General features: G+C 40.8%; 21 protein-coding genes across 53 annotated transcripts in view; 9 read left to right on the forward strand and 12 right to left on the reverse strand.

The window, feature by feature from the left end:
- Positions 1-10,493: 10,493 nt before the first annotated feature.
- Positions 10,494-47,340, reverse strand: LOC147798644 (uncharacterized). Its single transcript, XM_087139487.1, has 5 exons — positions 46,714-47,340; positions 35,502-35,553; positions 18,818-18,918; positions 13,786-13,931; positions 10,494-10,733 (listed from the first exon to the last, which is right to left on the reverse strand). Exons 1-5 carry the CDS (start codon positions 46,802-46,804, stop codon positions 10,509-10,511), a joined length of 615 nt encoding a protein of 204 aa, XP_086995613.1. The 5' UTR covers positions 46,805-47,340; the 3' UTR covers positions 10,494-10,508.
- Positions 47,341-49,316: 1,976 nt separating this feature from the next.
- On the reverse strand, positions 49,317-53,589 carry cybc1 (cytochrome b-245 chaperone 1). Its single transcript, XM_022239805.2, has 5 exons — positions 53,410-53,589; positions 52,320-52,435; positions 51,426-51,519; positions 50,697-50,841; positions 49,317-50,262 (listed from the first exon to the last, which is right to left on the reverse strand). The coding sequence occupies exons 1-5, from the start codon at positions 53,495-53,497 to the stop codon at positions 50,106-50,108; spliced, it is 600 nt and encodes a 199-aa protein (XP_022095497.2). The 5' UTR covers positions 53,498-53,589; the 3' UTR covers positions 49,317-50,105.
- A 1,944-nt stretch (positions 53,590-55,533) lies between these two features.
- On the forward strand, positions 55,534-66,496 carry LOC147798645 (40-kDa huntingtin-associated protein-like). The gene is made up of 12 exons (XM_087139145.1): positions 55,534-55,622; positions 56,306-56,352; positions 56,542-56,614; positions 58,477-58,636; positions 60,290-60,358; positions 61,077-61,139; positions 61,695-61,752; positions 62,134-62,288; positions 62,741-62,822; positions 63,399-63,448; positions 63,749-63,804; positions 65,397-66,496. The coding sequence occupies exons 1-12, from the start codon at positions 55,564-55,566 to the stop codon at positions 65,482-65,484; spliced, it is 960 nt and encodes a 319-aa protein (XP_086995271.1). The 5' UTR covers positions 55,534-55,563; the 3' UTR covers positions 65,485-66,496.
- A 3,086-nt stretch (positions 66,497-69,582) lies between these two features.
- Positions 69,583-97,529, reverse strand: LOC110981786 (delphilin-like). Of its 6 annotated transcripts, none has more exons than XM_022239676.2 (25): positions 97,422-97,529; positions 94,193-94,922; positions 88,875-89,029; positions 87,931-88,005; positions 87,055-87,305; positions 86,103-86,290; positions 85,079-85,149; positions 84,504-84,655; positions 83,067-83,240; positions 82,608-82,679; positions 81,974-82,060; positions 81,111-81,635; positions 78,537-78,596; positions 77,590-77,835; positions 76,393-76,895; positions 75,735-75,819; positions 75,338-75,400; positions 74,809-74,936; positions 74,608-74,676; positions 73,904-74,059; positions 73,419-73,505; positions 72,810-72,992; positions 72,379-72,459; positions 72,072-72,236; positions 69,583-71,290 (listed from the first exon to the last, which is right to left on the reverse strand). In XM_022239676.2, the coding sequence occupies exons 2-25, from the start codon at positions 94,898-94,900 to the stop codon at positions 71,249-71,251; spliced, it is 4,326 nt and encodes a 1,441-aa protein (XP_022095368.2). In that variant the 5' UTR covers positions 94,901-94,922; positions 97,422-97,529; the 3' UTR covers positions 69,583-71,248. The 6 variants fall into 6 exon arrangements, with proteins under 6 accessions (XP_022095368.2, XP_022095366.2, XP_022095367.2 ...); XM_022239674.2 differs by lacking the exon at positions 97,422-97,529 and adding an exon at positions 95,021-95,517; XM_022239675.2 differs by lacking the exon at positions 97,422-97,529 and adding an exon at positions 95,021-95,504 and having other exon boundaries at positions 86,103-86,287.
- Positions 97,530-99,652: 2,123 nt separating this feature from the next.
- Positions 99,653-107,172, forward strand: get4 (guided entry of tail-anchored proteins factor 4). The gene is made up of 8 exons (XM_022239865.2): positions 99,653-99,776; positions 101,138-101,216; positions 101,704-101,785; positions 101,948-102,103; positions 102,410-102,548; positions 103,113-103,253; positions 103,657-103,808; positions 104,176-107,172. The coding sequence occupies exons 1-8, from the start codon at positions 99,667-99,669 to the stop codon at positions 104,262-104,264; spliced, it is 948 nt and encodes a 315-aa protein (XP_022095557.1). The 5' UTR covers positions 99,653-99,666; the 3' UTR covers positions 104,265-107,172.
- A 1,179-nt stretch (positions 107,173-108,351) lies between these two features.
- On the forward strand, positions 108,352-111,331 carry LOC110981779 (monocarboxylate transporter 13-like). Its single transcript, XM_022239668.2, has 4 exons — positions 108,352-108,612; positions 109,450-109,593; positions 109,946-110,767; positions 111,076-111,331. The coding sequence occupies exons 1-4, from the start codon at positions 108,423-108,425 to the stop codon at positions 111,201-111,203; spliced, it is 1,284 nt and encodes a 427-aa protein (XP_022095360.1). The 5' UTR covers positions 108,352-108,422; the 3' UTR covers positions 111,204-111,331.
- Positions 111,332-111,473: 142 nt separating this feature from the next.
- pold2 (DNA polymerase delta 2, accessory subunit) lies at positions 111,474-118,809 on the reverse strand. 2 transcript variants are annotated; one of them, XM_022239889.2, is made up of 11 exons: positions 118,682-118,809; positions 117,502-117,821; positions 116,875-116,996; positions 115,955-116,078; positions 115,184-115,298; positions 114,801-114,996; positions 114,341-114,421; positions 113,646-113,803; positions 113,159-113,286; positions 112,537-112,638; positions 111,474-112,380 (listed from the first exon to the last, which is right to left on the reverse strand). In XM_022239889.2, exons 2-11 carry the CDS (start codon positions 117,677-117,679, stop codon positions 112,241-112,243), a joined length of 1,344 nt encoding a protein of 447 aa, XP_022095581.2. In that variant the 5' UTR covers positions 117,680-117,821; positions 118,682-118,809; the 3' UTR covers positions 111,474-112,240. The 2 variants fall into 2 exon arrangements, with proteins under 2 accessions (XP_022095581.2, XP_022095582.2); XM_022239890.2 differs by lacking the exon at positions 118,682-118,809 and adding an exon at positions 118,493-118,675.
- A 219-nt stretch (positions 118,810-119,028) lies between these two features.
- LOC110981871 (uncharacterized) lies at positions 119,029-124,481 on the forward strand. The gene is made up of 6 exons (XM_022239858.2): positions 119,029-119,368; positions 119,657-119,894; positions 119,991-120,377; positions 120,628-120,726; positions 120,861-120,982; positions 121,627-124,481. Exons 2-6 carry the CDS (start codon positions 119,669-119,671, stop codon positions 121,792-121,794), a joined length of 1,002 nt encoding a protein of 333 aa, XP_022095550.1. The 5' UTR covers positions 119,029-119,368; positions 119,657-119,668; the 3' UTR covers positions 121,795-124,481.
- Positions 124,482-124,736: 255 nt separating this feature from the next.
- On the forward strand, positions 124,737-130,098 carry iqck (IQ motif containing K). The gene is made up of 7 exons (XM_022239857.2): positions 124,737-125,167; positions 126,125-126,382; positions 126,812-126,909; positions 127,156-127,208; positions 127,614-127,691; positions 128,124-128,208; positions 129,013-130,098. Exons 1-7 carry the CDS (start codon positions 125,113-125,115, stop codon positions 129,232-129,234), a joined length of 849 nt encoding a protein of 282 aa, XP_022095549.1. The 5' UTR covers positions 124,737-125,112; the 3' UTR covers positions 129,235-130,098.
- tmem104 (transmembrane protein 104) lies at positions 130,099-138,750 on the reverse strand. Of its 3 annotated transcripts, none has more exons than XM_022239854.2 (9): positions 138,588-138,750; positions 137,140-137,261; positions 136,557-136,641; positions 135,624-135,726; positions 134,887-134,973; positions 134,476-134,575; positions 132,514-132,607; positions 131,654-131,747; positions 130,099-131,552 (listed from the first exon to the last, which is right to left on the reverse strand). In XM_022239854.2, the coding sequence occupies exons 1-9, from the start codon at positions 138,633-138,635 to the stop codon at positions 130,780-130,782; spliced, it is 1,506 nt and encodes a 501-aa protein (XP_022095546.1). In that variant the 5' UTR covers positions 138,636-138,750; the 3' UTR covers positions 130,099-130,779. The 3 variants fall into 3 exon arrangements, with proteins under 3 accessions (XP_022095546.1, XP_022095545.1, XP_022095547.1); XM_022239853.2 differs by having other exon boundaries at positions 135,618-135,726; XM_022239855.2 differs by having other exon boundaries at positions 135,618-135,726; positions 137,140-137,227; positions 138,588-138,743.
- Positions 138,751-139,653: 903 nt separating this feature from the next.
- On the reverse strand, positions 139,654-143,929 carry LOC110981898 (coiled-coil domain-containing protein 137-like). Its single transcript, XM_022239910.2, has 6 exons — positions 143,709-143,929; positions 142,648-142,760; positions 141,841-142,018; positions 141,537-141,619; positions 141,275-141,357; positions 139,654-140,670 (listed from the first exon to the last, which is right to left on the reverse strand). The coding sequence occupies exons 1-6, from the start codon at positions 143,783-143,785 to the stop codon at positions 140,413-140,415; spliced, it is 792 nt and encodes a 263-aa protein (XP_022095602.1). The 5' UTR covers positions 143,786-143,929; the 3' UTR covers positions 139,654-140,412.
- A 445-nt stretch (positions 143,930-144,374) lies between these two features.
- Positions 144,375-151,626, reverse strand: LOC110981841 (uncharacterized). Of its 9 annotated transcripts, none has more exons than XM_022239807.2 (5): positions 151,536-151,608; positions 150,465-150,588; positions 148,072-149,624; positions 147,336-147,516; positions 144,375-146,666 (listed from the first exon to the last, which is right to left on the reverse strand). In XM_022239807.2, the coding sequence occupies exons 3-5, from the start codon at positions 149,242-149,244 to the stop codon at positions 146,473-146,475; spliced, it is 1,548 nt and encodes a 515-aa protein (XP_022095499.2). In that variant the 5' UTR covers positions 149,245-149,624; positions 150,465-150,588; positions 151,536-151,608; the 3' UTR covers positions 144,375-146,472. The 9 variants fall into 9 exon arrangements, with proteins under 9 accessions (XP_022095499.2, XP_086995463.1, XP_086995464.1 ...); XM_087139337.1 differs by having other exon boundaries at positions 150,330-150,588; XM_087139338.1 differs by having other exon boundaries at positions 150,330-150,547; positions 151,536-151,605.
- Positions 151,627-151,691: 65 nt separating this feature from the next.
- On the forward strand, positions 151,692-157,165 carry LOC110981844 (L-xylulose reductase-like). Its single transcript, XM_022239814.2, has 8 exons — positions 151,692-151,846; positions 152,407-152,504; positions 153,316-153,470; positions 153,937-153,979; positions 154,348-154,447; positions 154,727-154,791; positions 155,344-155,461; positions 155,859-157,165. The coding sequence occupies exons 1-8, from the start codon at positions 151,795-151,797 to the stop codon at positions 155,966-155,968; spliced, it is 741 nt and encodes a 246-aa protein (XP_022095506.1). The 5' UTR covers positions 151,692-151,794; the 3' UTR covers positions 155,969-157,165.
- On the reverse strand, positions 156,582-159,741 carry LOC110981843 (uncharacterized). Its single transcript, XM_022239813.2, has 3 exons — positions 159,633-159,741; positions 159,227-159,353; positions 156,582-158,665 (listed from the first exon to the last, which is right to left on the reverse strand). The coding sequence occupies exons 2-3, from the start codon at positions 159,318-159,320 to the stop codon at positions 157,884-157,886; spliced, it is 876 nt and encodes a 291-aa protein (XP_022095505.1). The 5' UTR covers positions 159,321-159,353; positions 159,633-159,741; the 3' UTR covers positions 156,582-157,883.
- Positions 159,742-167,855: 8,114 nt separating this feature from the next.
- Positions 167,856-200,309, forward strand: LOC110981817 (uncharacterized). Its single transcript, XM_022239760.2, has 19 exons — positions 167,856-167,995; positions 179,259-179,362; positions 180,927-181,107; positions 183,171-183,278; positions 184,697-184,792; positions 185,353-185,457; positions 188,985-189,080; positions 189,731-189,832; positions 190,636-190,740; positions 191,471-191,566; positions 192,023-192,121; positions 192,835-192,933; positions 193,146-193,241; positions 194,779-194,874; positions 196,015-196,110; positions 196,273-196,368; positions 197,125-197,223; positions 197,773-197,868; positions 198,795-200,309. Exons 1-19 carry the CDS (start codon positions 167,951-167,953, stop codon positions 198,957-198,959), a joined length of 1,980 nt encoding a protein of 659 aa, XP_022095452.2. The 5' UTR covers positions 167,856-167,950; the 3' UTR covers positions 198,960-200,309.
- Positions 168,058-175,683, forward strand: LOC147798646 (uncharacterized). 3 transcript variants are annotated; one of them, XR_015425904.1, is made up of 4 exons: positions 168,058-168,267; positions 169,462-169,567; positions 171,409-171,542; positions 171,967-175,683. XR_015425904.1 is itself a non-coding variant. In XM_087139005.1 (3 exons), exons 1-3 carry the CDS (start codon positions 170,705-170,707, stop codon positions 172,367-172,369), a joined length of 549 nt encoding a protein of 182 aa, XP_086995131.1. In that variant the 5' UTR covers positions 170,214-170,704; the 3' UTR covers positions 172,370-175,683. The 3 variants fall into 3 exon arrangements, 1 of the variants encoding a protein (XP_086995131.1); XR_015425903.1 differs by having other exon boundaries at positions 168,064-168,826; XM_087139005.1 differs by lacking the exons at positions 168,058-168,267; positions 169,462-169,567 and adding an exon at positions 170,214-170,716.
- On the reverse strand, positions 199,738-235,067 carry LOC110981857 (sodium/calcium exchanger 3-like). Of its 3 annotated transcripts, XR_015425902.1 has the most exons (10): positions 234,855-235,067; positions 228,712-229,454; positions 220,514-220,746; positions 213,666-213,847; positions 210,873-211,102; positions 210,054-210,392; positions 208,964-209,142; positions 207,169-207,504; positions 204,715-206,417; positions 199,738-204,632 (listed from the first exon to the last, which is right to left on the reverse strand). XR_015425902.1 is itself a non-coding variant. In XM_022239839.2 (9 exons), exons 2-9 carry the CDS (start codon positions 229,382-229,384, stop codon positions 206,172-206,174), a joined length of 2,418 nt encoding a protein of 805 aa, XP_022095531.1. In that variant the 5' UTR covers positions 229,385-229,454; positions 234,855-235,067; the 3' UTR covers positions 199,738-206,171. The 3 variants fall into 3 exon arrangements, 2 of the variants coding, with proteins under 2 accessions (XP_022095531.1, XP_022095532.1); XM_022239839.2 differs by having other exon boundaries at positions 199,738-206,417; XM_022239840.2 differs by lacking the exon at positions 234,855-235,067 and adding an exon at positions 231,967-232,235 and having other exon boundaries at positions 199,738-206,417.
- Positions 235,068-236,311: 1,244 nt separating this feature from the next.
- On the reverse strand, positions 236,312-243,725 carry LOC110981887 (NHP2-like protein 1). Its single transcript, XM_022239888.2, has 4 exons — positions 243,573-243,725; positions 240,282-240,408; positions 238,438-238,575; positions 236,312-237,163 (listed from the first exon to the last, which is right to left on the reverse strand). Exons 1-4 carry the CDS (start codon positions 243,573-243,575, stop codon positions 237,039-237,041), a joined length of 393 nt encoding a protein of 130 aa, XP_022095580.1. The 5' UTR covers positions 243,576-243,725; the 3' UTR covers positions 236,312-237,038.
- Positions 243,726-243,820: 95 nt separating this feature from the next.
- dmc1 (DNA meiotic recombinase 1) lies at positions 243,821-253,779 on the forward strand. The gene is made up of 13 exons (XM_022239881.2): positions 243,821-244,396; positions 245,378-245,422; positions 245,677-245,727; positions 246,316-246,411; positions 246,850-246,932; positions 247,355-247,407; positions 247,641-247,755; positions 248,104-248,195; positions 248,552-248,625; positions 248,747-248,861; positions 249,549-249,609; positions 250,081-250,197; positions 250,995-253,779. Exons 1-13 carry the CDS (start codon positions 244,343-244,345, stop codon positions 251,062-251,064), a joined length of 1,026 nt encoding a protein of 341 aa, XP_022095573.1. The 5' UTR covers positions 243,821-244,342; the 3' UTR covers positions 251,065-253,779.
- LOC110981858 (uncharacterized) lies at positions 251,652-280,883 on the reverse strand. Of its 3 annotated transcripts, none has more exons than XM_022239842.2 (18): positions 280,770-280,883; positions 270,779-270,838; positions 269,060-269,089; positions 268,182-268,379; positions 267,150-267,421; positions 266,659-266,691; positions 266,123-266,389; positions 265,412-265,511; positions 264,864-265,039; positions 264,143-264,207; positions 263,656-263,886; positions 260,690-262,830; positions 260,260-260,377; positions 259,973-260,062; positions 258,726-258,926; positions 258,242-258,409; positions 257,708-257,800; positions 251,652-257,115 (listed from the first exon to the last, which is right to left on the reverse strand). In XM_022239842.2, the coding sequence occupies exons 4-18, from the start codon at positions 268,331-268,333 to the stop codon at positions 256,999-257,001; spliced, it is 4,224 nt and encodes a 1,407-aa protein (XP_022095534.2). In that variant the 5' UTR covers positions 268,334-268,379; positions 269,060-269,089; positions 270,779-270,838; positions 280,770-280,883; the 3' UTR covers positions 251,652-256,998. The 3 variants fall into 3 exon arrangements, with proteins under 3 accessions (XP_022095534.2, XP_022095533.2, XP_022095535.2); XM_022239841.2 differs by lacking the exon at positions 280,770-280,883 and adding an exon at positions 277,979-278,375; XM_022239843.2 differs by lacking the exon at positions 280,770-280,883 and adding an exon at positions 272,096-277,968.
- Positions 280,884-281,499: 616 nt separating this feature from the next.
- LOC110981780 (uncharacterized) overlaps positions 281,500-286,192 on the reverse strand; it is a 42,410-nt gene continuing 37,717 nt past the window's right edge. For 9 of the 11 annotated variants that reach the window (XM_087139004.1, XM_087139002.1, XM_087139003.1 and 6 more), the window contains 2 exons: positions 286,082-286,177; positions 281,500-283,990 (listed from right to left, as the gene is read on the reverse strand). In XM_087139004.1, coding sequence (XP_086995130.1) covers positions 283,835-283,990; positions 286,082-286,177 — 252 coding nt within the window. In that variant the 3' untranslated portion in view covers positions 281,500-283,834. The remainder of the gene's footprint in view (positions 283,991-286,081; positions 286,178-286,192) is intronic. The other 2 variants (XM_087139000.1, XM_087138999.1) reach the window with 2 other exon arrangements.

Below are 286,192 nucleotides of genomic sequence, written 5' to 3' on the forward strand. Positions count from 1 at the left end.
AAATTATATTGGAATTTGTTTTCATCATTTTCTTCGAATCACAGCGACAAATCCTGGTTTACTCCATGCCATTTCCAATGCAAGTCTCACTGCATTGGTATAAAGATGTAAAACTACAGTACTTGCTGCTTGCACATGTGTTATGTACGCATCAAAAGTTCAGACACAAAAGCAGTTAAAAGTCCATTTTTACAAAAATGGAGAAAACACATCAACCTACTGTGATTTACACCATTTCTTTCAGAACAATTGAAATTCTTTCGAAATTTAAAGTTTCAAACCTTCTGAAGATATGATGAGCAGTCCACATTTACAACTATGCACAAAATAATGGGTCCCATGTCATTCAAAAGCTGATTTTCTCAAAAGGTAAGAAACTGGACGGATCTGTTGTTTCATCTATGAACTCTTCACATGTACAAATGTACATGTATCATGTATCTAAACACTGCAGTCCCTTGCCTTTGATTTGTGCTGGTTTTGTGTACACATACTCGTATGTGACCCGGTACATTGTAATAAGGAATAAGTCACTGAGGCCGTGTTATTTAACGGCCAAGTAAAGTGGGGATGTGGGGAAATGTTGGAAAAATCGATGTGGCAGTTTTTTTATGTATTTGGAAGTGTTTGTATGAAAGGTTACCATCAACACACTTGTAATAGGTACCATTTGAAAGCTTATGAAATTCTCTTTCTGACCATGTACATATCTCAAAAAGTCAATTCGAGACTTACTCCTGATTTTGATGTGCTGGGTCATATATATATACCAATACACATGTACACAGCTCGCATAAACAATACACCCCACAAATGTATCAACACATGACCATTTTCGTTAGTTATTACACGTTCCCACAGATCAGATTCCCATCCAAACACCTTCAGGAATTTGTTTTGTAAATTGCATTACTTTCTGTGTTGGGAGAGTGCAAACCCACACATTCTTACAAGCTGTCTGTTTCTGTCAACGCCGACCCATTTACAAAAATCTCATTTAAGCCCAAACACCACGTGTACTGGTACTTCGAAGATATTTCTGAAATTTTCGGTTTAGTCAGTAAAGGAAGTACAGAGAAATGTTTCCATGTACACGAAGGCCTCCACCCTAGTTCTGTACTAGACCGGTGTACAAATTCTACAGTAGTAATGAACTGCTGCGGGCTGGTAAAATGCATTCGTTCACATGCCCAGTGGGCAGGTAAAGAAATACATATTTTTTAAACTGTCGTTTGTTATGAATGAAACACAAGTTACAAAGGTTGTAAATAATGACATACACTATGTTGTTGAATTTACAAAATCTAACAGTTCTGAATCCTCTACTTTTTAAGTGTTAAAGTTGACAGCATGACTCTGCAGTAACAGTTAAAAAAATAAAGTGGAACAAAAGTCAGTCAGCGTTAGTTTTGCTAAAAACAAAGTCCAGTGGGCTGGAGAAAATGCCTCCTGGCCAATGAAAAACGTAACTGGCCCGACGAGCTACATGTAATTAAAAAATAAACCTGTTCCAGTCCTATTGGATACGATGTCTCCATACACTTTATCTGTTGAGGTGCGCAAACACTGCTACATCTATTAGCATCACTGCACTACACTGCAATTGATGATCCACAATACATGTAATTCTCATTGCCAATTATACTAAGAACTTTTCTCTATCCCTTTAAAATCCTCCTCCGTATGGGAAGTAAAGTGCTCAATGGATCCTCTTGCTTCACTTTCAAAATGAATCAAGCCTGATGCATGCAATGCCAGAGTGACTGGGTTCTGCATGTGTCTTCCTTATCTATGCAATCCCCCACCTGTTGAGCTCAAGCTCTATTATGCAAATTTCTCACAACACTTCTCATCCATTACTGTGTCACTAATTTAGAGTTCTGTCACTTTCTGGAGCTTCTCGTTCCGAGGTAAGATTTCTGTGCCCGACTTTGGAGATTCCCCACTCGGTATTGGCCCAACTGTACAGGAACGCCAAAGTGCGTGATGTGAGGCAAAATGTTGGCAATCTTCCCCACTGGGCTGAATACTAGAAGGTCACAAATGACACAAAAGGCAGTCCCAAGCAAACCCAGCTTTAAGAAAAGGGGCCTTGGAGTTGCATATGCTTCTGCTTTGAGCGAAAGAGGGCAGCAGGCATGTTTAACAACCAGCACATGCACATGCATAAGACCCCTTCATGAAAAGCACCAAAGTGGTGCAAGCATGGGTCAGAAACTGTTGTCAAACATGCAAGACGGTGTACGTGTGACATGATGCCTGCAGGGAGGCCATCCAGAGCCATTTACTCAGCACACGACCAGGGCTGTTTATTTGTGGAGTTTCCTGAGGAAGCCCAACCCCCCTTATTAGTTTAGGTTTAGCGAGGACCCTCCAGAGAGCAATCGGCAGTCATGTTCCAAGAAGAAACAACAACATCCCGGGAACATGTGTGCAGAAGAGGTTCCATCCTGATAAGGGTCCCTTAAAGGGGACTGCTTCCAAAGTGGCCCTAAAAACAAATTCAGCTGCAAGAGTGGGGATTTGGGTTAAAGTGAAGTGACGCTTTCCTAATCTTCCACTTCTGGGATCCAGGTTCAAATCTCACCCAGGCGGGTGGTTTGGATTCAATACCTGTCTGACTCTGCAGGTTTCCACTGAACGCTAATCTTGGGTTTTCCTCCAACCGTGAATACTGAACATTTTCTTCACCGATTCCCCTCCAAGGTCCATGGACATTGTACATGTACACGTACTGTTAGTGTTCATAGCTTCCCCTTTAAATTTTAGTTTCATTACCATGAATAATTTTTCACAAAACAGTATAATTTTGTCTGGAAATTAAAGTCAGGTTGCACACAGGGTTGACCAGCAAGCAGGAGTATGTCCCTGTGCATGGCAGTCTTCAAAGAGGATAGCCTAAGGCAATTTCACAGGATCGATCCAAATGCTATAGAAGGTCCTTAGGCTGTCAAGCCCAGATTGTGAATTTCACCAGAATTGGTCTGAAAGGGAAAAAAATGGGGAGAATGTTGTAACATCCCCCGGGACCACTAAAACCAATCAGTAGAAATAACTTTCATTTTAAAAATGAATGCTGCAACTTTATCCAAGTTCCCACTAGACTGAAGTGGAAGGTATGCATTTTTCAAAAGCCCTACAACGACCTAATAAATTCAAATTCCAACCAAGAACGAAAAAGAAAAAAAAAATGGTTTATTGGTACAGCCAGGACCAATTGTTCGGGTCAGGCCTGCAGTAAATCTGCAATCAAAATATGCCCTTGGTCAACTGTAAAATTGATGAATACTCGGCCAGTTGCGAGTTCATGGGGTGAGTCTGAGGCTGACAATTAGCCCAAATGCACAGCAGGGCACGGTAAATTATGGTTTGGAATTTTTTTCACCGATTGAGTGGTCCTATATACATATGCACTTGGAAATGAACCGCATTTGTGCCTGTGCTTCATTGGGCACATGATTTATGACATGCATTGTACTTTTGCAGATGGAGATTTCAACTTTATTAAAGGTGACGGCAGGGTAACAGTGTCTTTGATGGAAGAAGTTGAGCACCTCTGGCAATCCAAATTTGTTATGGGTAACCCCCAAAGTCTACACAGTGAGGAAAGTCCCAACTCTCCTGTAGTGGTGTCTCTCTCAATTTCTGTTACACTGGACTGAATTTGAATGTCACTGTTCCATTCAAATTCTGTCAGTCTATATCTGTCAGTGAGATGTTTCGCACTTGACATTTGAACTCACAGAACTAGTATGCTACAAATCAATTTTGCTCAGTTATTTAGTCTATGTTTGAAAAGGGCTCTTTTTGTCCTTGACTGTGGATATTCACCTTGGCACAACAACTGGCCAAAACTACATGTACACAGTGGTGGCCACAAACCCCCTTCTTTAGACACAGATGTACAGCCTGTTAAAGGCTAGTTGGCTAGACTTAGTGGAGAAAGACGGAAGAACTGATGCAAATGGGTGGGTCAAGCAGGACATGCCCGGATGACACCATGGACAGTTTGGACAATCAAACTCTTCAATTCAAATCTTTGAAATCCACATGCGACACTTGGACCTTGTGCGCGAGAATCCACCTCAGCAGTGAAAAATGGCAGATGCCTGGATGCCATGTCAGCTGTGCGTCCAGAGCCCCCAAAACAGACCAGGCAGACTGTGCACATTGAAACCAAATTTAATCTTGCACACCATATTAAGGGCTACATGTAGGGGGGCCTATATGCATGTGGCCAACCCATGCGATTTATGACCACACGTGTAGCGAGTGTGCTCCCTCACCATCTGCTAATGGTGCACAGAATCTACTTACAAAATGCTCTTAAATGACCGAAAAGCACTTCACATGAAACATGAGGTGTTTTCACGAGATCATGGCTTACAACTGATCCACTTATGTATAATTTGCATGTGTCTCCGTTTTATGTTCCACACACATCAGACAACTTCCCATCAAACTGAAATTAACTCCCACAGTCTCCATCCTTACTAGCGTCGCCGCCTGATGGTACTGGTATAACGGGAGAGGCGATGTCAAGAGCTTGTGATGTTTAATGGGAAGATATGTCCCAGCACGGGGAGCCAAACTACATACTGAAACACAATCGATTCCCTTGATCTTAAAGGGAAAGCACAGCTTATGCTGATCTAAGCCCAGTCACCGCTCAACCATAAGAAAACTTGTCATAATTTGACCCGCACTGATATGACCTGACAAGATCTGTCCTGTCCTGACCTGACCTGACCTGGCCTGCTTCTTGGCATGACTGCCATTTCTTGAGTCAGTGCTCCACCACAGAGATAACTTCCTGGAAACTATTTCTTCTCTCCCCAATTTTAGCACTACACTTGGAGATGTGCAAATGCTGGATTAAGAGCTTGCCAAGAACATCCATGCCCTACATAATAATAGGAAGATAGCCTTTTCCCTATTTACACAGGGTCTCCTGATCCAGTGTGAAACAAAACTTTGCACATGGGCCATTCTATAAATTTGGGGTCCAATTTTTTTCTCACCCCTGTTACGTCTGGCATGTGATTTTTTAACGCTTAGAATCCATTCCTTAATTTCCAAGACTGAATAAGTACTGCAAATTACCTGCAAAACAAATTAATATAGTTTGAAATCAGTTTCAGTGATACATCCCTAGTCAAACATGTCAGATGGCATATATGTCACAGGTAACAGGGATGGAAAAATGTCACACTCTGGACCCCAAATTTATACATGTAGAATGACCCACAAATATCCATGTACAGATGCACATAAACACCAATACACTCCTCTGATTTCCTAAAGAAACCATCAGTGAGCATAAAAAAGATGCCGACAGTGCATGTGTGCGGAAAGCTGTTTCCTTCAGAGGAGACAATGAAGAAACAGTGTCGCCAAGGTCAACCGCTGCTTCCTCCCCCTCTCAATCACAACCACTGAACTAGCACACCATCTTGTACTGATAACACAAGCAAAACTAAGGCATGAGAGCCACTATAAACATGATGATGTTCATTCAATATGACAGTGGTCGGTGCCTTTATCACAGTGCACTTTTCTGCACTCAAGCATTGAAATTACTGCTTGACAGCATTATCAATTTGGACTGTAACAATGCCCTTCAGGAGAGCCCAGGGTACCATGTAGTATCCTCAAAGAGATGCCCTGGGCCTTTAACACGGTCGTCATAGTTTCTCATCAGGGAGAGCGAGAGCAGAAGCACTAATGATGCCAGCTCCACGGAGAGGCAGGAAAGATCAGAATGGCAGTTACGAATGGTTTGTTGTCATCTTTTATGGGGGATGTCTCAGCCGCAGAGATGAGTAAGCCAGGGACAGTGGTGTTGAGCGGTATGTACCAGGTACATCCCACACTGAGGAGCTAGGCCTAGCAGCCGATAGCAGGAAGAAACAGGATTGAGGAGATCTCATCGAGATTCCAAATGATCAGGGAGAGATGGAAGGTAAACCAATCCACATACCATACAGTAGAGTGATTCAAGTCCTAAGATTCCCTCTCTGGAATATCCAAGGTGGAAAACACTGGACCCTGGATCTTTTGAAACCTTCCAACTGCTGTGAAAATAATCTTTTTTTTTCAACACTGGTGAATGTTAAAGATGTTCACAGCCCTGCCTGCTACCGACAATAGTAGAATGAACATCCCTGTATATGATCTGTCTTATGTACCCCTAAAATACTGTACACATATGTAGCAACATTAGGGCACCTGCACATCAGACGCACACTAACATCTGAATGTTGTCCGTGACTCAACAATAAACCAAGAAGTTTCACATTGTTTTTCTGGTGCTCAATATGAAACACAAGAATTTCAGCTAAGCAAAACAGTTAAAACAGTTTGTTTTCCCTTCAAGTAGCAAAGAAAAAAAGCACTGTGTTCATGAGCATGCACTTTATAGGAGCAGGAAGGAACACACCATCCTATAAGACACTGTATGAAGCCCAAATTCTCAAGTAGCTTTATACACAAAACTGTCATATGGTGCCCTTAAATGCAAAAGGCAGCATAAATATACACCTGCAGTTTTGTCCACCGAGATCAGTGCAAGCAGAAAAGAACTCACTAATGTTCAGTCCTCGCTGCTGTGTGTGTATGTGGGAAGGGGTGGGGAACAAATGCTGTGGCCCACCCCATTGAGCTGCCACAATATTTATCCTGCACAGTGCACTCCTAGGGGTGAACAAGGAGCCTGAGGAGGTCAAAGTTCAACTATGGCTGTCAGTTTAGGTGAACCTGGACAAATACATCAAAAAAAAGAGGCTACCTACATATGTACATGTACCCTGGTGACTGACCTGGAAAAAAATCCCCCAATGGTATGTACCGGTACATGTATATACATGTACCCTGTACATATATGTTCGTGAACATGTAGGTTTACTATAGCAACATCCAACTACTGGTAAAGGTTACATGTACACGTATCTTAAAACTGGTATTTCTGACTTCCATCCATCTGTTGCCACTCAAAATTAAACTTCACTTTCAGTGTTTCCTGTACAAACTTGATTTTCTGACTCCATTACTTCGTATCTTTCTAACTATGAGATTTCTGTAGTTAAACCTCTGAGTTTTTCCAGTGGAAAAGCTCACAATGCCAAGACAGCAATCATCAAGATAAAGAACAGCTTGTACTTCCACTGACTACCGAAATTCCTGATAGGGCAAGTGCAAACCACAACAACTCCGAAAACCATTTTTAGGACAGACATAATCTCAAACAGTCTGTATTAATGTTTCTTAACGGTAGCAACCCATGTACTGTTTCCAAAATAACGACAAGTTTTATCTCTCACGGTCCACAGCATGGGGTAAGTCTCTGTTAAATGTTTTTCAGCCTCTGATAGCATTTGACATTTCAGGAGAGCAGTGGGTTGTAAAATGTTTGGCTCATTTTGTAAAGCAACTTTTAGGATTCTTCATGTCATTGAAAACTGTTTGATTTCGAAAAAAGTACAACAAGAATCATGATGTACACAATGCGATAAATGCATTAAATTTGTCCTTGGAACAACAGTACTCCAGACACAATTTTAGCCCTCGCCAAGCCAAGTGAAGTGAATATTTGACATCAACAATGACTGTTGTCAAGAATTTGTGGCATACAAATGCAAACCGATATTTACACATGTCCTCCTAAAAATCGAAAGACAACAAAGTCCGGCTTTTGATAAATCATTTCACCATCTCCAAATAGACGGCTTTGGAACATGCAAGTTAATGAGTAACTCTTCAACCTGTAGGCACACTTGTCAAATGAGTGAAATGCTATACAGGCGCAAAAACGCAGGCAGATGTACAAGTATTGCTTCTAAAAAAAAACACTGCATTAATATATGCAACCAAACATGAAAAGCAAATATTAACTCCAACTGCCTATTCAGCCTTAGACAAATATTAAGTACCGTGAATAATCTGTTTTTATGTGGGTCATTAAAAAAATTACATGAAATTTATGGCTACAACTGAAAATGGCTAGTCTGGTGCTACTGCTCCGGTTTGGTTTTGCTTCAGTTTTCACTCTCGGCCTACACTGTATTACACTTTCGCAATATTTTTATTTTCCGGCCTGATCATGAAAGGGAAAGCTGCCACTGAAGATGAAGGGTGTCATTAAAGCTTGAGTCAGAGTGCATGTGTACCGACCAGTGCATAGGGGTCTGAAGTTGGGATAACTCCAAAGTGCCTTGCCATCTGTGGGTTGTACATGTATGTTGTACATACTGGATTGAGATGTACACGTATTTTTGTCTAAGAATAATGAATTCCGACAACCCAAATGCATTGTTAAACTTTTTCCAATGCGGGCAACCAAGGTGCTTTCTACATCTTGGGTGCATGTTTCCCAAAGACGTCAGACTAAGACAATGATCAAGTTCACTGGCTGTGGCCGGTGGTACATGTACATGTACATGTACTACAGCACTATGTGTGTGTAATACATGCATCTATCAGAAGTGACCGTGTAGAGCCCCTAGCAACTGCCTTTCATGGTAATATCTGACTCAAAACCAAGGAAGAAGTTTTCCCTAGCCCATTGGTCAGTTTCTGATGGTAGAGTCTACATGAAGGAAACTGAGATAGTATATGGCCATGCATATCCCATAAATTGGGTCAAAAAATGCCTCCTCCTTATGGAAGGCTGTTTTTAAACAAGAGCCACTTAGCCTACATGTACATAGATATCTGTAATCCAAGATTTCCGTTCTCTTCCCTTTTTACCTCCTTTTCTGTACTCACATTAGGCCAAAAGGTTATTACACAGGTTCAAAGAAATCAACCCAGAAAACATTTCACTACCATATAATATCACTAGTTACATTCAACTCTTCCCTCCCTCCCCCTCAACCTATCACTTCTCCACTTTCGACCACTCTCACCTGGCTGGTGGCAGGCAACATCCGTTTCTGCACGCAAACAAGTTGCATCATCCTTGCAAAGTCCACTTCACAAAGCTAACATCCACTCCGGTCAACATCATGTGCAAATGTCACTCTAAAATTAGCCCCTTGTTTTGTTGTGTGTTTTTCATTCCTCTTTCTGTCTTTACCAGATTCTCTGCTTTTAGACAAGTGGTATCGATAACACAGCCCTGGGTATGTGGGCAGAACATGTGCTCGCCTCTCTCACCGACCATATTGATTTGAGATAAAATGTGACGCAAATTCAAAAAGGTTAGAGGCTGCAAGTGCATACTGAGTACCTAGTGCATTCAAGTGAAAACAATAAATTATCACTGGAGGTTTTTTTTGAACAAAATTGTAAAAAAATTTAACCAAAGGAACCTAATCCCTTAAACTTTTTATCTTTTAAAAGATAAGACTTTGTCCCACGATGCACCTACAGTGTAGTTACCTGGACACACAGAGTTTCCATGGAAGCCAAAGGTTTTTGAATGGCCAAAACTTCCACTGTATCCTCCACTTTCTCAAAACAATGGAGTAATGATATCGCACTAAAAATCTGCACATTTCTGCAAAAATGATGTTGGCATTTAAACAATACTTTCACCAGACAATCAAAGTACTGATATCATTACCCCTGATCAATAAGCTTAGACATATCCACTTCAGGAGCCGATCCGACAGGACAACATGCCCAACCACATTCAGCAGCCTACATGTAGGGTGCTCCAAACTGTAAACTGATCATGCATCCAAACACTACATGTACTTTCAATGATTGTTATGATCTACCTGGCTGGACAGAACCAACTAAGGTAAAGTATCTTGCCCTGGGACACTAGAACTGTGCCTCAACGTCTGAAGAATCAAATCCATTCATCAATCCAGAAAGAACCACAAGCATGTGATGTGTACTGGTCAGTCTCCCTAAACTAGAGCACATGATGGGTTAAATATTCAAAGAATGCTTTTTAAATGAACAATACCATAACATACATGTAAACCAATAGACAAAGTTTCGCCGTTTTTAGTGACAGGCACTATAAACATTTTAACCACTTTTGATGACGTGAATCTTTTCCCTCTCAGTTTCAGCCTGTTTTTTATTTCAGCACAAATACATGTACTAGGGCAAATGACGTGCCTTGGAGGCCTTTAATGAGGTTCGTGTAGGAAAGGAAAATTTTAAATGCAATGTAGGGGCTCATCTCTCTGAAGCCTCACGTTTCAAAAAAAAAAGTTTCATACCATAAATGAAATCACTACCCTCACAACAACAATATGGTGTCCATCATCTTGTCACATCAAATACCATGGTAAGACAGCAATTTTCACAAACTTTCATTTTTCATTTTTACCGTATCATAGCCTTCCACAAAAAAAACCAGGGATACCAAAACCATTTGTTGTCATGCTACCTAGAGGCATACATGTACTACTGATAAGTTAGAAAAACTAGGATATTGTTCCACAAGATACAGAGCATGGAGTTTTTCAATGAACAGTGACCAACTTTGGAAGAAAATGTACACAACAAGATGAAATCAGCCGATTGGAGGTACCAGCAAAGTGGCATGCCTCTCACCTGATGACATCGCTGTGCCCATTCTTGGCAGCCAGGTGCAACGGCGTGTGCATGCTGACCCGCGTCCTGGAGGGGATGTCCAGCAGCGCTGTGGACTGGTTGCTGTTCATCAGCAGCTGCACCACCTTCAGCCGGCCAAACTCGGCCGCCAGGTCCAGCGCTGTCTTGCCCGCCTTGTTCTTGAGGGTCGGGTCAGCCTGGTGCCGAAGGAGGGTGTCAACCTGAAGGAGGGCGAAGAAGGCAAGGGGCGGTTGATACTGGAAGGGAGGACTGAGGAATCTCACATGTAAGACCAGCCACGAGGTCAATGTTCAGCTGTCAGTGTTACTGCACTGGTCAAAAACAGGTCACGATAAACATATCAATGTACACGTATATGCGTACGTGTATATCTGTTAAAAACTTTGAAACAGGTTTTGTGCCAGGGAAACATGACGAATGCAAACAAAACAAGTCGGCCATGGTGTAAATCTCTTTCTTTTATTCTTCTTAATAAAGCTTGTTGATCAAACGTCTTCTGAGGTAATGGCTGAATTAAAACTCAACATTTTAGAACTGTCTTCATGAGCTTTGGCTTAGGCATATTGTGTGAATTTTGACTGTGGTTTTTAAGCTGGGCACCTTATCTGTAAACTGGGCTGTAACAAACTCATAAATTTTTTACACTAAGTGCACTGTGGGTCAGACTAGAGAATATGAAGCCACTTTTGTTCCCCTTTTGTCATGGCTGTCGCTGGCAGCAATAAATTTGAAAAGAATGTTTATGACAAACTACACACACAGTGTGTTATGTCAGAAGAGCAAGTAAACAGGGTGTGTTTGGAAACAATGCTCACAGGTAAATGTACATGTATCTGAAATTAATAAAATGTGGCTTGAAATGTGCATACATGTACAGTACATGTTCATGCGCATGTATCAAAAAGTACCGTATCATACCAGTAGATGCTTGGCTCGGTGAATTTAAATATGCGTGTACCAATAGTGTCTGGTTTGTTTACTGAAAGATATTTCATAGTCATTTTTCATTTAGGTGACTGTCAACATATATACATGTACACGTACCAGATGTGATCGAATCAACTTACAAAATACATATGTACATTACGTATATATGTGTTATAAAGTCATTTTCCACCAACAAACCCTACACCGTACACGAACGTGTAAGCAACTGTTTTTACAAGCATGATACATTAACAACAATATGCTTGCCCCTCGGTCTAATGAAAATAAACATTTTTGGAAGTGAAAAGTTTCACTTCCTATAGAGATCTTCCAAGCAAAACATTTGAACTTGAAAGTACAATGTACCTTCTTACACCGTTTAAGCGCACTCTTGTACATGAACAAGTACGGTAGGCCTCAATGTAGCTCTGGTGAACATTTTTGGTGGTTGGAGTCAAACTGGTCGTGTGTTGTAAGGTAATCATACTTTTTTTTGCAAAAATCAGGAAACAAACTTGTAGGGCCTACACCTATGTAAATGTCACTTTCAAGGAAATACAAATCTCTGTGGTCAGATATCCCTCTATGGATCACTTCCATTGACATAAAATCCTGGTTTTCTCAGAATTGCTACCAGTGCCACTCTACACCTTCCACTACAATTCTTAGTAGATGGACGTGTATCTTGGGAACTTGTTAACTTTTGAGGGGAAAAAAAAAGACTGGTAATTCAGCACACCTAAATGGGAAGTTTCAGAGTCGTACTTGCACATCAATTAAACACTATATGCACATGTACCAGCACTTGCTGCAATGCACCGAGAGGTGCAGTGAGGGCATTTTCTGGGGGGGGGTGCCAGAGTCAATTTGCCAGCTTGTAACTTGTTCGCCAACCTTGTGTTGTGTAAAATTCACAAAGTGCAGAAAATGAAAATCTGTGGTAGCTACATTTCATGCTTCAGGGGAAATGCCAACGGCCAATGTATTTAAGTACCAATTTTGGATTCGTTTGCGGATCAAAGCTCTACTTACCAACTGGAATTAATTATTGGACGGGGGGGGTGCCATCCCGTCTCCCCTGACTGCACCTACATGTACATGTAGGTACATGTACCGGTATCCAGTACATGAACATGTACATTATCTGACAGAGATGCAAGTATTCTATGAAACAGTAATCTTTTATGACCCAAATTCTGTGAATCAAGGACCACAACACAAATAAATTGTGGTATCTTTGAAAAACTAGGGCTGATCTCGCAAGGCTTGTTCAACTGTTCCCTGTGGTGTTTGCCAGTGCCTGAAGCTGGGAGGAAAAAAATTGACAGATTGAAAAAAACAAGATTGAAATGTCTCCCAAAATATGCTATGGTGAACCCTCTGAGACATTCTGGAGGTCAGGTCGCCAGACTTCTCAACAGGTGGCAAATTATCCGACCAGTTCACAATGCCAGTCTCTTAACAGGCAATAAAAGTCAGTCACATAAAAATGTAGGCTATGAATGCTATACTTACTTCAGTTTCAAATTGAATTGGGTCATTTAGAACTCTTACACCAGTTGGGAATTTCTTCAATGCAGGATTCTGTGTGATAGTCAATTACATATGCAGGGCACGACAGTTATGAGGACAACTCTAAGTAAGGCTTGAAAATGTTCGTGAAAATATACGGGAAATGTACATGTACATTCACACCATCCCTACAATTCCCTTGACATTTTCTGAGTTCTCCACAAATCCTCCACTGTGCAGAAACACAAATGTTTGACACAGGAATGTTTGAAAAAAAAAGTGTCAATTTTTTGAACAAAATTGTTGGCAATTTTAAAATTAATAAATTCTAAATTTTAAGACTTGTTTTGACTTTGTGACTTGAATAGTATTTAAGGATGAGAATAAATACATGTACGTGCGTAGCCAGTCTTGATCAGCATCCATTCTCCAAGACAAGCGAAGCAAATATTTATTCCCTCGGTCAAGCAATTCTCCCTCTGCACTAAATACATTTTCTCTGCACTTACAGCAAAATGCATCTGCCTTGTGCAGAAGCACCCCCTCATTAGTTGAAAAGAGCCACATTGGTTGGGAGTGTTCATTCTTGTTGGTAGTGACTCGACCCTTACACATGTTTCAGTCATTTGTGAACCAGCAAGTGCAATTCTCACCAAAGGAGACTTCGTTGCGGGGGGAAAACGGGTCCAGCTAAGGGCTCATGGTGGAGTCCACATGACAGTCGTGGTTGAACTACAGCCCCTGTACATGTAACGGAAGTCCAGCATCTCACCTGATACTCTACACATGTACATCTATATAGTCGATACATACCACCATGTGGCTTCCGTACTGGGCGGCAAGGTGTAAGGGTGTTTCTCCATCTTGGGAACCATCGTTAGGGGCAGAGCCAAACTTGACAAGAAGGTTGACTGGTTCCACCTTCCCCTGCCAGGCTGCATAGTGAAGAGGTCGCATCCCTGACAACAGAAAAAAAGAAACAAGAATCCTTTCATGTTAAAGAAACTTTAATAACACCAAAAGTTAACAAAGAAACAGTATTTTCAAGACAGGTTTCAAACTTTATCATCACCCATGCTTAAATTTGCTCTCTGAGCACAGAAACACCACTCAAAAAGGCAACGTACACATACACTGTACATGTACATGCACAATCCAGTGTTCCTCGCAGAGTATGCGAAACTGAATTTTTCTTTAGGCTACCGGGGTACATGTACTTTTCCCCAATTAACTCTTTTGAAGTTGGCACAGATGGAACTTCACGCACAGTTCAAAACAACTGAGAAAATTTATTATAGAAAGCGGAAACGACATGAGACATTTACATAACACTCCAACCAGAGTCTACAGAGTAATGATGCATTTCATAAATTCAAGTCTCCTTCCTGTATTCAAAGTTGTGGAATTTCAAGTGGGAAAACGCAAGCACTTAAGAAAAATGGGTCATTTTCCTTCCACGAAAAAGTCCCCTCCTGTGCAGGCAGCAAACCTGCAGTTTGCATGGCTGGTGCCTGATACCATAATAAATCAAGATATTAATATGTGCATAAATCAAGTCAACGCCACCTGCCCTGCTAACTTCCTGTCAAAGCAAACATGTTACTGGGCCCACAGCAGAGAGACCAGGGCCACAGTTCTGTAAATCACTTGCCCTCCTATCCTGTGCTGCAGCCACTTTTAGTGGTTTTTTTTTAAGCGGGAAGCTAAAAATGAGTTTCTTGAGCCTGGACTAAAAAAAGTGGATTTCAAATTACACATCAGGTAAACATAAATTTCAAAAAATGTACCACATGACCTATAAATGTTGGACTGTATATTATTTACATGTACACACATGTATATGCCGCACAATGTTCTATCGGTAATCATCTTCCATTTCGTATTCAATCTCGTTGCCAGGTTTTGAATAAAAATCAAAGTTGGTAGAACTGTACATGTGTATTCTATGAAAATTTCAACATCAACATAGATTTGCTCTTACATGTACGTGTCTATTTCAGAGTCTCTTCAGTGTTTTTGATTTCAATTAAAAATGTTACAGAATGCTTTTCAAAAACCAATAGTTATGATCTGACTCCCTGAACTCCATGTGATCTCATTCTTCAAATTTGGTTTTTCCTGTTGATGAAAAGAAATTGGCACATTGAACTGTTCAGAAAACCACAGAACTACAACATTCAAAACCGTCATGCATGCCCAAGTACATGTACAGGTATATATGTACTGTACATACTGTACATGTATATGGAAATGTACCTGTATGTATGTGTGTGTATAGAGGAAGAAACACACGTACATGTAGCTGGGTAAGGGCAGGCAGCATGGGGAGTGTTGAGGTGCAGTTCCTGGCAAAAGTGGGACGTAAAAGCCTAGAAGTTTTTTCCCGGAAGATTTTGAAAAACTACTTCCTGTGGGTCTCATTTCCAGAAATCGGTTGAAAGACAGAGTACTGGCTCTTCCACAAACTTTCTATAAAAATTCTTGAAGGAATGTCATTCACAAAAAAAAACCCACGGTAAAGTTACCACACCTGTAGCTACAGCTGTTTCCTCTTACTTTCAGTTTTTTTAGCCTGAAAATGCCAGCACGTTGATGGACATTATGCACTGGCACACATACATGTACTGTATGAATGGTTCGAACTATGGTACGTGATCATCATAAAATTTTATCAAAGTCTTCCAAGCATAGCCAGTGACTGCAGAAAAAGTGCAAACTCCCACCCAAACAGAATACTGTCATGAGGACAAAAGTCTTCTGTATGATTCTGACTCACGGTTCGTATGGGTCATGGAAAACCTGGAAAGTCATGCAATTTTACTTTTTTGTGTTTCAGGCCTTGAAAGTCATGGAAAATTTGTTCTTTCGTTGAAAAGTCATGGAAAGTCATGGAATATCAAAATTTGTGAAAATTCAATTGTAAAGGTTAATAAATGAAAACATTTCAACCAATTTCTTCCCTTCTTCAGTTCTTCAAGCGTTTTGTAAGCTTCGTGCCTGGACGATCCCTTTCGCCACATAAGCTGGGCGTGTGGACGATCCTTTTCGCCACATACGCCTTGACTAAAGGCCAGCCGAGTAGCCACGGCCACACACACAATGAACCGCCATACAAGCATGAACTTATCATTTTCACAATCAGTCGATAAATGTTACGAATGAAAGAAAATACGAGAAAATATTGGTTGAAATTTTTTTTAAACTGGGGTTTTCCTCCCACCACTAAAACTGTAACTGTTTCCCATTGTCTCATACACAAATCTGCACGTACAGGTTTCTTCAAGGCTTGCGAGCTCAGAGAGCATGGGCGCCAGTTGAGGAATCCTTGGTGTCTGATCAGAAATCAAAATACTAACAGCAATAATAATAGTGGTAGCCAAGGTGCGGGTTACCTTCCTCAAAAACCTTACAGAACAGACTTCTTGAACAAAATTTTCAAATCTCTTTCAGCCCGCGCCTGTTTTTTTTTAAATTCCTCTGGAAGTCCTTTGCACATTTTGCCACAAACAATTTCCAGGTGCTACTTTCTGATACTACCCAGAGAATCTCAGATCGCTGATTGCACCCGTTGGGCTTCAATTCCCTGCTTCTCAGCCTTCAATTGCTCACCAACTCTGGCTCTCCTTCATCCCTTTCCGAACCCCACAGCACATCTATTAAAATCCCCCCCCCTTGATCTGCGGCCTAGTCCCCAGAACGCCAGCAGGAGGATTGTGGTTTCCGTTCTGTTTATTTAAAGGGGTAATTCTTGTGGCATATGGGTGTGGAGAGAAACAGAAGACATCATAATGGGTTTATACCCTGCTTCTGACACTTCCTGACTTGGTGAAATTGTTGCTTGTTAACAGAGCTGATTAAAGCTGACAGAACGCTCTGCCTGTCATGGTCTAAAAAGACTTCCCTTCAGGGGCTGAAACAGCAAAATTGGTTTGGTCTAGACATGCAGATCACTCAGTCTGTAGAAAAGTCCCCAGTACAGTCACGGCCTACACGTACATGTGTGTACATATCCTAGTGCAAGTTCCTTACCACTCAAGCAAGGGTCAATGGCTAAACTTGAAACAATCCCACTCTGAACAAACAGGAACTTTTGAAAAGATTACTAAATAACCAGTGGTACAAAATAGACCGGTACACGTGCAGTACCTGTATGTTCAATGTACTTCAGTTCTGGCAAAGATCCTGCGGGCCAACATGTACATGAAAGTGAATTAACAGGTCATCTGTTCTATTTTGTTTTATTTTGTATAAAAATGTAACGAAGAACATTGTACAACAACATGTACAATAAGAACTACTGACTGGATGTGATCATATTGAACTTTTCACAAGTACTGGCATATTGCACACACATCAACATTTCTCAGGGAACCAAACGCTCTACATTGGGAAGCAACTTGTTCCCCATTATTCCATATCAGCAAAGTACAAGTACCCAAGTTGCAATCCTCACAACCAAATCCGCTCCGAGCAGAACAAAAGAGGACTTTTTTTTGGTACTCACTGCATAGGTGTGCCATGAGGCAGGCAAGTATATGGGTGTTTGACACGGAGCACGCTGAGTACGCGTAACTAATTTATTCCAGCATGTATGGTCTTTGCGTACACGCAGAACGTGTGCAAAAACTTGCTTGTAACCACCCGTCTTTCTTTTGCCGATTGGGGGGTCCACTTAAGCTCGGGGCGGATAGGATGAACATGATCCAATTTTGGAACTGTAAGGTTCCTACATGTACATACTGCATACAAGTACACATGTGCATACCGGTACATGTACATGTATGTACATGTAAACATAATGTATCACACACTATGTATCGCTTGAACTTGAATTTTGTTTCCCAAAGTGACTCTTGAGTTCAGCCATTTGCAGTGGGCTTTCAAGCCCTTGCAACATCAAAAAATGCATGGCCACCAGATTCCACATTTCCAGTGGCCCAATAAGTTCGTGAAACCGGATCCAAAACAGGTGGGAACTTTATTCCTAGGCAAAATATTGACAGCAGTGCGACAGGAGCCACCCATTTCATAAGTTGTGTGTTTTGAAGGATGTGCCATCCAAAATAAATATTAAATATTGGAATTTAATTCCTGTCCTCATTTCAATGTCAACCCCCCCCCAAAAAAGAAAGTTCACAAAATTTCAAAACAGCTAAAATTCAATGACTATTTGTGGACGTGACAAAAAAAAGAGAGAAAATACCAATGTGTTCAGTTTCTGACCATTCATATTAAAGAAATGCTGATATTGTTATTTGCAGCTGCAAGCAGAAAGACTGTACCATTATCACCAACTACAAGTTATCACCAGATCACAAACTGAATGGGATGTATGTAAATTTGTTGTGCGTACTAATAATAATCATGAAATAATTCATTCATTTATAAAGCGCAAATTTCATATAGATATGTTCAAATGCGCTGTACAATGAAGACATTAAGCATGGAACAATTAATACATTTAAACATGGTTGAGCCGATGGCATACAAGGGCAGCCGCCAAATGATCCACAGTCACCAACATCAGTAAAGAGGAGACAGTAAGAAGCAGTTACAGTTTTAGAGGTGGGAGGAAAACCCACAGAGTCAGGTAAGGACTGAAAACCCAATCCACATGTGGACCAGGCCGGGAATCGAACCCGGGACCAGAGAGGTGGAAGGCGAGGCAAGAACTACCTTGCCAACCTGACTCAGCATGCTCCGTGTCAAAACGGGCATAAACTTGTGCGCCTATGTGGTGAGTTCGTACCAAAGGACTGTCAATTTCATTCAAAACACGCCCTCTTCTGTTCCCGCTCAGAGCAGTCTAAAAGAGTTGTCAGTTTCCCCCCAGGAATTTCCTCACCTTTGTTATCCTTGATGTCCACTGAGATCTGGTTGCAGTCCAGCAAGGCAGCCATGATGTTGCAGTTGCTGATGAGAGCGGCATGGTGAAGAGCAGAAAATCTGTGAGGCAAAAAGTCACCAAGTGATAAAAAAAAAAGAGGATAAATATAACACTCACTTTCTGAATGCAAATCATCGCAATTCTCCATTTCAACAAAACAAATCCTGTGAGGCAAAAGATCAATCACTTTCGCTGTCACTTTATCTCAACTGACATTTTAAGCACCCCAAAATATGAGTATGAGGATGGCAAGCGAAATCACATGCCAGCTAAAATTTCATAGCACAGACAATATTTGTTGAATGACTAAAGAGAATTCATTAAGACACAGGAAGCACCTGTCAAGTTGATTTGAAAGCCACTTCATGGCACATTAATGGGTTTTAATAATGCATTTTAAAAAGAGAGTGCAGTGCCACGAGTTCCGGCTCTCACAGGGCATACCTAATCCTTTCCCATTTTTCTCCCGCTGACATGAAGTCACTTTCACAAGGCTGTTTGGTGCACATTAACCGTGCTTATGAAGAACACAAGCACGGTCCTAATGTCCTGTTCCGATGAAAAGATCAAATGAAATACACCATCACAGTTTCTGGAGAGCAACATCGACGCAGTTTGGAATTTATCTGAGACTAGTGTTTGTCACAATGGGTGAGGGCGCTCATTCCAGAAGAAAGACGCCACTGTAGCTGATCTCATTAACCATGAGTTACCACTGACATCATCATGTTATCTGTCTTGCCTATCACCAATTTTGGGCTGATTCTTCCTTTGCAAACAAATACCGGTACCATAGCAACAAAAATCTGCACCGAACCATTACTGACACTTTGGCTATTATTTTTATTACTTATCAGAGCGCCACAGAAAAAATTCGGCACATACTACATCATGTAGTATGCACGCCAGTCTCCCGTCTCTGAGCTTGACCCATAGCTCAGCTTTATGGTGAATATGAATACAACCTTGTACAATGATACTTTCTCTGTGCCCCCTAGGAAGCAAATTTAGCGTAATGACCAGACGCATCCCCCCTCCTCTTGAAGACGGAGAGGCCCATTTAAGGAAATGAGATTTTTTTCAGTAGACAAACCTGCAGCCTTCCCCAGGTAATTAAGAAATTTTGAATTCCCAAAACCGGGCCTGTGATTTTCCGCAGCGGTTTTCAAGTGTCTCAGGCAGTGAGACGGAGATGGATGATGTATAGTTTGTGCGCCATTCATTTCTTTCAACAGCTTGTGGTGTATGGTTGGCCACCCGGTAATGATCTGTTTGTGTCTGGGGTAGCCTATACTGGGTCAACTTGAATGATTGAGGAAATGTCTTTTTTTTTTGCTCTTCTAACAAGAATACACTTTACCTATTCAATTTTCAAACATCCACCACAATCCACTCTGCATTTACATCAGACTGATTTCATGTGCATGTCTGGTCTTTGAACGAATACTTGCCAGTCAAAATGGTCACTATTTCTCAGAATTTTCTCCACTTGGTTTCTTGTTAAGACCTTCCAACTACATGCACAGTGCTTGTCTTTAATCTGATGTGCCACTTAAGAGAACACAACGATTAATCTTAATTTCTTCCTTTCATGCAAACAGTTCGTGCGTCTACCGGTAAGTCGCCTGACTGACGAGGCTGGATGACGTATGTACACACTGCACAGACAATGACCTTGCATGTACTACATGCGCATGAATGCAAAAAACATACGTGCCAGACTATATTATGTTTTCCAGTTTACCCAACCCCCCAAATCAATACTGAACATACCTTGACTAAACAGAAAAAGCACAACACGCAGCTGGTGAATGGACGGACGGGCGGCACCGATACATAAATGTCACTAAGGAGTGAGTGAATAGCTTCGTTTTCTCTGGAGACGGAGGGTTGTTACAAATCAAGGGCATCAGCATCCCTAGTATGTAACATCTATTCAACGGCAGTCATCTAAGTGAATTTTATTGTCATGCTGCAATTTGTGGCAGGTGACGTGATCATGTGTGCACGCATCTCAAGGGGTGTTATGCACGCTAGGCCTACATTGCAAGGTCTCCTTAACCAAACGTGCACAAATGTACAAACTTCAGGTACATCCATGTACATGGGCAGGTGTATACCATACCGGTATGTATCTGGACACTCAGACAAGTTTAGTAAATGCTTTTTTACTACTTTTTCTCATACCTCAGAGACAGAACATACATGTACATTGTGAACCTGTAAAACCTCATTTCGATACAGTACCAAACATCTCTCGTTTTGACATCATGGGGGATATGGTCATGACACTAGGCAAAATGTTTAACGCTTTGACAGCTGACATATCATTATTTGTGAGTTTGCCATGCTCCTTAGACAACCCTCTTATTACCGATATAGCTGGGGGTGGGTAATGCACATTGTTTCCTTTTCACTCAAAACAAATTGTGGTTATCTTGAATCTGAGAGAAAGACAAAACTAAAAAAACTAAAAATAAAATAGAATTTGATAACACGTGGCAGATCAAATTCCAAACAGAACTGGAAAATATTGCATCATGCCACAACAGAAGAAACTTGGTACATGTACCCGGTAGGAATGGCATGCAGGCCTACGTGTATATGCTGTACATACACCCACACTCAAAACAAAATGCAATCAACAGATGCCCACATGTTAAGTATTATGTACAAGTAGTGTAGGTGGATATGACCGACTGGTTCACCGATGTGCCGGTGCCCCTCTCGCCTGCTGATTGATTCACACCTTGGCGTGGCAATCCATTCAACACCCACCAGCCCATTTACACGGATGGCTTCTTGAAAAGCTCATCTCCAGCCTCTGTCGGCTTCTTTCTCTGGTGGGATTGATACCTGCGTATGTTTGCTTGCTGTCTCAGCTCATCGGTTAATCTTTCCTAAATGAGACCCACACATCACCTGCCACGGCACCTGTGCCTTGTGCACACAATAAAAGAGGACAACCAATATCCCACCATATGTCTTATAACAATTTGGGCTCTAATGATCTCCAATGAATTGTCAAATGAAGTGAAAACCAATAAAAAATAGGACATCCTGGTACGTAGGAGGGTACCGTACAATGCAAGTGCATGAAAAAGTCCCCTTGTTTGCCACATATGACATCAGTACCATGTTTTCTTTAATTACACAATCATCAAAACTGAGCAGTGTAAAAATTCTTGTTAGTAGGACATGAAAAAGTCCCCTTGTTTGCCACATATGAAATCAGTACCATGTTTTCTTTAATTACACAATCATCAAAACTGAGCAGTGTAAAAATTCTTGTTGGTGTCATCTCCATTCAGAGCTGAATGAAGAATACTTCAATCCATTAATTTCTTGAAGGGTAAAACTTCCATTCCATATGGGACATGGGGAGCACCAAGTCTTGGACTCACACAGGTTAGTGTGAGTCATGCCTCTTTATACTGGTACAATGCCTTTAACCACTTGATGCCCGATGACGTATAAACAAAAAGGATTCAGCCATCTTACTTGACAACCTGAAACAACATACATGTATTTAGACTTTTCACCAGCACATGACCTCTATCCAAGCCCTGGCATCCTCCCACTGGTTACCTCAAAAAAATTACTCAACTCCAGAGGCCTTGTACATATTCTCCCACAAATCTGAGGTTCTTCTCTATGAGAAACATGACAAGCTGGCAGACTGTCAAGAGGACTGGCACCCGAACCATAAAATCCATCCCACCCAAAAACCAGCATTTGTCAAACTGGATTCACAGGTTCCCTACGGTAAGTCAAACACTGCCAAAATGCCCAAAATACTTTCATCTCTTAAATTAATGACTTTAACGTTAAACTATATTTATGTTCATTTATGCAAAAAAAAAATCTCCAAAATTTTTTTTCTAGTCTCACTACATGAGACAATAATGCATTTCTCCAAAAACAAAAATTTACTCTCTGCATTTGTGCAAGAGCCTGGAGTTCCCTTCCCTCTCCCAATCACGTAGCAGTAGTAATCCCAGCCTAAACAGGTAAATCTACCCGCTCCATCACCCAACACGCAAGCTCTGGGGGATTTGATTTCCCTTCAGGCGTTTTTTTTTTTCCTGGCAAAGGACTCAGCCAAACATGCAAGAAACAGATTGGTAAGAACATATGTTCATGTCCATGTGGGCTAAATGGTGTGCTCCCCCTCCTGAAGATACATACATTCTTGCAGATACATGTACTACCGTAGCACAAACTCTATAAATGCATAATTTGCCGTAACTTGAGGATACGTGTACATCTTTCCACATCTCTCTAAATCCAAAAGAACTTACTTCCAAAATCTTTCACACTGTAAATAAGCCCAATTACTTTCCCTTCCTTTTCTGAAGTTTCCATGTACCTTGTTCAACGTACATCCTCTGGGTACCAATACATGTACAGTGCATGAATCTTGGGAGTACAGTACAAGATATGAATTCAATTAACGTCACAGCAAATGTTTATGAAGATGATTAGTGTACCGAGAGTCAAGCGTCTCGTTTGCTACAACTGTTGTTGACAGAGTCAATGCTTCTGAGAATACAGGGTTGACCATGACTAAAGAAATCCTTTAAATTGAGAACATGACAGAGCTCAGTTGTACTTGTACGATATTTGTTCAAATGTTTACTGTCTGAGACATATCCCATCATGTTTCATTCCCTACAGACAAACCAAACTCTGCTATTCAATCAACTTCCACTCCAATCCTCCGACCATTGCCAGCCAGCCACACTTCCTCTGCCTTACGCTGTCACTCATCGCACATGTAATCCTAATTGGGGCAATGTTATGTAATATCCCTTCCTAACCACTGAAATTCCTCCAGTTCCTTTAATCACGCTCAATTCAACAAACTGCACAATGGACGAGAAGCCTGGACTCAAATAGGCAAAATTACTGCTGACTTTAGGTACTGGTACACGTATGTGCATTATCTACATTTACATGTTTGCTTAAGGGCAAAGATATGCAAATCACTTTCACTTTGAAAACCCTTTTTTTGGTCTGTTGCATGTACTAGTACACAAGACATGCATATACATGTAATGTTCAGGAATGTGACAGGAATAGAAAATGCATATTTGATTATCGACATGAATATGCATCAGTCTTGTTTTACCCTTCTGTTGTTAATTACCACTCATGGTTCAATGATGTACAGCTGTGCTGTAAATGAATCAACCAGCTTGAAATATTCAAAATTTTGAAAAGTAGGAAAAGAAATTTCATATTTTATGCATGCATGAATGAGACAACATGTACACTGTCGCTTTTTTCACAATGAACGGTTTAGTTGGTTGGCATGATCCAATCTTACATTCAAGTCTGAAATTTCCGGTACCGTCTGTCTTCTAGAAATCCACTTATTTCTCCTTACAAAATCACAAAACACACATAAAGTAATTGTAACCACACAAGAAACGATTGTGGGCCCCAAAATCTTTAATGCCCCGTTATATTTGAGTTTTCCCCAAGCCCTTGTTGACATTATCATTTACACATGAATAGAACCTAGCTGCCAGGAATGTGGAGTACTGGGCAACAGAATGGAACCCAGGGGGAGATGGGGGACCGTACACTCCAAACTCCCTAGGCATTGGCAGACAAAGCTCAAATGTATACAGATAGGATCCAATGAATGGGCTACATGGACAAATCTATACACCCCTACAGCACTGGAACCCAGAGAAGGTCAACTTGTAGCATTCTGGCTGAGGTTCCCACACTTACAGCAGGATTTTTTTCTCTCTCTTTCTCTCTTGTAAATTAATAACTGGGGAGTTGGCAGAAAAGTAAACCCCTGTGGATTTTTTTTAGTGAATACTTCAGTGGGCGAAGATTACTGAGCAAAGTGATTTGCTGGAGTTTTCTACGATTTGAATGTACGAGTATTTGGCACTGACGAGAAGTGTCACCCAAAAAGATCAAGAGTAGTTTCTATTGGTTCTAAATGATACCCAGAAACAAAGTACATTAATGGAGAAAAGAAATGAAAAGATGTGCAAGAAATATTCGGGGGGGGGGAGGAAATCTTCTTACTTACATGTACATGTATGTACTGTACTGGTAAATGTAAATGTACATGTACATGTATATTGGTGCATGAAAGTGAACCATGTCACAATCTGTATCCACTGAACCTCACATTACTACCCTTAGAAATAACCTTCCAAACATGGATTGCATTAGAAATTACTCACACACAAACACCATTCCCTGATGTCAACAAATTTGAATTGCATTTGCAGTTGCTATGAATTCAAAAGCCAACAGTGAAGTTAAATTTACATGTCATGCATTTGCACTTTGAACATTCAGGCAGCGGGCCTATTGGCACGACGTAAACCTTTGGTCAATCATTCACAAGAAGAATTCCCGTTGACGTTCTTATGAAATTTTGGAGCTGTACAAGGCGTCCACTTGGCCCGCTTCGTCAAAAGTCCCCCCCCCATCTCTTTAATTGCCATCTATTTATCAAATCAATTCAGCCCAAGTTGGGAGTAGGGAGAAAAAAAAACCTGAGAGCGCAAGTGCGCACAAGCAAAGCAGCTCTATGAGTAAAGCAACCCCAAAAACGGTGTCGATGATGGAAAGACTAATATATCACGTATGACGCGTGCACTGGCACAAGGACTGGGTAGAAAGCTGAATAAATTGACACAGTCCTATTGGATCTCGGTCCAATATTAAAGCTCAGAGGCCGCCTACACGAACATTACACATAAGACATGGTTAAACCAGTACAAGCTCCAACTGCACGTTCAAGTGATTTAAATGTAATAGATAGGTACATGTACATCTATATATGCCATTTAACTCATTCCGCTAGACAGCTCCGTGTACTGGTTCAGTTTTGGAATTGAAAGCAAAGACAAACAGAAAATAACCTTTACACTTCAAGAAAATGCAATCGATCCTAACCCTAGCCCACACATCTAGGCCATAAATTTTGCAGGGAGGGGGAGTTTATCGGTACTTACATGTATATGGGTACATATCTGGAAAGTGGCCAAGTTCTTTTTTTTTTTCAGAAACTGATATTGATTTGGATCATAGCACACAGTTCCAGGCTATAAATTTAATTTTTAGAAGGTGGTTAAACAGTGAACCAAGTCTTCCAGAAATACCACATCATAATCAGATTTTTCAATAGTCAACTGGAAAAGTTAGGTCAACTTTGATTGCTACTATTTGCTACCCCAATTTCTCCCTCCAACCCTCCACAATTACCTGGCAGTTAATCTCTCTGCTATTCAAAAGCAGATTTTTTTTCACATATACACTCTGTTGGCTCAGGTGGGCATAAGCACAAGATCAGCTCAAACTCCTGTCCATGTACTGTACATGTACAGCACTCATTGTATGCATTGTACATGTAAATGTAACCCAGCCTAGTCATTTAGTGTAATTCTGGACTGTTTAATTAACGGATTAGTCAACCTTTCAGCTTCAGCATATCCCACATGATAATTACACAAACTGATAGTGACAAATGATGAAAAGAAGAGCTATCCTGAAACTAGTACAAACCGGTATGCAAAATGTTTATTATTGCAGGGTCTCAACCCAAGTTGAACACAACATGATTTACATGTACAAGACAAGGGAGCATAATTCAAAGGAAAAAATTATGAAGGTCAAAATTGAAGGCTGCAAACAGAAAAAAAAAATTGAAGGAATTTGGAGAGAACTGGAAAACAGTACATGTATGTTGTAACTTTGACCTACAGACGATTTCAGGAAACGTGGGTACAGTAACTATGTACCATTGCGTAAGCCTTGTGCCACAAATTTATGCTGTTGCTGCGCAATATATACTTACGCTTGATTTCACAAAAAGTTGCTGCCCCACATTTTAATAATATTAACTTTCTTGGACAAGGACAAAAATGGCTTTTTAGGACGGCTGTTCCTTTCCAATATAACAGCAGTCATCAAACAGTAGTTGAATCACCTACGCCCGCCAGTTTGAAAAAGTTTTCCTCTTTTCTTCGTCAGAACTGGACAAACAATCTCACAAACTTGTTCATTTCTCATATAAGTCTTGTGAAGTTCAGCAACGACGAGGCGTAACTGAACACAAGAAGCTAATCAAATCGTTCATTTTCACTTCGTTTGGCGCAACGTACGCTACATAAAATGACTGCACAAGTTATGCCATAATTTGTTGCATAAGTCGCGGACTTACATCTAAACAATGCATAAATTTTGTGAAATTGGTCTCTAAGACTAATTTCACATATTAATGATATGTTGCAAAACTTATGCAATGAAAATAATGTGGCATAAGTGGAGTTACGCCACTGCGTAAAGTTTCATGGAAGTGGCTCCTGGCTTGGAGTGGTTTCTATATGGTGCTGAGCGCCAATTAACCATGAAGTAAGTCCACACTGTAGGTGTTATGTTTTCCTTGGGCTCCTTGGTGATGATCTGCCTGTCCAACTGATCCAAAGGTACACTGCTGTATACGCAAGGTGGACAAATTATACAACTCCTGTAGTGCTGGTACGGCCATTCCTTCACCTCCCAAGTGCATTGGTACCGTACATGTACATGTATATGTATGTTCCCAACAAGTAAAGCATGTATTACCCCTGCTTCTGGTAACCAACTTGCTGTTCCTTCCACGAGCACTCCGAGCTGCGTTTTTACGGCAAGTTGAAGAAAACAAAAAACAGAGGGAGAAGAAACTACATTTTTGTTTTCACTTATTGCCATCTCTGATATACGCTCTTGACACAAGTAGTGATGCTCTGATGGGGAAACCGGGACACTCCACGGATTGTTGCAATATTGTGAGTATCATGTTTGCGTTGCTGGGTTCAACTCACTCTTGAAGAATTTTGAGTGCCTGAGTGGTCAATACTGATCAAGGCATGACTACACTTGTTCTACAGATGAGTGCATCACATGTACGTGCACACAGCCCGGGATGCCTTAGACAAGCACATAAATTTACCATGTACAATCCGGGCATCGACCACTATGCAAAACAGTAAACCAAACCAAAACATTCGCATTATACTTGAACAGTACCATGTACGGACATCCAAAGCAAACTTGATATTTGTGACTTGACACACACTAATATGGAGCACCCCCTCACCAGCAAAGCAGGTAGGTTGGTGGGGATCGTTTCATCTAGACAACCGGCACAAACGTGGTGACGAAAAGCACGTATGCGAAAGCATGCCCTCTCTTAATCCCGCAGAGAGCAGATACTTGTACGGGATATTTCACACTTTTGGGAAGCGGAGCAAAACTTAATCCAACGTGCCACCAAGACTTTAACATCACAAAGAGGTACACGTACAAACATGTGTACATGTACATGTACGTACCGGTACTTTTCTGCTACACTTTATGCAAAAAGGTCACCAATATTAGACGTGTATGGCAGTTTTTACAATTTTGGAGGGAACAGTTGTAATCAGGTTGTTTCAATGCTTTTCTGTTAGATTTTATGCATGATGTAGCTACACATGAGGTTCCCAAATGGGTGATAATGAAAACACATGAAACAAAGTCAGGAATGGATCTTGGAGGCAAAAACTGAGGAGGAAAACTTACCACACTTGTCTATCTCAAACTCAAAAATGGTAGACTTTTGTTGACAGCATGGTTGAACAATAAAAGTAAATGTCATAAACAGTAGCGCCAAAACTTGAAGTAATTCATTACAAACACATTATGAAATGTGTACATTTATACTGATCAGTTGGAAGTCAATGCACACTCAAAACGTCTGCTGTTTAAACCGCACGTGTTTCTTCTTTTTTTTCAAAATACAGAAGCAGATGTTGGAAATCCTTCCCTAAATGCAAGGCAAACATGCTGATTAAATTCACCTGCTAAATGAATTGGTCGGTGATGATTTTGATTGGAATGCTGATTGCCGAAGCTGCAACTCTGCGAGCCTGAAAGCTAGCAAGCGGCACGCGTGTGTGTGTGCAGGGGCCGATATCCGTAAATGATCACGACATCGCCGAATATCTGCCCCCTCCTTTCCTACGTGTCGTGCATCGCTCACCCACGGCAGGGATGCGGCACATGTGAGAAGCCTACATGTAGATGGATTGAGAGATGTGCGCGTTGGTTAATGATCCATGAATTCAACACAGTTGGGTAAGATGACTTTCACAGCAGCGGCCCAACAGGAAAAAATTCATGTGTGAGGGTCACGTAATATGAGAAACCTTATTGTGCTAAAAACCAGAATTGCAATGTGTAATGAATGCAAGAACTTCGTAGGAACATGTGCAGCATTCTGAAATGAATGTGTATGTACATGTATGTATCTGTATCATATGTACATTGTATCATGTTTACAGCTCACCCAAGTCTTTAGCATTGTCTGAAGCAACATGGGATTGGATATTTCCTAGTGGATTCTAATAAAAGTGTGCTACATCGATCACCTAACTGGACAAGTCATCAACCTGAGCTGTGACTGATGTGTGAAAGTGCCAGTTAGCCACGCACGACTGAAAGATTGAGTGGGTGATACCACCGAAGATTTACAACGTATCTATAGAAGAAATCCCTATGGATTTTTTTGTACATATACTTTAAATATATCATCCAGGGCCATAGCGTGACGAGTGAATCACTGTCATGCACGAGTGCCTGGTTCCGGTAGATGGGGAAAAGTCTGGTGTCTGACACCTGGCAACACTGAACACAGTACAGGTACTTGTACTTTAACCAATCCAGTCTCTGAACCGCTGCGAAATTGACAACTTTAACTACCGGTACATGTACATGTACACTGGTACAGTCAGACTGTAAAATATTCCAACAAGAAGCAGATAAATCCAGGTACAGGCAGATCTGCCTTACAATATTTTGGAGAAGCTACAGGGATGTACATCTACACTGCAGGAACTCTTTAATTTTTTACACAAACAGTGAGCAGATGCCGTTCAGGACACGCAACTCTCAAGCAAGAAAGGTTTGGTCAAATGAAAACAGTCAAGAAGCGTAGCACAACATGAAAGCCTACGGTGGAACCAATCTGAGGGGAGTTGTGAGTTAGATGCCTACTGAAACTGCCCTTCAAGAGGGTTTTGGGGAGAGAGGGTAACCTTGTGCGTTTTAGTTTTTCTCCCAAGGCTATGTGTGGATCAGAGCTACAGTAGGCCTACATGTACAACTTGAACTGCCTCTGTGACTGTATCATCTTGTTCATGCAGGATTCACGTTTTTTTGACACACTCCTGTTAGCCTTGGCTTGAGTACCAAGCGCTATGGTCAAAAACTAAACAAGTATTCAGAGAATACACGCATGTACAATTCCAGTGGCAGTAACGATGTACACGTACAAAGCACCACTCGCAAAGTTCATGCACACCACCTCAAGTTTGAGAGTGCGCACGTGAGTGTGGTGCCAATGACTCCCTGTGCACTAACAGCATTTGGTGGGATTAGTCTGCACATCTGAAACTGGGCCTCAGTTAATTTATCACAGGTTCCTCATCAGAATGACAGCTCCAGACAGGCTAAATCCAAAGTAGTCAATGATAGTGCTCTGGCAGTGGACGGTGGCTTGGCCAGACATTCCATCACTTCCATTGTCACACCACAGTCTGCCATTGTATTATTGCATGCTGTATGGGACAATGCCAAGCATGTCAACAAAATGACAATGCCGGTTTGTGAACTTTGGAGCTGAAAATATTTAAATAATTCCAATTTCATCTTTACATCCTGACAGTGACAGCAGGATGAATAACACAGCAGGTATTCAAATGGTTTGCTTGTCTATATGTTTTTCCCCTTAAAACAAACTCATAAGAGACAACTTACAAAAAGAGAACCATTTTCCCAGGCATTTTTGTAAACAGAAGTTTGTTTACTTTATGAGAAGGTTTTGTGGTATTTAAATATTTTCTTATTTCTTTTTTCTTCAGTCATACGTACAGGTACATGTATATAAATTTCTTTCATAACAGCTGCCACCCTACCTACAGTATAGGATGATTTTCATAACCACTGAAAACTCTAAACAACAACAAAATATGTAAAAATAAATAAGATAAATATTCAAACCTCTCCAAAGTGTAAAATAAAAATAAACACTTACCCGGTGCCTAAAAATTGCAAGCTACACGTCATTTTATGTCAAGTAATATACGTCACCATGCAACAAGGGATGCTAACTATATATGCGTAGATCATGTACATGTAGTTCATGTCATACATGTACATGTAAGTCTGGTACATGCCATCTGATCTTTCTTACATGTAAACGCAGATGAAATTTTGGGAGCGCGGGGAGGACTGTAACTTTTGAATCTCACAACTACAGAATGAAAAAAACACAAGATCAGGTGTTTTTTTTCTTAAATAAAATCAAGAGAACCTCAAAATAGGAAAGCCAATTGCTCAGCCACTGAGCTTAAGGAGTCACTCAATTTTCTCTTTCATTGGCTCCTGTGTCATGCTTCAACTCTCCATGACACACGCTTGACTGCTGCTTGCATTCTGCTCGCAGGGTTTCATATCCTCTCATTGTCTGCTCCATGTCTGGTACATACGAGCTCAAATTCTCGCTAGCTCCAAATCTCTCACAGACTTTTTCACCCCGTAGTGCTTTCTTCCTGTTTCTCCAAGAACTGTGAGCATCACTTCAACAAACAGTTGATTGGACCCATATGATAAAACATTTTTGGACATCAAACAGATCTTGCAAGGTACAATGTACATTACTAGTAGCTCTGCTCAAATTGGACGTTGTTGCTACAATTTAAAGACTGTTGTCAAAATGGCAAAATGAAATTATCCCATGCAGACAGCTTTTAAACTGTCGAAATTGTCAAGTGTCGATCGTCTATTGTTAGTTTTACCTTCCACAGCAGTAGTTTTACAGGGTCAACTCCTGCACGAGAATGACACTGTCAGTTTTATGTCGTAGAGAAGTCCTGTGTTAACGACCACTGTAACGTACGGTAAAACTTACATTTTGATAACGTGACCTAAGGACATACATACCAGTACAGTACGCCCTCAGTTGTTTCCCGAGCATGCACGCACACCTACCTATATACTGCACATACTAATACATGTACACCGTATACATACATGTACAGACATTGGAGATGACAAACGGACAACTTGACAACGTGCGGGAAAAAATTTCTAAAAATTTCGCACTTCCCTGAAGCCACAACGTCAATCAAGAGGTATCCTCATGAGCTTCTAAGACATGCCACTGTAGGTTGGTACATTGTACATGTACTGGTACTGTAAGTGGACAAGGGTCTTTCCGCTGGTCACAAGTAATCCATGTGCAGATGCACAGAGGAACAACCTCAACAGAATGTTTACAAATGAAGTGACATTTCACAAAGTATTGTCCAAATGCAAACGTGACTTATGGTTTCAAGTGCACAAACATACCAGTACTGTACATGTGTGTTTAAAGCATCTACATACATTGTACAAGGGATCGGATGTGCATGTACTGGAAAAAGGTCCCCAACCCCACGACCTGTGTCAGCCCCTCCAATTAAATATACCTCCCCACCCACAAGCACTGCTGTTCCACCAAAAAGGGAAAAAATAACGCCCCCATTTCTAAAATCCTAAATTCAAACAAATTCCTCCTCAGAGTCAGAGATGCAGCCAACAGGACTAATCAAATGCTGCAGGCATCTGCCACAGTCTCTCTTGTACATGCATGCGACGCGGGGGAGAACCCCAAAAGAATTATCTACGATCAATGATGCCCAGATCCATCTTCCTCCTTTTTTTCCCCTCCCGTAAATGAGCCGGAAACCGGGCCAGCGTTCTACGGTGACTCCCTCGAGGTATGTCATGTACACTGTTGTAATTCCCAATGACCGATGATGGAATCCTGCGTGAAATGAGCACTTTATTTAGGGGGGGGCAAGAACTAGGTTTTTCTTCTTTTTTTAGGCTGAGAAAAGCAAAAAAAGGTCAATTAGCTCAGGTTTGCAAAGCATTCATAGAATGAGCAATTTGCATGCATGGCTAAGTACAGTGGTAGGCCTACACCAATTTAGCAGAGCCAATCAGACACAAATTGGTTTAGCAGAGGAAAAATTTGCTTGGAGAGAAAAACAGGTCACCAGGCCCATTGCTAGTTACTAAAGTACATGTACATGTAAACGGTACATGTGCAGATGTTCTGAAACTTCAACCATGCATCCCGGTTCAGTGCAGTAAAACAATTTGGGGAATAAGATTTCGAGAAAACCATTGATAGATTACTATTTGCAGACCATTTTGTAATGCTTCAATGAACTTCTATGCTAAATGGAAAACTCATCTGACTCTCGACAAGGTCAGTCACCACACACACCCCTCCCTACTGCCAGTATATCCCCTTATAAGGTTAAACCTAAGAGCTCTTATGTTGTTCAAGCACTGAGCGAAGTCCAAGATCTGTCCAAAAAAAACCAGTTCAGAAACCAGCTACTATGAGTACGCTGAAACAATTAAAATTACAAGATTCATGTTAGTGGTCTGCTTAAGTATGGATGTGCGGTACCTATACACGTATGAAGAATACAGTGTACAATGCCTGGTTCCTGAAAACAATTTTCAATTTTCAATAAGCTAAAGTTTGCACTTTGCTTGGGATACCAGCTCATCATTTTGCACGGTGCAGTACCGTACAATGTAACCGGTATCCATGCAGTATGGAACTATTTCCTTGAGTACCTCATAATTCATAGGCATGTGTACATTTTAACCTGTACCATTAGAGTACATTGTATCAATTTAGAATATTACCTGTCCACATATGTACATTTACATGTATATCGTAATCCTTTTAATACAGTGAATAACCTTTAGAAAAGCTAGGTTGTTCGGTAATTTGTTTACCTAGTGAACTTTTGCCAGTCAGCCTACAGGCATGTTTTCTCAGCAGGACGCACATTTTTGGTGGCACGTCAATTTACAATAGCGCACCTTTGAAGATGGTCTTCACAGAGTACCATACAATTAAATGCACTCACCAATCATCCCTATTCACAAAGGCCCCATCAAGTTAAACTCAACGGTGTTTTCTTTGCATGTTCCCACAAAATGAGCCAACTCCTGTCAAAAGCCATGGACAGAAATCAAACCAAAGTTAGAGAAAAAGGCCTACTGTTCAGTAGCATCCTCTGATCACTGCTGGTTGAGTTCAACTGTCTTCACAGGCACATGACCTGTGATAAGGAAATCCTAAGAAAATGTGTGCGTGTGCGGTATGGTATACTTCACGTGTAACTTGGACAAAATTCAACACTGTTAGATATGTACCCAGGAGCACTTCAATATGTTATAGTGTGCATGTAGACATGCATGTGTATGCAAACATACGTGTTCGTAAGGAATTACATGTTAATTAGTTAATGCTACCGGTAAGTACACATGTACTTAAGAAACCAATAATAATAATGTACATGTACGAGTATAAGAAATTCATCATTCTCATTTTTAAGACCTTGAATTGAAAATGGAGCTCTTTCTTTTTTGCCAGCACTTAAGAGTCATTTCCATTTCAGGAAAAATGCTTAAAATGTACATGTACTAGTAAGTCATTCAGCACATGGGACTGAGCTAAAGTCTTATCCAGCACGGTTTTATTTGCAGGTACACTTATTTCAAGAATGTAAAAAATCTGATTCACCATTAAAAACCATTTTATGAGTGCATTTCTGTTTAATACACTATTTTTACATTGGGGAAAAACACTCCGTCTATAAGGCCCCTGTACATCAACCTAGAAATTTTTTATTACACTGTACAATTATTATGACACATGAATCACTGTGTTTCGTTGATGTAGGTTGAGAATTTTTCTGTTTTAACTACGGATACAGATTTCACCTTAAAGATACTGTTACACGTACATGTATCTTATTCTTTATCCAATTCAGCGGTCCCAACCAAGCAGCTGGTAATACATGTATTTTGTGTCCTTGAGCAAGCCATTTTATCTTTTTCCAGTCTATTCCATCCAGGAGTGTCACTGCGTACCAGCAATAGTTGGAAGCAACCTGCAGTGGACCAGTATCCCATCCAGGGGCAAATACCGGTACACGTAGATGTAGCTCAATCCTTTATTGGGTGCATTCAGTTAGCTTACGCAGGGCAGCCCTGACCTGGGGATGGTCATGTGTGCTGTGTCAAGCAAACGAGATGGTGGGGACGAGGTTAAACCCATGTAGATTTGACTTGCAGAAGCTAATCGAACGCACCCAAATACTGGCCCAATGAGCCACACTCGATCAGCCCCGGTATTCATGTGTGTAACATCGGTGCAACAATTAATTTGAGAAGAATATGCCCCTCTCCTTTGGAGACCTTTATGAGACACCATTTTGTGTGCTTCATTTCAACATCCATTTAGTTTGAAGAAATCATAACATCACCCCTCTCTGTAACAGCACACTGCACAAGTGAGGGGATACTTGGAACAGATTTGACCCTTGAAATCATGGGAGGGTTCATGCGCAGAAGTCGTTGAGTACACACTACGAACATCTCACAAAAGAAACAGAGCACGAACAATGAGCGCCCATTGTTATTGCACAGCGCTGCTTCTGTTAGATGTTCATAGTGACAGCCAGTTGACGCAAAAAGTAACACTTTTGTTTTGTTCCCTTCAACTTACCCATCTTCATCCTGGTAGTTCACAGGAGACTTTTTGATTGTGCCTTGCTTTTCTGTGGAAATACAAAAGAAAGAAATTAACGTCAGATGACTCTCGGAGACTTTGAGCAACCAATATGGAAACTGCAAAACATTCTGAATGGAGTGTTAAAGATGTGTAATTGCTTCCTGAAAGATGCATGAAAAACAGTTCAGCCTCAGACAAAAAAAATCCACAAAGTATTTTTCATTCTTCACCCAATGTAATAAATTTAAAAATACACACAATGCAGCTTAGGCCTATGCCTGGGATACACAAAGAACAGTAAAAACTCTTCTGGAGTCACTGCTACATGTAGTACACCATATGTTTTATTTCTTCTTTAACTTGTAATAAATTTGGTACTTCAAATTTTTTTTACCAGTATTTCACTCAACTGGACCACTGTACTTCCAACACGTTTTTCCCAATTTGACTGCACATTGAGACTTTTATCTGCAAAGTCTGACTATATTGTAGATTACCCATGGTTTCAACCTTTTTTGCCGAATTAGCCCTTATGGTGCTCAATCTTTCACCTGTTGGAGGATTGAGGACTGTTAGGATCATCATTCCACTATCAGCAGAAACCAAGTAATTAGCATGCAGCTATTACCCTATTTCTAAAGGCCTAACCTCACAGTCAAACCTGACATCAATCAAGACAACCTTTTTTTTCTCTCTCAAAAAAAGCAAAAGAAGAATGTCAGTATTTGTCAGAGGTTCAGATAGAAAAATTTAACAGCCATTTTTGAAGAAGTACAGTGAATAAAGTGGCAAGGGGTCAGGAACAATCGTGTCTCACTGGGCTCACACGCAAACCAACTTTCAAAAACACATTTGAACAAAAACTTTGTGGTTCATCGACTCAGTCCACAGAGTTTTAGTCAGATGGAGCCAACAATCTCATGAAATGAAATCCACTTTAGAGTGAATTTTTGATGTCTGGCCAAAGTTTCATGAAAAACATAGGCATGAAACACAGGCCCCATATCTTTCTCCGGTGCACAGTTACACAGCATACAGTTGGTTACGAAAGTTGCGTGCAGTGCAATTACATGTACACCATAAGCATTGTATTCAAAGTGAAATATGAATGTACATGTACCGTAGGTGCTACTTTATACAAAGTACAGGTATGTACATGTATATCATGCATGATAACCTTTTTGGTAATTTCTCTCACCTCGGACACCTCCTCAACTTTGCAACATTGTCAAGAATCATGAGTCAGTTGTCAGTACATGTACATTATTAGTACATGTACCCAGATACCCTTTTTTGTCGTCTTCTGTCATTCCAGTTACAACTTTACATTTTTCTTGTTTATCTAAACTTCTACTATTTTTATTTAATGATTTTTCTTTTTCATTTCTGGTTTATTTTTGTGACCTACACACACGTACATGGGTAATTTGTTATTTGTGGGCTCGAAAAAACAACTGCAAGCTTTACTCAGATGGGATTCGAACCAATCACCTTCTACTAATGCAGACATTCTACCACTCAACCATTTAACTTCCCTAGTCAGCTGGCTGGTTCGAGTCATCTGGCTGGTTCGAGTGAGGCAGGCAGTGAGTGCTGCAAGTAAACACTTTTCCAAAAAATCACAGTACATCTTAAAACAGCATGTTGTTGGTTTCCCAAAAAAGTTTGCCCGAAAGTATCCAAGAATGTGAGCCGAATTAAAGGCTTCTATCTCCGATTCCTGACGCGACTTCCCTTTAAACAACAGTCAGCTCAGAATCATAGCCATCACCACTGAGACATTTTGTGTATTAAACCCCAGGTGTGTACACCTTCTCCAATCTCCTTCCACACTCCAACGTGTTGACATAACATGATCCTCAGCATTCAAGCAGCAGACCCTTGTTTACCTAGATGTAAATTTGACACGTCCTGTATATCAATTAGCTGGTGCAGGCACTCCAAGTTCTGGTAAGTTTGATGTTGTTTTACACATCTGACTTACTAGTACATGTGCATGTACATGTACCTATATGTACCATGTACATTGTACATATAGAGTACCTTAATTCAGTTGCCATGCTCATTAATGTGTGGACCCATTATTTCCTCTGAATGTGAATTCTGCTATCTAACTATGACTTTATTACATCTGGACATGACAGGTAATAGTTAGCACCTACAGTATGTGAACTTGTACATATATTCAAACTCAAACAAGACTCGTACATGTAAGCGTCCTGACTCCCCAATGTCACTGTGTAGTTTCAAAGTGCTTTGAAGGCTTTAGCGTAGTAAAAAGCAATAAATCATTTAGAAGGTTCATTTTCAAATATGAATGCATACATGTAAATGCCCGAAGCACGATTTCCTTCGACCCAATCTACCCTCCAAGTTCCTTCACAAGAAGGCTGAAAATATTCTTTAGAACATTACAAGTACATACACTTTTTTTTTTACACATTCATGTTATCCAGCCCTTTTCCTCCTCCCCGACATCTGTTAGGTACAGACACCGGTACACTGTACACTGTATGTGCTATACATGTACATGTACATTGTACATGTAGCTGTCAACTCCAAGTCTATGTAATTTAAGCCTACTACTGTACATGTACATTAAGTGCATCAATGGGAGAATCGCAATATTGAACAATACCTCGGTACAAGCTGAAGAAATTTTAACTTTGAGCTACATTTAAAGTGCAAAATGGACATAGGAACTGCCCAATTTGGGGCCCCTCACCAGCCAATCCATAAACAGATGTACATGTACATGCATGTATACTGTGCACATGTATAAAACGTACATACGTACTGTACACGTACACATCAGTATGTTCCTGAACTACACGTATCAGAGTGCACATTCTGTCACAGCAGTTCCCACAGTCACATTGGTTTTGCACCGTTTGACACTCATGAGGCTTCATGTTTGCTCAAATTAAAACCATCACCAAGCCCTGCACAACTGTAGCCTGTAATTGTTTTTCTCTCTCGAGGGATGCACAGACAGACCAAACCAAATCTTGAAAAACATCCCCGCCAATTTCCTTAAGTCGTTTTAATTTCCCTCCAAGTAAATCACTTGAAACCTAACTGCCTGAGTCCTCTGCTTTATTGGGCGGCTGGGTGTGTACATACATGTAGGTATGGGGTGTACCTCAGCAAATTTAATCCGATGAACTCCAGGCAAGAGATGTCCTTGCATAATCCTATTACAAGCAAATTAGCTGGCTTGCTAACATCTGCTGGTGAAAACTGCTACCTTGGGGTACTGAGCATCCTGAAACATCACCCTGGCTGCACAAACTGTTCATTCAATATACCGGACTGGTCTCTTTCTGGTCACTATTGAGTGTTACAATATCAACATTGAGAAGGTCATGTACCAGTGAATTAACTGAAACAAAGGATCAAGTTACGTGTAAATGATACAGGTAAGGAACACAACAACCTTGGCTGGATGCAATTAGAGAAATAACCCATCAGACTTCTGATTCTTTTAAATAAAATGAAATAACAAAAACAACAAGAAAATATTTAACCCAAATTTTAATTGAAAAACAATACAAAAGTACATCATGTCAAAGTATGCCATTCTACACGGGAATACCGGTACATCCCTACCAGTACAAGACAAAAATCCAGCTGCTTAAAATATATTTTATTATTGGTGAGGAGATTTTTTATACAGTTTTTTCAACAGTTGTTAACTTCAGCTGTTCTACATGTAGCTCCCAGCATCAACAGAATCTTCTTGTGGTTTTTTTTTTTTTTCCTTTTTAAATACCTGCACCACAAGGCTCCATCTGTCACCAGGAGACGGCACGACCCAGCATGACTGCACCCTCACTTTAACACACTCCTCTTGGCCAATACCACTGCTTCCAGCAAAGCCGATAAACCTGTGTTATTTAAGGGTAACTCTTTTCTCCCCAGGGAAGTTGGAACTCCACATCCAAAGAGAAGAATTTTATCATTAATAGGAATATGATTTTTTAACTCCTTCGGGAAAGGGTAGAATTGTTGCTAGCTTGCAATTAATTAATTCTAAAAATCTGAGCTTTAGTACAGATGCATTTTAGGTGAGATTTACAATGTATAGATCTTGATAAATGTACTGGTGCATTTAATATACGAGGAAAGTCCAAGATATATGTGACAGTACCTGGGTAGTTGGCATTTCAGGGTATCTACATGTATGTTTCTCCCTTCCCATATTAAATGTTACAGCTTAATCACAGTACTTAGTAGACTATATCATCCTGTGCCCGGCAGAAGGGCATAAGCACACTTACATTTAGGCCCTTTCGCCGGGAAGCATGATCATAGCAGAAAAAATGATCCCGACAAAAGGGCGTAAGAAATACACTCTATTTATTTAGTAAAAACAGATATAATTTACTACCAAATCACAAAAAGCAACCTTTGAACAGCTTATGAAAGGACTTGGGCATTTTGTTTTTTTACTTTTTGCCAAGAAATCTTCATATTTCATTAAAATACAATAGTTGCATACTTTCGTCCTTTTGCCGGGAAAAGTTTTTTGCAGTGATCATGCTTCCCGGCAAAAGGGCCTACGTGCTTACGCCCTTCTGCTGGCACACGACGATATGTACAAATTTATCACCCAAGTGACTGTGGTCTTTATAATTGGAAAAGCAAAAGGTGAAAGGGACCCTCAGTCATGAATTCTGGGTCCTTCAAAAACATCCCATAACTATGAGTGCAACATGCACAAGCTTTTACCAATGAAAAGGCCTTCCAATTTCAAAGGAACAGGTCTGGATCCGGAGCAGACAACTGAAATGATTTCTCATCCTGTAAAAGCCCACCACTAATTTCCCTCCCACCCTACAAAACGAGAGATTGCCTGCTTTTTCCAAATTGTACCATCTAATGACTAAATGCACAGTGGCAGTGTAATGCAAACAGCATGTAAATTTATAGAACTGGAACAGACCAGAGTGATTAGAAGGACAAGAGAGGCAGTGGCAATCATTACACTACATTCATGTACCTGCTGATACTGTATGTACGGTATTATCATTCTCGTATGTATGTGGCATGGCAGGTTATACAAGTGACTTTTTAATGCGCACTGAATCATGAATCAACTCTGACCAAAAGCACCCCCTCACAAGCTAAGAGATAGGATTGGTGGGAAAAATGTTCACCTTGGTACCGATACCAAGAGCACACCTGGAAACCATATACACTGTGCATAAAACAGACCTTGGCCATGGATGCTTGCCTAACACATCCCCGCCATCCCCTGCCAAATGTACCCCCAAAAAAACTGTGTCCAAATGGGACATTTTCCTTTCCAAAGGGATGTCATTCCTCTTCAAAAACATGCAGTCTCTTTCCTTTTTTCTGACCCATTGGAGTCTGCTTATGATTTCGCTCTACAGAAGATATTCAAACAGGGCTTCCAATCGTAGCATGAAGCACTGAACAAAGTCAACAACCAGTCACAGGGAAAACTGAGTGGCATGTATAACTGGCACACCAACCCCTCAAAACACCACCAGCTGTTCCTGCACAATACCAATCAAAACCCATTTTAATCTCATTTCCCCGCTCCAGTGAGAAAGCATGATGGGGTTATTGTCGAGTCAAACACACCCGAGACCGGGTAAATAAAGTTCATGGCTTGAACTGGCTCCAGCGGGTTGAAATGGGCAGGCAGAGTGGAGCCCAAAAGTGCAATGAGTTTTGAAGAATTTCAAAGTACAAGTTCCTGTAATTTGTAAATGAGACTTGCGTGTGTACACTGCATGAGTTTGTCAACATACATGTACATGTAGGACATGCCAGCTTGTAAACAAGTGCCTAAAACTAGCCAATGAATCTCAAACACGACAATAGTATGATGTAGTGGGACTGGATTTCTCCTGTGTGATCATCTGCCATAGACTTACCTTTACATGTACTGTACATGCACATGTTAATACAGTGCAAGTGAGTACACATGTTCCTGTACAACCCTGTTTGTTTCATGTGGATCTGAATCTTGGATCAGAGATCCCAAAGCTGGTTCGCTCCATCCTCTAAGCACGTTCTGGTGTCAGTGAACCAACGATGGATCACTGATTGCGATCTGGATCCATGTGAATCAAACAAGCCCACTGTCTTGTGTACTCCACACAACATACATGTACCTGTACAAACATGTACACAGGTGCTATGGGAACATGTACATGTGCAATGGTATATGTACGTGTACAGTCTGTACACAGTATATTGGTACATTGGTACATGTTCCAACTGCCATCCTATTAGTGCATGAACCAAAATAATGTGCATACATGGCAAGTATAAGTTAGTGACTCAGAAAATTTATAAAGGGCCTGTTACAATCAGATAAATTGAGAAGTCTCAAGAAAACTCTAAGTATTAAAACAAACAGATATAACTGTTTTCACAGGTTCCGCAATCCCTTTGAAACTTTACCGACTATGAAAAGGGAATTCAATGTGATTAACAAAAACAAAAAATGCTCACTGCCCACATTACAAAAGGTAACGCTGTTTCTGAAACAGAGAAATCTATCAAAAAGTCCACGTTGAGTTGCCTCCCAACCAATTCCTTTGACGCGCTGAATGAAAAATATCCCTGGAATGACACAAAAAACATTCAGGAAATGAAATATGACTTCCAAAAAAACACCTCCTGAAATGACAAATGTCAGTGAAAATAAGTTGGTGAAGGCAAAAATCTCTTCAGAGTGAGCGGCAGACTTGACAAGAATTCTTGAGAATTCAGATACTGCTTGAATTCCCAAAGAGAATTGAAATCAATCATCTGTGATTCATGACACTACTTACTAGAACTTTTAGTCACTCTTAACTTAATGGGTTATTCCACCAGTTAACTGCCTCTTCCTTTTTTCAATTTCTTTTTACTTGCAGCATTTCCACACAAACATAAATTATGCATACTCAAACTGTTGCATTTGGTGAAAAAAAAGAAGGCTGACTGGCCAAAATCAGACAAGCTAAGGTCAAGTTAGACATTCCTTCCAGTACACCCAGCCAACAGCAGCATACACTGAGTCCAAATGCCAGTGTGATCTTACAGAAGTTGAGCTTTTGGATTCATTAATTAAAAAAGGGTTTTCAGTTACACATGGACTGCTGATGTACATGTAAAAAGAGGTCTTCAGTCTGAATGTCTTTCAACTTGCCAAATTCTGTGTTGAACAGATTTACGAAACACATTACCAGTACATGTATGCACCTGTACATGATCGAATCAATGCTACAGAACGTGAAATGTGTGGAATGATAAGGAGTCCATTCTCTAAATGGCTGTCAAAAGCATACCGCTTAGTCAGTTAATGTAAAATGCTTAGCACCAATTAGTCAACTGCAGTCTCAGGAGCGCACATCACAAGGTACTCAGGCTGAGAACCTTAACATGCATGCTAAAGCATGAACCCTAGCTACATGTACATGTACCAGCAGCAAGGAGGAAACTCAGACCTCAGCTATTTGGCCCCTGTCCACACATTCATGTTGTCCGCATCAGGATGGAGATGAAAGGCGGAATGAGACCTGACAGCCGCGACCCCGTCCGGGCCTGGTGTTGTCACAAGTCGACACATTAGGGGGTACGATGAAATGCCAGTGACTTAATAACAACAAATGCATTCCAGGATGGCAAGTGAATACTGCACTTTTCTTCCCCCAGTGCTCCAGGCAAGACTTTGATTTACATGTACACATACTTTCCTTTTTTTCATCATCGTTCGTGGACGCCACTGCTTCTTTGGCTTTAGAATTTCCTCGCCTTTTAGAATGTACAGTACTTTTCTCAGAATTACCAGTACATTGTACATAAACATGTACAGTGTACACGTACGTTCAACTTTTAGCCATTCCAGTTACAGGTATAAGTTCAATTAAACTTTTTCTTTCTGGATGGTATACTTAATTTACTTCAATTTATATAACAGCAAGATCTCATTTTTTAGAAAGCCATAAATAATAATGGAAGTATGGTTCATGATCTACAGTTTTTCACAAACAACATTTCAAGATAAACATGCTTTTTGTAAAAACTAAACACTGTTTAGTTTAATATTCACTGAACACTGAACTACAGACAATACAATCAGAACTTTAAGTTTTATTGCCCTGGAAGAAACGTCACCCCACATTTTAGCCCCACAAATGAAAGCACATTACTTTAGTGTACAAAACAAAGTTGCACTTTAGAAGCCTAAACTTATCTACATGCAAGGCAATTTTTTAATACATTGCATCCCTCGGCTTCTTTTGTATTCATGAGTCATCCGTGAGTGGCACTCTTACCTGTGTTTGATGCAAATGATAATTTCTATCAAAAAAATTACCATCACTCCCCCCCCCAAAAAAAGAAAGCAAAAGAAGCTGAGATGCAGCAAACAATTACCAGCATCCACAGTGTTGGTAGTAAAGACTTCTAACCCTTAAAAAGCCTCATGTTTTTCTTTCCGTTCTTAGTCATCTTACCATCAGCTGGGGGAGACGCATCCCCCAAGAACTCAGCCATACCGGTACCATACCAAATCTCTGTGAAACTTTGCATGCGTGTACAAACATTCATCATCAGTCCAGCTGTGAAGTTTCCACTCAGTCCAGTGCATGATTCTGTTGATAATACGGTCAACTGAAGTTCAAGGCCACATACCCGTATGTGTCATCAAGCACTTCAATGGAAAACTGATGCTTTTGTGGCTGACCAGTCTCAGCAAAAAATACATGTACATGTAGGCCATGCGCCAGAGTGGTGCATCCGACTTTCACAACATTGGTGTCAAGACGTTAAAAGACATTACCGGTACTTCAACTGAAGGCTCAGCACCAGAACAAAATACACAGTGATGAAATAGGAGCAAATGTCGAGGGAGGGGAGGACAGATTCCACCCCCCAGCTCTATTATGATTAAACTTGAGAGGAAATAATGGAGGTTTTCTCTTTTTGGCAGAGGGGGAGAGTCAATAATCCTCTGAATGTTCTTCCCAACCAAGATGGACAGATTAACCTGCATGTAACTCTCGCACTTTTTCTTCTGAAACCATTGCCTGATTTAATTTTCACAATCGGCACCACATCATTGATTTAATAAGAATGTGTAAGGGACTACCATTATCCATGTCTCCATGCAGATGCTTTCATTCAGGCCCAGTGTGCTAGTGGTGTGCGCTGCATGCACCCAACAGCAAGCACTGCATTACCACCACAGCATGAGGCCCGACAACTGAACTATGCTTCAACTCCTGGGCTGAAGTTAACTTCATTTACAGGTTCAGTTTCACAGCTTGGAATTTCTTTGCAGCGGTGCAAACAGACCCACGAAAAGCTGTCACAATTCCTACATCTTGACTTACGGTAGCTGAGGCATGGGGAGATTTACATATGTACTTGTATGTACATGTACCGGTATACCACTGCAGTATTTCTGCTGCCACTTACTGATTTTCTGCAACACTAAATACATTTTGTTGGCCGAATTATGCAGATTTACAGCCAGTGCTGGAAAATATTTGCCAGCTGGCAACACTGGCACAACGTTATGTGTACCTGAAGTTCTGCCATGCCTTTTTTCTTGTTTTCTGATTTCCCCCTTCGCCTTTATATTTTTACTTTTCTTCATTTATTTATTTTGAAATTACATCTCCAGTATTAATACAACTGTGACAGATAACTGGATCGTGAGAGTTTGCAATGGCGAGACTGATCCTGGAGTTCCAGTGAAAAAAAGGACAATGTCTGTCAATGGTTCATTTGTTCAAGAAAGTTAAAAATAACCAAACCACGGGCAACCACCCGTCAGTTTGCCATGGTCAGTTACACCCAATCTCACGGCACCATCTGCCTATTTATGGTGTCCAGAAGGGTCTCCGCATTGTTCACACCATTTGTCATTTGATGTGGGGCAACTGGGACCGATCTCTGAGTCAGAGGAACTCAACCGAGAAGGTGGATGAAGGGGTGGAATTTTACGGTTTTGAATTAAGAACGGGGTGTTTTTCTAATGAGATGAGTTTGGGTCTGTTATGTGCCTGCTCAAATAGATAACTGCACATTATTTTCACTCAACTGAAGCTTTTCAGCTGGTAAAGAATACCATAAATGGACACCATTAATTTCTTCCTACAGTGACCTATTAGCCATCTAAAAGCAATACAATGTCAAATTTAACAGTGACAATATTGAAGTATTCATTTAGAAAACCATCAGAATTTTGTCAGACCAGTCTCATAGGGTTTGTGCACGGGTTGCCAAGCGAGGTCCATCTGCGGCATACACGTACATACATGTAGAAGTTTTCCTTAAAATTTAAGTGAACATCTACATGTATGTACATTAATTGCACACTGGTGCACAACACTGGATAAGGTTGAAAGATTAATGCATACAAGTACAATATGTGAACATATCATGCTGCGTACACGTACATGTACGGTACATACTGTACATATTGTGCCTCTGTGTTATCATGCTTCTGTGTGTACACAACACGTGCGCGTGATCCTCGTTAAAGCAGGAAAGCCAGACAGCAGATATCCCTGGCACCAGAACCTGCCTAGCAGAATGTACAGTAAATGTTGTACTTTATGGCAAATCACTGGGTTATCTCTCACATTTTCACGGAATTCGTTTAATCTGGTACCCAGCAATGAATGACAATAGCTTTAGATTACCAACATGCTGTATTGTATGTATTCTTAATAAATGTGGAGTCAATGGAGTTGACTCAGGAAGAATACTGTACACGAAATTACATTAGTAATGGCCTTACATGTAGATCAGCAACAGAATGATGTTGACTACTAGTACACGTACTAATCAAACTTAATCTTACGACAGTCAATACACCTCACATAATAAGGTTTCCCTTTTGCCCTGGCCATGCTGGCTGAGATGTTCTATTCATTTCCCTATTTGCCTGAATCAAAATATATTAGATATCATCAATACAGACAGTGATTACCCGACAAAATCCAACTTCTCTTATTAGGCCCCTGTTATTTATTTAAAGCTGAAACACAGGTACAGTTTGTACTTGAAAGTTGTAGCCTGCTATGCTACAACTAGGTCTGTGTCAAAGGGCCAGTGCGTTTCATTTTTCAAAAACATTTTCTCCCTGGGGCCTACTGTATCTTTTACTGGTTAAAAATACAAAGATTGAAAGAAAAGATAGAAAACGGTGAAACCTCTTTGGTCAACTCACTTTGTTTTGCCTTGAGTTTGGTCATAATTCGCTGAACCTGCGGAATGTCCTCTTCTTTCACAGCCTTCAGTAGCTCCATATCTTTTCCCATGGTCTCTCTGGCTCGACGCTATCCAATCCACGAAATTCCAAGCAAATGCATGGGGAATTCTTGGCCCTGGCTGCTAGATGTGGTAGATTCGGTGAGAAATAATCCAAAGGTTATTCCTGACGAGCAAGGTTCTAGACATTTTCAGTACTTTCAGTTCTGCATTTCGCAAGGCCGGTTACAACAAAACCCCATGTTTACAGAACCGAACCATTCATGCGTGTTTGAATTGAGTGCTCTCCATCTACCAGTGCACTCAACGCGGCACGAGCTGTTGCGGTTTCCAGCTAGGCCTGCCCGCGCCCAGTCACCACATCGAGTCGCAACTTTTCCCAAGTTCCAAATCCGACTGAAACAGATTCCAAATGGAAGGCCCCTCAAGAGGTCCTCACACTTGATCAGCACATATCCCTCAAAGAGAAGCTCGAATTGCCAAGATGATTTGACAGTGTTTTCATAAATTCGAGATGGTTGATCCCATGGCCCTCTTGGCGGTATCATCAACAGCACAGAGTTTACGTCATCAAGGATAACAGGACTTGCAATATACATATGGACACGGTACGTTATGGTATTCCCAAATCTCGGCTCAGTTTTCAATACGCCTAATTACTACCCCCTGATTTTGAAGCTTTAGCTCAACAAAAGATAATATTTTGTTACACAAGCCCCAAGATACTAATTATTGAGGAAGTTTTAGGGACTTTCACATTTGGTCTGAACACTGTTTGTCTGTAAGTGATTTCGATATCAAGGATGACTTGTTAATGCTAACGAATCCTCTTTTTGAAAACTGCTCGATTCGTCGAGCGCGATAGCAGCGCAGGCTGCTGGATAGGGTGGCACGATCGGGAATGGCTCGTGTAAAATGAAGCGCGCCCTCTTCTGGTCAAACCCTCAAGGCTGTGTCTGGCATGCATTCGCCGGGCGATAGGCGAGTTGACTCGCGGAGTTCCGAAAGATGTTTGCATTCGATCAGCAAAACAAAAATTGTCCATAACATTAGTTTCGTGCAAGACATAAAGCATCTATCGACACTGAGTGAATACACATTTTTATGTTAAGTCCTCAGCTGTACTATAACGTCTTAGCCATCGACTGATGGCTCAGAAAAGAAGCATATGAAAAAAGTTTCGAAGGTCGGGCAACTTGCAGAAGGAAATACAGAAATAATTATAATGTAAATAGCAGTTAGATTTTGTGTTACTGAGCGTTGAATTGTCGTTTACGCCTTTTCTCTTTTACAAACTTTTGACAGGGCAAGCTCTTTTCACACCAAAGCAACTACTTTCGGTTTTGAACGAGTAATTTCGCAGAAGCGCAGATTTTCTGCAAGGGTATTGTGGTTGGATTAGACATGTCTTGTTTATTTATTTATTTTAATTTTATTCTAAATCTTCAGGCATAAAAACAGTAAAAGTTATATACAGGGGCTGTCTTGGAAATACAAAAGTTACAAACCTGTCATTCGAAGATGTGTATGACCAGACCCCTGACAACAATTAATGAACTGAAAAAAATAAAAAACAAAAACAGCATATGAGATGCAAAAAATAAGTACTTTAATAAGCAAGTCAAAATCCCAGAGAAAAGGGAAAATACACAAAAATTATAACCACCTGACCTAAAAAATCGAAAACTCTAACTGGAACCCCACTCCCCTCAAAAGAGAAAGAAATGAAACCATATAAACTGTTCGTGAGTTTGTGACTTTACGCCTCTAATAGCTGCAAAAATATATTCTTATGTTTACGATTGACAATGCCGATTCCATCTAATGGAAGTTTGAATGAAATGTTAAGCTCTTTTTCCGTGGAACATGTATCATGTTGCAAGCTTAGTGAGTGCCCTGAGCCTCTAGAGAGAGTGGGTAGCATTAAGGTGTGGATCTGTAATACGACTGGTTATCTTAGAGACGCGCCAGTGGGAGGATTAGGAAGCTTGATACCGGGAAATCTAGCACCGGTGCAGTGGAATAACAGGGGTGTTCCCCAGTGGACGTCTGTGCCCTGGAAATCAGGATCTCTGTCTCAAATATGAAACGTTCAATTTGGTTTATATACAAAGGACCGACCACTTTCCCAAGAAAGGTGGAAAATGCTAGCGGTTTTAACCCCCAAAATATGACCATTAAAAAATAGTTTTCTCAAAGGGGGACACTTACGCCTCTGTCCTGCCCCCCCCCCCAGCCACTGGTGTAAGTTTTCCCTTGAACTTCGGGACAAGCTCTGAAATATCGAAGGAACCAGAATCAGGGGGGTGGTTCTGTTCATTTGTAGATTCAAACAGAGAGAGAAAAATAATGACAACTGTTCTAATAAATGAGGTTTTTGTTTTTCAGCTGATATCTGGATGTAAATACCAATCATATTTTGTTCTCTCAGAAAAACGGTGAGAATAAACATTTGTGTTTTCTTCCTATCTGAAGCGTTTTCCGTGTTCTGAATTTTAAAGGTTACACTTTACTGGTTTGTTACAAGGGATCACCAAACACTGAGACATAGAATGCAAGACATAAAAACTTCCACAATATTTTATTACAAAAATATTAAAATCATATTCATGCAAATGGATTAGGATAAGCAATATTTAAATGATTACAATGGACGTCTACAACACAAATAAATAAATAAATGTACAAAGCGTCTGCTCTAAACAAATTTCTGCTTCATATTGTCTCATCTCATCTCCTTAGTGAGTGCTGATACATTAGTCAGGTTTTCAGGGCACTCCTCAATTTACAACCAGACCTCATTCAACTTTGTTGCCAAGTTTGCAAGAGATCATCTGAATCTTCTGTTTTGAGCTGGATCCAGGCCTCTGCTGGCAGACAAAACAACATGCACAAGCTCACAATAAACAAAGCCACAGCTATGTCTATTACCTCTGTAAATTTCGGGATGTCCCAATTTACTAAAATTATCTACAATTACTGAACTGGTAAAACTGGCAAAGATATTGATAGGATTGGTTGGCTGCTGCTAGGAATCGTGGATGGTTACTGGTGAGTTGCTCTTGTGCACCTGTCTGGTTTCTTCAAGTTGATCTAAGAAACGAGAAAACACGTAACAGCAAATCTACCCACTAAGGTAAAAATGCCATGATTTATTGGTTTGTCAGTGTGTACATTTTTGTTTTCTTTTTGGTCTTTTAATGCCATGGATGAGAACAATTTCTAAGAGAGTCCAAAGCAATTAGAGTGGATCAATACACAAAACTACATAGAACACGAAACAGTACAAAAGAAAGTGTGGCAGTTCTCAATGTGGCCTAGCAGTAGCAACTGGTAAACTCATTGCATCTATCATTTTTTGGTGTTCTCTGCATCAATAATCTCCTCATCTGAAGATGACGAGGAGGAGTAAATGTCTTGGTCAGCCTGTCGAACATATAGCTCCTGATTTCGGCTTAACTCTTCCTGCAGGAAATCCTTGATCACATCTGCGATCTGTTGATGCTCTCTGTGAGAAAATTGGAGGATGAATTGATGTTAATACAGCATGTTCATTTTTCTTTAGAGATGTCTTTAGTAAGCTTTAAATTTTGTCCTCCACAATTCTAATTCTCCTGCAATGATAAAAAGCAAATCCCAGCCTGGAAAATTTGGATCACCTTGATGCAACGACGCCAACGAGCATCATTAATATTGAATCTACATGAAGAACACTGGTTAAACAGACATTGAAGAAAAACAATTGATTGTTACAGGAAAAGAAATCTTAACAAAGTCCAGTTTGTCATTGTTTTTTAAATATTTGCTTTACACAAAAAACTTTTGGTAAGTGATGACAATGTTGCAAATTTTCCATCAAAAGGTTGGCTACACAATTGGGGGATCTGAATCTCCTTCTGAATCCTACGTATGTTCCAACAACACTGTTTTTTCCCCCCTCACCTTGAGTTTCCAAGGGTGCATTTTTCTGTAACTGGCAGCACCATTCCTGAGGTCATGTGGAGAGCCACGTAGTAGCCACGGCCAAAGAACCGAATGTCCTCTTGCTCCACCTCAACGTGACAAACCTCCGAAATATCAGCAACAACTACATCCCACAAATCAAAGCAATAATCAGCACTTACATTAAAAAATTTACTCATGTGGTGTCATGACTTTGTCCATTTTGTCTTGACTAAATAGGGGAGCCCTATCAGTTATTGAGGGGCTCCCTGAGCCCCCTTGTCTGAACTCTAGCCCGCCTTTTTGCCCCCCTCTATGAACCTGGCTATGCTACTGCATGACAGTCCAAGGAAAATACAAGCAGCATGATCATAATGCACATCCCAAGACTTGTACCTTCAAGCGTCTTGTCCCCAAATTTGCTCCCCAAGATTAATGTAGGGCACACTAAGACAACAATTCAGTGACATAAGGCACAAGCACCCTCCAGCAGAAGTCCATGTCCCCCTGCCACCATTTTGAAATTTTGAAATGTACACATTTTCTATGAAAGCCACAATTTATCTGCTTTCACTAAAATTCAAATAAACACCCCCCCAAAAAAACCCTCTCACTGTTATGCCATAGCTCCAATCCTTTATTTGGAACAGATAAGCCACACCAAGAGGTTTTACACTGTAAATGACATTTGAAACCAAAGTTTTAAAGACGTTGCCCAACAGCCCTTACCACTCCTGGCCTTTTGGGTTGGCATGACGAGCCTCTCCATAAGTCTATCTCTCTCCAGCTTGACCACGGAGGACTCTCTGTCAATGACACAATCCTAAAGGAAGGACAACATAGGACATAATCAAAAGAAAACTTCACCTCAATCTTCAAACTCTCCAATTAAAGGGACGGAAAGCAAGCATAACATTATTGGACTAGCCAGACCATAAACAGTTCAGGCTTCACGTAAGCTGGTAAACTGGTTTTGATTGGTACAAATTTAGCTGTTGAGAAAAGGATCCACGTGTTGAGAAACCTAGGTTAATCGATCACTATACTAACAGTTAAAGTTTCATCAGTGCTTTTTTCCATGTTCAAAGGGATTAATTCAGCTAGAAAGAAATGTTACAAATCATGTAAGTTTTGAGACTTGACAAGCCTGTAAACACACATAAGAAGTGTGAACATCTCTACATACACAGGTCCTGTACACTGTATGAAACTTAGTAAGTCCAACCATCACTGACAAGCATGTGTAGAGGGTTTGCATGGCTGCCATCTTGGAAGCCTGTGCTTTTGTTCCACAGAGTATGTACAGCAAAGGTTTCCCTGTGGAAAAAAGAACTGCCCTGCAAGATGGCTACTACGCAAAACCTCCATTCACTACACTGACTATCATCAAATTTTGATCAAACTTATTTTAATATGAACATCAGAATGATAGAAAGCAATCCCCTAGGAGCAGTGTTATTTACAGACAACATACTGGACTGAACTCAGTCAAGGTCAACAAGCTCGTTAAACCCAAATACACAGTGACAAACACAAACATTGACATGATGCAACACAAAGCAAGTGAGCAATAAGATTTTGCTCCGGGAACAGATTCATTTCTGTGCAATCTGACCAACCCACCTCCCAGTCATCCAGCGATGAAATGGCAACAAAGACAGTGCAGAAGAACCAGAACAACTTCCAGAGGATGCCTTCATCGGAGTAGATCAACAGGCCCAGTCCCATAGCTATAATTCCTGGAATTCAACGACGAGATGGCTCCATGAAGACATCTTACCTCTTCTCAATTACAATCTCAGTCATTTCACTTCACTTTAAAAATGGAAATGTAGGATTAACTAAACCGAGTGGACAGTTAAAAAAAAATTCAATACCGGACATCTTATATCCCTCTGAATAACACTATAGCTACATTCTGGTCATGTGGCGCTCAACTGGACACTACATTTTCATTTTATGACGTCAAAAGACACTGCATTTTTTTTTGTAAGTTAAAAGAAGTGTACCTTCAGCCAAATTTTCCACTGAAAACACAATTTTTCTTTTATACTTAGGCCACGACATGGACAAAAATATGAAATTCCTTAACTGAATAGGCCTATGTATACTGTTGTACATCTATTTTATAACTGAATAATATGTTTGGGCATACCAAATGCACTTTGGCATCTTTTACTTCTACCCATTAATACAGACTCCTCCAACAGCTGAACACATTACATGCATTTTAGTTGCTCCCATTAATGACTATGATATTATAAGATCATCCGGCCCGCTGCCCATTGAAAAAAATCATATTTTGGAAAGAGTTCCATATACGGACACCAGTAATTATTTCCTACAGCCATCAGAAAGCAACAACATGTCCAGAAAAGTTTTGTTAAGGAGGGAAAATACCAATTCATTTACTAAGAAAACACAGAATTTTTCAAACCAGTCTCAAACTGTTTATGCACAGGCCCTGTTACAGAGTGTCAACAAAGTTGCAGTAGCGTCCGCGCATGGAATCTTTCCCAAATTTCTCTTTCCTCAAGAATAACAGTATTTCCGGCGGAGAGATTTCACAGATTGTCTGACATTATTCAATTACTTTACAGTGAGATAGGCCTATGTAGGCCTAACGATGAATTGGCCGTTTTTGAGATTTTGCAAAATGCAAACAACGAGCATGCGGGGATTTCCTTACGGATGAAGCCTACTCTAAACTCACCCATACAAGTGGCCCAAGATCTTAGACTGGGGGCTCTTGCTAGGTGCAATGTGGACTTGGAACGGAGTAGAACCTTCATATATGCCATCTTTTCTGAAATGATTTTCAAATTCTGATTCTGAATTTACTTTACCCGGAAACAAGTTTAACTCTGCACGTGTTGGGTGGAGATAGAGATAAATAAACAGCGCCCTCAAGAGTTGATATTTTACTTTTACTTATTTTGCTGCTACGCGCGGCGCGGGCGGGGCAAGTGGGCGCGGCCGGGCAGACGGCGTGGCGAGTGGCATAAGCGTCGCAGCCTTGGCACGACGCCTAACGTAAGCCCACAATACAATTGATTTTAGATATAAAAATGTCAAAAATATAAGGGTTTGGAATTCCACCAGAATCTTTCTGAAAGGAAAAATAACAAGTCGAAACTGAGTCTTCGCACGTACGTTTGACTGAAAAAATGATGTCGGATTGCGTTGCGCCGTGTTAAGTCTCTTGGCATGTACATAAAAAGAAAATATTTTTTTCTCGTCGTAAGTGTGAGAACACCTGTTGGTATGTTTTATGTAAGGAATGAAAAGGTTTGAGGTAGATAGCGAAACGGCAAGTGCTGAAAAAAGCTGAGCTGGGCGGTTTGTTTCAGTCACCGCGTCACACCGTTCATTAAAAAATATTTTTTAAAATTGGATTTATTTTAATAAGTGCTGCACCTTCAGTCTAACAATTTCCTAGATATAAATAGGCAGTTTACTTTTTGACAGCAAGTTATATGCGAGATATACGATGCCCCAGAGTTAGCCTACTGCCATCTCGATCGCCAGGGGGGGGGCTGATAGGAGTTCCAGGGTAAATTTTCCCCCAGTATAATGCTGTTGTATGTCTTTTTTTTTATCTTCTCCTTCTTCTTTTTTCCTTTCCTGGGGTACGGAAAGTTGTTACGAAGGGAAGTTTTTTGCTTCGACATTTGCTAGACAGACGTACGTTTAAGGTTTGACATTATTATGTATATAGGCCCTATACATGATTAAGTAAGGAAGACGCATGATGTGACTGCAGCCTTCCCGGAATAAAACAACGAGAAGTGCAGTTCCAGTATCATGATTTGTTCTACATTCGGGGCCGCAGTGATGAGATATGTTGCCATTGAAAGTGCCGGTATCTCACGAACGGTGTTACCATCTTTCTGTGGCGGAGGTTTTACAGATAAAAAGGGAATCTTTTTTAATAAAAAAATCACCCGCCCTGGACGCACTGGGATGCGTAGTATGGGTGGATTTGTTGCTAAAAGTGCAGACGATGCCATTTTCAATATTAATCTCGCGGATGTTAAAATGACGGCTCCACCGTCAGCAGAGAATAGGACCTTATTTCGTTGACATCCATGGGTTACATGCTGCATGTAAGAATTTAGGATCTCCATGCAAACTCTCAGCTCAGATAATACAAATAATGGGCCCCTGTCGTGGCGATTTGCTTTTGTTTTTTAGGCTGGTAATTTTCGTTTATATGAAAATACTGCATGAAACTAAGCAGTATCGCAGGACAGAATAAAATTGAAATCAAAATGTTGAAGTTCCTTCTTTTTTACATTCAACTAATTTATCTGGGTTCTGAGGATCAAATCACTGGGTGAACTTTTAAAACTTGTCGCTTGCTGAATTTCTTTTTCCTCAAAAAAACTTGCCCGGTCGTTGAAAAAATGCCAATGTTATTATTAAGTATATATATTCATGTATATCCCGAGTCGAGAAAAAAGAATTGCAATTTTCATGCAGTGTCCTTTTAAGGATTTCAGTATTCATGGTCGGCGCGTTCGTGTTATCCTCTCGAACGCCCTTGGTGGGTGTGCACTATTGATGTGCACTATTTGGAAGAGCACCAAGAACCATTTTAAAAAAATACCAAAATCTTAAGGGAAAAGTTATTTCATGGGAAACACAAGTCATGGTTTAATTGGTTAACGATTTACACAGTCTCACCATTTTGGGGGCCAAACAATCTCCCTTTTCCAAAGATACTGTGGGGGGGCACTTTTAATGCTAATGACTAGCCAGAAATTCTCACTTGAATTTAGTGGTATGCACCCACGAGCTCCACTACTTATTCGCGATTCGCGCAGCGCCCTCACCCGATCCAAATTATTGTACTGTCTGAGTAAGGATGGACAGGGACACTGATTTTCTGGGGAAATATCGGTCAATTTCAAGTAAATTAAAAAAGTGAGTACGTTTAAAAGAATACAGTTCTTATTATGGGAATACAAATGTTTTTGTTTTAAGTCAAGATACAACTTTAGTTGTAAGTGATTATTTTTATCATCTTTTTCTCACATTAGCAATTAGCATGGCACGTATGCTCCCTGCTATACATGTACGTGTACATGAGCGATGTTGTGCACGATCGGTCGATATGTGGATTAACCCCACTAGTGTGGCACGGACTCTCACCCCCAACGAGGATGGATCGGGAGTGAGAGTCCGTGCCACACTAGTGGGGCTATATGTGGATGTGCGCGATGGCTCGATCGTTGGGCAGTTGGGCAAGCATTTGGGGCACAGTTGACTGACGTACATGATGCTAGATTGTGCTGGAGTATACTAATAGATAAACTGAATTATGCATTAAGATTGAGCATGGTCTGACAAAGTCTCCTCCAAAATGACCAAGCAACATTCGTTATTGCAACACACACGTGCACAGACCATCCTGTACTCGGGCCAATGTAATCATTTATAATTTTTTCATTGTTTGTGAACTTTTCCAATCTTCCAAGATCCACTCTACGCCTCGCCTAGCGTTTGTTGGGTGCGATACCCTTCCTTCCTCCTCCATAGTCTGACTTCACTTAGAAAGAGACGAGAATTTCTTATCATTTATTCTTTCTTTCTTTTTTTGCACAAAGACGATTTCTGCGGAAGCCAAATGTTGCCGAAGCAAGCGATCAGTTTGGTAAGGACTTGTCACATCCCACATTTAATTTGGTTGTATTCTGTGGCTTCTCTTTGAAACTGAAAGTCACATTAATGTTGTGCAGGCCTGAAGAAAATGGTTGAAATTTGAGTTGATCAAACTAAGGAAGGTAAGATCAAAACCTCACTGACGAAAATACCTTTCAAACATTTCACTTCTTTTTACAAGGTTCACTAGCAAAGACCCTTGAGAATCAGGAATGTTCATCCTATGCAGCCATCTGTAGCCTAGCCAAAGCCAGGTAAGAGATAGACCTAACTCCATCGCTTCCTATCGGAGAAAGTTGAAAATAAGTCAAAAGTCAGTTCTTCTTGTGTGTCACTTTGGGAAGACGTCCATACATGGGCACCATTAATTTGTCCCTCTCTACAGTAAATACTTTAAAATACATCAGCCTACAAAAATGATAAGGCCAAAAGAAACTTCTTCTGCTTCCGGTTTCCCGACCGACCCTAATTTTTTGGCTCAACCCTAAAATGTCTATCAGCAAGTTAGAAAAATAAATGTTAGAAAATTTCCCAAAAAAAATTAAAAAAATAAATCCTGTTGTCTTTTCTGTCTTTACAAATTGGCTCTGAACAACTTTTTTCACATTAAAATATTTGTATGTTGTGTTTTCCTGCTTACATTTGTAACTTTCGAAAAGAAAGTTCTGTTATTTTCACGAGTTCCCTTCGTGTTCCGCTGTAACGGTGGTGAAAACACGTGCACAAAGCTCAGTGCATTAAACTAAAGCAAAGCTACATGTATGCTGGTTCCTGCCACGCCATGCCCATGCAAAGAAAACGAGATGGAAATGTGGCAAGTTGGTGTCGTTACAGGCACGCTATCCTACAGCTGTACGTCGAAAAAACATTGATGTTGCAAGAAGTTAATTCACAGAAATTAGTCTGTTGTCTGTGTGCGTATTTTGTATCTTCACGAGTTAAATTTCAGGTTGTTTTGCTCGTACTTGAAGCGAGCGTGCTTCCGCAAAATTTCTTGCCGCGGCAGGATGTTTATTGCTTGCCCGTTTAAATGCATCATCAATTCTTACCACGCGATACACAGACATTGTTGGCCAATTTGCCGTCGTGATTACCCAACTAGCATTATGCATTGTGATGTAAATTGTCCATTTTCAACTGGGGAAAGTTTTACATAGATTAAGGCAAGTTTTTATCCCATTTTGAGGCAATTTTAGGTAGTTTTCGTCCCCATTTGTGCCATTCAATCAGCACAAAAAATGGACCCCCCCAAAAACAAACGTTTCCGACCTAGCAACACTATTTTTAGAGGCATATACTCGGAAGCAGAATGTTTTTTGGGCCTAACATCCCAGAAAATCAAAGAAAGTCAGGAAAATATTGGAGAAATTTCTTTGAAAGCTCTGGGAAATTTTCAGACCAGTCCGTCCGATATGATGTTCATGGACATAGTCTTTTTCTTTCTGTTTAGGCTGAAATTAAAATCGTATGAAACCTAACAAGCAAAACAGCAAAGAGAATTATGCTGGACTTTGTCTGAGCAGAGCTTTGAAGTTGGGGATTAGCATAGTGGTATTGTCTCCTCCCTTCACCTCTACAACCCAGGGTTCGAATCCCACCCAGGCCAATGTCTTTAATTGAGTTTGAGTTCCCTCCCTTATTCCACGGTTTTCCCCAGAATGTTTGTGTGAGTTTTTCTCTCACCTGTGCAGCTGAACATTTTTTATTGTCTTTTCCCCCATGGCCCAAGGGGGAACAGTTCATTGGCCCCGAGCAATGAGGACTCCTTCGTTGGGAACTGCACTTGGCTGGTTCACCGGCGACTATGAAATGCATGCGTCGCAGTTGCATTCCTGTCAGTGAACATTCGCCAACAACATGCCTCTTTTTGACCGATGGGGGGGGACGCTATTACTCAAGGTGGATAACTGATAGGGCTTTATGCTGGTGAAATAATAGGGATTATTTGGTACAGCTGTCAGAGTCCACAGGCATCATGCCTGACTGTCCCTGAATGCTGTTGGATTAAGAAGGAAACCCGGAAGATGACAAAGAAGTAGGGGCCAACGAGCTGAAAGTCATACCCTTGTGTAAACAGACCTCAATGACAAGCATGACTTCTGCCTTCCTCCCTCAGGTGCGAGCACACCTTATCCAACATGCCGGCTGAGGCGGAAGCGTTAGTCAGCGCCGCACACCACTTCATGCATGCAGAGGAGGGGGACCACGACCTCAAATGCCCCACCTTTGAGGAAAACCTCACCGCTGCCATCAACTGCTACAACCATGCTGTCAGAGTGAGTGTTTCTCCGTAAAGGATTTAGCCTTGTCATGTTGATCTTCCATGTTTCATTCTCTGACCCCATCTACATGTACACTTGTCATTTTGAGGTTTTAGTTTTCTGATTCAGGCGGTCACTTGAATGGCACAAAGTCATGAGAGATGGTAAACGCTACCAGAAATGTGCCGCTGTCTTACCAATGCAACCAGAGACAGACACTAAGGTTTTATAGACCTGTGACATAACGATGCCACGTTTTGTTTACATGTATACTTTCCTTTGTCATTGAGGTGGAACGCGATCCATGCAGAAGTGCAAACATAAACAAAGCGTGATGTCGTTATGTTTTCAATAGTTCTATTGATGAATTAGTTTGTTAGATTGTACTTTGTTGTCCCAAACATTATATCAGTTTGTTAGATTGTACTTTGTTGTCCCAAACATTATATCAGTTTGTTAGATTGTACTTTGTTGTCCCAAACATTATATCAGTTTGTTAGATTGTACTTTGTTGTCCCAAACATTATATCAGTTTGTTAGATTGTACTTTGTTGTCCCAAACATTATATCAGTTTGTTAGATTGTACTTTGTTGTCCCAAACATTATATCAGTTTGTTAGATTGTACTTTGTTGTCCCAAACATTATATCAGTTTGTTAGATTGTACTTTGTTGTCCCAAACATTATATCAGTTTGTTAGATTGTACTTTGTTGTCCCAAACATTATATCAGTTTGTTAGATTGTACTTTGTTGTCCCAAACATTATATCAGTTTGTTAGATTGTACTTTGTTGTCCCAAACATTATATCAGTTTGTTAGATTGTACTTTGTTGTCCCAAACATTATATCAGTTTGTTAGATTGTACTTTGTTGTCCCAAACATTATATCAGTTTGTTAGATTGTACTTTGTTGTCCCAAACATTATATCAGTTTGTTAGATTGTACTTTGTTGTCCCAAACATTATATCAGTTTGTTAGATTGTACTTTGTTGTCCCAAACATTATATCAGTTTGTTAGATTGTACTTTGTTGTCCCAAACATTATATCAGTTTGTTAGATTGTACTTTGTTGTCCCAAACATTATATCAGTTTGTTAGATTGTACTTTGTTGTCCCAAACATTATATCAGTTTGTTAGATTGTACTTTGTTGTCCCAAACATTATATCAGTTTGTTAGATTGTACTTTGTTGTCCCAAACATTATATCAGTTTGTTAGATTGTACTTTGTTGTCCCAAACATTATATCAGTTTGTTAGATTGTACTTTGTTGTCCCAAACATTATATCAGTTTGTTAGATTGTACTTTGTTGTCCCAAACATTATATCAGTTTGTTAGATTGTACTTTGTTGTCCCAAACATTATATCAGTTTGTTAGATTGTACTTTGTTGTCCCAAACATTATATCAGTTTGTTAGATTGTACTTTGTTGTCCCAAACATTATATCAGTTTGTTAGATTGTACTTTGTTGTCCCAAACATTATATCAGTTTGATTCAACTTGCTTCATTCTTGTCTCCCTTCCCGATTCTTAGATTGTTCCTAATTTTACCTTTCTGCCTGTCATGTACTAGGTCAAACTTTTGTTCTCCTGTGATCAAGATGTTGTACACCTTGTAAGTACTGTCAATCTTAAATCATTACAGTTTGCATTTCTGCTCAACAGGTGTACATAGAGATGAAGCAACCAGCATTAGCAGCGTCTCTGTCACTACAACTCGCAGAGTCAATGAGAGTAAGTACGCTTTAGGACACTCAGAATGGGATAAAGTTTCAGAGGCACCTCACCCTGCCTGTGCCTTCGTGGGCTTGGAAAGGTGTTCCTGGAGGGACAACGATTCAGGGGCACTTCACCCTGCCTGTGCCTTCGTGGGCTTGGAAGGGTGTTCCTGGAGGGACAGAGATTCAGGGGCACCTCACCCTGCCTGTGCCCTCGTGGGCTTGGAAGGGTGTTCCTGGAGGGACAACGATTCAGGGGCACTTCACCCTGCCTGTGCCTTCGTGAGCTTGGAAGGGTGTTCCTGGAGGGACAACGATTCAGGGGCACTTCACCCTGCCTGTGCCTTCGTGGGCTTGGAAGGGTGTTCCTGGAGGGACAGAGATTCAGGGGCACCTCACCCTGCCTGTGCCCTCGTGGGCTTGGAAAGGTGTTCCTGGAGGGACAAAGATTCAGGGGCACTTCACCCTGCCTGTGCCCTCTTGGGCTTGGAAAGGTGTTCCTGGAGGGACAATGATTCAGGGGCACTTCACCCTGCCTGTGCCTTCTTGGACGTGGAAAAGTACTCCTACTGAACATTTGGAAGTACCATTCAAATGTAGAATGCATAGCCATACCCTCGTCATGTGACGTTTTTGTGCAATTATCATGCCACATGTAGGTTCATGGTAGGGTCACAAGAAAGTGATTGTGATGTTCAGTCGCATGCAATTCTTATGTTTTTTCTCCTTTGCAGAAATTAGAGAAGCCAGTCGAAGCAATGGGACATTACCAGCGGGCAGCCGATTTACAGTATCAGGTAAGCAACAACCCTTCTCCTGTCCATACCCTCTGTCAGATATCAACTGTGAAATGACAGAATTCAGTGAAACTTTGCATGTGTTGTTTCAAAGACATCCCGTGTCCAGTAAACCTGCGTAATTTCAGCTTAATCCAAGTAAGTGTTCTTTTATTTACGGTCATTGATAGTTCACATTACCTCTTGTAGTTTTCTAGACTTCTGTGTTGACAATCTATCACACTAGTATTAACTTTGATGAGACTAGTTTTAATAAAAACACAAACTGGGGAAAGAAAACTAAATAAAAGCTCGAACGGGAAATAAAAGAGTGATGGTAGCACTGGAAAATGTCAGTTTTGTTAGAAAAGTATAAGCATAACTGGCTAAGCAAATACTTTATAAGCTGACACCTGCTTTTACAAACATTATCAAGAAATGAACAGCAGTGCCAAGTAATTAAAGTGATAAGCTTCGTTGAGATTACCGTCGTCAAAGTCTGAATTTAAATACCATGTGTGCCTAAAATGGCTCAATTTCACCAGAGATGGTTAGCTGTTTTTTTTCGTTTCACAGAGTCCTTTGGACTGTCTTCATTCGTTGGGTAAAGTGTCTTCCTGCAAGATTGAAACAGGTCAGAGACTTTTTTGACTAAAATACAGTATGAACTATTCACAGATCAAAATTATATTCTTATTGTGATATACGTAAAGACCTATCCAAGGACTGTTTTTCTTTTCCACTGAATAGTATTTTGTCAAGATCTTGCGGGTTAGATGTCAGAAGTTAGTCAGGTCCTTTCAGATTACCTTTTGATGTCAGAATTCTTTTTTTTTCCTTCAACATTTTGCCTGTTAGAATAATTAGACCTAGACCCATTCACAGAAGACATCTGGCCACAACAAAGATAACGGTTATGATATGCCCCCACATTTGCTGAAACTTAAGATAGTACTGTCCAGGATCACTGTAAATGGTAAACGGAATTCATCTGGGCTTTCCTTGTTGATTTCAGGGGATTTTGATGGTGCCCTCAGCGTCTTGACCGAGATGGAGTACTTGGCCCAGGAGAGGGGGGTGATCAGCCAGGGAGCCAAGCCCATCGGGGCCTTTTCAGATATCTTGGCTAACTGCCAAGTGTCCCGAGTGCTGCTGCTTATGTTGCTGCAGGTGGGCAGGATACTGCAGTCGCTGCACGCGTTCCGACATTGTTACTGGAGCCACTTTCGTAATGCTGAAGTCTGCTAAACATGGAATAAAAATCACGCTTAGCAGAATCAATGTACTTGCCAAAGTGCCATACAAGGGAAATATCTCAACTGGTTTTTTGTTTAGTTTTGCTTGACACAAAGTAATATTATCTGCTTGGCAACTCGGTGAAATTGAGCCTGGTTTGGTTTCCATTGGGGCGGATCCTTAACACAAACCTTCCCAAGTGACGCTGCGTACATTGGCCATCACGGGATAAATATTGGCCTGCCGACAAGGGAAAGGGTGATACAGAAGTACCCCACTTCCTCCCTCCTTCTCTCTCTTCCCCCCATCCCCAGGGGAATAGAAATGCACATCGTACAAGATGATTGAGAAAGCATGGTTTGAATTTTTTGTTTTACCTCTTGTAGCCCACACCACAGCGCATCAGACCAGAACATGCGCAGACATTAGAGAGGTATGCATGGGAGTCAACCGAGGAGAGTAGCTTAGGTGAGAAATGGATTACTTATAAATGCCCATATTTAAGCATGTTGAAAGAGGTGGTCTACATGTGGTTTAAACCTATACCATTCCGTATTGGTCTGTCTTCCTTGTGTGGATCAGTCTTCAAAGTTTGATCCAGTTTATCTGAAATACTCTCACAAAAATTCAAAGAAAGGGTGGTTTGTTTTATTTTGCTGTTCCGGTTTCCATGTAAATGCCAGTTTAAAGTCACGCCCATCTCAAGACTTTACCTCACAGACTCCACTTTCTTAGTACAAGATGGCGAGCAGGGTCATTGTTATCTAGTTGCAGCAGAAAGGTCTTAATCTTTGTTGTTATAAGCTCAGGCTTCATGGGTATAGCAGTAGTGATGTTTAAATTATGTCTGACTGGTGTTTCCCTTTTCTACCTGCTGGGGAGTCCTTGTGCGTGAATCTAGTGAGAAGGCATCATTTTGTATGATGTATATTTCAACATCAGCCGGAAAAAAGAACCACAAAATACCTTTTTGTCAAATATCGTTCATGGCTTTATAGTACGATCAAATGATATCTTGAACAACTGTCTTTTATTTCTTTTCAGTTGTTGAATGTTTGAGTGAGGAGCTCTTCCTTCTAATGCAGTCCATGGTGGTGAGTTTATTCAATTTTAGTCAAGATTACCAATTAAAATTATTCTGTCATTTCATATATACATGTAATGGAGGTGTCAATAGAAAGTGCGTAACCAAAAAAAAACACAAGGATGACAAGGATAGTTCTTATTTTCCCATGGAATGAAAAATGCCGAGAACTGTTAGTTGTTGCGACAATGAATCGCTGTCTTCATTTGCAATTTTTAAAAAATGGACCAGTTTCCGAGTTTTTCAGTGGGAAACTGGAATTTTTGTTCTCTTCCATTGAATTTGAATTTTGATATCTTGACTTTGACAGATGGCTTGCCAGTCCAGGGATATCAACTCATTACAAGCCCTTCAGGCTGATCTCTGGTAAGCTCGGTTGTTGGTCAGTCTGTGCATTTGTTTGGATGTTTGAAATGACCTTGTGTGCATCTTTCTATTTATTTGATGTCAAGCTTCTGTATTAACCCCTACCAGCCGGGGACTCCGGGATCGGAGCCGTATGGTTTATATGTGTGGCCGGGGTCTCCGAACTCGGACAAAGGAAACAAGGCCCTGTAACAAAAGACCGTACTCCGAACAAAAGACCAGGCTGCTGGGCATGACCGGCATTTTTCACTCTCAAAAGTGGTGATAATCCAGCGTTATTTTGAAACCTTATACCAGGGTTTGGGGTATTTAGAGCAAGCGGATTACCACCGGGGACAAAATTTCTCCACCACCGCAGCGATGAGCCACACAGCACCGCTGCATGCTAATCTGGCCCCTATTGAAAAGAGGTCAGCAGTGCACTGAGCCAGGTTCGTGAACAAAAGACAGCTGTATAACACCGCACAATCTGGGCTCTGTTTACAAGGCTGCAGGCCTGGCTGAAATATTCCGGTGTCAATGAAGTCACCTGTCAACTTAGAGTAGTGCCTGAAGATTACTCCGTGCGGCTATAAACGACTGTTAAATGGAATGATGAATTGTTGAAGGATTTTGAAAACGGAAAAAATGATAGTCATGCCGGCCCAGCATCCTCAACATTGAAAAATGCCCCGGTCCGAAGTGGTTAAAGGCCTGAAGATATTTATCAATGGAGACATAAGATTTGTTTATTGCTCGAGAGAAGAAGTTTTTAAACTGTTGCTATCTACTTTTCAGCATTGCGTTTCTGTATTGCATCCTTATAAACACCAGACATGTAGCTTCCTACTTCTGTGAATGTACATGTCGGTATCCATTTGATGCAACATTTTTGTTAGGAGTAGGGGAGGAATCTGCTAATTTTAACAAATCTTCAAGGGATGTAGGAGAAAATAATTCATGAAGTTGATCAGAGGTTGTGTTACGTTGTGATGATATTGACACCGAGTCTGAATTGATTCAAATCAATAAATGTGCAGTCTTGCCTGAGGGTTTATATGCACCTGAGCAGAATACAGTCGACTTCCATTTTCCCTGTTTTGCCAACAGTAATCATCAGTTTTTTCGTACCTATAGTGCTTTCAGCCTTTGCTCTTTATTTCTGCCCAAGTTGTCTGGAACATTTTCACTTGGGGTGACTGTATTCACAATAGCAGTCGCGGTGTGACGAAACCTAGTGTATCAAGAAGTTAGACCAAGACGATTTGCTGCATGATTGGCTTTGGAAAGGCCTAGAATATTCTGAGTGACTTGCAATCACTTGCACTGTGTCACCACTTCAAGCCCATTATAACTGTTATGTAATAGGTCAGTTTGTACCCACTGCATTAAGGTTTTTGAGCCAGCACAGGGAAGGCAAAGGAGCAGGAACTGTACATGCACCATTGGTGTAGTATTTTGTTCAAAATATGTACTACATGTATAATGCAAAGCCTAATTTGCATATTTTGGTATTAAGTCTAATCCGTGTGAGTTTTATCCAGATCATTCCTGTGTTAGGGGAATTTCTCTTTGAATTAAAATCTACAATGTTTGCATTTGTACTTTTACAGGAAGCATCTGACATCAGAGCAGAACCATCTTCTTCATCTTGTCATTAATAAACTCTCCCACGCTGACCAAGAGACTACATACGAGTAACTGTCATGGATGGGAATGGTGCCCTGAAATCTGCCATCTAGTGACAGGGAATTGCCACCTGCTTCTTGAAAGGAGTCTCTTGGAACAAAAATGAACTCTTGAAGTGAATTGAGCCACGTCTGAATGAAGGCTGCGTTGAAGGGTTGCGGCTGCTCATCGTAATGCTCCAATGGCAAGAGCTGAAGTCACAGCCACAGAATATCCGGTTTGGAGACAGCCTCACAGAAATTTTTAAAAAAAGCAGCATGATATGAAACCCTCCTTGATGCATCAAGGAAGTCACTTTATTGTATTGTAGCCCAAAGCAGACTTCAGTAGATGGCAAACACACTGAAACAAACCAAGAAAAGGGCAAAACAGCACAATTCTCCACGGGTTACTTTGGACGACAGTTAGATAGGATGTATAAAACACACCTCAAAAATGCACAAATATTAATATAACTAATCCAGATTTTGAGCCCTGTCTATTTTTAGTTTTATCGGAGAGCTTAGTCGAAAACAAGTATGATTTTCACTGGCTGAATTCTTCTAGTTTAGAAAAGCGGCGTTTTCACAAGAGCACTGTATAACTCATAACACCAAACGCCTGCCCTATCAAACTACCAACTTTCGTTGTTCCAGCATTTTCTGTTAAAAAATAAAATCAGGGGCCGCTGCTAGTGTTTCTCTTTCACTTCCTGGCATTGAAAATGCAGAATGTAATAGAACAAAACAGGTCAATAGGTGACATGAAAGCAGAAACTATTCAAGTCACAATCAATGGCAAAGACAGCTTCCTTCACGTCATTTGGCTGTTAAGTTTAGATTTCTGTTTGTTGAGAATACATGCGATCAGTTTCGTGTGGCCCCAGTGTTTGCTGACGCAAGATTTTAGAAAATTGGATTAGAAATGAATACGCCTTTGGTCCTTCACAGCCAAATAAGGTAATTTTGATTCTTGATGTATTCACATGAGCAGACACTGTTTATGCAAATGAATGCAGAAAAGTAACCAATCAAATACAGAAGGATCTATGGCTTCAGAACGGTATGCATTTGTGGCAGTGGTGCCCTTCATGCACTTTGCACTAGGCCATCTGGAAGTGTGCAAAGTGAGGAAGCAGTGTTATATTCAACATAAAGGGAAAACCGGCATCCACTTGATGTCGGCAGATTTTTAATCTGGATCTTTGTGCAGATGAACACCCAAAACACCCGTCTGAAATTATCTCTAGTGGAAAACTTGCAGAAGGGAAAAAAGTGGAAAGGAATGGTCATTCTTGAACGATCAGCCGTCCAGTTTTTCTGTTCATAGTAATTATTGCATCAGACTGGCAAATACAAACAAATGTTAGTAAGTCAAAACAAGTCAGAAAACACATGCCTCCCTTTGAACTGGTTTGAAATTAACCGATTGGTTTGGTTTTGCTCAGGCAATCCAATGGGATGAGTCGGAATTAAGTCCTGACTTCAATACCTCTTCACTAGATGCCAACAAACCTTGAAAATCAGTCATGGGCCCTCTTTGGCTCAACTTGCAGACCTATCAAAAGGGGGACTAATCCCACACAATGGTACCATAAACTTCATGCAAATTCAGAACTCACCAAGGAAAGTGAAGAAACTGCGACAGGGTAGTATGTGTTCCCAACATTGAGTCCGGTACTGTAACACACTTTCGCCAGATGCAAGTTTTGGTTTCATTTTAACCAATGTATGAGTGCAGTATACGTGTTTGAAAAGCATTTCCATAACTTCTGGAGTCAGTCAACGTGCAGAATGCAAATAGGCATATACACTACTCTCAGCACACAGTTCAGCCATGTCTTCCGAGCTGTATGTTCTGCTATGCTCAAATTCGGTATTTGTTCTCGATGAATGCAATGGAACAGTCATAAAAGATGATGCAGATATCTCACAAGCTATGGACGACTACCATAACAAACAGGAAATCAACATCATCATAAAGGATGAGGCTGCCCGGTGCGTGGCACCAGTCGGCCTCTTGTTGAATTTGGTTTTCCTGTTTGTTGTGGCACGTGTCCCGTCCATGCGCTCCGTTGTCAATGTCTACTTGGGCAATTTAGCAGTGGCAGATGGCGTATTTCTCGTGGGGGTGCTCATTTCAAGATCATGGCCTGATGGTAGCTCAGTGTTCAGAGCAGTTCGAGGGTGCATTTGTGCTTCCAGCAATGTGGCATCTTACTTTATTGTAATGGCCCTAGCTGTTGAGAGATTCTATGCTGTGTGCCGTCCATTGACAGTGAGAGCTGAATCCAGCAAAGGGTTAGCTGTTAAAAGACTGGCTCCAGTATGGATTATTGCCATCATCACAGGAAGTGCATTGGATTTGACATGGCGTTTGGAAGGCCAAACAGTAACGCTGAACATTGTTTCATTTCTGCTCTTATTCATGTACATGGCTGGCTTAATCACTGTTACTTCCCTTTACACTTCCATTGTCAAGAAACTGCGACAAACACCAAGGATGACATCAACTGCTGATGAACAACAGCGGCTGCGGAGAGTAGTCTTCATGGTCATCGTAAATACTGCTGTGTTTTTCCTCCTGAATGTCTCAACCATTGCAACTCTTCTAGCACTGATCATTTTGAACAACCCAGATGTTTGGTGGGACCTCAAAGCCTTACAATCACTAGAAGATTTGGAAATGGTTAGGTTCATCTTGCACCTGATCAACTGTTCAGTTGATCCCCTGGTTTACAGCGGCATGAACCCAGATTACAGGGCAGCCTTGGTGGAGGCATTTTCATGCCTCTGCCCCAAGTGCACTTGTAACTGGCATCTTCAAGAGACCCCAAAGCAGCCAAGGGAGAAGGATGAAATCCAAGAACAAAATTCCTCAGAAGAAATAGGACAGCCGGTTGAATTGCAAGAGATTGTCCCCAGCCAAGATACAGTTCAAGAGACAGCAGAACCAAAAGAAATGCAGGGGTGAAGATAGCCCACTACATCCAGCCACAGTACAGGTTGATCTGCAAGAAATCCACCGAGGTCAAAGTGAATTAATGCCCAGTGGGCTCTCTGTGTTACCAGACAGGGTGTTTGTTACCTAGTAACATCATCCAACTAAACTGTATCAAATCGGATATGACCCCATTGACTGCTACTGTGCATGCATCTATACACACCTGGTGCATTTTTTATTGCTGATAAGTTCTGAGCCGATTTGCTTCTGTACTGATAATGTCTTGCGTTATGAACAACCAGGATGTGTTGACCTGACAGAAAAACCGTTACTACGGAGGCACCACATTTGAGCATGGGTCGTTCAAATGACATGACTCTTTTGCCTAAATGGATACCTTTAAGTAAAAGGCATTGAATGTTGAGGTGCATGAGTGTAATGCATCAAAGTGATGTTGCTTCCTTAAATTAAAGGCAAGTTCAGGCGGCAATTATAGTTCAACCAGTAGCCAATTTCTTTTTAACTGCGCAGGCGTAATTTAGTTACAATTTAGTTTAAATCTCATTATTCACATTTCAACATTGGCTGCGATTCTCGCAGCATGCATAGTTATTGAAATCTCGTAGTTATTTTCATGTGAATGGTTCCCTCTGTAATGACAAATGAAATCTGGTGTTGATAACCATACCCCTGGGCTTGGTTCCAAATGGTCGATTAGTTAATTCAAAAAATCCATCATTCAAGCAGCGTTAGTCAAGCTTTAGTTTTAGTTAACCATAGTCATCGCTCGAACTTGCCCTGATCTGTAGAATTAGAATTTAGAATTTTACCAAATCTCTGTGAAATTTCTTGATTGGAGTTTCTCATATTTTGCAGATATAATAGGTATATAAAGATCTGCAGCATGAATAAATTTTTTCAGCAGACTGTCTCCATAAAACAGTTTTCCGTAAAGAACATGAACATGATTTTTTGTTTTAAGTTACACTGAGCACTCATGTGAAAGTGTCAAATTTATCCAGTGTAAACCGTAGCAGGCCTACTTGAATTTGTATGGCCAAAGGAAACCAAGTCAGTGTAAATGAACACAGAAGTCAGAAAAATGAATTACATGGCACAAGTAATTTCCAGTTGACCTACAGTTTACCTGAATAATTTTGCAACTCAACCTTTGAAGAACCATGGAAATACCTTGTCTGGATATTTTATTCTCACAATGTTCTGTGTGAACTATTTTCTGTTTGTATACTGGTCATGTTTACTACTTAACACAAAAAGGGTATTTACAAGAACTGTGTAAACTACATAACTCACACTCCATGTTTATTATCGATGAGGAAATTCCAGATACTCGATTTGTCCATAATGTGCAACTGGTTGCTAGTCTTATTTCCAGGAGTCAGCCCACTTCGATTAATGGCTGGAAGTTCATGTACTTCTTGCCATATTTCAATGAGCCACGCAGTAATATTGGAACTATGTCAATATGTTGCCATTGACTTACTCATTAAATTACTTTTTAATTTAGAATTCATGATTTCTGAAGCACACAAAGAGAGCCTGTACAACAAACAATGATATTTACAAGTCAGTGTTGTATGATTGTTTTAAAAAATTATCTGTACAAAATTTGTGTAAAGACACCAATTTATCAAGGTACACATAATGCATTAGATTTAAAATAAATTTATTTTAAAGAGATCTGAGTTTCTGAGGACATCCCTCCATTGTGTGGCATTCTCAGTGTAGAAGGGGCCAGAATGTCTTTGCCACATGGGAAAATTCTGACTGGAGGGTGGATTTTCGACATGCATAACTAACAGTGAATTAAATGCAAGTTACCAGAGAAATGGCGCATCTCAACGACTGGTGGGCTTTTTTTTCTTAAATAAGTACATGTAATGAAGGTTGTAGACAGCATGGGAATTGACAAAAGGAGAATGTTATGAAATGGTAATGAAAAAATAATGGTAAGAATTGTGCCAAAAGAAAATTTATTTATATGCATCAGAAGATCTCTTTCCCAGACCATATGTGACCCACTCTGTTAAAATGAGTCTTAAGTTGCCAGAGCCTTGTTGGAATAAAAAGTCCTTTAGAATAATTTTGCACAGTGTAAATCAATAGAAACCCACAGCATTTTCACCATGGAGTATCCACTTTTATCGGGATGCCAAACTGAATGATACATCCAAACAAACACTCAAGTTATTCTTTCCAATACAAATGAAAACTCAAAAAGTGGATCTGGCGACATATGACTCATTTTCACAGAGCGGGTCACATATTCAGTTTTGGGCCCGTTACTGTTATTTTATCTTCTATTTATTTAAAACAAAAACATTAAATTCAACGTTAACAATTGTAGCAGATGTTTCCATGAATACAAACCTTTGATTACAATTTTAAATATCATTTGATTCACACAATATTGTTATAATGCAAACTGCAACTCCAAACATTTCAGCCAACAATTTGGGGGAAACAAATTTATGGCAGACAAACACGGACACTCCACTTATCAACTTGCATACATATAATTATGCAGTACAGTAATTTAAAGTGAAAGCACTATACAAATTGGAGACAACTCAACAGACGTAAAGAAACCAAATGCACAAAAATCAATTTACATTAGGGCAAGACATCTTGGAAAAACTGTCACGGAGTAACCATTTCACTTTTGAAATATCCAATTACACAGCATTTGTGGCACGTGATTGTTCACACTCATAATCTTACACCATCATCAAGGTCGTGCTTTCTGTGCATCTAGCCATGCGGTTGCTGACATTCTAGTCACGTGTGAATACACCACGAGCAGCCTTTTTGTATTTCCGGTACAGGATGTCAATCAAGGCGACTTGGTTTTCTGTATGTTTTCACTGTGAGCTTTCTGTTAGTGTGAAGGAAGCAAATATACAATTGGAAGGCATAAATAATAGCCACTGGATATTCCAATTATAATATTGTAATTCTTACATTGACGGTCATCAAGGATGTCCGGATGAAAAAGTGAGACCTTCTAACACCTTTCCACCTCTGATTTACCTCAGTTCAATCCCCACCCGGTACCCAGGGACAAAGTAGGGGCCTTTTCCTGTCCACTCCGAGCAGGAACAAAAGAGGGCGTGTTTTTAAGTGAAATTGACGGTCCTTTGGAACGAACTCACGGCATAGTTTACGTGCGATTAACACTGAGCACGCTGAGTACACTTAATGAATTTGTTCTGGAATGTATGGTTCTTTGCGGGCACGCCGAACACGTGCAATAACCCGGTTGGAAACCTTCATACCATTCTTTCTTTCTTTTTATACCGGTGAGGGTGCACTTCAACTCGGGGTTGACAGGGAAGTGCAAGGCGGGCATCAGTATCCTTGACTACAAGGGCCTTTCTTGCCATGTGATCACAGATAACTTCAATTTTTTGTTTGGGGCAATATCAATTACTGCATTGTGCAGACAGGCAACTAGGAGGCATAGCAGACATTATTGGGGGAAGAGACCTGTCCCCTGACCTCTAGTGTATCACCATCCTTGAGCTCTAACACTGTAGGTGCACATGCAAATTGGGTTTTTTGGATAAGTAGGGGTTTTTCCCGCCGCATTAACTCTAAGGATATCTTCTCGTACTCAAGATTACTCTTTCTCTTGGAACTGTAAAAATCACACTTACTGCAAACTTGGAGGTAAAAACAGAGAAGATTCCAAAGAATGCATCACTCTCGGTGGTAGCAGGCTCCTCACCAAAGTACTGCGCTGTCTTCTTGAACTCTTCCTCAGCCTTGGCATGCAGGCTCTCGATGACTTCAAGGCGATCTCTCGCTTCATCTGTGAAATTCTGTTTATGTGATTCGGTTACGGAAATATCAATCTCGGAATGTCTGTGGGGAGACGACGAAGATTTGGGGGGGTCAGAAAGGAATGGCCCCAGTGCTTTTACACTACGAACTCTAGAGTGACTTTTTTTTAAAACAGGATACATCCATGACTTCCATGAATCTGTCATCAGGGAGTCGCGTCATGTCCCCAGGTTCCAGCTTGTCAATATCCAGCACCAGATCCTGTCAAAAATGAAAATGGCCCAGATCAATCAGATTAAAGATACTTGTTTGAAAAAAAACTAATCATGAAAATGATGAAACGTTGGTATCATGCATGAAAGAAATGTGCATTTATACAGCTCAGCACTTTTCAAGAACACTGTGGAGAAGAACACTTACCTCAAACCTGAGACCCTCTGCTTACTGGCACAGAAATCTTAACCACATAAGCAAGCCTGTGGGAATCACCTGGCCAGTTCAAATCCAAAATGGCAGCACATGCGAGAATCAAATTTTCAAAACTGTCCACCCACGGTGGTTGATCCCCTGCTCCATTCCACATTGAAAACCAAGACATACCAAAATCTTACCTCAAGTTTATTTTCGACCTCCTTGAGTTCGTCATTCACCATTTTCAGTGACACTTTATTTGCCTTGGGCACCATAGGCAGCTCATCTCCAAAGGTTACGACCTCTGGCACATTGGTATGCACAGCCTTAGCAACAACGTGGAGGAACGTGGATTTATTATCTGCTGTTTTGGTTGTGTCCAGCTACATAAAATGGGAGAAACACAGGTCTATGTCAATGATTTTCAAAACATAAAGTTGATTGCATAATTTTTCTTTATTTTTGAATGCAGGATGTAACAGAAAAAAATCAGTCTACTTCAAAAGGTTAAATTCTTTAATCTTAACACTAGGCTTCCTTTTGAAAAACTTTAAACATCTGATTTTTATCCACGATTCTGAAATTTTTGAGTTTTATGGTTTCCAACAGGTAAACGCCAAAGTAGACAATTACGTTACTGCAATAAAAAATAAGCAGTTGTCAACTTCAGTTATGGTTAAATGATGACCTTGACCAATCAGACTACAGTAGTTTGAGTTGTAGTTTTATCAGTATAATAGTAGACCTCCGAAATTTTTTGGGTAGTAACAATACAGCCTGGTGTCCTGTGGATTCTTCCCTGGGTTTACCTCAGTCAGGAAGGTGATTCTGAAGCCTGTTGCTCCAGCAACTCGCTGGTTACCTTTGTTCATGTAGTTTCCCATGGCCAGCACCAGCTAGAGAAACAAGGCACAGAATGTGAATCGGTCATGGATCCGGCATCCAGAGAAATGGGGGAACGCATTCAGCCGTTTGGAAAGAGGAAGTGGAGGTGGATTTGGGGTGAAATTGGAACAAAGAGGTGAGACTTTTTTGTCATCTGAGCCAAAATTTCGGACTTTCAAATAATTTGAATAAGTGGTTGAGAACAAAGCGAAGGACAAGTACATCCCATCAACATCTCTACACCAAACAAGAACGGGGGGTGGGAACAGATGTCCTCTTTTGGACCTACTAAAGTGAATCACCGTACTTGAAATTCTACCAATACAAAATTTGTCAGTACCAAATATATGCAACTTTGTGAAATAATCAAATGTTATAACATCCCACTCCTTATAATCTACTACATTACCTCCAGGACTTTGGCCAGTTTCTGACTGCCGCGTAGCTCAATGGCGGCCTGCTCAATCACCTTCAGCAATTTGGATATCTCCTCCAACTTCTCATCAAAGTTGGACTTGAACAGCAGGCTCTCTATGCGTAGCTTGTACCCTGGTATCTGGCTCATCTGAGAGACACAAAGAGAAGGCTGGTTCACGATGAAGCAGAGTGAAATACCAGAATGGCTGTTTTTTCCATATTTTCAATTTTTGCAACATGCTTATTGATCGATCGGTGACCTGTCAATTCAGGTTTCCTGTTTCCATCGTTGACAGGAAAATGCAATCCATGGAGTGGCCCATGGCCACGCATCACAGAAACTGCATAAGTTCTTAGTTCCTAAATCATGCCAAACTAAAGTTGACATAGACAAAGGTTGATAAGGAAACACCGACTGCCAAAATGGTCAGCTTTGGTGCTGTATTTGGGGGGGAACAAATACCCTGCATCAGTTATTCTGTTTAGGTTCACACCACAAACAAATGAATTATCTTAGGCTAGAAACAGGCATCCAGTGCATTGCATTTCTTCTCTCCTTTCTTGTAACAAAGGTGCAGATTCAGCAGGTCAATAAATTTTACGTTTGGCGCATTGCGAATGGTAGAGATGGAAGTTTGTTTGTCCCCTGCCAGGTTTTTTTATAAAGAGGAGCTGTAACTGGACAAGACATTGTACCTCGTAGGCAAACTTGTCGGGTAACGTCAGCTGGGAGACTCTGTTGCTGTACTTCTTCAGCTTCTCAATCTGGGAATGTTTGAGAAACGTCAAAATCACATCAAGCTCATTTGAAGGGTTTGAACCTGAAAGTGGCAGCAAAAGTAGTAAGCCAAGTTGATGGCAACTCGGTTGCCTTTTTGGGTTTAGTTGACAGCATACCTCTGTGGAGTCTGGTGCATACAGCGACAGCTGCTGTAGGTGTGATGTGGAGATCCTGTCTGTCTTCATCTGCAGAATGTCCGCCTTGATGTCATCAATGGACAACCGTAAGTGGCCTAGGAGGAGCGCTGGTTTACAAAGGAAAAAAAAAGCAGTTGGAAACAGTTGGTGCGATCATGTTAAAGACACCTATTTGTTCTATAGAAGTTCAAAAGAATCTGGAGGCTATCAGTGTTAAATTTTACATAATTTAGGAGTAACAGAAGCCATGCAGGGGGGCTAGGGGCACTTGCCCACTGACAACATTTGAAAAAAAGATTAAAGGGGTAAAAAGAAAAAGGGGAAGAAACAAAAAGAGAAAAAGATGAAAAGGAAAGGGGGAAAGGGGATAAAGATCACCAGTTTACTTGAAAACATCTCAGAATTTACACTTCTGTCTTCAGAAAGAACTTCAGAATGATCATGACTGCAGGGCGATGTATGTTTGTTCAAATGAGCAAAAGGCCTTTTTAGAATCCAAAGGAATTACCTGTGTTGTGGGCCTTTTTGTGGTTTATGACTGCAATTTGTGGTTTCTTGTCCCTGGGAGAAGCTGTAAAGAAAAGTAAAAATTTACTATTAAAAGCCAAAGCAAAAGTACTTGACATATTTGACAAGAAAATAAGTGATGAAATTGAAAAGTTTGAAGTCTCTTCCATGCTTCAGAGTGACACTGACTTGTTGGTTAAAATTAATTTCTCTTTTAATATAAACATTGACACAATAATGCAGAGATGTGTAGTCTGTTTCATGTATAAAATGTAAGCTTCAACGCTAGTATCACTGAGCCTCGCTTTTCGCACATCATGAAATACATATGACTTGGCAGCCAGGCATTGTATTCTTCACAGTGCTTTGGGCTCAGGGGTGAAAAATAGAGACCTTACTTTTATTTTTGTTTTTGACGCTGAATTTTTCTTCCAGCTCCAGGCGCTTGATGACATCCGATAAATAGTCCTCTCCTTCACCAATCTAATAAACAAAAGCACTTGGGGCATTCAGGAAAATGTCAAGTCTTGTGAATAGTACCTTAGTTTGTCAGAATTATTTACAAATACGCGGTATTTCTCACACTCTTGACAAGACGTTGCATCTTAGCTTGTTGAATACAGGTATGAATGTATAAAGCAGCCTCTGACTGAAAAAATATGCAAGAAATTTCAAAGTAATATTGGGGTTATTTGAAAATCTCACACCCCAATCCACGACCAAGTTCACATGATCTCGTGGCAGGCTTGCTCCAATTCATTTTAGGTTTCAGCTAACAAGCCTAGCCACCTGTAAACAGATGTCATGAGTGAACTTTGACTATATACATGCAGATAACACCCCGATGATAAGTTTATGTTAACAGAATATAATGTGCAGTCATTTCATGGCTCAGGTTGAGCATGGATGAAAGGCATTATCCTGGGTACCGACTGGAATTGTGACAATTCTTAAGTGGGACACATGAAAACTGTGTAAAAGAAGGTCGCCAACACACTCGGAGCCAAACGTACATGTAAGTAAAGCGTGCTGACACTTGAGCTGTTGCTTACGTACCCCACTCCATACAGTATTCTCTGTAGCCTGTAGCTTTTCCCAGTTTAACCGCTTGACCGCCATCTTGCCCGGCTGCCACGATGAGCTGTTATTATTGACCTCTGGCAAAGGCGGGGCCGGGGGTGGCAACGGGGGCGGGGGTGGTGGGGGAGGGGGCGGTGGAGAACTGGGCCGCTGCAGCTGTCGCTGTCGGGATGCGCTACTGTGGACGGAGGCATGGGAACTGGAATGCTGGGACGAGAGGGAGTAGTGGCTGCTGGCATGGGATATGAAGCTGCCCAGTGGGGAAACCGGCCGGCCGTTGACAGGAGTGGAGCTCACAGGGTGGGGACTGGGCCTGAGCTGCTCACCACCGTCCCCTGATGCTGGTGGGACACCTCGGCCGTTGACAAGAAATGAAGTGTTATTGTTGGTATTGAATCCCGGATGGGTGGTGGAGTGTGTCTGAATAGCAGAGCTCTGTATGGACACCGAGTCTTCATCCGAAAGCATGCTTGTAACAACTGTGAACAAAAATGCAAGTTCTTTCAGTGTGTAAATACACAGTTTCTTCCATGACCTGTAAATGCATGGCAAATTAACAGCACTCTACATCAATGATGTGAGCAATTTTTTAGGTGGATGAATTTTAATAAAACAAGCAATTGATGTTATTTTGATATCTTTACAATGCAGGCATGGAACTATTTGTTTCCAAGATAAACAATTACACTCATCAATAAAACAACTTGAAAATGTTAAAAACAGTCATGCAGGCATGCACATAAACAATGATTTATGGATAACAGAAAATGACATGATAAATTAATTGGCCATATTAACCAAACAATTTCCCTTGTACAGGTAAAGGCACATGGTTCAGAACTAGAAACTCATGCAGCTACAAATGCATGCTCATGCACTACTTGAAACAGCAATATGTATCCTAAGAGCAGTGGGCCAAAGAGCCAAAGGTGTGGGCTCTAGCAAAGCAGCGTACACAGACAGACTGCACATGACATCAAAATGCCGTCAGTTCAGAATGACATCAATAAAATCACGTATCATGATGGCAAAATTATGCCCAAGTGCCACTCGGTATTTGCTCGCCCAATTCGGAGCATCGCAAAAAGAACAAAAAAAAAAAAGGGCACGAAAAACAAATGGCCACTGGCTTGAAGTCAAAACAATAGCCAGACGTTGCGCCACATGTTTTACCTTCAAGTTGTTCGGGGTTTACAGTATACAAACTGCCCCGTTTTCGCCTATCGTGGGCCTGGGGGGCAGAGTAGACCCCCGATGTGGTCTCATCATCTCGGGTGCAGGAGTGGCGCATCTTGGAGGGACGTTTTCCGTGATGGGGCGGCGGTTTGCGAGGGGCAGGGTGGTATTGGCGATGGTGATGTTGGGGGTAAGAGTTTTCACTAACAGAAGGGTAGTCGGTGAAGTCTGTCTCACCCTCGTCTGTGATTAGTTGAATAAATTGGAGGCACGGAGGGGAGGGGAGGGAGAACGAATGGAATGACAGGTGGGAAGGGATGATGAAATAACATGCATATCATGCACAAATATCATTTGGTGTTCATTTCAAACTATACCACACCCACTACTTAAAATTGCAAAGAAAGATTAAGTGTCACACTATTTTTTTTTCTCTGGTGTTGGAGAGAGTGTCAAGAATGGAGTAATTTTCTTAGAAATGCAATTCACGCAAGTAAGGAAGTGAGAAGGAATGAAATCAATAATTGCCTTTTAAATCATACAGTTATTTCTAATGCCAATTTTCAGTTAGATTTTCTACATGCATGTAAACAAGCAGAACATAGGCAAATAAGCAGCAAAACACGGCACACAGATGACGGGGGAAAAAGGGTATGTCTGCCAAAAATCACAAGGTATTGTCATTTTTCTTAATATGTGCAGCATACCCAGCATGCTCAAAATGTTGGAGCAGATAGATCACTGACAACAGAACAGATGCCCTATTATCCCCATTCATGAATGCCATTTAAGTAACACAAAGTCACGACTATCTCATGAATTCTGTATACCACTTCCTTAACATATTGACGCCGTGCTTATATTGTACAAGTATTACAAATGCTCATTTAAATGAACTCGATTATAAAATAGTTATTATGCGGGATTACAATTAATATTTTTACCTTCGCTGAATCCAGGCAAATACATGCCATGCAGAACTCTTGGTTGTCCCTCTGGCGTAGCTGGCGTCAGTAACAAGAAAGAATGAAGGGGAAAAGCCAAGCATTAAAGGCCACATTGCGCACTACGAAAACAGAGGGATCACAGCCAGTTCAATCTCAACTGTCCCACGTTTTACATGCCTGTACAAAGCAAAACGTTGCCCGAGTCTAAGTGTGACTTATTTCAAAACTGTCAAATTAACAGTGATATGTACATCAAATTTTCTGCTAAAACATCCGAGCAGCAGCTAATTTCAAACATTAAATCACACACTTCTTTGGAACTGATCTGGCTCACCTCTGTAAAGATGGTTTGCATAGAACAGGAGAATTTTAAATACAGGAATTTAGCGACATAAATTTGAGGTGAATGTCGAGAATTTAGAATACCCTGTGACCTGACAAAAGTCGATTTGATGAACATTCCATCAAGATGTTTGAATCGAGTAATCATAAAAGCCTTCAGAGGGAAGATTAGATATCACAATCACAATGAATCAAAATTTTTGGATGTTAACATGTATGTGAAAACCAACTCCACAGAACAGTAAAAAAAAAAAAAACTCATGGACATTGACAATTGTCTGCTTCTACAATGAAGCAAGTAGTAAAACAGCACAGAGAAACATTTTTACCGAACTATTTGTGATGTCTTATGCAAACCATCTACATAGCGCAATGACTGACCTCTACTCACTACACTACTGCAAGCTCAGTTTTCATCTTTTTCTAGTTTGCTTCACAAAGTAGAATATTTACCACAAATATGACAATTTGTTTCAATTTCTTTGGAGTTATCCTTTTATTCAATGATTTGCTTATCAGAACTTTAAAATATGTTTTATTTCATTAATCAGTAAAAATAGGTTTTAAGGTATGTATCCTTTTTTAATTTCAAAATTACGATTTCTGTACACAGTAGATGGTTTAAGTAAGACACCACAATCACAACATATTACAGGCAGACATATTGTACAACAAAGTGCTCCACTGTAATTCCCTGTTCAAAATGACCTGGGCAAAATCAACAAAATGATTTCAGACAATGATTCAAAATCAAATGCTTAGCTCCTCTCAAACTATGATACCTACATTTTTCTGTACAAAATATTAACTGCCCACCGAAAAAGCCATGACCTCTGATAATTGATGTAATGATTTTATTTGGGGCTTTTGGATTACAGAAAACTACTTTTAACGAGCGAAAATGTCAGTTTTTTCATGAGGGAGGGGTTGTTAGTTTCCCAAGGCAAACATCAGAATCTTACGATGTGACTCTTGAATGTATGAAATGATTCTTTTCTCTCCAAAATATCTACATTCAGAAAGCCTTTCTCAGTGATTTCCACTTTTGAAATTATACCGGTCCTGACCCATTCCATCCCAAAGACAGAATCTCAACTTGCATCTTAGGAAATTGTTCCAAAAACTAAGACAGAGGTTCCTCAGTAAGCAAGTTCACTCCATCACCAATGAAAAACTGATGGATCGGAAACCAATTAATGCCCATTACCATTTACCTACAATACAAGTTAATGACATTTAATATGAACACAAACAAATCAGCATTTCATTTATGTAGGGCCAACTTATATACTGAGCTGCATAATTTGTTGAGGTATTCTATGCAAAATATACACAAATAAGCAAAGTCTTAGATGACAGCTCTGAAATGAGAATGAAAGTTTCTTTTTACAAGTACATCACACTGACTGTTCTGGACACAAAGCGGGATGAAAACACCAAACAACGTTAAATACAACACATACAAACACTTCCAAGAAAATTACCCCTTGAAATAACCACAAGAATGTACTCCTTCCATACACACTTATGAAATACAATGGGAGGTGAAACTGGAAGGACTGATGACAATCAAAATCCATGCAGTCATAGATCAAAGGTCACTGCATTTCATTCCATGAGATTAGACAATAATGACATGTTTTAAAAAGCGGACTGTTGACAAATTGTCCAACCAAACAGGGCCTGGGTCGGGACAAACCCAACCTCCCTTTCCACTTCCCAAAGGTGACAATCCTGAATGAATGTATTGTTTCTCATAAAACACTACATTTAATGGAGGTTACTTAGAAAAATATCCCTTCCCCAAAACATCTTGGATCTGCCCCCGTTTGGGCTTACCCCTGCCCATTTTCAAAACTGTTTCCCCGCCCATGTATAGAGGCAAAAGGATGTTTGACATGCACATGAACTTTCAAAATCACATTTTGAGGTGACACAATACTCTAAACCTACAATTTATGTAAAAATACTGATAATCATAATTTCAAAGAATTCAACATGATACATCCAGAAAAGATTCAGTTTAAACAGTGGATTAACGTCCACTAACCTGCCAAAAGACTCACTGCAAACACTGCCTTTTTCTTTCTATTTTACACGTCATAAAAAAGTGTTTTATACTTCAAAAAACTTGGTAGTCGCAAGTTAGCAACACTCTCCTCATTAGTAAATGCATCAAACCAGGCAGTCAGGTTTAGTACATAAGAAGATCTTCGGAACCATAGTTACCTTCATCAGATGGGGAGGTGGGAGAATAGTCCCCAGGGAAATCCTCGGGATAATCCCGGGGTGGATAATCCCTCTGATAATCCCGTGGGATGGGATAAACATTGGGATCACCGGAGAGCACGTTGGTGTGGCCATGGATCCTGGGGCCAGTGCCATAATAGTAGGCCATGGAGGGGTGGTACTGCGGGTCGTAATAATATTCATCGTAATGGTGATGCAGTTCCTCCCCGACACTGCGTGTCCGAGGCCGGCGCCCTCTGCTGGGCTGTTGCCACTCGTCCCTTCTTCTTCTTGGCAAAGCACCAACACTACGGGGTCGGGGCAATGGCTGTCTGGGAGCGTTGCGAGTGTCACGTCGGGACTGGCGCTCATACCTTGGCCAGTCGTCGTATTGTGAGTACTCATCGGGTGAGGGCTGTCGCGAGTACCTTGGGTGGCGAGGGTAGTCAGGTGTATCAGGGAAGGAAGGGTGGGGGTAGGAGTCAGGGGCATGGTCCTCTGGCGGGGTGCGGTCTGGTGCCAGCCCTGTCGTGCACAAGGAATGACCGTTGTCAAGTGTTAGTTTATCATGCATTAATAAGCATGAGTTATCATGCAGCAGTGATATGTACAGTATGTTCGAGACATGCGACAACACGCATCCATGTAATAACAGATGACAGCATGCCGAGTCCAGAAAAAAAATCACGTGCAATTTGGCGACAAAAAATGGACAGGAAAGAAATTTCACTAAGAAACCGACAACACATAAACAGCATTCTTCTTGTAACTTTTCCTATCCTAACCAGTTTGCATTATCTTGCACACAGTGCCAATTGAAGCCAAGATAAATGTTTTGTGGAGGATCTCCTTTTCTTTGTTACCTGAGCCCAAACTAGCATCACGAAGTGAGTATCCTCCATAAGAATGATCAAGTCTCCTGGTGCTCAGTAACTTGGGTGGCTCCTCATCTGTTGGAGTCATCAGGTTGAAGATTAAAATAATGCAAACTTGACTATTAAACAAAGTGTATTTATCGAGTTCTTTTTTTTTTGCCATCGCTGGTATTTTTTCGGTAATGCATGAGGCACTTTATGGTCGCATGTCCCTCAAGCAGGGAAATTCCAGGAGGCAAGTTACAGTGTCCATTTTTTTCATTTCCACAGCCCTACATGAATCATCAGACTCAAGACTATCACATGCATCAATCAATATATTTGACACATAAAGTAATTTAAGTACATGGTGTAAAAGAGTCCATTTCAGACTATGATCCCAAAGAAGAGGCTTCCAGTAGAGAGCTACAGCAAAGTACTAAACCACATGTGCTTTGTTTTGTGAAATAGTCTGACTAATCCATCAGGATAGAAAATAAAGTAATCATACACCAATTCAAATAATCTCGAGCCTACTGCAGGCGTAGGGTGCCGGTAAAGTTGCAAGCTCTACGATCACATCTTGTGTTGGCAGCCTCAGGATTACACATTCAAGTTAATGCTAGTCCCATCGGTAACTTACAATCTAATGATCGACGATGACGCCTGGCTCTCTCGTAGTAGTCCTGCTCAAGCAGCAATGTTGCCTCAGATACTGCAATATTAGGAGCCAACCAATGGGTAAGGCACATGCAAAACGGTTAATGAAGCAATTAGTGATACATTACAAGGGTAAATTAAGACCACTTGAAGCGACTGTTGAATGTCACCTTTTTATCTTTGCTAATTTTTATATTGAAATGTTGCGTAAGAGTATTGTAGTCAAGTCCAGTCAAGTTATAGGGGACAAATAACAACAAAGAAAAGTCTTTGTCACACATCATTTGATTATTTTGTGCCTTGACTCAAGATTGTGATAAATTTGTTATCATAGACTCAACTACATTTGGTGAGAGGCTGCCTCCCACATGGCCGCATAAATAATAAATAATCCTGAGTGATGATTCTGATATTTAAACCTCATCATCTGACATCTATTCACCTGATTGGAATTCATCTTCCCGCCTTCCAAAAATTATGTCCCCTGTTGTGGGCGCGACGTCGTAGCTAGCACTCTTATTAAAGTTGGATTTGGAATAGCGCCGGGACAGCATTGCATCGGGGTGCTCATTTGTGGGGCGTGTCCACCAACGCCCATTAGAACCATACACAGCATCTATGGGGGTGGGGAGGGGGTGTGGTTAGATCATGCAGGGAGGAGGGTGAGGAAGCAGGAGAGGGTTACAGCGGTGGCACATGCTGATTGATCTTATTTTTGCATATAACTGTGGATTAGATTTTGACCTGATTTCTTATCACTACACGTTGTATTTTAATAGACCAAAGTACATATTGATTTTAAACACACAGTTGTTGCAACATTTCTTATTTCTGCACTGCCATCTCTCCTGAATTCAACAGAATTAAAACAATACATAAGAACAAACTAGGGCTTGCTGAGACTTTTGTTTAAGAGCTCTGATTCACACAGATTTTCACTACTTTTTAAAGCATGTTACAATATCCATTAAAATAAAAGGCACCTCTTTTCATATAATCTAATGTGCTGGAATTGACCGATTAGCCTAAGATCAGGGAATTTGGTGTACAGTTGAAAGCAGCCTCGTTCTTCATCAAATGGCCACATGTATGTAGCACTGCTGAAGCAAGCACTGATTCCCGACACTTTCAGGCTTGACCAGATTTAATATCTACTTGAGATGGCCAGATGTTCTCCTCACTCCGAAGCACATGACTGATTCTGCACAATGATGCACACTTGTTGGGTTTTTGTTGCCTCCAGGAGGATACCCTGTGCACAATCTCAGTTTAACCCTTCCCACCTGGAGATTCAGCTTATTTTGCCCATACAAAAAGTGAAACCCACTCTACATGCTAGAATTCCTGAAACACTGGTCAACTGATGTTGGCGTACACGCACACGTATACTGCTCATTTTGGTCAGTCGTTACCATTAAGGCTGGACTCACTAAGCTAGTTCCGCGGCTTTGCTAACTCTGCATGAATTGAATACACAAATTCAATCCAGAAAAGGCTGACAAAGATTAGGAGGTAAATCTGTGTTTTAACAAAGTACAATAATTCTGACTGAATTCAAAACCAAAAATATGAGACTAATTAAAAACCTGCCCATATGCTTATTTGCTTTCATTTAAACAGTGAAGTTGCCAGTTTTCATAACTGCGCGTACATTACAAAGAATCTTTCTGTGAAGCTCTCGACTATATTGTGACAGTTTTGTGTTCCGCTCCTCTGATTTGCATCTTTAGTGTTGCAAAGTGAACGAGACTGATGGTATTCCATCCCAATTTACTCAGCCACTCTGCTAGTGCATGTATGTGAACCAGAGACACCGAGCACAGAAGCAAGGCATCACACCACTAGCATTTCCCAGGAAACGCCATTGCACCAGACTTACCTGCAGCGTGTCTATCGATGAGATAGATGACTTTCCTCTTGCAGATTTGTTGCTCTTCCTCGGGGAGGATCTGAATGATGTACGGCCACAGGGTCCTCTTTGCATTGGTGTCTAGAACAGGGAATAACTCCACTATCAAACCGTCCAAGTTCCTAGAAAGAATTGGGAAATAAGCAAACAAAACTATGAATCAGATTTCTATGAACATGTACATCTCTTTTCAGCTAGTTGAGTTAATTAACAAGTGTTGTAAATGTATAGCCTAGGTAAGTTATTATTACTTTCATTAAATACTTTCAAGTATTTGACATTGAAATGTGAAATAAACTAGTATGAGAAAGGATGATTGGTCCTTCTGTTGGCAAGATTATTTTCATGTTGCCAATGGAAACTATTACCTAGATTGCTAATCAATCACAGTGCTGTATTCCATTAATTTAGCCTGTCATTTGTTGTAACTTCTGTCTGAACTTGTTTTACACTAACATCTCAAGAAAGAAAATATGTTGGCCATCCTGCAAGAAAAAATACAATTCGTCATTTTTTTTGTCACACAGAATTTCAAGTGCATTTACCTGCACTGGTGATATTCCTGCAGGGCTCGTTTGACCATCTTCCTTTCCTGGCCAGTGAGATGATGTTCCATCTGTGTCCAGAGAAGATATAACAGTGGGTAGCACATTCTTGAGTATAGGTGCACCCTCAATGGCAAAGGAGACAGGTTGCGGTGGGGGGTTTCAACTGAGCTCATGCATACGCTCACCGCCCCCAAAAAAACCCTACATTCCAACATAATTTGATTTTCACGAACTCACTGCACCCTGCATTGAACGGACATAAACCTACCCGTATGCGCCTGAGCATGAATTCCTACCAAACAACCATCATTTCCATGTAAAGACATGCCCTTGCTTGCTCCTACTCAGAGCGGATATGCCAGAGTTGTTGCACTCAGACTCAACACACATTACAAGGCGCAACCATAGACATGTCAATGTGTAACTTTGAGGAAAATGCCCTGTAAAGGATTTCCACTTTCGTAACACACATTGTAACATTTAAACACATTCCAGGGAATTGATTTTTAGTGTCACATCACTTCCATTACACTCATCCCAATGCTCGAGTGATTCTCACAGTGCTTGTTACGGCACTAATCCATGGAGGTTGAGTATGAGTGATGCCCTCAAGAAGCCTGGACCACAGCCACGCAGTTTAGCTTTGAAGCTTCAAAACAGTGATGACGTGGTAAGAAATGTCAAACAAATCTTGAGGAAGTGGTCATCTAGGGTAGGCATTTGAAAAGACCAACTTGCTAAAGGACCGTGGTTGCAGGATCCTGTGGTTTCAAAAAAGGTCAGTATTTTGGGCACAAAATATTACATCCAGGACAAGTGCAACGCGGAACACTACCACTGACAAGCAGTCTGAGGACCAGTGGCAACAATGTTTCCCTTAGAAGACAACAAAAACTCTCACAGTTTTTATGTCTTCTGTCCTCAGTCTTGATGTAATATAATAGTACATTCAGCAACTACAGTTTAATCATATGAACTTCCGGCGATAATTAGTGAATCGGAAAAACGAGTTGTTGCTCACCATTTCTTTGAAGGTCCTGCCCACAGCGTAGAGGTCCTTCTGTGACATGGGGCCTGTCTTGACCTCCCCCAGCTCATCCACCGTGCCTTTACTCAGTGCAGACTCAGACAGCCAGTTGGAGAGGGAGGATACCTCGCTGGCAGTGGTCATGCTGCGAGTGGTCACGGAGGGAGCACTGGAGTAACCTGCTTGATGCAGTGAGAAGAATGAATAAAATTAGCTATTGGTGGAATTCGAACCAAGGACCTAATGAAGTACTGCACTGCTGCTCTGCTAACGTCTTTGACAGGTGTGTAGTGAGATTAGGTAAAAACTGTAAATTTCAATTTCAGAGTTGGGAAAGAAAATATACTGCCGGGGACTTCAACCGTCATTCTCTTTCTGGGTTGATAACTGAGTTAAATCATGACTCAAACTGGTTGTGTCCAACTTTTCTCAATGTCCAAGTAATTCCATCAGCACATTTACCCAGTTTGCCCAATTTGTCAATAGCATATCTTTATTATGAGAGCACAGGAAAACACACAATCCTAAAGTTTTTAACATTTTACATGTAACAATTAAGCATGATAATCCCAACAACAAATGGGCAAATTTCACAGAGCTAATAACTTACATACAAGAACTACTTCCATTAGCTTAACAGGGTACCAGCCAAATTCTGACCTTACATATACTGCTGTTAACTGGCTCCCTGAAAGGTTTTGCTCACAAGAAACTTTTTAATTCACCATGCAATATTTCAGCAAAGTCTTGGAGAGGATTTGCTGATAAATCCCACAAGCCTGCTGACAAAAAAAGGTTTTGCTCAGAAGAAACCTTTTAATTCACTATGCAATATTTCAGCAAAGTCTTGGAGAGGATTTGCTGATAAATCCCACAAGCCTGCTGACAAAAACTGTGACCATCTGCACATAGAATCGACTGAAAATGAGCAGTTGAGTCTACATACCACTGGATGGCATGGGTGGTCCTGACTCAACAGCGATTGTGGGAGCACTCCCACTTCCCTTCAGCAGCAGGATAAGTTCATCGTGGCTCTTCTTCCGTACATCCAGCCCGTTGAGTCTGATGATACGGTCCCCTGCATGCAGCCCGGCCTTCTCGGCTGGCCCTCCTGGGTCGACCGATTCTATCATGACGGGACTGTGGCCAACCAGCATGAAACCAAAGGAGCCACTGCTGCGATCGATCTGAACGACCCTGAAGAGACGACAGTAAATGGTAGGTGAAGTTCAGTGTCAGGGAGAAAAGACTCAAAGAAAGACCTTAAACTGTACTTCCTCGACCATTTTTCCACGACGCCTTCCCAAGTTCTTAAAATATATCACTATGTAAATGTCAATCCTCACATAAAGAAACAATACCATTCAGAATTGAACAAAATCCTCTCAAACCTCCTGGCCAATTTTGAAAGCTCTAGCAAAGTTAAGCCTACATTGTAAAAGTCATCCAAAAAAAATTTTTTAATTCATTCAGAAGCCATTGCAGAGCTCAAGTTTCAATATCCTTTCGACCATCCATCCTTTTCTTTACACTGCATGCAATGGGCAGTTCATTGAAACCGTTTTCATCCACAATGGTTCTCTGACTCAAATTCATTTTGTTACTTTTTATAATATAATTTAACAAGTGCATATTATTCTTATATTTTTCTCTCAATCCACCAAGCATGTGCCTCAAGGCCCCAAAATCAATTATTTCTGACAATGTCAATTTTAAATATCAGTGAGTATGCAGATTATCTCTATACATTTTGGTCACTTGTACATGAACACTGTCATGATGCTACTGCTGAACAAAATTACTGATAGCTATGCGTACAAACCTTCTTCCCGACACTGGAGGATCTTTGCTGACGAGATAATCAAACCTTGCTCTATGCTTTGGCGGAACAAATATTCTGGAAATAAGAAAAGGAAATGGATATATATATGTTATTTTCAGCAACGAACTTACATTAAAATAGGTACAAATATTGAATGCCACTAAATAAAGTTAGACAACTTTTTCAAAACTAAAGGATTTGTGAATATTTTTCTACTAAAAATGTAGAGATTAAGACTAAAAATCCCTCTGCTTTGAAATAAACACATTTTATCAGACCTTATTCAATGTTCACACAAAAGACATGCATATGCTAAGCAAGAAACACTGGGCATCCGTTGTGTTGCTTATGTGCAACACCCAATGTTAAAAGTTGAAAAATATTCATGTGTCGACCCGTTGATTCCATTTCTGGGTTCAGGGGCCAATTTCATAGAGCTGCTTAAGCACAAAATATGCTTACGCGAGAAAACCTTACTTGATAAATCAGGTAACTGGTAACTATAGCCAAAACTCCATGTGATGTATATTGTTTTGGGATTGTATTTAACTGTTTTTTGCTTAGCATGACAATCAGAAAGAGTTTGAGCTGGTTACCCTTTGTTTATTAAGCAAAGTTTTTCCCACTTAAGCAAATTTTATGCTTAAGCAGCTCTATGAAATTGGCCCGAGGATATAAATATCACAAATTGTGAGTACAAATTTTCAATCATTTCACTTTTGTCACTGCAGTTCCATTACTGTCTGAGGTATAGAATACAAGTGTAGCAATCTCATCTCTAAGTAATGACCGCGGCCAGGTTATGCATGTGGCTGCCACTAATGGACTGTCCCTTTGGCCTTTGGCTTCATTTATGAACAGCATATAACCCGCCCTCTTTGTCTATTAAAGACCGGGTGACTGCACTTCTTTCTTCATCACATTAACTGTCGAAAGGCAATCACCTGATGTCTTCAAATAACTGCCTCTGGGAGGGCGTGGTCAGTAGGGACGCCAGGGCACGCCCAAAGTTATCCACCCTCTTGTCCTTGGCATATTGCTTCAGAAGGGAAACTAGGACATCCTTCCTTAGATGATCATTGTAGAAGACACCATCCAACTACAATAAACAAGAACGAGAGGAATATATGAGTTATGCCACCATGCATCCAAAATTTTGGTGCAAACTGATTGACATGAAATACGCCCCATTTAATTTTGAATTTTCTTTGCCTCAAAAGAGTCACTACTTCATTCAATTTCTCCAGCTCCTGCATGTTGCTACAACCTCACTCAGCATAGTGACTGGGTTGCTGTTTTGACCGAAGTCATGAAAATTCAAAAAATAAGTTTAAATATGTTCTAAAATAATTACTGATAATTCCAAAAAGGTAATCATAAATGTTATGCCACACAAATGTCACTTTTAGCACTACTTAAAATATGCATATGCAAATATTTTTAACTGTGTGTCTAATCATAATTTAGTCATATGGGGACGGAGGTGGAAATCCCATCATTTTAAAATGTGGGAAAGAAAACATTCCCTTTTCATTACCATCTTCAGAGCATAATGCATGCATGTCTTAGGTGGACTAATACAGCTAGAAAAAATTATGGGATTTCCCTGACATCTTCAATGCTTTCATATTTGCTGAGTTCTCTGACATGTTTACTTTATCTTATTGCAGTTGGAGTTTTGTAAAAGGAAATATTTTATGCATGTGGATATGTGTACAATATATGTAAACCTGATTCAATCCAATCTACAATGCCCTTGTTACAGGAAATGCTACTGACATTTTCACCTGTTCCTGGAATGGTCATGACGACAGATCCTCTGAAATAAACAAATTTTAAATTCATACATGTTCTGACAGCACCAGGCCCATGGTAATACGGTTCAGATGCTGAAGTCACTTAACTGTGACAGCGTATGGCATAAAATGGACAAACCATCATCAGAACTTAATGACCAATCCTCAAATGGGCAATACAATGCATGCACATCACCAGCTGCTGCCACTGGTGCAGAGTTGCTATAGCAACAGCAGCAACTAGTTATTACTTGAGACCGGTCCACGTTTATTGAATCCTTTTGCTAATTTATTTGTGGTTTGGTAGCTTGCTTGGTACATGTAATTATCAAGCAGTTTGCTTACTGTAGGTTCCATTACGCACTCATTATGTTGATCAATACAAAAAAGTAGGTAATGTACATAAAATGATATAGAATCATATACATCCATTTACCTCACATAAGTTTAGTGTAATAGGAAATCAGCAGTGAAAAGTGCATTAAGTTACATGTAAAGGATTTTTTCCCAGATAAGCAGGGTTTATTTAAACCAAAGGTTTTGCTGGTAAACAATGAACAAAAACCTGGAAATGGTCAAAGCAAGGCTGAATTATGATTACCAACTTATTCATGTTTTAATAAAAGTATAGCAGTCGAGATGATATATCTATTATCAAACACACAGCACTATATTTTTTACCATTTTCAATTTAATGTAATATTCGTAACTGCAGGTAGCACAGCCATTCTGGACTTGACATATGAAACACAAATTTTCAAATTTTACGTAACATGATACGACATCTGATATTGTTGCTGCTCAACAGTGGATGTGTCTGGACCATTCTTGAACAAAACAATCTCACGATATGTGAATATTTCATCAAATTCAACAAACATATTTTTTTTGGGGGGGGGGGGAGTTACGATTACACAGTACTTGCCCAGCCAGTAGGTTTAGAATAGCCAGTCATTTTTTGAAACACGTACTTTCTGACCTAAGTATGAAACAATTTCAAACAATCATCATTGTTCTTCTTATTAATTCTGGTAATGAAACCAAGGATTCCCCAAAAGCGCCCACGGCAATGTGCATGTAGCTCATAAGCCTCAGGTAACCTGTAGAGAAGAGACAATGAGATTGAGAAGCAGGTACAGTTGTAGAGATGGGAAAAAAAAGAGAGGAATATTTTGGGTGAACCCACAGCATCGGGTGGGAATGAAAACCCAATCCACAAGTGGACGGTGAAAACCCAATCCACAAGTGGACTGTGTGGGGAATTGCACAAAGGCTGCAAAGGTGGAAGGTGAGGAAAGAACCATTACAACTCCCCATGTCAGCACTGCCACTGTGAAAGAAAACAGACCTCAGTGACTGGTTCTAGCAGAGGGAGAGGAAGACAGACCTTTCATGGTTCTGCCATACAGGAATTGTCCTTTTGTTTGGCGTCCTGATCTGTTGTACAAGTACTTTTAAAATTTTCCTTCTTGTCACAGAGCTCTGTGTTCCCGTGCAACCAGTCAACATGCAACTGATTATGGGCTTTTCACAGGTCTAAGGACAGAGAGCAGCCACTTCAAGGCCATGTCCTGCCTGAAGGCAGGCCAGGCCAACACATACACATGATACCAGAACTACCCAGTCTACCACCCACCCTGTGACCTTGGTGTACAGTAGCCATAGTGACGACTCCATCACTAAGGAAACCACTTTAATTCACTGTCTGCAGAGCCAGGTGAACCGTGAAGGCATGCCAACTATCTAGTACTCAACAGTGCACAACCATGTACAGTACATTGTAGGTACAGGCCTACATACATGTAAGCAGAACTGCTAGTATTACACATGAATTTGTTTGTCAATGTTACTAATGCCAATATGGCCACGATTTAGAATGTAGATATTTTAAAGTAGTTTTCTGGATACAATTATTGAAAAATAATTTCCGTTGACTTTAATTTCCATAAACTTAGCATTTAGAAAATGAAATAAGATGAGCTACATTGTACATGTGGCCTACATGTATTTTGAAATTTGTCAAATCTTTCCTTTCCTTACTTGTGTTTTGCAGAAAGGGCACTGTCAAAATTCTGGCAAAGGAAGTAAGAATGCTTTTAAGAAGAAGAACATGAGTAATTTTATTTTGAACTAAACCCTTTTCTGAATTGTTATACGCATAACACGCAGCATCATTTACATCACAGCGCACTCTATATTTGAGGAAGTTCTAAGTGTGGAATCCTTTGTCAAGAATACAGAATGGCCAAACAGGGGCAGAGCACACAGTAATAAATGCACATAAATTTAAATTCTCTCGATAGAGACTCCACTGAGGTGTTGCCTTTACAGAAGTGAGTCACAAAAAGCTTAACCTTCCTTCACTGATCAATAATCCCTATTGTGAAGTGTGCAATGGAGCATCCACACAATCAATAGTGCCCAGTGTTTACGCTATGGCAGTTCAGAGAATGAGGCTGGCTGGTGCAGCGCAACCTTATCAGCAAAGATGAAGTGTTCTACAGCAGAATTCTCTTGACAGATTTTGACAAACATCTTGTACATCTCGTGTAATGAAATTACACAAAATTCAGCAATGCAAATGGTTAAACACTGAGATGGTTAAACTTTGTCGCTGAACGAGGAACAACCCACTACAGTCTCACCACAAAGTTTTTAATGCGATACATGACTCATCAAAAGGCAGGGTTTGTCAGCTGCTAACGAAGAAAGTGCTCCACCCATTCTGTATCATCTTCAGCCCACAACCAACAAAGTCCCTCATTGTCAATAAAGAGATTCTGCATGGCAGCCATCTTTCCGGTTTGTCGCGGAGGGATAGTACAAAAGGTCTACTCATGTGTATCCCTGTGGAACAAAAGTGCTGACCAGAAAAATGAATGTCATGCAGAACTTAGTAAAAGGCAGCATCTCACTGTTTCCAGCTGTGGAGGATAATTTCTCTGGAAGATTTAAAAATGGTTGTAACACAAAACAACTTTTTGAAACAGAGATAATCAAACTTGTAGGCCCTATGTTAATGACAGCAGTGTTTACCCTGATGCCCTCACATTCTATCCAACCAATGCATTGTGGTAAACATTGTGATATGTCATCAGTACCATACATAAAAGTCTGTAAGATGGAGGATAGCAAGGATACTTTTAATTAGTGACAAGAGACAAGGAAGACCATCTCAATGACTCTTACAGGGTCAGATCCAGAAATTTTTCCAGAAAGGGGTGGGTGAGGCCAGAGATGTCTCCTTTTTGCGGACAAGTGGAAATTATGACGAAAAATTATACACATGACATGCATCGTTTATAATGCTATTGGTGCACTCACTTATTTTGTGAGATATTTTAAATATTTACCCCATGTTTTTACCTTTTTTTTGAGAGGGGATCTCAGAGCAGGAGGGATTGGATGCCCACATCAACACCTGCCTTAACCCTACATGTAACTCCCCAAGGTGTGTGCAAAATCATATTAAAATTGGACGATTCTGGACTGTTGAGGGTATAGAACTAGTACATGAATAAATTGAGCTGGCAAAAAGTGGCAGCATGTCTTTCACCAGAGAACAAGATGTACATGTAGATAGAGTGTATCCTAAAGTTACATTACATGTATTCACAAGCAAATGTTATCAGACAGTATGCTACCGGTATACTGAAAAAAGTCTGGCAGTTTTTGGGTTTTTTTGTTATGAGTATGACCAACTGGGAAACTGTGAAGAAATTATGATGTTCTTACTAATTTGTTAAGCCAAAAGGGTTACTTTTGTTTTTAAAAGCTTGTGGTCCCAAGGGAAACAGAATTAATGTACATGTATTTGTGCACTCCAGATAGGACTTACATGTACGTCATAAACTGACTGGTTCATTAAATTCAGAAAGAGAAACATGCACCATTTGCAATGCATACATAAGAAAGGTACACGTAGCCTACAATTAATGTACGACAGACAACAAAAATCCCATAAGGACTAAACTGGCAAGACGTTTTGTTGTTTTTATCATTAAAAATTTCAACCAAAGTGTACTTTCCAGTAGTATCCATCTTTACAAATACATGCACATGTACCAGTAACGTATATACCCCCATTGGGCATGTTTTTTAAGCAGGGGTGTGAGTGGCCACATATGAAAAAAGGCTGAAAACAGCTAGCAAAGGCTGAAACATTTACAGTTTCTGTAATTTTATACATACTGTAGCAGGTATAAAAAATCTGAAAGTTAAGATGAAAATCTAGACCAAAAAAGGTGAAATCAGCTAAAAAGCTGAATTCTCACCCCCTATTTAAAGAAGGAAAAGTGAAATTCTGGCTCAAAAGTCCCTTTTCACTTACTGCAATCACACGTCAAATTTAAGATAATTGAAAGCGCTTATTTTTATTCTTTCTAAAAATCACTTTAAAAAAATCACATTTTGCATATGAGATGCGGGACTACAAATAGGGAAATGTGTCATACTGTATGCCTCACCTTTCTGAAGAAAGTCTCTGCCCTTGTTGACCTATCCCTCGCTTGTACCTCAAACTTCTGAGCCAGTTTCCGGACATTCTGGTGGCCAGCACCAGGTATGATCAGCATACGCAGTTTATTAGATCCCTGGACAAACACCTTGGTGTCATCAGAGTGCCTGATGGGTAATCCATTGATTTCTAGGATCATGTCTCCAGGCCTCAGCCCTCCCCGTGAGGCAGCACTGTGGGGCTGGACCACCTCGACATACACGGGTCCCGCTCCTACCACCGTCATACCAAATCGTCCTTTTGAATCGCGCACTATTTCGACGGTTTTGACGCAGGAAACCACGACAATGCTGGGGGGCACCGTGGGGCACTGTCGGGCCATGGCCTGAATATCTTGCGCTGTCCGTTGCGTGACATTGGTACCATTCAACTCCACCAACTGGTCCCCCGGCTGTAAACCAGCCGTATGGGCATGGCTGCTGGGCAAGACGGTGATGATGTAAGCTGGGGCATCTCCGGCTATCGTAAATCCAAAATCCTCAGGCCAGTGGCGGTTGTTGACCGGCATGGGCAGCGCTGGTCGCTTGTTGCTGTGAGAACGGCGTGAGGCTCCTGCATTTGTAGCCTGTTTGGAGGGCCGCCCTGCTGAACGGGCAGACTTGGCCGACCTTGACGATCGCCCAGACCGGGAGGTCTGAGCGTAAGTCTTGCTAGGCATTCTTGGGGAATTCCTGGCAGACCTACACAACAAAATAGGAAACAAGGAAACCAATTAACTCATTCTTAAAATCAATGTCATACATTCTTGCTAGAAGCATATTCATACAGGTAGCCTTACATTTTCCAATGACAGATGATACATGTACATGTGAGACACACTAGAGTTTAGCGGTGTTAGTTCTTCATCCTTTGTTAAACAGGAACATCACACAACTGGACGGTAGTCAGCATCTGTCTCCACCAACTGATGTCTTCATTCTGACAGTACCAAGTAAATCCAGTAACCTCCACAAAATCAAGAAACATATGAAACTCTTCCTTTTATCAACTTTCATCGAAAAGAAGTTGCGATCAACCACAACTAAATTTTCATGTCTAATTTACAACTAGTATTACTCCAGAAGACACCAAATCCAGACAGCCCGCATTTCGCATTCTGCTGATTTCCACACACTGCCTGCAAGCCTGAGGGTCAGTTCCTGGTGAACAGTTCTGCCCCCTGCAAAGAAAACCCAAATGTTGCCATGGCAGCCAATGTAGGTCTGGTCTCCCAATGTACCACTCGGTGCTGTTCACATTCCACAAGGAGGTGATATTTGGAAAGTGATTCACAAGCACACTGTAAAACAATACTTGTATTTTACGACACACAGACTTTCTCACCAGATGGCTTCAGCAACTGTAAGGCATTATTTCTTTGCATTTTCGAAGGACCAATAAAAAAGGCCTGAAGATTATCAAATGACTGAAACAGAGTGTCAGAATTAGATAAATAAATTTGGGTTCATGAATTCTTTTCTCTGTGTACAGTACTTGCAAAAGACTACTACAGTGGCAGTTGAAAAGTACAAATCTTTTTGTCCTAAAATATCACATTTAGCAGGGAAAATTCAGAAATATTTGGAATTTTTCACACCATTCTCATGAGGTTTGAGCAAAGACTGTCGAGTGATCTTCAAGTATGGTACTCTTTTCCTACATACCGGTGTGTACATACTGAGTGTTGAAACCTGTTAATTTATGCTGGATCACAAGTGTCAATTTCAAATTTATCACACAAGGATTGATGCTAACTCATTTTTCTCAGACCCAATGAAGACTGTGTTAATATGCATGTATTTTAACAACTTAACTGTTACAACTCGCCTGATAGTTCTTTTCAAAAACAAAATCTTTGAATGGACTAATCCCAACTAAAGTCTTTGACTAAAATCTCCATGCAATTTTAGGGATGCACTGAACAATTCAAGATTTTTATCTCTCAAATTTTAACCCTCCCCCCCCACCGAAAAATAAGAGTTACCAATATCATGAAATGTGATTCCTGACAAGGTCAAATGGTAAAATTTATGGGGGGAATTGATGGCAAGGTTCCAAGGGTTGACCGCAAGAAAGGTGCTTCAATTTCAAGGGTCATACTGCAAGTCATGTGGGACAGGTTCTTCAGAAATATGCCACTGTATCAGCAGGAAAGACAAAACTTCTACAATGGCAATATGTTTAGATGTCAATTATTACTGGTTTGCTTAAAGGAGGTAGCACAGAAACCCTTACAGATAAGATGTAACTAAATGCATATGACATGATAAATATGCCAACAAAAACCATTAAAAGAGATAATTACATATCGAGAGGACAAGCTGCGTGAAAAATGTGAATATACCTCAGAATATCGGCATAAAATCCTCATAATCGAATTCAATTTTTTTGTGAAAGTGCAACTCACAACTCTGACACCATAAGCATCATATTACTAATTCACCATAAGTGGAATAAAGTGTCTTTGGTTACTATTAATTTAGTTAGCTCATGGTTAGCTTGACACAAGTTACATTCACTGCAAGAAAAACTGCAATTTTAAGAAAATAAAATTACAATCTTTACAACTATTTTAAGTAACCCTACCATGCAATACTTTCATGTATCACCTCCATCTGACTCTCGCCATCATTGTATCACCGCTGATCATTTTTTTTACCATGACCATTCCAACATTGATTATTTAAATGTTCACATGTGTATGATGTTGCAGTGGTCTGTATTTGTAAATATTAATGTTTGTTGTATTTGTCAATTTTACTTTTCATCATGAGTTTCTAACTATTGTATTAATTTATGTTCGCAGGGCCAAAATGGAAACCAGTTTGAAACTGTTTGGGCATAAAGAAATGGAATAAATAAATAAACTAGCCACCAGCCAAGGCCACAGAGAAAACACCATTTTTGTCATAACTGTTCATATCCTATGATTATTTTACCTTCATTCACAAGAACACATAATATCAACAAAATGCTAAGGAAGAAACCTGTTATCCCCTTTTTCATAATCATATGTATGTTTCATTCCTTTCAATTGGTCGAACACGAGCAGGTGTTCCGTCGTGATCGTGATCAGCTCTCTTCGAAGTCAATACTATTCTTTGTGAAACAAAATTGCCATAATAGTTACAACCAAAATAAATCACGTGCATTCAGTGTTATTTGAAGATAGTAAAACTATAAAATCGGCTGCAACTTACCCAGTTTAGGACAAATTCATGTGTATAATTCCACTACAACATTCGTGAATTCCACCTGCTCGCACAGGAATTTCGATTTCCACAAGAAAGCAGCGTATTGAGGCCACACATGCGGTTCAATGGGCCTATTGTATTTTTAAATGAATAATGCATGATTTACCTTAGGAGCAGGGTGATTGGCTCTCACTTAGTCACGGCGTCCGTTGGTCGGTCACGTGGTGCCAATCCTTTCACTGGCTGTCAGTTGGAAAATAATGCTTCGCAGTTCGATAAAAAGACACGATGACCGTCACGGTGACGACATTGCCGGAGCAAGCGTCGAAGTTGGCAGATAACCAGATACCAGTGACATTAATAGGTACTGGAAATTGGGGGTGGTGGGAGGTGCGGGGGTGGGGGGATGACTTCCCGGCCATGGAAATTTGAAGGGGAGGGGCTCACCATATAGAGCATATAGAGGGCGATGTTCAAGATAACCATGTACATCTACAATGTGTATCAAATTCATGTTGAATCTTACATCAGAGTATTATGGCTTTTTAAAACTGTCTCCCCTTTCTAGCGATATTGCAAACACTTTGGTCATCGGGAAATCCTGATTATTGTTCACAATCCGCTGTAATTTTTTTGCTCATCACAAAAAAGTGCAGGATTTTATTCAGTAGCCCATCCCCTGAATTTACGCCCATGCCAGATACCTTTTCCACGATGGAAGGCTCGGTGGATAAATCAATATTTTAAACAATGACTTCCTCAGGATTATTTTCCCATGACAAACTCGACCAGCATTTTGAATGAACTTCGAAAATTTTTGCATGCCCCCAAGGGCGTCGCCGGGGGGGGGTGAAAAAGAAAAATGAAAATATATAAGAAAAACAAAACGAAAGAATGAAAGCTGGGAAAAATCATCAATTTGCTTTTTTAAAAAAATCAAATCGATCCCCTCCCATTGTTAGTACGGGCGATTCATAATAGTGCGCCTCCTTGGGTCGACAGTACTGTGATTGGCCAACGCGTTGCAAACTCTTGGAGGGGCGATATTGTGAAACGCTCGTATTGTTTATCATTTCTTAGCTTTGCCCCCTGGAAACAGTGTTTTACAGCCCTTCCGGAAAAAAATCCTGGCAATGCCCCTCGGTTAGCCAATCACAATACGCAAAGTCTGGCGACCCAGTGCAGAAAGGGTCGACAGATTTCACCTGTGGCAAGAAAGGTGTACGTAGGTTTCTTCACTCTCCAGAGACCAACCATTACATGTGCATCCTGGTTAAACTTCGAATTCCTCAACGGTCCTTTTCAGGGCCATACTTCTTCAGAAGAAATCCCCTACATGGTGAATCTGTAAGCCTCTTTCAATTCAGCCACCATTTTTAAAGTAACTACATGCAGATGCAATGATAATCATAATTGTTTTGAATCATACACTTGAAACGTACGAAGCCTAACAGTGTGGTATATATATCACCCTAATTAGTGGGGATGGGATATGGACCCCCCCACACACACACCCACATTTCCGTGGCCGAGCAAAACTTAATGCGGCTTGTAAAGAATTTTTCAGAGTTTTGAACCACTAAGTATCATTCAAAAAGGGAAAGCAATAAAACAGAGCCATGAATAAGCCGTTCTGATGTAAGATTCAGCATGATTGTAATCTTTTTTTTTCTACATTTGCATCTTCTTTTGAACATCGCCCGATACATCAAGTGTGAAAGGATCCCCCCTTCAAATTTCCGTAGCTGAGCAAGTCGGCATCCCTCCCACAAATCCCCATTCCCCCACATTCCGACACAAATTAACGCCACTACTAATCGTTTCCAAATGTCGGCCTAAAGTGTTCCAAACTTCAACTTGATCATACTTGAGTTTCAAATTCAGGGAGTGGAAATTCCCTGTTGCAAATGGAATGTCATTAAAAAAATACCCTCAAGCCGATTAGGGAATTTAGGATGACTTTTTGAATTTCGTCTTCCTTATAACGTCGGCTGCAAACTTTAGTTCAAAGAATTTACTAGTCCTCAAAATAAGGCAATTTACCTGAGTTTTCTTGTACATAAGTATATAATCCGTTATTTTAATAAGAGGGTTTAGTTATATTTCTCCTGTTTCCAACAGTAAGTATATTTAAGTGACTCGCAAGCCTGCACAACGACGAAACGAATCCAACATTTGAAAATTACTGTTCTCGATGGTTCCCGGAAAATCTTGTCTAGCGCCCTCTACAAAGATTACTACCACAAACAAAATGGCGACTTCGGGGAGAGGAACTTCTCGCGTTTTACTAAAATTAAGGCAAAATGTGGAGGAAGGAAACTATTATGAAGCACACCAGATGTACAGGACTTTATACCATAGGTAATTATATTATGAAGCATGTTTTCACAGAATATAAACTAAGTCAGCCCTATAAAAAGGGAGTGTTTTAGACTTTTAGACAAGTCTGATTGTGATGGTTCACATCATGTTGTGTTATTCGTGATAGATGCAACATCACACTTCACCCACTACCGCTTCGCCCACACTACGATACGGCGTACGCCCACAACCAATTTACCACTTCTCCCTGTGCAAAATATTGTTTAGGTAATAGTAGGCCTTTTTAAGTATTATAGGCCCAATTAAGAAGGCAAATCAATTGTTCTAAAATACTGTTGGGTTTTGATAATGAAAGTCAGAAAGTGGTTCTTTATTAGGCCTAGGCCTACCACCCTGATCCTATCAACATCAAGGAAACAAAGTCCACTTTTACAAAATACGGCCTCCGAACTCACCGCCAAAATGGTCATTAAACTGTCTTATGCGCCCAGCTTAGGATCAAGTGAGAATCAGAGATTCCAAATGGTAGCAAGGTTTACACATACTCACATTTGGGAGGAAAAGAGAAATTTGCCCTGCAAATTGGAAACAGTTTTGTCGTCAAGCTTGATGCCGCTATCTTGTTCAAGTAGTGATTTGATCTTTAGGTCCTATGTTAATAATCTGGAGACAACGTCATGGCTCGCCAGCCTCTAGCGGACCATTCACAAAAAGCACACGTGCGCCAATGACTGATTCCTGAGCGCCGCATGCCCGGTAGCTGTGATCACATCGAAACTGTATACCATACATTGGAATTATTTGGCTTGCATCTCCATTATGACTGACCATGTGTTAATTTTTGTGTATATTGCATCGTAATAATTTTGAATGCATTGATATTGTCTTTCATTGTGCCATGCATGCATGTGAATGCGCACATACTGAAATACAAGACTTTAGGAAGCTGATGTACGTGCAAGAAGTTGAACAAAGTGTAACTGGGTCCCTTGTCCAACTTGTGCCCCTTTCCCATGTTTTGGTCCTCTCTGCTTGCCCTGGTGTCATCTCTCAGCCCCCTCAGCCTTGCCTCTGAACGTTCAGACTTGGTTGGGAATATCTATAGCTCTGGAGGGGTTTTTTTTTTGGGGGGGGGAATGACATGTGAGTTCAAGTTCTGCCTGTTTGACTTTGGGGGTTTCTTGTCTAAAATTCAAAAAGCTTTGTTAATTTTCACAGCATTTCATGCATCCGTGCAACTTGCAACATTCGTTGCATAGAATCTTAAAAACACACGCTTTGTATGGCCCTGCTCTTTTATGTACTCCACAGTGACTCCAGTATTTCACAATAAATTGGGTGTATTTTAGCCTCAGGTCTCTGAATTATTGAAGTATGGACATCAATGGATTCATTCACAGGTACATGGCACAGAAGAAACATGCCGAGGCAATAGAGCTAATATACTCTGGTGCGTCCTTGTTACTGAGCCACAACCAGGTAGGAGAGAAGTAATACACCTTGGGCAGTAGATAGCTGCTCACAGTAGGGTCTTTTATCTCCTGTTCAAGCCACTCTACAAGTCAGTGTGATTGTTAGTGACATCTTCATCTCTTTAAGCAACGGGAAGCAAATATTTATGCAAGTGAATTTACAAGAGAATATCCTATATATCTTTGTCTATCTTTGTATCGATTTTTTTGTCAACAATGCCTGCAACTACACTTCCTTTTCAGATTATTTTATGCTGGAAGCAACAGCGAAAGGAACTGGTGAGGTGGAAAATTCAGTGTAATCAGTTGAATGAGAGTATAGGGGAATTCCAGAAATTAGGGGTCCATTTTTTTCCATGGCCCTCTCATATCTGACATCTGATGCTCTGTAGTGTCAAGGGAAGAGTTGTACATGTACAAGCATGTCAAAGAACCATGAAATTGATATTTTTCCAGTCTTAACACAGTTCTTTCATTTTCAATTTTCTCTGCAGTATACAAGTGGTGCTGATCTGTGTTTACTGTTAGTTGAAGCCTTCAATATATCTGATACTCCAGTTGTTACTGAAAACATAGGTAACGATTTCTATTAAGCTCAATCGCAAACGAATGTTCTCTTACCAATAGTGGCCTTGAGTGAGCCAGCTTGTGTGAGTGTACCTAGCTGCTTGACTTGTCACTGTCCTGGCTCTGAGTAGTGGAAGTCAATTATGGCTGTGTTTCTGTTGTGTTGCCCAGACAAAGTGGCTGGTCTGGTCTGCACGATCCCTTCCGACGTGCCCGAGAGAGGGAAGTGCATCAGCTCAGCCCTGCAGTGGTCCAAGACCAGCAATAAAGCCATCAAGACTGGAGACCCAGAGCTGCACCAGCGATTAGCCGTGAAACTCTGGCAAGGTACAGTACGTCACGTTCCCAAGGTCCAAGTGGGACCTCCTGTAGAAATGGATAGTCAAAGTCAATCGCATTCCCAGGGTCTGTTTTCCAGCTCAGTCTAGACAGCAGGCTCCGTGTGGGTAACCAGTTTTCTGCAGTCTGATAGTGATGGGTTGATCTGAAGAAAATGAATTAGTAATTAGGTTACAGGAGTTTGGATTTTTTATCGTTATCTGAAATTTGGAAAAAAATTTTGCAGTTTACTCCTGATGATTAAAAATGCTGAAGATTTCCGCTACTGAAATTCCAAATGGTTGTTCCTAACAGAAAAGAACTACTTCGAGGCACGATATCATTTCTTGCACTCATGCGATGGTGAGGGATGCGCTTCTATGTTGGTGGAGTACCACGTGGCTAACGGCTACCCCAGTGAGGTGGACATGTTCGTTGCTCAGGCTGTCTTTCAGTGAGTTACTTGTACTTGACGTTTTAATAAATCAGAGCTGTGTAAGTTGTTCGGATGTTATATGGACACATGTGTGCTGTCAGTTGATTCGTTTGATTGAAGGGAATTAATTGTCATGAACTGAACTCACACAGTGGAATTTTAATCTCAGCGGTGTCACTTTACTGTAGAGTTCTAGTCTTGGATGCGGGAGGGAGCTGTTTACCAAGGGATAGCCTCCTTGGTTGCACACTCACCATGGATTATGCACAAATGATGTTGTAAATCTGTAGAACAGGAATTCTTACAGTGCCTAGCACATCCTATTGTTGTCCAGCGTCTCCGTCAGAGGTGGAAGGTATTTGTGCCCGAGGGAATAAGTCGTTCCTCCTTGAGAGAAATCGGGTGTTTTTTTTCAGGTTGTCACACCAATTAATGGTCTCATTTTGTATTTCAGGTAACTATCAATAATTGATGGCAGTTGTCACAGGTGCCAGAATTAAGGATTAGATAAGTTCCCACTCTGTGGATGAATCCAGTGTGGACACACAGCCTGAATAGCATGCCTGTTTATGTTATTTTCAGGTACTTGTGCCTCAAGAATAAGGCCTGTGCCACGCTGACGTTTCACATGTACACTGAGAAGCACCCAGCCATTTCCAGCGGTCCCCCGTTCATCCTGCCCCTGTTGAATTTCCTGTGGTTTATGCTGATGGCAATAGAAGGGTAGGCCTATATCACCTTTCTCTGTGAACAGTGCATTTTTTCACAGGTTTGTTTTGTGAGACAGAGAACACTTACCTCTGTAGCAGTAGTCTGGCTGCTTGTGAGTTTGCGCTGCTGCAGTTTGTCTCCACCCTGGTAGGAAGGGTCAGGACAGTAACATTATTTTCTTAGCTGTCAATGGAATGGCTCTCTGAAACGTTCTGGTGGAAACAGCAAAAACACCCTCAAAGTCAGTTCCGCTTTCTTGCTGAAGGTTGCACGATTTCTATTCTAAGCTGTGCGGAGAGGTTGGACCTGGGTAGAGGGGTGAGACATGCGCACAGCTAAACAGTTTGGCATGTCTGAATCCAGCAGATGGGTAACTGTTTAAGTCTATTTTATATTTCTTGTTCACCGTTTGCAGCGGTAAGCTGACTACTTTTACTGTGCTCTGTGAGCAGTACCAGCCGAGTCTCAAGAGGGATCCTATATACTTAGAATACTTGGACAGAATCGGCCAGCTGTTCTTTGGCTTGCCACCTCCCATTGGGCCCCCTATGGGCGGTGGAATACTGGGTGAGTCCTTTCTCTTATCTCCTCTCTCCCCGTCAGTCCCCACCCACCCCAACCTCAAGTAATTCCAGTTCTCTTCAAGCAGGTGGCAAATACATTTTGTCGATCATTTCCCATAATTCAGTGCGAAAAATGGCCTTTCTGTGGCAACCCCTCAGTGGCGCAATGTCTTATGAATGCCTGTGTTGGTCTTGGGGATTTGGGGATTTTCCTGCTCACTTTATCGCAGGAATTTCAAAATGCACCATCATGTCTTAAACCTTAACCTAAGGCTAAATCCTCTGATTTCAATGTGATTCTTACACACACCTTGGGTAGTCAGGTCAGTGAGAAAGTACGTTCCTGATTTGCGTCTTGGTTAATTATACAGACAACCTGCTTCGTGGCTTCCTTGGCGGTGAACCAGGAAATGACGACGAGACAGACTCATCAGGGCCAGCAGAGGAAGAGCTGGACTGACAGCAAGGAGATGGGATGGGGTCTCGTATTGAAATTGGTGTAGTGTCCATCTTGGTTATGTGAACGTTAATGGGTGGGTGTTGAAACGGCCATGTTTCTTAGCACTATTAACTTGACTGTGAAAAAGTCCTGTGCTATTGGAGGATCTCAAAGATGTAACAGAACTGTTCTTGTTCCTTTTAAAATTTCGCCATATTGCAGTGGTCTGGTCCATATTCTCGTAAGCCATTTCCTGGTGTACATGTGTGTTATATGCGCTTCAATTACCTCTAGAGGAGCACCAGGCATTGTGTGGTGTGTTCCCCGGAGTGGCTTATCATTAAGTTTTGCCAATAAAACCATTTTATGAAATGTTCCAAATTTGCGGATATTTCCTGAGTTTTAGAGCATTTCACTGCATCAACTATGCTTTCCATGTACTTGTGACTTGCCAACAGTCAGTGCCTGGTGTTTCACAAGTTTGGTTGTCTTTATTCTTTAAATCTTAGCTATCGCTACCTTATCTCAGCCATTGATGCATCATCCGTGACCAAGTTTCCAAGTGACACTTCAATAAAATACAAAGGGTGGGCCAGTGACTAATTGGACACAGGTGGATTTTCTGAGATGAAAGATACAGATGGGAATACAGAACCGTTCACATATTTTCAACGTTGGTTTGATCCCAGTTCAGTCCTAAAACTGTTCAACAATTCAAATACATGATGGGCCTCTTGCATCAAACATGTCAGCGGAAAAAATGTAGGTATACCTTTTTGGCTAACCTGTCTCAGAAATATGGGCACCATGTGGGAACAGTACGTCCTATTAGCACAAACTTGGTGTGAAAATGACTGAAAGATATTAATGACAAAAACGCCTGAAGGCTTGGCACGAGAAAAGAAGGCACTGCAGTGACATCAGAAAAAACAAATTGAGGGGGACTCTGCTCCCCTTCCCCCGGCTCTTTAAGGGTTAAAGCAATCATTTATTGTAATGGCCAAAACATTGTATGTAATGCTAAGAAACGTGAAATAAATCTAAGTTAGTGTAATTGTGCTGGACACTTGTTGATAGCTGCCCAGGCAGTCCCCAGCTGGATCTGATAGTGATGGCAACAAGTGGAAGTTACAGATTTTCACATGCACTTGTACAGGTTCAGCACACTTGTCCCTAGATTTGCAGTCCAGATGTTCACTCCAGGATCCGGTCACATTGAGCTGCTTATCCGTTCATGGAAAGCTTGTCAGCCTGCTAGTCCATCAATATGTTTGGGGTCGCAAAATATCTCCCTTTTAGATTTTGATTTATTGAACTTTTTGAAGGGGGGAGGGTTATCATTTGGTTTAATCAACAGTAGCTGAGAACCAAGTTGTCTGTCTTTAGGTCATTAAAAGGAGGTTATATTTCGCTGAAGCATCATTATAATTCATGTCCTCCACTTGTACCGGTTGATTAAGTAGTCTGCAACTTTGTTCAACTTTCTTGGAAACATTTTCTGTTGGAATTCTTCCCATTCAGAATTCAAGAGGTTTTGGCCTGTAGTTTTGCACATTTTTTTTTCAAGGGAGCTCTTATTTCGCAAAGAAGTTTTAAGTTGAACAGAAGTATGCAATAATCAATACAATTGATAAATCAAATAACCCAGTAGTACCAGCGCCCGTTTCCAGTCTTATGCAGGGAAACTGTGCCAATCTCAACCATATTTCATAGCATAGTTGTACCGTTTGCCTGTGGGTAATCTGTTGCCGAGACAAATAGCCAAAAGAACATTCAGAATAACGTTCTGCTTCTCAAAAGCTTAGCATGCACTTGTGTTTGCTCATTGTCTCCACAGTCTCCATGAAATGGATGGAAATCTTATCGACGGAAAACTGTGCAACTTGGGAGCTTTATGATACTCGTAACTCATTTCAAAGCCATCGCGTATTCATACAATGGTCAAATTAATATGAGAAAGAGTGGCACACATATATACTTCTTAATGTCAAGGTGTGTATTTCATGAAAACTTAACTCGTATCTCTACTATTTTCTTGTTGTTTGTCGGGGTGGGGTGGGTGGTCGGTTGGGTTTAATTTTAGATTTCTTTTCCGAACCGCTTGAAAAACAATTAAGAATTTAGACTTTTGATAGACTTCATGTTAAAAGGCTGAGTCGTCACTCTGTTTTCAAATTGTCACTAAAATAAATGTAGGAATGAAATTAGAAAAGGAGCTTTTATGAGGTTACATAGAATTTTATTCCCTCTCTTCTCGTACCCTCTGCTGCAATTGTTTCTGCTCTTCCAATAAATTTGCATAAAGAGGAAAATGCTTGATGTGGTCGATAAAGATTATCAATCTATTATTTCAAGGCACTGATTCAAATCTCTTTCCAAATGGAATTTATATTGGCTTCTTTGTGGCTCTGCTCCTTGCATTGGTCAGATTCTGATACTCGTCCAGTGACTTGAATTATTGTCAAAAGAGGAAAAACTTTCATAACGCCAAATATTGCAGTGAAAGTTACCCGATGCTTCTTGTTATATTTCCCTAAAAAAACTTGTTAAGGATGCCCATCGTCAATTTTGCGTAAAGGGCTGTTTTCTGTAAACATGCTTCGTGACCATCATGAGTTGGCAGGAGTCGCAAAGGAGGTAACAGTATTTCGCAGACTTTTTCAAATAACTTTTTGTCATGATAATCCGAGAATATCCCCAACTCTGTAAGACTATAGGAAACGCCGCATCAGAACTGAAAAGCTTGAACTGGAACACATTGAAACTGATTAACAGCAATGACGTGCGTACATACCGCAATGTGTATGTAGAATTTATCACTGTTGTCTGCATTATACTTCATGGCTTTTGGGATGACCAACACTCAACGAAAAGCTGTGTACATTTAGAATTCTGTGAAATTAAATAAACTCAACCGTTTGGGGTGAGATTTGCAGGCGTGTTCTTATTTTTGTTTGGTTCTTGTTTTCCTCCCCACTTGTCCTTCAAACCTTCTCACGCATACATGTGTTGGGCCTGTGGTCTTGTACCGCATCAACTTGTATGTTATACATAAGATAACTACTGTAAGAAAACCTTTGAATGAAGTTGAGTTAAAGCGTGCCCTTTTCCGCAAGAGTGCTGAAAAGCCGAGACTTAACTCTTGAAACTGTTCTTCCAACTGATAATAATGTACATGCTGCAGGGAATGATGCCGTAACGCCCTTCGATTTGGCGCTACAGTGCTGATCTGGAATGGTTGAGATAGGTGATGAATTTGAAAGTTACGCATGACATGAAATAAAACTACTGTATAGCCAATGACATATCAAGCGGAAGGGGGCTTTTGTGTACGGCTTTTGTGTAACGGTTCGAACACTTTTGGGGTGAGAATATTGGACCCTCCCTTTGAAAAAAGTTGCCCATCCAGACCCCAAACCTGGATGCGCCACTTGGTATAGCCACTTTGCTTTTAATGGCGTGTCAGGCACTAATCTGGGACATGCGCGTCGACAAGGGAGGGTGAGGGTTAATGGAGCACCTGGAAAAACTTTTATCAGGAAAAATTTGATAAAAAAAATCTCCAGTTACCACAGAAATGCTTTGGAAGTGACTCGCGCACCGCAAATATTGTGTTTCGCAATTAAATACTTTTCCACTTTTTTACTATCAGTGTTGGTAACACAATGCTCAAACACCAAGCACGTTTAGAGTGTTGATGGAATGTATTAGGCCTAGGCAACTGAACAATGACGGTTAGGATGGGGGGGGGGTCGCCACGTGTCGTCTTTGGCTCCCAAACACGTTTACTAAGCAATCTAAAGCCAGGCTGTGTATAATTTGTCACGCAGTTTGCTATCCGTTGATCGTTTTTTTTCCCTTGGAAGGAGCTTTGCTCCCTTCCTATACTGGCCATACTTTAATTATGTATACCTTGAGAGGCATCATACTATTTGTTTTATGCTAACACTATCCAAAGTATATGACAACTAATGGTACCAGGAACACTATCGAAAAGTAAAGTTAATGGTCCCCTTTATGTAGCTATCTGCTAATTGACAGTGTCAGTTTTAGGAAGCGGGCGGTTTTATAAGGGTTGTTAGGGCCGACAGTTCACAGGTTCGCGAGTGCAAGCCACTCGCGGTGTCCAGATGCGGAGATGGAAGAAGTCTAAGATATCGTGCCAGAAGAATACATACCATGGAAAGGGAGAAGACGTCGTGCCGTGCGTGGCTTGTTGTGCTCAGTCTCAACATCACCTTCACACTCTATGGAGGTTTAAATAAAGTCTTCGGTGTACTGATGCCTGAACTTCGAGAGCAGTTAGCAACGGACACCTGGCTGCTTGGATGGGTGATTACCATGATTGGGGCCTCGGTGCAGAGCGCGGGTAAGGTTATGCAGATGATAAAATAAGACGAACGAATTAGGCTTGCAAAGGAAATTTAAAAATTCAAGCAGTCAATTACTTAACTGTTCATTTTTAAGTTTAAAACAGGAAAACACAAAACAAATTTCATTTTAAATTGTCGTTTCAGTTCCTAAACGAAAGCGTGACAGTTTGTTTTGCTGCATTTCTCTTCGAAGCAATCTGGGGTGAGAGCAATAGTCTGTATGACTTTGGTCAGCCACAAACCAAGCCTAGGCCTATTTCTTGCTTTTCGTTTCACATTGAAAAAATGAAAAAGACCGTTTTTCACATTTTTGTTCTCAAAGGGAATGAAAAACAGCTTGTTTCAAAATCGAAAAAAAAACCGACTCTAGAAATTTAACATCGATGCACAAAAACTAACATCGTATGGAACCTGATCATAGTTACAACCTGATCATAGTTGTTCGGACCTTGATTTTATAAAAGATAAATAAGGTTTTACAATGCGACATACTCTTCAACGGCATGAAAACCATCTATGACAGCGAACACGTAAGCTTATAAATCATGTCATGATGCCGCATTCAAAGTGGGCCGTCATTATTACCTTTGCGGGCAAACGAATAATGGGAAAGGGGTGTAAGTAGGCCTACCACGGGCCATATAATTCAAAAGTGCGGGTTGGTCGACGTCATAAGGTAAAAATGTTAATGAGAGCTCACCTGACCTTTGAATTTTCCCTGGTAGATTTTGAAAAAACACAACAGAATTTTCAGAAGTGGAAGCCGACTATTCTTTGGGCAGGCTACTAACTGTTTTTAAGGTTAATTATCTGGTGTTCCCCCTTTTGCCCAGGCCTTCTGACTGGACCACTTACCAGCATATTCAGTGAGCGTGCCATCTTCACAGCTAGCGCTGTATCTTCCGTTGCTGGGCTCCTTGGAGCTTTCCTAGCACCTGGGCTCCTTTCCCTTACTCTGTGCGTAGTCTGCCTAACAGGTAAGTCCGAAGGCCCTACATGCGATGCATGGACTTAATTGTTACATGTAGTCAAGACGGACTGCGGGGCATTTGTGTAACATGTTGCATTGAGAAGTGCTAGACACGTGAATTTGGTTGAAAAGTGACATCTGTCCGGAGACCCAACATAGAATATGCTACATATTGTTCCCCTTGTAAACAAATTTGAGATGAACATGAGCTACGCATTCTGCATTTTGGCGACTGTTTTGGCAACCATCACTAAGTACCAAGGGTTCATGGTTACGAGGTTAAGTGGTTCTCTAGACAAACATCGTTCCATCCCTACAATATTGTTAAACTAGTATATGTATTTTTGTTTTCGTGATAGGAGCGGGCCTTGGCATCATTGTATGCCTTGCTAAAGCTTTGCTTGGGGCGTACTTCTCTTCGCGGTTGTCAATGGCCGCTGGTATATCAACTACAGGACTCCCACTGAGCTACATGATATTCCCACCACTCGCCCAGTTTCTCCTAGAAGTCTACGGATGGCGGGGGACGTTGCTGATCTTTTCTGCTCTTGTAGCTTTCCTTATTCCCTGCGGCCTTGTGATGAGGCCTAGGCCGCCCTCTGGTGACAAAAGCTACAAGCCCATTCCGGCAAACTCAAGCCAACAAACCTCAAGCTCAGAAGACGGACCTCAGCTCTGTGGTTGCGGCCGCTTGCTTGACGTTCTGTGCGAAAAAACCGACTTTGGCCTCTTCAGGAACGTGATGATGTGGAGCCATATTGTGACTTATTGCCTGTTTGGATTTGTCAACAATTCTTGGGTTATTTTCATGGTGCCGTACGCGCAGACCAAAGGTTTCGCGCCGTTCACGGCGACTTCCTTCAGCATCATCGCCGGGGTGAGCTCCATGATATCCAACCTCTTGCAGGGCGTGGTGGTAAGCAGACATATCTTGTGCACAAGGGTGTTGATTGCAATCGGTTCGGCCATCGGGAGTGCTTCACTAGTTGTCAGCCCGTTACTGCACACATACGCCCCACTGGCAGTGGCCATGTCGCTCTACGGCGTTAGTCATGGAATACTCTACCCGGGATTGGTGTGTTTTGTCATTGAAGAGCAAGGGAAAAGTAGGGCGGCCAATGCCTTCGGCTGGACGGGATTCCTGTCCGGACTCTTCAGGTTGTGTTTCGGATTTTCCACAGGTAGACGACCCTATCTGGCACTATTTAACTGTCTTTCAAAAAGATACGTTTAAATGCTGAAAAAGGCATAACAATTTGTGGTGTGACTGGGATTTTAGATTGGGCTGGTAAGACTGCAGCTGGTTTGAATTGGGTTGACTTGATTGGGATTTAATTCAGTTGGCTTCAGAGTTGGTTAAGTCATTAGCTTAAGTTGGAAGCCCCCCCCAATACAATGTAGGCCGGTAATAATTGATTTGGGTAAAATTCAACAGCTTTGGATTTGGTCTACTCGTTATCAACTTAGTTATATTTTTCTCTCTCAACAGGCCTGCTGTACGACTACACTGGAAGTTATGATCATACATTCATATTCCTGGGGACCTTACTGGGAATTATGGTCCCCTTCTTTTTCTTGGACAAAATAAGTGATTGCTGTAGTCGAAGGAAGGAATGATTAATGCACGTCGAGTGGATTTCTATGCGTTCAGTGAACTTGCCTATAGAGACTGCAACATCCAGCACGGGAAACACTTGACCAATTAAAATGTAACCATGAGAAAAATCGTTCAGTTACAAAGAAATAATTTCAAGGTCTTCATTCATTGTTTGCAATGTAACAGCCACTTCCCATCGACAAGTAAGAATTACACGTTGATGGCACAGTATTCAACGTACGAATTGCTATGCTAACCATTTGAGAACATGTAACAACACGAAGAACACCTTTCCAATAAATTACTGGTGTTATTGAGGTCAACAGTTTTGTGAATTGTCTATGCAACACTTTGATAAATTATTGAAATTGTTCCACTTGAAGATATCTGACAGCATGCCATATTAGGCAATAATTTGTTTGTGCCGTGGTAACAGATACTAAGTGGAGCCAAGATACATGAACTACTAAATCTACATTTGTATATACATAATTATATAGGTGAGTGGTGAATCAAAGTGTACATTGCAGTTAACAGGAAACTTTAGAGCTACATGTACCTTTTTTATTTGACAAGTGAACAAAGTACACAGTACATGCTGTTTTAAATATCTGAATTCTGGTATCCACAAAAAAGATCTTAGTGCAGCTTACTGTTGGATTCTTGGAGCAAATCTGCATTACGAAATATGAAATCTTGTACTTTGTTGAACTTCTGACCGCTTGGCAATAGACGTGACTTCTGTAAACCACTCAGTACACAACCAACTCCGTCAGGCTGGTCTGCAAATGGTAGACTCAACAGTAAGGTTGTTAATATAGTACACTGGAATTTAGTCCTAAAACAGTTAGAAATTAGACAAAAGAACTTGCTCTTGAAGCCCAATTTCACAAACCTGATAGACGTTTGTGGGTCAAGTTTCATACTGAGTAGAAACCCTTTGAGATGCAGTCACAAGCAGTGTAAGTCACAACATTTTAGCTTGTACACTTTGCCAAATCATTCAATGATCACTGCGACTGGAGAGTGGGAGTTCCAAGAAATCGATGTCCAGTAATTATTCATCTCTTTCCGAGTTAATAATACTTGAGAAGACAACAGGTGTGCACTGCAGGTTACGCAGATTGAGCAACACACACGCATGACTGCTGACGAATCGGGGGATTGTTACCATCAAAACTTTCTGCCCTGCCTCACCTGCCGAGAAACAAAACCAAAAAAGCACATACCATTCATGAAGGAATACACTACCAAACTGTTTAGAAATATGAAAGCTATTGAGCAAGGAGGGACGGGGATCGATTGAATGGATAGCTTCTAGAAAGTTACCACCAACTGAGAACTATGAATTACCTTTGCAAATGCGACTTTGGAATTTAGTCTGGTTGCCAGCAAAGTAGACATGTGGGCACTCGGACACGATGAATGGATCATCATTGTAATAGGGATAACAGGCTGCCGATAAATTCAGAAGAACGTACAACTATTTAAGAAAATGAAATAATTGGATTTTATCTTCAAAATAACTTGAATTTTTCCAAACCTATTTATTTCAATACCAATTTCAACGATATAGAACAGTGTGGAAGAGACTGGATTCATGCACCATTCAGAGAACATTCAATGGATGTTAACTAAGAATGGTCGAATAAATTCTGCCCCACACCTCTTAATACCTCAATCTTTAATAACTAGATACTAGAGCTGTTTACCATGCTCAGGGATTATGGTGTAAGAATTTAGATTAACCTTGACGTTTTGCTGAATTCTCTTTCAGACTATATCTGCTATTTTCTGAAAAAAAGCGATATACAATCAATGACCCGAGTGGAATCATTATTCCAAGTTAAATTTTCTAGAAAGAGAATGGTTTTCAGACAGAGCACAATTTATGTGAATAACAAAGCGAAGTGCATGTGTGATTGCTACTGATACATGTATATCATCTGAAGCTTTCAGTGGGTAATAATCATACCAAGTGTGTCTGGAGCTGTCGGAGCAATGTGATTGGCTCTCAATGTTGACTCCAAGATCTCAATGCCATCTTCCATGTCTGTGTACTGGAATATGTCCGTAATGTTCTGACCCGAAGACCCAAGGAACCTGAGGTAAAGATTTGTTCAAGAAATCTGTCATACTGCCTGTAATTAATTCAGATTCGACATCCTTTACTGTGCTGTGTAGGGCTGCCTTCTAATTCCCTTCATTGCTTGGTAAGGGGAATCCTCCATTATTAAAATGTTCTTAGTGATCAAATTTAGAAACCTTGAATCATGCTTGGATCCGTCCAAGCTGTTCTGATGTCTTAAATGCAGTGTTACTGCAGGTGGGTACATTTCTGAACCAAAATTTGAGATTGGACAATTTTATTTTACCATTTGCTCCAGCTAAATACACTAACCATGTGACACTTTACTGGGCAAAAGCTGAAGCAAATAACATCAAATGTTTGTCCAACACACCTGACACCATCAATGGATGCTTCGTACGGATTGGTCACAGAATGCATCGTGGGATAGACAGACGCCTGCGGGAACATACACCTATGCAGTGGCTGCTGAGGCAGAAAGCAGAAGGCTGGATCATGCGGACCGGGCATCACATCCACAGCAACACAGCTCTGCAGAAAGGTCAGGGTCAAAGGTTACACTTCTGAGGCAACTGGTTATTAATAACACATCCTTTCCTAGAATCATTTGTGAACCGTTATCCACTGCTAATAATTGAACACTAATTAGTGCCATTGATTAAATTAAAAGCCATTTACCTCAGTAGTGCTGTGCTTGAGTGCAAGTTATTTACATTTGTACACTCATTAAATACCTCAACGACCTGTAGACAATCCAGTTAACAAAATTAGAAGCCGCTACTGTGGTGGTGCCACTCTGGTGGACAGGTTGCATATATCTATTACATGTTTCCTATTACGGGCACCACAAGTTCAAGAACGCACATGCAAGTATGCTCCCTTTGTATTAGCGGCATGTTCTCAGCTTAGGCAGTAGAAGAGTGCTGTGACTGACAATGTAGACACAGTTCTGGAAGAATTTCCCTTAACGAAGATATCTCTTAACTTCTCAAAACTGTTCATCTGAGTCACTCCACAGCTCACAGTCAATGAGTAATGACATATCAATTACTTAGAAGAATCACTCACCGCTAGCTGTGCCAAAACATCGTCCAATGCCTTCACTGCCTCAACGGTACCCGCCTTCACTTTACGACTCAAATATTTTGCCTGAAGATCAATCAGTTGAAGATGTGTTAGCAAATGGCACATACCTACATGGAGTCCAAGAACTTATTTTCTGCTTGTAAAGACTCTTTTCATCACTCATGTTTTCAAAGACACAGAGATAGACAGACATTGAGTAATCATGGCTATCATACACTAAGCACCTTTTGTACAAATGCTCAGGTTTGGTGCACATTCCAATGAAAACAGGTCACACTGAGCACCACATGCACAAGAACCAGTATGTGCATACAGTGTGGACCAACCCTGAAGCTCTCATGATCAGTCACATAATATGATCCACTATTCCCGTACACAGTAAACACATGAAAGCTTGAGTTCTAATGTAAAGAAATGTTCAACGGTGCTCAAATGTACTGACTGTGCTGAGGACATCAGCCTGCTGTGTACTCTTGCTCAGGCTGTTGCCTGCAATGATGACCCGCACAACTTTGGAGTAGACTTCTTGTTCCTCGGGGCTCCCTAGCTGGCCAGTTATTAGATCCAGCAGGAGCTGAAGGTTCATGAGATGATGGCCCTTCTCCCCTAGACCCAGGCCAGACACCAGTACAACATACCTATGCAAACAGGGTGGGGGAATAAATGTGAGCAAGTTCTCTACCACTGAAACGAAATAACTGCAAGAACATTGTTAGTCATGAGTGACCCTTTGAAACCTTGATGTGTTTCACTGAAAACCCCAAATTACAGTTGCCTGATGCTCCACACATAGTATAAGAATTCTGGGGTTATATCTATTCCCACCTGTCTTCACTGAGTTGCTTGGGATGGAGCTGAACTGGCAGGTCAGCTGTGCAGAAATCCTCCACTTCAAACTTGCCATCATCTCTCTCATGACCATTGACCGCCATAACAACACCTGACAAGAGATTGGGAGCAATATTGTTGAAATTATCAGTATTATCTCTGAATTAAACTCCTCTGCAGGAGATGTACACGTTTGTAATGACACACATGAAAAAGCCCAAAGTGCAAAAGTTTTTTTGAACGAGGTATTGAGCCATTTCATGCAACCTCACTATTTGAAGCAATTATTGATCCTTGACATATCATAAACTGATTTTTATCAACACCATTACACCCTACTAAATTCTACACTATTCAAATATCAACTGGACTTTTCATTAAGCAATGAATTGCTGTGACAGAATAAAATCACAGCAAACCGGATTTTTAAGTTCATGAATCGGGTTTTAAAAAGTTGTTGCAAGCTAATGACCATCAGGATGGCCTTTAGTTCAACGCTGACTTCATATTTATGTTTCACATTCTTGTGAAATCCCCGGTTGCAAGAATATCATGATTTTTTAACATGAAGAGAGGAAATAAACCAATTTTCACTTCCCAAAAAGGCTACTGCATATTTGCTTACATAAGATCATTGACTAACAAAGTAATCCATCAGATGTCTCGTTTCCATCACTAAAGCTTATTGGCGTTCCAGTGTAAGACCCCGAACAATAAGCAAAACTAAGTTAAAGAAGGAAACATACATGATTCCACCGCGTTAATCACCTGTGATTGCCTTCTGTACGTCCAGCTTCCCAACAAGTACTATCCTCTGCAGTTCGTCCTCCAGAATGAGTGTGTCCGAGTCGGCAATATATTTGTCTCTTGAAGGTTGCGGTACCAAGTTATGCTGAAAAATAACATAGACACACTTCACATTAAAAAAAAACCCAAAAAACCAGGTCTGCAGTGAAATTCTTCTCAGTGCTCATTCCTGCACATACACTTCCAAATACTGCAAACAAGACTAGCATTCAAGACTAACAAAACACATGCAGTGTTTGGTTTTAGGAACAATTTGATTCAATTTTTAAGTAAATTCATTCCGTGAATCTGTGTCAGGTACACATCAAACTTAATTGTGATGACTGAAACTGTTGAAATGGAACAGACGAGTAAAAACTGATGGGAAGCTTCTCAGAAACACATTAACATGATGGTTTTCATTCCGTGTGAAATAAAGTAGACCTCACTTGAAAATGGACTAATAAATTGTATCATGGCATATAAACAGAAACAACATTAATATCTAGGTATTGTGCTCAGAACTGGCAAATGTATTTATATTTATGTCTAATGGTTTGGGCTCAGAACTGGCAAATGCATTTATATTTATGTCAAATGTTTTGGGCTCAGAACTGGTAAATGCATTCAGATTTATGTCAAATGGTTTGAGTCTGTTCAATGGGTGCAGTTGGAAGTATCTTCATGAGACCTGTTTGTTAAAAGTACTGAATCCTTGGCAGTTGGAATACAGGGACTTAGTATTTACTTGAAACCCCCCCAAAAAATAAAAACAAAAATCAATGTGATTGCTCAAATTAGCGCAAGCACAGTTGAAAAATTGAATTCTACTCTGGACGGCCTAGTAGGCTGAAAATCTTGATACTTGTTGAATTTGTTGGCAAATGTTGCAATGTCCTCACATCTTCACTGATCTCCTTGAGGATACTCGGCTTCAACTCCATACTCTTGAATAATGTCCCCACCACACAGCATTTCTCATCTGTCTTCAGTTCATACAACTTGCGCATCAGAACAGAAGTCCCTTAAAATATGACAACATTTTGACAGGAGTACTGTGTCACATCAAAGAAATACAAGAAATGAGTCATGTTTTCAAGCCACTGAAAATGGTATGGCAGGTTTACCATGGCCTATTACTTTCACAATAGCAAAACTAATATTTTGTTGCAAGCTGGAATACCTGTCTCAGATACGTCTTGAGGAACATACGGACAACAAGAACGAAGACAGTGACAATTTTAAGTTTGTATGGTGAACCAAGACAAAAAAAAAATATAGAATGTACAATAGCAAAGAACACAAAGAAAAGAGTAGACTTGCCTGATGCTCTACACAGAATGCAATCAACAAAGGAGATGAAATGAAGAACATTTTGAGCTATTTTTGTGTACAGTGCCACAAAACTTCTTCATTCTTTAATGTAAGTTGGCACTGATATTTCAGTGAAAGTTGTGACTCAAAGGTGTTACACAACAAAGCGATCAGACACACTTGTCTTCATTTTTATTTCAAGAAATCAAATTTACCCCATTTCCTTTTGGCAGACTCCAACAAACGACGGCGCATGGAGCACAAGCGTTCGGCATAAAGGTGTGCATACTGTCGTTGGAAATTCCTGTCCTTCTGCAGAAACCGAGCAGAGAGATTTTCATAGGTGGAATTTGGACGCTGAAAGGTGACAGCTTCTTCAGCTGCTTCTGCCATTCTTGACCGTTTCTGAAAAGGTTGCGCAGTGAATTCAAATTGGGGATGCCTCCGAGATTGTGCTTCTTCACCCACTTAATAAGTGACTATTACGTAACTGCACAAGAGCTGTGGATTCATGAGCAATGCATGACTCCCTTCACTGCAAAACAAAAGAAACATGAAATCATTTAAAACTAAGGACAGTTATGAAGCATGTCATCTCACACTGTGCAAAAACAACAGAGCTTAAACAGCCTGCAATGATCTCCCAAGGACGCACAGTTGCCAATTGAAACACTGGGCAGGCCTAAATTATAGTTGAGGCAGTTCTTCGAAGACCAAAACAAATTATTTTGAGCACAGTGCTCTTTCCACAAATCATCTTTTGGCAGAACACAGTTCGTGCAAAAAAACTGCAGAAGACGGGTGGGTGGACAATGGTGGAATACCACCATCATTGCTCTACTGCTACACCAACATAAACATTTGGTCTGCCAAGCTGCATTTTCACAAACATGTTTGAAAGTCCATGGACTGAACAAAAGTCATGGGAGTAATTGCAGATTATTTTCCTCAGTGTCAATAATACAGGCAGTGTCATCCCACACTTTTGTGAAAATCCTCCATCATCAGGGTAAGAATTCCATATACAGACATCACTAGTTTTCCCAAGCAATAGTTAGTTACTAGCCTAGCCATCTAAAAGTGATAACATCTAGTCTACTAATATTAAAAAGTCAAAAGGGAAAAAATGAAGCATTTACTTAAGCCTAGGCCTACTGAGAAAACACTTTTTCCGCCTAATCTAGCAGTAGCGATACAAGCACTCACGACAAGCATTTGACACTCAATGACAGGTACACAAATGGACGGTCTAGTCGCAAAGATGATGTCCGGATATGCCTAGCTATGGAACTTTTTCCTTCAGCTGAATGATTAAGTTCGACCGTTTATAAAGGGTAATTTTCTTGTTAGTAGCACTTGGCCTACTACTAACAGTACTATAAACTTAGACTGCACCTGCACCACACATGACACCACACACCGCCGGCTGGCCCGTCGTCAACTTCGCACAAGCTCGTACTATACTAGTTCATCGACTTGCGGGATAATTTTGCCCCGCGCGCCATATGCATCACGCGCGCCACACAAACTTTAGGCTTTTTCATGCTATCTAAAAAAAAGTCTCGTAAATTTGATATATATAGATTTTGAAAATTATTGAGAATTAAATTTATTTGAATAATTTCACCTTTTTGAAATTAAAACCTGAATGAATTTGATTAGTGTTCTTTTTTTCATTACAAAATAAGCAGGATACGAAAATAAGCTCCCAGGATGCATTGTAATATTTTGTAATGACGTCATCCATCCCCGTGTTTACATCATATCGCCAGCTGCTTCGCAGTAGTAATTCTTTGTTCGTTACTTCCATGTTTTCTTTGGAAATTTGTCTTTTTTATTCGTCCATAAGTTGAGAAATTAGTGTTAAAGCAATGTTGAGATTGTACCACAAAAGGAGGATATATTTAGGTAATTTAGAGAACACTTAACCGTAGAAACCATTGGGAATTCCCTGGCAGTGATGCTGCAAATTACCGCCAAGCTGGCTTCGATGATCCAGTCGACGTCGTACGCAACATTGTGAAACAACCACCAATCACTGTGCTCTTAGCTGACATCGAAATTTATCGCCAAAAATCATCGGTAACTTTCTTTGTTTTTCAAGCATGTATTTTGTTCGTAACGTATTGCAGTCAGGGAGTCCTCCTGGGCAAACTGGTCGGAAGCTATGGCTGTATTTTGGGCATGTCTGGCAGTGGACAAGCTCTTTGGCATGTTTGGTCTTTGTAAAAAGAAAAACTTCTTGGTTGATGTATATTGATTTCACAGTAAATGCAACCCTTGCATTTATTCACTGTACATCATGATATTCACAGAATGTCACAATGGCAGGAGTTCAACTGGAGCATTTACTTTCTTCAAAACATGCAGGCTCTCCCAACAATGTCAGTGTTTCACCTCACGAGTCGCTTGGTGCAAGCTCAGCATGCTAGTTCCCCTACTCAACACCAGGAGGAAGAAGGCATAAAGGCCGGGCGCTCAGCAGAAATAGAGCTCATCAACGCCCTGAAGCAGCAAGGCATTCCTTCCTCCCATATCTTTCGTGGTCTTCGAGTACCAGATGGTTTCCAGACTAGGAAATATGAAATTGATCTTGTGGTCCTTACTGGTAGGTTTTTAGGACAGAAACCATTGTTTGAGCTTAAGAATGTTCTCATTGGCAGGATTTCACATTGCAAGATGAATTTTTGGTAATTTTTGCTAGATTATGGTCTGTTCACCGTGGAAGTGAAGAACTGGTCTGGCAAAGTGTCTCTGGGCTCGGATGGTAAATCCTGGATTCATCACAAGTGCACCTACTCAGACAAGAACTCCAGCGTGTCCTATGATGAGAAAAGTGAGGACCTCATCACCACCCTGAAACTGAAGACGCAGCTTCTGCGGAACCACCTGCTGCGGAAGGACGTCTGCCTGGCTGAGAAGTACTTCCATCCCCGTGTCGTGTTCATGAACAAAAAGCTGGAGATACAAGATGAGCTGGTGTCCAAGCTGGAGGTGGTGTCGTCACTGCGCTACCAGGTTTTTCTGCAGTCCTTTCAGAAAGGCTTTGGATGGAGTGTGGCCAGTGCAATCATTCCTTCATTTATAACAGGTTAGACTTCCAGAATTCCAAACTTGTTATCTTGGTGCATGGCGTCAGTTTTTCAAGTTCTCCTTAGTACCTCATAGGGCTTGTTAATGTGAAAGTTGTTGATGCTTTAGAATCAGCAGACAGGAATGTGAGATGTTACTTGTGTATCAACACTGCACGAAAAGGTAATCCCCAAACATTCTTATTTTACTCCAAGATACGTTCCATCCGCCTTTGGGATCTTCATTGTTGTGCGATTTTATTCTTATAGGCCAATTGTCATATGGTGCAATGGAGATGGCAAGACAAGGTTTGAATACCATTGGGACATGGGACGTCATCAGTCTGAATGGAGATAGACAACTCTATGGTTGGTATTGTTATGTAATTATCTCCTTCACTATATCGATATTTTTGTCTTTTTTTGTGATAATTAAATGGAAGCCTGGAAGCCCATTCACTTCTGAGTTGAATTCATCTGTTCACAAATTACTTGTCTTTCAGGTGACTTCAAGGGGAATGCCCACTTTTCTCCAAATCGCGAGGAGACAGCAATGTTGGAATTCAGCCATCAGCGGAATGCAGCAATCTCATCACTGTGGGCAGTGCTTGGGTATTCACCACAGGTACTTGCAAGGATTTCTCAGACATGAAAACTATTATGAATTTATAAGTCATTGAATACCAGTTATTCCCTCAGGTGATCAATCTCTGTTAACTCTGGAAACGTAGACAGTAGTTGGATGTAAAATTGAATACTTTGGATCATCCATTTGTGCCTTAATCCCCTTTTGAAATGTAAGGCACCATTTCAAAATTCTTATCAGGCAGGTGTCAGACAGAACGGTCCGACTGATTGGTTGGCTATCAAATGAAATGTTCTCAAGTGGCCAGTTCTAATTGATAAATGCCTTTACATTGCATTACTCCCAAGGCTATGTGGTTTCAGTGGAGCAACACCCCCTCCATTATTCACTCAACACAAGTCACAGCTATTATTTATCAGTCGGATGGCCCTGTCTTATAGTCAACAGATAGGAATTTTGAAGTGATGCCTAACTGAACCTAACCAAAGGCTTGGGGAAAATGCTATGTCACCAACACCCACTTTTTCCCACAAATATCCCCAACCAGCCTTCTCCTACCAAGAAATTTTCTTTCGTGGTACTTTTGAAATACCATGAGTAGTTGTATAATGTTTTGCTATTTTCTTGAGTCATGGTGTGGACTTTTATCTTCGAGATGAGGATAACAATTGTATTTTCTTTAGGTGGTGATTACAATGCACAAACGTAGTGGGGGAAGCTGGCTGTGGGGCACCAGTTGTGGCTCAGTTACCATCCCTTACAATGCCGAGATTATGTTCCGAGTAGCAGGGGACCAGGAGGACTCCAAGATACCCGCCAATGACATCCAGTCCATCAGCCTCAGCATCTAAAGAAATTTTGAGTTCACACAATCCAGTAAATACATATATGTCTGGGGGTGTTGATCTAATATAATTGTTTTCTTTGATTCATGTTCTTTAAACTAGACATGTGTATGAGCATTGTTTTGACATCACTGGATCAGCATTGAGTGTAATGGTAATGCAAGGGGAGTTATATTCGAAGTTTGGTAAATTTGCTCCTATTTTCTGCAAACCAGAATGATTTTTGAAGCTTTAAAAGGATGACAGGCAAAGATTCAGAGTTCTCTGCTAAATGGTATTGATAAAATTGACTGTAAAAGCAGGTTTTTTTTGTTGTAGTATTCGTTTCATATTGGTTACAATCGGAAATGAGTTGGGACTTGGTGGGCAGTGTGAGAGATGAGTTAGGACTGATGGTCCAGTGATCAGAAAAGATAAAAGTTTACACAAAAAATGTCTGTTGAGTGAATATTCACAGCTGGTGAATGAGAGAAGAAACACGTTTTTTCTATTGAAAAAGAGCTTGCTGAACTGTTGTTGTCCTTCCAAAATGCTGCATTCATTTTGTGCTACATGCAAAGGTTAATGAACAGTTTGACAGTATGAATCAAAAGGGAGCCCACCTCAATGAAAATTTGAAATTTTTTTATCTGTTGCACATCACGTATCAATTTGTATGAGCACTGCCTTACTTTGAAGGTCTCAATTTGTCTTTAGCTTTGGAATTAGTAGTTGGTATGACATTACATGTATTTTTTAGCGTCCAACACCCGAAAACGTGGACATTTGAACTGTAAAGAATTACACAAATTACAGTTATCACCATCATCATCTTCGATACACTGACAATCAATATTTGTGGCACGGGATCAAGTCTTGACACTGATCACTGGAAGTTGCATTTTTCAAACTGCACTATATGTCAAATGAGAAAGAAAAAAAGAATGAAATGGGTTCATTTTTCTCGCTTTGAAAAGTGTCAGAATTTATTTATACTGAATTTATTTCTGGATAAGAACACTTGCTATTCGGGATATTCTTTTTCAGATTCATTTCATGTTTTTGTTCAGTTGATTTGCTTTCTTTTCTGGGTCATTGATAAAATTTAAAATTGACAGCCCTAAGGCCAAATTCTCTCACCTTACTGTTAGATTCAACCTCATGAACTAAAAGGATGTAAGTTAGTGAATCGACCTATATGCTGTCAGAAGTAGAAAAGGAAACTTTCTGTGTCACATTGAAATAGAAAGGCAAAGTGCCTGCGTTTGTAGAGTTTTAGAGCAATTGTATTTTGTATTAAATAGTTGCACAGATTATTTGAGATGGAGGCTTTGCCCTTAATTGGACCATTTGTACTTTATGAATTGTATTGAGTTTATGGAGTGTTATTGTGGTGGGTTGCATGTACGTGTGCTGGGTATTTGAAAATTTGCAGGTGTGTTTTAAGGTGTTTGAAATACTATTTTTCCAGCAAATTTGTATAAATTAGAATGCGTGGACAGTTCAGAAGTTTTTATCAATGACAATGTGCCATGTGTTTTCACATTTTAGAGTTTAGAATAACGTATTCATTCATTGATGTGTGGTGATTGTAAATAGAAACTAAGTCACACTTCAATCTTGACTTTTTTCAGTTAGAAGAGCAATTAGTTGATCTGTACAGTGAAAGAATTTGCTTATCATGGAGAAAAAGTAACAGGTTTTCAGTAGGTGCTTTGCTGAAAGGAAAATGTGACTTGTTCATAATTGACTGATAAAGTGCAGTTTTGAGTCTGAATTATTTGATTCACTGTAAAACATTTTAAAAAGATACATTTGTAATACTAGTATAATTTGATAGATAGGATGGAATGGAACCAACAGAAGAACTGCACATATTTTCTTCGGAATGCCCATGTACCTCAAATGCAATAGTATGACTACATGAAATGTAGTTTATATGCATTCTATTTTTCTCTGGAAAATGGTAACTGGCAGAAGGGGACATTTCACACTCACTTTGTACTTGTTTTAAATCAATAGTAACCCCTCCCTTAACAACATCCATTCGCTCGGGTAGAATGCTCAAGAGGAAGGGATTTGGCTAGTTATGTTTATCACCTGAAGAAAAACCCATTGAGTTACTTTTGAGAAAAATTTTCATACAGTTGGGTTAGAAGTGTGGATTTGTTTTGCAGGACAGAAAAATGGAATCACTGAACTTACTTTTAGGGGACTTTATGGCATTTTCAAACTAGACGTTGATTGCCTTATATTATATTAATGACGGTACAGAGAAGACAGATTTTGAGGGCATTGCATTGAGTGAAATGAACATTTTTGCAGGGTATTTGGGGCCTTGCTACACTGATGAAGCATTACTGTGCTAAAGTGTATTCTTTTGTCTCTTTTGCTTGGTTTACATCCCAAATTGTCGATCTTAAGTGCATTTAAATTCAGGGGATTTTTTATTCGGTTTTCTTGCCATATTTATTCTTTAATGGTGCATGCTTATACCTTTCTGCAAGCGTAAACTAGAATTGTGAATGAAACTTAATAAAAAAATTCCCCTGAAGACAGGATCCTCACCAAGTAAAAAGAAAGTACAGTCATAAGACGTCATGAACAAGACCCATAACGTGTTGGCTCTATGCATGAACTCGAGGTTTTTCAGTGTCACTGGTTAGTGTTTTGTTCAGATTTATTTATTTGGAATAAATAATGGTGATATTATATCTGAAGTGTAACCAAGATATATCATTATTCTGTTGTCCCACATAGTTTCAAGGCGTTTAGCCTACGTTTGCACCACTTACATTTGCACACTGCAGAAAAATAACAAGAGTTGGGAACCATTAAAATATCGACAGGAATCGGAGTTTTCTTCGAGCGTGGGCCCCCGCCAGCAGTATGTGATGCGGTACTCGGTGTAAACAAAATCACGTGGTTGCCTTACGGAAAGTAGGTCGGGGGCTCAAAGTTCATCTCTATGGTTATCTTGCAGACGGCCACACCACATACGTACGTACATATGTACGTGCATGGTGCGTGCGTCTCGCATTGTAATGATTCTCTTCTCTTCAGATAAAAAATTGCATGGTTTTAGAGTCCCCTGGCCTCACAAAATGTAATGTGTTGAAAATGCAAAAGACCATACTTAACATACAAACTTAATATTTTAAACTGTATTCAACAGTGTTCAAGGAGATTTTGCTACAACTAACGTTAGGAATTAAGCCAGTCTTTTTTGTGCGATTCGCCCGCGCCTTTGGGCATCATAACTGCAAAACAACGAGGCCTCACTGTCTTTACACTGTCAGACTGTACGTGTGACGTAGGATTTGTCCCTGTCAGAAGTTTGTAGCAATGTCCATCATAGGTCAGAAACCAGAAGTGAAACTGTGGGATGAGATTTGTAAAGGTATGTAGCAGTAAATAGAAGTAACGTAAAATTGTTTAGTAATTAGTGAGTTTTATTGATGTTAATTGGCGAAATGACGAGCATCAATTGCATATCCAGTTTCCGGACGTACTTTACCAACTGCATGTAGGCTAGAATGGGTAGGCTAATTAAAGTTGTACGGTCCAGAACTGATACTTGATAGGTCAGTTGATTCACTACACGCCTTAGGTCTGTCCCAGAAAAAGCCTTACCCAAATTTAAGCTATTAATGTATTATAAGGCCCCTTACCTAAATTAAGCCGTCACAAACAGTATCATACGGACTTGTCATCAGCAAATCCGGCTTAAGCCGCTGCTCAGGATCATGGCCATTCAGAACCTAACCAAGGGCCCAGACCTGTGAATATGGCAGTGCATGGCGGTGGTAAACACCATTACGCTTAGATGCCATTCCAGAACTTTCAAAATTCCGGCCATGCAGGCAAAACATTTTTTGATTGAGTCTTGAAATGTAACAAGCACCTGCCTGTGTCAACATCTCCACGTTGACAGGTCTAGCAAGGGCAAACCCTGGAATAAGCCCTGCCCACTCGATCACCACTGCACTCGTGGACAATGAAGCCTAACCCACATTTCTCTCCCATGGCACACTGCAACTTCCAGTCCCGGGTGTCATGTGCATACAGACCTGTCAGATGTTTAATTGTTCATACATGTGACATCATACACGTTGGATGTCACAATGTGATTGGTCAGAACAGCATGGGACAGGGATATAATGGATTGGCCTATTTTAAAGAAAGCATTCTAAAGCAGACTCTGACCGTCATTGCAAATTGAACATTTCCCAAAGGTTTTATATGGTGTCCACCTGTTGAAGACTTTTTGCACAAAGGGCACATTGTAGCTTTTAATTTTGAAAAAATTGTATACATGGAAACATTATAACAACTTTTGCTGTTTCTTTTTTGGCAGAATTTGCCTTGATGAGACCACCCTTTCCGAAGGATGACGATCAAGGCTCAGTTACCACAGATATCACTGAATTCAGGCCAGAAGCTCACTCCCCAGTTATGTTTGGCCACATGGCTGAACGGGTGGAAGTAGACAGCCTGGCTGCTGATGACTTTGACCCAGCCAGCTCCCATCCTGCGTGCATAGGCTACACCATGCTGGAGAGACAAGCCAAGCGAGACACACCCCCTCCCCCTACACCCCCACCACGAGAAACATGTAGGTACCTCTCTGAGCCCCCCCCCAAAATAAAAAATATGTGCACATTTGTAGATAACTATACATATAATTGTCCTGAAGCCATTGATATTCTCCCGAGTTGTACTCATGGCTAGCATTTGCTTCAGTAGATTGAATCCGTGAATTTTGAGGTCTAAATTAAACTTGTTCAGAGATATGGCCCAAGATAGTCTGTCAGGACCTCAAAAGTGGGTAGTTTTCAAAGGAGTGATGTTGTTTGACTGTTTCTTGAGAATAGCAAAAGTTGCTTCCACATTTAAAAGCAAAAAACAGAAAAACATCTGGTCTTCAAATATTTCCATATCTCTTCGCTCTTTTTGTGTTGTTCGTTTTTTATTGCAAAGTACTGTGGAAAATAAAGATTTGTGACGTGCAGCTTTGAATATTCACTCGTGTTGTATTTCTTAGGTATGCCTCGAGAGTATTTAGAACACTACATCTTCCCAGTTCTTCTTCCAGCTTTGTTAGCGATGCTAAAACAAGCCAAGAAAGAGAAATGCTTCGAAGTAAGCCATATTTATGTTTGTAGTGGCTTTGATCGTTCCTGCTTTAATTTACTGTATCATTTACTTCCCTTGTGTTTCCGCTTCATCTCATTTCTTTTTGTTTTGTTTATTCTGTTTTTTCATTGAAGTGCAGCATTAGTTTGGACTATGTTTTTGTTTCAAAAGTGTTTGCTGAATAGTGGCAGTTGACAAAAGTGACAATTGAACGACCAGTTCCTGAAGCAGCCATGTTTTTCATTTTTGCAGAGGAAAAGGTTTCGATTCAATGGTTGTGACTATTTGACTGAGTATTTGTGGAGGTGAGTGTGATTGTCATGGCACGGTCATCTTTTTTGGCAATCCTGAATTGTTTTCGAAACAGACTTTCTACATGAAGGCATTAATCCAAACCTCATTCAAAGCATGCGACAGGGATAAGGAGTTCTTGAGGATTCACTCATTCAATACGGGCGATTCAGAATAGTGCGCCACCAAGAGTCTGCAATGTGTTGGCCAATCACAATGCGCGAAATCTGTTGACCAATGCGCGTTCGGAAAGGGTTGACAAATTTCGCGCGTTGTGATTTGCCGACGCGTTTCAGACTCTTGGGGCTGCACTATTGTGAATGGCAGGTTTTAGCAGGTGATGACAAAGAAATGAAGACAACTCGTCAGATGAGAAACATTCTCATAGACATTTTGATCAATCGGTTCTATTAATGCAGACACAACCCCAAGTATACAGGCAGAGAGTCAGACCAGCTAGAAGATATTCCATTCGTCAAGAGGATCCTTGCCGACCAGTAAGATTAAAGTTCATTGGTAGCATCAGGCCCAGAAAGCCAACCAGTGAAATGTGTACGCCTACACTTTTTAGTGCTAAATGTCCCAAAACACAGTGCGGCAGCATGTTCAGTATGGTAACCAGTATGGTTTTTCAGTGGTGTGCAGAGGGAAAACTTTACAAGTGCTTGTAACAGAGTCACCTGCGAGTGAAAAGTATAAGACCTTCTTCAAAATGAGTCCCTTCAAAATGAAATCTGGCTGGTATTGCACTAAAAAGATATCAACTTCACTCAACAAGGTACACTCAGGGGTTTTTGTTCTTTTTTACTTTTTCTTGAATGAAACGGGCCATTGAGCATTCCTGGAGCCATTAGCGATTACGGGCAGCATACCTGTAGCTTTTAGTTGACTTTACCTGTCTTTTTTTCTCTCCCCTCCACCTCCTACAGCCCCCGCCCACCCCTCCCCTTGTCGCTGATATGGACAGAGCATGAAGCAGCAGTCGTCATCCAGTCATTCTACAGGGGATTCAAGGTAAACTGGCAACATCCAAGCCATTGTTGGGCCCATCCTGTCCACATCGCTCCTCAATCCTTGGGTTTTGATAGGCTTTCTGGCAAACCTAAAGGCGATTTGGGTAAATGCATTTGGGACAACTTGGAGCTACACGTTCTGAAGCATCGGCCCTGATTGGCAATGGGTGTGGATGGTGCATGCTTCATCACCACACAGTTTAAGTTAGCCCACTTTACTACGGCTTTACATGCATACATCAGTCAAGAGTTTTTATGAGCATTCAGCTCAGACTGCTTTTTTGCCGTTTTCAGTAGGTGTGAATATGTACCCCATTGAACCACTCAACAACCTATTGAGTACCTAAGTGTGACGCATTTTGAACCAGGAAGTGTAGTGCAAATGTATGGAGTACGCGGCCGTTGGTTCACGCACTGGTTTTCATGTTAATGGCTTTCCTAAGCTTGATTGTATGCGCAACGTATTCACTTCACTTTAATGTCACATTATTATGTTTAAGCTGCAATAGTGTAATTGGGCCTTGCTAGCCATGAATGTGTAATAAAACATGAATGAATGATTCTCTGTATTGCAGCAACTTTAAGTATTACAATAGGACAAAGAAGATTGCCCTTATGTTTTTCAATTTCTGTGAGATTTAGAAGTGCCCAGCAGGTATGACTGCTTTTGACATTTACGTCGCCAATATTATCTCTGTCATATCCTATCACAAAACTTTGTCTACCGATCAGGTTTTTTTCTTTCCAATGTTCATTTGCTCCATGCAAGATTTGGAATCTTTTCTTTTTCCTTTATACCTGAAAGGTGAGAAAGGAGGAACACATCCAGGAACTTCGCCAGTGGCAGCGAGAGTGGCGTGACGAGAATGCCGACATCAAAGTCAAGGTGGAAGACTTCTGGAAGGAACACGAGCCCGGTTCCGAGCGGGGCAGCGCCAAGAAGGTGCGGGACCACAAGAGCCACAGCGCCAGGTATCCGGCCTGCTACAGGCTCCGGACTTGGAGTCCGTCACCAGAACGGAGTTAATGGCACACGTGACAGCACGAGATCCACAAAGTTAACGATGCTGCCCAAAGCGTCCTTGCCGCTCCATGTACAGTCTGTGGCCAAATGACAAGGACGCTGGGATGTATGCATGCGACCTTATAATATTAAATTGACTTCAGTGCTAAGAGAGCATAATACATGCATACATAGGAGTTGTTGAGGGCATAAAGCCTGAAAAGTATGTATGTTTACGTTTTATTATCACACCTGATTTACACTTCTACGATTCCATTTCATTACAAATTTCAGTCAAATATAAACTATTGTGTGTTCACTGGGCTCATGCTTTCTGTGTTAATGCAAGACCAGTAGCCATTTTTCAGACCAATAGAAACTTTACTCTGAGGTTGGACTGGAGTCATTTGCCCTTTGTCAAATATGTTATTTTTCTTTTGAAAATAGTAATTACATCAGGCCAAGATGAACATATTTAAAGGTACATTCACGTTTGTACCTAAAAATGGCAATTACAGTGTCATGTATATACACCCCTTAAAACAGTCACCGTTCATCAATACACCACCTCAAAATTGATAGTGAACAAAATTTTTCCATTGCTTAGCAAGTTAAATGCCAGCCCTTGGACTGGGTACACGCAGAATCATTCCGTCTAGTGCTGGTTTGCAGTAAATGGCACGTAACCACAACTGCGGGATAGAAATTCCTGCTTTGTACCCGTTAATATTAAGTAAGATTTTGGGAATTAGAAACACCAACCACGTGTACAGAGAGGTACATGTGCTGTGAAGTGGTGATAGTCACTTGTACGTACACAATTGTAAAAAGTGTATTATTTTGAGGGTTTTTGAAGTTTGCAATAAATGGAATTGACTTGCTGGAGAATTTACGTGTACTTGTTTATTTATATCTTCTGAGGGTATGTCAAAAGTCCACGTATACAAAGGTCAATGGATTTGAATTTTGTTACTATTAAACAATGTTAACTTTTACCCCCAAACTTTTTAAAATAAAAAAAAAAGAACTCCCTGAACTCCCACAATTTGGCTCTCTTTGTAACCTATTTAGTACATGGTAGATGGAAAAGAACACGTAGACTGATGTGCACCATATGCATATGATGCACTACTCATAAAATACGTACTGTACACTCTCTGAGCATAATATGTACATGAATATATGACATGTCGTTCTACGTGTCCTTTTCTGTCTACCTTTTAGTACAGTCACTGATGGGTGAGGCTGCCACTTCTTTAAATTCAATGAATGGCACTGTAAGAGGTTCAGTTTAAACAAAATATTGTTAAGCATCTGGAAGTAAACTGAACAACATGATTTTTGTGTTCATGCAACTGAAAATTCAATGCTGTTTACACAGTCCCTGAGATGAATGGAACCATTAAGCATGGACTGTCGGTAAGCGCCATCCTTTGATGATGAATGTAAACCATTCAGTATGTACTATTAGAGAGTGCTTCATGTGACTTTTTGCCAGTATGCTCTGCAGTGCCCTCAAAAGTTCTTGCATGTAGCCATTAACACATCCAGTTTTTCTCAGTGGCTGCCTTACTCATGGTGTGTGGCAGTAATGATGTGATTGGCTGTGACAAAGCCGATGCACAGCACAGCCCACAGTAACACAATCACCACCCAAGCTTTGTGCTTGAAGGGAGATCTGTGCTTGTTGTTCCAGTTCTGCCCAAACAATTTTTCAGTCTTCTTGCGGCCACAATATACCAGAAATGCAGGGATGACGTACTGAATGCCGGCCCCTGCATAGGACCCTGTGTAACCCACAAGCTCTGTCACATTGGTGGTGATGAAGGCAACGATTATGCCCGGCAGCAAGGCTAGTAAGGGGAAGACAATGCGGTCCACTGCCCACGGGTAGGGCCGACCCTCTCGGGCAAAAAGCATCTTGAGATTGTTCCGCAGGGTGATGGCTATGATGGGGAAGTTGGTGCTGAGCGTGAAGACGGGGAACAGCCCGATGAAGTACTGGACGGGCACCACCTGGGTGGCCACGCTCCCGCTGCCGAAGAAGTTCAGTGTGTAAATCTCCTGTATGCTGCGGGTACTGAAAGTAAAGATGGCTGTGAGCGAGAGGAGCAGGTAGAAGCCTAAGATAAGAGCGTAGTCTCCAGCCAGGAGCGCCGAGAGGCGGTTCTTCCTCTTGATGGGCGTGACCATGGAAGGCAAAGAGTGGTGGCACATGAAGGAGTAGACGCACACGCCGAAGAAGTTGGGGATACTTTCAAAGGCTCCCACCGCAATCGGGTCACCTTCGCCCTTGCCATTACCGAGGACAATGAGCGCCAGGACGATCATCATGGAGAACGCTGCAAAAACCGACAATTGATGTATCAAATTTGTATTCGAGAGGTGGAAATAAGGCCGTGTTAATTCTCACATGATTTCTGGGAAAATGGGATTGTCTTACCGAGCCACCTAAGAAAGGTTGTGAGAAGCTGCAGGTACTTGGTCTTCTGAACATTGAAAAAGGCAAATATGCCCAGCGCAACACTAAAAAGGCTCTGAAATTAAAGACAGACAAGAAATCGTTGCTTGTTTTACAACAAACCTGAGCAAACAATTAAGTACCATCAAGTAGCATTCATGATGTCATTTGGTCAGAACTTCAATCCTACTCCTAACCCTAATCCCCTTGGGTGTATGCAAAATAATATTGAAATTGGAGGATTTGGGACTTTTAGGTTCATTAGAACTGAAACTGACAGGTTTCTTTGGAGTAAATTATTCAACTAGAAAGAAAACTGCACCACAGTTCCACTGACCCTTCACGCTGTGCATTTATCACTAACATGCATGAACAAATTCTGTAAACTGAAGGGTTTATTTCCAAAATGACATATATCCATTTGAAAAACATGCAATGAATCCGCAATTATGTGTCCCTGAACTTCTTTTTCATTTTTGACTCATTCAAGTTGTGTTTAGCTGTCTTAAAGTTCCAGACACTGACTGCAGTGCAGACAACAGAAAGAGGGTGGGATTCTGAAAGATACCAAAAATGGTGCTTATCGCATTTTGGAAATAAATTCTACATTTATAGATACTGCATTTTACAAAGGATAATTTCAGTTGAAGACCATGGGGTTCAATTCCTTTTGTTAAGCAAGTCAGGCAAAAATGTTGCGACAAAATTTGTCCCCTGCGAAAATTTTGGTCCCCACAACATCCAGGTTTCAACAACTATGAAGTCTCCACAACTTCAGAACAAGTAGGCACATTTGTATTTAAACCAAAGAATGAGTTTAAACAAAAGTAAAACAATCTCACCAAATATATTCTGTAGACATTAATTCTGGTTATATCAGCACCGTCCCAGCAAGGGTCATCATCGTGTGCTGAGGAGTTCTCGGGTTTGTACGTACTGCAATGGAAGGAAAACCTCTGGTGTTTAACTTTGTATACCTCGTCATGGCCCTCGAATGGTACAGGTGCAAAGATGGATCGTTAGGTGTGGGCACATCAGCTTAACTGTTGCCTAGAACAGGGTAATGTTCCTTTGGTGTGGACTACTGTTGACTGTGGACTACCAGGGATGGTATTGAGAGATGAAGAGAAGTCCATCAAAAATCTAGCAAAGGCGTTATCTGCTGTGAGTTGAAGTGCACCCTCACCGGCAAAGGAGAGACAGGCTGGTGGGAAGTTTTCAACTAAGTTTACATATGATTGCATGAACCTGTACTCATCGCTCGCGCCCCACGTCTCATGTGCATTAACCTGTGCACTCACACAGTGGCTGAGTTCGGGCGGCTTATTCTCAGATGTTCACGAACAGCTCGATTTGCTGTTCGTGGGTCGGCCGCTCGAACGCCGGGAACGTACAACCGGATATCAGTACTAGTTATTTGTAGCATGCAAGCAACATGGCGGCGTCCTTGCGCATTCTTCAAGAGCTAATGTTTGGATTATTGGGCTAACTTCTTTTCCATTAAAAATCACTTCTCTCATGGAAAATTATTGTTAATTTTGGAAAACTTTCCATTGTCTCCAGCTTTGTAAGCCATCTCGATGGTTTTTGCAGCTTTTCAATCAAATCAAATCTCACGAGTTTTTACGTGTGTTCGTGTAAAACCCTGACGAGGAGGTGGTGTGTGAACCTGTTCTTGGGTCATGTTCCCGCCGTTCGAGTGCGAGAACACGAAACTCGTGTCAAGAACAGCCCACCCGAACTCGACCAGTGAGTCCCCACCAAAGGAACTTCACTTTCAATAAAACATGCTCTCTCTTGTACCTGCTTGGAGTGGACAATTGCTAATGAAAACAAACGAGTTTGACTATAAATTTGAGGTCCAAAAGTCACATTTTCATGTTTGGTTACACTTGACTGGTGTAGGTTAAAGTGAAAGTATCATTAAAATTGATCTAAAACTTTTTTGTTTGTTGGGCAAGTAATCTGCATGGAAATTATCAAAAGTGTTTACTTACAAAATTATATGTCAGGTGTGACAGGAACATGAAAAAAACTAGACCCCAAGTTTATAAAATGACCAAAATGGCTTTGGGGGGACTTTTAGCAGCTAATAATAGGAGAAGTCTCTCCCAAATGGCTGCGTGAATCTTGCCATCAGTCCTTTCTTACAAATAGGAAAAGGTTTTATAAAAACCTGAAGGACCAGACGTTTAAAACTCAAGAAATTCAGGAGTAATAAAAACTCCCCAAATCATGAAAAAATCCTCATTGTTCACATCCCTGTAATGCATAATGTTCACTGATAAACCATGCCCAGACTCAAGATGGCAAGATTCCAGGTTATTGAGACTGAATGCAGGTTGTGTGTACCCTGGAAGCTTGCAATCAGTCATGCACTTGGTTTTTTTCAAGTCCTCTGCATGCTGTGCATATGTAAGATGATTAACATTTCAGCACAGAAGGTGTTTACACTTTCCTCTTTTCAGTAGGTCACACTGCAACTAGGACAGTATAAAACAGCCCAAGGGAAATGCAAGCAAATGAAACAGATTACTAAATCCCATATCATTTAGTTTTTTCATTTTTGTCACAAATAACAATCTGGCATATTTCCAATCAGTGCCTCGGTGCAATCCTTCTCGATACAAGTCAACTGAAATCCACCTGGTTGCCTCAGTGGGAATTGAACCAGATTTGCACTTGCAGAAAGAGCCAGAAACTCAAACAAAAGGCAGAATGTAAAGGAATGCCAAGCCTGATTGGCGATGAGTACCCAACATCCCTCTCCACCCTGCTGTTAGAGAAGAAAATTCATTCCTTACCAGGTTATATTCCTGAGTGAGGTTGGCACTGTGACTGCATAAATGGCCAGGTCACCGTACAGGTAGATCGCCATGCAGAGGTAGAAGAGATTTACGCCAACTGTGCAAGATAACCAGGCCAAGATGGTACTGAAACCATTTACTGAATGTCAGAGGGGATTTCAACAGTTGGGGAGCACTGACTTAAATTAGGTCCAACAAACATGAATGCAGGTCATGGTTTTTTGCTGGAGTATCCTTATAATGCCTTGAAGGCAACATTCAAGACAACGAACGAAACATCCTGCCAAACTTGACCCAGCTATGAGTTCAGTTTCTGTGGCCACAGCATACAAAATCAATGTGTGTGATCAACCCAGTGGGATTTGAACCCAAGCCAACATAATGAGACCCGTATGTTCAGTTACGTACTTTTATTGAAGAAAAGTGATGCCATCTTGGCCATCTCAACTCGCTCGGTGATTTCAAAGTAATCCTGGTGTTTCTTGTTTCTACATGCTACAATAAACAAAAGAAGTTGGACTCCTTCCTGAGTGACACTGATCATTTCAAAACATACAAAATTGTAAAAATAAATGTAGAATACGTACAATGTATAAAAAAGATTTGACAGAAATACAAAGATAAACCATCTTGCCTGTGTACTTTTATGAAGTCACTATCATTCTGGAATTTTGTATCCATCAATCTTTTTCATTCTTTGATTTTCCCAGTTTTGACAAAAATGGCAAACTCTTTGTAGGACTGGTAAAGTAGAGATCCAATCGCTTTTTAGTTAGCCCTAACCGCTAAGCATATTGTTTGGCTTACACAACTCAGTCCTACAAAATACCAAGTAGCAGTCTGAGCCTGAAGGACCTAGCGCTACAAATTACTTCTTCTGGCTAGGTTACTTCCATTGTTATTCGTACAAAGAACAATAAAGCCATGCATTCATAGTGCCACAGCACTGTATGGTACATGTACATTGTCTTTTCTATTGTATTTTATGGCTTCAGAGAACAATGCAGTCATGTCCTCTTACAAGCGACAGGGCTGAGTACTACATTTACTACAAGTAGTAATTTGTAGTATTAGGGTTACTATACATAGATATTTTGTTCAATTAAAGCCGAGTTGTGCTTTACCAGAGTGTAACTTACATGTACCTGCCACAGGTGGATGCAACAAGCTCTTCTTCTCGTCACTCTCTACTTCATGGAGATAGGGAGATTCCACAGTGTCCTGAGAACTGCTGGAGGAATCCTCTAACTGGAGAAACAGAAAAGTTCAGACCAGAAGTTCATCGGTCATATCTCTTCAGACAAGAAAGAGGAATGCCACTGGCTGTGTTTTGAACAGTTTGGGGTTGGTCAGAGTTAACTAATAACAATCTTAATTCCATCACTTGTTTTGCGTAAATGCATGGAAAGCGAGAGCACAGTGCAAACGTTATTTGAACCGCAGCATCTGGGCTGACTGAGAAGGAAAGGGAATGTTGAGGGACTGTATAGAGGGTTCAGCGATGCCTTCTCCTGCAGTCAGCCGCTTGCATGCTATCAATCAGTCCACCAACTGGGGTTTTGGGGAATATGTATACCCCAGTGACGTGCAGAACGTTCATCTTTTCCTGGGGATCCAGGAAATGTAGATGTGTTTAACCCTAACCACCAAGCATATTGTTTGGCTTACACTACTCAGTACTACAAAATTCCAAGTAATAGTCTGAGCCTGAAGGACCTAGCGCTACAAATTACTACTTCTGGCTAGGTTACTTCCATTGTTACTGGTACAGAGAACAATAAAGCCGTGCATTCATAGTGTCACAGCACTGTATGGTACATTGTCTCATCTATTATATCTTATGGCTTCACAGAAAAATAAGGTCATGTCCTCTTACAAGCGACAGGGCGGAGTACTACATTTTACTACAAGTAGTAATTTGTAGTACTACGTAGGGTGTGTTTGTTAGCATCCCCTACGCCTTCAGGCCATGGCATGAGGCCTAGTATTTGTAGGTCCTAAATGTGCTCTACCGTGTAATGTGGTTCTTTCAGTTATAATTCCTCTTTTTTTTTATACTTGAGATTTTTGCACCATACCTCACGTTGTTTCTCCTTGCGCTTGAATCTCATGACTGCATTTGCCGAGGCCATGGCTTCGACTACAAAGGTTACAGTCAGGAAGCTGGTAAGTTAACCATCAACATATATTGTTTAGTCACTGGATAAAAAGACAAGATCATGATGAAGCTGCATTTTAAGATACCTTTTCCATGGAGCCAATGCAAGTTGATTGCTCATCTCAAAATAAGACAGAAGAATGAGGACCTTTTCTTGAACTAATGACCCGTAATGAATTTGGGCCCAAAGTTCTTTGGCTTTATCAAGACATACAAGACATGCAGATTAGCTAATGGTCAGTCCACTCCACCGGACCAGTGCTGCACACATGTAAGTCATACACAAGTACGTCAAAACAAAGAACTTGCTCTGTGCATTTCTACACATTCATCAATCACGTCATCAGATAATCAGCAGGTGAAACAATCAAAACCCAATCTCCACCTTGCAGAAATTTTGAAGGTTATCCTACACATATGAGTGACACCATTTTTTTCTGCACTGCGATCCCCAATCTTCCAAATCTCTGAATATGGTGTCACTGAATTCAGCAAGGACTTACCTGGCGAAAGCCAGGATGGCAATAAGAGCTCCGCCCATGGCCCAGCCAGCCCTGGCAAAAGCTAGTGGCATGGTTAGGGCTCCAGTGCCTACAATCAGGTTGAAGACATAGATCATACCAAACTGCCAAGGATCAGAAACCAGTTGAAGGCATTATTTACCCAACAAGAGAAGACTCCTGGTCAGTGGAAATTTCAAGGGCAAATATTGATGAGACATGCAAGTTTACATGTTAGACATGTTGTCGTTACTCTTCCTCTTTTCCAACCGCTGGAAACAGGGAGGCTTGCAATGTGATCAAATTCAAGTTATATTGATCGAAATTTCTCTTTCACCTCGAAAAATATATATTTGGAAAAAGATCTATACCTGTACATCGATTGAAACCGTGAGCACAAACCCTATGAGATTGGTCTTTGTGTTGTGTGAATGCTCTCAAACTTTCTGTACCAAATGTTGACTTTTAGAGCATGCTTAACTTGTCTTCTGATGGATAATATCGCTGCTGGGAAAAACAGTGATGTCCCTGCACGGAATTCTTCCCCAGATTGTGCTGAGAATCTTGCTTAATAATGAAAAAGCGAATGAGCTTTGCTTGGTTCTAAATGTGTAAAGTGTTCCCAAAGATCATGGGAAAGAGTTCCATACACTTGAAACCCTGGGGCACAAACCCTATGAGACTGGTCTGAAAAATTTTAAGTGTTTTCCAATTAAACAACATGGATTTTTCCCTCCTAATTTGAACTTTTCTTGACTTGTTTTTGCTTTCTGACAGCTAACAGGTCACTGTAGTGTAGGGAATAAAATTTACTGGCGTCCGAATATATGGCATTATGGAACTCTTCCCAAGGTCATGTCTGGTGTGCTGAACAACCTATATGATCTGTCAATCGCACTGTGCTATATCTATTAAACCAGAAGGAAATCTTCAACTCATTTCCTGTTTTAAAAACAATTTACCACAATCATAAATTACAACAAAGTAAAGGTGATTAGCTGTTCACACAGAATGACATTACTGCAGTATACTGCCAATCAATTAAGGGGATTAAAATGTCCAAATATTGTATGCAGTGATCAGTGACTGAATGGTGAACCTGGAGTCCTCCATTTACAAGACTCTATTCTAGTCTAGAGTTTGGACCATACCTTGCCCAAATTTATGACACTAAAAATCCCTCGTGTAAACATACCACAAGCATGACCGGTACATTTCTTATAACATATCGCAATATCAATGTAACTATACATGTAAGTGTTTGATTAGGTACGTCATTCCTTTGTACAATGTAGGCCAATGCACTAACTCTGAAGCCTTGTCTCAGCGTTGGGCCGGCCAAACAGCAATTGACAGCAGTATCCCCCCCCCCGCACCCATTGCCAGGCCCATGAACATGCCGAATGGCATACAAAATACAAGCTACACATCAAACAGGTAAAGATTCTTACCACAGGAGAATACAGCTCGCCCGTTTCCGTAAGTCCACTGCTGGCCATTTTTCTGACTTTTTTTCACCCAGGAAACAACATCTACGGAGTTTTATTCGAATGTGAATGTGCTCTAAAGTCCAGGAAGTGAAGTGTGTAGGCTAAGCATTGTTTTGTTCAGTAACTCGTGACTCGAGGGCGCCCTCTTCTGGACGCAAAAAGTAAACAATGTTCAGTCAACTAATATTCTGAAAAATTATCTTTCTCGTTTGTTTCATTCTTTATTTTCAGGTGAAGATAGAGAAAATACCCAAACACTTTCCTCACAGTAAGCCACAAAAAAGAAGCAGCGCTCAATCAGAAAATATTTTGCCCAAAAGTTAAAACCCAAAGATATTCACCGAGGAACAAGTTCTCACGGTATAATCTTCAGGCTTTGAAAACGCTCAGATTCACTAGCCATCGTGACGTCCATTCAATTCTAAAGAAAAATTAATGTTTTAACTGTACGCTCTTGAAGAGGAAGGCTATCAGGGCCCACTTGTCGTTGAAGACAGATCACTTTCTTATAGCCATATTCCAGGGCTGCCAACTCTTCAAGTTGCATTAAAAGATCAAACTAAATTCTAACAGTTGCCAGCTGCTATCACGAAAAATCACTTAAGATTGAACTGATCAATTGCTTATAATTTTCCACTGAGCCATCAAACTATCACAAAAAACTAAATCAACTTAAATATCCTCTGCAGGCCAACATATTTGCAAAAGAAATTAGCCCACATTTCCCTTGAACAGCTGTAATTTCAGTTATCAAAGTTTACCTAACTTTCCACCAAACCAGCAAATGGTGTAAGATAACGGCTTTCTCATGAGGAATGAACAATTTCCTCAGCAACTGTTACATTATACAGTACATGTATGTTATGTGAATAAAAACATATAAGTTGTTTTAAAATGGACTTTCAGATCCTACGAGCCATTTATTGTAAGCCCTCCCCTTGCACCACTCCCTTGCCAATGCTCATTATCAACTCAATGCTGGCAACCTTGCAATACTCTACAAGGAACAAGTGCATAACACGATCAATCAGTTTATAAATACCAGTATCCATTTATTGAGACAATCAAATGAGCAGAAAACTTGAGCTCCACTCCTCATCTCCCTTTCTCACTTAGCACTGGAGGGATAACCCATATCACACTAGTTTAACCTGACCGTGTTCCTACAGAAATTCTAAGAATCCTGTCAACATATCCAGCTTATCAGACAAATTTAAAACTCCAGTGACTGAGTCTTTGAACTGCTCCAAGTCATTTCCATGTCCTTCCACACACATAATTAATTTCATGTCCTTTCCCCAGCAGCAACTGTGCCCCTCCCCTCATTTGAAATCTTGAAAAATACCCAACATATGCATAGACCACAGTTCATCGGCTTTCAGCACCCCCATGAATAACTGTGCTCCCTCAGGAATTTCATGTAAGTCATGCTACTGGTTGGGTGCTCCTATGCAATGACATATGTGCAATCTGAAATTGGTGCACAAGACAATACAAAAACTATCGCCCTTTAATTGGTCAAATACAAAGAGTTTTAAAATCATCCCAACTCTGTAGAAGCACACAGCTTGATGTTATTTTGAGCACAAGAAACTAATTCAAACACAGACACATGCCACAGCCAACTCTGCCCTTATGGGCAGCCATCTACTCAAGGATAGAGAAAAAAGTTGAGGCAAAGTGCCTTGCTCAAGGACACGCATCATAACCTTGTTGGCTGGACTTTGAATTCAAAATATGTTGAATTGTCTTATATTTCTTTGTTTGATGCAAGACTACACTGACATCAAGTTCTCATCAACATTGGATGGTCTGGTTCATGTCCCTTGGCCTTCCTGTAGGCCAAAATGGCCGTCTCTCGAGTCCGGTCAAAGTTCCGCTTCTCAGCATTGGTCATGTGTTTCCTCTTCTTCATCTTTGCTGCTGTGTGGTCTTGGGAGGTTCCTTCCGTCCTGTTTGGCCTCTTGGTGGCTTCCCTTCGCTGGTTACTTTCAGAGGACTGCTGCTGTAGCATGGATTTCAGGAGAAGCTGTCTCTTGCCAGGCTACATGGAGGAGAGAGAGACAGTTTATTTCTCAATTCTCAGGATTACTGGCAGACTTTATGTTTGCCAAGGACAAGTAAGGCTGTGGTCTAGTCCATTGCAAGCCCCTGCAAGTCTATCACAAGTCATCTAGTCTTAGGTCCAGTCACCCATTCCTATGTCACTGGTTCATCTTACTACATGTGACTGAGCCTGGGGCTGGACTTGTGACTACACTAATTTACAGAGTCTCTCCTTCATCCGGAGCATCAAACCAGGGACTAGAGCAAAGCGGTGGCCAGTTATCATGACTCTCGACTTTTCATGGGCGATTCCATTGGGTTCTCCAACAATGTGCTTGAGGCTAAGTCTAACTTCCTTGTTCATTCTATGCCAGGTACTGTACATACGCAATAATTTAGTGACATGCACATGACTCACTTTCATATAATAAATGGACCTAAAGAAAATCGGGGTCATAATAAGGGTCTAAAAATGACATCTGAGATGATGAGCTGCACGCCCTTGGAACTGTAGGCCAAGTTGGAGAGATTTCCTGCTGGGATTAACATCAACAATGATAACAAAAACATACACAGAATGTGAGTCTCTTGGAGTAACATACCTTGTCTGTTTTGACGTTGCCCTTTCGTGGTTTAGCTGAAAAGACTGGCGGGGCTGACACAACCTCCCCGAACTCAATATGATCTAGGAAACAGAACCATTGAGTTGAGTTTGATGAGAACCATTTTTTGTGATCAGCAAAAATCAACTTTCTCTTTCATTGTCCAAGAAAGCAAGGAAATTCTCTGTGAAGACATAATTCACGTCTATTGTCAATTTGGTGATGAAGAAGGTGAAGTATTCTGAAGGAAGAGCTGAAGTACCTTTGTAGAAATCTTTCTCTTCTTTGTCCAGTGTCTTCTCAAAGTCCCTGCCTTTAATCCTCTGTTGCAGTACGGCAAATCTCCTGCACACACACAAAGACCGTTCATTCCGACATTAATTGGTTGCGTGTACTCACAGCAGGTGCAGCAGCACAAAACATGTGTAAATTTGGTGAGTTCCCACCAAAGGACCCTCTCTTGTTCCAGCTTGGAGCAGCTTGTGCGCCCAGCCAGCTGATTCAATTGCAACCCAACGTCTCTACAATCACCACACAACCTCCCACCCCCCAATAAAAAAACTCACTCTTTCCTCTTCCTGAGTGCTTGCTCTGTCTTGACCCTTTTGTTCTTTGTCATGTCGTCACTCTCCAGCTTGGACCTGACTTCGTTCAGCTTCTTCTCAGCGTTGGAGCCAACTCGTTTCATAAAGTGACCATGGGATTCTCCTGGCCGTCTCTCAATAGAACCCACCCTCTGTGCAGCTGAAAATATGAATGGACCTGTTTTACACAGCTTTGGATTTTGAACACGAACAAAACCAAACTTGGCCAACTGACCTACTGGAATTTAACAGAGAATAAATTACATGGAATGAACTTTTCCACATCTTCCCAAAACAAAATAAACCAAAAACAAAATGATAAAACAAACTGCCTGAAATGGTATTATCTAGGCAACCATTGAATCCTCAAATAGAACCCGGCAATGACATGTAAAAGCCAACAAGCACCAACTTCAACTAAAAATGTTTTGTTCACTTCTCAACCCAACAAGGCAGAATAAAAACTGTGACCCACCATCCCAAAACCAGGCTGGGGTAGGTAATGGTGATGTTTGAAACTAAATTTCTCCCCTTGCTGTTAATTTTCACACTCCAAGTGATTAATGGTGCAAAGTTTGTCCTCGGAAAGCTTCGGTATTTATAGACAGAGAGAGTTGTGAAATTTTTCATGTTCATCTGGTGTCAAGGCAATAGCGAAGCCTTAAGCCTCCTTTGACATGTTTGAGCATGGTGAGTCACAAATTGCCTGCCACGACTGCCCGGATTTGTCCATAGAAGCTCACAGCCTTTGTATGTGTGATTTTCAAGCTCCTTAGGTCATGACCTTACCATTTTTCTGTCTCTGCTCAGCCATTTTGGTAGCAGCCAGCATGTTTTTCAGACTTCTTGGTACTTCCTGATTGCAGACATTCTTTGGAGGTCTGTTATATTCCTTCTCTTTCCTGTCCAAAACACATAAAGGAACAAAGAATGTCACTCTGGAAAAGATTCTCTTCCCTTTTTTGTCCAGGAAAAAAAGAGAACAGAGAAAGGGCTCATCTATACAACTTGTATGTTTGTGATTGTTATAGACCACAATGGAAATGAGTTTTCCCATTTTTTGGCGTTATCCCTGCTTTTCCCAACAACTGTTTTGGAGAGACTTCCGTATAGGCCTTCGGACAACACTTTGCACAACCGGTTGTAGGTCAACTTGACCATTTGCCAACTCGACTCCTGACCAACTCGACCGTTGAACCAACTCCTCCGTTGACCAACTAGACTTCAAAGTCGAGTCAACTCAACCATTTACCAACTCGTCCGTTTGCCAACTCGACCACATGATTAATACATGGGTTTATTAGACAAACTCTTTCCTTGAAAAATAGATATCAAAAGGGGAAAAATAAAGATCGGTTCCGGATCGCAAAAAATATGGATGCTAATTTTGGCTCAATGAACCCACGAAATCAACTGAAATGCAATCAATAATTGAACTTGTACCAATGAGATACTCCAAATTAATTTTCCCAATTTGAGAAGAAGCATGCACAAACGAACCCCCAAAATCTGTCACCACACTGTGCGCATGCACAGATCACATCACGCACAGTGAAACCATGGAGGTATCCATGGTGAAACGAATTACACGCGCAATCCAGAACTAGGAAAAATGCGTTCCTTCTAAATCTATGCCCTGTCCCTGTTGCACCATTTGCACGGTCGAGTTGGTTGAGAGTCGAGTTGACCTTTACGTTTGAAGGTACAATGGCCGAGTTGGTCGACGGTCGAATTGGTCGAGAGTCGAGTTGACTCGAGTCGAGTTGGCAAACGGTCGAGTTGACCTGACACCTTGCACAAAATATAGGGCCTAGTTATTAACCTACACTAGACCCATGCGGTTAACTTACGCCAGTAATAATGCCCTCCTTTTTCCAGTACAGAAGGGATCGATGGCTTTAACTTTTTTGTGTCTTGATTTCGGCATGATTCTGTTTCAGGCCTCCACTAAAAAGACCACTAAAACACCAATGTCACCATTAATATCACTTTATCGGTAAAAGAACTGGAGCTGGCGCTGGAGTGTTTCTCTTCTAGAGCCGAGCACATGCAGCAACACTCTCGGCTAGCTACCCTGGCTCTGCATGATTAGCCTATACGTGCGCAAAGAAGTCTAGGTACCAGACCAAACAATCGCGACACCATTTAAGGGGCAACCTAGGTTAAGGGGCAACCTCACCTAGGGCACTCACCATTAAAAGTAAGCTGTGGGGAATTCGTTTTCCATAAGTGGGGGCTAGACTAGAATTTCATTCGGAATTCGGAATAAAATAAACAGGGTCTGATTTCTAAAACTGCTTTCAAGAAAGCATGCTTTTAAAAAGCTACAATGCTACATTTCAATGTACTGGTACTCGGTATTAAATCATTACAATTCAAACCCAGAATGTTTTAAATGCACGTCCAGAATGTGTGTTCGGTTTTTTTCATGCACTATGCAACTATTGTTGTCCCTTCAGTTCCAAGTGAAAAAAATAAGCTAACAAACAATAGCAAAGCAAAACAAAACAGAGGTCTTTTGTGACAAACATTCTTTTCAAAGATTTATTTTCACAACAATGGGTGCACAAATGCTAGAAATATGAACATGTAACTGAAAATTGATTTTTCAGTTGGAAAAATGAATAAATTTAATTAATAACAAGTTATCACACATTCCTGAAAAACATTAAGAGAATTATGAGAGAAGTACAGTGCACAGTTTGAAATCTCAAGACTTAATAAACATTGTACTGTGAGATGAGGTAACATCTAATTAATTTCACACAGATTTCACACGGTATATTTCAAGAAAATGGGAAAAAACAACATATTTATCATGATAGAAACAGGGAAAATGAAACGGGAGTACAGTTAGAACAAAAACCAAGAATGGTAACTCAGCATGAGGAAAAAGTATGAAGCACTGCCAAAACAATCAAAGTTCAAACAAATCAAAAGTCCTCACAGAAAAGAGATCATGACTCCATTTACGACTCACTTTGCTTCTGTTGCAAAAGCCAATTATCTTGGAAAAAAAATTAAAATAAAAGCATTTATAGCATGTTAAGAAACAAGCCAGTTGACATGGAATGACCAATGAATAACTTCCGAGGTTGTATGGGGGGCATTCAGAGGATCCACGCCACCCCATTTTCACACTTTTATCTTAAAAGGTAAAGAAAAGTAATTTCTTTGGTCTATTACCTTCCCCTTTTCTGTCCAAAAAGCATGAACAAAGCAACAAAATGTAGCCTTAACCCTCACAAAGGTCATAAAAGGTTACATAAAATATATTTCCAACAATGTTTGCCCCCTTCCCCCTTAAAAAAAATTTGCCCCTCCCCCACACAAAAAAATTTGGATTCTGGATCAGTCCATGTCACAAATATATGCACATCTTTATAAAGACATGTCAGATTTTTTTTATCTAATTATTATTAGTACTTCATAGATTTGTAGATCACTGTACTACAAGCAAATGTATCTCCTCTGGGAGTTATGACAATCTGAAATTCAAGACGAGCTTGATAAGATAAAAGAATCAGAGAAGGAAAATCATTAACATTGCACACATTTAAGTATAAGTTCGTCATGTGTCATATTTTTGCAAAATTCCAAAATATTAAAGATAAGTGCACCAATCACTCTTACATGTACATACATGTATGTGTAAGTCAGGGTTGAAATAATGCATATAGAGGCAACGATCTAAGATTCCTTATCTTGTACACTGCATACTCAGATGTTCTTGCTTGTTAATGACAACCAAATTGCCCCACGATGCAAAAGCGTCTGAAATAACATACACTTAAGTAACTTTTGATGTGAACATCAAGGCTGCAGTGAATAAATTGAAGATTTAAGCCAACATGAATTTTGAATGTACCTGTGTCTGTCTGAGTACATGATGACAACCTCTCAAGAGCGACATGAAGCAATGGCTAACTTGGCAAAAATGCAGGTACGCGTACATTTAGACCAACATTTTAAACTCTGCTCTGTACAACGCTACATGTATGAATAAAAGGGTACTTTTTTAGCCTTTGAAGAACACAGGAGACATAAAGGTCCATGTGAAGTGTGCTTACATTTCCTGCCTAGAATGTCATTCTAAGATCGTGGTTTTTGCAAAAGTTAGTCCACTAACGTATGTTCCACACACCATGATCTTTTAAGCAGCCTAGCTAATATCTCGGATATATAAATGTATGTATCCCCAAAGACACATCTTAATTTATGTTTATTTGGTCTTGGTGCACAGAGGAGAGGCAAAAGTGTGAAATTCATTATTGACTGAAGGTGTGTGCCTGTGTTTTCCCCTGCAAGATTTCCTTAAGCAGACATTTTCTCATGCCGAGCAAGAGACCTGTATGTACATGTAATTCCATATTTACTGGTTCAGTGCACGTCAAGTGAACGATCAATCACATCTGTCCTGTGTCATTCAGTTTGTACATACTGCAAGAGCATTATTTTGCAGCATGAGAACTGCTGATATGATCTCAAAGGTCCCTCACGTAAGGGTTCGACCGTTCGATGCAAAAACACTTCTTGCAACACTGCCAAAACTTATTTCATCATCCAGCTGCGGCTTTTGATGCCATTTTTGCTGGAATCCGAATGACAGCCAAGTCAAGACTCCATCAGTCCCTCGCTGTCGTCATCTACCATCTCCTCATAATCATACGTCCCCCGTCTCTTCCTGAGCAAGACCAGGATGTCTCCGTGGCCCATATCTTGGGCCAGCTGGGCTGGGCTGATGCCATTCATACTCGCGTTGGGGTCGGCCCCTGCTTCCAGCAAGAGCTTACAGACCGCCGTATGTCCTATGTGGGTAAAAAAATACACCAAATGGAATAAAAAATCACCTAGACGGAAGATGCCCCATTTTGGCAGAGGAAATGAACTGACCCAAAGAGGCATGGCCACCTTAACATACTGTGTTTCTGCATAAACAAGGACACATCAAATACCAAGCAGCTAGATTTAACTCGAACCTAAAACCCCGCACCTTTAATTCTCAAACTCTGAGCCATACAATGGCCCGTACTCCCCCTGGCAAAAGAGAAGAAGTTAAGAAAAAAAAAGTTTACTTGGCAAAGGACTGCCAAAATGTCTTTTCATGATTCATGAACTCTTGAAATTAGCGACATACCATCGTATGACCAGGAGCTGGATTTTAACGCAGATAAAACTCTGGACCTTTTTTCCTCCAACTGTGAACCTTTACAAAAACCCATACTCTCCTTGTCAAAGAGGGGTTTGTTATTAACAAAAGTAAAGTATATTGGGTAATAAGCCACCAAAAAAAGTCTTTTTGTGATGATTCATGAGCAGCATGACAATGCCTTGTGCCAGTAACAAAATCAATTTACTAGACAGAGCTGACTGCCCTGGGTATCTGAAAAGTCAAATAATAATTGGAGGTTTGAGGAAAGTGAGAGTTAACAAAGACAGTTGAACCTTTCAACTGTTAACACATTAGTTCTACATACCTTGCATGACAGCAAGGTGTAGCGGTGTAGCATCATCACACTTGGGGTTGGGAGCATTCACCGAGGCTTGAGCCTTATCCAGCAGCATGCGAACCACCTCAGCGTACCCCCAGTTAGCTGCGGCATGGAGCGGCGTGTTGCCGGAGTCGGAGGGACGGTTCACATCCAAGCCTGGCTGAGCCTGCATGTACATGGGAGGGAAACCGTAGAGAATAAGTTGCTATCGATTTCCTTATAACTACACAACGCAAAGTGACTCTCCATTCCTTCAATGTGGGTTGGGGGAATGGGCAATCTCTGGTATTGTTTCGGTGGGTGCGTGGCCCGACCAGACCCACTAACAACAAGCAGTCAAGTACATGTATCAGTCTTTAAAAAGTGTAACTGCTAAGCAAATGTACGTAAGAACAAACTTTTGAGTTCAATCTGCTGTGCTTGCTATAAAATAAAAGGAAGAAATGCTGGAAGAAAAAAGCATGGAATTTAATTCCCCAAAAAGAAAAATTGGAATTTTTTTTCAAAATTAATCGGTCAAACGAATCTACATGTATGTGTATTAAAACTATTTTTACAACCGTTTCAAAGAAATTGAAATATCTGGCTTGCCCAATATACTGGTCTGGTTATGAAATTCAAGATATCAATTCAACAACAGTTGAGTTGAACAAAATGTATTTGAACTCTAATAAACCTCCACAGATAGAAACTAAATGTACATGTATGCATTTATTCAAACCTTGCTAAGAAGATAGTGCAGGACTCTGGGCTGGTTGTGCATCACAGCTTCAAATACAAGGGAACGGTCATCTTTGTTCACCGAGTCCACATCCAACTTTCCGCTGCGGACCAGATAATGGAGAACGCTAACAAATCCATACTGCACAGCTTGGTAGGCCCGTTGCTGCACAATGCTCACAACAGGCAGGGGCTTGACGACGGGATCGCCTGACCGACAAGGTTCACGTAAGGGATCATCACTTTGGAACCTCCTGTAGAAGTTAACAACATTACTCCACACACTGAGCAAGAAGAACGCCCGGATGGCCAGAAGTGACTGAGCGAACTCTCGGTTGCGAGTTGAAATTTTTACATCCGTCAGCAATGTCTTGTACTCAGCAGTCCGTTCCGAGGACAGTGTGTCAAGGATGCTGAGAAAGACGTGGGTTCCTCTAGGCCCGCATAGACGCCGCGGGTATTCACGAAGGATTGCCGCAACCAGCCTACTCAAGTCAGTCAGCGTGACTTTGCCCTGTGACACTCCCTGGTTAAAGACCTGACTGAGTTCATCGTGCAGGATACCAACTTCCATCTTAAGGAGTTCCAGCCGCTGAACCTCAGCAAAGTCCATCAAGAGGAAGTTGGCAAAGGTGACAAAATTGTCGCTGGTGTTACACCAGGAGGAGAGCTCGTCAACCATCTCATGGGCTCGTCTCAACCAATCGACAATCACTTCGCCGTCAATGTACTGCAGCAGGCCATCAAAGTCGCCCCGCTGGCTGTCTTGACCCCCGACCTCCCCACTTCCTGGCCGATCGCTATCAACGCTGCTCCCCGAGGAGGGTCTCGACTCGAGCGGTGGAAGTGGCGTCTTAAATTTCTTGAAGTCGAGGCTGGCATTATTGTTGACGTTCGTCACATGCTTGGTAGCTGGTGATTGTTTTGGACGGGCACCTGCAGAGTACTGTGACTGGGATTTAAGGGCCTTTCCCTCAAGTGGCGGTCTAGGTGCCACAGATAAATCATTCACACTCTCTCCTAACTGAGTGACACTACTGGATGGAGAATTCTCCCCGAAGATGCTGAGCGAACTGAGAGGTCGAGAGAGGTCATCATCCTCCTCATCACTATCTCTCATCGTCAACCGCGACACACAAATTAACTCCCGTAAATCCTTCACGCTGCGAGTCATTGTTTAAACAATGCAGTGACCTTTCAATCTGCAATCGAACAAGATCACATTTCTGGGCACCCACGAATATGACTGATTTCAATCTTTAAAAGGTTCGTCTTTATCCTGCCACAGGCAATCAGTGATTGACGTTGATCTGAAGCTGCAGCTGGATGTCAAAGGCAAACAGAACAAATGCCACAATAGATGGGAGCTTGAAGCGGCACCGGAATGCCATGTCAAAGAAGAATGACAAAGTCCTAGACATAAAATGCCTGATGGGTACACTTGCTGCAAGCTGAATGCTAGAGTCTATTTCCTTCAAGTGGGGCATCTTGAAAGATGAACAGAGTTCAGATATCAACAACTATAAGCTTAGTGGTCAAACTGCAATGAAAGATCTACCGAACACAAAATACAAAACACAGTGGTGATAAGTTTCCAGACAAATATCAACAGCAAGGTTTTATATATACAACAAAATCAGCTACTCTTCACAGATTTTTCAGAGTAAATTTATATGCCAAGTAATATTACTTGACTTTTAGAGGTATTTTAACATAGAAATGGGGGTCTCAAAACCCTAGGGAAGAGGTTGAATAATTGGGATCAAATTGGTGTTTATGACATTCAAGAATTGTGATGGTCCAGTATCGAATTCTTTCCTCTTTCTCCATATATGTTGCCAAAACAGATATTTTCTTTCTTGTTCTTATTTTCTTTGGAAAGACATAAATTCCACAAACAGACATCATCACGCGACACTCTGTGCATAAACCCTTTTATTCTGGGTAACTGGCATCTACAAATTGCCTCTTTAACACTCGGACATAATTGGCTACATCTGCTCTCTATGTATGTATGTTAAAAGAGGAAATTCGTGGAGTCCCAGTTACTCAGACTAAAACACACTGTGAAATGCTTCAACATGTCCAAGCCAAATTTGACTTTTTAGGACATTTTATCACTTTCATTCATTCTTCCACACAACTGCAAGTATGTAGTTAAGATATAACAGGGAAAAAATTGTGGATGGGCACTAACGAACATCTAACAAAAGAAATACAGTGCACCAATGATGAGTGTCCATTGTTATTGCACCTTACTTCTTATGTTCTTCTTCTTCCGAGTCCTGCAACAACCTCCACTATGGGATATTTTAAGTTAAAGGTGCATGGTGGCTAGCTGACTCTAATACATGTCGTGAGTGCCTCTTATTAATGATAATGTATCAATGCTACCTGTAGAAAGTTTTGCCCTAAAGGTATCGATGTCTGTGACTTCCCTTGTTTCAGCCGGCATATGGTTCCATTCCACAAGGGTCCTGGGTATGCGGGAGAATTTGTTTTTGATAGTCTTTTTATGCTGATTGATGGAAAAAGGAAACAGACGATGTTATCCATGTTGCAGTCCCCTCTCTTTTTGATCTAACCTGATAATAATCTGTTTGTTAGATGTTCATAGTGGGGGTCCCTTAGAAGCAGTGTTTGTCGAGTAGGGACCCTAATTAGGAATAGCTCAATTGCAGAATACCCCGCCACCCCGCATGATCAACCTCATAGCCAGGTACAGGTCAAAGTGTCACACTCTTCTCGAGGGATTTTCACCTTGTACCCACGTAACCAGTCATTCCAGTGGTTGTTTTTTAGAGTCGCAGGGTATTCTGCAATTACTCCTTAGGAATAATACACATTATTACGAAAAACACATTAATTATGACATAAAACTGGACATGAACGCAGTAAATCATGTAAACAGTAAATCTTGTAACCCTGTACACAGAAACTAAATTGGCCTCACTTTGTAATGGCTGAGAGTGATAAACCACTGAAGAAGGAGCTCAATGGCAGAATACCCCGCTACCCCGCATGATCAACCTCACAGCCAGGTACAGGTCAAAGTGTCACACTCTTCTCAAGGGATTTTCACTTTGTACCCACACAACTAGTCATTCCATGGGTTGTTTTTTAGAGTGGCAGGGTATTCTGCAATTACTCCGGATTCTGATTTATTTTAGGGTCTAATGCTCAATCAAAGATTACTGAGTACTTTGTCGAAAGTTGACCCATGGAGGAATATTCCACCATGCCCTCTGAACGCACAGACATTCAGTTTCACATGTGCAACGCAACCACTGATGACTGAACCATCCATGACAACTGAGCATGGAGGTCTTCTACCTCCATGAACTGAGCAAAACTAATTCAGTCTAACAAGGACAGATCGAATAAGATCAACCAAAACGGTCTTATCTCTCTTTCATAAATAGAAAGTAATCATTCGGAATTGGAAAATGGAGGTGGTTATTTTACCGTGAATTAACAGTTTCGTTGTTTCGCCGCTGAAGTGATGAAAAAAAATTTGTTTGATTTAGTCAGTCATCCCTGTGTATATTTATAATGTGTGATAAGGGACGTCTGGGTATTTGACCTGCAAGGTTCCCTGTTTTTTTATCGACCAACCTCCAGAGCTAGCTAGAGGGCGTTAATATCAGGCGATTGCAAGTACAGTAAGAGGAGTCGTCGTCCCATTTCTGCATCAACTTCAAAGTTCGAAGTAATTTGAGTCGACATGGACATAAGATTTGATGGGAAAAGGGCATTAGTCACAGGAGCTGGCAAAGGTATTTATCTAGAGCATTGTTCGACCAGCTAAAGAAAGAGTGCAGGACATAATTTTCATAGGATCAGAGATGATGACTTAGGCCTATGTTTGCTGCATAGCATCATCCCCGGTCTGCCAGTCAGAAGCAATGGTTTTACTTAATAACCATCGATTAAATTCTGCCTTTGGTCAAATATACCCTCATGTACAATTAAACAGGTAATACGTGGGAGTATTCGACCAAAGTGAGAAAAAACTTCTGGTAACTATGCGAAGGGATCATACATGTAGGCCTGGCCACCCCCTTTAATAAATTTGCTTTGCAGCTTATAATCCAGCCCAGTCAGACCCACATTTTGTGCTTAAAATAATAGCAAGAGTTTGATTTATCCCTGCTCCAGTATGCCCCTGATAGGCTTTAAAATTACTTGTGTTTAGCCTGTGATAAGGCCTTTTTTCCCTTCATCCATGCATGTGGCACAGTGGAGGTGAGATAACTTGAATTGTTATGCAAGTTCATGAATATTAATAAAATAATTAAAACTCCTGACCAATCGGTAATTGGTGTGCCTGTGACAGGTATTGGAAGAGATATAGCCAAGACGCTTTCCCAGTGTGGAGCTGAGGTATTCGCTCTCAGTAGGACCCGAGAAGACCTGGACAGCCTGAAAAAAGAAGTATGCACTTTCAGAAATATGCATTTTGATGAGGTTTTTCAGTCAGACATTCCTGATCTTCATTGAACTTCTGCACATCAGTGTGCAGTATTAAGAGGCTTGCCTTTTTATGCCCTTTGCCACACGGCTGTGTATGATTACTCGTGCCAATGTTACGTCCTGCCGACCGTGAGAATGAACACGCCAAAATTGCACTGGCTTTCATTTTAGCCTTGAAAATGAAATGGCCCTATTTGCGTGGTTTGAATAGAAAACGACACCACACTTTGAGCCCTTATTGCCAATATTTTTTTTCCCCACAGCATGAAGGTCCCCTCTCATCTGATGTCAGTTATTTCTTGGTTTGCACATACATGTAAGGTGAAGATTAGTAAACTGCAATATCTGTCGATCACAGTGTGATTTGTCAGTCTTGTGGCATGATGTTCAATCCTTCCACCATCAGCCAATCGTCTTTTCTTTCTATATCACAGTTTGAGAAGATGGGGGTCCTCTCTTGTCTGATGTCAGATGTTTCATGCAATAGTCATGCTGACTGCAGTCAGTCGATCACAGCGCAACTGGTCAATATTGTGGCATGATCAGTGGATCCTTCAACCATTATCCTATTGTTTTTTCTTTCCAATTTAAAATTGTGCAAGATTGGCTCGAAAAGCAAAAATGATATTGAAATGATATTAGATTGAACAGTGGTCCAGACTGATCAACCACTCAAACTGATTGACTGATTGCAACCGCCATTTACACAGAGAGGTTACATGTAAGTATTCTGCAAACCAAACCACAGTATGTTAATATCTCTACTCAATAGGTGCCCTCCATCCACACCATTTGTGAGGACTTACAGGATCGCCAGGCAACTAAGGTGGCTGTGGAGAATATCGGAGCCATTGATCTGCTGGTCAACAATGCTGCAATCTGTGTTCTAGAACCATTTCTTGAAGTCTCTCACGAGCAATTTACAAAGTAAGGACAGGCCCTCTGTATAGTCACATGAATTGAAAGTTGAACTATAGTTGGGGACTTACTCTGGAAAAATGTGCATGTCTCTATCCATCCCCCCACTCCCAAGAATAATGAGGTTGTCTGTGAAATATCCCTGGGCTTGTTTGCATTTCTTCATTCCTTTAACCCAAACTGGGTGCTTTGAGCCATATCACTGCTCCGCCTATTGGTAGCTCTTTTCCAGAGTTGGACATGAAGCAAAAAAAGCACCTGCAAAATTGAAGTTCCTTCAATCGTTGCAGTATTATTCAGCAGTTATATTTTTCAGTTCCATCACCGGTTCAGGCTGACATGAAGCCAAACAAATATTTCAGTTTTATTATTATGCCCAGAAAACAAGGATTTTTATGCATTTGTATGACAGTTCTAAATAAGCCCGTGTACATGTAACAGCTTAAATCTTTAATTTCTTCCTCATTTGTTTTAGACAAATGGACATCAATGTACGGGCTGCCATTGAAGTCTCACAGGTACTGCCTCAAACAATTTTGTCCTTTTGAGCCACACAATTTTTCCCTTTCACTTAAAGCAAGGTTTTTGTTTTCTCAAATTTTCTAAGAGACCTACAGTGTGAGATGATTCTAGAGTAGGTAAGGGGTTGAAATACAACCTGCCATCCTTTCAGTAGTAGAATGCAAGAATTCAGGCAGATTCATGATACAGGCAAATTTGAAGAGGATTTTGGATCACTAAATCTTTGAAATTGGCTTAATTTGCAACGTGGTCAACTTCTGCAGATTCTCATGGCAACTGAATATGTCATCTGACGTCCTAGCATTGTGTTCACTTCTTATGCCAAGTGTGAAGCTTGCTACCACTTCTTGTGTGATCCTTCCAGATTGCAGCTCGGACTATGGTAGCTCGAAAAAGTGGCGGGTCTATCGTCAATCTATCCAGTCAAGCGTCCCTCGTAGCACTGACCAACCACACAGTGTACTGTGAGTAGAGTCCTTGAATTAGTGGCATTTGCATTTGATTCCTCGCTCGTTTCACGTAGACTGATCCGAGGAGATGCCATTGCTCTAGTGGCACCACGCTTGCGTGCGACGTTTAATTTGAGCACAGGTGCACTTTGGTTTGTCATGGCACCTTATTTGTCAAAGAGGAACTCACTCTGCATGAACCACCTGCATGTGAACGAGGTACACCGATTACAACAGTAATGGCTTCTAAATTCTGGTCACCTGACAGCTGATTTCTGTCATCATTTTCTTCAGCTGCCACTAAAGCAGCATTGGATTCAGTGACCAAGAGCATGGCCATGGAACTGGGACCTCATCAGGTAGGTCAAAGGTCAGGGGCATTCCAATCAAATCGAGTGAGAAGCACCATTCAAGAAGGGCATCAGTGCAAGAATTATCATTGGATAGTGTGAGCATCCATTAGTCTATTTGCGGTACAGCAGACATATGAGGACGCTGTTTGGTTTGGGTAAAACAGTTTTTGTATTTACTCCAAATTTACCCACTTCAAATAGCACCCTGCCAGTTTGTCCTCCATGCTTCAAAAAGGCTAATGGCTTGATGTGATTAAATAATTTTCTTCCCAAATTTACATTGGTCATCTGAACAATATTGGTATACCAGGCATTTGCCCTTTTTCATAGCATAAATTTTAAGTTAACAAAGCAAATCTGCACAGTGTGCTTTGAAATAGTCGACTGCATCACTCAGAGTTTTATGATGACAAATTTTAATTTTCCAAAATCATGAACATCGTGTTAAACCCATTTTTTCTAGCAATATGTGTCCTTTTTTAACTCTTTTTAATTGTTGGCTAGTATTACATTTGATTACTCCTAACGACAGGTGCTCATCTTTTATTTCACTGTCAGATACGGGTGAATGCTGTCAACCCCACCGTGGTCAACACCCCTATGTCATTGGTAGGCTGGTCTGATCCCAAGAAGGCAGACCCCATGAAAGCTCGCATCCCACTGGGCCACTTTGCAGGTACATGTATGTTGAAAGTCAGTGGAGAATGTCACTGCCCATGGGTTCAGGTTGACTGTACACCTGCTCCTAGTTATGGCCGTTCCTAGAGTTTACTCCCTCAGGGAAGATAAACCCTTTTTTGCCAAGGGGGGGCGACACCAAACAGTTAACACTGATGAACAAATGACAGTGGGAGGGATTCAATCGTGGTTTTTTTTCTCAAGAAATTGCTATTTTTCACCCCTTTCTCTTTTTTTCTATATTGGTTTTTCCCCCCTTTTCCCCGGTTCCATTTTTCAACAATGATAGCTGGCATCGCAATGCAGTACACTCTTGCTTAGTTCATCAGGTTCCAAGTTTTCTAAATAGAAATTCACTTCCAAATGTTTGTCTTCTGTTTTTTCCCTCATCCTAGAATCAATAGATGTGGTCAATGTGGTCCTATTTCTCTTGAGTGACCGCAGTGCCATGGTCAATGGAGCCATCTTACCAATCGATGGGGGTTTCACAGCCTCAGGAATCTAGGTGACAAACTCTTTAATGAAGTCACAACAACCAGTTCCGGCACATCAGAATCACGTCCATTATATGATAGAATCCTTTAACCTAATGATGTCCACTTCTACAACTCCCCATAGCCCTTATTTTCAACCCATTCAGAAGAGCAATATAGGCCATTTTTTCATCAGGTATTTCCCCGCTGTAACATTAAATTAACACAGTTCATGTTACAATCAGTGTAGTTAAAGACATTATGTTGAAATTTAATATGAAAGTTGGGAATTTGGAAATTTTGCAGAAACTCTGATGTTATGTGCTTATTTTGAGACTTAATCTCTTTGCAGCTGCATCATGTGTTTTAAAGTGCTTGAGGAAGCAGTCCGTGTGTCTAGAAATGATGTTGGTATTACATATAATTGCATCAGTGTTATCATAGGGGAGTTTCATGGATTGGAAAGACCGGGAGAAAAGAAAGCTAAGAGAAAGGGAAAAAATCACGGAATGTTCAAATGAAGTAAGAGTACCAAGGCACATGAACAGCAGAAAATCATGCACATAATTTTGGTGGTTCAGTGGTGTCATTTTGGAGCAATTTAAGGAACCAAGAATTATGGCGCAACAAAATTCCAAGCAGTCATATTGGAGGATGAATGAGAAGGAATGAGTATTTATTGAATTAAATTTTTCATTTCACTTCAGACAGTTTTGTTAAAGATTATTGCTCAAAATCATCGAGGCTACACGTATTTTCTGCTATTTGAAAACTTGTTCATAAGTTTACTAGTTTCACTTTAACATGGATAATTTTATGCCAAAAGATCTGATTCCCAAAACTCTCTACTATTTACCTGTCTTATAAACACCATGTAGTTTGTTAGGGAATAGTATTGAGTTTTTATGATTGAAAAATGTAATTCAACTTACATTTTCCTCAAGAAGTTTTCTCAAAGAGATCCCTTTTCTCTATTCACAGTTTAATAAATCCCTTAATTTAAATATGAATGGAACAGGGTAAAAATTTTCACGAGTTTCATTTATAAAATGTATTGAGCTGGTTTCCAAGTGATTTCACACACTTTTGTCTATTTCTACACTATGTCCAGCATATTGATAGGCTAACAAGACTATCATTGTCTTCACTTGTCACATAGCTTGTTCTCCATCAAGAGTTGAACAGAGAATGGAATTAAGTCATTAAAATATCAGCCGTGTAGGGTTCAATATCATTTGCATGTTCATTCTGTTCTGAACTAACCCTGAGGCGATTTTGCCACATTCATTTTTATATTTGTTGCCAGTCGGGGCAAACATCAACTTTGCAAACTGGTAAATTGTATTTCAAATTAACATTTTGCATGATTTTTAAAAATGAACTTAAAGAACTGACGTGACCTTTTCTTTTGCTGTTCTCTAGTTCGAAAATATTGTCCGTTGTATTGTGAAATGTGCAGTTACATAGCTGGTAGTCTGAAATCAATAGTTGGGAATTTCCAATGAGGGACAACGTACAAATTACACAATTTGGAAATGCATTTTGTGAGGTGAACAATTTAGTTATACATTGCTCACAAACATCTGGCGTGCTACCAGAAGTGTGGTTACAGTTTGAAAAATTCATCAAGTAGACCCTCCCATCCTCTTTACAAATATATAGCACCCACTTTGCCTTAATTACACCTCCGGGATTCACTCTAAAATGTCTTTATTTCAAGTAAATATTTGCTCAGCAGCTGAAGTTTAATTTACCTTGTGTAGAACAAGAAGATTTCGGTGAAGTGAATGCTAACCATAAGAAGGAATGCTAAAAGTTAAAATCAGATCTAATATTTCACTTGTACGGAGTTTGACAGATTAGACCTTATGAAGCAGCCAAACCATTCAAAACGAGAGCTGCAAACGGTGCAAGGGCTTTTCAACATTAGTTTATTTTTCGAGTGAGTTATTTCTTTTCAGCATACTGTTTCTTGTTTTTCTTTTTCCGTGCAAGCTTCTTGAATTTTCTCTCCCTTACCCTAAGCGATTTCATCAGCTGCTGGTCAGAGACAGAGGTTGTTGCTAGGCCTTCACTGGTTGGGTCTGGGTTGGCTGGTGGTTTCTTGACCAGGTTCACTGGCCCCTTCTTGGAGAGGTTATCAATTGGAGGCAACCTCCAGGGGTCCAGGGGACGATCATGGGGAAGGTTAAAGTGTCTTCCATCGTCTAGCATATTCTCTTTGGCTGTACCCTCGGCGGCAGTACGTGCGCTCTTCCCCTTTTGACCGCCACCTCTGCGGCTGTGCTTCTCAGCATCACCCACGGAAGGACTCCTCTTGATGCGTTTGTCACTCTCCGCCATCAGAAAGTGGAGTTCCTCATCGGAGGACGTCAGCACCTCCTCGCCTCCAGAGCTGGTCTCTTTGGCCACACTGCGTCGGCTCACACAGCCGAAACAGGATGCGTCATCTTCGTCCTCAGTAAAATCACTGGAATAATCTATCTCGTTCTGGATGTGGCTTCTGAAGCTACGAGAAGGTGGAGAGGACCTGGAAGATTGCTTCAGCATCTGTCGCGCTGCTTGGCGGCGCTCTTCATATCGCCTGAAGACCTCCCTTGCTCGTTGGCTCTCGCGGGGGCCCGAAAGTCGGTTCATCCTTTGCAGGATCATTTTTGACAAGTACACTTGATTGTGGCCTGCTCTAGCCTTTGGCTTGTAGCCTATGGGAGGTGTGATGCAAATAACATCTAGGGAGAATTGAGAACAGATGGCCAAATGTATAATGGTCATTCATCTGGTCACAGGAATTGGGTCCAACAACTTCTAAATGAAAATTGCATTTCATATTGTGAAATTAATAAATGACACCTTAAATATGAAAACTGAATTGTACTTTGTGGTAATCAACAGGATGGGCAACAGTTAATCCTAAATGGAAGGCAAGGATGAGTTAAGAGTTAAATGTTAAGAGTTAGAAATACATGAAAGCACTGATTATACAAACTACTACTAGCCCGGGTCTTGCTCTCTAGCACTTGGAGAATTCTATGTTAAATCTGACAAGTCTCAGTAGTTTAAGCTTGTGACTTGCAGCAATTATTCAGATCATGGAGTTGTGTGGTTGACATGTAAACATGTTGCTGTGTCCTCGTGAAATTCTCGATTTTTTCTACCTATCTCACGTGCTCTTGTAGCTCACCTACAAGCAAGCAAGCAACGTTCGTAAAAAAAAAAGTTGCGGAGATCGGCCACTGCACTGGAAACTGAAACAATTCGTCTGCTTTGTAGATTAGCCAGAGCAGGCTCACCTGTTCCTTGTAGAGTGTCGTCCCACTCATCACTCGAATCGTTCTCGAAATCAAGTGAGCCTCGCAGGTCACCACTCGTTTTCTGGATTGGCATCTTAGACTAGGCTCCTGCTCCGACGGTGAAGTCCTAAATCGGGAAGAGTATTTGTTTTGGGGAGTTTAGCACGGTAGAACGATAAGACTTCCCTTGACTGTCCTCATACAGTTTTGCCAAACCTCTCGTTGAAAGAACTTCAGTGGAACTTTTGTGAACAATTTCAGGGTCATGAAACTTTCTCCGAAAATTTAAAAGTCAAATGGAAGACTTCATCCCAAAATATGCAAGCATAAACATTCAATTTGTCGTCAAATTCTTTTCGTAATTTGCGATGGAATTATATTTTTCAATGAAGAAGAGAGTACTCACCTTTTACGTTTTAAAACCTGCCGTAAGCTTAAACAGCTAATCTGACTTTAAATACCGAACGTCTCTCGGTCGTTGTAGAAAACAAAATCTCCTTTTCAAGCCAATATTTCAATTGTGACGTCACAGACCCCACGTGCGCGTTGCAAGCACACACAAACACACTAACAAGAGGGTTACACAGGGCCAAAATCACATCGTGAGCGCGAGTGGAACACAGAATGATGAGTATAGAGGTTTTTCACGTGACGTAACACGACAGACAAAGACATTTTCGGGAAGTGTACCACGTCCTTGGAGGTGCGTGCGTTTTTGAATGTACGCCAGAATATTATGTTAAAAGATCTGAAAGGCGCGCGGGTTTCCACGTATAAAATGTAATGAGAGCGCTGACCAGATCAGCGTTCAATTTATGCATTTGTCAAAATCACGTCACTGAAAATTTGCATGAATGGCTTAACTGTAAGAAAGTATTTATCACGATTTGCAATTCGAAATTTCCAAAAATAGGGTCTGTGCAATAAAGATACCGTTTTCTTTGTTTTTTTTTGGGGGGTGGGACTGACAAGTTTACAAGAGTAAAACGACAAAAAACTGAGGGAACTCCCGAAATGCAATTCCAATGTAATGACGTCAAGTGCTAGTTCAGATTCAAACGGACAATTTATCCAATTACCTATACAAAAAACGCAAGTTATTTGCCTTGAGCAATTACCCGCCTACGCACTAGCTTTACGATACGAAAAATAAAAAAGTCATTGGCAAAATGAAAGAGGACTTTGGCGGCCAAGTCATTTCAGAAGTCGTGTGTATTAGACCAAAAATGTACTCGATTTTAACACAAGAACAAAATTTTAAAAAAGCAAAGGGAGTTACAAAAGTAGTAACCGAAAAACGGTTAATACACGAGGCTTATAAAAATACCCTGTTTGAAAAAAAAACACAGCGCTTTAACAAACAGCAGCTTTTCAGATCGGGTAAACATCTGTTGTTTACGGTCTCGCAAAATAAGCTGAGCCTTTCGCCGTTGGACACGAAACTTTACATATTGCCAAATGGGATCGACACGTTAACTCACGGGCATTATCAAACTATTCGAGAAGGCGGCAATTCGGTGTCTTCAGGTATCACTTGAAGTTCTTCTCTGACGAAACTCCGTTTGGGCCTGTCCTATAAATACGGTAATATAAAGTGGGCCCCGTTTTCACCCTCTTGCCGTTGACCCATTTAAACTGGCTCGTGGCTTTCTCAATCTGGAAAACGTCTACGGACCAGACTGGATCGGTTGCCCTTCTGACGGTGCCACCTTCTTGCTCGCCCGGGTAATATAGATATCTAACGACTACGTCCGAGGGCAATTCAATTTCTCTTCTTTTTGGGACAGGCGCACTTGATGCTTGTTCCACGCGGTCTAATTTGACGGCTGCTGCGGGCTCTTTGTCAATTAACCGTGTCTTTTCTTCGTTGAGCGATTTCATTACTTGGGGCAGACGTTTTACCCATTCTACGTTATGTTCATCGACGTTTAACATTTCTTGCACATATTGATGACCAAATAAACGCTCGACCTTGTGTTTGACCATCAACTTTTTAAACTCGCTTTTAAATTCTGACCCTGCCTCTACCATGACAAATTTAGGCCAAGTCAGCGGCGATCTTTCGTAAATCTGTTTAATAGCTTCGGATACTTGTTCGGCCGTTTCTTGAACCTCGACCCCACGTCGACGGTTAAAGCGTATTTAAAAGTTTTATGATTTACACGATCGCAGGGCAAGTATAAAACGTCCAATTGATGCGCCTCGTTTGGCTCTACAGACTCTGATTGTAGCATCGTCGGCCTGGGCACGTAATTTGGGGCGGATAAATAAATTTGCCAAATTGCCTGCTTTTTTAACCAGTTTCTCACATCTGACTTGTCTGTGCCCGTCTTTTGACTCAATTTCGAAACTTCTTTCTCCATTTAAAATAAGTCAGTTAAACTAGACGTTAAGCTAATCGATAGGCCACAAAACCGACCAACGCAGTTCCTCCCAAGATCCATACCAATTCTCTAACCTTCTGATCTTCCGAAGGCACGTAGAAATCTCGCCGAGGACGGGGACATAGCCGTCGTTATAATAGTAGGCCATGCCTAGCCAATTTGATAAAGTGTCTCGCGTCTGTTTAAACGATTGATTTTGATCGACGTTGTACAGTAGGCAAGTGTCAGTGAATTTGCGATGATCGTAATTATTGTGCAGCGTGTCAAAAATGTCGTCGCTAGGTATCGGCGTCACACAGTCATAAAATATTTTCCCCACATGTAATATACGTGAAAGTTAAATACGTACGGATTCGGATCGGACAGTAGGTCAAATCCTACCCCACAAGCCGTCGTCGCGCAATACACCACGAAATTATTTTCAAGATGTATTTTTGCGTTGGGGAGATGTTAATTATACATAACGGGTTTGCCCTTACCCAACGTATATTAATAAGCACTGTATGCTCAGTGCTTGTCCGAGAGCTTGCGAAAAAACCTCACAAGCTCAATCGGGTGGGACTCGAACCCACGACCTCCTGCTTACTAGTGCAGATGTCTTAACCACTCGACCACCGAGCTTGCCGGGGTCGGCTGGCCGGTCCGAGTCAAATGAAGCAGCGGGTACCGCGAACTATTTTCAAGATGTGTTTTTGCGTTGGGGAGATGTTAAAAGCTCTCGGACAAGCACTGAGCATACAGTGCTTATTAATATACGTTGGGTAAGGGCAAACCCGTTATGTATAATTACCACGAAATTAAATTGGTTTTGGTAAAACGACATCGGGTCGGTAACCCAACAATTGACGGCCTCGTCAGTTTAACTCTTGGTAACTTGTACGCCGCGGTTACATTCGGAAACTCGGCTACAAATGAATTGTCTTTATTGAGTAATGACTAAAATTGTGTCCCATATTTTAAATAAAGCTTTTGAAAAGGAGGCGCGGTGGGTAAGCTGGAGGTGGCTTTTCGTATTTAACTGACTATTTATTAATTATTCCAATTATAGCGGGGATGCCTACGGCTGCCAAAGTGGCGCCCATAGCTTCGACTCCGTATTCCACGTAATTGAATGCGGTTAATAGCCGTTTAATCTTTTTATAAGACGTTTCTCAGGCGTCGCGTTCGCTTAAAATCTGTCCGCGGATTTCTTCGATTTTTGAAGGCGGGAAATTTTTGTCGCGTTTGTTTCGGTTTGATATCCAGTCAAGTCTAGCTACATATTTGACTCGACGTTTGTTGTCGTCTGCACGTTTTTAAAAATGTCTAGCTCGAGTAAAATTTCACCGTCTTTATTGTTGACTACTTCTCCTCGTTCGTTTCTTAACGAAAATTCAAAACTCGTTATTCGGTTGTTACGAGTAATTTAACGCTTTCGCTCTGGTCTGATGTAGTACACAACACCAACGAAGGTTGTCTGTTAAAATAATTAAAATGCAAAGCTCATCAAAAGGATCTATATTTATCTTCCCCTTGTAGATAACGTTTGGAACTAGCCTACCTCTTGACAGATTCAAAAACTTACCAATTTCTTTCCCTACTTTAATCTGAGATTTAAATCCGTTATCATTATCGTCACCAAATTTGACTTTTCGTGAACTTTAAAACTTACACCCGGAATGGCGTTTAAAATAAAATCAAACCAATCCACGTTGTAAAACCCCGGTGGAATGACGACATTCCCGCGCCCTCCAATTGTAAAAAATCTGCGGGCGTTTCTCTTTTGTGTAATCGATGCATCATCGGAGCGTTTGAACCAGAAACCGTAACCAAAAGAGTGGGTCTGGGTTCGGTTTTAGCGGCTCTGATTGTTCTCGTTCTTTCTTCGTTGTCGTCGCCTAAAAATCCTTCTTGAATAAATTCTAAAGCGATGCAACAGGCTTCTTCATGGGTATAAACTTTGCCTTGGGACAAAATCTTGAACGTTCATTTGTTAACGTTTTTATTTGATTTTCAAGGAAATTTCTTTTTTGGTTAACTGAGGCGTTGAATTCTGCTAAATTTCCCGCTTCGAAAGCTCGAAAATAATCTCTTATTACGTCATAAACGTCATGTCTGAGTAGGTTTTGTTATGTTGAAGTACCCCGGGTGAAAGCTTACTTTTCTGACTTTAATGTTTTTATCGCCGTTTAAATTATCGATCTGATTTTTGAACTCAAACGTCTGCTTGCTTTTGGCCAAATAAAAAGTGTGAGTCTCCATTTATAGTAAAAGGGTTTTAACATTTATACTATTCTTTATAAAGTTTAAACTTTTTAATGGCATCGTTAAAATGTTTCTCGGAGACTTGAAACAGTTTTTTCATGGCTTCAGCAGTTTCTACCGTGACGTCTCGGTAACAGATGGCAATTAGAGCTCGTAGCGGCTTGCCCATAGAAATCTTGCCCGCTAAAACTCGGTTAACTTTATATTCGACGAGACCGGATTGCTCCGCGGTTAATTCGATGTCAAATTCATTAAATGTCTTGCTCGTTGTAGATTAAGGCTTTTTTAAAGACAAAACTGGTTATGTTTACCGCCCACGTTTTCTGCTTCGTCCGAATAAATGTGGGTTAATATCAGTCCGCAATCGCGACAGGCGAGTTTAAATTCATCTCTTCTTTCCATTCTATTTATGTGTGGGCAGGCCGCTGCTTCTTCTTCTTCTTCTTCACCTTCACCCAGGAATAACCTCAGTTATTCATGGGAATAACTGAGGTTTGAAATAGTTTTAAAATTAAGTCATTTAGTTAATTCTCAAATTTAATCCACCTTTATAATTTCACGGGGGTTTCCAATTCAGATTCAGTTTCAGATTCTGATTCAGTTTCGTGAAGGTCAAATCCTCTAAACGCTTGCAATGCCGATTTATTTGAAATTATTCCGTCATTTCTAATTTTCAACATGGCGGTCGAAACTGTATATCTAACGCTGGCGGCGCAAGACAGCGAACCGCGAGTTCCATAGTATACGTCTTTCGGATAAATGAACGATTGAGCGTCGCATCTCTTATTTATAAATTTCTCGATGATGACGAGGTGACGGGCCTCTTTCGTTGGTCAAATAACGAGGCGTAAAAATCTATTTTAACGTACATGCGATGTTTGTCTGTATAGGGTGGTTGAACCACGTATGCTACCCTGTTAAATTGTCTGTATCGCTACTGGCTTTGTAAGCGTTTATTGTGCATGACGGTATGATAGATGTGGTAGTAGCCTGTTTTCCAATAAACTTGTAAGCCGCCAAATTTAAATCGTCGAGTATACGCATCATTCGCCTTTGTAGTTGATGGCAAATTTGGCGACCTACAATATTATCGGCAGTTTTATCCTGCGTGCCAAATTTATACACGGGATTTATACCGTAACAAGTCGCGTCTGGCATCATAATTAGCAGGCTCTTTTCTCGGCTTTTTTATTCTCGGCCGACTTTTTCTCATTTTTTCTCAGGATAATCGGCTGCGTCTATTAACTCCTCTTCTTGCAGAATCTCTATGTTAATTAAATCCTCGACGTTGACGTCTTTTTCAATTATCAACCCAATTTCATATAAATCAGAATCCAGTTTAGACGCGGAATTAGGCGGCGGTTCGTCCTCTCGCGCGTGCCTCATCTTTTTGTGTTTGCCGTCCACGAGTACCAAGTGATCCATACCTTCCAATTCGATCCAATTTACGCAGCAGGTGTAAACGGTGCAACCGAAACATTTGATACCATTGCAGCAGTCAAAACAGGCTTCGCAGCTGTCCAAAGCATTTGAATGTCCGCAGTCATATGAATTGAAACAAGCCACGCAATTTGTACATTTGCCGCATTCGTCGCAAGTCGAACACTGAGTACGTTTTGTGCAATTGTCACATTTGTGACAGTCGTGACATTCGTTGCAATCGATGCATTCGAATAAATCGTCAGAATTTAAACAACGCATGCAATCAACAGCGTCTACCAAATTAACTGATTCTACCGTGTCTTTGCAAAAGAAAGAATTGACGTTGGTTTTTTGGTTTAGCATGTCTATTTTATATTTGTCTGGTGTCTATGTAATTTATTAACTATTTTTTCATTTTAAGCGGCGAGTGAATTATCGGGAATAAATATTTCCTTTGGTTTATAAACTTGTCTCCCGTCTTTGGTTTTTCTCACCAAACAAACGCGATGCTTTTGATTTTGTACGTCCAGCTTTGCCTGCTTGATTAAATTTCGTTGCGTTTTGTAACCGTTGTCTAATAGCCACTCCGCGTGAGCGGTGATTAATTTAGCGTATTCAAAATTAGTGGCAGAAGATGGGCTCATTTGACTTTTAGAGAAATATTGTGGGAAATTTTTCGGTTTTTCTCAAGGCTTCGGGGGAGAGCTAATTTTTTTCGAAAAGTGGAGAAGCCCCCGGGGGAAGTCCCTTTTGGTTTTGGGGTCGCTGAGAGAAGTTGGTCAAAGGTCACTTGGCGTAATAGGTTTGGGGAAATCCCGTGGGCAAGGAAAGTCCCTTCTAGACCAGGGGGCTCGTCCAGAATCCCCGGTCCCTACTACTGGGAGGGGGTAAATCCCAACCATACAAGATTGGCGCCAGTTTGAATATTTATTCACTTTTTGGGGCTGCTTTTGAGACACAAAAAGGGCCTAGGCCTACACCATAGTTTAGTACCTTTTACATACGCATTTTTAAAAATGCATTTACTAGTTTATCGAACGTCCATTTTTTTGCGCTTCTTATAAGCAGGAAACAGAAGCATTGGCTTCCTCGTTGTTAATTTTTTTTCTCTGGAAATACCTTCAGGCCTACATGCATTGCTGAAGGGAAATTGGGAAACCATATTGATCGTGAGTAGGAATGTCGCGTTATTTAGCAAAGGAAAGACAGAAGCTAAGACTTTTCGTTATTATTTTGCAACTTAAGCCAATCACAGTACATGTACAGTACTAGTAGGGCCTTTTTTGAGGGAGGAAATGACTACGCCCCCTCCCCCACCCACCCAGCTGCGATGCTTTTATTTAAAATTTTAACGACTGCAAAAAGTTAGTTTTTGGCAGTTAATAATGTACCCTCGTTCAGAAATGAGAATACCATGATCTATTTATTTATTTATTTCGGAATCAGTATGGTGCCGCCATTATTCCTCAATGGTGTGGCCTTTTTGGGGTCAAAATTACATACAACGACTGTACTGATTGCATTTCAGTAGTGCGCACTCGATGGGTCGCTGTTGGTCTGTATGCATGTCGTCTGCTTAAAGTTGAGGGTTGCAGTCCACTATTTCAAGTGACAAATTCTGGCCAGCTCATTAGCATTAAAAGTGCCCCCAGTACAGTATCTTTTGAAAAAGGAGATTGCTTGGCCCCCCCAAATGGTGACTGAGACTGTGTAAATCGTTGCCATGCAGGATCAACTCCCTGGGTCTTTGAACTTTAAATTTCATATGAGAGCAGAATGTCTAAAAGCTACGGTTGAAAAATGGTCCTAAGTGCCTGAGAATTTGAGCGTTGCCACTTGAAAAATGGCTGCAACCAGACTTCAGAAAAATCACTTTTCGGGGGAGGGGGTTGTTTTGTGGGAATAATTAAAAGTGTAATTTGTCAGTAATCAAAAAAATATTGAACAGAAATAAAGATTAGGGACAAGACAATAACTTAATCTGTGTTTAGAAATCTCAGGGATGTTGGTATGCATGTTATTGGGCCCTGAACAGTGCTGATTTTACACTGTTTTCAATGGGGCTTGAATTAGTGGACTGTAGGCTACCCTGAGAGCCAAGTGTGCATCATTGTCATCAATGGTGCAAACTTCACTCTTGCGCTAAATTTATTGGGTGGCCACGAAATCGTATTTCTGCGCACGAGCTCATTAATATTTTGTGATCCCACAGTTTGTTTGTTTTTTTTTTACATTAAGACATGCAGGGAAGAGTAATAGGGATATTTCTGTAAATACCGAATTTGGGACTGGCACTTTCCAGTTCCGGGTGTTTCTTTCACAAAAGCCCCATTCCGCGGGGCCCATTTTGGATAGAGGCGGGAGGCTACATTCAAAGCTGAGCGATAGTTTTACTGCTAATTGGGGGGTATATCTTTGGGGAAAGGCGAATAAAAAAAATGGCGTGACTAACCCATATAAAATTGAAATAGTGAACTTTAGGCCATAATCTTGAATTTCCAGTAAAAAAATGGAGGCCAAATTGAACCTCTTCACGAGAGTCAACAGGCGGCGCTATTTCGGTACTATTTTGCACTGTTTTCTCTAAGGGCGCGTATGGTGTTGTGCAATAAATTTGCGCAAGATTCAAGATTGCGCTGAACACGATCTGTGCGCTACATGCACACGATGCGTAATGATACGGGTGCGATGTGTAACTGCTGTAAGTTGGTGGCTACGACCAAATGGTGCACGATATGCGGCAGCACTTTCGACCGCATGTCCGATGTAGGGTCTACAAGCTCTACAGACTCTACACAATGTTATCGAATACGCCCTTTGCGAGTAGACTGACGCCTACCCTCCCGCCTAACGTCTTGGGCATTGGTGTGTAATGGGCACCGTCCAACACGTGCACAATTGCTTTGGCTCATCTGGCTGAGCTGAAGGTTGCCCGCGATTTTGCCCGCGATTTCATGGAGTAAAGGGAGGCAGAAATGTTTCCACTTTGCGGTACTCCGTTCCACGATAAACTGAACGAATTTTTGGATGTTTTTTAAGAAAGCAGTTTTTCTTGATGAATTGAAAAAAAAATACACCACGGGGCATGGCCGATTATCTCGCACTTTTTGGCGCACCTCATGGATCTATGTAATTTTTACGGAAACCTCTTCAGAATGATGATAGGAAACTCAAAAATAAAATCCACAATTCCGTCGCGAACCAGTTTTAGCAAAAAACGCCACCCAAAATTTCAAATTTTCACGTTTTGGGTGCAGGAAAGTGCGACATGAAATATTACGTCATCGTTTTTACACGGCCAATCAATGAGACTTTTATGGTCCAAATTGAGGGTTTTGCCTTTCTCCAAGAAGAGTTGGATGAAGTTCCTCGAGTGTGCCGGCAGGTGGAAAAATGTGCAGGAATCGGCAGAGGCTAAAATCGTTGAAAAAGCAGAGATGAATCTCGGCTTGTCCTTCACGTCCAGTGCACACGTCATACACGCAGACATGGTAGAAGACATAGCGCTGTCAAAGTTAGGCCTAACACTCCCGATGATCAACTCTTTAAGGTAGCCTGTTTATACGGCAAGTATAGTTCTTTTATTTTTATAAAGCGTTTTGATACGTCCCCGTCGATAAATGCACAAGCTCACAGGAGGCAGTAGTAGTAGGCAGGAATTATTTGAGTCCATTCCTGACTTCAAAATAAATTCACGTGTTTGTCATTAAAGTAACACTGACTAAAGTCATTTAAGTGTCTGACCACCATGATCATGACCACTCTGGCTGCAACTTGTATTCTTATGCAGGGTAGGCTACAGTACAACCACAACGTACATTATACGTTTTGCTCGCTTCCAGTGAATGCCTTTTAAAATTTGGAAAAAGTTTCATATAGGCCTGCAAAGTTCATTCAGTTTTGTCTTTCATAGGCCTAATCAATCAGTCCATAGAAATCAATTACAAGTCAGGAAAGTCAATATTAGCAGTGAGAGAGTACAAGCATTTTCAATGAAAACAGAATTGTATCAGACCAGTCTCATACGGTTTGTAAACAGGATGTCAAGCGAACTTTGTATATGGAACTCTTTCCTAAAACTTTTTTGCCTTGACAATGATAGGCCTTTATTGTAGTAGTCTGTCCTGTGTAGGCCCTAATATTGTAATAATATCCTATGCTACCAAATCTTTTTTTTTAACACAGGGATTTGGATACCACCAGAAAAGCTACATGTATAAACGCTTCTGTGATGTTACCTTGATAGGCCGTGCTGAACGACATCCAAAGAAGCGACCACCTGAGAGTGAAGGTGTGTACCTCTTCATTTTTGTATAGAGTCATCACTGGTTGTTGTCACAATTTCAATAGCACCGAGCATGCAGAAAAACTAACTACGTGACTTCACATGTTGTTGTTTCATAACCTGTTGGAATTGATAATCTGTGAGTTTGTTTTGTCATATATTAACAGAGACCTTTCATTACTCATGTTTGTGCGTACTTAAGTGGATGGTTTCAACTGTACAACCATTCTTTTTTTTTTTTCATTGTTGGAAGGTCCGATCACAAGACTATATCTACTGAAATTTTAAAAAATTGGCATTTTGGAATTGTCATGTATCTGATTTGCTACTGTTCACAGAGGTTTTAAGTGCCCGCAAACAAGTTCAGTAAATCATTTGCATTTTTTGAAGCTGTTGCTACTATAGTGTCACAGTATGCTTGAGACTTTTTTATCAGATTGTATGTGATAAACACAAATACAGTGTCATCTCGCTACTCACAATCTCGCTGGTAAAATGCAGTCAGCCTATCGTAAATATCGTAGTGTGGAAACAGCTCTTCTGCGTGTTTACAATGATTTGCTATTGGCTGTTGATGAGGGTCGAGAGGCCGTTCTTGTGCTGCTTGATTATTCAGCAGCCTTTGACACAATTGATCATCATGTCTTGCTATAACGCTTACATCACCGCTTTGGCATCAACGACTCTTCCTTGGAATGGTTCACTTCATATTTTGCAAACCGTCAACAATCTGTGCTAATCAATAAGATTTCATCTCCCTCGCATAATGTTAATACCGGAGTGCCACAGGGATCTGTCCTAGGTCCACTATGCTTCACAATGTACACATCCCCACTGGAAGATCTCATCGCATCATACGGCGTCAGCTGCATGATCTACGCTGACGATATTCAACTCTACGTCACCATGACAGAGCAGCAGCGTCCTGACGTCATTCAGCGACTAGAGTCATGCCTCTCACCCATACAATCTTGGTCCACTGCCAATAAACTCAAATTGAATAGCGACAAAACTGAAGTCATCCATATCACCTCTTAGTTTAAGCACCATACTCCAATTGAAAGTCTTCGCATCTCTGACTGCTGCATCAGACCTGTCACCTGCGCCCGTGACCTTGGAACCATCATCACGTCAAACCTCCGAATGCAAAACCAGGTCAACAACATATGCCGCTCTTCTTATCTAGCTCTCCACAAGATTAGACAAATTCGAAATTTCCTTGACAAACAAACGACGGAAAAGCTTGTCCATGCTTTTATCTCCTGCCGCCTTGATTTCTGCAACAGTCTACTACACTGTATCCCCGATTCTCAAACCTCGAAACTTCAGCGCATTCAGAATTCAGCCACCAGACTTGTTACCCGTTCATCATCTAGGCAACATATAACTCCTATTCTGCGCAGCCTTCACTGGCTACCTGTCAATGAGCGAATCGTTTTCAAGATTCTACTCCTCACTCACAAGTGCATCCATGGTTCAGCACCAGCATACCTCCTTGAACTTATTCAAGTACATGTATACGAGCCACAACGCACCCTCTGTTCTAGTTCAACATTGCTGCTCAGTACACCTGTCACTCGCACTAACACTTATGGATATCGTTCATTCAAGTATGCATCACCATCGCTGTGGAACTCTCTCCCACACCATATCAGAACTGTCAAAAATGAAAACGAATTTAAGTCACTACTTAAAACTCACCTGTTTCATTAATTGCTTTATTTCATAATATTACTGTGAAGCGCATTGAGATGTGCTATGTGATGCGCTATATAAGAAATGTGTTATTATTATTATGTGGAGTCATTTTAGATTTTAATTGAAAATTTTGGATTTTGCCTTTTCAGGAAGCCATCAAATACCCAGTCTTTAGAAGAATTGGTGACGATTTCACAGTGACGACGGAGATCATTGCAGGAGTTGAGGAGTTCGTCTGTCATCTATACAAACAGTTGGATTGTTCTGATGTGAACACTGCAAGGTACATGTTGATCTGAATTACATGTAGTGCTTTTTTCTGATGTGAAAAAAGTTAGAGAAACTATACGGCTACTTTTAGAGTGACCATCACAAAATGTCCTATTTTGTATTAGGGTATTACTTCCTTTACTTGGAATACAAAATGCTTTCAAATTAAGATTGTTTTCAGAGAATTGTATTCTATCCCAATATTCAAGTTACACAAAAATTGCTCACACTAATAAATCCGAAGGTATACATGTGCACTCAAAGTTTTCCACGAAGTCCTTATTTTCAAACATTGAGTTTGGTTGTGTTTTGCAACTAATTGAAATCTAAATAGATTCATGTAACTGATTGTTGTGCATATTCAGAAAAAATCAAGTTTCTAATCATAATTGATGCTTTTCAAGCCAAAAGACATTTCTCTCAATCTATTTGTCCAGATACAACCTGTTGCAGATGGGAACTGGGATGAAGTTATCAATGCCTCCAAACAAGGATGCCTTGTGCCTTCATGTCAAGAGGGCAAACTACCAAGCAGCCATATACAAGAGCGCCCTGGATCCGCATCCTGTGGTACCATCTCCACACGGACATGGATGGAAGGTCAACAGCGATGACATTTTCATCCACTGGATGGATCTTCCACCTGCTCCCAACAGTGTTATGGAATTAGCCCATTGTCCGTGCAAAAAAAGCCAGTGTGCCAAAGGAAAATGTAGCTGTCTTGAAAACAACTTGCTATGTACCGACTTGTGCAAATGCAGCAACTGTGAGAACATGCAAAGTGACCAGCAGTGTACTCTACCAGAGAGTGATGATTCCGATGTTGACGAGTACTCTTAATCCCTTACAGCTTTCTTCATAAATCCTGTAATCGTTCGCATGAATTAAATTTTACTCTGTGTCAATCCTGAAAAATTTTTGGAGCATGTTAATTGGAGGTTTACCTTCTGTCTCAGTCCTTCAAAATTATCGTTTATTAGCTATCTTTGTGCTTAGGCAGGGCAAGTGGCATTCTAAAGCAGAGTGATTGCTTCCCAAATAAATTTGGGATGGATTTATATGTATGCAGGACTTGGAGCATTGACAGTGGGTTTCCAAAGATAATACATTTGATGAGGATGTTTTGAGGCAAGTAGAAAAGCAATGTTCATTTAGGCCACCGTTTAGAAATGATGCCCAAGGTTTGCTTCAGACTATGACGAACCTCGAACCAAGACTAGCCGTAATGTGACTGTATGCCATCATGATAAATATCCTTAGTAGTTTGGAATAACCCTTCTGTTGTGTGAACAGAGACAATTTCACAAACCAGCTCACCAGAATTTTCTGTGTATTTATGCTAGGTTCGTATGTGACAGCGAGTATGCCATTGTGGTAAATTTCCTTATTATTTTGGGAAAGCCTTTATCTTGTGTGAACAAGAGACAATGTCGCAAACCAACTTATCAGAATTTTCTGAGTGTTTTCATGCTAGGATTGTACTAGTATTGTCTACATGTATGTAAATAATTTTGTCCTTTTGAAATGCAGTTGGTCGGTTGTGGACTAATGAGAACATGAAGTGAGTCAGACATAAAAACTGGTACATCTTGTCATTTCAGACAAACAAGCCCCTTACTGCAAATGAACGTGCAATTTGCGAATTTAGACCAAATGATTGAAGAAATATTTAGTCTTTGCTTGATCTAGTTTGTGAATGAGACATGTACATCATCATTCATTGATATCAATATCATGATGACATTGACAGTTTTTTAGGTTTTCAGTTCAATGGGATAATTTGCCAACAGATGTCTACTTTCAGTATGGTGTTTGTGAATCATGAAGCATTCCTCTCATTTAGGTACTATGAACCTTCAGAGTTTTGGAGGTGTTACATTTGGGATATCATAATTACAAAGTACAAAACATGAATGCATTCCTGATGACTGCTAAAGTTTGTGCATGTGATAAACTCTTCCCTTTTAGATTAAATTAATCAAGAAATATTAATGTTATACAGGTAACACTGATAGTCAGTGTCAGCATGTGTATTTCAGTATACAGAAGAGCCACTTTCAATTTGAAATATGACTTGTGTTTCTAGTAATTTGGAAGCAGGTGTTTTTTCCTTATATGGAGTGAAGGTGCGGGTATATGAAGTACAACGGAATAAAAGAATTAGTGAAATTTTCTTGAAAAAAGTGATAATTTACAAGAGTTTATTTAAAGGGTTTCAACAAGAAATACATGTACATTTGTGTACTAGACATGTTAAAAATTAATTTAACAAGGAAATACATTTTTCAATATAAAGAGCTTGATGTTAAAGAAGAGTAAGAAAACTTCAATGGGAATAGCATTGTGATAAATCTACCAGATACTTTGCAATCGACACTTTTGGACAAAGTTTTACTACCTCAGCAGACACTCAGTCCCTTTTCAGCAAGCAAGAGCAATACCAAAACTTTCCCCATAGAAAATGTACATGGTTTTCTAACCCCGGCCAATAGAGGGCGCCCTTTTTACATCGATAATTAAAATGCAAATATTTTAATAAATGGTGAACTTGGGATTGTGGATTTTGATCTTTTGTGATCCATAAGGTCTAAACTAACAACTGGCAGTGATTCCACTTAGATCCAAGAGGTGCGCCAAGGAAATTGATTTCCGAGCACATTTTGCTGCCGTGGCCCGTGGTCTAAACAGTTTTATAATCGATCTGATTTCATCGTTTATAGGTCAGTTTTATTTCTTTTATTTGGGGGACTTGCTCTAGGCCATTCACAATCAAGGATATTCAGTACAGACTATTCCATTGTTGTAATTTGATTTGAGAAAAAAATATTTTAAAAATGTGCTTAATATACTTAATATACTACATCATGTTTTTATTTCATTATTCACCTTGCTTCATGGAATGGCTATATGGAATGCCTATTTCTGTGTCAAAACGCCTCTCAAAGATATCCCGTTAACGTTTTTAGGATACAAGAATGCTCATTTTGCCACAATTTGTAATTAGGTGGTAATTTAGATGAAAATGTTCCCTAATGTTAAGAAATACTTTTCTTTGCAGGACTGAAATTGGCAGACCTGTAGCTACATTTAATTTCAGTAAGGGCTATATGCAATGCCTATTTCTGTGTCAAAACACCTCTCAAAGATATCCCGTTAACGTTTTTAGGATACAAGAATGCTCATTTTGCCACAATTTGTAATTAGGTGGTAATTTAGATGAAAATGTTCCCTAATGTTAAGAAATACTTTTCTTTGCAGGACTGAAATTGGCAGACCTGTAGCTACATTTAATTTCAGTAAGGGCTATATGCAATGCCTATTTCTGTGTCAAAACACCTCTCAAAGATATCCCGGTTTTTAGGATACAAGAAAGCCCATTTTGCAGATGAAAATGTACCCTACATGTTAAGAAATATTCTCCTTTTCTTTGCACGACTCAAATAAGCAGATCACTAGCCAAACTTAATTTCAGTAAGGGCTGTTTGGAATGACTATTTCTGTGTGAAAACGCCTGTGAAACATATTCCTTTTTCAGGATAAAAGAATGCTAATTTTGTCACAATTTGTAATTGCTTGATAGTTTAGACAGAAATGTAGGCCTACCCTACATGTTAAGAAATATTTTCCTTTTCCTTGCATGACTCGAACCAGCAGATCACTAGCCAAACTTAATTTCAGTAAGGGCTATATGAAATGAATATTTCTGTGTCAAAATGCCTCTGAAAGATATCCCGTTTTTAGGATACAAGAACGCTCATTTTGCCACAATTTGTAATGAAGTGTAAAAAGGAACTTCGTGAATTTTTCAGTCAACATTTATTTTGACATGCTATCTCCTTGAATATGTAAAAAAAGGAAGTGGTGTCCATACCTTTTACAGGCAGAACTTAAAGCATTTTTTTAAAATTTGAATATGCCAAATAATCTTTTAACTCTAGTATTACATGTATATCAATTGCGCAAAATAAGTCTCAGTTGAATGTCACTTGGTCCATGCATATGCCATGGTCCTTTTGCTATATTTTCTTTAATCAGCAATTTGACATATCTAACAGTAATTCAAATCAAGTTGCATAGACGTATTCTGCAGTGTAAAATGTCCTGTTAATCCTATTATTGCTCTCAGAATAAAGATCAAAAGCCACGTCGACCACTCTGATGATTTTCACCTTGTGATAATTATATTTGCGATTGGTACTTAAATTTGTGACAAATACTTAGCTGAACAAAATCTACAACTAACTCCAAACACTTGATCTTGCATTGCACAAGGATTTGTGTATTCTTGAAATGAGGATTACTTATACTCCCCTCAACTCAAATTTCAGATTGGTTGGTATAAATCTTCTCCCCATTTTTAATGCTTTGCTAATTAACACGGTATTTTATTCAATGAGAAAAGGATGGCAGTCACGCCATCGACATGTTAATTGCTGAATTTCTATACATGTAAATTTTCCGATTAATTAGTGACACGAAGCAATTACAGACTACTTCAAAGACAACATTGTCCGTCGCCTTCGCGAACAACGAGGGATCATAGAAATATTTCTATAAATCCTGAATTTGGACTGATAGTTTCTAGTTCGAGGTATTTCTTTCACCACCCCCCCCCAAAAAATTGCAGGCCTATTTTAAATTTGGATAGAGGAGGGCAGCTACGTTCAGAGCTTAGCGCAGAGTTTTAATATTACATTGGGGGTGTCATTGGGAAAGGCTGATAAAAGACTATCGGGCTAACCCCCATAAAACTGAAACGAAAAGTGATCTGCTGGCCATAATCTTTAATTTACATTGAAAAAAAGAGGCCAATCTTTTCCCTATAGAGTCAACAGGCGGAGCTATTTCGGTCTGATTTTACACTGTTTCCTACATGGGTGCGTATGTGATAGTGCAACCTGTCAACTTGCGGCTCCCATGGCAGCAGACCAAAAGGGGGCGTCTTGTCTTTTTTTGTGAGATATTTACCAGTTTAAAAAAATGGCGTTATTTTTTTTGTCTGCGGAAGTTGTCAACAAATAAAGATTACTGCCAAATTTCAGAGTAATGTTCACCGTCCATCTCGTGTTGGGTTCGTGTAGGGTTTTTTGCACAGTGTTTCACAGTGTAGAGTTTGTGGATCTCGGCCTCGCCAAAAAAACAAGTTTCCGCGGTGTGCACGACTCAATGGAGTAGGGTTTGCCACTCTCGTGTAGGATTCGTGTAGGGTTTTTTGTACAGTGTCTTATGGTGTAGGGTTTGGTTATCTCGGCCTCGCCAAAAAATACACAATTTACCTGGTGTGCACGACTCAATGGAGTAGGGTTTGCCACTCTCGTGTAGGATTCGTGTAGGGTTTTTTGTACAGTGTCTTATGGTGTAGGGTTTGGGGATCTCGGCCTCGCCCAAAAAATACAAGATTTACCTGGTGTGCACGACTCAATGGAGTAGGGTTTGCCACTCTCGTGTAGGATTCGTGTAGGGTTTTTTGTACAGTGTCTTATGGTGTAGGGTTTGGTTATCTCGGCCTCGCCAAAAAATACACAATTTACCTGGTGTGCACGACTCAATGGAGTAGGGTTTTCTACTCGTGTAGGATTCGTGTAGGGTTTTTTGTACAGTGTCTTATGGTGTAGGGTTTGGGGATCTCGGCCTCGCTCAAAAAATACAAGATTTACCTGGTGTGCACGACTCAATGGAGTAGGGTTTGCCACTCTCGTGTAGGATTCATGTAGGGTTTTTTGTACAGTGTCTTATGGTGTAGGGTTTGGTTATCTCGGCCTCGCCAAAAAATACACAATTTACCTGGTGTGCACGACTCAATGGAGTAGGGTTTTCTACGCTCGTGTAGGATTCGTGTAGGGTTTTTTGTACAGTGTCTTATGGTGTAGCGGGGTTTGGGGATCTCGGCCTCGCCCAAAAAATACAAGATTTACCTGGTGTGCACGACTCAATGGAGTAGGGTTTTCTACGCTCGTGTAGGATTCGTGTAGGGTTTTTTGTACAGTGTCTTATGGTGTAGGGTTTGGTTATCTCGGCCTCGCCAAAAAATACACAATTTACCTGGTGTGCACGACTCAATGGAGTAGGGTTTTCTACGCTCGTGTAGGATTCGTGTAGGGTTTTTTGTACAGTGTCTTATGGTGTAGGGTTTGGGGATCTCGGCCTCGCCCAAAAAATACAAGATTTACCTGGTGTGCACGACTCAATGGAGTAGGGTTTTCTACTCTCGTGTAGGATTCGTGTAGGGTTTTTTGTACAGTGTCTTATGGTGTAGGGTTTGGTTATCTCGGCCTAGCCAAAAAATACACAATTTACCTGGTGTGCACGACTCAATGGAGTAGGGTTTTCTACGCTCGTGTAGGATTCGTGTAGGGTTTTTTGTACAGTGTCTTATGGTGTAGGGTTTGGGGATCTCGGCCTCGCCCAAAAAATACAAGATTTACCTGGTGTGCACGACTCAATGGAGTAGGGTTTTCTACTCTCGTGTAGGATTCGTGTAGGGTTTTTTGTACAGTGTCTTATGGTGTAGGGTTTGGGGATCTCGGCCTCGCCCAAAAAATACAAGATTTACCTGGTGTGCACGACTCAATGGAGTAGGGTTTGCCACTCTCGTGTAGGATTCGTGTTGGGTTTTTTGTACAGTGTCTTATGGTGTAGGGTTTGGGGATCTCGGCCTCGCCCAAAAAATACAAGATTTACCTGGTGTGCACGACTCAATGGAGTAGGGTTTGCCACTCTCGTGTAGGATTCGTGTTGGGTTTTTTGTACAGTGTCTTATGGTGTAGGGTTTGGTTATTTCGGCCTCGCCCAAAAAATACAAGATTTACCTGGTGTGCACGACTCAATGGAGTAGGGTTTGCCACTCTCGTGTAGGATTCGTGTTGGGTTTTTTGTACAGTGTCTTATGGTGTAGGGTTTGGTTATCTCGGCCTCGCCAAAAAATACACAATTTACCTGGTGTGCACGACTCAATGGAGTAGGGTTTTCTACGCTCGTGTAGGATTCGTGTAGGGTTTTTTGTACAGTGTCTTATGGTGTAGGGTTTGGGGATCTCGGCCTCGCCCAAAAAATACACAATTTACCTGGTGTGCACGACTCAATGGAGTAGGGTTTGCCACTCTCGTGTAGGATTCGTGTTGGGTTTTTTGTACAGTGTCTTATGGTGTAGCGGGGTTTGGGGATCTCGGCCTCGCCCAAAAAATACAAGATTTGCCTGGTGTGCACGACTCAATGGAGTAGGGTTTTCTACGCTCGTGTAGGATTCGTGTAGGGTTTTTTGTACAGTGTCTTATGGTGTAGGGTTTGGTTATCTCGGCCTCGCCAAAAAATACACAATTTACCTGGTGTGCACGACTCAATGGAGTAGGGTTTTCTACGCTCGTGTAGGATTCGTGTAGGGTTTTTTGTACAGCGTCTTATGGTGTAGGGTTTGGGGATCTCGGCCTCGCCAAAAAATACAAAATTTACCCGGTGTGCACGACTCAATGGAGTAGGGTTTTCCTCAATATCTTCTGGTGTAGCCTAGGACTTTGTGTTCAGATATGTATGTGATGTACATGTACGGTATATACATGTACATGACGTATCACAGCATTCTCTGTTCAGCTTGATCTATTGCTGTTCAGAACTGTATTGGTTTGAGTGAACAAATTCTTCATCTGCACACAGCATATGTGTAGGGTGAGTAGGGTTTTGTAGGCCCTACAGAAAACATGTGGTCAAAAATGTTACCGCATATCGTGCAGGGCGTGATCTATGTTATCGTTTTGACCCCATATTTCCCCAGAAAACCAAAACCTTGCCTCGTTTCCATAAAATTCATCCTGTACGGTGCCAGTACCATCTTTTTAGGTGAGTTCCAATATTTTGATAAATTGTTTTTGTTGAGTAAGACCCTATTGTCACATATGCCAGTGTGTGGTGAGTAGTGTAGCTATAGCCCCACTAGTGTGGCACGGACTCTCACTCCCAATCCATCCAATGGATCAGGAGTGAGTACACTAGTGGGGCCAGTGTAGCTAGTGACTTCCTCCGTGCTTAAACCATGTTTACACTGCCAGTATGTGCAATGAGAGGCCCCTACCCTAGCCCTTTCTATATCTCGAAACGGCCTCGCCCACAAAAGCCAGTCTTGCTAGAGTTGGTGTTGTGCGGGGCTAGGGCATGTAGCGTGACCGGTGGCACAGGTCATGTTGATGGTGTTGGTGCAGATGAAAACAGAGTTAGGCCTAGGCTACCTGAAATTGATACATCTTTGGGGTAGGCCTGGAGCATTGATGACTGAGGGAGCCACCAGTTATTCCTGATTGCTATTGTGGATGACTACTGGCATGACTGGTCTCTATCTGGTTCGTAAGTGTGAAGTCGCTTCAGTTTAAACCACGCCCACTGCACATGCACTGCACAGTAGAGTTACATGCATTGATCGCCGTTTACATGGAACCATGGGACTGGGGCCAATTTCATAAAGCTGCTTAAGCACAAAATTTTCTTAAGCAGGAAAAAACTTTGCTTAATAAACAAAGTTTGCCATCTTAAACTCTATCTGCTTGTCATGCTAACCAAAAAACAGCTAGGCCTAAATACAATCCCAAAACAATTGTACACCAAATGGAGTTTTGGCTGGTTACCTGATTTATCAAGTAAGGTTTTCTCGCGCTAATGCAAATTTTGTGCTTAATTAACTCTATGAAACTGACCCCTGCGTGAAGTTAACGCACAACTTCAGCGATCATCCAATGGGAGCCTGAAAATCGTGGCACATAGATCTGCTTGTATGACTAAGTCACTTACGAACCGGATACTGGTGTGACAGTGCAGTGGTAGAACATTAGGTTAAGAAGCTTGTACTTCAGGCCTTGCAACAAATGCAACAATTGATAGGACTTTTCTATGATTTCTTGTTTGCATGATAAAAATATGAATATTAAAATCATGTACATGTATATTGCAGACCTGGCCCTTTAAAAAAAAAAGACGATTCGTTGAGTCCTAGTTGCTCAGACTATTGTTAGAGCATGGGACTTATGGGTTGACCATTGGTAAACTTACTGGTCTCTAGGCTAAGGCCTACCCTGTTGTCTTTTCTTTCTTCATGAAATGTGTTAGTTTTAGTGACTAATAGAATTGTTGGTAATAACTGGGAATTAGGGATAGGGTTCCCAAGTTGGTCATGACTTGGAGTGTGTAGGAACAATTGTTGTCATTTAAATATATCTAACACCCTGTCTTGAGTGTCTTCTTTTTATTTAATACATTTTAAGACCTAGGCCTAGGTAAAAAAAGTTGAGATGTCCACATGGTAAAACAATTGTTACTGGTGCTTTGTCCTTGAATGAAGCTGTTGCTTACACCCGATAGAGTGCACTGTATTTTGAAATTGAATGTTACTGTACATTGGATTTGTTTGTTTCAGGTCGATTTGCATCTATCACAGCAAAATGTCTTCGGCTAGTGAGGCAGATGAGAAGTACAATGCTTTATCCCCAGAGGAAAAACTACCTTACAAGGTTGTGAGTGCCATTTTCAACAACAGTGTTGCTCATGGAATACAACTTTTGGAGGAACTTGATGTCGATGTGAATTTTGTCGATCAGGTATGTCAGCCAAATAACACAAAGCACACTTAGACCTTGAGACCAAGATTTTTATAAGACAGAGGCATGGTCCTTCTTGTTCTGCAGGGGGTTCTAACCCCCCCCCCCAACTTTCGTCTAGCCACCCCCACAAAAAAATTTAGAAATAATGATGATAACACTAACAGCAGTTGCAAAAGTTAACAGGTGATGTCATGTGCAAAGGGTCTAGCCCCTCCCCCTGGAATAAATTGCCTCTTGAATTAGGTTTGGATGGTATTTTGGTATTACTGAATAGTGGTGGTATTTTTCAATTTCAAAAAATACCGCCTGGTCCATAAATACTGAAATACGGGCAATACTGCGTAGTATTTTTGGTACCTGGTATTGGAAAAAAAGGGAAACCACCATATTGTTGTATTTCATGGCATCTTTCGTGGTAGAAGTCATCCAGTGTCATGGCTGTGAGATTTCAGCGGCAAGATATTTCTTGTGAAACAGTTCAGTGACTGTTGGCGGTGCTTGACGCTTGTGTCTGCTATCCTGTATTGTAAAAGTGCTCAGACAAAATGTCATAACACAATCAATTTTGTTCTGCCATTACCAGCTTTTGATCTGCCATATTATATAGAAGGTAGAGTTGTAACGTGCATTGTCAGGTGTCGCAATACACTTTTTTCCCCTGGTCCTACCAGAACCGCACATGCAGCCGCATTGAGCAATGCTTGTTAGGGTGCAGGCCGCGATAGGTTTTTTTTTAGTTTGCCCGATCGGGCCATGTCATAAATTTGCTTGCTCCAGTTGGATCAACACTTACCAAAGATTTCTCATGATCCACGATTATTCTGGTTATTTAACTAAGGCTTACCGCATACTTGCAGCCTTTTATTAGGCCAAGAAAAGAGTTGTGCTATGTGTGCCTTTTAAAAATTGGGTTGGTAGCTTGGAACATTTTTTTGGTATGGGGGGCAATTTAATGCTGATTGAATTGCATCAGTGTGGAGGAAAGCTTCCAAAAGTATCTCAAAAAGTGATGAACACCTGTCTTAATCAGTGTAAAAATTTCTACATACGATGAAGAGTGTTTATGTACAGTACATTCAGTACATGTACAGTACAGACTGGTACTTGTTGCTGCATTTCCATCACGCATTCTTTTCCATGGGTGCGGGACGGCGGGAACCAGAGCAGCTTTGTTAAACCCTCCTATGCTGAAGTCACTCTTTTGGGTCAGTTGGTACACAGCTCAAAGAAGCACAGCTGTGTCATGTTGTGCACTGCACCAACTGTCCCTCACAGGAATATCAGATTGCACTTTTTGTTCAGTCCAACAACTGTCCCTCACTGTTGCATGTGCATAATTGTGCAGTAAACCAAATGCAGTGAAGAGGACTGCACAGAAGACCCTGGGTCATTTTGTGCAGGAAACCAACTGTGTACACACTGAACCTGTGCATGTTTGTGTTCCATATAGAAAACATATGCAAGAGAGTGACTGCATAGTTGTGCTGTAAAACCAAAGGAGGGTTTATGCATACAGCTTCGCGCACGTGCTTTCATCACTGTGGCAGCGAAATGTTGATGTAGATGATGCGCAAAGAATTATGGGGCGATTTCATGCCTGTACAAGTAAGGTATATATACATGCTTGACACTGGGTGACATGGGCCGGTGATGAGCGATCAGCCCTGATGAATGCCTTGGGCGTAATTAACGTAATTCTAACACAAAACTGATAATAAATCAGACACCATAATCCCATATATTGTGTTGATATCTTAAAAACTGTTATTGATATGTTGGTCGGACAATTTGTCCGAGCATCTTTGATTTTGTTCGGACAAACACAATAAGTGCTCGGAAAATGTCCGACGTCTGACCGTAATTTCACGCTCTGGTGTGATGTCATCAAGAGTTTGTTACTGGTAACTGTCTCAGTGTTTTCAAGCAAGAAAATAAACTGTTCTATGAAACAATGATTGGAACAGCTACATTGGTAACAATAGGAGATAGGGGTCCTCAGTGTTGTCATCGGAGGGTACGCTCCTAGCATCGATCTGATGTCTGCTGTGTTTTATTTGCAGCTCTTCTACAAAGGTCAGACATTGCTGATGCGAGCGGCCTTCGACTCCCCAGGCATGTGCCGAGCCCTTCTGGAGAAAGGAGCGGATGTCAACTTGGCACACACCGAGGTCAGTCGTTTACTGTTGTCTTTCTTGAATAAGCCCACGATACCAGCACTTGGATGTGATCTGTGTAGCTGGTAGAACGTTTCAATGCTGTAGCCATGTTCTCACAAGCATCCATCTCGCATCGCTCAATCACAAGGCTTAACAAGTTCTCCAAGTGACATTTTCATTGTCTGTACATGCAGATTCAATTTGTGATCAGATTTGTGGTAGACTTCAAACAATTACAACTATTACAAGTATTTGTTGTCGTAGGCCATATCTCCTGTGGACACAGTGAGAAACCCTGTTAGAGCCGATGCCTAACGCAACAATCTCTCCATAATGTCCCTGCCTACATATAGCTACCATAACACAACATGTGACACACTGTGTTCAGGGTCCTCTACTATCTCAAGCTGGTACTTAGGAATTTATTATTAGTCCACTGAACATCATATAAAGATTACTTTAATCAGGAAATATTTTTATAAATTTTACTAAAAACCCTTGAAATTGCATCTTTGGGTTCCATTTAACTTCAGGTTAAAGGTTTATTTTGCTTTTATGCTTAATGCTATTTGCATATTCATGAGCAGAACTATTATGTCATCCAAGGCACTGAATCTCAATGTTGCACTGATTTGTGCACAGAAAATTTCTAGATTTTTTAAACCACTGCTGAGGCAGATTTTATTTTCTTTGGCAATTTATTGCTGTATAAGCATATGGCAATAATCCAGCAAAAATCCTTTTCACAGAAATGTTCGCAGATAACAAATTATGGATTCACAATTTGAACATGAAAATATGCAACCTGAACCATGTCTTCCTGGATTTACATCAGAGCAAAAGAGCCTTCACTTGTCCAGAAGTGCTTGGTCAATTTTTAATGTTTCAAAAAGTGCACCGTTCAGTTCACGAAACTCAAAAAAGACGTCAAACAGTCTTTAAACATGGAAGAAGAGTACAGAGATACACAAAAAGTGATTCTAAGAAAAATTCTTTTCCCTGGTTCCTTTAATTCTGTGTGATGAGGAGAACTGAAATTTCTGGTTCAAATTTCTATTTACAAATGGATTGTTTGAAGATATAGAAAAAGAAGAAGGGGCGGGGCTACTGGCAATAAGTTGTGGGTGTACGTTTAAACATCTAACTCAATTTACCTGTGTCCCTGGATTTTTTTCCTTAACCCTAACCCCCAAGGGTTGCAGGCCCTAACCTTCCCCATTCACACAAAGTTAAACACCCATATGGGACTTTGTGCACAGAGGCTGTTGGACTTTGTTTTTCTGAGGTATGCCAAACCCAATGCAAAAGCCAGCTGTTATGGGCCTACCAGACCTATCCTCACAGAATTAAACACTTTACTACAGTTTAATTCTGTATGGTTGGGGAAGGTTAGGGTTAAAATGCCAGTATTTTTCTGTCTTTTTTCTTAGAGTGGTATTTTCCCTTTGCTTTGTGCTGCTGAACGCAACACGGAATCCTGCAAGATTCTCTTGGAAGCAGGCGCTGATGTCAACCAGGCTGATGATGTATGCAGAATTTTTCGTAGTTCACCTAAAGATTAGAAGTACTATATGTCGAGTGGGCCACCACATTCTGTATTCTGTTGGGCGTGGAAACTCGGTGGTGATATTGGCACCTTCTCAAAACTTTATTTCATCTCAAATTTTGTCTTTAAGCTCTGAGTCAAAGACCCATGGAGCTGATATTTGAGAAATGGCATGTGCGATTATTGCAATTTTGAAAACCTCATTAAAAGATTTGCACATCATTTTAAGTCGTCAGCCTTTCAATATTTGGTTGCTATTAGAGGACATCACACAAGTTGGCCCTTAAATTTCTCCAAGCCTGTAACCCAAAACTCATAGGTCACATTTTAAATGTATTTTCTAAACTTAATCAGGATATCTGTGTGAGGAATCTTCCTGAATCATCCTACGTGAAGTAGTACTGATTTAACCCCAGTGGCGATGAAGGGTCTACCGACCTCAATTTGTCAAATCCTTCAAATCAAAGTGGATTTTTAAGGATCACAGAGAGGCATTTTTTTGTTTTTTTTTAAATCTTTGACTTGCCTTTCTGATTGCAGGAGGGTTCAACAGCTCTTCATGCTGCTGCTCATGCGAATCCTTCAGCCATTCCAATCCTGTTGGAAGCAGGAGCTGAAGTTGACGCTGTAGAGTCAGAGGACATTGTAAGTACGAAGCCATGTTGTGGGAACATTCGGCTGTGGCTTGGAATTATACAAGTCTGCAGTATCCATAGAGTCGTTTGCAAATAAGCCAATGACTAACAGCCTTACATGAGAGATTTCCATCTGATTAACCACTTCCTGCCGGGGACTCTGGAATCAGAGACATATGGTTTATATGCGTGGCTGGGGTCTCCAAACTCGGACAAAGGAAACAGGGCCCTGTAACAAAAGACCGTACTCTGAACAAAAGACCAGGCTGCTGGGAAGTATTGACATTTTTCGCTCTCAAAAGTGGTGATAATCCAGCCTTGTTTTGAAACCGTGTACCAGGGTTTGGGGCATTGAGAGTGAGTAGATTACCACCGGGGACAAAAGTGTTCTACCACCGCAGTGATGAGCCATACAGCACCGCTGCACGCTAATCTGGCCCCTATTGAAAAGAGGTTAGCAGTGCACTAAGCCAGGTTCATGAACAAAAGAAAGTTACATTAGACCGCACAATCTGGGCTCTTTTTACAAGGCTGCAGGCCTGTTTGAAATACTCGGGCGTCAATGAAGGTCACCTGTCAACTTAGAGTAGTGCCTAAAGATTACTTCGTGCGGCTGTAAACGACCGTTAAATCAAATAATGAATTTTTGAGGAATTTTGAAAACGGAAAAAAATGATAGTCATGCCAGCCCAGCATCATCAACATTGAAAAATGCCCCGGCATGAAGTGGTTAACATTGAGGGGCCAATCTATTGATACCACAGGTTAAGAATCTTCAGCCCAAGGGCCAAAATGTCAAGAAAATCCTATTATCGGGTAGCGTGCTTTGTAAGTCCAGGTCATGTACTTGTCTGTCCCCTTAGATTTATTGGTTTCTGAAATGTTGCTGTCAGAGACAGCACAGCCAACCTCATAATACTGGTTAAATAATCATTTCAGTCAACTTATTCCGCTACATAGTCCAGGGTTCTGCCCAGGATGGTTTTAGTGCCGGCAAGACTATCTAAGCGGAGCGCCACCATCGGTTGGGGCGGAGCGTATCAGAAAATGTTTGGAATCTAAAAGCCCCCAGATGGCCGGAAACAGCACTTTCTGGGTGTTTTCAGCTGTGTATACACAGCCTAGAATTAGGGATCTCATGTCTGAAATTTCTGAAATTTAATAAAAAAAATTGAAAATTTGTAATTTTGGTCAACTAGGATGAGGTGATAATTTTAGACGGGCAATTGAATTAGAAAAAAAAAGAGTAGAAATAAATATTGATTTTATTCTGTAAATGCCTTAAATATTGAATTAATTTCTATCTCTATGATGCCCATAATTTTTCATTGCTATTCAAATCATTTTTCATTTTTTTTGTGTGTTGAAAATAAGGCGAAACATGCAAAATCTTGGCGGAATATTTTCCTTATTTTCTTTGTACAAAAGTTCATACAGTATGCATATGGGATAACGACATTCATAAATGTGTGCAGGGGTTTTCTGAACAGTCATTTTAAAGTCTACATGAACATAATGTAGATTGGCCATTTGCTTTTCTGACACATTTGGCCATGTGTCACGTGCATACTGAGCGCGCGTATCTTGCCATACGGAACTCGTTTACGGAAAAGGCAAAATCATGCTGTTACTTTTGAATAAAAAAATTGCGGAGTTAATATTTTCACCGTGGGATAAACAACAATTAACAAATGCGGTGCGATCGTTGGTTTAAAAAACGATTGCAGTGATCGTTTTATGCAACATCGAGCAGAAAATACATGCACCGAATGTTGCTAACCGTGGTCAGCGCGGCAAAAAACAGTCACGGTCGATTGTCAGTTTTGCAAGTACATGTGAAATTGTTTTTCTGCCAGATTTTTAAGTGTTTAAACGAAGTGTGAATGGGGTCATTTGCAATTTTGTCTTTCTGAAAGTTAAGCCAAATTTTCTTTTCAAGTTGTGGAACTGGGTAAAATGCGGAACTGGACATACAACCCTGTACATCATGGAGAGGGGGTTTTCCGATCTTCGCGCACTGAGAGCGTTGCATATGCAAGCCTATGTGTGGCCTTCCAACCAATGGAAAGATTCGTTACGGACTATGTACACGTGCATTGCGCGTAACAAAGCCTCCTATTGGTTTATGTTAATACTTGGTCCAGATATGTTGCATATGCACATACGTTGGTGCGCAGACGATATGCATGGCAGTGCAAAGTGAAATTTACGAACAAATTTTACGGTTTCTTCACGATCTTCATATCTTCACGATCGATCCCTCGACCAAAATGCTATTTTCTTTGGGTTCTTGTCGGGAATACGTGCCGGTCGGAAAAGTTGATTTGGCAGATTGTGGCGGTCGGCAATTCTGCGTGTCGGTCGGGCCCGACCGGCGCCGATCGGCAGCGGCAGATCCCTGATAGTCCAAAGTATAGAAAAAACAGGAGTGTCTGACTTCTTTCTCAAGCCTTCTCATTTATCAAACCAAGGCTAAAATGTAAACAAGACGGGACATGTTTGATCAGTTACAAACATGAGTTGACTGGGTGATATCAATTTTCAGAAAATCTAGTTGGTCTTGTCAGTTGTGAAAGGTGACACCTTTGAAGTATACGCATGTGAAATTAGATGAAGGTCAACTAAAGAAGAATCTTGAAATCTGTCCCTTCAATATCTTGTGGAATGATGGTGTCATTATTGTAACGGCCATCGTCAAAACCTCCCATACCTTGGGTCTTGCTCAATAACAGTCAGTCCCTGCGGTTGAAGGCCACAGCACCTGGCGACGACTAGACGTCCGGGGTTTTAACCCCGGACATCCCAAACTGACTGGCGAGCCAGTCACTTTGGGACGATTATATAGGGGATCAGTGGACCTGATGGGATTCCGTGGATTGGATTTTGTGGATGGCATATACCTAGGGATTTGTGGATTAAATGTACCTGTGGACTTTGTGGATTACATGTGTTTGTGGACTGGATGGACAGACTGGACAAGAAAATGGACGCAGTGAAACTTTTTGGACTTACATTCTGTCCCCACTTTTCTGGAAGTTCTGGAAACAATATATTAAAGGCTATAAAGGCCCTAGGCCTTCACATTATTGCTCGAACTACATTAAATGTGCCAGCCAATCAGAATGCAGAATTGCCCAGTCAGTGATTTAAGACACACCCACTTGCTGTATAAACCAATTGGATCCCACTGTAAATTAAGAACTAAAGCAAGTAGTTGTACATTTCATGTTACAGTATAAAACGTATAGTTGGTGATTCATCACATTATTGTGAAATTTCACAAAATAATTTTTGTCCAAGTGGTTTTCTTTTTCACAAATGAAACCAGAGCTAGCAGATTTCAAATGTAAATCAGTAACTGTCTTTGCATGGCATTTGAACTCAAAGCTTGCATGTACATGTAAGTTGTATTGGTAACACTCTGAATTCTTTGATATTAATAGTCTGGTAGCTTTAACCATGCGAAATCTAACTTATTATGTTCTTCACTCTACACCTTTAGCCGATGGGTAATTATTTCTCTTGTTTGTCTTCTAGGGAGGGAGGCAACCTCTTCACTATGCAGCTCAGCATAGCCCAGAGGCCTGTAAATTTTTGCTTGATGGTGGGGCAGATGTCAATGCACCACTCGATGTGAGTTCAACTTGGCTATTATTAAGTATCTCTGGTAATGAAACCAAGGATTCCTCAAAATGTATCCTAGGTTCTGTAATTCACACAAACCAGAAGAAACCAATAATGAGGAGGCAGTGAGAAGCAGTTACAGTTTTTGAGAAGAGAGGAAACCCCAGAAGAGTGTTCTAGTTAAAACCCACGAAGTTGGATCTATACTTGTAACCGAATGCAAACGGGCACCAGACCTAGGTCAAAGAGGTGAGGAAATCACCACTTTACAACATTGGGCCTAAGGGTTTCAGCATTGGGTACTTCATTAAACTGAACCTGGTAAACCTGACTGAAACGTGATGGTGAAAAGTTGCTATGAATCCCAGATTAAAAAGCTCCCATATACTAGACCGACACAGAATGAATAATCACTGAAGAGCTGTGATGAATTCCAAGTACTTCATAGGCCCATTAAGCAAGGCTAACACTGGAGAAAGTTTGAGCGATGACCGTATTTCAACTGCAGGGCAATATTCCCTGGTAACTACCACACAGGGTACCAGGCAAAATCAAGCAAGGTTCTCACATTGTTGTTATGACTTATGTAATGTGTTGGTTACCAGTTACTTGGCCTGTAAGCATAAGTCATGCAGGCCTCTTCATCTCTGTCTTACTAGAGCGAGGAGGCCGAGACAGCCATTCTGATTGCTGCATCCAAGGCTCCACAGTGTTGTCAGGTGCTCATAGATGCTGGTGCAGATGTCAATGTACAGTTTAATGTGAGTATAACACACCCAACCAGAATTGTGCATGCAGAATTTGAAATCTTTTTGGGCAGGTTGGCCACAGAATGAATGTATTCATATATTTCTGTCATGATAAATTCACTCAGGCAATTATTTATTGCTTTACTTGAGGTAAGGTTTTCCGATTAATAGCACTTCTGAAAGATGTGCAGTGCATCTGTGACTAAAACGTAGCTCATCTACTGGCGTACCACTCACAAAGGTGGTGCAGTTTTCCCCCAGTGTTACTCGCTAGGGATGATGACAGCTTCACTTTACTGAGGACAGAATTTCTGTTGCTTTGCTCAAACTCCCAAGTGTAAAATCCTGTCATTACAACCAGTAGATTTGTTGATTCTTGAAGGTTTCTATTGAATCCATAGGAAATAAAAATAAAATTGTTACAATTTGTACTAATCAACAAGGACAGCCTTAACTGTGCTAGTGGTTTTTTTCTTTTGTAAAGCTGACACCAGTTGCAACAGGGTGTCGGTAAATGTAGGGATATGACAGAAGCAGTGGTATTATTTGCCAATATAAAATATGGCTGAAAGAAAAATAGCAAAATATGTTTCTCTCAAAATGTTTTCATATTTGGCTGATGAAGAAACCCTGACAAGTTTGGAAGTTATTTCGAGAGAGAAAAATGCAGACATTCGGCAAATGTGTATGCATGAGATGCAGTCAGATAAATGATACACAGTTCCTGGGGGAAGGGATTTAAGTTGGCAATTAGAAACAAGCAGTTGAGTAAAAAACAACTGTAATCGGTCTTTTTTTTCTCTGTCATCTTGTAGTCAACTGGATGCTCTCCTCTGCATGAGGTCACTGACGAGGATGATGACCCCAGCGTATGTCAGGCATTGCTGCAGGCAGGAGCAGACATGGAGATCAAAGATCATGTACAAAGATGACAGCAAATAGTTGATAATTATGGTTGTCCTTTCACTAGAGCAATTAGTGAGCAAGGTGTGGTCCTTGGGACCTTGGAGCTTGTGCAAAAAAAAAGCTTGCTTGGATGGGACTTGAACCCACAACCTGCACACTAGTGCAGACATAAAATGTTCACACCCTGACACAAAAATCCATCTCTATTAAAGTCATGGGAAATAGGGCCAAAACTGGTCTGAATTTTAAGAGACAGTAAACTGCTACAAACTTCTTGTCAAAAACGGCTGATTCACAATATTGTGCCTCCAAGAGTTTGTAACGCATTGACCAATCAGTGCGCGAAATCTGTTAACCCTTTCCAAACACCGATTGGGTCAACAGTTTTCACACACTGTGAGTGGCCAACGTGTTGCAATCTTTTGGAGAGATGTGAAATGCCTGCATTTAGTAAGCTTGCTGTGCAAAAGTTACAACATGAAGGCTTTTACATAATGATTTCACTAGAATCTTACTGAAGGGCCTCATAGCATAGAAGACATGACTTGAAGGTAGATGGCATACAGCTGTCAATGAAAGGAAGTGACCAAAGGGAAAGAGGTTGAGATACAGAGGAAAAAAGTGGAGGTGCCACCAAGGGGCTGGAATGTTTGTGACCTCTGAATGATCTAGAACTATTTTCAAGAGCGATAATCCAGAATTAGTTTGCCAGATTCAATTATCTGTTGACATTTTGTTTTACAGACAGGTAAAACTGCATTACACCATGCAGCTAGGTATAATGAAGCAGTGTGCAAGATACTGCTGGATGCAGGGGCTAAGCATGACTGCACTGATGAAGTAAGTATCAACAGCGCCCTCTGATGTTTGGGTCCAGCTTAGTCAAGATGATGTATTTGACAGATGCCCCACCATATCTTGAGTTTGTTGTGAGTTACTCATAACTTTGTGGAATCTTTTGTTATTACGGTTGTTGGTGTGGGTATAAGAGTTTTCTGGCACACCATGGTGTCTTTGAAGGCCCCCAACTCTTTCAGGGTACCTGCCCACTGGCCCATTGGATAAGCTGGACCTTATATCATTGATAGCAGTATGTAGCATTCACTTGTCAGCACAGCCTTTCTCCTTGTCACCAGTGAGGGGGTACTTCTGCACAGAGCCCATAGATTTAGTCACTGCAGCAGTCCACAGATGATTCTTGTTTTCTGTCTTGATTAAGGACCCCTTTTCTTTTTTTTCTTTTGTTTTATTATGGTTGATTAATTAGTCACCAGGCTTGGTTTTCTTAATGCCCAGGATGGTAATGTGCCCATGACTCTGGCAGCAGTTGGAGATAACGTCAAGTCAATCCAACATCTCTTGGACAAAGGGGCTAGCCTGGAAATCACCAACAAGGTAATTGTGGTGACAGAGGATGTAAGTGTATATCAACCAAATGTTCTGTCAAGAAGCTGTAGGACCTTTAATGTTTCATTTAGAGCGGTTCCCTTTCATATTGAGAACAGGTTACCTTCTTGATGAAATAGTCTCAGGAATCTCAGTGTATCTTGATATGAGATCCGTTCTTTTCACATCACACTTACGTTTTGTTCCAACAGTCTGTACATACTTAAAAGAAAATTTTATTGTTGACATGTTAGAAAATCTCTCACCGGCATTACCACCACAACTTCTAAGCACTCAACTAAATGCCAAATCGTGGAAGCAATTTGGCTTCTCGTACATTTTAAGATAAAACCTGACACCAACCAGGGGTGATATTTCAGCCAACTTTTACTGCCCATACAAATTGGTGGCAGTGTGAGATGGGTCGGTGGAATGGTCCATTCAAACTGAGGCCACACAGGAAACTTCAACTTATGTTACACCAAAATGCTGTTGTAGGTAATCCCCAAATAGACCTTATTAAGAGGTCCGTTATAGTATTAAACTTTTATTTTGTAACTGTTATTTTTACTCTCAGGTTCTGTGAATGAAAAGTTTGACCTCACTTTCAATTCAAGATGGCCGACATGTGAATACAATCTATGTAAGGGTTTTTGGAATGGTCCTGTGGAGAAAACAGTTTGCCCTGTTTTTCAGACTGTTTCATAATTGTCAAATTTCAGTCGGGGGATAGCCCATTGAATGCTGCAGCCAGGATGAACAGCGCAAAAGCCATTGAGTTCCTGATCGATAAAGGGGCGGACATCCTCTCACGAAATCGGGTGAGCTGCGTCATTCACTAAAAGTGACCCCATATTATTTTGTGCCAAACATGGTCCCCATTTTAAGTTGGTGATGCGGTTCTGATTTGCCCACTGCTTCAGCGTAAGGCTCTTGTTTTATGAATCAGTGGTACTCAAGTTTTGCCCGTCACTTCCAAGATGTGATTGTTTTCAAAACTGATTGTTTTCTCTGAATATTTTTCTCTTTACAGCATGGTTGGACACCTCTTCACAAGGCAGCGACACGACATCCTGATTCTGTGAAGGCTTTATTGGCTAAAGGTGCTGACGTCGAAGCTAAAACAACGGTGTGTTTCCCTCGATAGTAAAGGTTCTGCAAGTAAACAAGAGGGGGTGCTTTGTAACCTAGCAACCGCATCCCTCAGGGCAAAGTGCCACATGTGCAAGCTTTGCTCACTGTCGCTAGTTTGTTTCAGCAGTCTACATTTCTTGTTCGTGCGACTCATTTCCAAAGAGTAAACTGTTGTGGGATTCTTCTAGAATCTAATAGAAACTCAAAAGTGTTGCTCCTATTTGATTTTATGCCCAAGCCAATGGTAAATTTGGTTGTGTTTTCATAATAATAATAATTGAAAAGTTATCATGCCCCATTTCCAAAATGATCAAAAGCGCAGTACAGGTACAACTGAAGGAAATAATTGATATTTAAAGGATCCAGGAAATGAATTTTTCTTAGAATCCCTTCCTGTGTATCTCTGTACTCTTCTTCCATGTATGAAGACAGTTTGACATCTTTTTTGAGTTATGTGAACTGAGCAGTGCACTTTTTCATTCATTAAAAATTGATAATAATAATAATATTTTATTTATTTATAAAGTGCAAATTTCATATCGATATGTTCAAATGCACTGTACAATGAAGACATTAAGCGTGGAACAATGAATGCATTTAAACATGGTTGAGCCAATGGCATACAAGGGCGCCTCGGGCAGCCGCCAAATGACCCACATTCACCAACATCAGTAAAGAGGAGACTATAAGAAGAAGTTACAGTTTTAGAGGTGGGAGGAAAACCCCAGAGGAACATTCTGGGTAAAACCCATAGAGTCAGGTAGGGACTGAAAACCCAATCCACTTGTGGACTGGGCCAGGAATCGAACCCGGGACCACAGAGGTGGAAGGCGAGGAAAGAACTACCTCGCCAACATGACTCTCTTGACCAAGCATTTCTGGACAAGTGAGGGCGCTTTTGATTTGATTTAAATCCAGGAACACATGGTTCAGGTTTTCATGTTCAAATTGTGAACCCAAATTTGCTATCTGGGAACATTTCTGTGAAAAGGATTCAATAAATTGCCAAAGAAAATGAAATCTGCCATAGCAGTGGTTAACAAAATCTAGAAATTTTCTGTGCACAGATCAGTGCAACATTGAGATTCAGTGCCTTGGATGACATCATAGTTCTGCTCATGAATATGCAAATTGCATTAGCATAAAAACCAAAAAAGCATCAAAATATGGGTTAAAATTGCAAAACAACAATTTTTTAAAAAGGTAAATTGAAACCCAAAGATGCAATTTCAAGTGTTTCAGTAAAATTTATAAAAATATTTCTATTTCCTGTTTCCTTTAAGTAATGAATGAATGTCATCATGCTCGTACCCAAAGCTGCAGTTTCCTGTATAGAGGATGGACATGCAAAAGGTTGTTAACGATTTTTTCTGTCCTCCACCGGTCAGCCTTTTGTTAGTTTTGTCCTCTGTAGTAAGTGCCTCTGCTTAGTCTGCGGGGGGGGGAGTGTTTAAGGAGTTGTAGGAAAGAATGCCTTGTCCTCTGTGGTATGGTAAAACATGACTTTGTGTGGTTTTGATTGTCGTGTTCAGGATGGGATGACGCCGGTCTTCAATGCAGCTAGTGGAAGTGCGGCAAGCTTGAAATTGCTCATTGAGGCAGGAGCCAGTGTTAACGCTCGGTCACAGGTGAGTCCCAGTCTACCCTCACATTGGTACAAGCTCCGGAAAGCACTGTATGTGATTGGTTCAACTAATGTCACTCACAACGCTGATTGGCAGTGTGGAGGAAGGGAGTCTCGTAGCAGAGCTTTGAGGCAGTTGACGTGACTCTGATAAATAGGCAAGGGAAACTGCATATCAGAATTCAAATAGGTAGGCATCAGATAGGAGTGGAAGCCAATATAGAGATCATGACCCCAGGGTTTTAGAAATCATCTCTCTGCTTTGACCGCTTTCAGCTGATGACAGCTCATAATGTGAGTTCAAAATTTGGAAGGCTCTTCAAATTGAAGTCTTGGATAAAAGTTGGAAAGCTCCTAAGTATTTTTAACACATTTTATTCTGAAGGTCTGAGCATTTCTCTGTTCTCCATTAGAAATGTGTTCAAGGGAAACTTATTTTGAACTTATTACAAAAGCTGAGAAATTGGATCTGTGTCTATGAAACCGAAAAATTGGTCTGTGGAAGCTTGTTTCTGTGTGACAAATGCTTCCAGGTTTCAAGAGTTTGAATGGTAAGGTCAGACAACATGCTGTCACTGGTGTTTTTGGATGGTCATCGGACAGTACAATGCACAACAGACTAATCTAAGAACAGTTAATGAACATAGAAAAACACTTGCCATTTGAATTCAGTATTAACCATATGCTGCCGGTAGCCCGGTTTCAGGCACATAGGCTTTATACGCAAAACTGGAGAGCCCAAAACTGGACAAAAGAGCTGGGCCTTGTAACAAAAGACGCCAGTAGCGCACTGTGCCAGTTTCGGGAACAAAAGAAGTTACATAACACCGCACAATCTGGGCTCTTTTTACAAGGCTGCAAGCCTGGCTGAAATACTCAGGCATCAATAGATGTGGTTTTTCAGATTAGAAAAGTCACCAGACAGTTATTCTTGTGGGTGAAAATGTCCAGTAAATGAAGCTACGATTTTTTGAAGAATTTGGAAAATGGAAAATCTTGAAAATCTCCCGGTTTTACGTCATGCAACTTCAAATTCCACCTGGCAGCAGGTGGTTAATGCAGGGCATTGTCAGGCTCTGAGATCAGGTCCCAAACGTACCACTACAGAATCTCCCATGCTATGCATTTTCAATTGGTTGATTAGGATGGATCTACTCCACTTTTTATATCAGCCGAGGGAAACTCGGAAGGAACCAAGCTTCTCATCGAGGCTGGCTGCCAACTGGATGCCCAGAATGAGGTTTGTATCTTAATTGTGTCATCCTCATTTCCAGATGTTCATAGAGATCATCCAGGTGAGGGTAAAAATGCAGTTGTGTGAATTAAAACACATTCATTTAGTTCTTGGTGACAGTGTGTGATTGGAGCGGTTCTGATGTGCTAGCGTTAATTCTCTCTCCAGGATGGACGGACGGCATTGCATGTGGCTGCCTGTAACAGTGCAGATTCTTGTAAATTGCTGCTTGATGCCGGAGCTCGTCTGGACATAGCATCCAAGGTGAACAACTGTGAACAACAGCTTGTACTATTGATGCCATATGTTTTGGACAGATGTTCAAGATGAATCGAATTCATGCACAAGTTATGGTTGAGGATATTTTGACTAACTTGACTGGATTACAGGATGATTGAAGTGTTCTTCAATTACAAGTTTTTTGCCCTTATCCGATGTATATATTTATAAACACGATATACTCAGTGCTTGTCCGAGATCTTGCAAAAAAATCACAAGGTTACTTAGGTGCGACTCAAACCCATGACCTCCTGCTTACTAGCACATACGTCTTAACCACTTGAGCACCATGCTTGCCGCGCTCGGCTGGCCGGTCGAAGTCAGATGTAGCAGTGGGGACCGTGAACTATTTCAAGATGTGGCTTGCCTCGGGGAGATTTTTTTTTTTCTTGTATTCTTGTAGACTATTTGGAACCGGCCCTCTGGGCACAGTTGTGCGGCTGGTTCGCAGTAGCCATTTTCTTGTTAGGGAGGACACCATCAACTTGATAGTTGTCAGGCGAAATGGCAGTGACTACCAGAGCACAATATAAAATATACATGAAGTTACTCTGCCACTTCCATTGGGCTTGTTTGTGCAGAAGGATTAGTAATTATGGAAGCACATTGACAATGAGAGATTGACTATTATTGTTCAACCATAGTTGGTGTCATGTTTAGTGGTGATCTGTGTCAACTCAAATGAACGCGTAGAGATGGAACCTCATGTAAATGCATTAGATTTGATTGTTCTGTTTCTAGAAAGGCACTTTGCCCCAGCACTCAGCCGCCGCCGGTGGGAATGCCAAGTCACTGCAGTACCTCCTCGACAAAGGTGCTGCCGTCGATGCCGTGGATAAGGTGAGTAGGCCCAGCTCCGTGCGCCATCATTTGGTATTGTGTCAACTTTCAAGTAGGATTCACCCGTTGACCAGATGTGAAAAGCCAGTAGGATTGATTACACACCTGAAAATTACACTCTATTGAGATTCACTCGATTGAGATGGAGTTCTTAAAAAAAAATTTTTAAATAAAAAGAACTGATATGTTTCCAGCAGCATGCTGTTATTTGGAATTAGAGGAAATCCGACTGCAGGCAATCCGTGAAGTATATCACATGAACTGTTCCAGAATATCTCATTTTGTCAGTCAGAAATAGGTTGTAACTGCCATTCAAAGGGAAAAACAGCACTTGGATTCAATTGAAGTATGAGACGCAGAATGTCATAAAGGCCAATCAGTATGTCAAAGGATATTAAGAAAATCTACTCTGCACTTTCACTCCAGCCTGAGTCCAAGCTTTGATTTATGTACTGAACAGAATTGGGTGGTATAGAGAACACAAAACACAAGATCTCAAAATAATTGGACAGAAAGTTTTGGTTTTCTCCCCCATTTTGGATGACAAAGGTCGGTTTTACTGCACTTCATAATTCCGTCCTGAAAGACGAGGAATGTGTCAGGATTCTACTCTTGGCTGGGGCAGATGGAGCTCTTAAGACAGAGGTATCTCATGCATTCCAGTTTTGTTTTGCAAATCACACTGTTGTTCTTGTGCTGCTTTGCTTTCTTCAACCCTAATTGGGCATTTTGCTAACAGAGTACCAAAGTTAATGTCACAAGCACATTTGTATGTGTAACAGGTTACCAGTGAAAACTTTGGCTGCAATCCTAGGGTACAAAGGAGTTTTGTGGTTGTAAAACAGATGGTGCGTAGCAAGCGCTCACTGTGCTCTGGCTAGGGACATACAGTGCCAGAAAGTGGTAATTGGCCAGATGATACCCTGGGCATTTCAAACTCCTTCTGTGTCCTTCCTCTATGGTATGGGCCACTGCAAATGACCAGTGATAGCATTGCCATGGTCATGGGATTTGTCTACAAAAAGTTAAAAGCATACGTTGTTTCATGGCCAGCTTGGAATAGAAATATCCTAAAACTGTTCCCTCTTCACATTTACATGTTGACAAAAAAAACAAAAGATCCTTCACATGATAACTTTCCCCTGTCCTTGGATTTTGGGGATGTGGTCCGAGTCTCCATTTATTACAGTTCATAATTTCTAATATTATTATTCCAAAAGATGCTTTGGAATAAACTGGATATAAAACAGTTCCAGACTCTGAACAGTTTTCCTGTTACTGTGATTCGTCATGTGTAACTACATGACACTACACGGTCAAAGTTTGCTTACACTTGGACTAGAAATGTTACATTACAGTTTTTGAAGCATTGCCGATTCATGGCTGCTATCACTTGTTCTGTAGCTGATTGGCCTGCCCATCATCTCATTTACAGGAACCTGTCGAGTAGTTGCTCTGATTTATTATATGTAGAAAGCCAATCGTTACTAAGGATAGATAAGGTCGAACGCTGTACTTCAACACTTTCAAAGTGTATGTAAACTTATGATCATAACTGTTCCTTCCTTCAGATCGGTTTGTCAGCGTACGGTCTGTGCATGCAGATGAACCCAGATGTGGAAATACTGGCCACGCTTCTGGGCCAAGGGAAGTACAAGCCCTTGGGAGACAGTAAGGGAACGGAGGAGCAAGAGGGAGCTGGACCGTCCAGCTCCGAGGATGCCAAACCAACCTAAGGTGACGGATATCTTGGTGGGAGCCAGGTCACCTCTGGTATGAGGGAAATGTGGGGAGAAAACAACATTGTGTCAGTTACCACTGCAAGTAAAGATGAAGTGTTCAGTTTCAAAGGTAAGAGAAGCTTCCCCCTGATAAATAGTCAAGAGGAAACGCACTGAGTAGGTAGGGACTGAAAACGCAAAACCCAGGTCGGCTTGGGCAGGATTAGAGACCGAGTTGCAGAGAGGAAGAAAATTCCTCTGCACTAATCTGACCCCCCTTGCTGGTGGTGCCCATTTGGATGAATATTTGCCTTTTTTGGCCGTGCACAAGATGCTAAAATGGCAAATGCCACGTGACTCATTCTCGGCCAATTAAGATACAGGTTCTGTGGGTGAGGTGTTATAAACTCCTACAGCAATAGCCTATCTTGGACATGACCGTCCATTCAAAAGACTAACCCTGCCACCACACCTGGAAGACTTTACTAAAAGCAATGCCCACTCAACGACTTCAAGTAAAAAATGTGTACATCTTGCCTAACCTCTTCAAAGTACATGTATTTTCCAAGTAAATAGTGTGTAAGTAGATTCAAGGTGAATATTTTTGTAAGTGCATAAATTGTATCATGTATTTCACGAACCTAAATACTTTGCCCGTGATGCTGTAATTTCAATTCAAGCTTAATAGGTGGTAGTATTTTTGATGCAGGGTACTAATTTCAGTAAACTGTAATCTAAATAAAAGGGAAATGGAACCAAGTAACATGAAAATGAAAGACTGATTCACAGCACAGAAGGTTCCTCATTAAATATTTATTTAAATGATATGCAGAAGGTTGCCAGGACAGCAAATTTAAGACAGACTTTATAACTTGACTTCAGATTCCAATCATGTCATTCTTAAGTAAATGGAATAACCAGGACTTTACCGAAAATACTGGGCCAAAACTGCAAAAAGAGACACTCAACCTAATGAAACTCACTGTACAAAACTTTTACTTTGTAAATATGGTGACAAAACTCATCGAATCCAATTTGCCATGTGACTTTTTCTTTTTTTTTTTTGGATGAAGTATAATATCCGCTACAAAATGTTACATTTTATTAATTTGAACCTTTTTGTGTATGTGAGATAGGAAAGGAAGGCAGGTTAGGGTAGGGCAAACTAGGTCAGAAAAGGAAACGCACACAGAAATAATTACCTCATGGATTTGATAAGTTTATAGGTTGAAAAGTTTACAAGAGGATACTAAAAAAAGATACTTTTATTGTCAAAAGACTGCTGCAAACTATTGCAGAAAAGTCTTTGTTAATGGGTAGCATGGTTTACTAATTACATGTAGCAATAAAATACTCATGTTTAAATCCTGTAACTAAGGACTGTTTCTGTTCGCTATGTAAGCGTATAACGTTGATCGTTAGCACGGAATTCTGTGGTTAGCGATTGTGAAAGTGGGCCCTGGTCATGTGGCCTACCATCAAATCCAACTTCAGGAACATTTTGAATGTCAAAACGTTCTAGTTCCCACTGGAATGCTTCTTTTTGAACTAGTGCAAATTCACTGTATTCCTAGTAGGAACATGCCATTCCAGAGCTAACACGCACACAGATGGACATTATTCCGATTCAGGAACATACATTGTTCTAACAAGGACAAGCCAATGTTCCCAACTGGGAAAAAAAGCAATGTACTTGTTAGAACATTCTTTAGAGTTCCAACCTTTGAAATGCTCCCTTAAGAATGATCTCTGTACATGCATCTTCGTGACAAATACCCGTAACCGATGCCAAATAATACATCCTGCAGAGGCAACACATCAAGGCCGGTTCATACTTGACGTAAAGATGAACACGAATGCAAATTTGTGATGTCTGATCAAATATTCGTTCTGTGATATTTCGAAAAGTCAAACAGTTTAATGCAAGCAAGTTTCGCAAGAAATTCTTCATGACGTCAATTTCACTTAGCTTTTGTATGAATCAACCCTCAAGTATGAACTAGCCTTACATCATGTACATACATCTTAGCTGCAGCTATATAACCTCCGGACCCAGCCTTAAATTTACATCCACATTTTCACAGTGTTGTAGTACTCATACTTGGAGATACAATTACTTGTACTCGGAGGTACAAGCACTCATACTCGGAGGTACAAGTACTTGTACTCAAGTGCTCAGAGGTACAAGTACTCGTACTCAGAGATACAAGTACTCGTACTTGAAAATCACTTCTTGTACTTGGCTGGTTAAGTACTCACACTTCAGGTATTCAGAAATTGAAGTACTCGGCAGTACTCTGTACTCAGAAGAAAATACTCAACTACAACACTGACATTTACGCACAGAGCCGAGTTGGTGCAAACCAGGGTAAAAACTTCAGCAGTTCTCTCGACAAAGCAATAACTATGTGGGACCTACACATTGCACTGCTACAATACTGCGACATTTTACGCTGCAATGTCAAATTTCACGTAAATGCTTCATGAAAAATCTGTTCTAAGCAAGTCTTCAAGTATGGCTGCAAAGCCAAATACATCAACTACATTATACAGTCGGTGTAATTCCAAGAAAAAATACAAACACACCATCACAAATGTGTTATGATCATCTTGAGCTGGAACATTTTTAGATACAACCTGAATACATGCCCTCCCCCCAGCAGCAGTAGTGGATGATGTAGACGATGTTGCTCCTTGAATGAATATTCATAAACATTATTACAATGACACCACCATCTTAGAAAGTCTCTCTGATATGTATCATGATGTAAATAGCTCCAAGTAGAAACACACAGCAACTATACATTCACTTCAAAAGAAAGAAAATTTTGATATTCATAAAAATCTGATTTTCCATTCAGTGCTTTTGCCGACAGTTTCCATGGAAGAATACCCATACAGATATCCAGTGTGAGGGGGTATACCCCTTAATTGTTTTGCTAGCCACATTACGGTTCATGCCGCAGCATTACTACTAGGTTAATTATGCACTTACAGTGACCTTGCCACATCATCATCAAGTTTAAAATATTTTTTTAACGGTATTTCATCAGCACAAGTTCATTTTGTTTAATACATGGACATCTATGCAAAACACTCCATGCAAAGTACATGATTATTACAGCAAATGCCGAATTTTAAGGCAAGTGGAATGATGAACATTCTCTCATATTCACTGTTATCAAAACTCATGCAGCACAGGAAGTTGTACATTGTAAACACTACCGGTTAATTACGGAAATACATCTACTCAACTTAAGCCTTACAAACCCTCTTCTATCCAAGCAATTTACATGAACACCTGCACAACTCTCAGTGAACCATTCAAACAGAAGAGAGAACAGAAAGAGTTCACTGAATGAATAGGTACACGTACATGCCTTTTTACAGAAACTTCTATGAATCAAATTTGACCAGTGTTACAGCCGAGTCGACAGCAAGTCCTCACAGATCAATCATGGGTCATTCTGTCTCAAATCAAGTCACAAGCTTTTCCAGTAAACTATGTTCTTGTGACTTGACTTGTGAACTGAACTGTGATCTATTAACGAATGGACTCCTGACTTGACCACAGCACTGCTAACTACATGTACTCCATATAACCTCCTTGTCTAAAATGTCAAACATTCTGAACTTCTATTATTTATGCACTTGTACATCTAGTGCAGTGTCTGCTGCAGATACACATTAACATACATGCACCAATTTTCTGGCGAATACGCATAATGCCTTCTTGCTTACTGCGTAAAATGTTCCTTTTTATACACAACTCCTACTATTGCAAATACCCCATACTGGATTTCCACCATAAAAAAAGTTACTTTTGTTCATTTAGACACTTTAAGATATGATATGTTGTTTGGGTTGACATCACCTCCACCACCAACTTGACCTCCAGGTCAATTTGGCTCGCCAGGGTGAGCAAAAAAAATAAAAATTCTTAACACTTAAAAACAAATACTATTACCAAAGAATATGTACAAGGAGGGATAACAGAATCCCTCAGACAGTGAAGAGACTTCTAGCTGACTGTTTTGCAGGCCATTCAAGCCAGATTCCAGGAAAACAGTGCAAAGCAAAAATATCTGTGCTGAGAAGATGTCAGCAGAGGACCAGTTAACAAACAATGTACACTGCAAGGTGTTCCAGCTGGTAACCTCTTACCAATTCCAAACCGACTATTTTGAGCTTGGCAACATTCCTTGCTTGGCGGCACCATGAAATTGGCCCACTCTGATTTGAGCCCTCACAGGGCTGTCATCATTTCAAAGCTCTGATCAATCCCATTAAATGGGCACAGCTCATAGATTTAATATGACTTTAGGCTTGATCTAATCCTCAATGTAAATAATCAGTTAAAAAGCTTCGACCAGACCCTCAAACAGCCACAAGTATGTCCAGAGTTCATAATGGGGGCTTGATGCAAGCTTCAAGGGGTCATCTTTGTTCTTTTTTTCACGAGTGGACAAAATGCAGGCTTTGTGTACGCTGTTGTAAATTAAGAGGAAAGGTCAAAGGCCAACCTTTTCTTGCATACACTCCTGGGTGCGGGAATGGTTCGCATGTGGAAAAGATGACAGAAATGGACAATCCCAGCGGATGCATTTTCAGTAGCTGATAATCCAAATTGTCAAAGTCTCATTACAAGCATGCCACAAGTATCACCGCTAAAGGATTAAAAAACGGGAGACATGTTACCTCTGAATGAACGAGTGTAGGAGGAAATGTACTTGTCCTTACCACCTTCAAGCATTAGGAGCCAAAATCAAGAGCTGATGTCATCATTATGATCTGGCACTGGTATTTACAAGCTTGAAAACTCAAATCCTCAGCAGGAAATCAGAGCCTGGAAGTTTCTGAAAAATCTAGTTATTCTGTCTTCGTCTCCAAAAACAGTCAGTTAAAAGAAATCCACGTTAACATGTTGAAAATTTGCACACCATCAAAATACTTAATAACTACATTTAGGTCTAACTCTAGTATGTGTATCACTTTCATTTTCTACCGAGACTACCTACGGTTGGTACTAGCATTATACAACTTTTAAAAAGGCAGCACTGGCCTATCTTACCATTCAAATTTGGAAAAGTAGAAAAAAACTTTGTTCACAAATATTCCAAACATATAAATACCGTTTTATATTATCCTCATAAAAGCACAAGTGAAAAGTAAGCGTTAAAAGTCTACAGTATAAAAAGAAATTGTTGAAATAAAAACTTCATAGAGGTTTTGCAATGAAAGACCCAGAGTTCTGAAACATGTACATGTATGACTCTATAAGATACATGTACAAATAGAAAAAATATTGGGATACACATCCATCTTGGATCTTTGGTCCAACAACTTGGATTCAACCATTGGCACTGACTTTCTGTACAAAGTCCAATGTTGTAACTTTTGATTTGTCCACTCAACCAGCCAATTCCCCCCCCACAACTGAAAAAAGCTGGAGGAAAAACACTTCATGCAAATATACAAGTGACATGGTGAGATGTTGGCAGTACAATCTCACTGCCCATCAACCCTACCTGGCAGTGTTTTGCCTAAACTTCATGAGCATTTTAACCAGGACCACTCAAGGCCTCAAGAATTCTAAATCAATGGTTTTATCTTTCACATTCCTAAGGGGCACTAAGTCCCAAAGGCAGTAACTGTGGCTGGACTCTGCTAGCCACAATCCCCCAAAACCTTCCTAGAGGATCTGAAGGATCTGGATCGAAGCCCCAAGTGAAGTAATCATGGCTACTCAGCTTGCCACGATCCCCAAAACCTTCCTAGAGGATTGTGAAAGATTGTAAGATGGTAACGATTGTAGTTGCAATCCATGGTCAGAGTCATTCACTCCTCTAAACCTATCCAAGAATCTAACAGAAAGAGCTTTGCTTCACAGATTGAGCGACGCTAGTCCTATGAGCATATGTTACTCTGCCCTTACTGTTTTTAAATCAAGCAAAACTGATGCTATCGAGTATGGAAAATGCAAACAGAAAGGAACAAAGAACCCAAGTGTTTGTATCAGTGTTTATCGCTGAAGGCACCCCTATGGGAATTATAAACTTCCACACAAAAAAGGTCAAGGCCAGAGAAGATTGGCAAGAAGTGAGATTTACTGGATGAAAATTTAGAATATAAATACAACACGCAGTACATAAACTACACCAACCTGAACCTTGATGAAGGAGAGGCAAGAATTCTTCTAAGCTATCACTCACTGACTTTGCAGAAGTCAATCATCTTGGATATTTACTATACGACTGGCTTTCTATCAACTACAAGTATATATACCCGCTACGCCATCTTTTGCATGTTGTGTGTACATCATGCATAACTTCTTTCAAAGGCTCACATTTGCGTACATTGAAACAAAAATGATAAATACATCAAAATGACAGCACAATCTACGGCATAAAATGTCGCTGCTGGGAGAATAATCTAGGTTTGACCACTCACTGACCAGAAAAATTGGTGCTTTCATATAAAGTGATAGGAGTATATAATATAAATATAATAAAGATCTGGGGCCAATTTCATAGAGCTGCTTAAGCACAAAGTTTGCTTAAGCATAAAAAAAAATTGCTTAAAAAAAACAAGGGTTACCAGCTCAAACTCTATCTATTGTCATGCTAACCAAACGACAGCTAAATACGATCCCAAAACAATATACATCACATGGAGTTTTGGCTGGTTACCTGATTTGTCAAGCAAGGTTTTCTCGCACTTAAACAATTTTTTTTGCTTTAGCAGCTCTATGAAATTGGCCCCTGGTCATTAAATAGGTTGTACGTACCTACAATATTTCATTCTTTGACGAGGGAACACCATTTTAGGGGGAGGGGGGCTTTATAAAGGGCAAATACACTTGAAGTAATTTCTGTGGGCTGCATGCAATGCAATAAAATTGTACATACTGTGTAGACGACTCAAGAGAGCCCAATGACATGTTATGCATGTACGTCGATCGCACTGGTCGCATGCCCATACTTGCTGCTGCTAGAGGGATACACAGTCACAACTGCAACTCCAACGTTCTTTGGCAGCAACAATGTTGATCGTTTCTTGCTGTGGAGGGTTACTTGTGCATGGGGCACATGGGAATAGGTCGATCAGATCACAAGGTCAAGACCTGGCTACCAAAGTTATCCCCCCCTCCCGTCCCTGCGGAATTACGGGTCTCCCCCAAAATTCCAAATATCTCAGAGCACGCTAAACTTTACCGTAAGCGCCTGTCTACTCATCAATAGGGAAAATGTATTTAGTGACTTGGAAGGATGACAACAGGATGTACAGGACCCAGAGAGAGATCAGGAATACGCCGCAGCCTATTTTGGGGCCGAAGGGTCCGCCCAGCTCGTTCTTGCCAAAGACGCGCAGGAAACGGCGTAGCATGAGTAAGATGATGCACGCCACGGCACAGATGGTGTAGACACTGACGCTGAAGGCCAAGGCACCAGCAGGAACAATGAACTCGTCATCCTAGTAAAGACAAACCGAAACAAATAGACACAAATAGATAGAACATCACACCCTGTAACTGTTGTGTGACACTTGGGGGAGGGTGGAAGGGTATATCCAGGAGTGTGTACATTTTGGCAAAGGGCTAGTGAAAGTAGCTGAACTGTGGCTCATACAATGAACATTTGTTCGTCTGAAGATTTCAAATGGAGGGTTAAGGGAGGGGGGTATGCCACTGGCCAGAATCCTTCCCGATGCATGAGATGCGTCCCTCAGAAGTCAGCGAACACATAGAGTACACACATGTATCTACCAAACCGTACGGTGTACACTTTCATAATAGCTAGTGATTAAGACAGAGCATAGGCTAGGCCTTTTGTGCCAACCATTAATATCTTGACTGCACATTTCACTATGTACACACAAATACGAAGCCTGCAGGGATGTTAAATCCTCTGGGAATTTTGATGCATTTACCCAGATGTGATAAACAGCTTGTGGTCAAGTACAATGCGTAAGATGGACCTGTAAAACGTCTTCAGTGCTGCCTGCCAAAAGTCTACTTTTTTCGATCGCCATGCTACAAAACTCGTCTTATGTGTTTTGACAGCCTGCATTGATTATATGCAGCAATAACGTTTGTGATAAGGTGCAGGTTTTGCTTTGTTTAGATGTCTATGGTGCAAAGAGTCATTCTCAGAAATGCGACACTAATTGTCTAGACAAACCAAATGCAGTGTCCAGGGCAAGTTGTAACTACGAACTGTCTTACCTTAGCAGCCCAGTAGATCGATGCTATCAACCAGGGCAACCCAAGACCCAGAAAGACATTGACAGAGTTACTGCCGGTAACATTACCGATGGAGTTATCGGCATACTTCTCGTTCAGGGCGGCCGTCTTGCTTGCAAAGAGATCGGGTAGACTGGTGCCCAGTGCCACAAAGGTGATGGCCGTAATGCTGGCATCCAGATTGATGAGGCAGCCAAAGATGGAGGCAAGATCCCCGACAAGGGCCGTCAGGATGGCAATCATGCCAAGGGCACAGACGAATGTGATCCAGCCACCACTGTTAAGGAATCCCGGTGGCGGGACAATTGCAAAAATGACCTGTGCAACGATGACAGCGGGAAGAGATTGGATGAAAGGAATACCTAACCAGTTCAAACAATAAGGAGTGGTCTATTGATCAGAGTTGCTGACTTGACATGCTGATTCAGACTCTCAGACTCAAATCACCATTATTTTGACTTGAGATTAATTTAGGAGAAGTGACTTGACTTGACTCGAACAAATTTGACTTGATATTACCAACTTTTGTTTCAATAAATCATGTACAAGAAAAAAGGTTCCGGGGCTATCTGTGACTTTTCATGTGCAAAACTAAAAACTCTGATACTGATAAAAACTGATGTTTTATCACAAGAAATACAAGCTTATTATGATGCCAAAAATGAAGCCAAGGATCAGACCTGTTTGCAAGGCATCATACAAGTACATAGAGGTTAAATCAGCAATAAAAGGATATCAGAATGATATTATCAGATATGCTGGAAAAATGACTTGTGACTTGACTAATACAATAAAAATTGACTTGGTAAGAACACAGAGTCTGCAAATTTATCACAGGGTTTATGCAGTCTTGAAGGCAAGGCTAAGCCCCAAAGCATTGAGCAAAGAGACGGCATTCAGAAATGTGGTTTGCATGTTAACCCCCCCAAAAAAAACCCTACATTCTGTAAGTGGACATTTCTCAGTTAAAAAAGCAATGGTAATTTACAATGTTTAACCCATTTGCCATGCGCAGAAGCACCCCCTCATTGGTTGAAAAGAGCCATGTTAGTGGGGAGTGCTCATTTTGTTGGTAATGATGTGACTGTAATGTCAGAATGTGTGCATATCATAGGCAAGGCAGAACCAGCGAGTGCAGTTCCCAGTAAAGGAGCCTCCGTTCCTGGGAAACTTGCATCCTCTCTTGGTACTGCTCGGGGGCATGCTTTGGCGACCCCAACCACGAACTTGCTTCAGCATTGGTCACTGGTTAAGCATTTTTGTGACTTTGGTTTATATGCCTCTGTGACGTCATTGTTCCAACCGAACAAGAACCAAAGGTTGGAGTTGGTTCTGCGCCAGTTCAAAATGGCAGAAAATAAACAGGCAATTTTTGTCGTCCCTCAAACGAGTGAATTATACATTTTACAAATTTTTGTTACATGCAGCGAATTAAGGAGATACTTTCTTCTAGAACAAACCTGAAAAGAGAGAGCAGCACTGATCAGAAACCTGTCAAATATTGAGTGAAAATGATGTTCATCAACAGTGTCGTCTGCCTCCTTGTGCTTTCCTCTGTCTGATCACGTAACCGTTTCTGGTTCTTCATTTTTGTGGGCCAACCTTAATATGTTCCTTGTTACTACTTTGATGTCACAAACACTTTTCGGTTACGGGTCTCCAAAACACACCCCAGGGCAGATTGGCAGGACAATTGTAAATTTTAAAAAATCATTGGAATAAAATTTTACGTCCAGAATAACGGCAAAGAAAGAGAAGAGGGCAATGACAGCGTTACCTTGAATCCAAAAGTCAGGAAGTGCATGATATAGTCTAGTGCCCCAGCTCCTTCCACATCGCCGCCATTGACATTCATGGCATCTTTGAACTGGTCGGCGTAGGAGGCATTGCCAAGTTTAAGACGGTCCATGTTGACGTGAGTGATAGCAACCACTCGGTCCAGGATGCTAGCATAATCTGCGTTTCATAAGCAAAGCATGAAAGCCTCGGGAAAAATATCAAACTATTTTAGAAGGGTGAGTTTTAAATAAAAAGACTTGAAAGGCTTGCAAGAAAAAAAGGTAGGACACTGCAATGTTAGTGTCAAAGTGGACCTGGTGAGTCATTGTAATGCAAAACTCGTGCTTTGCTTTCTGTACATATCTGCACTGAATTTTTCATGTACTTTTTAACGTCAACACTGTGTCGGAAAAAATTTTGACAACCGCAGGGATCTTATGTACCGTTTTCTGTGGTGTTGGAGTAATTTGGTATATTTCCCCATGCAAATACTGATGAATCTGGCCATGTATGTGAACAGATGATTTTCAGGACAATCCCCTGATGGCTGAACGAGTGTGTTCAGGGGAAAAAAGGGAATGTCCAGGACGAGTCATCCAGTAAAAGCAGCTGGCACAGTGCTTCTGCCACTACGAGGGGCCTTCCTGATGCTTGGAGTCAGTGGTGAGGGATTTACTCTCCGTGGTAATTTCACGAAATGAGGGCCTGATGTTTCGATTCTAGCAGAATGTTTCTCAAAGGGAAAGATTCTACAAGAAAGATTCGGCTAGGATCAAAACGTCAGACCCTCCACATTTTTTGTATTTTACATCTAGGCCACTGTAGTCAGCAAGCAGTTTGCAGCAGTTTTCTATTACTTATGTTCTGGTAATATTTTACGTAATATATATTTTAATTCAACAGAAAATTGATACTCTTCAATGGGAATTGCTTATGCATGATATATCAGTTTGCAAATGGTTTACCATTTCCACTGCTCGTCAAGGGAGGATCTTTACACAAAATAGACTATTACCCACTATTATTTTTTGTGCAGGCTGGATAAAGTAAAAGAAAGAGTGAAGATTGTAATTGGAGAGAAGACTAACCATCATCGTTGATGATGGTCACCACCGTCTTCTTGAGCCGGCCAAGCTGGGCCCCGCCTGTGGGTTCAAACAGCTCAATCTGGAAGCTCTCATCCTTCTCATACTCCTGGTCATCAATGATGGGAATTTCAATTTCCTTCTCCTTCTCATTGTGCTCAAAGACCAGCGTGCCCTCCCCGCCCACGTAGTCCTTGCCATTGACCGCCTCCATGTCCTTGGTGCGCCACTGGACCTCCACCTTGCCGTCCACACCCTGGTTACGGCTGACGGGGACAAAGACACTGCCCGCACTCTCCTTGATCAGGTAGCTGGTCTTGGTGAACTCAAAGACTCCGGGCTCTGGGGAATAAAAGATTGTCCATCAATAATCAATCAAATGTCGACACATTTTTGCAGAAACAAATTTACTTCAGATGGACGGACATTTTGTACTTTCACACTGATAACAATCCTTGAGTACTAAAGCTAGGCATATTAATACAATTATTTCTCTTTACCGAAAGGATACCGTACCATGCACAGGTGTTTAAAACAACCCAATACCGGGAGATCTAGTACCAGAGTTTGTACAGTCACTAATGGCTTCCACTGGACTAGTAAAAAGGAATTCTTGAGAATGGTGTACAAAACACAAGGGAGTTTGGAGAAGATGACCAATTTTTCACCACACTTGTTCTTCAGCATGATGTTAAGCAAGCGCGGCTTTTACTCTGCTTACTGCTTCCAGTCTCCATGAAATATGCAGAGCCAGGCTCTATTAGTGAATTTAATCATGTGCTCAGCAGTGCCATGAAATTGGGACTTGGACTCAAGTCTCACCGTCATCGTTCATGATGATGACCTGCATGACTGAGCGATGTCCCAGGCAAGCCTCCTCACTGGGGTCCATGGCCAGCTTGACAAAGAACGTCTCATCTGGCTCCCACTCATTATCGTCAATGATCTCAATCTCGATGATCTTCTCCGTCTCGCCTGGCTCAAAGACCAGGGTGCTTCGTTGGGCAATGTAGTCTGAGCCAGCCTCTGCCGTGCCATTAACCGTCTCATACCTGCAGGATTATTGAGCCGATGGGAGTCAGGTTTAGAAGAATCCAGCAACATTTTATTGCATATTCCTGATGGCCCCCTTTAATGGTGGAAAGCACATTGTTGGATTTTGTATATAATATCACAGGCACATTGGCTACATGTACATACGATAGTCATCGCAAACTTTAATACCATTGGCGGGGGCCACTGAAAATGACTTTTGACAGTATTACAATCACTGAATTTGTCTATGAATGCAAAGCAACTTTTCCATTATTTAGGGAATCGCTTTATCATACACCCTATCGGAAGTGTGAAAAATTAGAGAATTCAGAACTATTGGGAAAAAATTATCAAAATGCACCTGACTAAATTGACATTTATGAACTCTGATCTTTTCATGTCTGCTAAACTACTCTATAAAATTTCACCTATAATGGGGGCCGTCAGTCTGCTAACAGACTATAGGATTAAAATATGCAATTAAAACAAGGTCAGCATTGATTATGATGGCGCAATTGGCGAACACATCACAATTGGAAAACAGCAGTGGAGCCACTTAATGGACGATGAGATTACGTCTCTATAACTGTGCCACCTAATGATTACCACTCAGTTGTCAAATATCAAGAATAAATTATGAAAATGACTGGTTTAAGCAAACTCCATACAGTAGACATACATGTAATTGTGCTGATTTATTTGACTTATTTGGGCTTCTTGTTTTGGGAAGGAAGTAGGGAAACGCTGCACTTTTTCTAATGTTGCTATTTCACCGTTAAAAAAAAAACGCAAACAGAGAATCATTCTCTTGTTTGTCCTGTCCACTTGTCATTTTGCCTTTGAGAAAGATTCTGCTAGGATCAAAACGTCAGGCCCTCCATATTTTGAGATTTGTATTTTAGATCAGTAAGATTTGAAGCTTTGCATGATGGAAGAGACACCAGAGTGTGCCAGGGGACCCTTATGCCAAGGGGGGGAGGAGACAGGGGTGGCTTCGGGTAGAGAAAACCCTAACGCCTGGGGTGGGGGTATGGGTTTCGGGTATAGGGGACCCTACTGCTCGGGAGTGGGTGTCTGCTTGGGTGCTAGTAGTGGGCGCCAGATGTCGCTGCGCTTGAAACTGATGTCTTGGGGTACGGTGTTGTCCCCTTCCCCTTGGCATAAGGGTCCCCTATAACCGAACCCAGGGTTTTCCGCCAATTCCGTCACCCCACACTGCCACAGGATCCAACACCTTCATGCAACAGCGCACGCCTGAGTTACACAGCCCGAGAATCCCCTTCCACGCCCCACCGCTTCCGGATTACCTTTATAACCAGGCTATCAACTCCAGTCCGGCACACTCGCCTGAGGACAGCCACAGCACACTGGCCGAAACAACGAGTTAACACTCACCGGTTCTTTCAAGAACCATACCTCGCACAAAAGTGATTGATTCCATGGTGTACCCACATACCAATTTCTTGTATTTTAGGTCATTAGAGTCAGCAAGCAGTTTGCAGCAGTATTGTATTACATACATGTATCTTTGAAAAAAATAACTGGTCATTGCATTAATTTAATGGCTAATTTAGCAACATTTCTTTTCGGGTGGGAGTTTTTTATACATGTAGTTACATGTAAAACAAATTTACATTCAGTTTTGGAACCAGTGAAAGGCTTAACAAATATTTCCTCAAAAAGTAAAACGTTTCCGGGTGATTGGAAAGTCTTTTCTGTGACCCTTGACAATAAAACTTTGGTGCACACTGCTTGCAAGCCAATGCTTCACTTAAAAATGTACATGGTCGTCTGGAGACAGGATCCACATGTAGTTTAACAAAAGGCATTCACGCCCCCACAAATTCCAAAACTATACAGAAGGAATTGCTGGAGGTGGTACTGCATGCAGGAGCTCAATATTTCAATTCAAGCATCTGAACTGTACCATTAAAGAGTTTGTCTTACTTTAAGTTATTGGACACAGTTCAGTGAACCGTTGTCAAACATTCATGTAGTTGCCATCCCAGCACTGGTAAGGATGTGTGACTCTTCGCTATTTCAGAGTTGAAAGTCTCTGAAGGTTGAGCCACTGACACTGACTGTGATATGCGCCAATGCTTTTGGGCATTGCATTTTCCTGCTTGATAATGGCTGAGGGGACAAATAGCTTGATAATGTCCCCAGGGAGAGATGTCGGAACTAGACTAGCAGGTGGGACATTTACCAATCAAATAAATAAAAGTGGATTCATGGCAACGTGCATTTATAAGGGGAAATGTACAACATGGGATAAAAAGTCACAGCATACACATTCACTTAAATGACCCGAGTCAGACAGATCGAGGTCACTGAACTACATGTACATGTACCAAGGGTTAACAATGTGAAGCTCTTCTCCAATTCTTCTCTCACTCTGCCTCACCATGAAACTCTTGCCAAAATCTGGCTTTTCCATTCCAACAATTCATCAAAATGTTGATATTCTGAGAATTTCATGTTCTTGCTTCCCCCTCCCATCTCTTTGATTGAACTTTGGCCTCATGACTTATAAATTTCTTTTAAAATTAAAAACAAGATGATATTGAGGGAATTGTGTACCTTACAACTGCCTGGACGCTCATGAGTCCAAAGCGCTCCACCACGATATGCACTTTCTTTTCATTCTCGTACACGGCGCAGGAGGAGGCTCTAAACTCCACCACAGCCTTGGTGCCTCCCGCCGAGTGGTCAGTCTGCGGCAGGTTGGCTGGCAGTTCTTTGTTCTTGATCTTTTGATACAGCTGAACAGAGAAACAGAAAAAAAGACAGGGTTACCACAGAATCAGAGGATGGGGTGAGGTTGTTGTGTTTGGAAACTCTGTCTTTTTTTGGTTAATCAGCGGCCCATGCAAGTGACACCTCCGTCAAGTCATTTCCATCAGTTAATATGCAGTTATTACCAATGAAGTGTGACTATCAATGGACCCCAAAGAGTATAGGATTATGGATCCGTGTACAAACAATCCCATGTACCCAGTGTGGGCATCCTTTGTTTCAATATTGTAAACCAGATCAACAAGCAATAAGCATGAAGCTGAAAGCACCATGGACACATCCCATGACCTATGGTCACACACAACTGAATAAACTTCATACAATTTGATATTAATGAAGAAATATACTAACACACACCATTGCAAAATTGAAAATATCCAATATCAAATATAATACAGAATATGTATGGGAGAGGAACCCCCCCCCCAAAAAAAACTTGAACATCCTGTGAAGATGCAATCCAAGGAAAGAGTTAAAAAATCAAAGTGTTTATCATTGGATAATTCTAACACAAACTATTGACCACTTTTTGATGGATTTCCTACTTTAGTTTTGATAACTTTGAACAAAATGTCCTCGTGTTCAAAATGTATGGATGCCAGTTCACAGCTTCTGATGTTGTGAAGTACATGTACCTTTTGCCTTTGACGTGAACCTCTTAACTGAATGCACTTTTACCCCCCCCCAAAAAAAATGCACAGATAGTGCCACTCTGGCAAGATGAAAGTATCCCTGTTTTAAACATGCTAAGTTGATAGCAAACTTTGAGAAGGGAAGTCAGAAAGGAGATGATTTTGCCAAATGACACATGCTCCTCTTCTACATACTCCTGAGCAAGGAATTACAGCTGCAGGGTCCAGTCCACTGATTCAAGCCCCATTGAAAACAGTGTAAAATCAGCACTGTTCAGGGCCCAGTAACATGCACGCCAACATCCCTGAGATTTCTGAAACACAAACGAAATTCTTGGCTGGTCACTTATCTTTCAATTTCTTTTCAATTTTTTTTGGGCTAACCAATTACATTTTTAATTATTCCCACAAAACAAAATCACCCCCCAAAAAGTGATTTTTCTGAAGTCTGATTGCAGCCATTTTTCCAGTGGCAACCCTCAACTTTCTCTTGCACTTAGGAACATTTTTCAACCGTAGTTTTTAGCCCTTCTGCTCTCATATGAAAGCTCAAAGACCCAGGGAGTTGATCCCGGCAACGATTTACACAATCTCATCATTTTGGGGGCCAAACAATCTCCTTTTTCAAAAGATACTGTGGGGGCACTTTTAATGCTAATGAGCTGGCCAGAAATTCTCACTTGAATTAGTGGTCTGCACCCTGAAAGACCAACCTGTTTGGCATCCAGTGACACACCCACAGGCTATGTGTATCGACTACGCTGTAATGGATTCCTCCATCATTATCTCAATATGGACAACTATTACACGCAGAATGAAAGGCATCTGCCCATCTGCTGGCAGCATTAGGGATATTTATAAATAAACACACCAGCCCCAGTCACTGTGGAATTACCAGTATTCATTTACAGTGTGCTTAACAGCCACGCTTACATGTATACATGTATGTGGATGTGCCAAAATATGGTGCCTTGTGGAGACCTAGGAGAATGGGTTGAATAGGTCTCCACAAGGAATTTCTAACGGTGTATAGGTCTCCACAAGGATACATCCATTCTGAAATTTGTATCCTTGTGGAGACATGGCTTTGTCCTCCAGTACTAATTCGGTCACGTGTGAAAAAATGTTTTGAAAATGCTCCCATTTCAACTCAAATCACTCTCCCGGACTGAAATTTCAACCGGTTGTCCCTGTTATGAAACACTTCAATTTGCGACCGATTCCTACACATTAAAATTTCTCCTATATAAGTAATTTCCAAATATCAGTTTCGTGAATCCTTGTGGAGACCTATTCTCCTTTAAAAAATTCCTTGTGGAGACCTATTCAACCCATTCTTCTGGGTCTCCACAAGGCACCATATTTCCGCACAAATTTCGGAATGGGTGTACATGTATGTGTACAGTGCGGATCTATCTTACAAGCATGTACAGTAACAACTGCTGTATCTTTTCACCAACACGTACATGTACATGTACACTGTTGAATTAAACATAAATTCCTGTCTAACTTGTACAGGTGAACGTGTAGTGCTGGGACCTATACTACATTTAGCTGATAAGCCAAAAAGATGCAGGTACATGTACGGCACCCTGAGTAAAACTGAGTTCACACTAACTGACTAATATCAGTAATATGTTAATGATCCAGCATTTTGACAGGCAAGTTTCATAACGTACATATATCATATACATGTACGTACACCTTTATGACTTTCCCAGTGCGTCCAATAATATTAGTACATGATAACCGACAGACTACAATGTAAAAGTCTTCAAAATGGACTTAGAAACCTCCCAATCATGAGTGCCCAGGCATTTCACCGCAGAAACAATATTTCAAAAGACGGAAAAACATAATTTCTTTCGTTGCTGGAAAAATAAGCATGATTTGCATTTACATGTATTTTCCTAAGCAAATAAAACTGAAAAAAGTAAAGTTACATGTACCGAAAGCATTCATCTTTAACAGCGTGAATTAAATCTGAGCAATTTTACTGTATAATATCAATGACAAACAAACGTAAAGGTCCAAGGAGACATGTGCCGGGTTCCATGTTTGTTCCCATATGTTGCAAAAATAATAAAATATTCACGATTTTGTTGAGCCTGAATGGCACATTTACCTTGTTTATCTGCTATATATTTAATTATCATTCATGTGTCTAACTTGTTGAATTAGCCTGTGACAGCTGTTTCTCTTGATTTGTCCTGTACTGCTGGGCACATCCACACACAAGCTATGGCTTTTAAGTTGCCTCAGTAATGTGAAAGGAAAGGTTACTGAAGTGAACTGAATCAAATCCAATCGACCCAATCTGGTCAAATCATCACAAAACGCAAGATAGAGTAAAGCAAATTCTGAGCTCCACAAAAAAATGGCAGATGTGGTACAGGTACATGGAGCTGATGATGAATGGATCCCATTCTCCACTCAAGAGGACGCAATTAGATCAGAAATGCAGCATGCGTGACCTCACAGGTGCATCACTAGTTCCTGAATGCACATGATAACCTCAAGTGGGATGTGCCCATTTTATTTTCACTGCAGCAGCCATTTCATGGGTGTATACCTTAAGATCATTCACCTACATGTATGAATAGAAGTGGAAATAAAGACTTCACTACAAATGTTCGTTTTTTAAAATGCCATTAACATTGTTAGTAGTTTTTTAGAAATTAACACTTACCACTGAATTTCATAATTTGAAAAAAATTTTAAAAACCTGTAATTCTAATCAGTGATTTATTTTTCTTAAAATCCTAGTGGTCTTTAGTCCTGCTCTGGTTTTCTGTTAGCAATTCTTGTTGAGAGTAAACCGTATGTGCCAATATTCTGCATTCAAAAGGCCAATTGAACAAAACAACATCTTAAACAAGGTCCCAAAGCTGCAGCAAAACTGACCCATCACAGATACATGGCAAAATGTCTTTCCGTACCTTCGAGCCATGCTCTTCTCGGCACGATAATCATGTTAAGTGCAAATTTCCCATCTCTAAGACATGGTGATGCTGGAAAGTCCTAAAGCATGAAAGATGCAGCCTCATCCAGTGACCTTTTCTTTTATGGGGCAACTTCTATCAAATGATAGCATGCCTGGCATGAAAAAAATTTTGATCTTGAAATGAATCAACCTGGTGTCATCATATACAACTGTACATTCTTGGAAAAACTAGACACATTTCATTTTCAAAAGGTGGAAAAAACCTGTATGCTTTGTTATAAAGCATCCAAAAATTAATTCAGATCTCCGCGGTGCAAATCCGTCCTTAAAAAATAGTTGTTCGCGGTACCCAATGCATCCGACTGGACCCAGCCAGCGGACACCGGCAAGCTCGGTGGTCGAGTGGTAAAAGACATCTGCACTAAGTAGTAAGCAGGAAGTCGTGGGTTCGAGTCCCACCCGAGTATGCTTGTGGTTTTTCACAAGCCTTCAGGGGCAAACACGGAGTAAAATACAGTGTCACAATACACTTCTGGCAGGGCAAAAATCCAAAATTGACAGCTCTGCTTACTTAGCTTGAAAGGTGTTTGAAGTGCATTCTAAGCTGTCACAAAGCTGTGGCATTTTACAATTTAATGCTGCAGAACACTTGCTTGCTGTTAAAGATGCAAGTACGAGTACATTGTAGGTATGCATGATTAATTGTTTTCTAAATGTTGTGAAAAGGAATCTAACACGCTGTACATATACCGGTACATGTACGTGAACTAAGCTACACTGGAATATTTGCACTTCTGGCAGAATTACATGGCTAAGTCCTTTCAGTTAGTGATCTTTCTAGCTGACCTATTTCCTTTAGAACACCTGGTTTGCTTGAAATGCCAGAGTGTAAACTCTTTAACACCTATTTAGAGGTCAAGTCCTTAAAAATACATGTAACTGCATGTAAATACACAGAAGTACACATGTAATCGGCTGAAATGTAAACAAGTCTACAGTATACATTAAGTGACTTGTTTCAGCAAACATCGTTTGTGCCTCTCTGAGCTTTAGCAGATGAATTGAAAGTGCAACACCACCCCATCACCCATTTATCATGGACTCTGAATCCAGAGATACCGGTAGTGTCTTGCAGAGCTGTGCAATGGCTATCGCCTTGGCGATCAATATTTTATGAGGATGCTTGGCTAAGCGTAACGAGCATATTAAGCACACTGTTGATAATTTTTTTTTTTATTGCTGCCTTAGCCTGAGGTGGTGCCTGGAAAGCTGACCGACAGTACACTGTGATATGCATGGCCTACATCCTGAACAAACTGTTGGCGAGTAGACAACTGTTGAAATTACTTGTGCATGCTGAACATGAAAAGTTACACAAAGACAAGAAAAAGTCTACTGTCAACATTTTTTAAGAAGAGTTAATTTCCTTGCAAAAATGTAAATACATGGAAAGAGCAACTTACCAACTGGAAAAATTTTAAAATATTTGAAAAGATGGACAATGTATTTTGTAGAAACTTTACCAAAAGCAATGATTTTTTTTTCAGTGCACATTAATCTCAATTATTCATTCTCAAGTTACGGTCAGGGAGTCAGGTTGTTGTAGTGGTTCTTTCCAAGCCTTCCACCTCAGCGGTCCGGGTTCGAATCCTGTCTTGGTCCACATGTGAATTGGCTTTTCAGTTGCTACTGATTTCATGGGTTTTACCCAAATTATTCCTCTGGGGTTTTCTCCCACCTCCCAAATTGTAATTGCTTCTCACTGTCTCCTCTCTACAGGTTTCTTCAGGCTTATGGGCTACAGTGCCTGGGCACTTTTAAGGAATCCTTGGTGTCATTACCAGAAATGAACGATATTAATACTAAACATTACAAACCAACATAGACCCTACCTTCGGAATCCCTCCAGTTTTGAACAACATTTTTTGGGTCAAGAAAACTTTGCCATTTATTTTCTTCTGCACAAAGTTGACTTCAACAAAACTGGAACACGTTATAATGCACCTACCGGTACATCCCCTACCCCTCCGCGGTCTTGTGTCAGTGTGTGGTCACATTTTGTGAGTCCCCAACTGCGGATCCTGGTCACTTACAAAACATTTTCGTCAAAAACCCTCCTTTGGTTTTACAGCACAAATGTGCACAAGTGCCCAAGGTCACTCTCTTGCATGTTGGTGCGGTGCACAACATGACACAGCTGTGCTTCTTTGAGGTGTTTACCAAGTGACCCAAAGAGTGACTTCAGCATAGGAGGTATAATTAATTAACCCTCCTATGCTGAAGTCACTCTTTGGGTCATTTGGTGAACACCTCAAAGAAGCACAGCTGTGTTGTGTTGTGCACTGCACTAACTGTCCCTCACAGGAATATCAGATTGCACTTTTGTGCTGCCTAAGAACCGTGCTTCACTGTTTCATGTGCATAATTGTGCAGTAAACCAAATGCAGTGAAGAGGACTGCACAAAAGACCCTGGGTCATTTTGTGCTGACAACCTACTGTGTACACACTGAACCTGTGCATGTTTGAGTTCCATATAGAAACTACATGCTCACCAGTGACTGTGGGCATTTGTGCACATTTGTGCTGTAAAACCATAGGAGGGTTAATGCACTAATTAGAAAGGCAATCAGCTATGTACATGTACCTTGCCCTTGAATGTCACAGATTGGAACAAGGGCCAGACTCGGCATCATAAGCCCTAGTTACCGGTAGATGTACAAGTACTGTACCAGTATTACATGGACTCAACTTCACACTGGTGAGTGCTGGAGCTTTGAATTTTATTTCATGCTGATGCTCAGCTGTACAGTAGTGTACCAGATGGTCTGACACTTTTCCAGTATAAAATTCAAAGAGGGAAGTTAAAGCTTAAAAAACAACGGTGTGTATTTTATGACGCACTGAGGTATTTTCCTAGGCAATCAAATTTTATGAGGACCCCGGAATTGTTTGTAGGCCTTTGGCACAGTGCCTACTGTGCCCATTGGATAAACCAGCCCTAATAATTGGGCCTTAACTTTGCCCCAAGGGGTGGCGATTCAAGTTCGACTCTTACTTCCAGAACGCGAGGCTCCACCTCCTGCTCGATCTTCTTCTGCCCCAGCAGGGCCCTGGAGGCGTTGACGCGGTACCAGCTGCGGGAGTGCACCTCATGCTTCTGGGCCTCCAAGGCAATCAGCTGTGCGATGGTCGACTCGTCAAGATCCGGGTGCCGCCCAACCTCACGCATGAACTCAGCCACGGCCTTCTTGTCCACATGGCCGGCGGACAGGAACGGAGAACCTTCAGCTGTCGGAAGAATGCGGGGAGACCGATTAAATGTACATGTAGGGGTAGGAGGCCCTTTTACAGGTGGACACAGATAAATTATTCTAAGGCTATACCACTGTAGAGTGATGATGATGCCCCTTGAAATGGTTAAACACGTAACGCATTTGTTTTCTTACAGAATGGAGAATTTAGGAGGATTCTGAAGACTACTTGGGAAAACACTGTATCTAGGGAATTGAGGTGTCATTTTAGCCCCAACCTTCAAGGATGTATGTAAGGAACACACATGTAACACATTGTACACGAACATGGAGGACCTTCGTGGACCTTCTTTTTAATAAAGGAGATCCCTTGAGCAATTTTTTCAATTTTTTTCTGTGTACATGTATGTTCAGTTGACAATTGCACTTTCTGTACCATATGTCACACACTTGTGCATGCACATACCGGTCCTGGGTACATGCGTCAAGGAAACTCATCACGTCAGCTTTTCTACCGGTACATAAAAATCTAGTCATGTTAAATGTGAAAAACAGAAGCTTTACGTGGACAAGTACAGGTATACATGTATATGGCAACAAAACAACTATGCCTTGTTTACCAAATGTATACATGTACATGTACTAATACCTGGTGTCCTGATGAATATGATGGGGGTCCTTGGATAACTACATGTACATCATTACACGTGCTGATATTGACCTTAACATCCATTATTACGGCCTTTAAAATCATGGCTTTTAAAGAGTTTTTTTTGTAAACTGTGTTACTTCATAAAAATGCATGGCACCTTCACATCAAATTTCCATTTAACAACCATATACATGTACACAATAGGGCAAATATTATTGAACCATGCAACCATTTCAGACCAGAAAAACTAACTTGTGGTGAGAATTCGTCCCTATACCAACCTACCGACCACTACATCCTTTCGCTTTTGGTCTGATTATGCCCCATTCATGTACATGTACAAGTTTATACATGTACAGTACATTTGTTAAGTGATCTGGAAAAAACCTCACAATGAAATTTGTTGTTTTTATGTTTTATTGCCGAGGGTTTTCCTGGAAAATTTATCTCAGGTTTTCCTCCCACCTCCAAAACTGAACATTTCTGCACTGTCTTCATAATTGTCACTTCATCCTGTAATTGGGCTGGTTTGTAAATTATTTGAAATCTTCATCAATTGAACGAGGACACTGTGCTGAATTTCAAAACTGTCTGATTCATCATTCTAGGTTGTCTATACCTCGAGTTATGCTCTCGGGAAGTTATAAGAAACCTGCTGACCTCATTTTAAGAAATCAAGCTTTAAAGTTCTGAGATAAAATTTCATTGAGATTACACAAATTGGACTGACTGATAAATTTCTAATTCAAGTTGTAATTTCATCAAACAAGAATTATTTGGATACTGAAAAGGTAAATAAATCTGAAATTGTTCAATAAATATTAGGAGACTAATTTGCCATTATCTCCAAAACAAGTTCAGCAACATCCAATGGGTTTGCAGATCACATCACATATGGGGTGCATACATGTACTTGTATGTATTTGTTACTACAAAACCTGGGTACATGTACATTTAAACTGGAACAGGTTATATGAGTAGCATGAATGCAGGGAAATTGAATGGCAGCGACTGATAATCTGTCGGTGAACATGCATTAAGGTCACAAAGGTCAAGCAACCAGTCCCAACAATAGAATAGTTGCCGTTCCCTGCATTAAGGAAAATTTTTATGATGACAGCAAAGCAAGATGTCATCAATCAATGTGAAAATGCAGGCATTAAATGGACTATACTGTGCATGTACTCTTGTCTAGTTCTACTTTAATGTAGAAACAGATAAAAATGACAAAAATAACAAAAACCTATCATCAGTTAGTGTTAGTGTTCCCATTTTATTCATATTCCTGGCCTTGGAAAAAAGTCAAGTTGGCCATAGAAGTACCGGCTTCAAAACATGTATTGAAAAGCTTTCTAAAAACCATTAAACCCATTTTACTGTCAGAAGAGGCAAAAATACATGACTTATAGCAATTGCAATTTTTCACTTTCTGCACTTTTTGTGAGAATGCAACTGGTACTCAAGGAACAAGAGTTCTAAAAGAAACCAATCAAATTTGGTAATAAAGGGAAAAAGTCAAGAGACATTGATCTTTGGCCTCAATCTTCATCTAGCCCCAACAATGTGTATTTGACTTTTAAAAGTTGAGAAGGTTCCCAGAATTTTCTCAATTACTGAAACTTTACTATAGTTTCACAAAATGTTTATACACTGTACAGCTGTAATACAACTAATCAAACTTGTTTTGAAATGAAATTTGGTATTACTGCGTATCGTTGTACCACACACTTGAGACCAACTGTTACATGAACATGTGTAAAAACACCCATGTGTAAAGTTGACATCTCTGCATTTATATACATGTATGTATTTCCCTCAACACAATGTTTTCTTTTCTGGCTGCTGACTCTGAGAGTGACCACCAGCTTTCAGGATTCCTGAAGAATTAAGTTTCATATTTAAACAAGCAGGGTAAGTGTGGAATGACTCAATGACTTAAAGCCTTGAAATTGTCAAGTGTGGGTTTCGCCTGATCAGCGTCAACAAAAACTTGACGTCATTGTCCGAATAAAGCCTTCAGTTCAGGAAGTGTACTGTATTTCAACTGCCTATTTGTGGAAAAGTTTGGAACCAAATTGGGTGGAGGCAACACCCACATGTCTTGTTGCATGGCAACAACGCAAAAACAAACACTCAAAATCCAAGCCAAAATAACCAGGGACTTCTCGTGACTTGCAGTCATTTCCTCAGCAACCGACTGAGACGACCGGGCTGACCTTTAGTGACCTTCATGGCGACCGGGCTGACCTTTAGTGACCTTCATGGCGGCTGTTTTTAGAGTACGCCCTAATTAATGAGATCCCAAAGGCACTGACTGGTTAGCAAAGGCTAGACTCACAGGATGCAACATGTAGCCATGGTGATGGTAACTGTATATAATCCACCTGAGGCGTTTGTGGATTATCTGAATTATGGGTATATAATGTCCAATGGGAAACCAGGGTCCAATCTGTGCTGTTGATATCAAAAGCAATGAAACATGATCCTAGGTCAACTGCAGGTAGAACTGAATGCAAAATGCAAATGTACACTTGTGACTGACTCAGAAATGAACCTGACAGATTCGCTGTTCAATAGATTTTTTTCTAGGAATAGTCCACATCTTCTCAATTTTGAACCCTTTGCAAAAAAACATCTTGTATGACAGTGATGAATGGATGATTATAACCGAATGATGTACGGTACCAGTTATTCATTTCACCTACTGCCACAAGTCGCTCTCACAACTGGCACAAAGGAAACTTATAAAAATTTAAATAGTAAAAATTTAACGCCTAATGCTCATGCGGAACCTTGGGTAGCAATTTTGCGCCTAATCTAAGAATCTCTTTCCCAAGAAACTCTTGGCTCCAAACCAATTAAAAAAAAGTTACTTGGCACAAGCACCACAAACAATGTCATTTTTTCTTTTCCATTATTAAAAATTTTTCTCCAGTGTCCCCAGATCCCTCCAGATGGCAGAAAAATGTAAAAGGTTGATTGTCTAGAATCTAGACAGTCTGGAGCCAGTTGGTAACCTCATCAAGGATTGGTGCTATAGTGGTGGTTCAAAATGCTTGTTCTGGATCTGATAACTGACTCATGCATCAGGTGATGCGTTCCTCTTGCATGACACTGTCTCGTCTGAAGTTACCAGACAATCTCCTAGCAACCGCCAGTGGCCACCCATTGATCCATGGGAATTAAAGGTTACAATGAATGGTGCCTTCAGATGCCGCCATGTTGGCTGATGGCATGTGATGGAGTAGTTGTCTTATGTACATGTACCGGGTAAGTCCCAGGACAGGGATAACAAAATCATCACACTGAATAAATCGCTTAGTCAAACAACTACCTCTTGCAACTGATGTACATACAGTCCTGAGGCGCTGATATTCTCGCATGCTCGGTAATTGGTGTGTTCCCTCCTTAAGGGTATGTTTGGACAATTTCTTTGAACAGAACAGCCAAGAGTTAAGGCTGACTTACCCTGGGAGAAGTTATAATTCTATGTCTTGTGCTACTTAGTAACTGATCTGGGGTTCACATGTACATGTGAATTCAATTGGCATTACCAGTAGCTGGCTTTGCCTTGAAACGTTTCTTAATATTTGGTTAAGATTTGTTTGAGACACCAAAAAGCCTGAACTATCTACCACAGTTCAAAATTCTCGAGTGCTACTCGAAATGAAACTACTCGTAATAAAGTTAAAAAAAACGCTTTTAATAAAAGTGTTAGTTTCAATCCAGTAAAGCATACATGTACATGTACAGTACAGTGTACGTGTTCTAAGAAGGCAGTTAAAATTGGACATTTCCTCGATAACTCCAGTCTGTTACCTGCCATGGCTTATATTTCTTAATTAACAACTTCCTATTTATATATAGCTGTCAAAACTAAGTACAGACGTTCAACTTCTGAATTCCATGTTTGATCACCCTGCATCATCTAACCAAATAACAACAGGGAAATTTCAGCTACCGGTATTTGCTAAAAATAATGAACTAAAGGTCACTTTCCGTTCATTTCCAATTATTTTTTTTCGGGGGGGGCATATTCAAGGTTTTTTGTTCTCTAGCACACAATACAACAGTCTCATTGATACAGTGTAGTGCAAAAGAACTTTTTTAAAGCAACCCCATCAACAACCTGAGATGTGCAATGCAGGGACAAAATCTGGTTCTAAATGATTTTGTTGGATGCAGTAAGCCATAAGGTCTGGGTTTCTAACTCTGGTGCTGTAATTTACTCCAGGGTTGTTTTTTTCTTAAGTTCTGGGAGGAATTTTTTCAAAAATCTGTAGGAATTACAGCCGATTCTGATTGAATACATGTATATGGCATGTTCTTCATAAAATGGACCAAAATGCAACCTCGGCTGTCATTTTTCAAAACTTCTAAAAGAGTGACTTTGATCATGTAAAATACAAATTAGCACCTTCAGATCTATAAAAATGATTATATGGGGATACTTAGGCATAATATGTACTTATGGTGGACATTTGGTTGGCTACCAGTGGAAATCAAATGGAGTTGAATTCATATAAAGTTTTACGTCAAAGTGTTTACACCAGAGGACTTGATTTCAAAACTTCTCTCAACAAGAAGGAGAATTCAGTTTATTTTTCGACTATTTTAAAGCACCTAAGAAATAAATTTTACAAAATATAAGCCACAAAAAAGAGCACAAAATTGATGAGAAAAGTTTGGCTGTCTTCATTCTCTTACCGTTTATAATCACTCTCGCTATACCAACATATTTGCCAGGTCTTGTATATTTCGACCGCCAAAAATTATCTTTAAGTTTGGCTGCATCAAAAATTTATAATGAGTACAATATGTTCGTTGCGAACATTATATTTGACAGAATTTTGATTACGTTCGATAATTTTGACAGAAACGAAATGTTTCTCTAACGTCACCGCGAGAGATTGATGGAAGCCGCAAAATCGCCACCATTGGTATTTTGGACTGCGGTTTCCAGGAACATACTTGAAGAAAATGTGATCAGTCCAGTCCTAAAAGGATGATGGTTTGGCGGTGCTTTTTTGCACTCTTTTTTAAAGCTTGTGTTGTACATCGATATATGGATTTTACTCGCTTTTTTTGCAGTTGATTTTTTTGACACTAATGACAGAATTGAATGACATTCGTGACTGCCGACTTCGAGACCCGATTAATTGTAAGAGGTACTTTTTAATTTCGTGATTATGGTTTTAATATGTTGAATATTATCACCTTTCACCACATATAAATCTGTGTAAAATAACCTCGGGGATTATCACTCCTCAGTAAATTCTGTTTGCTCAGATTTTAACAGGGAGTTCATGTCCCTCAAAATTGCTAACGTTCAAGACTTTAATTAATTAACTCCAATTAAGTTGAAAGGTTGACACGGTCATCATTGTTCCAGATATCAGCCTTGACTTCCCTCATTACAACAAACATTGGAAATTAATTCAGTGCTGTGTTTTCAGGAAAAATGAACCCCTAAAGTTGAACATTATATAATGGTCCATATTTTGAGGAACCTGCCATATACATGTACATGTGTTATTATTCATCAAAAATACATCTACATTGTATTCTCCAGGAGTCAGGAATAACTCCAACACAAGGTCTGATTGCCTTGCGTAAAGGTAGATCAAGATAAATACAAAAATGTACTGGCACGGGCAGTTACATACATGTACCAGTACGTATCCATGTGCAATTAACTTTTAATTATTGAAAGCCAGGCTGTAGATTAATATGCAAACTTGAACTTTATCAAATTTCAGATACAAACCACTCATTCAGCCACGCTCAAGCCACGCCTCCTGTTTGATTTGATGTGAGCAGGCATTTTGCTATGGCAGACACTGCATTACGCGCTGTTGTTTGAAGGAGCATGGAATGCAAAATACCGGTACAATAAAATTTGATGGAATTGTGATGCCCAAACTGTAAGAGTCAAGGGGGGGGTTAGTCTATTTGCACACAGCACTTGCCGTTTTGCCATTTCAATGTCATCTGCCAACTTGGTTGTGAATATCACATTGCAAATTGCAGCTCTGCAAATGTACATGTACCAGTACATGGACATTAAAGACAAAAGTCCTACTGGTACATGTGCTGGGTGTTACCATAGGTTAATCACTGAAGTCTGGCCTCACGCTGGCTTCATTAGTTATGGAAAACAGAAATCAGTCATGCATGGAGAAGCATGCAGCAGCGGAATGTATAGACCTTGTTGACTAGTTCAGCTTCACTGAAGTTGTTCCTACCGGTACATTTGCATTGGTGGCCACTATTCACAGTCAATGACTTAATTAATATTTGTGTTAGAAGAATCTGACATCTTTGCATATGTACGATGTACATGGATGGGCATATATGTACATGGTACATGTACTGTACGGTAAGCCTGAAATTCAAGGGTATTTTCATTTTGCATGGAGATTTTAACAACTACTTCACATCTTTTACAGTGTTTGACAACTTGCAATAGAGGAAAAGTACGAGTACCAAGAGTACAGTCTCCTGCAATGTTTGAGGAAGGTTCACAGGACAAATTAATATTCTTCAAGTGTTCATGTATCTTTTCATTAAATGAATCCAAATGTGTGCTTTCATTTTTATCGGAATGTCTAAAATGGTGAACCTCCATGTCCTCACCAAGGTACCCGTACAATGGAAAAAATTTTGAAATTTGCCTTTAGAAAGAGGAAAACTCCCTGGAGAATAATGCTTTGATTGTGCTTCTGAAAATGTGCACAGTCTATGGTCTATGGACAGCCAGCTGTAGGCAGTCGACACGCGATACATGTGCATATTACTGTATGGTACCGGTACATGACCCTGAAAGTTGTTACAATTTAAAAAGGCTCTGCTACATATTGTATCCATATAAAGGAGTACACATACATCTACATGTAAATGGGTACATGTCCATGTACAATGCCAACTGTTATTAATGTCTGCAATCGATATAACTGCTTGTGCACACCGTGCATTGCAAAGTGTGCGATCAATACGAAGGCTTGGACAACGAGTGGTCACACGCTCACTGGACGGCTATGGATTGCCATATTGCCTGTGTGTTTCAGTTAAATTAATGTAATATTGCAAATATTGTAACGTTCAGTTTGGGAGTATTTTACAAAGATAATTGAAATGAGCTACACATACACACAGTACAGGCAGGATTTTTCCTACCAACATCTATTAAACATACACGTACATGTAGGTTAAATGTTAACCGTCCTTTTATGTACATGTATGTAACTGTCGGTAAAACAAACAGTAAGTTATGAATGATTGTAAATAACATGATCAAACATTCGATAGCGGAAAAAAGGAGTTACTAGCAGGTAAATGCTGTACACCCACCTATTCCGAGTTCCATATCCGGCTCATGCTTCTTGGTGCCACAGAAGTCTCGGTCAAACATGTAGGAAACCACCACCAAGATGGGGAAACAGATGAAGGTGACCACCGCCTCCCAGATCTCAATCTTGTTGGGGCTGATCACCTGCAGGACCAGGTAGAGCCAGATGTAGGCAAAGATCGAGAAGGCGGTGGTGGTGGCAAACACCTTGATCATCCGGATGCCCTTGCACTCGCCCTTGGGGATGGCCATGATGCAGACGGCCGTGATGACCAGCAGGTTGAAGGCGGCTGAGCCCACGATGGTGCTGGGCCCCAGCTTGCCCGACTTGAAGTTATTGCCGGCGATCTCAATGATGGAGAGCAGGATCTCCGGGGCGCTGGAGCCCAGGGCCATCAGGGTCAGGTTGGCCACCGTGTCATTCCAGATGCGGATCTCCACTTCCTCAATGCCGCCGGGGAAGTCTGGGTTGGCGATCTTGAGCAGCCGAGTCCGACTGGTGATGACTTCAATGGAGACCATGAACACATCGGCGATAATAGCCACAGCCAAGAAACTCCAGATCAGGCCCACAAAGTAAAGCGCTATCCGCGACCCAAGACTCCAACCGGACTCGTCAGTCAGTGGTAGGATCAGGCCCTCACAGACCCTGGGCTCGTCTGTCACATTCTCCATTGTTCAGTTTGTGATCGGATCAGTTAATACCCCAGTGCAAGATTCACAATATTCCTTGCTTCAACTTCTCCTGCAGAAAATAAAAAACAAGATGGTTGAAATTATTGGGGCAGGTTTCAAAACACACTTAAACACACATTAAAAACTTTATGCATACGACTAAAGGAAAGCACTGGGAGCATACACTCATCATCTTCATTAAATGTACAGGCAAATCTGAGGAGACGCCATTCCTGCCAGGCCATTACATTCCCGCAGAAGTTTTAACTTGAGCAAGTGCACGCATTTTGCAAAGTCACAACACCCTATTGGTCTGAGAGATTAAGAAATATCTGACCAGTTCCTCAACAGAGAGATTGGTCCATGCACACATCACATCTCACACTGATGACTGTAACAGCCTGTTGTCCAGTTTGCCCAAGTCAAACATCGCCCCCATTGCAACACCTTCAAAACTCTGCTGCCAGAATGGTTACTGGGAATAAGACACACGAACACATTACACAGTCCTTTGGTCTCTTCACTGGCTTCCAGTTCATGAACACATCATCTTCAAAACTCTTCTCGCTGTTTTCAAAATCATCCACAACCTTGCCCCATTATATCTCCAGAAGCTCGTATCATTCTATCCACAGACGTATCATCTACATCCCATCACCTCTGATTGCATTCTACAGCCCATCTTCAGTTACTAACTGGACCTAAAACCAAAACCTGCTATGGCGACCGTGCCTTCTCTGTGCTAGCCCAAAGACTCTGGACTTCTCTTCCCATACACATCCGTGAAACTGATACATTAGACTCGTTCAAGAGAGTACTTACCGGTAAGGGCTTTCATTTCTCACAATCAGTAAATTCATTTGTATACATGTACTAGAACACAACTGGGTGCTTTGAAACATTGTGGAAAGTGCATTATACATGTAAATGCTGTTAAGTTATAGTTATGTTTGAGAGAAATGTAAAGCGCGCGTACCACTTGTGTGCAAACAGGATAGCCCTGCTGTAATTGCTTCTATCCATCTTTCTAGATTAGTGTATGGAGTACATGTATGCTAGACTATTGGGTATAAAAAAATCTATGTTTTACTTGCATAAAAGTAAAAAGATCTACGTTTTACTGGCAATTGCAAGCTTGTAAAGTAAAAATTACACCCATTTTCCTCTTAATACATGTAGCTGGCTGGCTTACACGTAATCCACACACATTCCGTTAAAACTCTACTCTTTGAAAAATATGCTTAAGCGTGGGTGTACACCTACAACCCACACAAAGTTACCCATTTTCGATAACAAAACATCAATCAGAATAACAGAATTTGAAAACCCTTGAATCTTGACCAACCCATACATGTAGAGGTCGCAACAATCAACTACGGGTACGATACTCCTATGCTGGAGGGCATGGCCCTGATGCATGACTGCATTACAATCGCGCTGACAAGATTTGTACACATGAAGACACTGTGTACACGTAGGTTGTAATTCACAGGACAAAAGCTAACTTTTCAGAAAGAGAGGCTTGACCATTGAAATAAATTGTAGAAATCACATCGTATCGAACAAATCTAGTGTGCAAGTACATGTACATGTATCAGATAAAAACAAGATCAGTTCAACTTGAAACAATAATTTTTCCATCAGGCCTGCAGAAACTTTCAAATAAACTTAAGATTATGTACCATATTAGGATGACGTGTTATGATTAAAATTTGGAGGTCCACAGCAAAACATGGCAAAGTAATAATTATGAAGTATCAGTCCACGCACAAGTACAGCGTACTTGGCGACCACTTCTTTATGGTTGGGCAACATGAATCTCAAACACCCTTGGGGGAAGACAAAACCTATCACTCAGCAGAAGACAATCTAACCAGCTCTTGAGTACCTGTACATAATTGAGTCAGCATTCGGACTATCACTGGTACACTGTACATTCCTGGCGATTTGTGCTTTTAGCATGCAAATGACCCAAGGACTCCTGGGGAAAGAGCCGATCACTTGTATACCTTCTGAAGACATGCATTAAATAATCCTGCTGAACGCGGACAATAATCACTCCACTTGGTGCAGGTACAATAGCAAGACCGGTTCTAGGCTCATTAGAATACATAAGTGAGAAAGGTACACATACGGTACATGTACATGTATACTGGAAAAGTGAGTGTCCTTTCTCCATGGTCTAATATAACATACATGCACGTAAGTGGTGTAACTAACAGTGCAACTTCAAGGGAGCAGGGTTACATCAATGGAATCCATATCTCTCAAATGGACCCCTCCCCCACTGTTTTATACATACACTGTACCAGTATCATTCGATTTCAGTACCCCCTTGAAAAAAACGTGTGCTTCCCTGAATCCTCTCAGAGATTTCACCCTAGTCACACCACTGATGCATATGCACATGTATCGGTAGGTTTATTTGGTTCATATTGACTAGGTCATGTTCCTTGTGAGTTAAAGATTACCCCCAACGCATATCACTCTATGACAATTAGCCAGTAATATGGGCTACAGATTCAGTATAAACAAGATTTTAAAAGTACACACTGATGACATGCAGGTACCGGCATACTTACAAAATATTCCACAAACATTGATGTTAAACAATGGAGGCAAAGCACTATTACTCCTCAACAGCCAACAGCAACCCAGCACCTCAAGGCACTCGGGCAGTAACACCGGCGAAGTGCTGATCAACGCTGAAAGCTTGCTTGGGTGCACACACACCCCTTCACACTGGCAACAGTCTGAATGGAGCTGGTTGTGCTCGACACCGAGTCGCCACTGCGGTACTTATTATTACACTAGCCAAGTGTGTAGTGTTGGCATGCACAAATTCCAGGGGTGAAGGCCACCAGCTCACACACTGCTACAGGTTCGTGATGGCATCCCACGCACTCTCATTCACTGCCTACACACTACCATAACTGGGTTGGCTGCTCCAAGCTTTCTACACACTTACGGGTACTTATAGAGCTAATGTGTACTTCCTTTTTAGTACCAAACTCTGCTGTGGCAACTACATGTAAATTATTAGCAATTAGCATTAATTGGTATAATAACAGCCATCTGAATAGATGACTTTTGGCATACAATGTCATTCATTTGCATAATTATTCAAGGACTACCTCTATCATCAAATATGGATATCATCTGCACTGTCCTATCCCTGTACATGTACCAGTACACGTTATGAATGAAAACACATTTGGAAGATTTCAGTTGTCTAAGTTGAACTTCAAACAATGAAGCAGAAGAACGAAACAAGTCATGCCCAGGTTCTTATCCTGTCTACAAGAAATCTATTTCTACAGAACTACCGGTCTTATCCAAAAGAAGTTTCAAATTACGTATTCCAGTTACTGCTCCAACCAACTTTCCATTAACACAAAGGTGAAACGATAAAACAACCCCAACACAAACAAACTGGTGTACGTACGCACCTTTTTAAGGTCAATATACATTTGGACATGTGACAAGTTAGTTCATTTCCAGGACATCCCTCTTGGCAGGAAGTGATCAACTGCATTCATGTACAGAATTTCAGTCTTCCTTTTGCCATTTGGTGTGACTTCAATAAAAATGTTCCGGATCAGATTTGACAAACAGAAATTTAATGCTTCCAATGGCTGTATTTTTTTTTCCTTTCTGAATGTATTCTGAGCAACTGGACACAAACTCTGAATCCTAACGTTTGCCATGTCCAACAGATTGAATTTACAGTGAAGCAAGTTCCTGTATACAATTTGTCGACCACTCAAGTTCAGTCAGACAAAAATTGACAACCCAGCGCCCACTGTTGAATTTATTCTTGCAGTCGACATGACATCACACCAGCCATACAGCAATAGGGAAACATGCCCCTTCAAGTCACACTGTTGTTTGCCATGTTATACAGAAATACAACAAAGTTTTCGGAGCATCTATGTAGGCTGATAGGTTTTCAATTGAAGAATTAAGTTCGAAGCAAAATGTAAGCTAGCTGAGAGGCAATTGCTTCTGCTTACAAACAAACAGGTGTGTCTAGTCCTACACTCCCACTCCCTGGTTTTCTTCAGCTAACCGATCCGTGTTGATAGAACTGTGCCAAACATTCATGTTGTAGTGGTCCCTCAATGTTGTTTTTGGTGCACTGTAATATCAAAGCAAATTTGAGTAGGCACCCTTCACACAGAAAACTACCCAGCTGCCCACAGTACTGTGTACACATTAATACAAACTGTACCGGTAAAGTATTTGTACATGTATTTGTAATCTTATCTACGGGACTCAGGAGGTTGCTTAGTTTACAATAGAATCCCCTACCATGGGGCACTTCAACGTTTCCGTCCACTGTCCTCATGCAGTGCACTGTTACTGGTATCTTAATAACAGTTACTACACGTACAAGTATTTTGGGGTTTTTTAAGTACATGTATGCCTATAAACCTTTTATGGCCTTTTTGAAGGGTGGGGTTACATTATGGAACCTTTCACACACTTTTTGAAGGAATGGGAATGACATGGACCCAAAACAACTAGTACAAAAAACAACACGCCCCGAGCGGAACAAAATAAGGTGTGTTTTGGGTACATGTACTCACCGCATAGGCGCACCATGAGGCGCGCAAGTATATGCACATACATACACGGAGCAAGCTGAGTACGCGTAACTAATTTATTGCAGCATGTATGTCTTTGCGGACATGCAGAACGCGTGCAAGCACCCGCTTGTAACCACCTGTCTTTCTTTCGCCGATTGATGGTGCACTTCAGCTCGGGGCGGATTAAAATACATGTAGAGTGGGGTCTTTCAAGGGCATGGCCCCAGCTGGCCCCTACTAGCTCCCCTTTGATCTGCCACTGACCAGTGCAAACATCTTGAGCTTTACCACTATTGCATGAGTACATGTGCGAGAGTTTGCTCAGAGCATGTTCCTAGCTCTATGGTCAAAGCATCCCTTACTTGCTCAAGATATGTAGCCTAGATGCCCTATGACGAAACAAAAAAAAACAACAAACAAAGGGACAATTCAAATTAAAATACAAACGAAAGATTTTTCATTCGTATGACTAGTTAAATGTTTAGTTGCAGCTCTTCTGAGAATCAGAGAATCTTCCACGAGGACAACGCCTGTATCCTCCAGATGCCATTCTCATGCATGTCAAAGCGCAGCCAATCAGCACATCCTGACCTTCATGACCTGGCGGACCGACTCGATGGACTGTAGACAACAGCTCAAAGCAACAGTGCATGCAAGACAAGACAGTATTGATAGAACTAGCTAACGATTGTTTGTGACTGAAAATGTGCGCTGAAACTATAGGCATCTATGGAAGAATAAGAAGGTAGGCCTACTACTAGTAACCCCTGGTAACTCAAATTTTTCACGGAGGTTCGAAAAGACGCTCAAATCACTAGCCCTAATTACGTTAGGCCCTATCTGGTTATACCGAAAGTTAACGCTTTCCTTAAAAATCTTACCTTGGCTTGCTTGCTTCTGGTTCGGTTAATCTTCCGTCAATTCCCGATGCGACTCGCATCCACATTTCTGGAGCTCTCAGCAGTGTACCGGTCAGCAACTTCACCAGAGACACTGGCGATAATTTATTACTTGTCCTGAAAATATTCTCCCACATACAAATTCGTCAACCTGTCGTTGCATCGGGACGTTGCATCGTACTACATTGTATTACGTGCGTCCAGCGCAGCACAAGCACAGGGTGCGAACAATATGGATTGTTCTATTTTAGTGGGGTGAGTATGATGTTGTAGCAATAAAAAAAAAATGTTTTCATCTGTTAAATTATCTGAAAAAAGAAAATATAGAAACCATTCTAATTTATATTAAAGTTTAACGTCAAGAAATTTATTTGGACATACCTAAATAAATGGTTTTCTTTGCTCGTAAATAGTTAGATTTCTGAAATGCTACTCAAAAAAAATAGACGAAGCCATCTCCACCCCAACGACAGGTGGCGCACATTATTTGGTTTTAGGCTTCGTCGCTACGCACGTGTGTATGTTTACAGCGCTGGCGTTTACGCACGTGTGTATGTTTGCAGCACTGGCGTTTACATTGATCAATTACTTTAATACCTTTCTTTCATCAAATCAGATGCATGTACCGCTAAAAATGCGTTCTCGTTGGCTTTTCATGGAACTGGGATTTTCGACCCAACCTACAACAACATAGATTCGAGAAGGTGCAAAATATCCCATTTTCAGTGGTGGACTCAAGGAAAAAGGCCCTGTTCGGTTGCGGTCGCGGCTTTTCTCTGGCGAACGTGCCGCGAACCCAGTTCTCAAGCTCTGATGTAAGGCCACCTTTAGACAATCATACATCCATAAACCTAGACTTCTCCAACACAGATCCTGATCCATGGAGCGCTTTGTGAAACACGTACTCAGAAAACAAAGCTTGGAATTGATTTTGCATCAGTTTGAGTATTGAGGAGGAAAATAAAGCCTTCACAACCCGACTTTGACCCAGGGGTCCTTGGAACCGCCTTTGGGGTACGGTTCCGTCTCTGAATGAGCCCCCTTTTCCTCCCAATGAAGTCCCAGTATTTAACTTCGAATATACTGAAATAAAAACAGACAGGAAATACTTTGCCGAGAAACCAAGGCTCACAAATACCGTTAAATGGGTAAGTGTGTGTGTGGGGGGGGTGGCACTTTGGTGCTATTGAGTTGGTGGGCCTTACTTCAGCTACATGATAGCATCACTGCTCAACTAAATAGTGAGCAGGGAACGCACCATGGGACAGGTTATAGAATGGTTTGATTTAATATACAGAGTAGGTCATTTTGTAACCCTGCTCTTTCCTACAGATGCAAAGATTATTGATGAAGACCACATTTCTTTCACATGAATTTGGATTTGGGGGCAAGGAAGAACATAAAACCATCAATAAAAAAAGCATTAAAGAGGACACGTGTTACATTTCTGTACAAACCTGGCCATTTATTAAACATGAAAATTAACACATCTTATCAAAGTTTTCAAATAGCTCATGATTCCCAGTGGTGGACTTTTAGATCAGTTCATTTGTGTCCACAGTTTGATTAAATAGGGTCCTTTTAACTGGCCTTACTGTGCAAAACGTTGAAAATCATTCAGTGGATAGATCAGTATCCAACACTTCCTTAAGTGAAATAGAATTGGGAGTTACCCTGCAGGAGCTTGAAAATTAGGGTTGGAATAAATGTTAAAAAGACACAATCACTACAGTTGGGTTTGTCAATACTGTATACAATAAAAGCCATTTTGGGGAAAATATCAGCTTTCAGCGTTTAACATTGGGAGTTTTTAAGCCTCACTCTGGGTATTGAGGAAACTTTTCTTAATCTACCAGTCTGGTAGTACCAGGAACCAACACTGTACATTGTGCATGGAAAATTCTTTCCACTTTAAATAAATTGGATACAAAGACTATGACTTGATGGTACGATATCCACAAATATCCTTCACAACCAGTTGTTGGATTTTGGAATATTTGAGGTGTAACTTCAGTGAATGTCACCAGGTAGTGACCAGAAATAAACACCCCCGCCCCTCAGAACCCCTAAAATAAACCAAAAAAGTGACAGTGGTCTGTATTTCTGATGATGAACATTGTAGTCAAGTTTGGGAAAATGGCGCAAGCAAACTGCAGTCCCAGCCCCTTACAGAAGCAGTCTCTCAATGTTTTGACGGATCGTTTGGATTTGAGATTTCAGCTGAGAGCCCTCATTGGTGGTGACAGAACAGGAAATGACGGGGCGCGAGACGCCGCAGGCACGACCCAATGCTGCAAAATACAACAGTTAATCACGATGGATAACTGCAAAGATAAAAGTTGGGCTGCAAAAAGAAATAAGTGCATGGCAATCTCAAAATTAGCATGGAAAGGATAAGCTAATCAGTCTAGAGTATTACCACAAATGGGCATAGTGACCTTTCCTACACTGATGGAGTAATTTTTGTCAAAATTTTATATTGAATATCTCAAGTTGGCAACGACGAATTTTACATCCCACCGGCACAAACATGTTTTTAGAACTTCTAGTTTATGCCTGTAGTCAGCTTTTTGCACAGCCAGTCAAATTTTTGTAATTGATATCTGTCGTTAGTGGTTTTTGCTCCAGATGCTGCAACATGTTAGAAAAGCACCCTGTAACATGGTAACACCCATGCAATCCGTTGCAGGCTGCTAGAACAAGCCTTGTGATTGGTCATATTGTGCAAGATTGTAACGTAATAGGCTGTCCAAATATGGCAATACTCCAGACTGCTAATACAACTATGCACTATCTTCAGAACGTTACACAAATGATGCCCGTGGGACTTTATCAGCAAACTGTGTAGAAACATATAATGGTAGTTTTTATTATTTTCAACACCAGTATGTCGGCATAAAACAACTCACGACCATTCTCAGTATCACAGAGAGTTACTTTAGAACTATGATTCTACTTCTGAATCCAATGACATCCAACAAATATGAAAGTGTGAAACCTGCTGAACCTGATAGAATCCAGCAGTTAGATAAGAGGCCTTTTTTTCACAACTCACACCAACAAAATCCAACAGAAAAAGTCCACTGTTGGTTATTGCTGGATTCAGTGTGGTTAGGGATAATCATAGGTCAACTATCGGCAAGTTTGAGAGCAGACCCTTTGTCAACCACTAGTTAATCTTCCCTGGTAATTTGCACACAAAAGATATCCTGGCTACCGGGCAAAATTGAACAGAGGTTCATTTTTCATCCAAAGTGGTCCTAATTTTCACTGAATCTAGACGAGTTGGAATCTGCCGTCTGCGCTGGGTCAACAGAGAACCAGTACTGTGAGGTTTTAGGAACACATGTGAGTACAAGTCAACTATGTCACCAGATAATCACTGTAAACCCTAACTATCTAGAGTGTGAAAACTTATATTGAGTTTGAAGACTTGAGAGCAGACAGGGTTAAACTTCACCAAGCTTAATCCAAGGATCTAACTTGGTCTGTTCATTTCATGCATCAGTACGTATGCAGCAAGCCTTCAGAGTAAAATTTTAGATGTGCCAAGTTGTAAACTCACCTTGTTTTGATCTGACAAAGACGTAAGGGACATTCTTGTCCTCACAGAGCAGCGGGAGATGAAGGAGAATCTCAAGGGGTTCCGTATCTGCAGCTAAGACGACAAACTCAGCAATGCCACGATTCAGGGTCTTGGTGGCTGCAAGAGGAACATGGCAGATCAACCTGATTATTGACAGAAAATCTTCTTGTATTTTCTACACTTACTCAAATTGAATAATTACACAGTGCCTTTACGATCTCCATCTGCATCAATAACATTTATGTATGGCACTACTTCCCACCATCAACAGGATATTTGACAATAGATGGGATCTACATGTAGGCTGATTGAACACATACAAGAGAATCTCTCTGATGGGGAAAAAGAGGAAAGGAGGGAAACTGCTTTTTATTATGAAGTCTGAAATACAATTATTGGAACAACCTACCTGACAGACATTAAGAATCCAGCATGCACTTCCAGGAAAGTGCTTTGAAAACTACTCTGCTACTGGCTGCTTGCACAACTTCATCTTTTTGCACCAACGGTGTGAAACTGCAACTTCATGCATTTCAGAAGTAATTTCTTTCAACTACCTGAGGCTTTCTAAGTTCCTCTTGCATAAAGTTCAACAGGTGACTACAGATGGTGCCCTTCAACATGGCCACTTGTGGCTTGTATATCCCCACAGTGTAAGTAAAGCTGTTACGAGTAGCAAACAGCACGTTCCCACTTGAACTGGGAAAAGGTGGATCTTGATCCAGCATTTTGGTGTGATTGTTATCTTACCGCAATGAAACCGCAAGTCGCGTTCCCACTAGCGCTTGATCCACCTTTTTGGACGGAAATTTCGAGCCCGAAAGGTCACTGAGTTCGGTATTGCGCATGTGCTAGCTTGCTAAGCGCTCAGTGACAGTATTGCGTGCTGGGGCAGCATGCATGTGACCCTGCGGTGTTTTGGGTGTGGAGTTCTACTGACGTGACGACCTTGAATCGGACCGAATGTTCAGCCTAGTACGCTGTCTCTTCAAACTTTGCTTCCATTTTTGATACTCTGTCAAACGCTGCGGGCTATACGCTAACATGGAATTAGTTTTTGACGGAAAGCAAGTGAAATTACACAAAAAATGAAAAAGGTTAAGAAACGGACGAATGCGCAATGAAAACTGTGAAAGGGCAAGGTACACATCGCGGCATGCATGCATTGTGCATGCGTGGTGACACATTTCGCTAGCCAGTAGTTCAGCAGTTGTTTGTTGTGGATGCTGCGCACGTTAAAAATTTCACATGAGCTACACGCCAAAAAACATATTTCTTTGTTCATCAGACTGCAACAGTTTCACGCCACTCATGCACGGACGGATGTTGACAGGTCAAATTGCCGGATCAGATCCACCTTTTGCGTTCCCATCTGATCGTGACCCGCCACTTGCAGGATCTGATCCACCAATTGGGGGATCTGTATCCTGCTCCAGAGGAGGATCAAGAAAGGTGGATCTGATCCTGATCCACCTTACAACGGTTAGTGTTCCCACTACACACAATTGCCGGATCTGATCCACCAATTGGGAGATCTGTATCCTGCTCCAGAGGAGGATCAAGAAAGGTGGATCTGATCCTGATCCACCTTATAACGGTTAGCGTTCCCCTACACACAATTGCCCAATCTGATCCACCAATTGGGGGATCTGATCCGGCAATTTGGCAAAAGGTGGATCAGATCCCGCAATTGGTGGATCAAGTGGGAACGGGCTGTAATAAGATCTTCTCACTGCCTCCACATGAAACCAGTGGCCAATCAAGTAAACAAAAGAGGGTAACCCTAATGGTGGCTGGATAAGTTAAATAAACATTTCTCTGACCTTCATTAGCCCCTTTCCTGAGCTGGTGGTAGTTGGCTGCTTGCTGCACCAAGTCCAGAATGCTGGCACACAGCTGAGGGTCAGCCAGTGGGTAAGCTTTGGGGTTGACATTATCTGCAGGGGCAGCCTGAACAACAACAAAAAATACAGGCGGTGTTAAGCAATAAATTCACTCTCCAGTTCAAGTTAAACCTCGCCCCCTTTCCAGGGGTCTTGAGACACCCGGGGATCCAACAGAATTTCACAACAGCTAAGTATGATTTCACAATAGTCAAGTTGAAATGATTGTCGACTTCAACTAAAAAAGAATCAGTCTCTTTTTAAATGTTACATCACAGGGTTCCAGCTAGAAAACTTCAATTAATAGCCTAAGTTGTCGCCAAATGTTTGCTTTTTATAGCCATCCTACAAATTTACGAGCCAACATCATGTCTTTTTGTAGCCAATTCGTTTGACAATAACGATAAAACAAATAACACATTATTCGCTCTGATTCTTTTCTGTTTGTGGACTGCTTTTCAAATGGATTAATTATTATAAACAGACTAACATTTAAAAATAACTACATCCTGTACGTCTCATCTTTCAAATGTTTGTTGTCTCATATTTCACACATTTTGCTTTAAGTTATTTCCAACTTAATACATGTCCAGAATACATACACATATGAATGATTCAGATACCAAGAATACAAACTTTTTTACCAGACCACAGTTTGAATGCACGATGGAAATCAAACACACTTCTTGGAGGACCTGCAGCAGCAACCCTCATCAAGGCATCCAGTTTGTTAGGTTTGACGTTGCACCATTTTACACAAAATTCTGAGGAGACTTAGCGTACTTATTCATATTCAAGGCCTGGGAAGTAAAATGTAATTTGTACATTGTGGAGCCCACACATACTGTACCTGTTCACCGGCCTATATTCAACCAGACTCGGACCGTGACCAATTTTTTTTTTAGCTTGCCCGATCAGACAGGCCATGCAGTAAATTTGCTTGCCTTTAATTGGATCAACACTTGCCCAAGGTTTCTCGAAATCCGTGATTATTGTGGTTATTTAACTTCTTCATGCCGGGACACGTTAAAACACGCCGTAAAAATTGAGATCGTCAGCCTGCTTTTCAGCTATTAATTCTCCGCTCACGCTCGAGCGAACACGGTGAAAGAAGGCAGACCCTGGCTCTTGTATATATGGTAATTGGTCTTTGCGTGTAGCCCAGAAATGAAAAGACCGAATTTGCATCATAATCACCAGCTTCACAATAGTCCCCACTTAGAAAAGAGGCAACAGGAATGTGGAAGCTTGAGTAGAGCCGCATGCCACCCAACAATCAGCCTTTTCACTGTGTAATTCAAAGCGTGCAGAGCATGCTGGGCCAAAAACCGAGAATTTGCAGTTTGGCAGGTGGCCTTCGTGGCCAAGCGAAGCTGGAATTCTTGGAGTCGGCTTTCGGAAAGAAATTCCCACCGAGAAGGGGTTAAATAAAATAAACTGTGTAAATGCCTTTTGACTCAAACATGACAGTTTAAAACATGCAAAGACCAACCAACAAAACTTGTACATGAACATGGCCCTGACATCACGTAAAATCGATTACACATGTGTAGGCCCTACTTCAGTACATAAAATATATATGGGCACATGCAATCCAAACTAGGCAAAATTAAGCGTTGGGTCTTTGGCAACTTCTCAAATACCGGTGACTCTAAACATGCTGAAAGTTGTTTTGATTTGACATGTTTGGATGGATCGCAATTGTAGTCAACCATTTGGTTGTGGCTCATCTTCGCAAGTACACATGTGAACTGCATGACTCTTGGACGTTGGTTTTGGCCCGTTTTTTTTTCTTGTACAAAGTACGAAGATACGTAAGCTACCACACACAGAACTCTTGGGGGGAATGGAGCAGCATTTCTATGGGTACATAACTAGAATAGAATCCCTGTACTCTGGTACTTGTCGGGTTAAACATCATGTGGAACCTATCGCAAAGCAGGCTCATTTTCTGTGGGGTTCTTGGGAGCGGAGCTCGCACCCCAAAGTTCTGGGGGTACACTGACGGGACAAATAGGAAATGGGGCGAAGTGGGGATGGAATGAAGAGGAAATGGGCGTCATGATGGTAAGGGGGTTGTATGCTTGGGGACCCCCATTTTTGTGACATTTCAATCTTGCAAAACTGGTTAAGTCTAAACTAAACTGCTCACTGCCATGACTGCCAGCCCATGCGTGGGTAAAAAGGAAGTAGCCGTCGCATCTGAACTCCTGGTGCTGTATTTGCATTATGTAAGGTCACGGTTTAGGGGTCACAAACTTGACGCCATGATGATTCGAGCTGTCAACGTCAATGTGCACGAACTTATGAAGTTCAAAAATTAGCTGCAAACTTCTCAAAAAGGAAGGAGGTAAGATTACGTAGTGAAGGACTGAATAAGAAGCGGAGAGCGTATGGCGTCCATTGAGCAACTCCAATCGTGAAAATGCGGATCTTAATGAACCCGGATCTAAATGAAACTTTCTTTTCATTTGGTATCTAGAAAAGCGGATCGAGGAGATTTTTCGGTCGAATCAATCATTGGATGTGTCGAAGTCGACTGGCAGGCGAGTCCAACTCGGCCAATGAAAAAGTTTTCACAAAAAAAATGAAGCTTTGCCAAAGTTTACTTTATGCATGAAAATGTTGCCATTAAAAATCTCCATCGATTCACTTTGGCAAATTTTCTGCTTACCATCGCACTTTTCCGAAACAGCAATTGAATACAATTTTGCCATAGACTCCAGCCATGTTGGCCGCCGGCATTTTAAATCTCGTTATTTTCCCGTCACGCAGGAAAATTACATCATTATCACGTGACCTAATAAAAATGACATCATTGCCACTTGAACTAGCGACATAAGCAGAAGCTGGTGACGTCGCTAGATTGTCCCCGACCTGCTTAATGGGGCTAACCTGTTTGTTTACAGACATGACAGACGTGAAATTGGCTCCTTGGAAAAAGTAGAAATGTTGCAAATTTTAGTTACAACATTTTTCACCCGATTTTGCACCCTTTATAGTTACTCCCTCCGTAACGTAGTACGGTCAGGGAGTTCACCTGGGCTAGCAAAGGCCCACGTTACGCAGCTTACCATGGCTTGCTATATCTATAGCAATAGCCCTCGGCCTACGCAGAAAACACAAACTTTGCCCCGATTTCAACTATCGTAAAATTACGTTTTCATGACTATCAATTGGAAACTCTTCACCCAACACAAATCGACACTTAGTAAAAATATCAATTCTTACCATGCTACAACAAATTTATTGGAAATGTTGATAAAAGCGAAGAAAAATCTAATCCTCTCTGCGATGAGCTTCACTGAGGATAAGACACGTGCGATTTGCATGAAAAACGAACGCTTTGAAGCATAGTATGGTGTCCAGTAACACTAGTTCATTTTAAACGTAAGTGCACTCGAACGTTGGAACCAGACTACGTATACCAGCATGCATTGCTCAAAGTTTTGTGGCCGCTTTCTAATTCTGTCGGCAAAATATATGGCATGTATGATAAATGCTCAACCATTGAAAATTCTCGCCGCTACAAGCACAATAATCTTTTACACTCCATCATCTATTCGGAAAACAATTCATTAATTTCAATCAAAAAGACTATTTTGCCTGTACTGTGGAGATTTGTTGATTCAAGAGGTCAAAAGTGTAATGACCTTGTAAAAACGCGCGAATAGGCCTAGGCAAAAACTGTACAAAAAAGTGCACAGGTCAATGCTCCTGCCTACCCAATGATACGACACGTCAGGAGTCAAGTGTCTACTTGATTTGTTTGAAGAAAAACTATAGCCCCTAGGCCTAGTCAGACCATATTTTCTGCTCGTATGCCTATCACTATCAGTTGGTATTCTGAAACTTGAAAAAAAGATTTGAAGAAAATCGCCTCCTCCACAGGCTCCAGATCAGTTGATTTAAACTTCAACTCAAGCATGTTAAGCTGTTAAGTTCAAGTCGACGTGTTCCAAATTTGGGTGGACAACTAACATTAGACATCACTGGCAACAATGCTGCAGGATCAGGTGGTGGAAGAGAACATAGACGATGAGTTGGATGATGAAGTAAGTTAAGCATAGGCCTAAGGCTAAGCATGCCATAGCCTGTGCCCTAATTAGCATAAGCCCCTAGGCCAAGGCCTAGCCCTAGGCCCTAATTAAGTTTATTTTTTAGACCCTAGGCTAGGGTCCAAGGTGTTTTTCTTCTTGTTTTTGGCCCCTTGTATTTAGTCATTTTAGAGATGCTAAGCATAATAAAACAGTAAATTAGAGACCCTTTTTTTCTTTGTAAACATGCCCTTTTTTTAAGCATGTTCAGGCCTACATTTTGGTGTTACAAAATAAGGGCCTAGGCCTACATCATGTAGAACTTTTGATGGTTTTCGTAGCCTAATATCACTAGCCCAAATTAAGCAAGTAAAAATGTTTTCCAATCCTTTTTTATTTTTGGGAGCTGCTTTATTTCAGCCCTAAGCCAATTTACTTTTTTAATTTTTGAAAAAGTTGGTTAAAAACAGCAAAAATGTCAAATGACCAATCAGAAAATGAAAAACTGGCAAGTCAGAACTAGCCCTAGGCCTAATCATGCTGATGTCAGACTCTGCTGGTGAAAGTGTCATCTCCAATTCAAACATGTCTTCGAATGTCTGCGTATGGCTATGGCTGCAAATTGTCATGATTGTGCACACGCCTAGGCAGCTAGGCCCAGGCGATGGAACTTGGAAACAGGCAGCCATCTTATTTTGCAAAAAGCCAAACTCTAAACGTTTTCTTTTTGGCCTACTTTTGACCTTACAAGTTTTTTATGTTAAAAATGACTGAAAGAAAAAATGGTATGGGCCAAGGCCTTTGCCTACTTTACACTTGCTGAAATGAAACTTAGGTCCAGAGACCGGCTTGATTGAATTGGAGACTGTTTGCCTAGCTTACCCAGTCACTGTGTTAAATTACTAAGTCCAACTTCTCTGTTGTGAAGGCCTATCACTCCAACCTATCACATAATTACCACACATGTAAAAACATCAACAATCTTTGCTTTAATTCCAGGAATCATTTTTCCAAGACATAGATCTCCTGCAAAATCATGGTATTGTAAGTATACTATAAATAAGTCCAGAGTCATTGTTAAGCATTTCTATTGTTTGCTCCAGGATGATCGCTCAGTAAAGGTTACTGCAGAGTGAACCATTTAAGGGGAACATTCAAAAAGTTGTAGAATTTGGGGGGGATGAAATACATGTATGTCCACTTGATGGTATTGTTTTGATGAGCAAAAACCATACATTGATTAACAAATACAAGATGTGTGACCTTGTGATTCATTTCTTGATATTATTTGTTTTTAGAATGTGGCTGATATTAAGAAGTTAAAGTCTGCAGGAATTTGTACTATAAAAGTAAGTTAGATCATGGAATGCTGTTATTCAGTATTTTAAAATATCTAGGAAAATGGTTTTGAATGCTTTGATTCTGTTTTAGAATATCCCCTATTCATTTTGTTTTAATTTCAATTTTGACTAGCTTAGGTGAGGATTAATCCAGAACCAAATTTTCTGGGGGGGGGATAAACAAATTGGGCACTTTTTCATGGAATGTTATTTGACTTTTTTGAGGGATGTGGCTTTTGGGGCTTCTTACATGTATTTGTAAAGAAGGGAAATAAAATATACCACCAAATTACCTTTCTCTCATTATTTGTCAAAAGAGGCTCTTTTAAGGGGAGGGGGCATTGTCCCTTATCCACCCTTGATTCAAGACAAGGAGGTGTATGCCAGAAAAACATACAATTTGATAAAATTTGAAAGGGTCTTGATATAACCCTCCCAAAAAACTAAATAATAAATGATGTAACTATCAAGTTGAGCCTCCTGTTGACATCATATGTGCAGAAATAACATTCACAGAAAAAGAATAAAATATAGCTACTGACCTGCTGCAAAAATTCTACTGCTAGGCAAGTTTATCTGTTCTAATTCTCTGCTCAGGGGATCCAGATGACAACCCGGAAGCGAATGTGTGAAATTAAAGGCATCTCTGAGGCCAAGATGGAAAAGATTAAAGAAGCTGCTGCCAAACTGGAGGCAAGTGGAAGAATCGCTTTGGACAATCATATTCAAAAGTTACACTGATGGAAAACTTAATTAAGTATACTCTGCTCAAGACGAAGTTGGCAATCAATAATAAATCCATGAATCCCCCTGGGACCTCAGAAGAGGGCTACTGGTATTTAGTTGTGAATCTACAAATGCTGGGGTGACTTCAGTGTTATAGAGGCTTTGCATGGTAGCCATCTTGCAGGGCAGTTCTGTTGTTCCACAGGGAAATCTCCTTAATTACCCTGTGGAAAAAAAGCACTGGCCTGCAAGATGGCAGCTATGCAAACCCTCTATTGTACTACTGGGGAAGGAAAAGTATTGCATAGGCAATGTAGCTAAATGAAAGGAAGCCATTAGCAAAACAGTGCTGACCTAAAGTGTACTCCTGTGTACATGAATTCAGATTTACATTTATATCATCAGGCGCATGGATTCATAACAGCCCTAGAGTACAGCTCCAAACGCAAGAACTGTTTCCGCATCACAACAGGAAGCTCAGAACTTGAGTAAGACATTTTAAGACTTAATGGCTACAGATTTTTGTGTACTTTGCAATCCTTTTCAGACCCACTGAATTCTGGCAGAAAAACTCTAGGTCACGGGTGGTGAAATAAATGCACAACTATCTCTAGTCTACAGAGTTGAAGACAGATTTTCTGTTGAATGCTAAAGTTGCGTACACAAAGATAAGTTTCAATTTCAAAACTGCAAAATGAAAGACACAGCTTGGACCACAAAGAGAAAATGTTGAGTGCTAAAAAATTATAATTTCCAAGCAATATACAATTTCGTATTATGCAGACAATATGTCTCAAAATAAGACAAGTGTTATGAATTAATTAAGTATATTTACATTTTTCATGTAATTGTTATGAATAATTTTTGTATTTGGGACCCCAGTTGTTGCACTCTGCCTGTTTATTTTCAGCAAACTAATTGGAGGGGGCGTAGAGAGCATGGCCATCACTGAAGCTTTTGGAGGTTAGTCGTCAATAATTTCATGACACTTTTGAATTACTTAGAAGCAGCGCTTCCTGGGTAGGTAGGTTTATCCGAATGAAATGTTTAGATAAATGTGCAAAGTAAATGTTCAATCACGATTGTATTCATTTGCATTTCCTACATGGTTTGATTTAAATCTATACATAAAGGGTACAATGGATCACAGCATTTGAGAATATCTGTGTGTTTGTGTATTATTTTGTTTCTTCCAGAGTTCCGTACTGGCAAGACTCAGCTGTCACACACACTGTGCATTACAACACAGCTACCTGGAGCTAACAACTACCCTGGAGGAAAAGTAGTCTTCATCGACACTGAAAACACATTGTATCCAAACGTACATGATAGGGTTAAAATGTCAGTTTGCATTGCCAAGCTAGAAGAGGCAGTTGAGTAGATGTTCTCATAGTCATTTGGGCACTGGTTGTTGGTTTGACGGAAGTTGAAGTTTTTCCAGTGAAATGTTCAAATACCACTGAGAACTTCATTGAAATAATATTCGGTGAAGGTAAAAAAATTGTCCCTTATGTGGAAATATCCTGACCAAACTGTAGGGTGTTCTGCTTTCACTTCCTCACATTTGCAGTCCCTTAATACTGAAATGGGACACTATTTTCCTGAGACATGAGATTTAAAAAGCGTTGTCATTTTTTTCCTTTCAATATATTTATTCAGTCGGCCAGACAGATTGCGTGATATAGCTGACCGTTTCAACCTTGATCACGGAGCAATGCTGGATAATGTCTTGTACGCCAGGGCGTATACAAGTGAGGAGATGGTAGCATACGTTTCCCTCGAGGAAACTCTCAACCATCCTTTGATGCCTCAGTAGATAGTAAAATATATTTAAAGGAATGTACAGAAATGAAAAGAGATTTTAAAAGTTTGCAAAAGGCATTTTACAGAGAAGTAAATGGCCAGATATCAGCATCATGATGTTAGACCTACTTTTGGTTGATGATACCCGTCAGCAAACTTCTTACAACTTGTTTTTGAGCCATCACACACAATTTAGGGGATTATTTTCCCTTTCAAAAGTTTTTGGGGCTTTTGTTTTGAGGGGTGATTTGGGGGGTAAAAGCTAGGACATTCTTTTTTCCTTTTTTCATTCTTTGAAGTACAGGTGAGCATCAGTTTGAACTTCTTGACTTTGCTGCGGCCAAGTTCCATGAAGAACCAGGTGTCTTCAAACTACTGGTGAGACTTCAATTCCTTTTGAGAATTTGTACGGTTTCTACATACTTCTCTCACTAGACAAATGAATTTTTTTCTCATCAGTTGGAGGTTCATTTCTTCACTTGCACTTCTTCCATTGTAGATCATTGACTCCATCATGGCCCTGTTTAGAGTGGACTTTAGTGGCCGAGGGGAACTGGCCGACAGGCAGCAGAAACTGGCACAGATGCTGTCCAAGCTACAGAAGATATCTGAAGGTCAGTGGCGGGCAGTGACGGGTCAGTGGTCAGTGTGAGGGAAGAGGTGGGGGAAGGGATCATGGTAGAGGGAGGGGGAGAGCAGAGTCTCCCACCAATTAGTTGGATATCTGATATTGTCATCAAACACAGGGCAAGCTCAGGTTTTTGGTTTGGGCTCATTCGCGCCAAACCAATGATAACACATATTGAATACTGTAGACAGGTCTTGCCCAACAAAATGCTCCTGACAAGTCTCCTTTAAAAGTTTCTGGTACAGTTTTAAATTTGGTGTTTATGTTATGTGGTTTTTTTTACAGTTTAAAGCATTTGCTTCATTACATTTTATCTTGATAGCATAAAACAGAATTTCACAAGATCACAAACGTTACCAGCCTACAGCAGTCTTTGCTAATACTCGATACTTTGTGCAACTTTTGATGTTTGCTATTAAAGGGATCTACACTCCCCAACTTTTGGTATTGATCTTTAAACTGGCTAAGAGCCTAATGCTGTCAATCTAGAACATGATCTCATTTGAATCAGAGATTTGCTGATCACATCTGAAATTTAATTTTCAGTTGTGAAAGGTGAAGACAACTTTTTCAATTAGCTTGATTAATTCCGATATCAAGAAGACTAGTACATGTATATCCGTACACTTTTTCAATTTTTGTTTTCAACTTATTATTTAATTGCTGCTACCAGAGTACAATATTGCTGTATTTGTGACCAATCAGATGACAGCAGATCCTGGTGCTACAATGAGGTAAATAACACTATAAGACAGGTTCCAAAAAGGGGATCAGAGAATGGCTAAATGATTTCCATGTTCGTCTGAATTTTGTACCAAATGACTGTTTTGAGCGATGTGTAATCCCATCAATAAGTTCACAGGTTATAAAGTGCAGCCAGCAAAAATTTCAAATCATTAATTAAAATATATCCATATATAAAGTTCTTTGAATCTTACTTTGGTGGGTCCATTTTCAACACGCTGAAATCCAGATTTTAACCAATGACACATTTAATGAGGTGTAATTTTCTTCTATGAGGTTTTACTTCTGTATTATTTCAAAATACGTAACTGAAGTCACCAAGGCCAAATTGTACAGGATTTTAATAATTGCATGGCACATTCATAGCTAAGTAAACTTCACTGAAATTCTCTGAAAAGGACAAAATTCAGCATAGGGGTTTGACTTCTCAATGACCTATGCACCCTTCTCACTTGTTCCAGTTTCCAAGCTGACCCCAAGAAGCCAATCGGAGGCCACATCTTGGCTCATGCCTCCACCACAAGGCTGAGTCTCAGGAAAGGACGTGGAGAGCTCAGGATTGCCAAGATATACGACAGGTAGGCAGGATATATACAGCAGGGTCATCAAGATATTGAAGAAATGTTCCAACAGACTCTAAAGCTTGGTGATGGTCTCAAGTCTAGGCCCAACTGCACTCCTCCCAAGACTTGACCCAAGACTTGTCAAGTCCAGGCTGATGGCACTGAAAAAATCCTTCAGCTTGGACCTTTATAAGTTTTGACACACATGACCTTTAAGTCTACTTTCATATTGTCTCTGAAGATTCCAATTTTAAGCAATTCTCCGTGTTTCAATTCAACATGGCAGACTCTGTAAAAGGTCATGGTTCGTAGCAGTCTAGACAGCTAATTTTGGGTGCTTTGCAGTACGTCTAGAAATAATGCATGTCTCACACAGGGATTTGCCTCATCATCTAACCATATGCAACCTTGAAATCTTAATATTCAATATTATTATTCTCCCTGTTGGCAGGAGACATATCCCCGTACTACGGTTTGGGTACTAGCGTGGTGACATTCATTCATTTATTCTTTCATTTCTTAAATCAATTACTTTTACATCAACTTGTACTGTGCCGTTTACCATTTTTCAGGGATGAGATTGACTAATGATAAAAATAGCTAAAAAACAGCTGAAAAAAGAAGCTGAACTTTGAAAATCTCATACACTTTTGTACACAGCCAGTGAGGGAAAAAAAGCTGAAATCCAAAACAAAAGAAGCTGAGATCAGCTGAAAAGTCTCATCCCTGATTTTTATGGAAACGGTGCATTATAAATTTTCAATTATTATTTCTTATTAATTCAAAGTTGACAAAAACAATCCTCATTTCAGTCCTGACATGCCTGAGAATGAAGCCACATTTGCCATCTCAGCTGGTGGTGTTGTTGATGCGAAGGAGTAAACGGCTTGCAAATATGGCAAGCTTTCCCACTTCTTCCAAAGGGGTTGGTTTTCCTTCAAACATGTTCGCATTTAATTGTTGAATTTTGAAACCAGTACTTTTTAAACTTTGAAGGGTAGTTTCATTAATTGGATGAGAGAGATTCCTGAGTATGATATGCAAGCAGTAAGCATTTCCTTCCAAAATTTGTTCAAATTAGGCATTCTTATTAAAACAACCTGTAAATAAAATAATCATAATATATACACATGTATTTTATTATCACATAATATAAAAAATCTCAATTTAGGCAGCTATTTCAAACAGCAATCTTACCCAAACTGCTACGTACTTACTTTTTTAATACAAATGAATTCAAATTGATGGAAGCAGACTTTAGTTTCAGCGCACTATCCTGGACCAATAATTAAGCTTGTTGCTGCTGTAGGCAGAGTTAAACCACAGGGGCTTTGGACACTTGTAATGCAAAACGCACAGATAATCCAGCGGCCCATGATCTCTGATGTGTCGTACCTCCAGTCTACCATGCACAACTGGTGCAGTGACACAAATATCAACTCTTCACGCCACCAAAGGAAATCGACAAATTGTTTCACAAGATGGTTCTTTAATAACATATGAACAACACATACAAAATTTGTGATTTTTAAAGACTGTCTTTGGAGCTAATCTCTAAGTCGTACTGCACCCTATAAATACCCCTGCATAATTCACAGAAAAACAGTTTGTAAATACCTCAGCCAGGTAATCTGTTCCTATTGGTAGAAACCTTGTACATTAGAAACCTTGTACATGTAATGAACGATTGATTCTAAAATGCTGATAAAAGTATCAACTGGTTTTAAACACTTTTCCAGTTTCATATGAAATTTTGACTCCTGTCAAATGTGGCCATATCAAAGAGTCAACATTTCACTTAACACTGATCAGTGGCTGATCCAAGAACTTTTTTCGGGGAGGGGTTCAGGGGCCCCCCTTTTAATTGCAAACAGGCGGGCACATAGGTAAAGCATTACTTTGTTACTGATGTATAAATAATAACCCTAACACTTGTGTTTTTTCGAATTACTATAATTATTTCACTGATTTATTCTTTTGGAGGGTGTCAGGGTGGGGGAGGGGTCGCCCCCCTAGGATCTACACCTGCTGGTGTGGCTGCGCTGTATGCCATGTCAACCAGTACATCCTGTGACCGATAGTTTTACTGCATGAAGCACACACCACATGACTAGAGGGATGTTTCACACAACAGGATGCAAGATTGATCATTCTTATTTGCTTGGACTGTCACCAAACATGAATGGAATCAAAGAGCGATTGAGCTGTTTTTATGCAAGTAAATCTCTCTATTACACTCTTATTCCCTTAACAAGAAGCGCTGGTCTTAAATGTCAAAATAAAAATTCTGCGTATTATGTGTCCTAGAATTTAAAAAGGCTTAGGACATACAAGTACATGCAATTCTAATATTACCTTTGGCTCAACTTCCATGGGTATATATTTGGGAACAAAGACATTTGTTCGTTTCTGAGCAAACTTTTTACATCTGTTTTTTGGCATTTAATTATTGCAAGGTCAACAGCACTTCACAGTGGAAGGCATGCTTGAATAAATGTGCTGCAGAACATTTTCAATGCACGGTAGCAAACAATGTGATAACCTAAGGCCAAACAAAAAAATAGCTGTGTTTCTGGTCACCCAACCCAACCTACAATTTTGTGTATATCGTCCTGTACATTGTATTGTTTTAATTTTTTATTTGCATGAGATGGACAGCTCTTGTGTTACTGTATTTCAACAACCAGCTGCTTTACTCCTCAGTCACAGTGCTGATACATAATATTGACATGCACATGTACAGCATTAATCTTAGTACGTGATACAAATATATGCCCCCCCCCAAAAAAATCATCTTACCCTAATTATTTGGGCTATAAAAATTTAGAGTAACAAAAATTCTACCCAACCAACCACCCTAATTTATTTTCCAGTGTAATAGGAAACACAACTATTTTTTTGTTTGGCCTAATATTATTAATTACATTTTTTAACAAGAGCTGCTAAATCCAAATTACAAAAAAGAATCTGAACTCTTGTACTGCTCCATGACTTCCTCTAAAACCTTTGTGATCCTCTGCCAAAATAAGATTAATTACAAACCAATCAACATTCTTTCCAGCTTATTCTACTTGCAAGACTTATTTATAATTCAAAAACATTCAACGATGTACTTTGAAAACTACAAACATATTTCAAAATGAATTTCAACATCATCAAAAACATTCTTTTAAAGTTTTTGTCCTTTTTTTACTTGCACAAAGCACAACCCTTTTACATATATCGACAAATTATATCCTTTATTTACATTGCTAACTGAGTAAATCTCGGTAAATTTTAGTATAGATTTTCTCTCCATTTTAAATTAACATGCCTAGCTTCATGAAAAGTAATATTCTCTTTTTTATTTGGGAAAGAATCACCTTTTGATTACATTAATATTTCAAAATGTAACCCATATCTTATTTCAGATTTGCCTGCCTTTCAAATGGTTGTTATTGTTACCACATGCATGGGCTTCATGTGGAAAACAAACTCAGACTTTGCTTTCATTTCAGGACCATAAGTCCATACATAGCACCACTAGATTACTGTCAGGGGTTGCGCTTGGAGAAGCTGGGAGAAGTCCAAATAAATACCTCAGACTAATAACCCAAATATGCAGTGGACTGTCCATAAATATTGCCAATTATCAGATAAACAGCTTTGATAAACCAAAGCAACAAGTTCAAGTCACAATGATACAACAGAGCTCTTCTGCAAAATTGAGAAATGCTGTCAAATTTCTCTTTCTGCGCGGTTCAATTCTGTACATGTGTTGTACATATGAATTATGCACTTTTATCAGAACAGTTGTCCTGTTAAGTCAATCATAAGACCAGAGTAAAACCAACGTAAGACCTCCAGTCTCAATCAGTCACAAGCAACTCAAACGAACAACATAACATTATGTTATTATTCACAGTTACATGTGACTGATAATGGGCCTGACCCTTTGATGGTCTCGACTACAATGTCTTGACATGGTCTCGATGGTCTTGACTCTTATACATCCCCTGTAAACTTCAGGATGTTCAGGGGCACTGGATTTGTTGCACAAACACAAAAAAGAGGTTTTAATAAGGTAAATCACCCCTCCCCCCAAAAAATCCCACCTTGATCTATTAGTAAAGGGTAAAACTGGAAGATGACATACACGTACTATGAAGCTAACGCATCGATAAATTCTACCCTCATAGAGCATATGATTTTCAACTATACATGTTCAAAGTAGTGAAAGGAACTGGCCAGACCATTTAAATAGGTAGTTCCTTGTTATGATAACTGCAACAATGTAAGGCAAGCATCGTTCTCAATATTAATGTTGTGCAACAACGACTAAAGTATCTCCATCTTGGATAGCAGCAAAGGACCATTAGATATGGTCAATGAGCCACAAAAATTCAGATGGTATTTCTACAAAATGCCTGCAAGCTTTCAAAACCCATATTCAATTGCGCAGTTTCCTTGTAATTATTTTGCAGTCTTTTTTTGCAAAAAAAAGTGGTGTTTGTTAGCTTGAAATATGGAAAAAAAAATTTAATGTAAAAATGACCTCTTCTGGCAAGGTATGCTTACAAATACAGTGTTCTTTGATAATGAACCAAAACTGGTCTGTATTTAAAAAGAAAGAAAGAAACGAGCCAATTTGATTCTCAAAAGTGATTTCAGGGACTTTAGCAATTCAATGAACAACTTGGCCGGTACAGTTTCCTATAGGGTCTTGATTAAATTCAGATTTCAGTCATTTTTTTTTTCATTTTGGGGATTTTTTGCACCTTTTCTCATTCCACAGAGGCTAAGTTATAAATACACAGACTACAAATTATTCAACTACAACAAATTATTATTTGTTGAGGCTGAACATGGAAAATCACCAAAGGCAGAATTAAATGTATTTCAACCCTAACAAAGGCACCTTTAGAAACAAATATTTGTTCTTTTATATAAAGTCAAGTCACTACACAAATCTCTATCATACTTCCTATCACTTCCCAACAGCACATCAATCTCTCTAGACTTTGGCTGACTGCTTTAATTACATTATATAAATGTTAAAATGAAACTATACTTGTGGCCTACAATGAAACAAAATTAAATAACTTTACACATTCTTAAAACAAATCAATGTACTGGTCATTTGTTCTAGGGGAATGCCCTGTATCTATCATCACATCCAAGCTTGCACAATTCACAGATACCATTGCAGGCCATGGCTTGCTACCCTGTGTATGTACATTCTTTCAACACACTGTTTACTATGAGGACCTTTATCATGATGCTGCCATGTTTGTCCTGCCCCCCCCCCCTTTAACACATAACAAAAGTAACACCTTGATAAAAGGGAAAAGACTATTTTTTTCTTTCAGCCTCATTTTGGTTGCGGGTACACCCTCCTATTTAGGCCAGAAATACATCCGCCGAGCTCATTAATAAAAGTTATACACTCAAAATATTCTATATTAGAGGGTCCTGAGAGCCATGGAACAGAGGAATTGAAGAAATATGAGACTGAACCTCTGGGCCAGACTTCCAATTCTGAGCAATTTGAATGCAATCGGGTCCGAAAGTGGCACTATTTGAGCCATTTTGCAGAGGGATGGTTGTTCAAAATGGCTACTTTTCTGGACAGGGACATTTTCTGCATTTTAGGGGTGGTCTGCTTCTGGTGAAAATTTCTCAAAATTCATTGGTCAACCCCCCCCCCCGAAAATTGAAAGGAAAATGAAAGAGAACATGTGGAACATCATTTTTCTGCGCAGCCTGAACACCTGTGAGAGTTGTATTTTTTAAATATTTGTGAAGTATGGGGATTTATTTCAAGTGGTGCACCCTTACATTTTAGGTAGAGAAAATAAGATGGCCGCCCCACGATAAAGCTCTATGGATTACTCTGCACATGATTACTTATGGTCCTATGGTTAAGGACTCTGTGCTGACGAGCTTTGTGCAAATTCTCCATATTTTTCCATTTGACTTGGAATGGTGGTTGTATGCGTTATGTGCTTAAGTTACACCTTAACTAAGTGCCATTATACCTGGGCTCAGGGCAAAGCCAGCACCGGTGCAACTTGTCACTGGACACAAAAATAAACCCCATCTAAATATGTAATAGCTAATACTGATGCCAGTGCCTATCAATAGTCTAGACTATTGTCTACTTCTTGCTATTGACCACTAGTATCATGTTGATGCTCTTGACAGGTGCGGACAGTACACATCGACACGTCTTATGGATTGTCTTTACTTTTCTCTTATATCTTAGCAAATGTTAACGGCAGAACTCATCCTAGCTTTTTGGTATTATTTTTTCTACTTAAATGCACAAAGCAGTGTACAGAAATTGAGTTTCGTCTAAATAAATGCCCAAAGTTTATATGCACCTTGAATATAAACCACACACATACAAAATATACTCAAAATACCTCTCAGGAAATCTTTCAGGAAGAACTATTTGGATGCGTGGCATTCACTTATTTACATTCACTATTTATATATTTACATTCCCACTTAACAGTCACTGTCGTATCTACCTTCAGTGATTTTTAAAAGGTTTCATTTCAGTAATACTGTACATATATACAGGATTCGAAACCAATTTTATTGGCCTTTTGTTTGTAATTAAACAGAAGTGTGTTTCACAAATTCATTCTGCACAGTGACACATAATTCTAGAGAGAAAAAATGCCTTCGTATGATTCACAAGATACCTTTGAAAAACTCTGCAGTGATGCAGATTTTCCAAGAAGCAATCATCACCGGGGCTGCCACTTCGTGTTCCCGAGGTTAACTACAAACTGACATACCTTGAGGGGATACATTGCCTTGCAAGCTTGGCTATCGTCGATCTAACGTGCCGTGCACTCGGAAGCGGTACAGGCAGGTGTATTCCAAGTTGCCATGGTTACTGTGGATTTTGAGCTCCACGACCGGTATGGGCTCAACATCACTTTTCTGTACCATTTGCAGGGAAACAGAAAAAAAAGGAACACTGACGTCATTGTGATTAAAAACAAATCACACCAGAGTGTTTTAAGATGTTCACTACCATGCACAGGGTCCACGGGTCATGGGGTGGGAGGGTTCAACCTCCAACTACATTAGGTTATGGAGTGTTATTTGGATGAGGCAAATCATCTTAATTTCCAAGAAAACTGACTTGGACTTGGATGGATGTTTCTTCGGAACGACAGTTGTTCTTTCTGCCCCATTCCCTTTTGTCGTCCTTAATTGCATCCCAAACCTTGTTGACAATTTCAAGAGCACCTGTTTCACTGCACAACTCACAGGATATCTTTAACAAAAGTTTGTAAGCTGTTGAAAGCACACCTTTGTTATTCCTTTACAAGATACAGGTCTCTCAGAATAGAAACTGAAAAGTCAAAAATATTTTGCAACTGTTTTGAAAACCTCCTCTTCTCTGGTTGGTTCCCCAGAGTACTCCACCATCTCACTTCAACCTTTGAACTGTCCTCTCCTGTTTTGACTCCCTTGTTTCTTGAACGCCCAGTGGTAATGACACTGACTCACAACAGCCCAACGTTACCTCAATAGGGAAGAACTGCAGCGGTGAACCGTCTTGGTCATAGATGTACTCCCCAAGCAGCACGCCTTCGGTATCTTCCTCATCTTGCAGACCCTGAGATCCATCCAGTGAAAAGACACTTTAAATGCGCTTCAGAAATTCCTTCTACAATGGAATAATGGGATTAATTGTAGGACCTCTGCACTAGGTTTCCTCTACAGCATCTTTCAGGTATTCTGGGAATCAACCAAAACACCACAACATTCTTTTTCCATTGGCAGACTCTTCGTTTTTGAACAGGATAATTGGGAGACAAAGTGACAAATGTTGTGGGCGATCCCATCACAAGACCAGTCACAAGTAACAGGGAAAACACTGATAAAGGAACACTTTGGTTGTAGTTCATTTGAACACACTGTAACAACTCGGAATGGAGGACTCGTGTTTTAGTCTCATGATGGTCTTAAAAGGCCATGACAACAACGCTGGCGTGATGCCTGCAGTTCGCAAGGTTTTTTTCCTGAGGAAACCCATCTGTCCCAAATGTTAGCTTACCCAGACACTGAATTCCTTGGGCGCACTCTCTATTGTTCCGGTCGGCGAGAGCGACTTGGGAATGTGCTCCATGGAGAAGGCACTGGGTTTGATGATCCCAGCCAGCTGGATGACCATGTAACCGTGGGTACCCTTAAAGGCCCAACAGTTGCCAGGCTGGACATCAGGCTGCAGGCAGGGCCAAGGAAAGTAAATAGTCCAATTATGAGAAAGACTTCTTGATTCCCAATAGAATACAGGGCATATTGTGACGGGACATTACAGGTAAAGCTTCGAGCGTTGGAAAGAAAAATCCAAATTTGAAAGTGGCCTGTTTCATTCATTATTTAATTTTTTCAGGCTTTTAGCTGTACCCACCCAATAAGATCATATTCCAACCCAGCAACACATCTGTGACTGTGTGTGGAAACCTCTCCAGAATTATACCAGTGTATTAGTACTCTAAAGGCTACTCTGAGTAATTATAATCATAACCTCATGATACCTGTATGACTGTGCGTGGTGAGTTGGCCATGTACCAGAGCGGAATACCAAATATGCTGAGTAACGCCGTCTTTGAGTAGTGAGTCTCTGAGCACCGAGTGCTGATAACACTCCCTCCAGCTGACTCTAGTGCGTAGTCCACCATGCCAGTCTTGTCGGCACTGTACATGTTCAAGGCACTAAGAACAATGTGCCTCACTGCCTGCATATCCAATTAAAAACATCAGGCACTTGTCAACCACTGTCATACCTCTGTCTTGGATACTGTCCATTTATTGGCCCAGAACGATCACATGACATCTCATTCTACCGACAGTACGTGCACGCACACACGCGACAGAAGAGCTTCGGGAAGTTCGAGAGCGGTCCTTTAGTCAGTTTTGCATGGTACCCATGATACGTTTTGTACATAGGCTACCAGGGAATTCTGTCAATGATTGCACTCACATAACAGACTCGTTCCTGTCTCCGCATTGTATAAGGTAATGCGGGGTCCACTAACCGGACTATATAGATGTACTCACTGGTACCCCCACTAGTTTCACATTAAGGTTTACGCACTTAAAAAAGTGAGGGAACAATGCATTTGCAGACAATATTGTTTACGCCTGTTACGTTAATTGTCCAGTTTGACTGTAGGCCTATCATCTTCTGAAATTCAGAGCTCGTTTCTTTGGATAAAGTCCTTAAGACAGAAGTATGAAAAACAATTGTTGACCTCTGTGGTGTGGGATACGATGTTTAGAACACATAGCGCCCCGAGGCCAAGTCGAGGGCACTATGCGTGCCTGAGGGTGTTCAAAATGTCATATCCTACACCACAGCGGTCAACAATTGTTCATTGTCACCCAAAGACACAGGAATATCACCCCCAAGTCCTTCGATATCCAAAGGTGTAGAACAAAAACAGTGTATTAACCCAAAAGTATTAAAGATATCTCCCCAGGCACAGAGCCAAAACCTCTACATGTACAAATAGTTTTTCCCAAGCAAAATGTCCTTGTGGAGGATGACGCCCAAGGTGTGCTTTCCTCCCTCTTCAAGCCTGCTTTCTCTCAAGGTGAACCTCAAATATGCTGTTTCCCTTCCGAATTCCATTACCCTGGATATCTTTAGCCTGGTACAGTAATGAGGAATTTCCACACACTCAAAAGAATAGAGTAGGCAAACAGGCAGAAAAAGAGACCATACAGTAGCTCACTGAATGAGCAGGGCACCCCAGCAGTAAGTTCACATATTGACGTTTACCTCTTCGTCCATGTTTCCAGAGGTGCTGAGGTTGACAGTGCCAGTCGATGAGCCTTGGCTCCCACCAAACCAAGCTGAATTCCACCAGCCCTGAAACACAAGTGTAACCACTTTCCATTTCCAAAGTGTTTCCCTTTCGTTGGACCTTTGAATTTTGAAAGCAAATTGACAGTAGCTGTTCGCCGAAATTTGGGCAAACTCAGACTATTCTCTGGACAAAGATATAAAGCTTATCTCATTGTGACCGAAATTGATCATTATCACAGAGAAGACTTCACTAGGCTTACCAGTAGCCCTGTCTTGTTCTGGCAACATTTATAGACATCCACCTGCAGCCTGGTAATGTTGGCCTTGGCTTCTTTCATATCATCCTGTATGCTGGCTCCAAGAACACCCAGACCAGCACTAAGAAAAGAAAAAAACCCAATCAGTTCATTTCCATCAGGAAGTTTCTTAATGGGCCAAATCACATTGGCAGTAATTTGATGTTTTTGTGCTCAAACAAATTAAACTGAAAGACTGGAAACGAGAAGTTCACTTAACTCTGGGCAGTGAAAGCACAACATGTAGTTCCTTTCTGTAGAAAAATCACTGATGTGCATTGTGCACTGTGTATGACCTAGGCAATGACAGACTTTGCATAACTTTGATTCTTGAACGTACACTATATGGCATCTTCACTAGTTCCTAAAGAGAGCCTACGGGAATCCAACTCACCCTGCGCTGTGCAGAGCATTTTGTCGCATCATGTCCTCCTTAAGGCTGTTGATGTCTCCTTGGAGTCTCTGGAACCTGATGTCCTGGCCAGCTCCAACCCCTGAAGCCTTCATCCCCGCCAGAGTGGACTCCAATGCAGTGACTCGATCCAGTAATGCAGCCACAACACTTGTTGATTCTCCTTCCGCTCCTTGGAGATACAACATACCCAACAGGCTATCTGTGTCCGATTTGACTGCAGCTAGTTCTCGCTGTAATGTGACAACAGCCTCATTTGAGCTGGTGGATTCCCTCATGGCGCCGTCTGCGAGGAACGCTGCCAGATTCTTGTCATTATCTTGGACCATCGAGGTCAGGGCACTAATCCTGGAGTCCAGGAGCGAGAGATTAATTGGTCGGTGATCAGCATCGTAGAGTATCGCCTCGAGCTGCGTGATGGTAGCCTGCATCTTGGCTAGATCAGCTGTAAGGGTGGTGTACGATGCAGCCTCACCCACGTACGTGTTGCTCATCTCAGTCAGCTGGGCTTGCATAGTTTCAATTTGCAATCTGACATCACTAATCCGTGACTTCAAAGCCTCAACGTCACCTGTTGATGCATAGACACTCTGAGCTGCTGCAAGTTTACTGACTGTCATTTTTATGTTTGTCATTTCAATCTCCAAGTCTTCCAGCTGCTTGCGAGTTGCAAACGTCCCAAGCCTGTCCTGTCCTTGTTGCAAGGAAACAACTGTTGAATTGAGAGCAACCACGGCAGCTTTTTGATCTTCAATAGCTCGATTTACCTCACTGACACTATTGCGCAGATCCGAAATGCTGCTTGTGAACGTGCGAGTCATCTGCATTTGAGTGGTGTCGAAATAGTTGATCTGGGATTTGGCTGATGTTAGAGATTCTTTTAAGCTGTTCACCTCAGTGAGGAGATCCCTGTCTCCTTCAAGAGGCTGGCTTAGCCTTCCTGCTCCCAGATCCTCTGCTAGCTGCTTAACCATCAAGTCAGATTTGGCATTTAGCTTCTCCATGTCATGCCTAAGATCTTGAAAAGTTGCCCCTGCTTGCGATCTGTGCTCCTCGTGCCTCATTCCTATGTCCTCCAATTGCTTCCTTAGTTGTGTTAACTGTAAATTCAGTGAATCAACGTCTATTGCGAAGACATTTAACTGCTCTTCTGCCTTTGAGATGCTTACACGCAGACCCTCCAATCCATTTGTGGCTGCCGTTCCGGATGCAGTACCCTGTAATGTCAAGAAGTTAGCCTGCAATGAATTAAAGTCTGATTCTAATTTGGCAAGTTTAGCATTCAGCTGCTTGAATTCGGATATCAGTGTTCCGACTTGCTGGCTTTCAAGATCACCGAGTGATGCATGTACATGTTTTATGTCTTTCTGCATTCCATCGAGCGAACCACTGAGTGTCTGGTATTTGCTCTGTAACTCTTTAAGTGAGTCCAAAGTCTTTTCACGAGAAGATGCGAAATCGTTCCTCAGAAGCTGAAGTGATAAATCTACGGCCTCTGTTTTCTCTATCTTCTCTTGCTTAGCAAGGAGGTCCCCAAACTTGGACCTCAAAGTATGGACCTCAGTCTTAACATCTGAGAATCCCAACTCAAAGGAGTTGACCCGCTCCACAAGCTGTTCCAGCTTGGCGTTACTCTGACGCTCATCTGATTTCAGCTGCTCTATGTCGTTGAGTAACCCCTTGAGTTTGGTTTCCAGGAAGGTGACATTTACGGCCAATCTCTCCTCCCAGGAGAACACGGTGGCATGGAGGGAATGCAGTTCCCTGCGTGCATCCTTGCCCTCCTGCTGGGCTTTGTTCATTTCCAGCACCTGCTGCTCGCGGAAGCTCTCCAGCTCTGTCTGCAGACTTGCCACCTCCTTGCCGTGAGTCTGCAGGTCGCTGCTCAGTCCCGCAAGGATCGCTGATCTCTCCAGCCCATCCCTCTCTGAGTCGCGCTCGCCTTGCAGTCGACTGAGCTGCAGATTGCGTAGCTGACCCTTGACTCTGGTCAGCTGACCTTCCATTGTGTTGAGGTAGAGGAGTGTGCGGTCATTTGGCCGGTCTTGTGAAGCCTTCAGAAGGCCAATCTGGTCTTGAAGATTCTTAATTTGGACTTCCTGATCAATCCTTAATTGTTGCATCTGAACAACAAACAGACAGACCAAGCAATTAAATTTATACACAGATAAAAACTTTGTCTCATCTCCAGCTAAAAGTTTCTGTATGACATGAGAGATTTGAATGACCCAAGAAGTGTACCAGGGACCAGTAGACTGTCAATCCATCAAGAATATGAACCGACCCAATAACTTTATTTGTTCCAGCACTTGGCTGCAACAACTAACTGCTCCCAATAACAATTCGTACTGTAACAGCCTAACATCTATACATGTTAAATGACCCAAATTCAAAATATGATTTGTGGCTATATCAGAGTTTATCACATTAGCCCTCCTATGCTGAAGAGCACAGCTGTGTCATGTTGTGCACTGCACCAACTCTCCCTCACAGGAATATCAGATTGCTGCCCAACAAACTGTGCTTCACTGTTTCATGTGCTTAATTGTGCAGTAAACCAAATGCAGTGAAGAAGAGTGCACAAAAGACCCTGGGTCATTTTGCGCTGGCAACCAAATGTGCACACACTGAACCTGTGCATGTCTGTGTTCCATATACAAAACACATGCAAGAGAGTGACTGTGGGCACTCGTGCATATTTGTGCTGTAAAACCAAAGGAGGGTTAACGCTCTGTATAACCGACAGACTGTAAAGAAAAATCAGAATAACAATCCAATTCATCTTTGAGGAAATCTACAAAACTTTAGGAAATGTGGACTGAAATGAAAGTGTTGAACACGAGAACACAGGAAAAGAACAACCCTTACAAATACTGTAGTTAAAATTGAAATGTCCACCGCTGAAACAAACTCTTGAACTTTGACAAGGGGAAGATCTGTTCACTCACATTCAAAATCAGCTGTTTCTGTGACATGACCTCTGACTGTAGGTCCTTCAGTTGACCCTTGACTACGGCCCCTATCAAAGCCAAAAGGTCATCCTGTTTAAGGCACTGCAAGCAGCCACTGCCAGCAATGAAGGCAGCTGTGGACCCATCCCCATCAGCCTCCGAGGTGCTTCCCATCTTGCCTAGGAGCAGACCCAGCTGTTCCTCCACAGGGTGAAGAGGGGAGTCGGTCTGGAAAACAGCAGGGAGAAGGAGTAAAGAGACGATCACCTCATTTGTAAATCTTGTCCATCAGAATCTGCATACATTACATTACAAAGTATTCCTTAACAAGAGAATCCAGAAAGCTATTGATTATTAAGACATTTAAGCCCTAAATAACAGGCTGGGCAGTTTTGAGTGGTTCAGTGCCAAACTGACCAAAAGTTTAGACTCGTGGTACTTTAAGCAATATCAATCTGAGACACTTTACTTAATTCAAACTAACCTTTGTTTCATTACTTGATACTGCAGCCAGTAAGAAAGGCGCTGCAGCCAACAACAAATAAGAAGCTGTAACAGATGGATTAACAAATTCCAGATTAATTATGAATGCTGGCTTCTGCTCTTTACTCAGGGAATTTTGAAACGTCTCATTTTTATAAGCACCGTTTATCTAACACTGTCCTGGAGCCAAAGAAAAGACTTGTTTTTCAAGCTTACTTCAGGTGGGTACATAACAAATCCATAATTACTAGTTCAGGTATACAGGAAAGACTCGCAAATAGGCTGGCATGCACTACATGCTGGGAAATTTCATGAGCTTTGCAGGGTTATGAAACCGGAATCTATGTCCAGTAGGATGTAGCAGAATAACATCCACACCAAAGATGACCCGTCTTTGGAGTGGTTATGCATTGTGACTTCTAAAGTTATAACAAAAACGAAGCTCTCCAATTTGGACTGCAACCTTCTGAAGTAAGACAGAACTGGTAAAAAGGAGGAGAGATGTCTGAAATGGAAGGGAAACCTGCACGTGTAAATGCAGCGTATGCATGCTGACAACGAATACCAACTAATTGAAAAAAACCAATGCAAAAACTTAGCAGTGGGGTGGGTTGCACCACAGATGTGTCCTCCTCTGAATCTGCTATCGGTCAGAACCCAAGAAATGAACAAGTCAGAACTCAAGGAAGAAATGTGATGCCTGTGATACAACACGGACTCACATGCTAGCGTTCCCAGCAGCAGAAAGAGACACAAGCAGCAGGATCGTCGCTTTCGCTCCTTCTCTCGCAGCATCACGGGCGTCATGGCTGCCGCCGCTGCTGCGCTACCTGCTTGACTGACTGACCCGAGGCCTAATAAAGAGGCTAAACCTCCTAGCAGCCCTAAAGTTGTCCTCCTGTAAAAAAAAAAAAGAGGGTGATGTGTTAACATACACAAATGCACCGCCAAGCTTATGCCTCAACTCATGACATTAATTTGTCATCACAAAAACCATCTCCACTGGGAAAACCACCATCTTTGTTTTGATCTTTGCCTAGACCCAGACGCAAGCACACGTCAAGGCAAACGCAGTATGCCCCGTCAGCTTTGCAAGCGAGGCATAAAAAACCAATGACCTTTCACAATCTATCTGGTTAAGCGAGTCACATTTCGCACTGACCCATACAGATAAGAACCAGTACGCTTCTTACCTTCATCAAAGGTAAATATATCGTGAAATCATCTTGCCGATTCATAAATAAACTAGAAAACAATCCCAGTATCTTACTTGGTAAAGATGAGCCACCAGACGTCTACACACATGAGATATGTGACACAGCGATACACTGCTATGCTAGTCAGCTGTACCAGGTTGGAACACGCGAAAGCTGTTGGAGGGATGAAAGAATGGGGAGAAATACAGTGACAGTCAAGCCTGCTGTATAAAGTAGGCAGCCCTTCATAGTCCTGTTGTAAAACTGAACTTACATGTACACCCAGATGCATTGGTCAGATTTAAACCTACTTCAGATTTCATTGATCTTATATATACCCTAGGGGGTTAGGATAAAGTCATGGCAACTCTTTCGTTTCAAATAATGCATGTACATTCATTAAAACACTCCACCTAAATGCTGGCCTAAACACTAATTAAAGGCTAGGCACTGCTTGCGTAATTGCGATTCTGACATGATCTAGACATGCTCATCTCATGCACGGGTGTATGACTTCAATACACTTCCCAGGGAAATGAATAAACGTCACTAGCGGTAACAGAGACTTTCAGGTTGACAGCTAAAGACACAGGCCCCAAAATTAAAGAGCCCATTTTTGGCCATAAAAGTAGGATATATCCTCACTTCAGCACAGTTGAGTTAGTCCAACAGAAATGTGCTTCAAGCCGTGTGCATTTTAATAGGGAAAACAGCAGTAAAACAGTACACAATGTTTTTGCCTAGAACCGTGCTAAGACGTGACAACAGTCTTATTTAAATGTTACCTATTCTAGAGGACACAGAACTTGTCAATGCAGTGCTTGCTGAGGTTTCAGTGGACGAGCCGTAGACAGCCCTGGCAAGAAATGTATAGGAGGTGTAGGTCACGGTGGTGATGACTGATACCAAGGAGGTCACGACGGTGACGATGAAGGACAGGGGGAAGAACAGGGTGGCAGAAGACTGGGTGTGGTGGGAGTGGTCAACGGTGCCCCACCGGCCTGACGTTCTGTAGCTCAGGCCTGAAGTCACTGCTGAGCTGGATTCAGTATCTTGATGAAAAATACAATGCTAACTTGTTAGGGAATATGAATTTTACACGATAACTATTTGATAACTATCACTATTAACCCTATCACTATTAAGGGTGTATGTAAAATTGTATTGAAATTGGAGGATTTGGGACTGTTAAGGTTAAAACAGCGATTTTTTTCACTATTCGTTCATACATATGGTATTTGCCCAGCATACAATGAACCAATGCTGGCAATTCAGTTTTAGTCACAAAATAGAGCATGGATGTCTAGTCTGAAATCTTTACCTGATATTTCACTTTCCTCATTGGCATCGAGCCCTGCAAAGAAAATAATGATGTAAACATGGGAGTGAGTAGCCACTTAAAACTAAAGCTGACAACAGCTAGCAACAAGCGGAAATGTAAAAAGTTCCTATACTTTTGTACAGACCAGGTATACAAAAAAGCCGATGTTTAGGGTCAACATCTCAACAAAAAAAAGCTGAATTCTCACACCCCTGTGTAAACAAGAAAAGTAAGATCCATATTTAATGAAAATGCAAACTTACTTGATACAAACACTCAGTCTACGGCACTGCAACAAACTTTACACTTGTTTAGGTTTCTTCCATAATTCTGTTCTAAATTAAGTACTCCTTTGATTGATGAAATCCCGCATTCATGAAGCCGTTGTGTCATGCTAAAGTTTGACTGAGATCTTCAGAAAGAGGGATGCGGTGCTCTGCAATATCTGCTTTCGCAGTGAGGCATTTAAAGACAATAACACGTCTTCTTACCATACATATGATTGATTGAGTGCTCCCTCTGAACCTGATACGTTCCTCCCCGTGCCGTTGCGCCCGACCCTCGCATCACTCGGGACGACGATGCCATCTGCGATGCTGATGACGCCACGGTCGATGCGGAAGATGGCCAGACTGAGTCTGCACTTGAAGTGGCTTCATCCTCCTCAAAGCGACTGCTGGAAGAAGCTGTCTGCATGTTGGTGGTGCTGTGGCTTTCATTATGGCTCACATGAAGCGAGGAAAGGGTCTGCGACTGGTTCACTCTACAAACAAACACAATTCTTTCACTAAGTCACAATCCTGAAACTTGGAAATTCCCGGATCCTCTGAAATCCCTAACTGTGCAGGAAACCAATGGCATATCACATAAGCATCAAGTGTATGTTTAGTAAAAGTGGTTGTACTCCAAACTCTGGTTTCTAGCAAGGTTCTCTCATTTTCCAAGAGATGTCAAATGATCCAGAGGTGATTCCCTGTCAAAAAATGGTCAAGCTTTTCACTGATTTCATTGTTATTCTTAATTTAAGATAAAAGTACATGTATTTTGAAACAAAGACAGAAATTGTTAGCACTATTACATTCAATTCCAATTTTTTGGGGGGGAAACACTTCTATCTTTGTGAATTATGACTAAAGATAAGGACACAAACAATGTGACTGAATTTCCACCCTTGTGGAGAATTGCCCCAAGGAAGTTTGGTCATCCTTTTTCAAACAGCTGGTGGTGACAACTGGGGAGAAAATTATTCTGCAAGGTAAAAACGTCCTATCAACTTCTCTTTTCTGACAACAATCCACGTGGGCAGGGATGTTGAGATTTTCAGTGAGCCAGTCAAGTATTTCAAAAAGCCAAGGCTATTCAAGAACAAAGCACACAGGTGAGTTGACAGATGGCCGCGCTAATAGGGTAAGACCTTGCGTGCACGTATGACTATTCCTGAGCGACCTCAGGTGCACATCATTTTGGGCATGTTCTGTTGGAATACTGAGCTGACAGACTGCTTCCACCTTCGTGGTTTTTACCTTGATTCATAAGAGGACTCATGCACGCCGTACTTCTTGGCCAGTCGGCTACTGCGTCTGTTGGGGCTCGCTGACACCTCTCGCTGGAGCTCTCGACGTCTGGATGCCAAGCTGGCATCTCGAACAAAAGAATCGCGGGACACCCGAGACATAATGGGAATCTCGTAGCTGTACAAGCCGTTGGAAGTATAGCTTGCACTGCCGGTTACAAGGGAAAAAAGAATTTAAACTTGCCATGCACTGCATGTTACATCCATTCAATAAAAATGAGATAACATGACGCATGCAGTAATATTTTGGTAGAAATTATCAAAATGAAATACGGTAGCAAGCAGGTATGTGGGACGGAAAATTTGTTTGTTTTTTTATTTTTGAAACAGGGTAAAATTTTATATGTGACTTAATTCTCCATCACAAAACTCTGATATATATCCACACTAATAGGGATGCGCAGAATAATTGAATACATGAATATTTGCTTGATTGCCATGTATATTTATTTCCAACACTGAATATTGGGAGCTTAAAATCGGGGAAATAAAAAAATATTAACCCTAACAGTCCTCGATCCTTCACCTGTTGGAGGACTGAGGGCTGTTAGGGTTAAATAAACAAAACTGCATTCTATAAGCATATTTCAAGGTGTTGCAAGCAAAATGTGAATGTTTCTGCTTTTGCATATTCAATTAAATGGATGGACAAATATTTGCATATTTGAATAATCACCCCATACACTAAAGCCTGCCGGTATGTACATGTATTTTAGTTTAGGAGTCATCACTAGAAACAAATTTGCATTTCTACAAAATAAAAACTGAAAAAAATTGCACTTCATTTCTCTCATCAATACGACTCTATAACCAACCAACGGTACATACCTTCTGGCATATGTGTAGTCTGTTTTCTCCCTGCACAAAGAAAAAAGAGCCCAAATCTACATTTTATCAGAAATTTACAACACTAGACAAAACAGTTCTGGCCGGTCCAAATTCTGTTATGGGCCCAAGGATCATACCAGGAGCTTTCCGTAACTGAATTGGACGCCTATCATGTTAATGAAATACTGTTCACTTTCATTGCATTTTTACAGCTCATAAATCGTACAGGAACTGGACTTGTTCAAATACTGTTGACAATCTGCTCCGAGCGGAACAAAAGAGGGTGTGTTTTATTGGTACATGTGCTCACCGCATAGGCGCACCATGAGGCACGGAAGTATATGCACATTTGACACGCTGAGTACGCATAACTAATTTATTGCAGCATGTATGTCTTTGCGGACATGTAGAACGCATGCACCAACCCGCTTGTAACCACCTGTTTTTCTTTCGCCAATTGACGATGCACTTCAGTACGGGGCAGATAGTATTCTCACTTAACCTTGCGTGACAAACGATACATTAATGAACAAGTTGTATGATGGAAGGGGGTAGGTGAAAGGGATCCAATTGAAATGTACCATGAATGCTTGGACGTGTCTTATACCTTCTGTGGACTAAAGCAGGCACACATCGAGTGCGATCGAGTGAAACCAATGTGCACTCTACAAATAGCCATGTGCTTGTGTCTGACCCAGTACAGTATGCATACAGTATGGCCAAGAACTAGCACCATGTGTGCACGTACAGTTGGCCATGCCATCCTGTTATCAGTCTGGTTCCCAGTTATCGGCAGCGTTATGGTGCGCTGGTTAAACCAGGCAAATCTCTAAAGTACAGTGAAAAATACTGTTTAAGAGTGAAACCATTCTGTCTTTCACCATACTCGGTTAAACCAATGGATTTCTTTAAAATAAGGCAGGTGCATGCAAATTACTACCATTGGTTGGCAAAGTTGCTTAAATCTTTGATTTGTAATAATACAAATCTCCATGCGCGTGTCACTATCGCCATTTCTGTGCTAGTACAGTTTGACATGAGTGCCAAACTTAAAGACAAGGAACTGTTACTTTCCAACCTCTGGACACTGAAAACTTCACTTAGTTTCAAGAAAAACGTGCTCAAGTATCAGGCAAAGGCTGTAATATCGTTTGGATTGACCATCAATGGTCCAGGTTATGGTAACTAGCAGCTCGCCTACACTGCCGACAATGTTGACGGCCGCACTTGCCAACCAGTGGTAGTAGCGCGCATGCGCCCGTCCAATTTGCATATTTCATGGGAAAGGTCCATTACACGTCCACGGTGAGTGCATGCTCATGTGTTCACATGTAGGATTCAATGATTACACAGGAACAATAGAAATCCTTTACAACTGGAATCATCTATAAACAGGTGCCTCATGTACACATTTGAGACATTTGTGAGTAAAAATTTAAATAATCCTCGATATCAGAACGTTTGAAGATCGTAATTTTAAAACAGGATTTTTCTGTTATTACACTTTTCCTGTACCCTTTTTGTATGCATGGAAGAACCCCCCCAGGTGAGCCATCATTAGTGTCCATGTATTTAATGTTTCTTGTTATAAACGGTCACCATGGATAAAGTCAAACAGCGGTGATGGCAAAGTGAATTAAAGTTTTTTCACTGCAATAGCCATGCCATCTCTTCAAAGAAATACACTCTTTCTCACGATCATTTTATTTCAAGACTTACCTCGACGCTAGCCACTCTTCCGTTTTCTCTGGCGAGTCAAATTTCAATCTTGGCTTGTCACTAAAATAGAAAATAATTGTTGTTACCGTTTGTCAAAATGTAAGAACACCTACATGTACTTTGAAAGCTTTTCCTTCATGCATGCCAACGAGAAAAAATATTTCACAAAAACAGAATCTTTCAACATTTATTCAAATAACTAATCTTTGACAAATCCTTTCTAAACACACCTTGCGTTCACACAAATTAAGAGTACTGCGTCAATATGAAAACAGAAGTTTGACAACAGCAAAGCCGTTCAAAAGTCTTCCTGCTTGCATCTATAGGAATTAAATTTGCACATATGTATCATCATTTACATGTACACGGTGTAAATTGAAATTCCAAACTGAATCAACTTGTTTCAACTACTTTCAAGCCTACATGTAGTCACACACGTACAATACAATCATGTTTTCTATGAGCGGTAGAGGCATGACTAAATTACACAGTGATTTGGGCTTTCAGAATACTGTACATGTACACAGTGCCATACAGTATGGCTGGATCTGATTCCATAACATTGGATTATACCGTCCTAGCTGCTGGCTTAACCAACTCATCAGCAACACCAATTAAAATGTATTATTCGCATTATTAATGATCACATCAAAGAACACACATTTGAAAGCAGTCAAACAGACCAGAACACATCTGACACAGGGTAATTATGCATGCTGAGGAGGAAGGAAAGGGCAAAAAGTCGGGCCAAGCCAAATACACGTGTATCCGTGCAATACAAGCCCAGTGAACAGTGATGATTGAATACATGCGCATGGCCTTTCACTTGTGTTGGTTATTTTCTTCACTGTCTACCTGGTAATTGTGTCTCAGATATCAGAAATTCGGAAATGGTTCAGGCTTGGTCAGTTTTTGTTGGAACAGTATGGCATAGAATGGTCCCTTTTAAATGGTATTTGCTCCAAAAGAGGCGTAAAACTGGCACGGAAAATTTGCACCAAGAGTTTTCTCCTCCCCCCCCAAAAAAAAGCTTGCCTTCTCAGCAGCACAATTCAGTTTAAATTGTCTTACCAGTTTTACAGTAGTTTTTGAGAATGAGTGGAATTTGAGCAGCTGATGGTGACTGGGCTTCCGTGTTTGCAAGACTTCAAATGCACTTTTCAAACCACAACTTCAGCCCTTTATCGACATGGATAACACAGCACCAAGAATACATGTACATTGTACATTGTGTGAATTTCACATGCAGTGCATAGCCGTTCTGCAACAGTCAACGCCAACTTGCAAGAGGGCACAAAAACTGTGCATCACACTCACCTGTACCTGTAAAACAGCTCGAGTTCAGTTCAAAAACAGACCTGGGGAACTGGTGGTACAAGAAACCCTCGAAAAATGCCACGTGTATCGCCACGCTATGATTCACACTACTGTAGACACCATCAGGGTAAAACAACAGGAAGACAAGCTGGCGTAATGAATGAACCCCAACATTAGGGTTCGTCCTGTATTTCACTATCCACTGTGACAACAGGAAATGACAATTCGAGATGGATCCAACAGACAGATGGTTCCTGTGGATAACACGTGTTGTATCGACCTCGGTCCCTGGCTAGACCAACATTTACACACTGGGTTTTCAAAACAGTCAGTAATTTCCTTAAACCAGTTCAGCAGCAATTCAAAGAAAAAGAGCTGGACAATCATTGGACATGGTTTGAAGCAATAAATATTCTGGAGGGGGATTTTTGTCTTGGAGCACAACTTGTTTTGCAGCTGGATGTACCAGAGTACCCGTAGAACATGAACCGGCACTATGACGATCCAGAAGAGGTTGGCACTAATCTTGTGACGTCTTCAGTCCCGCGGCTTTGTGATGTGACACGAGTGATCTCCAGGTGTGTTACCCAGCACAGCTGATGATGGTCACTCATGCATTACTCCAAAAGGTTACCCCGCATGTATTTACATGTAATTCCTCATTGTAGTCCATATCATACTTGGTTTCTGCCAACTCAGTTTCATTAACCCTTTAGGCAGATTTCTATTATCTCTCCTAAGAGAAATAAGGATATGGAATGGTGTGTTCGATAAGAAGGAACCCCAACTTTTGATTGGGCGATAAAGTTGGTTTTAAAGCCAAGATATCAGTTTTACATTCTCTGACAAAATGTTCACATGCAACCTCCCTCATAAAACAGCGAGTGTCTCGGTTGCATCAAACATTCAGCTATCAACTAGCACTGTTTACGGTCACTAAAGATCATAAACTCCACAGTAATTTTAGTTCTGTTAAATCACAACCTCAGTTAAGTGATACTGGTTGGTCAAAACGATATCCACAATCAAATCTTCTGACATCGAGTTTCGGTCTGGTGATGGAGTTAATAAGGCTTGCCAATCCATTAAATTACCCTCCTTGTACGACTGTGAGTATGCACATGCTGAGATCACCCATTTATTGCATACAGATTTGGCAGGCTTCTAATTCAATCAAGTACCCTTGGCAATCCTCTGGTGTTGTTCCTATGAAACTTGGCATTTCACAAAATATTCATGTGGAGTCAGTGGAAAGGTGTTCATTATTTTAATTCCTTATGTTCTGGAATCCGAAAGGGCTGTTATCAGGGTTTGGGGAAGAGAGTGCTAGGATTCTGGTATTACATGACAAGGACAAATACGATACATATCACATGTAACTCACTTCCAAATCTCTAATCTTGATTAATTTTTTTTTGTTCCCCGAGGATTCTACTGAACAAACTGCATACATTTGATTTGGTAAACAATGCCAGAGAATGAGATTGGTCATGGTACAATAGGCACGTAAAAATGAAGGCTACCTGCTCCCTCATACACGCACATGCACATTGTGTGCACTGGAAACTTTTTTTTTTCAATTTTCAAGACAGTCACACTTCAATATTGGGGCCATGTGAGAACATTATATGTACATGTACATATACATGTACAGATAATGAATGCTTCAGAGTTCTTTACTGGCCTCCCAAGGCGATACATGTAGCTACATGTACAATACGTACATGTATAGACACTGAACCATGTGTTCAACCAATAAATCTACGTGCATGTACGTTGCACATGTTCACTGCTGCAAATATTCCTCGATCGGTATTTCAATTTCAAAGTACGGGAAATAAAAAATCACATGTACTTGGGCATTTCCAGATTTTCCTCCCAGAAAACTGTGTGCACATTTGCAAACATACTGTATTCTGGTATCCCACTCGCACGCAGTTCAAGTAGCCAAAAAATACACACACAGCACCAGAGAATGCAGCTTTCCAATGGTACAGTTACATAAATGAAAATAAATTTGCTTTGGTCTCAATCCACGTAACACTTTTCAGAATTAGGCGACACATGTGGCTTTTTTTTTGCACTGCACCATGAAATAAAAAATAGACCGCTATAGATGCTCCCCTAGCCTGACCAATTGATAGACACAGTAGTGGGTGAGGCGTGATTACAATGTGTGCAGCGGACTGTGTGTGTTTTACTCTCAAACACTATTGACTTTAGAGAAAAGTCTAGCTCTTCAACTGAGGGAGACTATTCACACTACACGCCACTGGGAAGCGAACCGTGTCTTCCAGGTCTCAGTTTGAAAACAAAACCTCCACAAAAACGTGTCCATGCCCACACTGCTATCATTTCATAAGCCAATTCAAGCCCTCTGGGGGGGTTGGGCAGGCATAATGGGTTGGCTTTTCATTGGTAGCTGTGAAATTATTCCTGCTTTACAAATAGCCTGGAAAGACAAGCCTAGTGAACAATTTTAATTTGACACAAATGGATATGATCCAGTATCCAGCAACTCAATCATTGTTAAGCTCAAAAATTACACTGTAAGCCAGGAACAATGTACATGTACCAGTGCATGAGCGTCTCTCGAGGCGGATACCGGTGCGTTATAAATATTCGATACTATACCATTATCATTACATGTAGAGTGTGTCAAAGGGCCATGGAATGCAACCGTTCATACAAAAACTGTTTCAGTCTAAGAATGTTGAAATGTATTAAAATTTTGAACTGTGTTACCACCACACACAAAGCCAACTTGTCCTTTCTACACAGTTAAATCCATGACTGGTGTACACAAATACATGTGCATGTGTCAGCACCCACCCTACTGAAAACAATGCATTAAACAGGGTTACAGTACAACAAACAGCCAATTAATCTGTCTTCAAGGGCTAAGCAGGTCACATCAAATGCCCTCAGGATAAAGGGTGTAGTCACAAGATCTATAACCGTGGAGGTAATATTGATTTCTTGGTTGTAGGGTGCAGCTGGTCTGGGATAATCTGATGATCTTGTCCAAGATCCATGTGCCTCAAGATACATGTATATGCTACAATGTAGCTATTAACTACAAACGTGCGTACTTGTACATGCGTTGTTAACGCTGCAGCAGGACAAGTCGAGATGTTCCAACAAACACAGCTGCTTGCAACATGTGGTTTTCAGTCCATTCTAATAATTACATGTATCTCATAAAAACGTACAATCTCAAGAAGTCCTGGTACCGTGTACAAAGCCATGCATGCCACAGAGTCCTTAACCCTTAACCTCCTCAATCCTTCACCTGCTGGAGGACTGAGGAGTGTTAGGGTTAATTAAAGCACAAACATATACATATTGAACACATAACTCCTAAACATTCTCTGAATCAGAGACTATGCTTGAAGACCTACAGGCGCCAACAAGTACCTGGGTACCGGTACATGTTTACCAACATGCATGTACATGGATATAACAGATAAGCAGCAAAGCACACTGGTTCTACATCTCACACATTAACACCAGCCACGTGCATGTCTTGTACATGTACATGTACAATACAGACACCTCACTATGTAAAGCTCATCTGTTCTTATACGTGTACCGTGACTCCTGTAGTACAGTTCCAGTACAATTTCAGCATCAGAAAAATCCAAGAAAATAGCCCCAATCCTGCAAAATCATCCACATTTTGAAGGTGATTTAAGAATCTTCAGGATCTACGGGTCATACTGATATGTTATAATGTAAAACATATATAGATTCAATGATTCGTCAAACCATGAGCATGTCCAACGCTCATACAAATGCACACGCACTTGAACAACATAATAGTCATTAACAGTTCAACGATGACTGAGTAGTTATCTAAAAAACCCAACACCTGCTAAATAGTGTGTTTGATCCTGGAAGTGAATACTCAGTAAAAGGAAAGAACGTGTCAAGGATTTAATGAAATCCAACATGGTGACAAAGCCATTATCCCACATAATGCAACTTAAATGTAATATCTAAAGTGCAAACATTCCTGGACCAATTTAATCATGGAACTTTTATCTGCTTCAACAGCGCAATCCTATCTTTCTCCCTCAAACAAAAGCACACAAACAAACAGAAAAATCAGTCTTGTCAGTTGTCATAAGCCCTGCAGGCAGTGGTAATTATCTGAAACATTTTTTTTTATTCCTCCATAGCTCAATTTAAGTATACCCGTGCCGAGGTGAATGCACACGTACAATGTAAATGTAGCTCCACTCCTGTTAAAAATGCGTTTCACACTATGACCGTCATACAGTATTTGTCATTTGTCATGAAAATTGTGACAGCTGGGTTCTCCAGAGGTTATCAAAAATAACTATTTCTCTTCTTATCTGTGGCAAATTCATTTGGCAAATTGGCTGATGTAGCACAGGCACCCTGCAAATTCAAAGTGATAACGCAACATGTGGCAATGGAAACAACTTGAGCTCAGTAGCTTTGCCAACTGCCAGCTGATATAAGGAAGTTGTTCCTTTAATCCATACATGCCCCTATCAAAAGTGCATCATCCAACCTGCAAACAGTGACAGTTACATGCATTATGTTACCATCTTAGCAAAGCTGATAAACACACAGGGAGTTTACAGAGCTTCAATGAGGTGTTTTCACACTGGTTCATACCTATGACAAATAGTATGAGTTTATTAATCCCTAGCTCACAGGCACCAACCCCCCCACCCCTCAACAAGAAAGGTAAAGTCCAGATGAGTGAGTGGGCGCATGGATACACAAAAGAATAAAGTACATGTACAGGTACACACTCATAACATTGTCATGTGCAGGTGCGTGAACTTTGTTGTGAGGTCTACACTGAGGTACTCATTTGAAGCAAGATATGGGACGGAGAGAACCCCCCCACCTTTGTGTTGGTCATTGTTTGATCGGAATCTCAGGAATTCTTTACAGACTTCTAGGAGGGATGTGTTAGGTAACAATAGTCTAGAGTGTGTAGGGATTGGACAGGTAAGGGGGGATATCCCTCCGTCCCATATCTTGCCTGGTATGGAGGTACTGGTCCTTCTGAATGTGACATCATGTGTACGGTGTTTCATCATGGAGCTATTATATTAAAAAGTTGACAGTACAGAAGTAAACAGAGGTCTACGTGTCTGGTGCATGTATGTACGCACTGTACATGCACTGTGTTCTTGTACATGTACATGTAACATGAAAATTTCCAACATGACAAAAGAGTGCTTCGCACAGACCCGCTCAGTTTCAGTGCTGAGTTCTGCCCCAGGACCATCTCTGTCAGTAATGGAATATTCCTTGGCATGTTGGTTTTAACATTACAAACAGTGTTTTAAAGTTTTTCTGATAAAAGATGTGGATGGGGCAAAAGAGATAAAACTAGATTTTGATATTTGATCATAGTATATCCAAGGTCACTGGTACACCGTCATGAAACTGCAATTTCAAATTGCTATCTTAAGAAACTTAACAGACCGAAACACCCACGAGCATACTATTAGATGCAACACTCTACAAGGCGTAAAAATTGAAATGAAACGATGGATTTTAAAAATCAAGACAACTTCACCCAGATATCCTGTTGTGAACAATTAAAAAGGCAAAGCCTACCCAACCCTGTCACCTTGCCATAATGCCATTTGTAGGAAAAACAGGAACGACTGGCAAACCAGGCGACGATTCTGTCCACAGATGACCTAGTCTCCCCCCTCCTCCCCGAGTAATTCAAACAGCATGAGTCCAGCACCTGGGAATATGTATCCACAGTTTTTTTAAAACGACAAAGCTCTTCGTTCTAAAGAGGCAGAACAGCAAGCCCAATGAATCTGAAACGGTACATGTAGTGAATGAAAATGAGCATTTCCTGCACCCTTGTGCCAACATTACCTGGTTCCATCTTCAACAGACGTTTGAGGCAAGAATGGGGATTTATCCTGCGTCTGTGCATGTGTTCCTTCCTCCAAGGTCTGTAATGACCGCTGGCGTGTCAATCTGGAACTCCTCAACTTCATCATTGTTCAATTTGTTGTACCATGCCCCTCCTGAATGTCCTCAATAACCAATTAATCAAACAATCATCTGGTAGAACTCCCTTTCTTGGAGTAGATGCCAATTTCTACCCCAATCACTGTAATTATAGCATGCTCATTTCCTGTACAGTTTCAATTGACTGCCTGGTTATAACCGTCATTCCATTTCCACACATGTGTATTGTAAACCAGAAGACAGAGCAAATGCAATGCACAATGACATAAAGGTCACTGTTCACTGGATCCAGTGCTTGAACCTGTCTAGGTCACTTAATGGGAGCTACCATTCCATTACAAGGGGTGTTCACATCATATACTCTGTTGGCTATTCAATGAAATAATCACCACAGAAAACTTAGAGATTGTCAGTGGTTCAAAATCACATATTAAAATACATTTACAAACGGACTGTCCGTTTGTGTAATCACCCTGGTCCTTCTTGTTTAAAAGGATAAAAAAATACTTGTCTTTTTAATTAGGTCACACATCCGACCCTCACAATGCCAAGTGTGTAACTGAAATAGGACCTCCCCCAACAGATGCCAGCCTGAGCTCGCCAGACTGCTGGGTAAATAGAATATCTCATGAATATTCACAAGTCACCTGGCGGGTGGATTTGATTCAGAGAGTGTCAACATCAACAGCTGTCCGACTGCCTGTGTGTGACCACTGCAATTTGGTGCCTACGGTACATGTACATGTCATGCATGCTGCAGAGCGTTGGAACGTAACTGAAATCGCAGTTGGACGATGACAGTAGTTTTATATACATTTTCCTCCTCTGCAACCATTTGGCTGTTAAAAGATGTACTGTGTGTGTCCTGCAAAATGCCACGCCCCAAAATACAGGTTGACATTGACCTACCCCTATACATGCTGCAGCTAGGCAGTTAAACATAAAGCCCAAACAAAAAATGCAGCACAAACTGTTTACTTTCTCTCACTTTTCCCAAATAACTTGATAAAAATTGAAAGGTACTTGCACAAAATACTCTTTTCAGAATTGGTTCAACTCCATAGGCAGACCTACCCAAGTTAACTTGCTGTGATAGGATTGACCGGGTCGGGGACATTGCTAGTTTCTGCTAAAGTCGTTTGTTCAAGCAGCGATGGCTTCATTTTTATCAGGTTACGTGATAATGATTTTACCGCAAGATTTTGGGAAAATAATGAAACAATCATGCCGGTAGCGTACTTCCAGATCTGTCAGGTTTATACAAACCTTAAAGATAGCAATTTTCATACATGCCTTCTTGGTGATGTCAACTGATGGAGGGGCACGGTTCATTAACCTTACATCCTCATTAAAATGGTGAAATTCATTAGCATTTTGCCCATCCACATTACAGAAAATCAGGAGCATGCATTCTCAATCACTGTCAGCTGTATGACAGCTTAACCAATCACAACACAGCTCCTCTCTTTTCCTATTTGTTTTCCTGACCCCTATCAAAATGAAAGCCCATCTATGGTTGGTCACTGAATGGAAGTACCTGTAACCAACACTGCCATCATGGCGTTACCAGTGGACTTGGAGTCTATCAGTATGGCAAAACTATTTTTGATGGCTAATTTGGTAAACCTCCATCATAAAATTGCCATGGTAAAGCAATGGAGATCTGTAATGGCAACTGTGCATACAGTAAGCTTCAGCAAAACTTTATTTTGCTCCCAATAACTGTTTCATTTTCGGAACTCGCCTACCCATCGATAAAAATTCAACACATCCAATGCAAGATTCAACCAAAATATCTCCTGGATCTGCTTTTACAGAGTCCAAATAAAAGGAAAGTTTCATTTAGATCCTGGGTAGCAAGCTTCATGCAAATTTTAGCAATCACAGCAAGGCCCCTATTTGTATTGAAGTTTTTCCTCGATAAAGAGTTCAATGTCATCTGCAAACAATGATCAGAGAAATTGCTCAGAAATTAACATCATCGTCACACAATCAAGCAGTAGGCCTATATGCATGGTCTAGCGTTGTCACTAGATTGTGGTTTGGCCCCCAACCTGTTGATTTCTTTATGACATGCAAAGTTAACATTTAAGGGTTAATCCTGAAAGAACATTAGAGACATCTCTATTTTGGGGAAGAGTTCCATATACTAATGGCAGTAATTATTCTCTACCTCGACGTATTAACTGTCAGAAAGCAAAAAAATGTCCAGAAAAATCTTAGAAAATACATGTAGGCCTAGGCCTACATGCAATTTTTCAGACCATAACTTATGTGCACAGGGTGTCAAGTGGCGTCCATACATGTACAAATGATGTAGGCCTATGCCCTACATATTTTAAGTTGAAACTTTCCCTATTTTGAAATAAATGTCAATTTCATATGCCATATTTCTCTCTGTTTAGATCCTAAGAAAGATCTTGGCTCACAACAGATGAACACCCCTTACAGCTCTTATAAATGAATCGAAACACATAGATTTTACATTTGCTGTCCCCCACATTTTGCCAGTTTTTCCAAAGGCATGTCACTGTGGCAGTAACGTTACATAGGCCTGGGCTAGGCTAACGTTGGACTGTTGCGACCAATGATCTGGCGATGATTGAAGTAGTCAAAGAGTATGGAATTTTTTCCTGTATTTTCCCTGAATTACGTTCCAAGTAGTGAATAAATAAATGGTTTTAAGACAAACCTGTATTTTTGTTCAGGAACAACTGCATTCAGAAAACTTTCCAAGCTTCCACACCACGCTGTTCAGCTGTTCTGCACTGACCATGCACACTGCATGCACTAGTACTGGACGACCAGACTGCGCATCTATATCTGCGCGCGTGCGAAACCAGGCATAGCACGTGCCACTTTTTTATTACTCGCAGTTGGTGTGACTTTTATTTCTAGTAGTTGATGTAAGCGTCATTCCTGATTTTCGAAATTATTAAGAATAAATAAGACAATTTTCATAAATGTACTTTTAAAAAATGAACTGAACAAAAACCCCTTTTTACTAGTTGAAATGAATGCACTGATACGATTTGCCAAAAGTTCTAAATGGTTCTTTCTGCTATCTGAGGGCGCTACAGACGATTGGACGGAATAGACCGTACTCGCGGCGTCCGCAATTTCGGTCATATTCCACTACGTTGTGTATTTATTTGAAAACGTTAAATTCAAAGAGCCAGACTATATTCTACGATTTCACTCCGACCCCCAAAATTACCTGGTACCATCCCATTACGGGTTTCAAATTTAAACTGTACATACAGGAATACGACTCACGTCTATCGATCAACCACTAACATAAAAAAGAAAATTAAAAATAAAAAGACTAGGGGGCCCACTTTATGGACCCCACCAAGAACTAGTTCCCTGAAAGAACCCTAACCCTTCCAAGCACCACAGAAAATTAACCAGATCCACAAAAATGAGTAGTTAATTCTGGTTTATTTTACACTGGAAAGAGTAAATTTGAGTTCTGTTTAGTATCATCTATTTTGGCATCCTGATTATACGAAAATGGATAATTTATGGGTAAAACATGTTGAGGCTTTCTTCTGATTTACGTACATAGGGCAAGATTCTTTTAAATGGCTTACACTTCAAAAGTTACTTTCATAATTTGTCACTTATTTCGATGGTTAGATAACAAATACAATGGTGCTTTCCAAAAAAGAGAAAAAAAGTTGGGATGGGAGTCAATTCGAATCCACTAGTTACATCCCAACCCACAGGTGATTTACAAAATCAAATCAACAGCAAGACAGGTACCCGTAAAATTGGATCTCAGTAACTGGCCCACAGACTCGACCTCACAATTCATAAGCACCCTATCAACTTTGTATTCATTTCATTAACAAAGAAAATTTTTAATTTCAGAAGACTGCTTTAAATAGTCAAGTTAAGGAAATCGCATTTCATGCTTCTACCTTGGTCAATATCCTAGGCTTATAGTATATTTCAGTTAAATTCTACAGAAAAAAAGCTGTTTATTAAATGTCTTTAAAAAGATTATAACAGTACATGAACTATGTTTCAAATTTTGTTTTACTGGGGAAGTGACAATGATTTCCTTTGGTAAATATTTAAGTTCATCCTCATAAAATAAAATTCTTTTCATCAAATAATATATAAAAATATCTGGGCTTTGAAAAACATCCTCCCCTCCAAAAAAAAGGGATCCAAAAAGTCCTTTGAACTTTCACATCTCTTTCAATCCACTATTTCACAATGTAAATTACAAACCAAATCTTCTTGTACATGCCATTCCTCTCACCAATCTCCTGCAAACATCCGACAATACAACTTTTTTAAGCACACAATACAAAATTTGAGAACGAAAGTTTTGACCATTTTCTAAAATGTACGCTATAAACATCTAAAGAGGCACAAACATGTAAATTAAAAATCAGATATGTCAAAAACCAGTTCTAGAATTACATTACAAATTCTATGCCAGACTTGGCAGGTACAAAAGATGTAACAAGTTGGAGCTTCTGTTTCAAAGGTACTAGAAGCATTACTATAGGTAATTTTGATCACAGGGATTCAGTAATAGGCAATCCTTCCCACACAATGTAATTTTCTGCAATCTTTGAGAATGCATCTTTTCAATTTTTTTCCTGACATTTTAAAAGTCGTACTGGAATACTTTGTGACAGGCTTCCTAATATTTGTTTAAACGCTTAATCACTTGGTTGGAACGGTGACAGTATTCTGATCTCTACAGCGAATCACATTAAGTCGAGGTGTGTATACAGCCGTATTTACTTCTGGCTCAGTACTTCAGTAAATCTCTTAAGTTCTGGTTACTCCATATACCTAAAGAATGACATGCTTAGAATTTCAAGTCAAGTTGTAAAGTCTGGCTTAATCTACTTTCCTGGCAAACTTCTGCACATCATTCAACGAAACATTGAACAAGGAACCTTTAAATACATGCACCATGATTTAATCATTCATTTCCATGTTACATGGTTCTATTTCACTTTAATTTAGAGTGCAAATGTGCATTTTACTGAAGAGAAAACGTCTGCATCAAAAGCACTACCATCTCATAAAACTTGTACTGAAACTATACCAGGCAATCAATGTAGGTACGTGAAATACAGGATACAATTTATGCAGTTACAAAAATACTCACTTTGAATCTATTTACTAGAGAATTACTTTTAAGAGTTGAGGCAAGATGTAAACATTTTTGGCTTGAAGAGGTTGAGTGGGAAAAGCTTTTTATACACGTACAGTCTTGCAGTTGCAGTGGCAGGGTTTGTCTTTGGAATCGACGGTCATGTCCAAGATGAGCTATCACTGTGTCTTCTGTTGGATGTGCCCCACAGATTTGCAAACCGTGGAGTTGATGCATTTTCAAGGGAGATACTGCAAATGAGTTTCAAACCCCTCTTAATTGACCGAGAGCCAGTCACAGGGCATTCGCTGCATTAACCATCTTGTGCATGGCCAAGAAAGGAGACTATCTGTAAAATACATGCACCACCAGTGAAGGGGTGTCAGGTTGGCACAGTGGAACTTGCCTCGCCTCCTCAACTCCATTTTGAATTCCGCCCCAGACGACATGGGGATTGTATTTTCAGTCCTTGTCTACTTCCTGGGTTTTCTCTCATATCTGGGGTTTTCTACCAACCTGTAAAACTGCACTCTTCTTCGTCTTTTCTTGCCATGGTAACTGAAATAAACTTGTTTGCCATGGGGCATCCCTGGGGTGACATGGCTACCATCAAGAAATCAGTCACCTTAGGTTGGTTAGGCTTCCTCGTCAGAGCTGGATGATCCTGATTCCTCCTCCTCCGTACCGTCACTGTCATCTGCGGACTTGGGCTTTCCTTTACCAAGAAGTGTGGCCAGTATTTTCTTATCTGGGTTCAACTGCATGCACATGGCGTACGCTGAAAGACCGATCTGAAGACAAGAACAGATGTGCTCGAAAGTTTACATACACTTGGATAGCCATGGAGTGCAATGCCAGACCTTAGTGTCAGGAAATGGAAAAACGTATAATTTGTGTGGGTTTAACATCTTACATTTCTTTTTTTTATATATAACGGGTTTGCCCTTACCCAACGTATATTAATAAACACTGTATGCTCAGTGCTTGTCCGAGAGCTTGCGAAAAAAACCTCACAAGCTTACTCGGGTGGGACTCGAACCCACGACCTCCTGCTTACTAGCAGGAAACTTTCCAAACTTATACATTCCAAACGGAACTATCTGTGGTATGCAATGGTGGAGGTCATGATGTTTACCTCACTTCCTAACCCAGTCTAGTAATTATCTTATTCTGCTCCCCTCGTTCCCGGGATACTTTCCAAACTTATACATTCCAAACGGAACTATCTGTGGTATGCAATGATGGAGGTCATGATGTTTACCTCACTTCCTAACCCAGTCCATTGTTTTAGGGGAACTTTCCCACAGTCCTGACCAAGTATTTTTAGAAACAGAATGTCGGTTTTCATTCTTTGGGAGATTTAGCAAATTGGAGGTTGCAGGTTGTTGGACCCTGGGAGAAAATCTGCTGATCCTGCTGATTAGCAGAGTTACACAATGAACCTTCAAAGATTTGACCAATGGGGAAGCTTATATGCAAATCAAACTTTGAGGAAGGGTTGGTCAAACTTGCAAGTGACCAATCATAGTCTTGATGGAAATGTCCATCAAGAGACTATCTTAGGCATTTAAGGGCCTATTTTGGGGTCAGAATTCAGTCTGCACCACCACCCAGCAGACCACTGGTCAACAGCCCGACACTCAAGTTTACACAGTAGCCATATGGGTGAGTTGCTGTCCTTAGTAATCTACCTGTGTGTAACTTCATTTTTAAATTTATTTTGATTACTTAGTATAATAGACTGTGTTACTTCTGATGTTGATGGACTTGTATTGTTAGCTTGTTTTTATGATCAATCACAATCATGGCATTCACATGAAGTTATTTTACAGTGTACTCTTTTCTCCATTTGTTCTGATTACCCCCTTGTTTGGCACACTGGATTCAACAATGTCCTAGTTTGTAATTAAGGATGATGTTTGTACACATTGTAAGGATGAATTTCTGTTCTATTATATAGCTCAAGTGGCATCTGTGTTGACTTGTGTTGAGGCAGATGTAGCCAGTAGTAGGAGAGAAGCCAAGTTAGCATATCCAGGTTAGCTCCGGAATTATACTGTATATTTATATTCCAAGCAGTTTCACACTCTGACTTTTACAACTGTTTTTTTACATGATTTTGTATGCCAGATTGGAAAGTTAGTATGTGCTCACCAACACAGATTAAGAGGTTTTATTTGTGCGCTAAGTCATTTTATGATGTGTTGTGTGAAGACTACCCAAAGAAAGTGTTGTGTAATTGGTCGCATTCCTTCAGAAACAGCTGTGTTTTGGTTATAACAAGAACTCAAGGCTATACACTCCAACCACTGTGTATGACCTATGACTTTTTACTACCAGTGTGTGTGCACAGTATTTGCACCATGCAGGTTGTGTGTAGTAAGTGTTGTATTATATACTGTACATGTAAGTAATTGTGTTATTTTCCTAATATTACAGGGGTCCGTCCGTCCGTCCGTCGGCCTGTCAACCCATATACCATCCAATCGGTCTGTTAACCCTATTTTATTGAGGAGAGCTTCAATAAAGATTTCGTCAGTTGTAGAGTAAACAACAGAGACAGTATCGTCGTCCGTTAATCGCGGTCGTATCAGTGAGAACCTTGCGCTTGCGGCGCAGAAACCTATCCGGCAGCCCGGCCGGATAATACGACATCAGCTTTTGCTGACACCAATTCATTTTCTACACAAACATCAAGCAGAACCCTCTACAGGGTCCTGTAAATGAAGTGAATGCGCATGACTGCAGAAAAAGAAAAGTTGCCATGTAGTGGCAAAGTTTTAAAAATTGCCAAAATTCCCAGTTGGCACCGCCGAGAGCAGAGAAGCTCAGCAGGGCCAACCGTGTGATTCTCAAAAACAAAACAGGAATGTCTGGGATACCACTGTCTTAAGAGTTGCATCTGCCCCGGCCAAGAGTAGAATCCTGACGCATTTCTCGTTGTTCATCACAGCATAATGGAGTGGAGTACAAAGGAGCTGTGTCATGGAAAA

Source organism: Acanthaster planci, linkage group LG07 (assembly GCF_054643075.1).
Source record: "Acanthaster planci isolate LZ-2023a linkage group LG07, COTS_SCS, whole genome shotgun sequence".
Classification (NCBI taxonomy): domain Eukaryota; kingdom Metazoa; phylum Echinodermata; class Asteroidea; order Valvatida; family Acanthasteridae; genus Acanthaster; species Acanthaster planci.

Bases quoted from the DNA above. Each gene is read 5' to 3' on its own strand.
- LOC147798644 (XM_087139487.1), bottom strand. From the start codon at position 46,804: ATGGGAAAAGATATGGAGCTACTGAAGGCTGTGAAAGAAGAGGACATT. The intron at 18,919-35,501 runs GTAAGTTGAAGG...TTTGCCTCACAG, and splicing joins AACTACCAGGATGAAGATGG to ATTTTCTGCTCTTCACCATG. The intron at 13,932-18,817 runs GTGAGGAAATTC...TTCTGTTGTCAG, and splicing joins GGACATCAAGGATAACAAAG to GGATGCGACCTCTTCACTAT.
- cybc1 (XM_022239805.2), bottom strand. From the start codon at position 53,497: ATGGCATATATGAAGGTTCTACTCCGTTCCAAGTCCACATTGCACCTA. The intron at 52,436-53,409 runs GTGAGTTTAGAG...GTTGAATTCCAG, and splicing joins ATCTTGGGCCACTTGTATGG to GAATTATAGCTATGGGACTG. The intron at 50,263-50,696 runs GTGAGGGGGGAA...ATTTTCTCACAG, and splicing joins TGCACCCTTGGAAACTCAAG to AGAGCATCAACAGATCGCAG.
- LOC147798645 (XM_087139145.1), top strand. From the start codon at position 55,564: ATGGACAGGGACACTGATTTTCTGGGGAAATATCGGTCAATTTCAAGT. The intron at 55,623-56,305 runs GTGAGTACGTTT...TTTTGCACAAAG, and splicing joins ATTTCAAGTAAATTAAAAAA to ACGATTTCTGCGGAAGCCAA. The intron at 56,353-56,541 runs GTAAGGACTTGT...TCTTTTTACAAG, and splicing joins CGAAGCAAGCGATCAGTTTG to GTTCACTAGCAAAGACCCTT.
- LOC110981786 (XM_022239674.2), bottom strand. The intron at 84,656-85,078 runs GTAAATGCACTT...AATTCTTTCTAG, and splicing joins CAGGAATATCACCAGTGCAG to GAACTTGGACGGTTTGATAG. The intron at 77,836-78,536 runs GTAAAAATATTA...AACTAATCACAG, and splicing joins TTTGCCTGGATTCAGCGAAG to ACGAGGGTGAGACAGACTTC.
- get4 (XM_022239865.2), top strand. From the start codon at position 99,667: ATGGCGACTTCGGGGAGAGGAACTTCTCGCGTTTTACTAAAATTAAGG. The intron at 99,777-101,137 runs GTAATTATATTA...ATTCATTCACAG, and splicing joins TACAGGACTTTATACCATAG to GTACATGGCACAGAAGAAAC. The intron at 102,104-102,409 runs GTACAGTACGTC...TGTTCCTAACAG, and splicing joins AGCCGTGAAACTCTGGCAAG to AAAAGAACTACTTCGAGGCA.
- LOC110981779 (XM_022239668.2), top strand. From the start codon at position 108,423: ATGGAAAGGGAGAAGACGTCGTGCCGTGCGTGGCTTGTTGTGCTCAGT. The intron at 109,594-109,945 runs GTAAGTCCGAAG...TTTTCGTGATAG, and splicing joins GTGCGTAGTCTGCCTAACAG to GAGCGGGCCTTGGCATCATT. The intron at 110,768-111,075 runs GTAGACGACCCT...CTCTCTCAACAG, and splicing joins GTGTTTCGGATTTTCCACAG to GCCTGCTGTACGACTACACT.
- pold2 (XM_022239889.2), bottom strand. From the start codon at position 117,679: ATGGCAGAAGCAGCTGAAGAAGCTGTCACCTTTCAGCGTCCAAATTCC. The intron at 116,997-117,501 runs GTAAATTTGATT...TCATATTTTAAG, and splicing joins GTCTGCCAAAAGGAAATGGG to GGACTTCTGTTCTGATGCGC. The intron at 113,287-113,645 runs GTGTGTTGGACA...TCTTTACCTCAG, and splicing joins GCATCCATTGATGGTGTCAG to GTTCCTTGGGTCTTCGGGTC.
- LOC110981871 (XM_022239858.2), top strand. From the start codon at position 119,669: ATGTCAGTGTTTCACCTCACGAGTCGCTTGGTGCAAGCTCAGCATGCT. The intron at 120,378-120,627 runs GTTAGACTTCCA...TTATTCTTATAG, and splicing joins CATTCCTTCATTTATAACAG to GCCAATTGTCATATGGTGCA. The intron at 120,727-120,860 runs GTTGGTATTGTT...CTTGTCTTTCAG, and splicing joins TGGAGATAGACAACTCTATG to GTGACTTCAAGGGGAATGCC.
- iqck (XM_022239857.2), top strand. From the start codon at position 125,113: ATGTCCATCATAGGTCAGAAACCAGAAGTGAAACTGTGGGATGAGATT. The intron at 125,168-126,124 runs GTATGTAGCAGT...CTTTTTTGGCAG, and splicing joins GTGGGATGAGATTTGTAAAG to AATTTGCCTTGATGAGACCA. The intron at 127,209-127,613 runs GTGAGTGTGATT...CTATTAATGCAG, and splicing joins TTGACTGAGTATTTGTGGAG to ACACAACCCCAAGTATACAG.
- tmem104 (XM_022239853.2), bottom strand. From the start codon at position 138,635: ATGGCCAGCAGTGGACTTACGGAAACGGGCGAGCTGTATTCTCCTGTG. The intron at 136,642-137,139 runs GTAAGTCCTTGC...TTAACTTACCAG, and splicing joins GCCATCCTGGCTTTCGCCAG to CTTCCTGACTGTAACCTTTG. The intron at 135,727-136,556 runs GTATGGTGCAAA...CTGTTTCTCCAG, and splicing joins GCAAGGAGAAACAACGTGAG to TTAGAGGATTCCTCCAGCAG.
- LOC110981898 (XM_022239910.2), bottom strand. From the start codon at position 143,785: ATGCCGAAATCAAGACACAAAAAAGTTAAAGCCATCGATCCCTTCTGT. The intron at 142,761-143,708 runs GTAAGTTAACCG...TGTTTTGGACAG, and splicing joins AGGAGGGCATTATTACTGGC to GAAAGAGAAGGAATATAACA. The intron at 141,358-141,536 runs GTACTTCAGCTC...TCTGTTTCCTAG, and splicing joins AGAGAAAGATTTCTACAAAG to ATCATATTGAGTTCGGGGAG.
- LOC110981841 (XM_022239806.2), bottom strand. From the start codon at position 149,244: ATGACTCGCAGCGTGAAGGATTTACGGGAGTTAATTTGTGTGTCGCGG. The intron at 147,517-148,071 runs GTTTGAATAAAT...ATGTACATGCAG, and splicing joins TGCACTATCTTCTTAGCAAG to GCTCAGCCAGGCTTGGATGT. The intron at 146,667-147,335 runs GTATGTAGAACT...TTACCCACATAG, and splicing joins ACACCTTGCTGTCATGCAAG to GACATACGGCGGTCTGTAAG.
- LOC110981844 (XM_022239814.2), top strand. From the start codon at position 151,795: ATGGACATAAGATTTGATGGGAAAAGGGCATTAGTCACAGGAGCTGGC. The intron at 152,505-153,315 runs GTATGCACTTTC...TCTACTCAATAG, and splicing joins TGGACAGCCTGAAAAAAGAA to GTGCCCTCCATCCACACCAT. The intron at 155,462-155,858 runs GTACATGTATGT...CCCTCATCCTAG, and splicing joins CCCACTGGGCCACTTTGCAG to AATCAATAGATGTGGTCAAT.
- LOC110981843 (XM_022239813.2), bottom strand. From the start codon at position 159,320: ATGCCAATCCAGAAAACGAGTGGTGACCTGCGAGGCTCACTTGATTTC. The intron at 158,666-159,226 runs GTGAGCCTGCTC...AATTCTCCCTAG, and splicing joins CGACACTCTACAAGGAACAG to ATGTTATTTGCATCACACCT.
- LOC110981817 (XM_022239760.2), top strand. From the start codon at position 167,951: ATGATACGGGTGCGATGTGTAACTGCTGTAAGTTGGTGGCTACGA. The intron at 192,934-193,145 runs GTGAGCTGCGTC...TTCTCTTTACAG, and splicing joins ACATCCTCTCACGAAATCGG to CATGGTTGGACACCTCTTCA. The intron at 196,369-197,124 runs GTGAACAACTGT...TTCTGTTTCTAG, and splicing joins GTCTGGACATAGCATCCAAG to AAAGGCACTTTGCCCCAGCA.
- LOC147798646 (XM_087139005.1), top strand. The intron at 171,543-171,966 runs GTACATGTTGAT...CTATTTGTCCAG, and splicing joins TCTGATGTGAACACTGCAAG to ATACAACCTGTTGCAGATGG.
- LOC110981857 (XM_022239839.2), bottom strand. From the start codon at position 229,384: ATGGAGAATGTGACAGACGAGCCCAGGGTCTGTGAGGGCCTGATCCTA. The intron at 220,747-228,711 runs GTGGGTGTACAG...TTCTTCCGACAG, and splicing joins GGATATGGAACTCGGAATAG to CTGAAGGTTCTCCGTTCCTG. The intron at 207,505-208,963 runs GTAACGCTGTCA...ATCGTTGCACAG, and splicing joins TCCTGACTTTTGGATTCAAG to GTCATTTTTGCAATTGTCCC.
- LOC110981887 (XM_022239888.2), bottom strand. The intron at 238,576-240,281 runs GTCAGAGAAATG...TTCCTCTTGCAG, and splicing joins CAGGAAAGGGGCTAATGAAG to CCACCAAGACCCTGAATCGT. The intron at 237,164-238,437 runs GTGAGTTTACAA...TGTATTTTGCAG, and splicing joins CTTTGTCAGATCAAAACAAG to CATTGGGTCGTGCCTGCGGC.
- dmc1 (XM_022239881.2), top strand. From the start codon at position 244,343: ATGCTGCAGGATCAGGTGGTGGAAGAGAACATAGACGATGAGTTGGAT. The intron at 244,397-245,377 runs GTAAGTTAAGCA...CTTTAATTCCAG, and splicing joins ACGATGAGTTGGATGATGAA to GAATCATTTTTCCAAGACAT. The intron at 247,756-248,103 runs GTATCCAAACGT...ATATTTATTCAG, and splicing joins ATCGACACTGAAAACACATT to TCGGCCAGACAGATTGCGTG.
- LOC110981858 (XM_022239841.2), bottom strand. From the start codon at position 278,106: ATGATGAAGTTGAGGAGTTCCAGATTGACACGCCAGCGGTCATTACAG. The intron at 260,063-260,259 runs GTAAGCCTAGTG...CTTGTGTTTCAG, and splicing joins AGAACAAGACAGGGCTACTG to GGCTGGTGGAATTCAGCTTG. The intron at 257,116-257,707 runs GTAACGTTGGGC...CAAATGGTACAG, and splicing joins TGCAGTTCTTCCCTATTGAG to AAAAGTGATGTTGAGCCCAT.